This window comes from Cannabis sativa, chromosome X, assembly GCF_029168945.1.
Source record: "Cannabis sativa cultivar Pink pepper isolate KNU-18-1 chromosome X, ASM2916894v1, whole genome shotgun sequence".
Lineage (NCBI taxonomy): Eukaryota > Viridiplantae > Streptophyta > Magnoliopsida > Rosales > Cannabaceae > Cannabis > Cannabis sativa.
Genome location: NC_083610.1, coordinates 22,394,603 through 22,625,263, shown reverse-complemented (window position 1 = coordinate 22,625,263; position 230,661 = coordinate 22,394,603). Strand labels below are relative to the sequence as shown.

Sequence of the window (230,661 nt, the reverse complement as noted above, 5' to 3'; positions counted from 1 at the left end):
AAACTAATTTTTTATATAAAATATCTACATAATTTTTATTTTTAAATATATATATAATAATATTGTAAAATTAATAAAACAAATATTCTATTAAGTAATTGAGATATTTTGTTAAAGTTGACGTAGAAAGTAAAAAAATACCGTTAAACCTAAAATTTCCTTACATAATATATTAATATTATATATTTGAAATAAATAAATTAATATATTATAATTTGAAAAAAGTGGATTTTTCGTAATGTATTTTAAAGAAGTCAATGTATGGGGTAATATAAAAGTGTGTTGTAAATTAGAAAAAATAGAATTTTAGTAGGATAGCACTTTAAAAAATCTCAATCTCTCTAATCATCGTGTTTTTTACTTTATCTTTTAAAAGTAATACATCACTAAAATCTTATTTTTCTATTTTACCTCAATTTTTTTTATATTATACTATACATCAATTTTTAATCAAAATACATCACCAAAATTATACTTTTTCAAAATTTAGTATACTTCAACAAAATTAATTCACTTGTATTCATTATTGACAAATCTATGAAGCAGCCATAACGAATAATGTAGATACACATTTAAATTGCACACTTACGTATGAAAAGCATAACTATTTGGCAATCGTGGTATCTAGCACTTTTTCGAGGTGACAATCTTTTATTGGTTAGCGATATTTTCTAAAAATTATTATATTAAATTATATGAAACTCAATACTTAATTACACTAATAATAGTCCATCACTGATGCTAGATACCACTGGTAGGAGTGACAATTCGTGTTCGCGAGTCGTATTCGTGTCGTGTCGAGACTCATGTATAACATGCATATACTCGACCCGAACACGACCCATTTAATAATTATGTCAGAAAATAAAATTCGAACACGACCCCTTTATAAACCGGTTGACATAACACGGCATGTGTAACCACTTTATAAGCATATTTTGTTCAAACATGTCAACCAATAATACATTTATGATCTGTTAAAATACTAAAATAACTTTATATAAGTCATCAACATGTCAGATTTGTGTTAGCCATGTCAACTCGAACACGACTCGTTTATTGAACAGGTTAGACGAGCAAACCCGAACATGACCCAAACTCATTTAAAGCAAAACACAAACTTTCATACGAATTTCGAATCGTATTATCGTGTTTGACCCGTTTTGCTGGCCCACGCCCTAACCATTGGTGCCCTTTTTCTATGCATAAGTGTATGCCATTCATCAATTATCTTATTTAATAAATTTATAATTCATCGATGTTTTTTAATGAACATAATTCATCAAATTTAACATTAAAATTTTCAATAAATTTGTGAAGAAATAAAGACCGCTTCTTTATTTGTGTGGTTGGTTTGCTTCAATGATCATAGAAACAAATGGGTGACCAAGTCAGAGATTGGTCCCTTCTCCCCGATGAAATCTGGGCAATCGTCGGCCGATACATCCACAACTCCATCGACCTTCTCCGATTCCGAAGTGTCTGCACTTCATGGCGAAATCTCATCCCTCCATCCCACAAGTCCACTCCTCTTCTCCGTTTCAACTTTCCTTTCCCTCCTTACCCATCACTCGTCGAAACCTTCGTCTCCGAAACCACAGTCTACCGCATCAACCTCCCCACTCTCCACAACCCATCAACTTCTTCTTCTTCTTCTTCTTCTTTCGTTAAGGGTTGGTTGATCAAGATTGAAGAGTTTGAAAGAGGAAAGTTTCGACTTTTAGACTCACTCTCATGTCGTCGAATCAAGGATATCACTTCAGGTTGTGAAAATCTCTTCGATATATCTCAATTGAGTTTGACAAAGCTCACTACCGCTTATGCCCTTAAATACGTTAAGGGTTCTTCTTCTTCAGTACTTGGTGTGAACAAAGTGGTCCTTTCTCCCAATGACTGCTCAATCTTTGTAATTTACGATAATGGGAAACTGGGTTTTGCTCAGAAAGGTGAGGAGGATATTACCCTTGTTGATTATCGGATTTTGGATTACAATGATCTCACTCTTTTTAGAGGTCAACCTTATGTCGTTGACCGATGGGGTACGGTTTCTTGGATTGATTCTTCATTGAGAGTTGTTCAATACTCACCTCCTTTGTTTGGATTTGGTGATAGAAAACATTTGGTTGTGTCAAAAAGTGAGCTTTTTGTGGTTGATAGGTACTTTGATGAGAAGAGTAATACTTCTACTACTCCATACCCAGATGAGAACAGTATCAATGTTGTTGAAGAAGGTGGTGTGAATTTCAACTTGTTTAGGCGCCACCCTAATCGTCGTGGTAGACACGATTTCAATCATCCCAAAGCAGTGGATTTCAAGGTGTTTAAGCTTGATGAAGAATGGGGGAAATGGATTGAGGTTAAGAGTTTGGGAAATGATGTGTCTTTTGTTTTGACTTATGACTGTTGTTTCTCTATTTCAGCTTCTGAGTTTGAAGGGTTTAGAGAGAATTGCATTTACTTTACTGAACAATTTGATATGGATTTAGCTCTTAGAAAGTTAGGTAGACTTGGTGGATGTGTTTTCAGCTTAGAGGATCATACCATTGATGATCTTCCCACCACACCTGGCTACTCCCAAATCTTTTGGCCACCACCTATTCCAACAAGGCTTTGCACACCCCAAATGTGAGTACTAATTACTAAGGTTTTTGAATGATGTTGGTGATGACTAGTAGTGTTTGTTATGTTTACTTATGTCTATGGTTTTTTTGAATCATTCCAATTTGGTTGATTGAATCATTCCAACTGAGGAGCTTTTGAATTAGTGTTTTCTCCAACATGATTTTATCTTAGAATCTGAACAAAAAGTATTAGGCAGTTTTGCATAGTTTATGGAACCCATGTACTTCTATATTATTATGAATATTTTACATAGATATCAATGATTTTTTTGCATAGTGAGGCAGTTTTGTTTGCAGCTAAAGACTATTACTTGTCAAACCATGTGTGAGGAAAGAGTTATTAGATGTTATTTATCATGTTCTTATTGGTTGTATAATATCATATAATTGACAGGTGAAGAGGAGTCAAATAAGGAAGGCTTGAAATTTGGAGAGAATCTGTTTCGTCCATCAATGACTTCACAATTATATATGTGTATAATCTAGCTGTAGTAGGGGGTCTGTTCTTGATTGTAATGATGTTATTTGATTTTGATTGAATGAATATGAGCAATTGGGAGAGACTGGCCCATGTACATGTTATATATGACCCCATAAGAAATGTGTTGGAAGAAGGAGGTTATGTATGATTTGTATTGGACAACTCCAAGAAGATAGGAGGGATTTTCCTCGAACACACTTGGTAATTTTCTCATGTAGTACTATGATTTGGTTTACTTCTTATAATACATTTTCTTTGGGATCATTGCTATAATTGCACTATGATATTTTTGTAAATCCATTTGAATTATTACTTTAGTTCTTGCAATTAATCTTTTAATTTAATTCAAAAAAATAGTTATAAACATAGTTTAATAAAAACCCAATATATATTTTTCTTATAAAAGTGATGGGAATAATTTTTTTTTGTAAAGTTTAAATAAAATGCAGTTTCAAAATTTAAACTTTTGACTAGTATAACCTATTTTTCTGCCAACAGATAAGATAACACTTTCAAAGACTACGACCGATAAAACTAGGTAACACCCATAAAGAGCACCAATCAAATTTGTACAAATATTGTATCAAAAATAATTAATGGAAAACAAAATCAAATACGCAAGAGTAAGATAAGAGAAAAAAATAAAAGTCAACATTAACAATAATAATAATAATCACTTGACTATCTAAAATCAAAGCACTCTGTTTTGATTTGTGTTACAATAAAGATTTAAGCTTTGAGAGAAAACAGAGCAAAATATTAAACAAATAATAATGAACATATCACAGTGGTCTGACCTTCCCAAAGAACTCTTGGAGATAATAGATAATTATCTCAACACCAAAACAGACCATAACAGATTCAGATCAGTTTGCAAATCATGGAGATCCTCTCTTCTTCCGTACCAAAACACAGTCGTTTTACCACCCAAAGTTCCATACTTGGGACCACCCCATCTCAGAAAAACCTCTCTTCTTCTAACCCATTTCACAGTCTACCATCTTTCTCCACCACAGATCAAATCCATGGCTTCTTCTTTATTATGGGGTTGGATAATAAAGGTCATGGAAAATCAACAACTGGGTCATCATCATCTTATTAATCCTCTCTCCCCAATCAAAGTTCAACCTTTGCCTGACTCGTTCCCCAACTCACTCAACTCATTACAATTCCGAGTCACTGAGTTGACCAAGTCATACTCTTTACAATGCTCTAATCTCAACTACAAAGTGGTTTTGGACCCAAATCATGATTGCCCATCTATCATGATTGTAGCAACTGGGGTTTTATGGCACTTGAAATTAGGACAAGATAGGTGGACAGCCATAGATGACTCGGTCTCTCAACTCTCTTATGAAGATGTTATTTTCTATAAAGGAAAGTTCTTTGCTGTTGATGAGTTTGGAAGAACTGTAGTGATTGATTCAGCTTTGAAAATCACTGAGATTGCTTCTAAGATTTCATGTGGTAATAATGGTGATAGGAAGAGTTTGGTTGAGTTGAATGGTGAGTTGATTTTGGTTGATAGAACAAGTGTTGTTGGGTTTGAAAAATTCAAGCTTTACTTTCTCAATCAAGATCAGAAAAGATGGATTGAGTTTTATAGCTTAGGTGATCAAATATTGTTCTTGGGTGAAGATTGTTCATACATTATATCTGCTAAGTGTTTTGGTGGGTGTAGAGGAAATTGCATAATCTATAGTGATCCACAGTTCAAAGTTTACAACTTGGATGACAGGAGTTTAGTACCGGTGAATCAACACCCGGAATACACTAACATCTTCAGCCCGCCTGACCGTCCTCCTCCACCGCCACCACGCCGAACAAGGCGAAGCTCAATTGTGAGTTGCCTTAGGCCTTTGTTATGATCAATGTATAATTCTATCTTTCTTATGTTGTTTTGAATTTCTTTGTTACATATTCATTAAGCTAATTAGGACTTTTGTTTCTTTTTTTTTCGAACTATGACATGTACTAAATCGTGTAATAAATCGTGCTTGTAAGTTGTATTAATCTTCCAAATGGATTATGGTTGGACTAATCCAATGTATTGGAGGATTCCTTTCTTACTATGTTTAGATTTGATGTGTTCACTAGTTATGGAAAAAGATTTTTGTGGTAAACTAACAAGAAGTGTAGTACTCTAATGGCACAATCAAAAATGAAACAAAAACCAGTTTAACGAGGTTCATCACTTTTTTTGTGGTGACTAATTCCTAGAAGTATTTAATAATGAAGGAATACTGGGGTGATTATAAAGTTAATCTTATTAACAATAGTATCTTATACCTAACAAATTAACTCACCTGAGAGTATAGTAATCAAACACACACTATCTCTTTTAACATCCCTCCATACCATTATAAATTATTTTCATCTAAAATCACACACTAAATCGTCACCTAGAGAAGTAGTACACAAAACCTTATATAGACAAGGTACCCAAGTAATTAACTGACTAAATTATTTGTTTTAACTAACAGTTTCCTAGATGAGTCTAAGTGGTACCAATAAGTTACTAAAATCCTTCTACAAATTTTTTTAACACTTTATTAAATAAAATATACATGCCCAAAGTAATATATTTTTTTTCTTCGTATTACCAAAAATACACAATGAATTAGTTTAGCATGCATGTACAATCTCATTACAAATTATTTAAAAGCAACCTCTACCCTAGATCAGCAAATGTGATGGAGCTTCGTCTGCGATGTTCGTAAAGGTCTGACAATAGAGTTTGGTTAGATTGATTTCTGGGTTTTTAGTTTGGTGAAGATGGAGCTATGTTTTTATTTTATTGAAAAAGTTTTAATTAATTTAATAATTTTTATACTTTAAATTTATTTTAACATTATTGATTTTTTTATTTACTTTTCTTTAATATTTATATATTTAAATGGCTTTTTAATTTTTTAAATAATATTTAATTTAAAAATTAAAATTAAATGATTTGAACTAATAAAAAAAATGACAAGTGAGCACTTACTTGACTTCTAGAACTCTAACATAAAATAGTTTTACGGCAAAAAATATATTACTTACATATTTATTTACTAGTGTAAAACTTTAGTATTTTCATGGCAATTTACTCTAAAAAAATCTTAATAGAGAAGTCATTTTGACAAGACACCAGAACTTGTTGTATATAAATACTCTTTGTATAATTATACAACGAAAGAGTGGAAAAAAAAAAGATATTTTTTGGAGAGAATATAATGAATATAACACAATGGTCTGATCTTCCCAATGACCTATTAGAGATCATCATCATCAATCTCCACACCAAAACAGACCTTACCAGATTCAGCTCAGTCTGCAAAACATGGAGACTCTCAGCTCTTCCTTACAAAAACAGAATCATTTTACCATCCAAAGTTTCTTTCTTGGATCCTCTTCATATCAGAGAATCCTCTCCTCTACTCCTCACTGAGTCTACAGTGTACCTTCTCTCTTCCAATCTATGGTGTTGGATAGTCAAGATTAAAGAAAGTCAACAACTTGGTCAACACCACCAGATGATAAACCCTCTCTCACCATTCCAAGTTCACCCTTTGCCTCACTTGCTCCCCAAAGTACTAAACTTGTTACAATTCCAAGTCTTTGAGTTGACCAAGTCTTACACTCTCCAATACTCTAATAATCTCAACCACTGTCACTACAAAGTGGCTTTGGATCCAAATCTTGATTGCCCATCTTTGATGATCGTGGCAGGTGGGGTTTTATGGCACTTGAAACTATCCCAAGATAAGTGGAGTACTATAGATGACATGGAATCTCAACTCTCATACCAAGATGTTATTTATTGCAGAGGAAAGTTCTTTGCTGTTGATGAGTTTGGGAGAGCTGTGGTAGTTGATTCTTCTACTTTGAATGTCACTGAAATTGCTTCTGTGATTTCTGATGGGAATGGTGACAAGAAGAATTTAGTGGAGTTTAATGGGGAGCTTCTTTTGGTGGATAAATGTAGAAGTGTTAAGGTGGAAAAATTCAAACTTTACAAGCTGAATATGGAGAAGAAAAGATGGGTTGAGATAGAAAGTTTAGGTGATCAAATATTGTTCTTGGGTGAAGATTGCTCATACATTACATCTGCTAAGAATTTTAGTGGGTGTAGAGGGAATTGCATAATCTATAGTGATTCAGAGTTCAAAGTTTACAACTTGGATGACCGGAGGTTTGTACCGATGAATCAACAGCCGGAATACATTAACATCTTCAATCCATTTCAGCCTCCTTCTCTGCCACACTATGGACACAACTATGGTTAGTTTAATTAGGCTCTTTTGTTGCTTTATTGCTTAGTAGACTTAGTGAGTTTGTATTAATCTTCCAAATGGGTTATTGTTGGATTAATCTAATGTATTGGAGGATTTAGTTGTTCTTACTATGTTTAGATTTGATGTGTTTTATGTCAAAGACAATGTTCAAAATGATTGACAAGTTCAATTTTTCATGTGTTTACTCTATCTAAGATTAGCTATTTTAGATGCTGAAAAGGAAATTGTTTGATGAAATTATTGGAGACAAGAGAGTAACATTATGTAGAAACAAAACAACAACAACAACAATAGAAGAAGAAGATTTTTACAAACTTGTTTTGGATAACATCAAAAGCTGAATTTCCTTAGTCCAAGAGGGGTAGTTCAAGTGCTCAGTCAGTTCGTGGTTTTGCTCCCACGAAGACCGAGCTTCGAGTCCCTTTCGAACATCTAACATCAAATGCTCAGTAAGTGAACTTGAGCTACTGAACATCAAGTGCTCAGAAGCTGAAGTTCACCCTTAAAAATAGATTACTATCTTAAGGGTAATTTGAGGCCAAATTCCCTTATATTTTCATTTTTATAAAGTTAACCCCATCATTCTTGTTTTGGGTGGTAATTAAATATTTGCCAATTTCGTTTCATGTGCACCTATATTGTTGGAGTTGATTAGGAGAGTTGAGGAAGAGGACCCTTTGTATGTATGTCTCTTGCAGAACTGCTTTAGGGTCCTTGTTGGAGATTTTTCTTACTTCAAATTACAATGTTGGTGAATTGATTGGGGTACAACATCTTTTCCCTTTTGTCAGTAAATATATGAATGTTGTGTAAGAAAAATAGAACAACCTATTTGCAAGAAAGTGATAAGAACCAAACACAACACCAATTAATCGAAACCAGATCAGAGAATGAACAACAAGAAACCAGAAACAAAACTCGAACATAAAAGCATAAATTGAACTCAAGAACTTACGTGGTTGGGCAACACAATCAATGGAGTCTTTGCTCATCGCATAAACCTCTCTTGAGATCTCTCAATCAAACACACGAGAGTATCTTTCACAACCCTCTAACCCTCAATCTCTCTTCTGTTTTTCCTTCTAGCTAAAGGCCTAACTAACAAAACTATTAGTAGCCGTTAAGTTGGTTGGGGACAAAACTGTTAAAGAAACTGTTGGTAACTGAGTGGTTCAAGGGGTCAAACCTCAACAGTAGAAAAAGTATTATTGTTATCAGCCAAAAGTTTAGAGCTTGAAGATCTTGACTTGATGCTATATGGAAGTGAGAAGGCTATTAGTTCCTCTTATAACTAAATATTTTGGCTTATTTGAAATCTTCCCTTCGAAGTTCCCTATGGTTTTATCCTTTTTTGTTGCTACGTGTTAAAGAGTCCTACATTGATAATGTGTAGAAATTAAAACCAATTCATTAATAATGACATGGAAAAATAGAAACCAATGGGAATCAGACACATCATCAAAGACTTGGACAGAGTTAGTTAAAACAGTTTGTTTACTATTTCAGTAGTAAATGCTAACCGACATGTGCCTCTAGTTCAAGACTCATTCGAACCTTTCTAAAATCTGTGTGTTCATTAAATTCTATCGTTTACATTCTTGCATTTAATTTTGTTGATTTCTGGTTTGGCTTCTGTGTTTCATGCTAGTTGAGGTTGTTGTTGAAACAATTTATATAGTAGGATTGATCATGGCCTATCCATGTATAGTATACTAATACTGTGTCGTGAACAAATTTGTAGATGAATGAAAACTCTCTAGATTGAATATTCAAACTTCTTATTGGAATTCTTTTGAGGATATTTGCTTTTGGCACTGATTTTGGATGTTATAATATGCAGATTAGATTTTATTACTGAAATCTACTAGTTAATTAGTTGGGGTTATTTAGTATAATTTTTCTATTTTATTTTATTTTTTGCTAATGGGAATTTCTGTAGCCTAAATTTGACATGTATCAAATTATGTCTACTGAATTCTTTTAGCTGTTAAAAAATTATTCCTGAACTATTAAAATTGTTAGATTTTAGATCTAAGAATCTTTGTCCAATTTCATTCAATTTTACTAATTTACGAAATTGTTTGATGAAATCATTGGAGACAAGAGAGTAACACTATGCAAAGAAAACAGCAACAATAGAAGAAGATTTTTTACAAACTTGTTTTGGATAACACAAACTTAGAACACATTCAATTCAAAAGCCGAATTTCCTTAATCCAAGAGGGGTAGCTCGAATGCTCAGTAAGTGATTTTGCTTCCACAAAAACCGAGGTTCGAGTCTCTTTCGAACGCGTAACGTGATAAGATATTCTATACCTTCCTTCATTTAGGGGTTTGTGAAGCATTGAGATGTTTTAGAAGAGCATTAGCAGATTGCTGGGCAAAATAATTTTGCCTGAGCCTGACATATGGTAACCCAACAAATGACAAAATATCAGCAGGTTTTGAGAATGAAAGTATTTCGTACCACACTTGGTTCTTCTCATCAAGCTCAATTGAGAACCGTTCTTCCCCAGCCTGCCACCAAAATTAGCAACTTCACTATCTATATTTTGCCATATAATGCCTTCAAAATAGACTATTATCTTTCATAGTAATTTGAAAGTCAAACCCTTTTATATTTTCATTTCTATAGAGTTATACTCTTTAATGTAGGCAAATGTTAACAAATTTAAGGTCTCTATCCAATTTGGTTGTTTAATCGCAAATTATTGTTATGCTAATATCATTTTGCAAAAGAACTTTCTTCTAAAATGACACTAAAAAAGGTAAAGCCAAAGTTGAGTAAAGTGAGAGACCAGTAAGTGGCCTTGAAGGGTACCACTTCCAAAGCTAAAAGAGGAAAGAGATTGCTTTTCCTTTCCCTTCTTCTTCTCATCCACATACACAACCTTAAGTGGCATCATCACCCATGGCAGAAACTCTTTCACACAAACACAAAACTTTTCTCCAACTTGTGTTCGAGTTTTGGGGTCCACAAATGCCCAATCCAACCCAAAATGCCTAAATATCAAATTCAGATGATTCATAACAAAAAAGAAACCATTTTGACATTTATACAAACATGTTACATACATACCTCCAAGATTGGAGAGCATTCTTGCCCTTTTCATATGTGTCAATGCCAGAACCAACCAAAACACGTTTGTGGTTTAAAAAAAAGCCATCTTTGGAGAGCCCTTTATCTTGTTTGAGGGAATTAAGTGGGTTAGCACTAGCTCCTATGTATTTTGCATCATAGTTCAAACTATCTGATCTGGGCATATACATAACAATCATTGTAAGCTTAAGTTGAATAGTGAAAACTGTAAAGTTTGAGTCTTTTTAGTATTTATAATTAAGTTACCTGTCAATACAAGATTTCCAATCCTCAGGAGATGGCCGAGCCCAGCTGAAGAAAACCATGTTCCTCAATTTGGTTAAGATTAAGAAGTATGAGCCCCTATCTAATGATTTCAAGTTTAAAAGAAAGAGAGAAGGGAATTTGTTGCAGATGAGTCAAAAAAAAAAATTTATTCATTAGAATATAAAAATCTATTTAGAAGTAATATTAATAGGGAAATTTGGAAAACTATACATTAAAAATCCTAATATTTTATGCTTAAACCAATACATTTCAAAATAAAAAATATATGACACTTTTATTAAAAACTAAAGAATAACTCTCACATAACAACCGAACCCTCACCATTCAAACCCCACCTGACCACCGCGTACGACCCAAATCGTCACTCCTCACCACCGCGTACGACCCGATTCAAACCCCACCTCTCCACCGCGTACGACCCAGGTCATCACCCCCTCACCACCGCGTACGACCCGACCGCCCCCTCTGAAATTTTTTTGGGCTTTTTTTTCAATTTTTCTGGGCTTTTAAGGGGTCGGGTCCGATGGGGCCCGATGCTTGTCCGATGGGGCATTTTTTGGGGTTTTGAAGTCGGGTCCGATGGGCCCGATACAAATTTTTTTGGGTTTTAAGGTCGGGTCCGATGGGCCCGAGCCCCGTCCGATGGGGCCCGATGCCCCGTCTGATGGGGTCCGATGGGCCCATCGGACCCGACCTTAAAACCCAAAAAAAATTGAAATTTTTGCGGCTTTGGGTCTCCGTCGGCGTCTCCGTCAGAGTGGTGCGGCTTTGGGTCTCCGTCGGACTGGCCTCGGTCGGAAGTGGGGCTCGACTCGTGGTGGGTAGTGGGGGGTTCGTGCGAAGTGGGCAGAGAGAATGGTGAGGGTTCGGTTGAGAAAGAAGCTAGAGAGATAGAGGAAGAGAGAGAGTTGGGGTGTTGTTATGTGAGAGTTATTCTTGAGTTTTTGATAAAAGTGTCATATATTTTTTATTTTGAAATGTATTGGTTTAAGCATAAAATATTAGGGTTTTTAATGTATAGTTTTTCAAATTTCCCTATTAATAATATATAATATTTTGGTAGAGAAAGTAAAGATTTATTTTAAGGCTAATTAAAAATTTTATCCCTGAATTTTGACATGTTCTAAATTATGCCCCTTAAACTTTTGAAGTCATTAAAAATGTCCTCTGAACTATTGAGATTGTTGGATTTAAGGATTTTTTTTCCAATTTTAGTACAAAGTCTAACATGGATGAAATTTCAGAGGACATAATTTAGTACATGTCAAAGTTCGAGGGGCATAATTTGGTAGATATCAAAGTCTGGGGAGCATGGTTTAGTACATAAACAATCACTGAAATAGTAAAATTGAATGAAATTAGACAAAAGTCCTTAAATCTAACAATCTCAATAGTTCAGGGGGCATTTTTAACGACCTTAAAAGTTCAGGGAGCATGATTTGGTACATGTCAAAATTTATGGGACAAAAATCCCAATTAGCCTTATTTTAAAGTAATTTACCCCTAAACTTCTTTTTTTTTTTTTTGAGTGTAGCGTAATGGTATTCTTACAATCAACTAATAGCTTATAGCTTAAAGGTCTTGGGTTCGAACCCATGACCTCTCCCTTTTCCCATTCCTCCCTCACCACTAAGCTAGCCTTAGTGGCTTATACCCCTAAACTTCTTAAACTATGGATTTCGGCACCATCAATTCTTTTACTGAAATTTTAGGAGCTAAACTCCCCAAAATACACAATTATTTTGTTCCTTACTTTTTCGTTAATTTTTGACTGTTAAATATTAAATAAATCTGCATGTTGTACATGTGACATGCTTTTATTAGTCCACATCATTTTATTTATTTAAATATTATAAAATTATTATTTTTTTTGGTTTATTTTTCTTTTTTTTTGTTCTCCTTCTTAGCGTTTACCACCTCACCATTGCATTGTCGCCCAACCCAACTGTTACCATTGTCGTCACCACATCACTGCCACCACCAACCAACACCACCCAACTCTTACTACCACCACCACCGCCACATCACTGCCGCCACCACAAACACCACCTCACTGTTACCACCATTATTATACTAAATCAACAAAAATTAGAAAAAAAAATCCAAAAATAGAAATCCCAAATGGCAAATCTAAAATTAGATAACTATATCAATCGATTTCGAATTTGAAATCGCACTATAAACCCCTAAACAGTAACAAAAACCCAAAAAACCCCAAGATTAAGAGAAGGGGGTTGGACGAAACTGTTCTTCATTTATTCTTTAAACGTTTATTTTAATTTAATACTATCATTTACTGCAAAAACAGTTTGAATTGATCAGTTATGTAAACCTAATAGACACTTGCTTTCTATATAAAGGGGTGATCCAAATCAAATAAACTAAGCTGAAATCATTACCAAAAGTGGATTGAGCAGACTAAGTTCTGACTGTACACTATCTCTTATCTTCTCTTTATTTTTGCTTTCATTTTTATCTATTTTGTAGCTTATACTTTGAGTACTCACTATTCTAATCGAGTACTCGCATAACTGTTAGTAAATATTCTAATATGTTTGAATATTAGCAGTATTTGGTATTGTCTAAATTCCTCCGATAACACATTAATATTCCATTTGTAGAGGAACTTGAAATTCATGAACAATATTTTGGCTAAGAAAATGAATTTGTAAGAATATGAGACAGTAACATTGAGGAAGTTGAAAGTTGTGAAAAATCAATTTTTTAGCTAAATTTAAATGAATTTTTAAGGTTATATAAATGGAATTTTTAGACTTCCCTTCTCCCTAATATCTTTAATCAAATTCACATTATAATAGAGATTTTTGTTCAACAACAACAACAACAACAATTCATTTTAACTTTGCTCTATACCATTTTCTTAATCTCATTATACATTTCCTCCATTCACAATACCTTTTAACACTTCATTTTATGCTAAAAATATGTAAATGCTTCATTCATCTCTTTGAGTTGCACTTGCAAAAACACACACACACAAAAACAATTAAAAAACTTCCCCCCCCCAAAAAAAAAAAGACCCATCTTTTTCTTCTATATACAAATTGGGCCACATCTCCTAAAACAGGCCCAACCAAAACCCAAAGCTCAAGCCCAAACAACAAGAAAACAACAAAGCCCAGCCCATTCGTATATGTACAAAATTTAACTTAAAACTAGGCGCGTTTTTCTACAAAATACACCTCATTGAGTACATAGACACAGGTGAATCGGCTGCTGGTACATCGTACACCCTCGGATGATCACTCTCCAATCCATAATCCATCATCGGACGGTGCTCCAAATCCTCATCATGATCATACACAAACTCAGGTATCTCTATCTCATTCCTCCTCACCTGTTCCCATAGGTAATCAAGTCTGCTAACGTACCTTAGCTTCCCATACAACCTACCACACACAATCACAAACTTAATTAATTAAACAATTAATACCATTTTATTTTATTCAACATAAATTGAATCTTTCTACTTTTATAAATGATTACAAGCTTAATTTTTAATAATTTTCTTTTAATATAAAAAACTTAAATAATTTATAACACTAACAAAACAGAAAAATTACTTAGTTTTGTGGTGCTGATTTGTACTAGTTTTAAAAAATAAAAATAAAATCAAATTATTATTTAATAAAATAAAAGATTAATATCTTCCACAAACTACAAAATAGTATTGGTAAATACAATTTACATATTTATTTTGCTATCCAAAATAATTATTTAATTAAATTTTTTATTACGTTAAAACATTCTCCAAAATTTTAAAAAATTAAAGAAATTTAACAAAACCAGAGTTAAAATAACATGTTACATAGTTATTAGATTGTTTCAACACTACTTTATAAAATATCTTAAATAAATAAAAAAATTATACGAAAAAACTTATTATACCAAAAAAAAAACGTATACAGTATCGTATCGTAGAATCACCTAAAAGTATTTAAATTTAATTAAATTACTTATGGTAATCCAATAATTAGGTATTTAATTATTATTCTAATTTCTCTTTCTCTTAGCCTCATCCATCCGTTGAATAGTAATAATAACACAAATCAACAAATCAAAATTAATTAACTTAATTACGTAATTAATTGATTTCTGTTTGTCTTACCCTCCTCCGGTGAACAGTAAACGCCCAAACGTAGCGAGAAAAAGCCGAGACTGTAAACCAGGATGAACGAAATACACAGCTTCAAGATTCTCCTTAACGTTCATCGGAATCGCTTCATAGATCGATCGCAAAGCAGAGATTCCAGGAAAATTCTCGCTTCGTTGAACTCCAGTATGTACGTACAACACCGAGAATTTCCTTTTCCCCAATCGCGGGAAAATCTTCTCCTCCAAATACTTTCTCAGAACATCAACACTCAAAATCCGAGCTACATAAAACAACGAACGAACGATCCAAATATTTCAATACTCAAACAACAAGAACAGCAGAAAAACTGAAAAAATGAATGAATACGTACCGGGAAAGAATTTTCCGATGATACGAAGGATCTTGCGACCTTGTTTATCCTTGCCTTTGATCTTGAAAACCTCAAGCTTTTCCAGGAGTTGTTCTTGTTCAGATTCGGATATTTGGCTACACATTTTTTTTTTGAGAGAAAATTCTGAGAATGAAATTGAAATATTATAAAAAAGGAAAAGAGAAAGATGATTGGATTGGGAGAAAATGAAATTTAATATAAAAAGGAGTGAAAAATAATTAATAATTTAAATAATTAAATTTATTTATTATAATAACGACATAAATATGACCAGTCCTTATTAGGGAATATTCTATGGAATCTTCTCTTTTATTTTCTGAACAAGAGGACAGTTCTTTCAATGGTTATGGTTATGACACGTGTCGTTTGAGATGATCTTGGCCGTTGTTTTTTAATAAATGAAGGACGATAACTACGGGATTTAGGAATGGGATAAAGTCGAATGCGGCAAAATGTTCGGCGGTGGTAGTAGATAGGGTGATGGTAAAGCTTATTAAATATGTGTAATAATTAATAATTATATAAAATAGGTTTTATGTGGGCAGTGGATATGATTTTCCTCATATTGGGCCATGTTGTGGGCCACTTTTGTTGGATAATTATAGACTCTGATGTTTTGCCTATGGGCCTTTACTGTTTGGTGGGCCCCACATTTTGTTGTGTTGTAACTCGATTTATCGAGTGAGACACGATAACATGATTTGAAATTTGCACGAAAGTTAGTGGGTTTAGGTTTATCTTGAATGGGCTCAGATCGTATTCGAGTTTAACTCGTCTAACTTGTTTGATATATGGTTCGTGTTTAGATTAGTACAATTAATGTGAAACTGCTCCTGTTAATGAATTATTTAAAGTTATTTTAATACTTTGATAAATTATAAATGGATTATAAACACGTTGAAAATGTCATAAGCATCAGGCCCGGCCCTGGGCATAGGCGGGCTAGGCCTGTGCCTAAGGCCCACCTATCCCAGGGGCCCAAAAAAAAATATTCTCCTTTTAAAATTATACAATTTTTTTTACTGATTTTCAAAAATACTATATTTTTTTTAAATAAGGGCCCAAAATAAATTTTTTTTCTATGGCCCACTAAGAGTTAGGGCCGGCCCTGATAAGCATATACACGAATCGTGTTGTATCAATCTGTTTATAAATAGAGTTGTGTTTGAGTTTTATTTTTTGATACGATTATATAAGAAGTTATGCAATACATGAGTCTTAACACAACACGAACATGACTTGAAAATACGAATTATTACCCCTACCGATATTATGTAAGCTATGCATAAATCTATTTGATCAGATTACAATAATATTAGGTTACAAATGTTTTAATTATAATTCGTTTAATGTATAATAATAATAATTAACACAATAATTTTGACGATTTATAAAAGTAATTTATTGTCCTTTGCATACATTTAATGATATTGTAAAATGTATGCCGAATTTAACTTTAAAATTGTAATAAATTTGGCTAAACATATAGAATGAGTCAAATTTGTAGTCATTTTTTATATATAATCTTTGCACATATTAAAAAAGATAGCTTTAACGAAGTTGCAAAAGATGTGTCAAAATTGATACATAGTCAAATTTGATATACAATAAATATTATATTTTTGCCACTAGTTAATGATCATATTAATATTGAAAGCTTTTTTTTTTCTTAACTTATTTAATAGTTTTTTTATATATATGTATTCAATAAGAATTAATTCATTTTGTTGGGTTTTTGAATTAATTTAAACTTTATGATTTAGAATACATATGTAGAAATTAAATTAAATTAAATATAAATTTTGTTCATTTTTTGAACTAAATTTAACATAAAACACACACTTTTTACTAGGATTGGCTATGAAATTTAGTGGGCCATAGAAAAAAATCCAACTCTTATTTAAAAAAAATGTATAATTTTAAAAAAAGAAAAAAAAAATTTTGCCCCTAAATTTGGTAAACTCTAAGCACAAATCTAACTTGTTTATGCCCAACAGTACTTAGCCTACCTCCTATAAGGAATGGTAATATTTCATTTCTTTAAACAATTTAATAATATATATAATTTACAACTTAAAAAATGGTTTAAAAATATACACAAATATAATTGGGCATAATTGAATTTTGGAAGAAAATAAAATGTTTGATAAGTACTAAAAAAGAAAAGAAGTTTTAAATAATGTAATGAGTTGTTCAACCACTATTATGTTTGTTTTCATGATTTTTGTCTACTTTGGGTAATGAGGTAGAATTGTATATGTAAATCTATCTTATCTTATCTATAACACTATATAAAAATATAAATATATATTGATTGAGTGAGGATTATGAGGTGAGGAAGTTGCTGTGTTATTACGTACCCAATTGGCCGCCTTGGCAATGGCCACCATGCAGTTGCCAAACACACATAAATAGTCTTAATTAAATCTAATCATCTTTTTTATTTGTATAGATATCTTAATAATTATACTTTTACATATAAATTAGAAGAAGAATAATGTTTAAAACATAATATTACAAACCAACGAAAAATAATTTTTAAAAAATATTATTAGCTAATCATAGGAGGCCACTTATAATAAGTGTTGGGCACTACTAATACTATATAATAATGCTCAATCTAAAGCCCCATTTTCTCGACTTGAAGAGACACAAATGCCTTTGCTTTGGTTTGTTTGGACTTGAGTAAACGTTTCTTCGTTAAAGTGTTTTTTTTTTCTTTTTAATGTAAAGCTTCTACTTTGTTTGGTCACTTTCTTTGAAGTGATTAATAAATTAAATTGTGTTTCTTTTGATTAGACAACCAATTTTTTTGGGTCAAAACTAAACAAACAAATCCTTCTGTTCATTTTTTTTTTCATTCAATTTATTGTGATTAACATGAATAAACATTGGAATGGACTTGCTATTCCTTAAGAAAGCTCAATCAAGTGTTTGGTTTCTTTATTAGAACTTGAAAGCCCATTCTAAAGAAATTACAATTCACCTAAACTAAGGATTTACTTTTCCACTATAAAATCACTTGAAAGCTAATTCTATACTAACAAAAGTCTATTTTACCCTATCAATCCTCCTCCACTTCTCACATTTTTGGATGTTATCATCATATTACTAATTATTTAATATTTATATGTAATTTTATTATTTTATTTTTTAATAATTAAGTTTGAGAATGTGCACATTTCCATCACATGATAAATATATTTTTTTGCTAAGAATATTATTTATTTTTTCAATTTATAAAATAATGGTAATTTAATAAAATAAATATAATTTTTGAAGAGTAAAGGGTAATTTAGTCAAAATAATAAAAGTTCTATTCCATTCTATACAATACCAAACATGATAATTCTTATTCCGTTGTTGATTCCATAATCTTTACCAAACAAAAGAATAAAAATTCCATTCCATTCCATTCTTATTCCCATTCCCATTCCATTTTCACTTAGTAACCAAACACCACCTTAAAACTCAATTTAATAAACAGAAACTTTGGGATTGGTATATTATAGGAAGAAGAAAGAGTATTAGGATTTAGGAGAAAAAAGTCCCACATGGAAGAAAAAGAGGAGGTGTATGGAAAAATAAGGGTATAAAAGGAGTGAGTTGAGAGCTGTAATAAGTATCTTTGCGCTTGGGGCAATGACGCAGCTAGTGAGGTTCTAACCGAGGCGCGTCTATTGCTGGTTGAAAACTATTTCCAAACCCCCTCTTAGGCCTTGGTTACGCCTAGGCCTTCGAGAATTTCTGGAAGGGCTCCCTTTGGGGTAAAGCCCTACAATCCTAGTACAATTTTTATTTTCTCTATTTTCTTTTTCGAGGAAATTGTAAGTGGTTTTTATTTGGAAATACAGGCAACATTTGTGTCTCACTGTTTTATGGTGCTCGAATATGTGTATTTTATTATTTTAGTTATTTTTATATTTATTCAATGATATTTACAATATATTTTTTTTTTGTGCAGGGTCATGCAATTACAATTATTGTGCTCTTCTTTATGGGATGTTTGACAAAATTGATTAAATTTTGCACTAAAACTTTTTGGCTTTGATTCATTTAAGGGAAAAATGATAGCTAGGTTGATTGAATTCTTAAAAAGGACTTACTTGGCTCATATTGATTGGGCTTGAAAAACTGCTTCGGCCACACACAGCAATGCTTTTTAAAGTCAACATTTTTTGGCATTTTGATTACTCAAACTGAGAAAACCGAAATACAAAGCATTTGTACTAATGGGATATCTCTTTTTATTTGTAATTTCATAGTTTCTTTGTACAAGCAAAGTTGTCTAATTTTATCAGGCAAAGTGACAGGTGGCTTATCATAAATCAGGAAGAAATTGATCCACTATCTCTTATCTACTAGTCTGTTGTCTATTTTATACATGTGATGAAACAGTTTTAAGTTACTTTAACTTCATTGAACAAGATTTGGTGATTGAGTAGCTTTATCTAATGGGAAACCCGATGCTTCTGCAAGCTCTGAAAATTCTAGCTCACCACTCAGAACCTGCCAAATTGCACAAGCTTTATTCAGCACTTTTATTGAAAGGATAAAGATGAGCTGAATTTTGGGATGGGATGGAATGGGAGGGTCCAATGGGGATATAGATATACCATTATGTTGTAGATAATAGATAAGAGATTTTATTGGATTAAAATCATAGGCATGTGTGATGTGATGTGATATGCTTACCTTCCCATTAATCACCCATGTTGGGAAACCTTCAATTCCAACTTCTGCACATGATTTCTCCATTAAAGTTCCTTTTTTGAATCCATTAGGGAAGCATTCCACATAATTCAAATGCTTTGCTGCTTCACGTCCAAACATCTGTTACAGTAGTAACACCAAAGAGTTTCATTTAATATTAATAGGATTGAAAACAGTGGCAAAACATGCACCTATATAAAAGCTAAGCAAAGTAACAAAGAAGAGTGAGTTTTATCAGCCTAGTCCATGGGGACAGAAAAGCAAAAATCCAATATCAGTTAAGACACATATTTCACATAGGGAATATATGGAAGCCTATATAGATAAAGTTTAAACATAGTTCAGAGAGATGAAGTACCTCTTTTTGTTCTAAACAGTGTGAACACCAGAATGCCCCATACATTTTCGCACCTATTGAATTCAAATGCTTTGCTAGAGATATAGCAAAAGGAGTTGATTCTGAGGTTATCTCAGTTGGAAAGTATGGAAGGTTAATATTATCCATGCTGTTGATAAATAAAAAAGGAAAAGTAGCAAAAGAAAGAAAAATAAATCAGTATGTATGAACGATCAAAAATCTCCTTATGCCTCAATCAATAGGTAACAAGTTCATGGTTAAGTTTTTCCCACATGAAATTTTAACATTATATAGTCTCAGTAAATTATCAGTCATGATTCTTATCTCCATCAATACATATTTTTTTTAACTAACTTTCCCGCTTAACTATATTCGAAGACCAATAATCCATGCTAATTGCTAGGAAGGTATTCAGGAGAAACTCAAACTTCAGCTTGGCAAACTACAAGCCTCACTATTTGTATGTATTGGGTTGAAGACTACCCCATTATGCATGTATAAATAAAATTTACTAAAAGTTGAAAACCAATTCAAATTCAGCAAGAGACAAAATACCAAATTAACAAGGAACAAGATAAGTCACCTTGAGGGACCAGAACGAGAGTTAGTATATGATGAGTTCAGAGTAACAATCACCAAACCGGCTACAAAGAGTTGTAAACCCAATTCTTTTTTAATCTCTGGCAACCCAAAATCCTACAGCAAAAGCCCCAACAATCAATTCTATGATCTATTTGTTAAGTAATCTATAAGAACACAGTATCAAAGAAGATCAACATACACCCACCTTAAGAGTAATGAAAAATAAGCTGAACGATAGCAGAGCCGAGAGGAGACAATAGGAGCAAGATGACCCAGAAAACTTAGTGCTTAAAATGTAAAGGAAGTATCCACTGGCAGCTGCCATGGAAGTAGTAGTACTAAGTAAAACTAAACGAGCATCAGTTTGGTTAAGTCCAAAAGGCAAGCTCTTTTGAGTAAACTGTAAACCAAGTACGGTAACTAATCCATATGCAACCATTCCAATAACTGGAAGAGGAACAACACCTGAGAATATTAAAAGGAAAACTACCATTGAAACATTTTGTGGGAAATTTCAACACCTCAAGATCAATCTGTTCAAGGCAAAGATTAAACAAAACAGAGATAATAACAATGAAACAATCAACAAAGCAAAGAACTAAAACAGATTACATTGAAAATACACAATGCACAAGGTTTATCGTCATGGAACTTTTATTGAATGAAGCTTTTAAGTACAATCTTCACAGTCAAGAATGGAACTTTAGGGTGCGTTTGGAACTAACTGTAATTAAACTATATTTTAATATACAAGGTGTGTTTAGATTTGAGGTGATAATTACTTGTGAATTTCTATTATGTTCGGCAAAATAGTTAGAAATTAAACTGAAAAATAGTTAGTAAATATTTAGAATAGAAAGTTTTTAGTAATTACACCCAATTCTCACAAGGGAGGGGCATGAGAATCGGAGGGTGTAATTAAAACCATTGAATTACCTTAAAGATGCCAAATCGTGTAATTACATCTAATTACACTCAAATCAATTCTCACAACATGTGTTAACTTAGCACTCTCTTTCTTCTCTCACTCTCTGAGATTCTTCAGCTTGTTCCAACTGGTTCAAGTAATGAAAACCAGTTTATATAGGGTAAAGGGGGAAGGAGAGTTACAAGTGGAGTTAGTTAGGATTTAACCAAATCAATAAATGGTTAAGAAGTATTTTAAAGACACATTTCTTCAAACACATTGCCTGCATTGCTTAATGAAGATGATTTTAGTAAAAGAAAGTACCGAAAATTTGAGCATAATCGCTATTGAGTATGTCGCTGCAAGAACCGCCTCCAATTGGGCAAAACACACTGGAATTGGTGAGCTTTAGGTATGTCAAATACGTCGTTTCCAATAACCCAATCGCTCCGAGTCCGCTATACAAATTATACGACAAATCTCTCGGAGAAGGAGAAGAAAACGGAGACGATGAAGAAGACGTCGTCGTATTTGGTTCCGGTTCGGAATCTTGAGAGGAGCATCTTAGAGGAAGCAACAGGGTTCTACATCCACGAAGCCAGGTAAAAGCTTTGTTCTTTTTCTGAAAAATGGTCAAGCTGAGTCGAGTTGAGCAAGGATTGAAGTGAGGAAGAGACGACCGGCATGAGAATGAGGGAGTTGAGAAGCTTGCCATGGTCGCCATTGACTCTCTCAGTCTGTGTTCTTCCGAACAGGATCTCATGGAGACGAAGGTGTGGACTTTTGACTTGGGCTTTTCATTGGGCCAGGTCCTTCGTCTTCGGCCCAATTTTTAACTTCTAAGTTAGTTTTATCTAAAAATATTTTCAAATATACCATTATTCTTAGCTTTTTGTAACAGAAATATGACAACCGATCAAGTCTTTTCGAAAAATCAGATTCAGATAAAAGAGAAAAAAAAAATTACAATATAAGATATGAAATCATTTTATTTTTCAGTTTTTTTTTGCCCATGTTAATTGGTGTCAATGCTTTCAAAGAGTTCGAGTTTAAATTGGTAGATCGTTTAGAGTCATCTCGGGTCAAAGATACCACATCATGGTGTAGTTTGTTTAGAGTAATCTCGAGTCGAAGATGCCACATTAGAGTGGCTCTTCACTCATTAGGCCCTCAAAATAAATTGAGGGGCCGTACCGATAGTTTGGTTAAGGCCCAGCTTAAGACCGATAACCCTAACCAAGTTTGTAGTGTGACTTGGCTTGGAGTCCTATCTCAAGTCTAACACTATTCTACTAAAAATAACAATCAACATCTTTTGTTTTCCTTTTATTCCAAAATACATAAATATTTTTTTTTGACACCAAGTATAAATTTGGAAATAATTATTTGACAAGTGGTGACAAATATCTCATCAATCATAAACTTATTTTGCTTTCACAAAATTTTGGAAGATGGAGAACCACAAACTTGGCTAGTATGGAATGGCTATTATTAGCTTGTGACATTTTGGAGATATCATAGTCACTCCATTACTTTAGACAAGTCCACAAAACCAAAAGGGGTAAGTTGAAAAATGCCTCTTTTATTCATCAATTAATCAAATTTACCTCTAATTTTATGTTTATTTGAAACATACCTCTTTTTATATGTATTGTACCCAAAATACCCTTACATAAGAGAATCACATGGAGAGTATCTTGAAGTGATAGGGGTAAAATTGGTACAATGTTTAAAAAAAGAGGTAAAAATGATAGATTTTAAAAAAGAAGGTAAAAATAAAAGAGGACAATATAAAAAGGGTATAGAGTGTAATTTCCTCAAACGAAAATAATGATGGGCCCATAGTAAGGGCCCAAGTTTCTAAGTTCCAACCATTCAGGTGAGTTTGGATAGGGGCATTATTAAAAATTAATGACACTTGGACACACATTTTAACATAAACATGACATATTTGTACAGTGTTGGATCAATAACTGGAACTCATCTTTAAAAAAATAATTAGTAACTGGGTATCCACCATCATGAAATATTGTTTTACAAATGGTTAGCAACAATTTTTATAGAAAATTTTAAATTAAATTAAATTATGTGACAATATTAAATTATACTAATAGTAATATTAGATTTTTAGATATGTGTAACTTGAAAATGTGTTGTACATAACATACATATTATTAGGATAATAACATTGTTATGGGACAATAATATCCCTAGCACTACTATAAAAAACGTGTGTCGTGTTAGTTAACCTAGTATTATCATAAATCATAGTATAGCTATAAAAAAACGCTCGTGTTAATTAATACAGTTCGTGCTATGTTGGGCCATAACAAATTATAGATCGTGTTGTGTCGTGTAATAAAAAAATATGAGTCGTGTTGTACTTCTAAGTTGATTGTTCTGTATCGTGTCTAAATTCATATTTTTTTCGTGTTAAATCGTGCTTAAACTTATAGTTTTTCGTGTCGAATCAAACTTGTACCAATTTTATGCCGTGTCAAAAAACCCAAACCATATTTACTGCATTAATCATAGTACTTTTTTTGAACGGTGGATCATATCTTAATAAATATGCACTTATCATTAAGCTATTAACACACAAATTATATAGCCATTAGCAATAATAATAGATTAGATTGTGTTTTGGACTTTGGACTTTGGACTTTAGATAAAAAAAAGTCTTACGTGTACAAAGAGACTTAATTAAGTCATCGAAGACTGTGCCACACGATTGTACTCTCTTCATTTCTCCACCTTATCCAATGCCTAATTGCCCATGCATTCATTCCCTACTTTGCTTATCAATTTAGTTTTCTTACTTTGGGTTTATCTGAAAACTGAGCTTTTCAACAGTTAAAAAAACTCCAAAACGGTGTCGTGTCAACCATGCCTTGTTCCATCCACAACAACTATATAAACCCCTTCACTATCATAACCCCATTACTCATATTAATAAAGTTACACTTTACTTGCTTACTTCCCTCCCTGCCTTGTGTTTGTATAAATTTCAAAACCAAACTTCATCATCAATATACATTAAAAAGCTCAAAACTTTATGAAGGAAATCATGGCTTCATCACTTGTACCCTCCTCTTGCTTAAATGGGTCTCTTCTAGTTCCATCAATTAGGCCTAAGATTCTCACTCAAAGGTGTGTTTTTTGATCTGGGTCTTGTGCTTTCATCTTCAACTTCTTCTTCTCTACTAACCCTTTATTCATTTTTTGATCTTGTTCAGGACACCAACTCAACACTTTTGTCATTCAAGAATCAAACCCAACAAAGCTCAAAACTTCTGGTAAAAGATTTAAGCTTGTTTTTACTCTGATATGTTATGAGTCTTTAGTTTTTTGTTTTCTAACTTGTTGTTTGGATGGTGGGAAAAAGTCCAAAGGCTACAACTTTGAGAAGGAATTTAGAGACAACCAGAGTGCCAATTTCTGTCCCAGTTAGAGTTGCTCATGAGCTTTTACAAGCTGGCCACCGCTACTTGGATGTTAGGTGTGAAATTTTTGTTGCTTTATTTGTTCCAAATGAGGAGAGAATTATGTGTAAATTTTTCTGTTTGATTGATAGAAAAAATGGGATTTTTTATTGTGTTTAGGACCCCTGAAGAATTCAGTGCAGGACATGCCCCTGGTGCTGTTAACATCCCTTACATGTACAGAGTTGGTTCAGGTGAATCATAAGAATCACATCACATTTTCTTTTTCTTGTATTGGATAGTGATTATGTCAATTGGATTTGAGTTAGAATTAGAGTCAACTCTATAATACATTCTCCTAAAAGTATTTTTATTGAACATCAGCATGATGTGTAGCACCTTCTATAGGTAGCATCTCACGATTGATTATCGATATTCTCTAAAAGCTATTTCATTAAGTTATATGGGATCCAATATTTAATTACACCAATAGCAGTATGACACTGAGGAGGATGTTAGGCACCAATAATACCTTTTAGCAATTGTCTTCTCCTAAATAGACTTTTTGGTACATTCCTATTTATTTCGGTATCTAAGAGAGTTTTTAGCTCGGAAAAAATTACACTAAAAAATTCTACTAGAGGTCAAAAATAATAAAAATGTACCGAAACACTCTTTTAGGGGTGTATTACAGATTTATCCAAGACTATTATTGACTGATTTTGATTTACAACCTCTTTGTTAGTTCTTAATACTTTTAAGATAAACAAAATTGTCTAATAAACAAATTGATTCAATGTAGGGATGACAAGGAACCCTCATTTTGTAGCAGAAGTATCATCACATTTCAGAAAGCAAGATGAAATCATTGTTGTGAGTTAATTTCCAATTTTTTCTTCTTCTTCTTCTTCTTCTATTATTATCTAAAAAACTAAAGAAGCCAGTTTTGATCTTTGTTTTTATAGGGATGTCAAAGTGGAAAAAGGTCTATGATGGCTGCAACTGATCTTTTAGCTTCTGTAAGCAAAATATGGTTTGGTTGGTTGGTTGGTTGGTTGAATATCAATATCATCAAACAAAGCTAACATTTTAAGTATCTCATTTATGTTGTTTTTGTTTTTTGGTCAGGGCTATACTTACATTACTGACATAGCTGGTGGATTTGCTACTTGGTCTCATAATTCACTACCAATGGAATAGTTTGAACAAGTAATAATAATAATAACATTATAATGGAAGAAGAAGAAGATGAATGTGTTTCAATGGGGTTGTTGTTGTTACATAAATTGTATTTAAACTTAAAGTTAGTATAAGAAGAAAAATGTGGGTAAGTATGAAAAAAAAATGAAAAAAATTTCTATTACAAATGACTCATTACCAAGAATAAATGGATTGAAATCCTCTGTCCCAATTGCATGTCCCATTGCCTGTCCCAATAATCAAAAACTGACACTTGTCTTCTTAGTTAATTTTCAACTAAGACTTGCTTGGTATAATCAAAGAGTACAACATATTAAATCATTTATTACTCTGTTTAAAATATTTATACATATATAGATAATAGAAAAATGAAGACAAGTGTTTTTTCTGTTTTTGAAGATGGATGAAATAAATCTGATGATAATCTATGGAACTAATTCTACTTGCCCATATTTTTTTTTAATCAGCTATAAATTAAATTAATATATATTGAATTCATCCTCTTGAATCATATATATTTTTCATGTATATATTATGTCTAAAAAAATATGCATCAACTAATTTCTTTTTACAAGTGCATCAATTTCCTTAGGCATATAGATTAAAACATATTGCTTTAGGTAATTTTAATTGAACATCATTCACAACATTGCAGAATATATGAAAATTTACAGAATTATATGTATTTTTATATATATGTAAATATGAGATATGAAAATAATACTAAGTATATATATTGCATTGAGATCCTATTATTTGATTTATTTATTGGTATTAAGTTATGTCTTCCAACTTCCTCAGAAAAATAAAAGGCATGCATGGGTTTTTTCTTTCCAAACAAATCTTAATAGAGAATTAATTAGGAAGACATGTGTCAATTTTTGATTATTGGGACAGGCAATGGGACATTCAATTGGGACAGAGGATTTCAGTCCAGAATAAATATGTGTTTTCAATGTTTTGAGAAGAGTGCCACTCTTAATTTTTTATTAAAACTTTTTAGTTAATTTTTGTATCTGAAAATATATGTCGAAATATTTTTTTTCAAATTTTTTTATGGCAGTGTTCGTTTTACTTTCAATATCATCCTTGTAAATTTTTTGAAAATTTTCAAATAGTTTAGAGTGTTAAAAATACGTCTGAAATTTTTCGAACGCTCATGGTAAATTGAAATATCATGAATTCTATTTTTAATATTGCAAACTATTTAGAATTTTTTAAAATTTATAAGAATGATATTGTAACCATGACAAATACCATTATAAAAAAAAATATTTCGACGTGTGATTTCAGACATAAAAATTGATTAAAAAATTGTAATAAAAAATTGTAATTAGGACTTCTCATGTAATTAAGTCAATAATCCTTTTTTTTAATCTTTTTATAACTTATTTACAATAGGAAGATTAGGACTAGATTCACATTTAAATAAATTATGTATTTTATTTTGTTTGAGCATTGAAATTATTGAGTGTATTAGTCTATAAAATCAATGAAAGAAATATGAATAATCTTTTTTATCACAAAGGCAATAAAAACACAATCCTACCTTAATATTTATTGTACTCTTTTAATTTTTTGGATATTAAATGGTAGAACATCATTACTAGGCTCCTAAAAGTTTCCGAAATCTACACTTTATTAGCTAATAATATTATAGGGATATGATTTTGTCCCGTAATGTACATTCACGGAATGTGTTCCGTGGTACATTAGATGAGTCTCAGGGTACATTAAATTAGTGTCACGGTACGTTTCTACTTTTTAACCCTAATTATCCCTAGATCAATTTCAGCCGTCAGATCAAATAACTCCTTTATTGACGACTGCCTTACATCACGAATTACAATTCGTGAAAGTACAATAACGGAACAAAATCATATCCCATATATATATAATACATCATCAAATTAAATCTTTTAATGCCAATTTTATATTTTTTTCTTAGTATTAACGTGTTTTTGTAATTTTTTTTATTTATTATGTAATTTTTTCTATTAATAATAATATTATTACTATTGTTAAACCATATTGTCCCAAATTACTGCAAGAAGAAGAAACAAAAGCTCTCTAATTATTTTCAAAAAAGAAAAAAGCCTCTCTACTTATTTTATTTCATTTCTACCAAACTCAAATACCCTTTTTCTTCATTCTTCAAATTTCATGCCATCACGTTATAGTATGACATACCACTAACTATGATGTATGTATATCTATGTATGTATATGTATGTAACTCTTATTAACTCTCCCAAAAAGAAAAACAGAACATGGCTTCAACATATCTTGCCTTCTACTTCACCACTATCTTTGCTTCCTTCCTCCATTAATACCTGAAAAATAAAAAACACAAAGCTCATCAATCATGGGTAGTAGTAACAATTGGCTCAAAAGAATTAGAAGAAATTTTGTGAAAGGGTCATCAAAATCTCCTAGGAACATCATTGTTGTTTACTCCAACAACAACAACATTTCAAAGTCCAACACATCCCATGAAGAAACTACTCAACTTGTCTCGTCAACTCTAACAAGACACGATTTGGCTGTCATCAAAATCCAAGCACATTTCCGAGGCCATCTTGTAATTAATTTTTACTACTACTAATAATAATGACTTGCTTATTTTGTTGTAATGCATAAAATAAAATGTTATCTCATGTGGTGTCGTTGCTTAACATTTAATTTGTTAGGCAAGACGAGCATTTCGAGCCCTGAGGAGCCTTGTCAAGTTACAAGCCATGGTTCGAGGAGGGCAAGTTAGGAAACAGTCGCGCATAGCTATGCATTGTATGCAAGCTTTAGTCAGGCTGCAGGTCAGAGTTCGCGCTCGCCAGCTCCTTGGCGGGGATACCAACAACAACAACAACAACAACAACTGGTTAACCTTGCAAACACACCTTTTCTAGACCATATTTACAAGTTGGATTCCCTTTTGTAAAAGAAAAATGTAAGAAAAAAACAGTGATAAAATAACATAAAAATCAATTTTTCCATGTTTGATATAAAAAATTTGTTGATTGAACTTTCTTTCCATACCAAACATGAAAAAATGATTTGTTTTTTTTTATGTCCTATAGTGTTTAATTGTTTATTTGTTGGTGTTGTAATTCCAATAACTACATGTATTGTAACAACAACAAACTACATCAAGTATCAGATTTTAATTGGGAAATTTGATTTTATATACTTAAAAAATTAAAAAAAAAAATTATTCTTAAACCAAAACCTTTTAAACTAAAAAAACTATGACATTTAAAATACCCTCTCATAATTCAAACCTTTTCTCTTTTCTTCCCTCAAACTCTCTCTGCATCATCTCTCTCTCTCTATCTCGCATCCCACAACCGCCCACCCTCACCACCATCTCCGACCTCCGACTCTCACCACCACCTCCGACCACCCGCACCAATACTCTCGACCCAGCCCCCCTCTCTTGGACCACCCAAACGTCGCACCCCCTCAGCCCCACTCTCTCTTTCTCTCTCTGAAATCGAAAAAAATATTCAATTTAAAATAATTGTCCGGATTAGATTGGACTTAAGTTATTATATGGACTGAATTAATGGAATTCAAAATATAAATATCACATTTAATGTAGATAGGATGACACTAAATGCATATGAACACCCATATGCTTCTTTCTCTTTTTATTTGGGCTGAGTTTCATTTTTACACACAAATCTCTTTATCAAATTATCAATAATCCATAAATAAAATAAAAGTAATTATGCTTTTTAGTACAATAAAATAAAATAAAATAAAAGGAAAGTAATTATTTAAACCAAAAATCACGTATCGATCAATAGCAATAAATATATATTTTTTGAAAAAAAAAATTAAAAATTTAATAAAAAAATATACACAAGTTACAGGTAACATAAAGAAAAATTAATACTTAATTAAAACATTAAAATATAAATAAATTTATTATAATATATAAATCGTAACAGAAACTTGATATCAAAATAAAATTATACGTATACTATGTCTGAAAAAAACTACGTAATAAGATAACATTAATGTCATAAAATCTTATCAGATTTGTTTCTCAAAAAACCAAAAAAAAAAAAGAAAGTATAATTTTAATTAATTTTTAAATTATAATAATTATTACATTATTTTTATATATAAAAAGGATCATGGTTGGAGTCATTGAATTGAAAAACGAAAAAAGACCATATATTGATCTGATCATAACATAGCTCTCTCTCTCTCTTCTCCAACAGTTTTGAGTCTCTCTCTCTCAAGTAAGTGTTTTTATTATGAATTAATTTATTTAATTTGGTTTTGAATGCTTTTCACTATCCCTCTCTTCATTCTAAATTTCTGTTTTTGAACAATTGAAGTGCCTACACTATTTATATATGTATGTATATATATTCAATAGGTTTTGTATGAATACCATTTTGAGTTTTTCTCTATTTCAGATATATATATATATACTAATGTAAGGCTCTCTAGAATTTTGTTGCACTATTTTCTTAACCAAATAGTTAATTATTTATTTTGAGTTCATTACAAAGCTATAGATCTTTATTATATATTTGTTGATAAATTGGTTTTATAAACAGAATTATTTTTTATTTTTTTGTCTTAATAGGAAATAAGTAAAGATGGGACGTGGAAAATTACCATTGAAATTGATACCGAAGGAAAAAGCAAGAAGAATAACATTTTTGAAGAGAAGAAGTGGGCTAATCAAGAAGGCTTATGAATTAAGCACACTTTGTGATGTTAAAGTTTGCTTAATAGTAAAAGATTTGACCAATCAACCTTCAAATCCAATAGTCACATGGCCAGAGAATCCTCACAAAGTAAAGTCTCTAATAAATGATTACAAAAATGCCATGGTGAAGAAACCACCATCAAAAAGACTCCATACAATGCAAGATTTCGTCAACGAAAGACTCGAGAAAGTCAACTCAGAAATTGAGAAATTAAGTGTTGTGTCTCAATCTCAAACTTCTTCTTCTTCAAAATCAAAGGCTATTGTCATTGATAATAATGAAAGTGGTAACAATCTTTCTATGTTTGTTTTGGATAATAAAATTGAAGAATTGAAACAGAGAATGAGACATTTGATTCATCTCTACGATTACAACCATAATGTTCAATACTATTCTCCTAATGATCTTACTCATCATCACCACTATTTTCACCACAACCATCAAATGCCTTGGATTTATGGTCAGCCAAGCTCTCAAACGGTGTCGTTTGATGTTCACAACAACAATTATGGCTCTTTCACTAAGCTGTTGAACTCTGATGATTATGGTATTGATGATCAATACTATAATAATACTAATCTTCTTCTAGAAGATCAAGGTGATCAACATAACAACAACATTAATGTGTTGGAATCTGGAGAAGGAGTTGAGGGTATGCACCAAAATGATCAGAATGAAATGATGTTGTTTGATAATCCTCTTATGCCTTTACAACAACAAAATTACAATGTGAGCCAACCACTGCTGCCATTGATGCCTAGCTCAGCTGCTGAAACTACTCATGAATGGCATAATTACAATCAGACTGATTCCACTATGGGATTTTTCCCTACATGGTGATTCAATTATGCTTTCTTAATCTTCATTAAGGGATTCAATTATGTTTAATTAGCTTTTAATTTTGCTTTTTTACTTTTTGTTTATCATATTATGTAATAATAAGTACTATATTTTCTTAATATGGTGCTTTTTTTCATTTTCATTTCTCTGCTTTGATGGATATGGTTTGAATTTGATCTTTGATTAGTCTAATTTTAACTAAAATTCTATTTTTGGCTCTAGCTTTACACTTGCACCCTAGTATATCTTACTATTACTTATAGAGCTTTGTTATTTGACACCACTTGAGTGGTGCTGTAACTTTTCAAATGTGTCACTTTGCGATTGACTAATAATTTTCTCTAAAAATTATTATATTAAATTATACTCTCCAAACGATGAATCCTAAAAGAGTCACTAACTTTAACTACCATCTATGTATGATCCACACTAAATCTGACCAATTGTCTATTCTATCTCCTTTATGTTCTTGATAACTCATTTTTGTTTTAGTATAGTTTTTCAGTGACATGTTTCAGTGAAAGTGAACCACCATTCAGGTACAAGATACTAGTTGCATAAAACTTACTAGTAATCTAAATGGAGGATTTGATATGTAGAACACAATTCATGACATTAATTATTGTTTATCATGTTTCTAATTATAATAACATAAGTTGTGTTTGGGTTTTCGAAAAAAATACATGTTTCTATTATAATTTGTATATACATGTTTCTATTATAATTTGTATTCAATTTATTTTCTAAATTTCTACCTCTCTTTACCTCATGGTGAGATGAGGAAAACATTTAAATCAAGTAGGGACACATGGCACTATACAAAGGTTACATGTGGCCATGTAAATGTGTCATATATATTTTTTAGAGTATTGTTATTGGGTACCAGTAGTAACTACCATCTCTAGACATGTTACCTTGCGATCGGCTAGACCAGCAATATTAATATATAATGTAATATTAATATCTTTTAACATTTCGATATCCTTTATGATACAAGCATTCATATGGGGTGGGGTGTAATAAAGTTGGTTTATTATACCTATCATTTGTGATCTCATGATAATTAATGCAATTAGCTAATTATTAAAATGTGATTTTTAAAGACTATAATTTTGGTATGATGGCCCTAAAGACTATATTATTATATATACTCATTATTCTCCTAGGGCTAAAATTCATCAATTAATATTGAAGATATACAAAATAGATTGATATTAAGGAATAACAATATTAATTAATTATCTTTACAAACAATAGATTGATATCAATGATATGCTAGCTAATAAGCTAATTAATACTAATTAATATACATATAAATAAATTAAATAGAAAATAATAACTTTATAAGGAAACATACAACTTTTTTGCCCTAGCTGTGTAGAGAGAAACGAAAAAGTTTTCTTGCATAATAAAATGTAATCAAATTGTTTCCAAAAATAAATAATAATATTTTCTTGCTGAAAAAATAAATAATAATTAATATTAAAAAATTAAGTATAATGAAATGTAATCAGATTGTTTCCGAAAAAAATGCCACTAATTTCTTCCCCTTTACTTTTTTTTTTTTTTTTGAAGTTAGGATTAAGAAGTTTGAGGACCAAGGTAACATATTATATATTAATTCATTAGCTCGCTTGGTACGCCGTATTGTATTGTATTATATTAAATTTGATTATATATATATATCATATTTTTATATAAAACTATGTTAAATTTTAATTTATACTAAAATATTATATATTTATGTGTCCATATAAGTCAATATTACATATAATTTTACATAAAAATATTATATAGCATACAATTTAATTTAATATTATATAATATAATACGGTATAATACGGCGTATCAAACGAATCCTAATTAATTAAATTTGTACGTACTAATAACCCATTAATCTTCTTTTTTATTTACTTACTAATTCTATATATATTATATAATATTTGCTGTAGTTTGGTGGCCTTTAATTTGTTTAATGTTTGTATTGTGACACACATGATATATATTATATTTTCTTAATAATTTTGATTAAGGGACTTATAATGATAAGAAGGCATATATTGTTTTGTTTTTTAAGAGATCGTCACAATTCTGGTTTTGGGTTTTCCTAATTAATTAGATAAATAAGAAAAGGGAAAAAAAGAATATTATAATATAGTCAAAATTATTTAAAAATTATTTTTAGCCCCTTATTTTAAAAAAAAAAATATAGTATTTTTTAAACTTAATAAAACAATTGTATATTTCTAAAAGGGAAACAAAATTTTGAGCTCCTGGGCTAATTGGGCTCTAAGCACAGGCCTAACCTGCTTATGCTCAGGATTAGACCTGCACAGGAGCCATAATCTCTTTATTCCGTATTATTGTTGTGCCCCTCGACCCACCGGGTTTGAGTTAGCTCAAAGAAAAATGTGCAATTAGAACTCAGGAAAATGAAACAATTACACCACTAAAAGTACAACATACAATCAGGGTTGGATAGGGTGGTTGTGGCTATTGCCTATAGCCCCTGGCCCTCCGCCCAAGAGATCTTCCAATTTTTTTTTTCTTAACATTAGGCCGCAAAATCTTCCATAAAAAAAATCTATTGCTAAAACGATTTAAAAATTTATTTAAATTTTATTTTATTTCTAAAATAAAAGGCCAATTTTTAAAATTTTACATTAAAAATGTTAGTCTTTCATTCCAATCCAGCTGCTAGCTCTTCTCATTTTTTTTAATTATTGTGATTAGTTTGTTTAATTAAAGAAAGAACAACTGTCTAATTTGGATGAGTACTACTGTAACACTGTTGGTATATATATATTGGATTTTTATCATATAGTTGATTTGTTCTTGTTGTTGGAAATTGTTTAATTCTACCCTTTTACTTTTCTTTTTCTTTTTTTAATTTAATTAGAGCCAAAAAACTTATTGTTTAAAAGCATTACCATTTGTAAAAGTTCTTGAATTGTTTTTGTAGTTTATATAAAATATAAAAAAAAAAATAACGTAATCAAAATTTTAAGTTTGTAAATAATATAAATTTAATATTTATTTTTTAACGGTATAAGTATTAAATGCTTATAAAATTATAATTTTCCTCAAATTCATTAATGTAGATCTCGTTATTGTCTTAAACAGAGCACGCATAAAGCCCAGATTCTAAATTATTGAATCTAGATAAAAACATGTAGTATCAGTTCTTAAGAAATGTCCTTCTAATAAATTCAAAACAAAATCTGTATTGACGAAACTAAAGAAAAATTATAATTTTACAAATATTAAATATTTATACCGCTAAAAATACATATAAATTTGTGCCACTTAAAAATTCAAAACTTTGAGTTGCTGCTATTTACTCAAACCATAATATATTATTACTATAATTAAATAATGGATATATTTAATTTGGTTATGTACCAAATAACTCTAAAATAATTGAAATATTTTATTTCATTTCTACCAAACTCAAATACCCTTTTCATATTTTTTCCAAATTTTATACTAAGTAACACATCACATCATGCCATCACGTTATAGTATCTGACATACCACTATGTATATACATATATATGTTTTTATATATAAACTCTTAACCGAAAAAAACAGACATGGCTTCCACATTTCTTCTAAGCCAATTCCTCATTTCTTCCTTTAATACCTTCTGAATACAAAAACTCAATCACACTAAGAGAATATTATGGCTAGAAGTAGCAATTGGTTCAAAAGAATCAGAAGAAATTTTGTTAAAGGGTCTTCAAAATCTTCAAGGAACATCATTGTTGTTTACTCTCACATATCATCCCATGAAGAAGAAACCACTCAGCTAATCTCAGATGTTGCAGCTTCAATAACCACACAACAAACACTTCCCCCGCCGCCTTTAACAAAACAAGATTTGGCTGCAATCGAAATCCAAGCACAATTCCGAGGCCATCTCGTACGTAACTTAGCTTCTTTTGTTATAATATCTCATGACTCGTGTTGTTGTTCTTGTGTGGTTAACTTCTCAATACTTTGTCAGGCAAGACGAGCATTTCGGGCCCTGAGGAGTCTTGTCAAGCTTCAAGCCATAGTTCGAGGAGGGCAAGTAAGGAAACAAGCGCGCATAGCTATGCATTGTATGAATGCCATGACAAGGCTGCAGGTCAGTGTTCGAGCACGCCAGCTCTTTGCCGGGGATAGCAGCCTCAGCAACAATAATCGGTTAACCTTGCAAAGACATCTTTTTTAGTGATTCCAATAGCTGCATGTAACAATTATCTGAGTCTGAATAGCTCATGTTCTTATATATATAATGTTGAGTTTTTACACATTATCATTTCTTACATCTTCAAAATGAGCAATACTTTAAGAAAGTAAGAAACAGATGGCTCAATTTGCTGACTAATTCCATCATCATATTCATAAGATATATATACTTTGTAAACATTGAAGACAGACAAGTATGACAGCAGAGTAAGAAAGGAATCTAAAATAAACTAAAGCTGTTCAAATCCATTCACAAAGAGAAAGATTTACTAAGAAAGAACAATAGGATTGATTGGTTGGTTGGTTGGTTCTATGTTAAAAAAAAAGACTGTACAACATGATCAGTATGTGCACAGGATCAGATTTTCTACACCCCCAAATGTCTCTTCTTTGATATTAGTGATGATGGTTCCATTTCAGGGATGAAAAAATTCCCCCACTTGATCTTTCTTTTCCATTCACCTGTTTCAGAATCAAAGCCACCAATTAAAACTGATTCATGGGACAAAAACTAGAAATTAAATGAGATTAGCATAATACCATACCTCCTTTGATATTTGCCTAAGGATCTCTATGATTTCGGAGAAGTTAGGCCTTTCGGTTGGATCTTGCTGCCAACATCCCTCAAGCAATTCAACAAGCCTAGGATGAGTGTTTTTTGGTATTGTTGGTCGGAGACCCTAACAACACAGCACAACACAACCATGACAAATGTAAAGAGAGTTAGTTAGTTAGTTACTAATGAAACTAACTACCATATAACAGAAAATAACTAACTTAACTAACTAATACTAAATAATACCACCAACCAAGTGGCCTAATTGTAAAGTGGCATATGCTTGAAACTTGAAGGTCAAGGGTTCAAATCACAGTGCCAACCTTGCCACCTTTTACCTCTAACTTAGGATCCCTTTAGACCCGTCAAGTAGGGTCTTGGCGAACATTCATTAGGCGGGGTTGGAGCCACACTTGTAGCCCCCTCGTCCCCTTATTCTTTATCAAAAAGAAAAACTAATACTAAACAATGCACAGACCTTTTGCACCACTCCTACTGCTGCTTGTAATGGAGTCAATGAAGAATATGGAATCTGTTAATAAAACATACAAGTTATCATGAGTCCTTAATTGCACAACCAAACATGTCAATGCATCGGCGGCATTGTGTTGAAGTACTTACTTCCCCTGTTAAAAGCTCCCACATTACGATTCCAAAGCTGAAAATGTCTGCCTTGTGATCGTACGGTTTGTGTTCGATGACCTTCATCACAAAAACCAATGAGGAAAATCGTTAAGAGCGAGTTCTGTTGCCACATTATGATATCAGTTGAAAGGAGGCATTTACCTCAGGAGCCATCCAGCGATATGTTCCGGTTTCAGCTGTCATTACTCCAGATTGAGCTTGTACTCTAGCAACCCCGAAATCAGCTACCTTAACCACCTGAATTATGAGAATACATTATATTCACACACAAACACTAAGCAAGAAACTATAACAATTGCTATGTGTGTATTTCGGAAGGACTCAAACATCAGATTTCGTGGGAACAAAACCACATGTCTAACCACTTGAGCTAATAGCAAAGACATTGTGTTCTAAATTCAGATACATATGGAGAATTAAGAGATCATATAAAGGTTTGTAACCACTGATTTATAACTTAAAAAATGAAAGAAAATTGGTTTGATTGGCTTACTTCATTTTCATCCATTAGAAGATTAGCTGTCTTGAGATCTCTGTGGATAATGTTATTCTGGTGCAAATAGTTCATTCCTTTAGAGATATCCATTGCTACTTTGAGCAGAAAAGGAAGCTTAAATTCAGCTTTTTGCTTATGCAAAAAATCATATAAGCTTCCTTTGGACATGAACTCTGATAACAAAGCACAAAAACTGTCATTATTAGATTGGAAATTTCTTATAACCACGATAAAAAAAAGAACAATGATTTACCAGTCACAATGCACAAGTTCGGATGTCGTGTACATGCTCCTATAAATTGCACAACATTCTTGTGCCGAATTTTCCTACCAAAGATCAAATCCAAAGGAGCAATTGTCAGAAACGAAAGCTGATTATCACTATGTTTTATTGGTTTTCTGGTTCAAAAGATGTGCACAAACCTCATTATATAAACTTCCTGTGTAAAATCTCGCAGCATCTCTGCGTTTATACGCTCGAGTTTGAGGATTTTAACAGCAACTTCTTGACTGCAATATGTGCCTCTGTACCTAAGAAAGCTCAACAAGAGAAAAGGATCAGATAAGGGACTGTATGTAACCATCAAGACAATGAACATGATCATATCATCATAGTACTACTACTTACAGATCACCATATGAACCCGAACCAACTTTGTCCTCAACTTTAAGCAACTTGGTATCGATTTCCCAGACATCTGTTTCATCAGTTGGAATGTCTACAGAGGTAAGACCTGGTTCGATTTTAACTTGTTTATGTTCCCTGATAGAAGAAACCGGTTGGTGTTTTGGCGAGGATTGGTCCTTAAAGAACATCAAAGAAATATTATTGATGATGAACACATGAAATAGTATAATACTAAAATGACAACAATATGAAAAGTTACCTTGTATTTTGATATTCCCTTTGCCAATGCAGCTCTTAGCTCCTCGGTTTCCTAAGATGTTTTCGAACATTCATGCATCATCTTATGTTGTTTCAGAAAGTGCTAAGCAATATTATGATTAAGTAATAAAGCAAAATTCATACCTCATGAGGCCAACCTTCAACAACAAAAACATCTAGAGAGTAACCATCACAAGTCGAAAAGGCGTGAGCTTCTTGAATGTTAAGTCCGATTTCAGCAAGTAATGCAGTTAACTGAAAATTTTATTGAAAACAAATGACAAAAAAAAAGTGGAGAGAATCAAGAATTTATACACTTGTGTTATGCAAGTTAAGTTAATTACCTCACTAAGGAGTTTAGGCTTGTCAACCGTTGAGAAAGTGATCTCATGCAATGGGCTACAAAGATTGGTAGAAACAGATTTAACAAGCTAGTAAACAACAGTAGAAGCTAAACCAAATCTGTTACTAATCTTAACCCAATTAAAAAGTAATATCAGAAAAATAATGATGAGTGGAGTAACCTATGGTTTTTATAAACGGTTGAATGTGACAACACACATTCTATGTGGGACACTCTAACAACCTTATCCTTAACTATAGTAAATTGCAAATAGGTCATAATTGAATAGAAACCAACTTGGATTTTTGTTTTGATTTTTGGGCTTTTGAATAGAAACCAACTTGGAAAGATACAAATACTACTGAGTTTTTACAATAATCACCTATGGAAGACAGTCCTTTCATTCATGGAAGTATCTCCATCTTCAACAACATGTGGGTCATCGGTGTGAATTGCAAGCGTTTCAAGATTAGGCGACGAACCAAAGGTAGGTGGCAAATGAATCCTGGTGAATACATAGTTGAATGACTAGCAGAAACATTGTAAATATACAATGGAGAGAGCAAAGTAGTATCAACAACAGTTATACATAATCAAGCCATACCCTTGTTTGACAGGATGATAAGAACTTTGTGCATCTTCCTTAAGTGAAGCATCTGAATGAACAGAATCCACAGAATTCCCATTCAATGGTTGATAGACCTAAATCAAACCAAAACAATAGATTACATAAAACCATTATATACTTATAAGTTACTTCAAAAAATTGTCAATTACTTTGAGTTGGAACCCATTTTAACTCAAATGAATATAATCCCATTTTAAGGGTCAAAAATAAGAGTGAATTTGTTTTGAGATGTAACAATGAATCTTAACAAAAACAATCAAAACATAGTCAAAAGGTACCTAATTAAGTGCATATAGATATGAACGTAATGAATGATAATAAATTAGTCCATTCATTTCAATTGGGGAAGAAAAACAACATATAGAATTAGCTCAAAAAGAGTAAGAGTAAAATTGGTTTTGAGATGTAACAATAAATCTTAACAAAAACTACATCAAATCATAATCAAAAAGTAGCTAATTACCTGAACAATTCGAACATCAAAAGCAGGTTGAATAAGAGACTCTTCTGCTAATTTAAGCAATCTCTTATGAGTAAGAACATCTTCAGCCCTTTCCACATTCACATCCAAAGCATATCTAAAAAAAAATTAATCAATCAATAAATCAAAAACATCAAAACTTTCTAAACCCCAAATGAAATAAAAACAAAAACAAAGAACCAAACCGAGCTGGTAAACGATTGAAATGAAGCCAGAGGTCTTCATCAAAGTCAGGAACAGAAGCAAGAACAGGATTGATCTCTTGAATTCGACGAAGGACATCGTTATACATGTCAAGCTTCTGTCTTTGAGGGTGAGAAGAAGAGAAGAGTGGTCTGCTACCACAGCTCTCAGCTTGTTCTGGTTCTGCTGGTTCTGGTTCTTCAATAGCCATTGAAGATGAGAAAAGAAGGATTGTTATGGAAAAAGAAGAAGATGGGTATGAAGAAGAAGATCTAAGGAGAAAGAAAGTGAGAATCTTAAAGGGGTTCTCTTCTCTTCTCTTCTCTTCTCTCCACCAACACTGCCACGGTTGAGTGACTCAGTTTCAGAGCCTGCCTGCGGCTTTCCGCCAATGTTTTTATAATTAAAACAGATTTAATTTCATAGACAATAAATTATTATATAATTATACATATGTATTTATAGGTGTCTTTACGTACACTTGTATATTATTATAATATTATATTTGTTTATGATAATCATAATTATTATTATCTTAGTAAGGTAATATAATGGATTAGGGGTTGTCATCCGATTCAATCCAATCTTTTTTTCCTCATCGATTCCAATCTAATTAGTAATTGGATTTGGAAAATCATTATCCGATCCAATCCAATTAGACCTCAAAATCCAATCCAATACTAATTGGATTGGATCGGTTTTTTAATTAATATCCAATTACACACCTAAATTTTAATATTAACTTAAAAATATAAAGAAAATTACGTGAAAAACTAAGTATCACTTTTTATTTAAGTTTAATACTTCATAAATATACTATTCTTATAAGTGTATTGTAGCTAAAAGTTTTAAATAATTAAAACAATAACATTTTCTATTATTTTTTATTATATAAATAATTTTTTGATATATAAATGTAATTAGATTGGATTGGTTTTTAATTGGATTTTGAGATTGACATCCAATAACTGATCCAATCCAATTAGAATCTAACTTTTAGCATCCAATCTAATCCAATTGTAATTGAATATCCAACTTTTTGTAATTAGATTGGATTGGATCGGTTCGGTTCAATTGGATTAGGTTAGATGATGCCCACCCGTATAATGGATGATTATAAGATACACCCTTTTAGGAGTGATGTACTGATTTTGGTACTCAAAATTTTTTTTAGTTTTACTTCATAGTTATTTAAGGTATTTTATAAAATTTTGATAAATTCAAAATAATTTATAATATAGAAAGTAGTGTTTAAATAATTTATTTTGCACGCTTATAAAATAAAATAGTCATATATAATATACTATTTAAATTTTATTTTCGGCATGTTAAATTTTTTTTTGAATTTCTTAAATTTTTGTAAAATATCTTAAATAACTATAACGTATATCAATATTTTACTAAAAAATTATTTCAGATACCAAAATAAAAATATATCGGTGCATCTATTTTAAAAGTATTGTAAAATTTACCTATATATCTAATGATAGGCTTTAATAATTAGATAAGAATGTTTGTTTTAGTGTTTAATTATATCATTATAATTATTATACACATGTATAGGTATTTGTATATAATAATAATAATAAGGGGCATATGGCTTTTTATTTTATATAATAAAGTTATTATAATTTATACATATATTTATTGGTGTGTTTGCGTACACTTGTATATTATTATAATATTATTACTATCTGATTAAGGTAATATATATGACTAATAATAGGTTTTAATTAGATAAGAATGTTTGTTTTAGTGTTTAATGTATTAATTATAATTATTATTATAAACATGTATTATTTGTATATTATGATAATAATAAGGGGCATATGGCTTTTTATGTTCTAAAAATACTCCTTTCAAGTATTAAGTAGATAAGAATGTTTGTTTTGGTGGTTTTTTTTAATTATTATTAATAAAAATGTATTTTTAATGGATTGACTTGGAAAGAAATATATTGAATGGTGTAATGAAGATTTTTTTTTAGTCTTCTCATTCTCACTTCTATATAATTTAATGGGGAAGAATAATTCATGATTTTGTAAGAAGAAAAAAATCCAACTTTCTATAAAATATATATAAAAAAAAAATCAATTGTATATAGATTCGGTATTAATTTATATGCTTATACGTTACGGAAATAAATATTGAGCGGTTTTATATTGAATCTGATCACCAACTCATAACATGTGTTTAAAGTAACTTTTTCAGCTATACAGTTACAACGTATAAAATTACATGTAATATCTCGTGTTTGTTTGATGTGTGTTACAATGTAAGTAATACAGACATAATCTAATAATATTATACCTCTTCTTAAAATAATTTATCTTTGAAATTAGAAAAAGAGAATTATAAACTATTTGAAAGAAAAAAAAAATGGTATAAAAACTTAACGCTAATTAGGATTTTTGCCATTGAATTTTGACATGTACTAAATCATGCCTCCTGAATTGTTCCGTTCGTTAAAAATTCTCCCTAAACTATTGAGATTGTTAGATTTAAGGACTTTTGTCTAATTTCATTCAATTTTACTATTTCAGTGATTGTTTATGTACTAAACTATGCTCCACAGACTGTGATATCTACCAAATTATGCCTCTCGAACTTTGATATGTACTAAATCATGTCCCCTGAATTTTCACTCATGTTAGACTTGTTTTTTACTAAAATTAGATAAAAGTCTTTAATTCCAACAATCTCAATAGTTCAGGTAGTGTTTTTAACGACCATAAAAGTTTACGAAGCGTGATTTGATACATGTCAAAATTTAGGGGGCAAAAATCATAATTAGCAAAAACTTAAATATGAAAATATTACAAGATGTTTATTATGACATTTTGTCTTTAGTTTTAACTTTTGACAATGGACTATAATAATATTTTTTAAGAGTGTTTCTCACATTAAGGTTTGATCTTATTAAGTTTATTTGTTTGTTTTAGTTAATACTCTACCATTAAATTACTTACACTAATTTCAATTGAATTATTATCTCTTCTTCTCTTTTAATACAATGTTGATTATGCATAATATTAATAAGATTATTTTTCATCTTCTTCTTATAATACAACTAATATAGTATCAGAACAGAAAAATAAAATAAATCTATATGATCAATACAAAACCAATGAAATTATAAAAAAGATACAAAGCTCGTTTAATTATTTTAATTTATAAATTATAAATTATAATTTTGTTCCTTGAATTTTGACATGTAGTAAATTATGTCCCCTAAATTTTTTTGGTCGTTAAAAATTCCCCCCGAACTATTGAGATTGTTAAATTTAAGGACTTTTGCCTAATTTCATTCAATTTTACTGTTTCAGTGATTGTTTATGTACTAAACCATGCTTCTCAGACTTTGATATCTACCAAATCATGCCCATCAAACTTTGATATGTACTAAATCATGCCCCTTGAACTTTCATTCATGTTAGAATTTTTTTACTAAAATTAGACAAAAATCCTTAAATTTAACAATCTCAATAGTTCGGGGGAAATTTTTAACGGCCAAAAAAGTTCAGGGGGCACGATTTAGTACATGTTAAAGTCCAGGGAAAAAAATTACTAATTATTTTAATATATAAAATTTATCTTTGCTCCTATTGTTATCAAACAATGAACATTAAACCAAATAAACATAAGCAAATATTTTTTTACTTGATCAATTAAATGAAAATATTCATATAAAACTATCTCAAGGATATACACTATAATAATGAAGAAAAAGTTCACATCAATCCAATTTATACAATGTAATATTATAAAAATATTACAAAAATATATTTAAATGTTGTATAATTTTTTAAAACATATATCAAATATAAAAAATGAAATTCATATAATACTATAAAATGAAGGGAAGCTAATAAACAATATTGATCGTGACAATTAATTTGGTAATCCTATCTCAATTTGTAACGTCCCCGCTTCAAGCCTTCATTGGGCCCTTACACCCACGGACTAATGGCTCTTATACACGAGTACGCCACTCTGGCTGCTTCCTGGATTGATGACTGACCCTACAGACCAACACAAGTGTTTCCAGCGTGCTTTGTCCTCACTCACACGCATCCTGGGAAAACTTCCCAGGAGGTCACCCATCCTTGAAATTGCTCCAGGCCAAGCACGCTTAACTGTGGAGTTCTTTCGAGATGGGCTACCGAAAAACAAGATGCACCTTATTGATATAGGTAGTACCAATCAATCCATTTAAGCTCTCTTCAACTATGCAGTCCCATACCTACACAGTCTCAGAATCATCCCACTTGACCTTCCCCAGGCGGTGTGGGATTGCACAGCTTACCCGGTATTTCCCTTTACGGATCACGGGACTACGGCGGTCACAATCACCCCTTACGGGTCCGACGTCCTCGTCGACCACACTTCCGGCCTGGTCGAGGCTGCGATACCATTTGTAACGTCCCCGCTTCAAGCCTCCATCGGGGCCCTTACACCCACGGACTAATGGCTCTTATACACGAGTACGCCACTCCCGCTTCTGGATTGATGCCTGACCCTACAGACCAACACAAGTGTTTCCAGCGTGCTTTGTCCTCACTCACACGCATCCTGGGAAAACTTCCCAGGAGGTCACCCATCCTTGAAATTGCTCCAGGCCAAGCACGCTTAACTGTGGAGTTCTTTCGAGATGGGCTACCGAAAAACAAGATGCACCTTGTTGATATAGGTAGTACCAATCAATCCATTTAAGCTCTCTTCAACTATGCAGTCCCATACCTACACAGTCTCAGAATCATCCCACTTGACCTTCCCCAGGCGGTGTGGGATTGCACAGCTTACCCGGTATTTCCCTTTACGGATCACGGGACTACTGACTGTCACACAATTGTGAGACTAACATTTTTAAAAATTAACAAGTCACCAATTTATCTTAAAAAATAATAACAAGTTGCATAACTTTTGTAATTAAATTTAAACATATAATTTGTTCACCCTTAACTAAGAATAATTTGCTTTCACCCAACTAGGTGTTGTATATTTTAATTAAGTTTCTAATTATTTCCAACATTAATGATTGATTTTGATTTGGTAAAGATGCTATAATATAATCTATCTATTATAGTAGCAACTAGCAAGTAGCATTAAGATTAATTTTGATTTTTCCTTCTAATCATTAAAATGGATATATTCATAAAGTGGTCAAAATTTAAATGTCGACACTATCAACTATCTACCCCACCTTCTATCCTGTCCAAATATGTGCTAATTTTCTTCAAATGATTTCTAACAAGAAATAATATGATTTGTACTAAAAAAAAAGAGTTTGTTCTCAACTTAAAAAATTGATAATTAAAAAAAAAAAAAAAACCAAAACATTATTATAAATAACTTCAATTATTATGTTTATGGTACTAGTTCCAATTTATAGTAATATTCTTATTATTATTAGGCACCAGTAGTGTTTAGTACTTTTTATAGGTAGCGTTACACACTTGGTTAGCAATATTGCTTAAAAACTATTTTTTTAAAGTTATATGAGACTCGATACTTAATTATACCAATATCGATATGACACCAAGGAGAGTGCTAGGTACTAGTAGTACCTTTTTGCAATTCTCGATTCTCTATTAATAATTTTTAGAGTACATAGTGACATAAGTACCTAAATTTTAAATTTGTAAGTGGCATAAACTCAATATTTATTTTTAGTATTCAAAGTACCTAATATTTGTAAAATTATAATTTGTCTCTAATATCACCAATATAAACTTTGTTATTGTCTTAAATAGAGCACATATAAGGTCCAAATTCTAGATCATTGGGTCTAGATAGGAACATGTAGTATCATTTATTTTTAAATTTTCTTTTAATAAATTTAAAATGTAGTCTATACTGACGAAACTGGACAAAAATTATAGTTTTACAAATATTAAGTACTTGCACTGCTAAAATTAAAAATTAAATTTATACCGCTTACAAACTTAAAACATTAATTACTTATGTTACTATTTATCTTAATTTCATTGAAACAAACATATTTTTTTGATAAATAGACAAACACGAATATAATTTCAAATATATCAAAAGAAAAAGGCAAATATTAACATAACATATACCTACCTATTATCTACCAACCAATTAAGAGTGGTCTTCTCTCTTTAAGTGAATTTATTGGTGTTCATAATTAGCTTCAAATTCATTATATCTTTTTTAAAAAATATATATTAAAAACAAATCATTTCTTTCTAAACCCAAAAAATAAAAAAAAAATTAAAAAAAAAAAAACCTAACATATGTATTGGTTACTAAAATTAGAAAATTCAAGGACCATTCATATACTTTTAGAGCATTGTCTTACATAGCATTACCTTATATTTGGTAGAGGGGAGAGAAAAATAGAGGGAGTGGGAATAAAGAGATTGATTAAATCATTTATTTGGTAAAAGAGGGAGAGGAGAGATACCCTTGAGTTGAAATGGATCTTAGTAAAACAAAAAATTTATAAAGATAAATAATATTTTAAGAAATTATTAAAAAAAATATGTATATTTTTTTATTTGAACCTTTAAGATGGGTGGGCCTACGCCTTATCTAAATACACAAGTTTTAATCCCTTCAAAAGTAAAGAAATCTAAGAAAAAGACAAAATAAAAAAACGAAGTGTCTCTTCTACCCTTTAAAACATAATATATAATTATATCAAAAATAATAAAATAGTAATTATAATATTTATTGAGCATCGCTATTAGACACCAGTAGTGTCTACCACTATCTAGACGTGTCGTCTTGCGATTAGCTAACGATACTTTTTAAAGACTCAATACGTAATCGCACCAATAGTAATATTGACACGTAAAAATGTGCTAGACACCACTGGTGCCTTTAGTATTTCTCATATATATTTTACGATCTTTGTTATTGGACACCAGTAGTGACCAACATCTTTTATAAGTGACACTCTACAATTGGTTAGTGATACTCCCTAAAAATTATTTTTTTAAGTTATATGAAACCTTATACAATATGACATTAAAGAAAATACTAGCCACCACTAGTGCCTTTTATCAATTCTCTTATTTTACACTCCATCTTTTTAACTTTACTCTCAAATCTCAATACCAAACAACACAAAGAAAAATATTATCATCTCCATCCTTTCTATACTCTCCAAACATCCTACTCTACCTCCTATCTACCAAACATAGCCTTGGTCTTAAAAGTCATTAAGAAATCACCATTCTTATTTCTTGCCCTAATTCTTTTTCTATTATTTTTTGTTATTATTATTTGAGATAAATTCTTTCTCAAACTTTGAAATTGTAAGTGTTTCTTTGATTTTAACGTAGCCTTTCCACACAATTATTACATTTACACCAACTTGAATAGTTTGATGAAGGTCAATTAATTATTCATTTTAAAGACGAAAAAAAAAACACATCATTTGTATTCACCAAAAAGAACTTCATGACAAATTATCATATCCCACTTTGAGTAATTGGTAGAAATTACAAGTTTACTTAAACTACAATTCTCAAATTTTCTTCTATTAATAGTAACCCCTTTATTGTTACATAAAAGGTAAATATAAAATAAATTTTAAAATAAATAAAAAATTCCTGCATATTAAACTCAGACAATCATAAAATCCATAGCCTAAACAATTTATGTACTAATTATAAATACAAAGTTCTCGAGCAAAATTTGAGCTAGACCAAAATTTGATTATCATTTTTATGTTTCCAATTTTCTTTTATTTTGATTTCTTTAGAGCTTTAGTTTTCCGGTTCACCGATGCAACCGGTGTATCTTTCTCCTTCTTTTCTTTCTTACCTGACTTCTCATTTGAGGGCAATTTGATTTGCTTCGATTTAGTCTTAACCATTTTAACCAACACCGATAACTCGTCCTTCTCTTTCTTAGAAGACCCAACAGCATCAGATTTTAGATGCTCATCCGTTACAGCTTGTGGTTCTACAAGTGCAAGTTGCTCCACTTCCCGTGCCTTCTCTTTTTGTTGCGAGACTAACCGAGCATAAGTCGAGCTACTCCTGCAACACCAAACTCGAAATATTAGGCCAATATAACTTTAAATGTCAATTCTAATTAAGAGCCTCATTTGATACAAAGCTGTTGGAAAATTGATTGGGTTAGTACAGACATGTGACAAAGTCTACACTTTGTCAGATACAGACAAGTAAGTACTAAATATTGATAATAAGGTTGGAGCCAAAAAGGATATGGTGACAATAATAATTGAGCATATTAATGTTGTGTAGGGAAGTGATACCTTTCGAAACGTGGGTCGGTGGGATCAAGAGCAAAAGCAGGGGAACTGAAGAGGGAGGAGAATCTGGGGTCCTCAACAATTTGTGGTATTTTGTCATCTTCTAAAGTTAGTTTAATCTTTTTCCCATCTTTACCCTTCCTACGTTTCAAGTTATAACCCTTAGCACCAGTACCCGCCGCCATGGTATCATCATCAGCAAGTAGCAACTCAAGCTCGTTTTTTGTAGCTTCAGCTTGCCCGCTAGTATCTTCTTCTTGTTTATTTCTTTTTTTACTTTTACCTTTATTAGACTTCTTGGGCTCTTCTTCGTCAGAATCGTCTTCAAAAAAGTCGCCTGGTTCGTTTATTGCCTCTTGATCAGTATCACTACCTTCATCCTCTGATGAATTCTTGGATCTATGCTTTCTAAGCTTCTTTTTCTCACGTTGTTGTCTGAGCTTGGTCTCCCAAACTGTTTCTTGTTTCTTATCCTTCTTTTCCATCATACGCTTGCTTATATCTTCCAATCCTGTATTGAAAGTGAGTTCCATGTCCTGATCATCATCATCCTCTTCCTCATCTCCATCCGAACCGTTACCAGACCCAAGTAAAGCTCGGTACATATCTCGCTTTTTCTGTTTTTTATCACTCTTACCCTCACCTTCTTCGTCCTCACCTTCTTCATCGCTTTCACTGTCATCAGAAGCAAGAAACTCCTTCAACTCTAATTCTGCTAGCTACATGTCAAAAACAGATTGCATCAGAATCGAAGCAATAAGCAACGACAACAAACTACCCCTAAAACTTCCAAGTTTTTATCCTTTTCATTCGCTATTTGAATGTAGTTTACAGCATATGCATATTATTGTTCAGAAAGCAAAAGGATTCTTCCCACCATACTGAATACTCCAAATTGATTGTATCATTTCGGACCCAGTTTCATACACGAATGTTAATATATACAAAGGTACAATCAACTAAAAATAAAGAATGTGATTGTTTAGAAAGGAAATAAATCCTAAGTGAGATAGTTACTCCAACTAACGCATCAATGAAACCATCCAACATACAGAATAAGCATGGTTTGTAGTTCAGCAGACGTTTCTTAGTACATGACAGTATGAAAACATGAATAAAGTATAGAGATAATCACGGATTAGCATAAATCAGTAAGTAAAAATAGAGCAAAATCATCTCACACACCCAACAAATCAACTGAACCATTAAACAAAGTTGACTGAATTGCAAGAAAAAGTGCATGCGGTCAACATATTCGAAGTCAAAAGGTACCAACCTGATCGGCATCAAATTTTCTTTTCAGGGTTTTTACACGATCCGGTTCATCCTCATCCCAAGAAAGATTGATATTACTGAGTTGGAGAGCTTTAGTTTGGAAATTCAAACCCTCATAGTTTGCAGGGACCTGAGCAAAATAAAAAATACTTTTAACAAATTCCATGCTAGAGTTAGAAGAAAAGTTAAATACTTCCTTTTATATTGGAGACATACAAGTCCTTCGACTTATCAAGGAAGTAAAAATAACCAGCATCATGGAATAGCTTCAAGCTTTCAAATAACTTTTACATACATTAACCTTAGTTAAAATGATTGCTACTAACCTCTGTTGCAACATCACGGGGTGGGTGTTTAAATTCCATCGAATCAGGAATGAACCTTAAATCAAGTACATTCGATGATCTTTCAAACTCAACCCCATCACAAGCTTTGTAGAGGTAATCTGCTGTAGCAACTGAGTCACATTCCACCACAGCAAAGTAATACCTGAAGATAAGTACACATACAAAATATTAAGCTTAGAAACATCAAACATGATCTCACCCGATAAGAACTTCAGACAGTTATTGGCAAAACCTACAAACATGATGTCATGCAATAAGCAATTAAAAAAGCCAAGGAAATGCTTAGAAGATAATTTAAATGTTGATGTTGTCTTTCTTTCCAAAAATAATACCTAAAACAACTAGATGCAGCATAAGACAATGAAAAAAATAAAACCTTGCAGACTGCAAATAGCCAAAAAACATTCAAACTCGCAAAACAAAGTGGTTGAAATCACCTTAGCCTGCTCTTCTCATAAGCACGCAATTTTTCATTGTCCAACTCATCATCATTGTCATCATCGTCATCGTCATCATCTTCACCATTTTTCTCATTCTCACCATCAAAGAGGGCAACAGGACCATGAATTTCCTCCTCTTTCATACGCTGAATACCGAATTCAGATGGGTAAACAGTTACGGATACCATATGTCCATCTTTAGGAAGAAAGGAGCTCAACATCATGAACAAGTCAACAGCCTATATATAACAAACAAAATTTTCAGCTTTTAACTAGATTTTTTTTGTGATATTTCAAATAAACAATCACAACTCAACCATCAAATACAAGCATGAGCAAGCCACAATTTTGAATCTAGTTTTCCGAGATTTTGTTTAAAGAAGGAATATCTACAGCATAAGTATCCAAAGTTCTGAGTTTTTAACCAGCATAAACCGAACAAATTTTTTAACAACATAAGTATCCAGTGTTAAATAAAACTGTAATTTCCATTTGTTTATGTCTTAGCTATGTAACTATAGAAGCAAAATATAACTACACGTTCTTATCCAAACCCAATGATTTAAAACTTTGTACTAATGAAATTGCACGAAAATTACAATTATACTAAAACCGGGTATTCATACCGCTAAGAAAATGGGTTTATGGTAACAAACTCAATTCATACAAACACAAATTCAATTAAGAAAATCTCAAACATACCTTAACATGTCTCCAATCCATGTTAACAACAGCAAGCCTATGAGTTTCTTTTTCGATTTCAGGTACATGTTCCTCCTGTCCAAAATGTAACTCAAACAAATCAACTAAACAATTTCATTAACCTTAAACTAACACAACATTACAAAATTTGATAATGCAATAGCAAAATTCAGTTGATCAGAGTATGATTAAGCTAAAGTAATATACCGGTTCCTCAGGCTCGTACTCAACATTAAGCTCTTCATCATCATCATCATCGGTATCAATGGAAGCATCCGATTCCCAACTCACCACGTCATCGTCATCCTCCTCCTCCGATTCAGAAGCATCCGACTCACCACTCTGCTCAGTCTCCGATTCATCTCCACCGAGTTTCACCACAGCCTCACCTTTCCTCTCTTCCTCTTCTTCTTCCTCTTCTTTATTTTCTTCAACTCGATAGTAACTCTTCAAAAAATTATCGGAATTCTGCTTCTTAGGCTTACCTCGCTTGTCCACCGGAGCAGAAGACGGTGCGAATCTCTTATCCGTAAACATACGGTTGAAACGCGAATCAATCTCCACCTTCGTCTTATGCTTTGGAGCTCTCTTAAACCGAGGGTCCGATTGTACGGAAGCGAATCGAGAGTCGGTAATGAGCTTAACATCGGGTCCGCCGCCATGGCTGTTGGAGTGAGAATGCTTGTTCTTCTTCTTCGACTTCTTATCGGAACCCATGGAGTGATCGGAGAGAGAGCTTAAAGCTTAGGTCTTGATGCGAAGAAGCAAAGCAACAATGGAGATTGATTAGGTCAGAGAGTGAGTAACAGTGTTGATTAGGGTTTAACAGAATTTGGAGTCGTGGTTTTCGAGAGAAGAATTTACAAAAATAACCACAAAGGTTTCAAATTTGCAAAATAACCACATTTTAGGGATTATTTTATAAAGAGTAATTTGCCTCATAAATACGTAAGTTTAACTTGCAAATAATAATATCTAAGTTATATTTCTGGAACTCTGTAGGTACTTAACTGTCATTAAATCGACGTGTCATTTTCTTATTGGTATATTTGAACTAATTTTTTTTTAAATAATATAAATTTAATGACTTTGACCAATCAGAGATTGACACGTGACAATTTACTTAACCAAGTACCTACAGAAATTTTTAAATTATAACTTAAATATTATTACCGCCAAAAATTAAACTTAGGTATTTATTTGCAAGTGGAAATTAAACTTAAGTATTTATAACGCAAATTATTCTTTTATAAATACAAAAATATAATTTTGTACGAAATTTTAAATATTTTACGGATTTTAAGATTTTATTTACATGAAACTGATTTTTTTTATGCTTTCAGGTTATTTATATGTTATGTTATACTTTTGTTATTGTATTATTGTTTTGTTATTTGTATATTACTTTTTGTAATTTTCACGTATTTTTTTTTTATTATTTTCGTGTTTTTTTTTTTATAGAATATTGTAAAATATTAAAAATATATTTGAACGTAAAATGTATAAATTTTACCAAAAATAATACTTTGTAGATAGTTATTTTGCTAATAATTTTTATTTTTTGAAAATTTATTTTTACAAGTAATTTTTTTTGTAATGATTATTTTATGAAAATATTTTTTGGGGAGGGTTTTAAAAGAATTAAGTGCGCATTTTGGACTTCATGCTTTACAAAAATTATTGAACGGGCTCTCTATTTTTAAATGATAATTATCAAACCATATGTTTTATAATGGTACAAACTAGATTTGAGCTTAATTTTTACTAAAGTATAAAACTTAATAATAATAACCTGACGTCGAGGTGTTATATACCCAAGTTGGTTACAATTTTTTTTTTTTTTCATTCATTCATGTTAGAAACGGGCTTTAAATTGCCTCCATATATATTTAGAAAAAAAATAGACGAAAATTGAGTTTAGGCCCTATTTAGACTATGTTGAGAAATATAAAATTAAAATTGTCATTTAACAAAACAGAGAATTCAATCGATAATTTTTACAAAGTATAAAATCTAAAATAGTATTTAACATATATATTTCATGTGAAATTTTGGCACAACTTTTAATTGTATTGAATTTAGTATACATTATGGATCACTGATATTAGAGCATTATTTCAAGATAATGTCATGTATAAGATGCATAAATTATTTCTCTAATTGTTAATTAATTTTAAGACGTAACCCGCATCTTACCACACCATATTCTTCTTTTTCAATCATACATTATTTGATCCAAATCTAATAATTGGTCTAAAAAGGAAGAACCAAAAAAATTATTTGTAATCGGGGATAGTGAGCTAACCTTAAAATATAATGGTCATAAGAAAAAAATAATTTAAGGGTCTTATTTTTTTTAAAAAAAAAAAAATATATATATATATATATATATATATGGTATTTTGTAAAATTAGTAAAAAAAAAAATAGTAATTTTAAAAGAAGAAAATTTATTTTGGATTTTTGAATTAGGTAGATACTAGGCACATGTCTGAGCCGAAAAGAGCTACTATAAGTCAAAAATATCACTTATGATCAAACTGTCCAAAATTAGTAAGTAAAATTATAACTACTATTTTAAAGGGAATTTTAAAAAATCTGATCATATTACTAAGTGGAAATATAACATATAATTCATAAATTATTACTCATGTCTTTACCATATTCTACTTTTTCAATATATACCATATACATTTCCACAATTCTAACAAACTAGCTATAATAAGAAGTTTTATTGATGAGAATGATGATGAACTACTACTGAGTTTCTGTTTAGCATTTTTTCTAATTTTTTTATTTCTTTATTTGATGATTCTTGAAAAACATCGACTTTATTATAGTTAAACACAAATTCAGATACTAATAAATACATTCTATCTAACAAAAGACAGGCATGCATGGTCGGACACCTTTTCATATGGCCCATGCCCAAATAAATAATTATATTTTTATATATATTTATATATTCATTAATTTCCAGAGAAAATATGTAGTTTATTTTAGATTAAGATATATATGTCAACATTGCTATTAGATAATTAATGACGTACTTAAAATTTAAAGTGAAGGGTGTAATTTTAATTTTTTGTAAGGTAAGGGCCAAAACGAAACTTAAAAAGAAAAATATAATCGTAGAGTTTAGACTATATTAATCTCTATCTTATAAACTATTTAACTTAATAATTATATGAGAGTTAATATTATAAGCTTATTAATATTATCTTTTATTATAAATATATATATCATAATTAATTAAAATATATAGATATTTTTTTCTTAATTATTTAGGGATTGCTCCGCTTGCTTCTAGTGTATATGGATCCAATTATAGTATTTGTAGTATCTAACACCAGGTAAAGGTAGCAATGTTAACAATATTATTAAAAAATTAATACATTAAGGTGCCGTTTGGTAACACTTTTATTTTTTAATTTTTTAATCACAAAATGAAAGTAAAATTTTTGTTTTTAAAAAATTTAATTTTGAAAAACAAAAATGCGTTCTGTAACCACTTTTGTTTTTCAATTTTAAAAACAGAAAACAAAAGTGTGTTCTGTAAAGTTCATTTTTAATTTTATTTTTTGATTTTATTTAAGTCGGGTCTAGGTCCGGGGTCGGATTCGGATTCGGGTTGAAGTCAAAAGCCGGGTTTAGCGCCAGGGCCGTAGGGAGGGGATTTGGGTCCGGGTCTGGTCGTAATCTAATAGATTGATTAAGAAAAAAAAAACTGTTTAAAAAAATATTGAAAGTGATTTTTTTTTGTTTTTAAAATTTTAATTTCTAATTATAAAATTGAAAAGTAAAAACAGTTTTATAGAACATGTTTTTAAAAAATATTTTCACTTTTCTACTTTTAAAAACAGAAAACTGATTAAAAAAGTGTTACCAAACGCCACCTATTAAATGAAACACAATACCTACAATAGAGATATAACACTTAAAGTGGTGGTAGAGAATACTCATTTCTGTCTCTCTTTATATATGTAAGAGAAAAATTTAAAGGTACTATTGGTGTAATTAAGTATCAGATTTCATATAATTTAATGTAATAACTTTTAGGGAGTATCACTAAGAGCAGTGACGGACCTAGAATTTTTATTTTGTGGGGCTTCTTTATTAATGAAAAATATTTATACCTATAGTATAATCACTTTTATTATATTTATTTAATTTTGTGAGGCTTTTCTACTATTTTAACCTATAATTATCAAATTAAAAAAATTACATTTAAATTTTTAAAAGATAATATTTTTGTTAGTGGGGCTATAGCCCCACATTGATACATGTGCGTCCGTCACTGACTAAGAGAATTGCTACCTTGCACCCTCCTCAGTATCATATCACTATTAGTATAATTAAATATCAGATCCCATATAACTTAAGAAAATAGTTTTTAGAGAATAATGCTAACCAATCGTAGAACACTATTTATAAACAAGTACTGACCACTACTAGTACGCAATAATAATACTCTATTACTAACTCATAATTACATGATGACGTCTAGAATGTATTCCCTATATCTATAAGCTAGGCCGGAACATAAAAACCGCTAAACCGTGGGAACCGCCTAACCCATTAGAATCCGCCCGCATGGAAACCGCCTATTAAAAAACCGCAAAAATTGGGTTGGGTTGAGTTTTAACCCGTTGATTGGCGGGCGGGTATGGGTTCGCCTAAAAAGAGCGGGTCCAACCCGTACCCGTTATTTATTATTATATATATATTTTTTTAAAAAATTTATTCCTAAGGCTGCCTAAAACAAAAAAAAAAAAACCTAAAACTAATTGTCGCACTATGTGTGAAAGTAAATAACTGCCTTATAGTTATTTAGATGGTGGCTTTAACTTGTGACTGTAAACCAAACCAAAGCTTCAATTTTGGTGATAATATAGTATACCACATGTTGTATTGGTATGGGGGAAGGGAGGGAGATATTTTTTTGCTAAGTAAAATTTACATATGTTGTTTAAGCAAAAAGTGGAGTCTATACTTGTGGCAATATACTTTGGAAGTTTTGATTTTTAAGCAACCCAAACCGCCCAAAAAACCGCATAAAACCGCCCTCTAAAAAACCGCCCAACCCAAACTTTTATTGGGCAGGTATGGGTTGTGATTTTAAAAAACCGCCAAATAAAAAAACCGCCAAACCGCTCAAAAACCGCCCAACCCAACCCATGTGCAGGCCTACTATAAGCTATGACTACTCATTAATAAAAGGAAATATATATTATTCATTTTCTAATAATACTTCATAAAAATAATAATAATAATAATAATAATAATAAGAACAATCTTCATGATCATCATCATGATTTGTTCTTTCTTTTCTGTTTTTGGCCTCCAAGGAAAGAAGAATATAAGAACAAAAAATGGGAAGGGATAATATTACAAATGCATACACATAAATATATAAAAGAAAATAAAAAATTTGTAGATGAGTTAAGTTAACAAACCTATACATAGAAGAGGCTCCTACTCTCTCCATCATTAAGATTAAGTTTGAATATATATTTGGGAAGAAATTAATGAAAGAGAACTAAGATATTGGCACGGCTCAATCAAACCAAATCAACTATATATATATATATAAATTAATTTTGTGTGAGTGAACCAGGCCAATATCAAAGTCACTATTTCATATATATTTTATACAACTTCTCTATCTCTATAACTGTATTCTCTTATATATAAAGAAAAAGAAGAAAAGAGAGATAAAAGTAAAAGTAAGTTTGAAGGAAGAGAGAGTGAGAATTTGGTATTTATATATGTAAATTAAAATGATAATGTGGTTGGATTTATTATTTGAAGTTAAGAAGAAGAAGAAGAAGAATGTGTATATATGAATGAGGGTACGTAGCATTTAAAACTGCGACTACCAAAGCAGAGAGCATTTAAAGCGATGATTCTGTTTTGGAATTAATTAATTAGGCCTTTTATTTATTTTGATATCATCACTCCCTTCTCCATCTCTCCATGCATCACCATTCTTCCAACTTTGACTTTATATTTCTCTGCTTCATCATCTACTTTCTTACCTACCTTACTCACTTACTCTACTCTCCCTATACATAAATAATCAGAAATATTGCTTAACACATATAATTGCTCATTACTATTTTTTCCCCTCTAATACTTTTATTAGTATAATTAAGTATTATTGTATTATATTAAATTTATTATATTTATACTAAAATATTATATATTTAGGTATCTATAAAGTTAATATCACGTATAATTTTACATAAAAAATATTGCATAAAATATAATTTAATATAATACTATACAATACAATACGTTCGATGATGGTGGTTGGTGATATGGATGCATGGGTTTGGGTGGTCTCAACGGTGCGAGGAAGAGGAAGAGACAGAGAGATTGAAAAGGAAAATGAAAGGAAAAATATTTTGAGTAGAAATTAAAAATAATATTATTTAATTGTTATAAATTAATTAAGATTAAATTTTGTTAAGCATGTAAAATGATGTATAATGTGATTGTGATAGTGGAGAGGAATTAATGAGGGAATCTCTCCTTCTGCCATGGACTGCCCAAAGCATTAATACCCAAAGCTCACACTCTACTTTTACTCCATTTCACCCCTAGCTCTCATATAATACATATACATATACTTACACCTATAGATGTATATTAGTTGTGTGTTGTGGGACGAATTTAGACAACATCAGTATTCAAAAGTCATTTGAATACCCAAAGATAAATATGTGAGTATACATTTAGAATAGTCAATACTCAACATAATATTGTATAAAATATATGTGAGTATATAAATAATTAAATCTCGTAGTTAATATAAATGAAATGAACAATGAGATTTCATATGTGTACAAATTTGTACATATCTAAATACTTATTAGGCTGTTAAAAGTAGAGAATTGCTAAAATATATTATTAATATTCAGTGTTATTTTTTATATTATATTACTATTAGGATAATTAAGTATCGAGTCTAAAAAATAATTTTTAAAAAATATCATTAATTATAAAAAATATTAAGTTACTGATATCCAATAAAAATACTCTTAAAATTAGGTACATGACATTATTATTTCTCCATATGTTTGTGTGATTCTTCTACCTACTTATTATTATTGCTTATTATTATTTATATGCAATATTCTTCTCATTAAAGAGTCCAAAGGGATATTAATTTTTTTTTATACATATACATAAATTTGATTACACCAAACCTTTATAATTCCATTTCAAAAAATAAATAAATAAATAAAAACTCTTTTAACTCTTTATTTTTTTTCAAAAAAAAAAAGAGAGATAGATAATATATAATATAATTATGATGAACCTATATAAATATGTGCTGTATTGCACAAACATATCAATTATGGAATTTTATTCATACATTTCATTTATCTAAAATTAATGATATTGATCACTTTATATACACTTTGTTACGTAACTTCAATTAAGTATTATTTTATATTACTATATATACGTATGTACTTTTCCACTATGTATTACCATACAACTTAATTATTAATTATCAATACATATTAATTCCCTCAAAAAGTGGGAAAAAAGAATATCTAGGACACTTTTAAGGGAATGTTTTAATAGGTTCCACATTTAATAAAAAAATTTAGTCTATTTTTTTTTTTTTTTTGAATAAAGGAGTTTCATTAAAAATTTAGTCTAATTTTTTTTAATTGTATATATTGTAGTTATTTAAAATTACATGTAAATTTTTATAAATTTTTAACTAATTTATAATATCAAAATTAAGATTTAAATATTTTATTACACGCACGACTAATTTTTTTATACACATGATAAGTAACTGTTTAAACTTTAATATTGTAATCTAAAAATTTACAAATAATCTTAAATATTTATAACATACGTTATCATATTTATGAATATCAAAATAGATAAACAATCTACCAAAATAATCCTTCAAAAGTCTATACAAAAATTTCTTATAATATAAATAGCTTATTAGAAGCCAAATATATACCAACTCATAATTAATTAATAATAATTGTATCAGAATTATTAAAATCCAGCCATATCCGAGGTATATACATTACCTAAAAAGTTATAATATTAAAAATAATTAAGACCCTACCAAAAAACTCAAAATTATTATTAATACAAGTATTCAGAATTGATGAGCCGTTGGATTTGCATATAGAACCAATTGAAACCCAATCAACGGTCATGATCATCTATCAATTTATATATATGGTGGCCCCTAATACCAGCTTTTTTCATTGAAGAAAACTAGTGTACTTCTTATTAATTAATATTGTAACAAATAAAAAATAAATAAAAATTAATTAAGAACAACTTAATAAATTAGCTAATTATATATATGTATGTATAGAGAGAAATAAAAGGGTGGAGAAGCTAAGCTAATAGAGATTATTAACTATTTATGTATTTAGATGAGCATTAATGAAGAAGGTTGGGATCAACTACTCAAAGATCAACCTATAAATATTTATATATATTATGATCAATATTATCAAGATTAATTGATCATATATATATGAGCATATACTCAGTTATGTAAGTTAATATATACATTTTTTTTTTTTTGAGTATCTATAGTAATATGGGTCAATGCATATCATCATCATCATCATCAAGATCAAGATCACCATCAAGAGAAGAAATTATCATAATGGAAAAGAAGATGAAAAAATCATCATCATCATCATCATTATCATCATCATATAATATTAGTAATAATATTTCAAGTAGTGATAATAATAATAATGGAAGCTTAATTAGGTGTTTGTCTATGGTGAAAGAGCAAAGATCAAGGTTGTATATTGCTAGAAAGTGTGTGGTCATGCTACTTTGTTGGCACAAATATAGCAGTAACTATTAATTATAGGGTAAGTATTATAAATTCAATGATTTTTTGTAGCGGGATAAGTGTTAAATATTTGTAAAATTGTAATTTTTCCCTATTTTTATTGTTATTACAGACTTTTTTTGAATTTATTAAAAGAATATTTAGAAGCTGATACTATATAATTCTATCTTGACCCAATAATTTAGAATATGAGTTATATATGCACTGTTTAAGACAATAACAGAATTTATACTAATAAAATTGGAAAAAAATTACAGTTTTATAAATATTGGGTACTTATTATGCTACTAAAAATCAATGAAAATAATATACATATATTTATATATACTAGGTGATTGTTACGTGCCAAGGCACGTAGTGTTAGTTTTATTTAATATTTTAGTTTTTTATTTTAATTAATAATTAAAATAGTATAATTATTTGAATGATTTGTTTTATAAAATAGTATAATTAAAATAGTATAACAATGTATGTTATTAATAGTAAAATATACATTAATCTTTTAATTGAAAAAAGTTCTATTATCTCATTTCATATCTAATAATAGTTACACAATTATATATTTATAGACTTTCACATTCTTTGCAAATTACTAATAAGCACCAATAATATTTTCATATTCTAATATTTTTCAACCTTCTCCTCTTGGTGGTAAAATTAAAAATAAAACTAAAAATAAGCACAAACATATAAGGTAAATACTCATATAAGGTAAATATAAACATTTTATCCATATTTTTCTTTTTTAAAAGATAAATAAAAAAAATTATTAATATTCTTCCAAGATAATAAGTTTGTTAGAGAGAGATGTGGGTAAGATGATTTTTTTAATTTAAAAAGAGATTATTAATATTTAAAAGATTTTTTAATTTTTTGGGTTTAATTATTGGGTTTATTTATTAACGGGAGATCAAACGTAATCGTTAAATTTAACAGAATATTCTTTTATTTTTTAAGTATATTCTGTTAAACCAAGAAATGCCGTTAAATAGGCACTTTTAATATATAAAGATATAATATATATGCTTATTTTACCTCTCTACTTTCAATTTCTCTTCAATAATAATTATTGGTCTTTTTCTCATTTATTTTCAGCTAATTTAAAATAATTTTATAGTTTGTTCAAAAAAATAATAATTTTATAGTTCGGGGAAAATATTAACATTAATTATAAATCTATAGTTGGATTCGGTTTTCAAAAAAAAAAAAATCTATAGTTGGATTTCTTAATTAGGATCTGTTTGGAAACAACTATGTAATTACTATGCAGTGTAACATAGTAATTACATTGTATTTTAAAATACAAGGTGTGTTTGGATGTCAAGTGGTAATTACATATGAATTCCTAATATCATGTTTGGTATGATATTTAGTAATTACACAATAAATTAAGATTATAATATTTAAAAATAAATTTCATCAATTAATAATATATAAATAAATAATAATCTCTTCATAAAATAAAGTCAAAACTATAACAATTTAGTAGCAAATATTTAAAATAATTTTTTTTAAGACTATCTAATTGCTCTTGCGTTCCATATATTTTGAGCTATTATATCTCTAAAATTAAACATATATAAGAAACAAATTATCATGCCTACACTATAACAATATTATATTCATTGATAGGATTTTCTTCTTTATTTGAGAGATATGGAATATATAGAAAATAGGTTGATGAAAGGTTGTATATGGGAATGTATACATGTTTGATGATTGATAGAAAAAGGGAAAGTCAATACATTAAAAATAATTAAAATATCATATCAATTAATTAAAATAATTTGAATTTATTTTTGGTATGTAATTACACAGTGTAATTACACTCAATTCTCATGGGGGTATGAGAATTGGAGAGAGTAATTGAGGCCTCCCAATAATTACACAGTTACTATGTAATTACGTGGCCACACAAATACGTCAAACTGTGTAATTACCTCCAATTACATCCAATTCCAATTCCCAAGTGACTTTCCAAACACGCCCTTAATAAATAATAACAAAATATAAGATAGTAGCCTCATCAACCTTTCCTTCTCTCTCTATATATAAGGACTATTTACAAAAAAAAAACAATATATATAAGTGTAAAAATATATAAGTAATTAATGTTATTATCATAGCACATGAGACATTTAATATAATGTCTGCAAAAAAATGGTCTTTATTTATGAATGTGTGCCCATATAATTCATACTTGAATATACTTAATTCTAAAAATATGTGGTAGATTTAGAAAAATTAAAATTTAGAATTTGTGTTAAATTTGATCCAAAAAATCAATTTTTTTTTTATATTTTATTTATAATTTTATGGCTTAAAATTTTTATTTACAAAAATATACTTGTAAAGTTTTAAAATTATAAATATATACACTTTTTTCAGCGAAAAGTAAAAAAAAAACAACTAAAAAATAACGAAAAATTAACCTCACGACAACTATAAATAAATTATAAAATAACAAAAAAAATAGTTTATTACTTATACTGAAAAATATTTTTATAAATAAAAAAGTTCAAAGTGTAAAATTAAATTTTTTCCGTATGACGTATTTTTATATATATTTTTTTTTAAAATTTTAGTCTATTATGTAAAATTCTCAAAAATAAATTTGTGTTATATTTTGACCTACTACTTACATTAATTGTGCTCCAATAGACAAAATGTAGAATAAGTAAAAGAAATTATTGTTTTTGATAATTATTTAATATTTTATTGAGAATATATATACAAAAAAATTATTGTTTATGTTTTTTTTAATTATTGTATAATTTTTATTTCTTAATTAATGGTAATATGATAAATAAATTGTAAAATTTTGTAAAATTTAACAAATTATAATAATTAGTGATATTATAGTAAATAAAAATATGATATTTATTGTGGATCAAATTTATTACAATTTTAGTGCAAAATTTGATACACTTTTTAAAACACTGTTAGAATAGTATTTTTTTTGTATTGTGCTACAATATTAATATACAACACTTTTTTTAGCACTTTATTAGAGATGTTGGGATAATATAATAATCTTAACTTGTTTATATATATATAAAAGAAAATTAATAAAGAGAGAGATATGTTGGTGATGAACTCAACAAACTTGCATTTGCATGAATTAGGCAATATATTAAAATGCATACGTATATACAAAGCTAGTTGAGATTCTTTTGTACATAATAACTATTATATATGTAGGTGTATAAGTTCAAATATTCCAAACAGAATACAGCTGCAACATATATATTATATATATAATCCAGCTAATAATTAATAAGAGACCCATCTATATACTACCCCACCACCAACAACAAAAATAACTATTTACATAATACATATATTTGGGCAAATAACATTATAAACATTTGAAATTTTAAGTTTATAATTGGTATAAATTTAATATTTATTTTTAGAAGTATATAAATATTTAATATTTATTTTTAGCAGCAAGTACTCAATATATTTGTATAACTATAATTTTTCTCTAATTTCATTAGTATAAACGTTATTATTAACTTAAACATAATACATATAAGACCTTGTTTTTAGATTATTGTATTTAAATAGAATTATATACTTCTATTTTTTAAAAAAATAAATTCAAAACAATGTCTGTACACTGATATAATTGAAGAAAAATTATAGTTTAATAAATATTATGTATTTATGCCGTTAAATATAAATATTAAATTTATACTGCTTACAAATTTGTATAATTATTATTATAATCAATCAAAATAAGAAGTGACGAGAACTTGCTTGTTGGCTCTATAGCTAGATAGATAGATATATATAATATATATGGGTGACTATTCAATGGTTACATTTTTATTGTACCCATATGGTTACATTTTTCTCTAACCTGTAATAGCAGGTTACTAATAGGTAGACTTTTCTTTTTTAGATTTAATTAATTATAATTAACTATTTTCTTAAAATAATTAATTAAACAGACATTCCTTTTTTAGAATTATTTAATTATAATTAACTATTTTCTTAAAATAATTATTTAAATATTTATCAAGACCTCTTTTAGCAATTAATATTTATATTTAAATCCTTACTTGAATTATTTTAATAATTAAGCCATTTAATTATAATATTTATAATAAAATTTATTTTTTTTTGTACAAAAATTAAACTTCTTTTGACACAAATTAAAATTCTCTTCTTATAATAAATTTTCAAATAATTAATTATTTTTAAATGATATTTAATTATTTTGTTACAATTATATGAACTAAGTATGAGACCTCAAGCTAATCAATCGATAACAAGTGCAACCATTTTTTTTCTAAAAAATCCTTCAACTTATTTCATTTTTTACTTTTTAAATATTTAAATAAAAAAATTAAATAATTAAGTGTAATAATTTAAAATTAAGATTATAAGTATAATAAAATTTAAATTATGAAAGTACATGTGTATAATTTTAAATTATAAAAAGTTTTGCTATAAAATTTTAAATAATTTAAGTATAAAAAAATAAATTGCTAAAAGATCCTTATATAGTAATAAATTGCAAAAAATTAATTAATAATTATAATTAATTTAATTTTAAAATATAATTAATCTTAATTAAAGTTTTATAAGGAAATAAATGATTAGGTTACTTTCAGGTTACAAGTTATTTATTATTTATTTTTATTTAATTTCCAAATTAATCACAACCATTTAATAGTATTCCAATGGCTTAAAAAAATGTAACCATGATGGTTACAATAAAAATGTAACTATTGAAACCTCTTCCATATATATATATAGGTAATGTTGTTAATAATATATTAAGGTTACTAAAAATATTTATATATATACATATATGTGTGTTAGGACATTTAAATTGACAATATTAATTAAGTACTTATTTGTCTATATATACAATATATTACGTACATGATTAATGAACTATACATATCTATGCAATATGCATGAGCTAATATGCTATCAATACATACACACTAATCCACAACAACAAAGCTACAGAGTGTAGCAAAGCAAGATTGCAAGCCAAATCCACATATTATTTACACAATCGGTTCTGCCTACCTATAAGTGGATTACTTACACCTATATATGTTCTAATGTTCAGAATCAGAACTTACTTAATCTAAGACCTCAAAAAAAATTATTTTTACTCATTTTAAAAAATAATATCTATTTTTTTTTTAAGTAACAGTCCAAAAATATTTTCTTTTTCTTATGTTTCATTATATTTTAAGGCCAAAAAAATCCTTGAGAGTGGACTCTGCCCAAATACCAACAAAGAGTGGTCTCCTCCTCCAAAAGAATACATTAAAATCAATTTTGATGTTGCTTTCTATTTTACTTAGTCTAACTCTCTAAGTGTAGTTGCCCAAGACCATATATTTATGTACTCAAATTGTACGTACTGCACTAAGAGAGTTGGATTAAGTGGAGGAGAGACATCTCGCTTAATCAAAACCCGTCTTGGAGTTGTCTCTCCTTCAATTGTATTTGTTTTTCGGGTGAGGCCAGTTTAATTCTCTCCCTTCTGAACTCTTTTGTAATGATTAGAAATATGGTTCAATTTTTATGTAAATGTCACACTCACTTTTTAACTAAAATATATACACTCAAATTGTACATACTTATTACACATAATTTAATTGTATAATTCAAAATTAAGTAGCCGTGTAATTTAAGTGTGTCTCAATCATAATCATTATTCTATTTATAATACTCATAATCTTGCTCTACATAATAAGTCAAATTAAGAAATCGATACTAACTAAGAAACAATAATTTAAATAACAAAATCAACTAAATCAAAAGATGGATTCTTCTGTTCTTGTGATTGTGATGAAATTAAGAATCTATTATTAATATGTGACATATACTATGAAAAAAAAAGCACCAATCAAAATTCATGGATTCTCTGTAAAATGAATCTATATTTTCACTATATATAGCCGGCATATAATAAAATATATATAATCTTGGAGAATACACCAGCTAATAATAAACTCCAAATATTTATGTCACTATATAATATAATCTCATCCAAAATGTCACAAAATTTGAACCAAATTTTATTTGTGTTTAACTTATATTATTGTTGTAATGAGTAATAATTACAGTGACATTATTATTAATGATAATAATAACATAACATTAGTATTATTACCAAAGGGATTATGGGCAACAGAGTCATCACCAGAATGGTTAAACAAAGGAGACAATTCATGGCAGCTCACAGCAACCACTATGGTGGGGATGCAGAGTGTTCCGGGGCTAGTGATACTCTACGGAAGCATGGTGAAGCGAAAATGGGCGGTGAACTCGGCTTTCATGGCGCTCTATGGTTTCGCGACAGTGTTAATATGTTGGGTTTTGTGGGGTCATCATATGTCATTTGGTTCGAAATGGACACCTTTTGTTGGAAAGCCAGGGTTGGCATTGAGTGAGAAGTTTTTGTTGGGACAATTTTCCAAGTTTGGATTTGTCCCAATGGCGGATTTTGTGTATTATGAGTTTGTTTTCGCGGCGATTACAGTTATTTTGGTTGCAGGGTCTTTGCTTGGGAGGATGAATTTTTATGCTTGGATGATGTTTGTGCCACTTTGGGTTAGTTTGAGTTATAGTGTTGGAGCTTTTAGTGTTTGGTGTGAAGATGGGTTTCTTCATGATGTTATTATTGATTATGCTGGTGGTTATGTTATTCATTTATCTTCTGGTGTTGCTGGTTTCACTGCTGCTTATTGGGTTAGCTACCATACTTAATTAATTCTATTTATTCATTTGTTATATTCTTTTAATTGCACACTTTACTTTTTGAACCTATGACTTTATATCAATAGAAAGAAAAGAATAGAAGAAAATCCCTTAATTCTCACATAGGCCTAGCGAATTAGATCTGTGATTAGAGTTCACTTACTTAGAGATTCAAATTTATAAATTTTATGTGTTTTTATATTTTATTGTGTAAAAATATGGTTTTTTCTTTCTTTCAAAAAGGTTCTTTAGTGAAAAAAAAAAGGTTCTTTAGTGGGAAAATTGAAGGAAAGATTGAAAAATATGGGAAAATCAAATAAGGGTAAAAAATTACGAGAAGGGCTAAGTAGGTACCTTATGTTGTTTTTGTTTTTCATATCTTTTAACTTTTTACTAAATTTTTCCCATAAAATAATTTTTTTTTGAGCAAAAGTCGTATTTTTACACAAAATAATTTATGAAAATTGATTTATTTATTTCTCATGAAAGTTATATTTTACCATAATGTATCTTAAATTTTGACATAATTATTCTTCTGATGATCGATTTAGTCTTTGATAAAAAAAATATACATTGATTATATTTTATCTTTTCAACAAATTTATTTAGTAATAAGTGTTATAGATTGTATTGTTCCAATAAAGAAAGGAACATATAATTAACTTCTCAGAAAATTTTTAAACATCCAATTTGAACCAAATCTTTCAATTTATTATTTTACTATGTTCAATTTTTGTACTCTCATATTTATCTTATCTATTAGTTTATCAACTTGTGATGAAACAAGGTTTGTCACATTTCATAGATAGTAGTGTAATCTAGTGTTATAGAGAGGATAATTTGTTTGGTGTTTTAGATTAAAGAAATGTTAATGGATACTAGTTAAAGTGACACAATATAAAAGTATCGATTAGGTGAAAAGAAAAAGAATAAAGAGTCTCTTGATAAGTCTTATAACTGAATTTTAAAAGGACAGTTTCAAGAATATTCAGAACTAGATAGATTTTGGTAACAAATCTACTAATTATTTAATTCCAATTAGTAAAAAAAGATTTTGAACCAACAAAAGAGTAAATTAAGCAATTACAACAAACAGATTCATTGATAATTTGATATTCCTAGTATAGTAGATTTACAAATGATACCTTACTCTACCTAAATTGTATGGTATTGTTATTAACGTAATGTTCAATATCATGTCACACATATTTTAGTTTATAACTACAGTAAAAAATCGATAACCATTTATTTTTAGATTATAATTATTAATGAAGATCGCATTTATAGGTGGGTCCTAGATTGTCAGATGATAGGAGACACTTTCCCCCAAACAACATAATTCACATGTTGGGAGGTGCAGGGTTTCTATGGCTAGGGTGGGCAGGCTTCAATGGTGGTTCACCATTTGCAGCTAACATGATAGCATCAATAGCCATTCTCAACACCCATATATGTACTGCAACCAGCCTCCTGGTCTGGGTTTCCATGGACATGATAGTCTACAAGAAAAGCTCTGTGATTGGGGCTGTTCAGGGCATGATCACTGGCCTGGTCTGTATCACCCCTGGTGCAGGTATGTTTCTTATAACTAACAAAACTTCCATGTAATAACAACTCTTTCGGAATCTAATGATCATCTATGGTGGACTGAACACAGGGATTGTGGATCCATGGGCAGCTGGAATAATGGGAATATTGTCTGGTTCAATACCATGGTATACAATGATGGTTTTGCATAAAAAATCAGTGATTTTCCAAAGTGTGGATGACACTTTAGGGGTCTTCCATACACACGCGGTTGCTGGCCTATTGGGAGGTCTGCTTTCCGGTGTCTTTGCTCAAACCGATCTTCTGGAAATGATGTACGGTTCGAGTGTGAGATTTGCTGTCTCAAATGGAAAACCAGGAGGATGGTTTAAACAGTTGGGGTACCAGTTGGAAGGAGCAGTTTTCATAACAGTTTGGAATGTAGTAATTACCTCATTAATTTGCCTCTTGATTAGTCGAGTAGTTAATCTGAGGATGAGTGAAGAGGATTTGGAGATCGGTGATGATGCTGTGCACGGCGAAGAAGTATATGCTCTTTGGGGTGATGGTGAAAGAGCACCGAGCTCACATCGCCGTTGGCAAATGCGCCCTCGAATCCCTTCCATCATCCGCCTCCGCCGCAATTGAAATTGCTAGCTAGCTAAAATCACTTCTTTAAGTGTTCCTTTTTTCATTTCTGTAAATGTTTCATGTGTGATCCCTTTGAAAACTATACAAAAGTTTTGTTCACAACAGCTTAAAAAGTGTACTTTTTTGTAATATTAACAGAAGATAAGCCAACTTGAGAAAATGCTCACATATCAAGATTCAACATATTAAAAGAACAACCATTGTTATAGAATAAAAAGTAATATTTACAAAGAAAGCTCTGTATTAGATTCAGAATAGAATAGTATAAATGAAAACAAGGTAGTTCTTTCTTGTCACACATCACTATAGATATAAATTTTATGGTAAGAGGACAATAAAATTGACCTGAACTGAACTATATGCTTTCACATGTACATATTGCCCTATATAATAACTAATATATAAATATATAACTTAAGTAGCTGTACATAGTTGAAATCTCTTTATGCAGGAGTTCCATCCACTTAGAGTGGTTTCCAGTCAAACGATACACCAAAGGGTTTAGAAGGCATACACATCTGAACAATGGACAAGCAATAGGCGAATATGTCTAGCTGTGAATTGACTTTCGAAATTGCAATAATTTGTCTTTCCACATAGCTGCATCAACAGCAATTAAATTGGTTATCATTTTTGTATAATCGAATCACAAGCAATATGCAATCGAAAGGCTAAACGAACTAACTAAAATTTTACCTGCATCTTTGTATCTTTCCTCTTTGACAGCTAAGTCAATATTCTTCACCAAAACAAGTTCCTGAGATAAAAAATCAGGACCCTCTACAGCACTGAAGAACACACAGATAGCGATTAGAGTGACTACTCGAATAACGACGGTAAACTTGAGAGATTCAAACAATTAAGACTCAATACCTGTCAAGAGATACATCATAAATAGATTTTGTATCACGCACTCTGCCCATTCCATAGCTAATTCTAATAGCATCTGTTACCACAATATGTTTATTTACATATATGGGTGCCTGCAGGAAATAATCACAAATCATAAATAACAAATCGAAACGAAACGAACAAATTTCCTCCCTTTTTCCCCTTTAGGTAAGATTTTCAGTAATATTACCTTGCATCTATGTGCCACATTTATGGCATCAGAGGGACGAGCATCCACACTAAGAATGTCCTTTTCCCCTGGCTGCAGAGAATAAGAAACTTCATAATGTTACTTACTAGTTACTATTCTTCCAGATGATGAAATAAGAATCAGATTCCAATTTTAATTACCTTACTAAAATATAATCTGGCAAAGTAAGTATTGACCACTCTTTCTGTAATTTTTACCATATTTACCTGAAAATTGAATAGGAAGAAGTATAAAGGAAAATAAAAACAAACAATAAAAAGTTCATAAGAGTTAAAAACCAGTAAGAAAAAAAATTCTGGATTCTAATTGATTCTTCGAACAATTTCTCAAGTGTTAAGGATAGAATTCATACTTCATAACCAAGCTTCTCCACAAGATTTCTCATAAATTGAAACTGGTTTGGAGAATTCTGCAAGCCAAAAATTGAATAAGCTCATTTTTTTTTCAGAGGTGAAAGCTAAACAAAACAAAAGATCCAATAGCAGAGAGTTAAACAAACTTACCTCTTTTCCATCTACCCAGGTAGAATCTACCAGTTTCTCAATAGCAAACTCACCTGAAAATACATTAGAGAAATTATGAACTATGAACACAATAAGTATATTTCATGGCATCTTTTTAAAAGTGTGTATATATAAATATATATATATATATATATATATATATATATACTTCCAAAAAAAATGATATTGTGACATTTATGTATGTATGGATGTGTATATACCTACAACAATTGGGAGCAAAAAGTCACCATCACAAGAAATCTTTAGAAATAAAGTTGGATTTTGAAACCGATTAAGAAAGCTTTGGCTAATGAGATTAAAATCAGGTCGGAATTCCTTCCTCTGAACAGAAAAAGGAAACTTTTTAGGAAGACTCGATTGTTGCGAAGGTCGCCATGTATCTTCCTTAAAACCACGCCTCCGCATACGGTGGTGCGACAAGGTTTCTGCACTAACAATAATTCAATTCAATTTCAGAAACCAAACCAAAAAACAAGAAATTGATAATGAAAGTTAAGAATATAACGAACCTGAAAGGAGTAAGGAAGCTTCAACATAATCATCCCGATCAGGATCACCACCACCACCACCGCCATTATTAGTAGATCTAGAGCCAGAGGAAGAAGAAGAAGATTTACAGAGAATGAGAATAGGGTTTCTGTTGTAACGAAAACGACACCGTTTGGTACGAAAAGCCAACTGAAACGAACAACTAGAAGAAGAAGATGATGATGATGAAGTGATCATCATCGAAGGAGTGACATTACTAGTTTGATCGGAGAAGAAGATCCCCATTCCGGTAGCTGTTCGGAAACTTAACTGAGCTCCGGCGCCGGCGACCATTCTGAGATTTGGGTTTTTTTTTTACAGTTAAGAAGTGTGAAGAGAGAGATTATATGAATGTGTATTGAGCTAAGGAAGCAAACCAAACAAAGTAGTATGATTAATTATGACGTCAGTATTTTAAAATAATAATTTACTGCATAAATTTAATTTCGCTTATTAATAAATATAATTCTTAATTCATATAGGTTATTAATTATTTAATATACTAATAAAAAAATGATAATTTAAATTTAAATATTTATTAACAAAGTTAAATTTAGATTTTCATATTAATCTTATAGAAATATTAACTTTATTTATTTTATTTTTTTCTTTTAGTTAATTAGAATTTTTAACGAAAAAATTTTTGTTTAATTTTATTGACAGAAATTTTACATGAATGAAGTTCAGTGAACGCAATGAAGTATATGTTAAACTCGAAAATATAATTTGATAGATATTATTAAAATTTTAATTTTAAGTGATTTTTTTCTTGGTTTGAGAAGTATAATTTTGTAAAATTAGTTTTTTTAATATAATTAAAAAAGTGACAAAATTTATTATTTTTATTTAATAAAGTATAGTTTATACACTTGGATAAGATCACTTACGTGTCTATTGTAGATACTTTACTTTCAAATTATTTTAATCTTTTTTTTCTATGAATAGTTTATAGTCTTGGGGCATCGAATTCCCAAATTTTTTCTTTTATTTATTTATTTAACAATAATTAGTACTCACATGATTAATATTATTAAAAAAAATGAGAAGATTTTATTCCCAAAGTTCTAGATATTTAATTGGTTAATGTATTGTTTACAAAATATATTAATGTGTTGTGTTTTTAAATTTAAATTTTTGATCCTTTTAAAAAAATGATAACTTTTAAAATAATTAATTAATGTTGCCCATTTATTTTTATTTTTAAAAAAATTCAAATGCGAATCTGATTTTTTATAAAAAGATAAAATAATTTCTTTAAAGAATAATATTAATTGGATATTTGAAGAAGTTTAGTATAAGTAAACACAAGTTTGAAATAAAATGGCTAAAGTCGGAAACTTCAAAGCAAAGTAGTTAGGTATTGTCGTTAGGCAATCCTAGTTATTAACTAACTTAATTGTATATACAAAGCTAAGCTAGGGACAACAAAATCAATAAAAATCAAAGCTTTTGACAATTTAACATGATATTTAATGCAAAACATATCAAAGCCATAATCTTTTTCAATATTATAAACCATACAAATAATTTTGGCTATTTAAAATTTTTACCCCCAACTAATTATACCCTAAAATGACTTATGCGGATTGTGCCCTAAATTATTCACAAAATGTTGTAAAGTGGTTCTTCAATTTTATTTCACAAATACATAAGGTTTTATGAAATTTTAAATATTTTTACAATTTTTTTTATTTTATTTACAGAAAATACAATTTTTTTATGTTGTACTTTTGTTAATTTGTTGTTGATTTTTTATTATCTGTATGTTATTTTTTGTTGTTGTTTTGATGTTATTTAGATGTTATTTTCATATTATTTTTATGTAATTTTCTTGTTATTTTTCTGTTGTTTTAATAGAAAACCGTAAAAATATAAAAAATAATCTTTAAACATAAAAATATAATTTTTTTACAAAAAAAAAAAATAATGCCTTATGTAATTATCCCATATAATAATGACGTGAATATTTATATCATTGCCACATTAACAAGTCATGTGTATTTCTGCTAAGTTTCTTTAAACATAAAAATATAATTTTTTTACAAAAAAAAAAAATATAATGCCTTATGTAATTATCCCATATAATAATGACGTGAATATTTATATCATTGCCACATTAACAAGTCATGTGTATTTCTGCTAAGTTTTTTTAACACGTGACAAATATAACAATGACGTAGTTATTTATATCATTGCCACATCAACAAGTCATATGCAATTTAAAATTAAAACATATATATGTATCTTTCATAAATTTTTTAAAAGTAGAAAAGTGAAAATATTTTCAAAAGCATGTTCTATAAAACTGTTTTTACTTTTCAATTTTATAATTAGAAATCAAAATTTTAAAAACAAAAAAAAATCACTTTCAATATTTTTTTAAACAGATTTTTTTTTCTTAATCAATCTTTTGGATTACAACCAGACCCGGACCCAAATCCCCTCCTCACGGCCTTGGCGCTGAACCCGAATCCAACCCCGGATCTTGACCCAACTTAAATAAAATCAAAAAAAATGAAAATGAAAATGAACTTTACAGAACACACTTTTGTTTTTTGTTTTTAAAATTGAAAAATAAAAGTGGTTACAAAACGCATTTTTATTTTTTAAAAATAATTTTTTTAAAAACAAAAATTTTACTTTCATTTTGTGATTAAAAAATTAAAAAACAAAAGTGTTACCAAACGGCACCTAAATTTAAAAAACATCATCATTTTGTTTGTGACATGTAACAAAATCTGATAGAGTGACCATTTTTCGATACTATGAATAATTTGAGAACCATTTTTAGATTGTTAAAAAATTCAAGGATTTTTTATTTTTACACTTCAAAATAGTTTTTTTTTTTAATATTTTTATGAAATTCTACATAAAACTCCCCATAACCACTCACGGAGCAACCTAAATCGCAATCAAAATCCACATAGAAACTACCGGAGAAACTACCGAAGCAACCCAAATCGTAAATTTTTTAAAAAAAAAAATTAAAAATAATATATGGAGTAATTTTTCAAAATTTCATAAGGCAAAATCATGTATAGATCATAATTTAGGAGTGAAAATCTTAAACAAACCAATAACTTTCATTAACTTTCTAAATAAATATTCAATCCTAAAAATAATTACAAAAAGAAAAATTAGAAAAAACAGCTCACACCAATAATGAAGCCTCATTTGCCAATGTTGTCTTTGTCTTTGCGGAGTTGTAACCTTTTTTATCTAAGATTTCATCATCCATGTCTCTATAAACCCAACTTGACAACTCATGTATGAAAATGGTTACAAAATTTATGATTTGGGGTTTCTCTTTTTCTTTTTTTTTTTCGTTTTTTAAAACTAACAACCCCGCCTAACCCTACGGGTATCGGGGAATTATAACAATTGTTACATAAGTACTCAGGAAAGACTCGAACCTTAGACTTCATGGACCTGAATTTTTATGCTTAGGGAAGAGCTTTAGAAGCTTGATTAGCTCGTAAGTGCGCCTGTCCCGACCCGAACACAGACATATATCAAGAGGAGTCAATCCATTCTGCACCAAACAACAAATTCTAACCATTAATCTTATGTTTGGTATGAAAGAAAGAAAATAGATGGGAAACAAAATGTAAGAGAGAAAGAAAGTTTATTTCTTTCTTGTTGTTTAGTGGATATGAAAGAAAGAAAATTGATTTATTGATGTTTATAAAGCTTTTCATTCCATTTTTCTCTCCAAACTGGACGAGAAAAATTTCGGTAGGCCCCACTTAATATTTTTCTCCTCACTTTTCTCTTCTCTCCATTTTTCTTTCTCACCAAACACTCTACCTTTTTTTTTCTTTCTTTCCACTTTTGTTCCATATACTTTCTTTCCTCTCATTTTTCCTCCCTACCAAACAAAGGGTTAAAGCAAAGAAGGATTCAGCCTGTGTTGTTACCTTGTTTTTTAAGGTCTTATCAGCTCCTTTGATCAATAAGAGCTTCACAACATCTGTTCTTCGTGCTTGAACAGCGAGATGTAACGGTGTCCATCCATCCTAGCGAGTTCTCAAACACGAATGAAATCAAAATTTAACTAAATAAAATATGCACAAAAAGTTGAGCAATAGCGAGAACTGTGAAGCTTACATTGTCCTGAGTGTTTATATCGACATTATACAAGAGGAGAATTTTAATTGCTTGACTCGAAGCTGTTCGGACAGCATAATGCATCAATGTCGCTCCATCCTGTTATACACAAACCATAACCGAAGTAAATAAATAAACGAAAACATGAAAAGGGGCACTCCATTTCGTCTATAAAAACTCAAGAAATGAAAACACCAGGTCCCGAATGAAGACCTATATCTTAGCCACCCCATTCTCAGTATTAGGCTAGGCCTAATGGATTTTTCGTTTTCCATAATGATTGCATTGCACTCAGACAAGATCTTTCATTCTTCAATGCTTAATGCTATGCTCTAATGATTTATGGCAACACATATTCATAGACGTTTGCTTCTATTGTAGTACATTGCTTCTATGATCATTTACGAAATTAAGAATAGGCATAAAAAACACTGATGAAGATGAGTTTATTATATACTCACTTTATCACAAACGAAAGGGTTTGCATCTTCCCTCAGAAGATAGTTTGTAACAGCCTGTTTTTTCCCGAGTATTGCTTTGTGAATAGCAGTCCAACCATCCTACCATGTAAGCAAATCGAAAGTTCTAATGAGGGATAACGAGAATGCAGGCACAAGAAAACATTTTGACCCATTCTACTCTGCTTACCTTATCCACAGCATTAACATCAGCACCGTGTTTTATTGCAGCATCGACAAAGTAAAATTCTCCCGATGCAGCTAGAGTATGAAGAGGTAACCATTTTTCCTAGAAAATATAAAGAAAGGTTTAGCCTTTTAGTTAACAAATGGTTAATTTTTAAAATAAGAAAAGGGATTATCGATAGAATAATTGTCACGAAACATTGAAAACTTACACAGGTAGCAGATTTCAGATCAGGTACCCGCTTATTTAGAAGAATTTTCTCCTCCTTTGTAAACAACTTCCGGGGCCCTATTATATATTCAAAATCCTAACTTGAGAAATGTTCCATTATGTATTGGCTTATTACTAGTTAAATCATGCTGCACATTTCCATGGTTAATGATATGCATAGAACATCACAGGCAAACAATACAAAAGATAATCATTCTGCACATTTCCATGATTAATCATGCCTCTCGACAGATTGGAATAGAAGAGACAAGACTCTCGAAAGCTTGATTTGTATACTTTGTCACACTGTTTTGCTATAATGAATTCTTAGGGATTTCACTATTTGTGTCATGATTTCTAATATAATATTTCCACTCCAAGAAAATTCTATCATAAGAAGAATATTAATGAGTTCATCTCTAAAAGAATTGCACTCATCATGATTTATATTATATTCCCTTACCTATTTTCAAGCACATATTTTTTCTATGGTTTGCACCTATTATTCTGAACCAAAGAGTAATTAGGCTAATACTATCTTAAAAATCCACACTTTCCATCAACAATAAGTAGATTTAATCAATTCTATGCCAGCATGAGATGGTAATCTGGGTCAGACACGATAACACGACTCAAAACTTGCACAAAATAAATAGGTTTGGATTGCCTTAAATAGGTTTTGGTCATTTTCGGATTGACACACTTAACTCGAAAAATGACATGTAATGACCTATGAAAGAGTATACACTCTTAAGTTTATTATATATATTACATGTAAATTATATTTTTTAGTTAAATAAGACATAAACATGTTAAATTACCCATAAATGTGTCATAATAAGATTGTAAACATGTCAAACTTGTTATAAACATGTTAATGAGTTGATAAATTAGCAAAATTAAACATGATTCCTTATATAAACGGGTTAAACGAGTCGAGTCAGGTTAACCCGTTTATCAAGGAGCTGAGTTTGACTTTTAATTTTTGACATGATTAATAAATGGGTCGGGTTTGGATTTGACATTTACTTATAATACCTAAGTCTCGACATGGCACGACCCACGAACATAAATTGCAACCCCTAATGCCAAACAATCTTTCAACTCAGGCAAGCAAGCAATGGATTCCATATCAAAATTCTCATACTATAAAGCTCCTAGAAAGATGGTGGTTCTTTCCAAAAACCAATCTTGAACCAAATTTCAGACAACAATTGATTTGAGCTAATATTACAACTGAGAAAAAAAGAGTGATTTTTAAGTACCTTCAAATTTCTTCTCAGAAGGGTCATAATTCCCACTATTGAAGACTGCCCAAGTAACTAGTACTTTGTGTTTTTGTAGTCTTTTTAGCAGTATTGCTTAGTTTGGAGCTGATTTGTCTTATACTAATAGAATCCTAGTTGGGTTCTTTTTGTAGGTCTTGGAATTAGAGAAGAGCAAACTCTTGTGGACAGACCAATAAAGCTGGATTTGAATACTTTCTCACTGTACAAGAAGATTAATGAGCTCATCACAAAAACAACTGGCAATGATTGAACTCATCTATGATTTTATATCATATGTCCTTAGCTATTTACAAGCACATATTTTCTCAGGTTTGCTACCTATTATTTTGAACCAAATAGTAATAAGACTAATACTATGTTAAAAATCCACACTTTCCCAATTAACAATAAGTAAATTTTATAAAAACACACACATATACCAATCTTGAACTAAAGTCAAAATTGTCAAATTAACAATGTGAAATACTAAAATTTGAGAAATAACATAACTTAGAGTAATTTAAGGTACCTTCAGATTGCTTCTGAGAAGGGTCATAATTCCCACTATTGAAGAACTGAGTAACATCATCCAAACCCTTACCATACACAGCCCACCTTGGATTCTTAGGCAAAACACGTCCATGTCCACTCAAAGAAGACCCATTTGACCCTTTAACTCCATTCTCTTCTTCTTCAATCTCAGTCTCAATCAATGAAGAAGAAGGGTCATCCAAAACAAGGGGTTTCAACTGAGCTAACTTAGCTTGACGATAAGACAAGTAATCCTCCAAATTAACATTCCTCAAAGGTTGTAACCCTTTCCTCTTCATCTCTACACGAGTACCAAACTGTAATTCCTGAGCAATTTTTCTCCTTTCTTTCTTGGTAATATTAATCTCTGCTTGAACCTCTCTCCATTTATCTGGGACCAAATTCTCTGGTCTAATTGCTGAAGATTCTTTTTTGGGTTGAGCTTCTTCTTTGAGAAAAGGGTCTTCGAATATTCCTTCCTCGAATACAACGCAGTCTCCAATAACATAATCTTCTTCTTCTTCATCATCATCTTCTTGAATGAAGCTAGAGGATTGGAAAGATGGGGAGAAAGATTGAAACTTTCTTGGGAATTTGAGTGAAGAAGATGATGGGGTTGATGATAATGATGAGAGAGAAAGATGTGTGGAGGGGAGGAGAGAGAAGAGCTGGGAAGAGTGTGGGTTTAGGAGAGTTGAAGGTAGCATTGTTTAGCAATGGCAGCACAAAGAGATAGTTCTCTTTTTCTTACTCTATTTTGTGTATAAAGCTTAGGAAAAATGTGAGGTTGTATTTGGTAAGAGGTATAAAAAAAAAGGTAAATTTTATTTACACCCCAAAATTTTCTAAAGACACCCTATTTTAATAATTTTTATTTTATATAAAATTTATATCTTTAAATATGTACTAAATTTTTTTAACTTTTTTTTTCCAATTCATATTCTTAAAAAATATACCTATCAAACAAAAATAAATTATATTTTAAATATTATGAGAAAAAAATTAAAATAAAAAATTATATAAAATTTTCTTAGAAAAAATTAAAAAAAAATATACATGAGTTAAAAAAAATTATGAAAATAAAATCAAAATAAGTATTGAAATTAACATAAAATAATGTGAGAAAATTTTTTTAAAAAAATATTAAGAGTAATTTTTGAAAATTATTTAAGTTTATATTTTTTTTTAATAATGGGGTGTACTTATCATTTTGTGGGGTGTAAATAGAACTCCCCAAAAAAAATAGTCTAATTACGATTTTTACCCTTGAATTTTTACATGTCACAAATCATGCTCGTTAAATTTTTAAAATCGTTAAAAATGTCCCCTGAACTATTGAAATTGTTGGATTTAAGGACTTTTGTCAAATTTTATTCAGTTTTACTATTTCAAAAATTGTTTATGTATTAAATTATGCTCTCAAACTTTGATATCTACTAAATCATGTCCCTTGAACTTTGACATGTACTAAATTATGTCATCTGAACTTTCATCCATGTTAGACATTTTTACTAAAATTGGAAAAAAGTCCTTAAATCTAACAATCTCAATAGTTCAGGGGGATTTTTAACGACCTTAAAAGTTCAGGGGGCATGATTTGGTATATGTCAAAGTTTAGGGGACAAAAATTCTAATGCAAAAAATACAAACCACAACCACTGTAAGGGATTTCATAAGCAGCATAAGAGAAAGTATATCGTGATTAGTACATTTCAATATCAGTCTTATATAATTTAATTTAATAAATAATATGAGAAACTGCTAACTAATTATAAGACGTTGCATCGATATGGTGATGGATTCCGAAGTGAAATGAAAGAAAATAATTTTATTTCTATTTTCTTTGTTTGGTTACATTTTAAATTATCTGAATGAATCTTTTACTATTTTGGTCAAATAACTATTCCGTTTCAAAATAGAAAGAAAGACCATTACAATGCAAGATAAAATTTTTAATTTTTTTTTATGCATTTTAAATTTCATTTCATTCTATTTTTATTCATATTCTTATTTTCATTCTCTATTCTATTCATGTATTTTCATTCTTATTCTCACTCTAGTCAGTTTCTTCATCTCGTAACTAATATTATAAATAAATAGAAGTGTTACCGTCAATCTCTGTACTTAAAAGTATATGTCGAAATATTTTTTTTCAATTTTTTTCATGGTAATATTTGGTATAGTTACATCATCATCCCTATAATTTTTTTAAAAAAAAAAATCAAATAGTTTACAGTGTCAAAAATAGGTTTGAAGTTTTTTAAATACATGTGGTAAACTAGAATATTAAGAACTGTGTTTTCGGTACTGTAAAGTATTCGAAATTTTTCAAAAATTAACAGGATAATATTATAACTATAGTGAATACCGTTATGAAAAAAAAATATACTAACATATGATTTCGGGCATAGAGGTTGTAATTAGCACTCCTTAAATAAATATAATCAAAATCATGCACCCCTAAACTTTCATCTATGTCAGACTTCCGTTAGTAAAATTGGACAAAAAAAATTATTAACTCCAACAATCTTAATAATTTTGGAGAAATTTTTAACAGTCTAAAAAATTCAAGAACTATAATTTAACAACTATCAATATTCAAGAAGCAAAAATTCTAATTAACTCTCTTTTTTTTTAACCATGTCATATTTACACATAAGGTAACTTCTCGTTCATTTGATCGCTAAGTGAGCAAATTGTCAAAAAATTTCAATAAGCTTCAATTAGGGCTGAGCATGAAATTTAGAAAATAAAAAAAATTGTTAAAACCGACCTACCGAACATCGTTAGAACTAAAACTGGCAAAACCGAAAATTAAAAAAAAAATCTAGTTTAAAACCACCGTTGAACGGTCGGTTTTTTTTTTTTTTGGGTAATAAACTGACCGAAAAAATCAAAATCAACAGTTATACATATATAATAATTTATTAGGCTTATTTTTACTCTATGTATTGTAGTTACTCATAATATATAATAATATATTATTATTTTATTAATATTAAAGTTAAAAGAATAAGACAATTTATTTTTTAAACAATTAGTTTGTATGGTTGTAGTTGTACAGAATGTAGAATAATGTGCTTATAGAATAAATTGAATCATTTTTTTTAAAAAAAAATAATAGTTTGGGCAGTTTAAATCGACCAAACTGAGGTTCAAACGGTCGGTTTTAAGACAGGTTCTATAATGGCCAATCGATTTTCGAATCGCACCAATCCAGACCGAAAATCGAATATTATCTAGTATATCGACATGATCGACCATACCAATTACATTCTTAACGAAAGCCCACTCAGCCACATTATGAGTTGTTGCTATAATTTTAAACACTACGCAAGTATACGCAATCAAGTAGTAAATCTCACACAGGTGAGGTCGATCCCACAGGGAATTGGATTAAGTACCACTAAATTATACTTATGATTCTATTCGGTAAATCAAAAGCAATTATGATTTAACAACTTGACAAAAGATTCGAGAGATGTTTACATTGAATCGCAATTTCCATCAATATCACAATCGTTCTAACTTTCCAACATCCCACTAACACATGATCAATAAGTTCGAATGACATACCTCTCCACTAATGTTGACAAATTTCTATCCGGAATCAATAGTTCTTTCTACAAAATCACATGGCTTAGGTACATGGGTAGTGCAAGAAGTCATTTAAGCTATACTATACCATAAGCACTATTAACCAAGCAAAGCCTGCATTTATTTCGCTTTTCCATATATCCCAAAAACAATAAGATCATAGCTTTTCTTATTTGTGTACCTCATAATTTTCTTAACTTTTTTTTTCTTCAAGAAGACATTTCTTCTTTTTTTCTTTCTTCTTTTTTTTCTCATAGGCACAACACACAATATTATTCTTTTTTCTCAATCTCTCATTCCTACACTTTATTTTTCCACTTACCGCACTTATCCCCCCCAAACTTGCTTCAAGACTCATGGCATAATAAGGTATGTTCAGGGTGAAAAGAGTTTAAGATACGAATCTAAATTTCGCTTAAGTGGTGAAAAAATTTTTAAAACAGTTAAGGCTCAACTTTGGGTATACTAAGGATAAAACTTTTTTCTGTGTAGTTTGAAAAGTGCTCAATCGATCCAAAGAAAATTTTGCTAAATCATTTTCCAAACAAAAAATCATTTAAGATTTCGCTTCAAAAGAGAAAGTATGTCAAACAAATTCTATTTCATGTTCAATCAAATTATTCCACAAAACGTTAAATAGAAAGGGTAGGTGATATATGAATAAAGAATGTTTTAAATTCATGAATTACTTCCTATACACATCCAATGACTCAAACATTGCAAGTCAAGACACAGCTATGTTTTAATCCATCGTTAATGCTGGATAACAACAATTCAATCAATATTCAATCAATCTCGTCTAATTTAGCTATCACACAAGACTAACTAAAAAAAATGAGAAAAAAAAAAAAAAATCAACAAAAACTAAAATTTTAAATCTCTCCCCCAAACTAAAGATGCACATTGTCCCCATGTGTTAAAATAAAATTGCTGAGAGAAACTTTCATACTCCAGCCCCATCGAAGGATCAAGTCCACCTTTTGCATCCAAAAGAGCCCTCGTACTAAATGAAGAAAATTTACCACCAATGTTGTCGATTTCGCAGTTTTGCACAAGAGTTAATCCACCTTCGAACTACCACACATCAATCTTTTCCAACGACGCTGAATCGTTCGAAGTCGCCTTAGGCTTTGCTTTCTTCTTATCGGCTTAACAAAAGAACCATTCACCTCAATCTCGCAAATTGCAGGAATGTCACGTGTGGCAAAAACATTAAAATCACCTTCATCTCGCACTCGCAACTTTAACTCCCCCTTTTGAACATCTATTAATGCTCGGCCCGTGGCCAAGAATGGTCTTCCCCAAAATAATGGGAATAGTTGAATCTTCCTCCATATCAAGAATTAAGAAATCACAGTGGAAGATAAACTTACCAACCTTCACCAAGACATCTTCAATTATGCCACGAGGATGAGTTAGAGAACGATCCGTCAGTTGCACTGTTGTGGGCTTTGCTTTTCCCAATCCTAGCTCAACATTTGGTAATCATTAGATTAATGCTTGCTCCCGCATCACATAGAGCTTTAGTTTCACCAACCCCCTATGTAGCATGGAATATCGAAAACTAATCTTGACCTTTAAGTCACGTAGGCTCTTTTGCAAATGGCGCTACACTTTCGCCACGCTTACCGTTTCATACCTCCCTCCATTTTTCTTCTTAATAATATCTCCTTCATGAACTTCACATAATCTGTGGCATTTGTTCCGTTGCTTCAAAGAAGGAATGTTGATGTGGCCTTTTGAAAACCTCTAGAAATTTTGTAAACTCGCTTGTCTAGAATGGTCTTTTCGAGTCTCCGAGGATAAGGTATCTTCACATGATGATCAATACCGATCGTGAGACCGTTGTGGTGGTGCAGTATTATCGCCCGTAGTTTTCTTTCTATTGATGTCGGGAGTTGGAAATATCGATCTTTAACTTCTTCATCGAATGGTCAGACCACATCGTGCCCATCATAATTCTTTTCCACTTCAAGGAAATCGCTTTACATCATTTTTTCCTTTCGCCTCACTAAGCATAAATCGAATTTCCTTGAGCTTGGTTTGCCACTTCGAGTAGCCAATCGTTCCATTCTTTAGCTTTGCAGTTTTAATAGAAGCTCTGGGCCTATCATGAATCGGAGCAATAAATCGCCTTTGATATTGGAGCCACTAGATTTTGTCGTTGGTTTTGTTGGGGCCGATTTCCGCCGTGTAACCCCCGTTGGTTGTGCCCATAATTATTATTTTGGGAGTAGTTCCCACGGCTTTGGCTTTTGATCCATTGGCAAATTATCCACATTCTGGTTGCACTGGTGTTGATGACTTCCTCCACATAACTCATAAACACCCCAGGCTTCTGTTTAGCTTGCCCCGCAATGATTTTAGTCAATGCCTCAACTCAGCCGTTAATCTCGGTGTAATGGCATCGACTTCTAACACACCAAAATGCCTACCTTTCGATTGACTCCTTTCGCCACACGCTCGGTTGTTTAGAGCCATCTCCAATAGATCATAAGCCTCATTAGCACTCTTCTCATAAAGTTCACCACCGCCGCATCTATCGCAGTTCTAGTATTACCAACCAACCCGTTGGTAGAAATTGTGAACCAAGATCCACTTATGCCATGATTGTGGACACCTCCCGATCGCATCTTTAAACCTCTCCCAAGCCTCATGTAGAGATTCATTATCTTGTTGGCAAAATTGTTGATTTCTCCTTCTTAGCTTTGCGTACTTAGCTTCGAGGAAAGAACTTTGACAAGAATTTTGCTGCTGCATCATTCCATGTAGCAATAGAATCTTTTATGGCAAAGAATTCAACCAACTCTTTGGCTCGTTCTCCGAGCGAATGGAAACAACCTCAATCTAATAAGATCGTCGCTAACTCCATTAACTTTAAAAGTTTCACAAAGTTCCATGAAGTTAGAGAGATGCAAATTAGGATCTCGTAAGGGAGACCACCAACCGAACCTAAGACCGCACCATTTGAAGGATGGCAGGTTGATTCGAAGTCGTTGCATCCACGTCGGCAAGCCGAATACATGACCGCACTCCCGCCAGAGAATGTAATCTCTCAAGCTACGGCCATTAGCTTGATCTTCCACAATACTACTATTATTACGCCCCACACCAACATTATTGTTCACATTGGTACTATGATTTCGATGTTTCAAGAAATAAAACTCTTTCGCTTCTCGTTCTTTCGATTCTTTCCCGCAAGTTTTCTCAATTTCAGATCAATCCACAGACTACTATTCCACGCATGTACCTAGGATTCCCAATAGATCAAGAAAATATTTCAAGAAAAAAGGTTAGAAAAATCAGCAAGAGAAAATATACCAAAGTAGGTTAGTATAATTTTATGTAATATTAATCTTTAACAATTCCTCCAAGAATTCAAGCGCTAAAAACTTGTTGCTATAATTTTAAACACATGCAAGTATATGCAATTACAGTAAATCTCACACAGTAGTGCCGATCCCACAGTGAATTGATTGGTACCACTAAATTATACTTATATTCTATTCTAAGAAATCAAAAGCAATTATGATTTAAAATGTAAGAAAATATGAAAGAATCTGTAAAATTTAATAACACAATTTAAAGTTGAGCAAGATGAGACAATAGGGAGAGAATCGCAGTTGTTTACCCAAATCGTTAACATTAATTACTATCTATTTTGGGCGTGAATGACAGATTATAAAATAACCTAGCCCTTTCGCATCTTCGTATTCTAAATCACATGTTATCTAATTAATTTAATTAAACTAACATGAAATCAAGATTAAGCACACACCATTTCATTACATAAGTCATGTAAATACTGCTTCATAGAACATCGATTATCTTAATTTGCATTCCCTACCCTCACTTTTCAAGATTTAGAATTCAGATCATAACATGGATAAGGTGATCAATCTTAAACATGAAATTAAACACAAATTAAGATAATTTCACACACAAGAATCGAGGAATGGTAATTAAATGATGAATTAGAAAACATTAAACAACAATCATCATCCTCCCCAAATGGGAAATTTGGGCCTCTAAACAAATCCATAACCATTCCATAAAGAATATATTCAACACAAATGAAATTAAAGAGAATAAAGAAAAGAATCACAGGGATGAATTCCGGATCTTCACTTGAATCTTTACGCTCTTCCCCCGCCGCCCGACTCGTGTTTTAGGTTCCAAATCGCTCTCCCCGACTTCCAATCGCAACATTTATACTTGAAATTTAGGGTTCCGATGGACAAAAATACTCCCTGCGTCCGTACTGATCCCCGCCGCGGCCAAGCTTCCTCTCGCCTCGCGGCGAGAATTTGCCATTTCGCCCTCTCTCGTATTCGTAACTGCCGCGCGAGCCTCTTCATCGCCGCGCCGTATATGCAAAACTAAAAATTAAGTTTTTCTACCAAGACGTCTTCAAATGAATTTCGCACCCGAGACCTCTTTTACTCCAAAGAACCCGAAAACATAGAAAACAAGTCAATTCCGTCCCAATTGCCGCCTTAAGAATGCACATAAAATGGATCCAAAATATAGGCTAAAAATAGCCTAACAAACTCCCCCAAACTGAATCTTTACTCGTCCCCGAGTAAACTAAGACTAAACTAAAAAAAAAAAAACTGACAATGATAGCTGAACTTTCCAACAATTAAATTGTTACCACCACCTGCACAACTTCAATCCATCAATAAATTGCATCAACTTGCCAACTCTAAATAACTAAGTTGAATGCTAGCTTTACAAGTAAGTAATTCATACAAAAACATAAAAGCATTCGCAATTTCCACGTTGCCACAATTGTTAATCTTCTGGGCCCTACTAATACAAGTATCAAGAAGAAATGATACTTTTCACACAGTGCATAAATTTTTATTAGAAATACACGTTATAAAACACAAGACAAAATACAGTAGTGTCGCCTATTATACTATACCGTAAGCACTATTAAATCATGTGCTTCCCGTACATTTATTTTCTTTCCATATATCCCAAAACAAATAAGAGATTTGGGTAGCTTTTTCTATTTCCTGTGTACCTCATGTTCTTCTTAACTTTTTTTTCTTTCAAGAAGACATTTTTCTTTTTTTTCTTTCTTCTTTTTTTTTTTTTTTTCCCTAGCCAAAGCCACTACGCACATCAAATCGCAACCAACTTTAACATCACAGTTGATTTTGACCCAGTCTTCCAAAGGAGGGGACCAAACAAGAAACTCAATTTTTTTGGAGAAGAAAACAAACAAGAACCATAATCTGCATAACACATATAAATAGAGTTGATATGTTGTTTAATATTACATATAGAATTATTGTGTTCTTTGTCGTTACGAGCTTTCCATATCGTATCTACTACAATTGAACCATAGTCTTTAGATTCCACGGGAATTTTACCCAGTCCCACACATGGGCTCTAGATTCCAAAACTAGAAAAACACCACATGGAGAAGACCTCCAAAGGTGAATGGCAGAGTTACAATATAGGAAAAGATGCTCTTTCGTTTCCTCTCCCTCTCCACAGAACGGACAAGAAAGTTCCTCAATATACAACCTTCTAGCCATAAAAGAACGGATAAGCAGGGCGTTAAAGAGAATGCTTCACCGAAGTACCTTGTGACTCTCCAAAATTTTCGAATGCTAAATTTTATTCCATATAACAGGAGCAACACTGCAAGGAGGAGCACAATTTAAGGCCTGGATCAGATAGGCTGACTTAGTAGAGAATGCTCTCTGAACTTTAATATCTATTAAATTATGTTCTCTGAACTATAACATGTATCAAATTGTGCTCTCTAAATTTTCACTATGTCAAACTTTCTTTAGTAAAATTAGACAAAATTTTTTAAATTTAACAATTTCAATAGCTCGAGAGAATTTTTAATGACCTAAAAAGTTCAGAAAATATAATCTAGTACATGTTAAAATTTAAAGAACAAAAATTCAAATTAACTTAAATTTAAATTGAAATAAGTAAAACCTCAAGAAACAATGTCCTAAAAACATTAGATAATGACTAAATGAGCAGTTGGGAAGTTTTGTCCACTCATGTTTGTCATAATTTCCTACCAACCATACCTATTTGACTTCTCAAAATTTGATTTTACATGAAAAAAAAGGACATTGTTTGATTCAATGAACTAATTAATCTAAGCTACTATTATTTTCATTACAAATAAAAGCAACCCCATTATGTTTCTTTGCCTTAGGCCAACTAGCAAGGTAGTCATGGTTATTATTATTTACAAAAGAAAGAGGGTGTGTATTTCATGAGTTATTAATACACCATAAATATTTTATTACATCTACTTTTTTTCTCCACCGTTGGGAGTGCCCAAAAATTATATTTTCCCACACTAAAAAAATACCGATAATTTTTAGTCACAATATTTTTTTTGAATTAAATGGGATTTTTAATCACAATAAAAAGTTACGTATGACTAAAATATTGTAATTAGATATAAATTGTTACTAATTTAGTTTTAACTAAAAATACATTTAGTTACAACATATCATGATTTTTGTGGCTAATATTTTTAGCCACGGACTTTTAGTAACAACATATAATTTATAATTACTTATAATTTTTTCACTTTTAATTATAAATTTTGTAGTGATGAAAACTTAAAAGTAAAATTTTTTATAATAACAAATTATCAAAACTATATTATTATGCAAAATAACTACAAAAAAATAGATATTATATAATTAAATATTTTTAAATTTTTCTATTGGATAGTAATAATATATTAAAAAAATAAAATATATAATTAGAGCACTATTGATATTTAACATCTTATATATTATTAATATAAATAAATATCGAGTCTCATATAAAAAGTACTTAAAAATTATAGTAAGTGATATATCTTGTCTTAAAATATTAGGTATCTTAAAGTATCTTATAACAATACTCATAATAAAATGTCTTTATAATGACTAAATGAGTTGGGAGGTTACTACTTGAGATTAGGCGTGTTGAAGATTTTGAGTTTGAGCTTCAAATTATTATGTATTGTAATTTATGAACGCTTAAATAAATAAAAAAATATATAGGAGGTTTTGTCCACTCATGTTTGTAATAGTTCTCCTACCAACCAAACCTAATGGCCAAATTTGATTACATGACAAAAGGACATGTTTCATTTAATGAACTAATTAATCAAAGCTACTTCATTTCATTACACATATGAAACAAACCCATTATAAATGTTTCTTTGTCTTAGGCCAATGGCCAAGTCATGGCTATTATTTATATTAAGAAATAATTCTTTTTACATAATAATTTAATCCTAGTAAAATAGTAATAAGTGAAAATAGATAATTTTTTTAAATCTATTTTTTTCAAGATTGTTAAAATAAAGTATTTTGTAGCAAATTATCAAAACTATGATATTATGCAAAATAACTCTAAGAAAATAATTAGTTAATATCATTTTGGATTATGTATTTTATAAAAATTATTAATTGAGCCTTTTGATTTTAATTAAAAATTAATGCTGTATTTTTTAAAATGACATAAAATAGTACACTAAACTTAATTTTTAATAATTTTTTTAATATAACCATCAACCAACTTAAAGATAATAACAAATATATAAAATGTAACAATATTATTATAACACTTCTAGATAAAGTTATTATTTTTATTTTGACACAAAATATTTAAAAAAATATAAAATTCAATCTATCATTTAACTAAACAAATTGTACACATATTTTTGTAATGGATAGTAATAATATAGGCTAAATTGTAATTTTTCCTGCCGAACTTTGACATGCTCTAAATCATGTCCTCTGAACTTTTTTGGCCATTAAAAATTCCCCTTGAACTATTGAGATTGTTAGATTTAAGGACTTTTGTCTAATTTTAGTAAAAAAATTCTAACATAGATGAAAGTTCAAGGGGCATGATTTAGTACATATCAAAGTTTTAGGGGCATGATTTGGTAGATATCAAAGTATGGGGAGCATGGTTTAGTACATAAATAATCATCGAAATAGTAAAATTAAATGAAATTAGACAAAAGTCCTTAAATCTAACCATCTCAATAGTTCGGGGGAAATTTTTAACAGCAAAAAAAGTTCAGGTGATACGATTTGATACATGTCAAAGTTTAGGGGAAAAAATTACTAATTAGCCAATAATATTATATTTTCTCAAATCATAGTAATAATATATTTAAGAATAATTAAAACCTATCACACTCATATTATTTAATCAAATGAAATCCATTCATTTATATAGTATTCGTGTCATTGTTTGTTTGTCATGTTGTCTGTTTTTTTCATGAAGAATATTTTCACAATAAAATTCCTAAAAAGCCCATATTAAGTGTGACAATACACTTACATTGTGTCAATTGATGAAGGGCAAGTTCGGTATTTAGATTATTCATCTTAAAAATAAAAAAGTTTTGATTTTGACCATTTCATTTCATATATTTGAGACAAGCACGTTTATTCATATATAATATATATAGTTTTACAAGTTCCAACCAAACCATGCAATGAAATCAAATCAATTCAATTAAGGGACCCATTTTGTAGCTCATAACTCCTTGTTCTTGACATCCCATCACCATGCATGTTCCATTAATGTTCTTCTTTTCTTCTGATGGTGAAGAATCATAATGGTAAATAAGTATTCAATTCCATTCAATTCTAAGCACACCAAAATAAAAAACCCATTTTTATTCTTCTTCAATCTGGTCCCCCAACAAGCTCTGCATTGTTCCAAATTAATAAATTTCTAAACTTTTTGATTGTATGTTGTTTTTTCTCATGTGGGTTTTCTGAAATTTGAAAATCCCAGAACCAGAATTAGCTCAGGAAATTTCTTGTCTGATCTGAGCTTGAAAATGGAGAATGAACATTCTCTTTTGGCAGAAAGGTCTTTGGCTGAAACCCCATCATGGGCTTTTGCTTCTGTAGTTGCTGTATTAGTCTCTTTTGGGTTCTTCTTCCAAATTTCTTTAAACCGGTTTGGAAATGTAATAACAACAATCTCTTTCTCTTTCTTTTTCTTTTCTTTAAGAAAAAAATCTGATTTTTTGATGATGTTTTTTTCTGGAAACAGTGGCTTGATAGGACCAAGAGAAAATCCCTTTTTGCAGCATTGGAAAAGATCAAAGAAGGTTAGAATTATCTCTTAAAATGGGTTATGTTTATTGTTTAGCAATATTTCCTAAAAGTTAATTACAACAAATAGCAGTATGACACACCTTTTAGCATTTTTTCTTACTTTGAATATTTGCTAATAATAATAATAATTTGGTGTTGATTTTCAAGCAGAGTTAATGCTATTTGGGCTTTTATCACTGTTAATGGGTCATTGGATTGTTATTGTGGCAAAGATTTGTGTGAAAACATCAGTTTTGAGCAGCAGATTCTATCCTTGTGGATTGGAAGAAATTTATGTAGTTAAAGATGGTGCTGATGATCTCTCTTCAAGTTCTGATTTTGTGAATAATAAGTCTGTTTACAAGAAGCATTTTTCAACTCATCATTTTTGTTCTGAGGTAAATCTTTTCAATTTTGAGTTATTATGTTTTGCTTTGTTAGTTTATACAAGAGTAAATACTATTTTGAAATGTATTTTGCAAAAGATTGGATTTTTTACTTTTTCATGCTAGGAATTGCTTTTAAATTAGTTATATTAAAAGAAAATTGTTGAAAATTGAGCTTAGACTAAAGCAGGAAGAAATCAGTCTGAACTACGCCCCAAGATTAGTGAATTTGACTTACTTCGACTTAGATCTTTCTTTTTTTAGTTCTTCCCCGCCCGGGGCAAAGTCCTAATGAAAGCAGGCCTCTTTGTACTATTATGAAAAATACAAGGTTCATTATGTCATTTAACAAAAGAGAGGATCCAATTAATAACTTTTGCAAAATAATATTAATCCTTTATATAATCATGAAAATCATTTATTAGAAATTAAGAAATCTTAAACTTGTCAATAACTGGTTTGTTGTTTTTTGTTGGTTGTTACTAGGGTCATGAATCGTTTGCTTCATACGAAAGTCTCGAACAGCTTCATCGTTCGATGTTTGTTCTTGGCATTACACATGTTTTATATAGCTTTGCGGCCATTGCTTTAGCCATGCTTAAGGTTGAGATTAAGATATTCGCGTCTTCTTCAAGTTCATACCATGTAATAATGCTTGCATTGTGTGTTTTTAATTGAGAATTAAGTTTATAATGCAGATTTATAGCTGGAGAGTGTGGGAAAATGAAGCCAAATCTCTAGCTACTCACACCATAGTAGGTACACACTTTTCTCTAGTTAAAGCCGAGTTTTGTTTTTGTCAATTGTAATTCTTGAATTTAAGAACACCAAGATTCATTTAACAACAATGGTTAGTGACCAATAAGCTATAACAAAAGTAAAACATGAAAGTAATGAACAAATCCACTATGATCAATCTGAACTTGTACAGTCTTCTATGAAAGAACAATCTCAGCTCACTCCAATTTACCCGAGTACACCAAAGTGCTTAATCTCAAAGAACTCACACTAGCTCCTGTGTTCTCAAGTTATAAACGAAACCCTTCCTAGTTGCATTAAGAGACACTAGATATACTCTGTTGATCGGCTAGGTAGTACACAATGAGGATTCCCCGCCTGACATATAGGAAAGCCCCTTGCTCTTCGGGGCGATGAGGTGGACTATCCCTTACTCTAGCTTCAATCATTTGGAATTGACTCAGAGAGGTCTGTGAGCTCGAGTGGGAAGAAGGCGATGAAGCCTTCAGACTCTTTCACAGGAGAAGCACGTACCTTTACAGAACATAACCGTCTAACTGTTCAACTAACTTTCCGAGTAAAGAATAAGTTAGTTTGTTTAGTTAATCTTTAGGAGGATCAACTTCCACCGTAATAAAGCTTGTTATAGGGTCTTCAGTGTAAGATTGATTGATCGATTACTGAACTCAGATGCTCCAGAAGCTCGGCCAAAAGGTGCAAAAATGAAAAGAATGTCTACTTTCATTGATCATCATACATCTCATCCATGGAGCCAACACAAGATTCTGGTTTGGCTGGTATTCTCATGTCCACTCTTTCTCTGATTTTACTTAAGAATTTGTACATTTTTAATTAGATATTCAAGCTATCCCAAACACGAAAAAGACAAGCATATTAGTGAAGAACAGGCTCAAGAGCTGTTGTGTTTATTCAATGTTGCAGCTTTGTTTCAGTCGCCAGTTCTGGAGCTCTATTAACCGATCTGATTACATGGCTTTGCGATTAGGCTTCATCACTGTATGTTTCATTGCTGGAACTTCATAACTTATCTTTTTTCCATTGCTAGTGTTGATTGCTTGATTATTCTTAATCCTCATTGCAGAACCATCAACTTCCTTTATCATACGATTTTCATAATTATATGCTTAGGAGCATGGAGGAAGAATTTCGCGACATTGTTGGCATCAGGTAATTTCATTTCCCTTCCATTTCTTTGTTTTTTCAGCCAAAGATATAATTGAATTCCCTCTTTTGCAGTATTCCTCTATGGATCTACACCATTTTCTGCATCTTTCTAGATTTTCATGGTAACTAGTAACTTATTTCCCATCTTTATAATTTGTTACATTCAGTTTTTTGAGTTATAATAGCATAAATTGTGTTACTTGATTCAGGAAGCAATATTTATTTTTGGCTTTCTTTCTTTCCTGCCATTGTAAGTCATTTCCTTTCATCTCTTTTTCCATTTTTCTTATAAGTAAAAGTCGAGGCTTAGCTAAACCGAGCAAAAGTAGAAACTTTTACTTATCTTACATTAATATGTATACTTAACCCTGCAAAATGTTTCTTTCTTTTTCTTTTCTTGTTTTTCCCGAAATGTAATCTTGTAGTTGATCTTGCTCATCGGTACTAAACTTCACCGAGTGGTGGTAAAGTTAGCTGTCGAAATCATGGATCGGTGTCCATACATGGAAAATCACCAGTTTAAGCTAAGGGATGAGTTATTTTGGTTTAAAAGGCCTAAGCTTCTTTTGCATTGTATACAACTAATATCATTTCAGGTTAGTAGAAGTAACTCACTATCATTCACTTTAGTATTTTCGAAACACTATTTCGCAACTAATCTTCTTCATGTCCTTATGCAGAATGCATTTGAAATGGCTACTTTCATTTGGTCCCTTGTAAGAAAAACAAAACCCGAAAAGTTTTGCTATAATTTTCTTCTATTAGTAATTAACAACACCATTTACAATACCCTTTTTCTTTTGGTTTGGTTTTTTTCTTTTAGTGGGAAATTAGAGAGCCTTCTTGTTTCATGGACAACCGAAAATTTATTGTGGTTCGCTTGTCATTCGGGTATAAAAACAAACATACATTTCTCATTTTCTTGTTCTCCATTGCTGTTTAAGTTTCTTCTTACAATAGTTTTCATTGCATTTTCGCAGGGTGATATCGCAGTTCTGGTGCAGCTTCGTGACATTCCCGCTCTATGTTATCATAACTCAGATGGGTTCGCGGTTCAAAAAAACTGTAATAACCGATAGTGTGAGAAAATCACTAATGGGGTGGCAGAGAAGAGTTAAAGCCAAGCATTCACAATCTACAACTCCACTCCTTGTTAGTGATGCAGCAACTTCATCATCAGAATCTTTGATGACCGAGTCAATTCGAACTGGTGATGACTTTGCCACAACTAGCACAGAAGGAAGCTCTACAGGATCTCGCATTAAGAATCACCCGTATCAGAGATTTGAAGAAGAAGGAGAGGGAGAGAGGCCGACTTATGAAATAAATCCCGAAAACTTAGACCACTTTGCATCGCCTTATGACATTCATAGTAATGATTATGAAATAAGACATCGAAATGTTAACAATGATGTAGTATCTCCTTAAAATTAGTATTGTATCTGAATGTCAATTATTTAGTTCGCTTTAAAAGCGAACTAAGTATACGGTTAGGGGTCAACAGACATAACTAATTGTCTGTTATGACAATTAGTATCCGAGAGAGATTGAGAATGTGGTTGCGAAAGAGAGTTTACGAAGATTGCAAATAGGGAGAACTTGCATTCGATGCAACTTCTCGAGTTTGTGTGTAACAATTTGTACAATATTGTTGTAACTCTATTGATCAGCTCATATAAAGTTCCTGTTGGAAAGTTTATGAATATTTTAAGAAAAATATGTAAGTGTCATAGTGTGTGTGAAGTGGAAAGAGTCTCATATGGGATATGAACCCTTATTTACAAGGGTATAAAGAGTGCAACTTTGACATTTGGGTTTGGGCCCCAAGGGGTACCCGGTGCGAATGGGTGCCCTTGAGGCTATTCTGGCCGAGGAGTAGACAGGTGACAGACACTACATTTGTTCGAACCTCGTATTTCTTGTGTTTCTTTCATTTTATTTACTTTGTTATTGTTTTCATTAGTTCTTGATCTGATATGGATCCAATGTGTATCATGTCATGTAACATTTAACAAGCCAGAATTCAATCATCAGTAATTACTCTTAAATGATAAATTGGATCTTCTATTTTTTAAAATAGTATAAAGTAGTACCTTGAGTTCAATCTTCGATAATTTTTTTAATAAAACCAACTTGAAAATAACTTTTCGCAGGAGATAATGTTATTATTAAGTTTTATTTTGACAAAAATTAGTTTAAGTATTATTTTGTACTATTTTAAAAAATAAGAATTTATTTTGTCATCTAATATAACACAGAGTCCAATTAATAATTTCTGCAAAACACAGTTCTACAATGATTTTTATTAATTTTTTTAGTACCTCATATTATCAATTAAATATAGTCGTTATAAAATATAAGTTAATTAGGATTTTTGTCTCAAATTTTGACATGTACCAATCACGTTCCGTGTACTTTTCCGGTAAATGGTGTATGTACAAAATCATGCTTTCTAAATTTTGACATCTAGCAAATCATATCCCTCGAATTTTAACATGTAACAAATCATGTTGCTTAAACTTTCATCTATATCAGATTTTCCTTCTTAAAAGTGGACAATAGTTTTTAAATCTAACAATTTCAATAATTTTTGAGAAAGTTTTAACAACATTAAAAATTTATAAGCATGATTTGATACATATCAAAATTGGGAGCAAAAATTCAAATTAACCAAAAAATAATTATAACATGCTAGAAGGGTACATGGTAGTCCTGCCCGTACCAGATTATCTTCCAAATACTTATTAGAAGAATAGAACACTGAAGAAGCCTCCTTATGCAAGAAAACTTCTCTCTCTCTCTCTCTCTCTCTCTCTTTCCTTCTCTCTCTACAGTTAGGGATTCTTTCTTCTCTGTAATTCCAATCTTCTTCAACCATGGTGCTCGAGGTAGAATCCCTAATTTCATCATCATCTACTTTATTATCACTACACTACGTATTTTCAAATTCCTTTTTGTTTGATTGTTGCGATTTCGAAGCTTCATTTTTTGAAACTAGGGTTTTTCATTTTCAATTGTTTGATTGTTTGATTGATTGATTGTTCGTAGGCGACAATGATCTGTATTGACAATTCGGAATGGATGCGGAACGGTGATTATTCTCCTTCTAGGATTCAAGCTCAGGCTGACGCTGTGAACCTTATTTGTGGAGCAAAAACCCAGGTCGGAAATCTTTTTTATTATTTATCTGTTTGGTTAGTAAGCAACTATTAAGAAAATTTGAAATCTTTGTTCGTTTTCGATTGTTCAATGGGAATAACAAAATGAAGTCTTTACAGAACAGTTAGCTTTGCTTTTGCTTTGTGTTTAGATTAGATATTTCTGAACAAATGTATGTATTGGGTTTTTTTTTGTGCAGTCTAACCCAGAGAACACAGTGGGAGTTCTCACAATGGCTGGGAAAGGGCTTCGTGTTTTGGTGACTCCAACTAGTGATCTTGGCAAGATCCTAGCATGCATGCATGGTTAGTTTCATGATTAAATCAATGGCTTCAATGGATTACTTACAGACAGTGATACGAATAGGATGTTTCTATATTTTCTTTATGTACATATATACTGCATTGATTGGTACAAGTTGTATAAGGAAATGGTTATGTTTAACCTCTCTTATAATTATGATACAAAGTGAAGAAAATTTCTGCCTATGTGAACTTTTGCCTTCAGTTTTGAATTAAGGAAATGATGTATGTTCATAAAGTTATGCCTGCATAGATTTTTCACCAGCAAATAATAATCTAGTGTAAAATTGCTATGTTACCAAGTAATGACAATTCTAACATCTAGAAACCTGTTGCATTTGGCTGCTAAATCACTCATGATTTCTGCTTGTTGAGTTTGAGTCCGTTTATATTAATATTGGTACTACCATTGCTGTATATGTACCTTATATATGCCATGAATTGTCATTTTAGTCTCGTTCATTCCTTTGTAATACTTTTCGAGTTGCATAATCTCTTATTAGTATGAGATAACACATGTGTTGTACTTAAATCTTTGCACCATCACTTTTATTTATACATAGATTTAGTTTGTATGATAAGCTAAAATGCTCAGCAATTGTTCTGGAAATGATTTTCCTTTCCTGTCTGTCATTTTTACATAGCTGTGTACTATATTTAATATGCCAATTTTGTCCTTCATAACTTTAGGTTTAGAAATAGGCGGTGAGATGAATCTGGCTGCTGGTATCCAGGTGGCTCAGTTGGCTCTCAAGCATAGGCAGAACAAGAAGCAGCAACAAAGAATTATTGTCTTTGCTGGAAGGTACTACGGTGCATGAGTTTTGGATCTCTTCCCTGTATTTTCCAATCTCATAAATTCTCATAATCATTTTTTTTGTTTGCAGTCCCATAAAACATGAAAAAAAGACTTTAGAGATGATTGGAAGAAAGTTGAAAAAGAACAGTGTAGCACTTGATATTGTTAATTTTGGTGAAGAAGATGATGGAAAGAATGAGAAGGTAGAGGCACTTCTTGGTTCGGTGAACAACAATGACACTAGCCACATTGTTCATGTTCCACCTGGTCCAAATGTTTTGTCTGATGTGCTTATTAGGTAATTGTTTTCATTGCTTTTTGGTTTACTTAAGTTTTTTAATAGAATACAAGCATATAATTTTATTTTCTTTTTTGTTTTTAATATCACAGTACACCTATCTTCACCGGTGATGGGGAAGGTGCAAGTTTTGCAGCAGCAACTGCTGCCGCTGCAGCTGGAGGTGGTGGTTTTGATTTTGGTGTAGATCCCAACTTAGATCCAGAGCTGGCGCTTGCTCTTAGAGTTTCAATGGAAGAAGAGAGAGCCAGGCAGGAAGCAGCTGCTAAAAGGGCTGCAGAGGAGGCAACTAAGGATGGGAAAGAGGGGGAACAACCATCCAGCTCACAGGATGCAACTATGACAGAGCGCGCCACCGTTGCAACTTCTGGAGCTGACACTAAGGCAGCAACTGATTTGACGGTTGGTCACATATTGCTTGTTTTCCATAGTTATTTGACAATATACTGTCTGTTTTGGGGAATTACTTAGTTTTATAATGGTTTTGATTTTGTATGATAATTCACCTTTTAATTTGCAACAGGACGATGAGAACGCTCTACTGCAGCAGGCCCTTGCAATGTCAATGGATGACCCTGCATCTGGTGATGTGCGAGACACAGATATGTCAGAGGCAGCTGCAGAGGACCCAGAATTGGCCCTAGGTAGGTCCTTTTGTTTCCTGCCATTCTTTTCAATGCATAGATGCACATTTAGCTCTCTATCTATTCTTTTTAATGGATTAAGTTTCGGTTTCTTTTCTTAGTGCTTGATTGAGCTACCTACCAATTCAATTGTTCTCATTTTGCTCTGAACAATTGATTGAATCGATCTAAAGATCTGCTTAGCATGTTTTTATATTCTCGCCAATATTGAGATGATGGTTATTTATTGCTGAGTTTCACATACCTGTTGTGCAGCACTTCAATTGTCAGTGCAAGAAGGTGCAAAAGATTCATCTAACCAGGCAGATATGAGCAAGTTGCTGGCTGATCAGTCATTTGTGTCTTCCATTCTTGCCTCTGTAATTATTCTTCCCAACCTACTTATTTGTATATTTTTTTGCTCTTTTTTCTTTTCCGTAATATTTATAATTTGAATACTTTTGCAGCTTCCGGGAGTTGATCCAAACGATCCTTCAGTTAAAGATTTGCTGGCTTCCATGCAAAGCCAGTCAGAGGTGAGTTTGTTTATAATCATTATTAACCAATATTAAATAGGCTATTTTGGAATTTTACCCCGAACTAAATTGTGCCCTCCAAACTTTTTTGCATATTAAAAGTTCCCCCTGAATTATTCAAAATGTTTAAATAAGGGACTTCTATAAGTTTTGTTAATGTGGTATAATTAAAAGGAAAATAAAATTAATTATAAATTATATAATTAATATTAAAAATTTGTTCTAATAGTTCGGACCTTACCCAAAAAAAAAATTGAATAGTTCGGGGGAAATTTTAAGAGCAAAAAAGTTTAGGGGCACAATTTGGTAGTTGTAATAGTTCGGGGGCTAAAATTTTAAAATAGCCTATGAAATATGTCCTGCTATTGTACACAATGAATCGTGGGATTAACTATTTATACTTGTCTTCTTAAAAGGGTGACCAGAAGAAATCTGAAGACAAAGAATCGAAAGAAGAAGACAAATGATTGTTGAGAGCAGAGCTGTTTTTCCATGCGAGGTTTGAGATCATCGAAAAACCCACTTGCCTCTTCTATCTCACTTTGTTTTCTTGTTGTATGGTTATGTGAATTGTGATTATTACAACTTAATCTTGACTTGTTGATATTGATGTTTCTACAAATGCAGATCAAAAAGGGTTCTTCTTCTCTCCATTTGCACCACAAAAAATTATTTGTAATTTCGGTGCTCCCTTGTTATAAACTATTATGGGTTGTGTCTCTTTCTTGAGTTGGGGGTGACTTGACATTAGCAGAGAGTATTATTCTCAGAAAGTACACTATTGAAAATACATCTCTGCTTTGTTTCGACATTATAATTAATATCTTTTTACTTGACTATTTAGTTTATGCATTTCTTCTTTTATGGTTAAAGTCTAATGCTTGAAGAAGGAATGAGAAATTGTGATTCTGTTTTCTTTCTTTATAAATTATTGAACATGCATGCTATATTAGGCTCATATTGGAAAAATCTCACAAAATGTTATATCTTGTATTAGTATGTTTTGATCATATTTTCATTAACTCACATTAATTTAAGATCTATAGTTTAAATGAGATATCAACTTCATCTCTCAATACAAAAGGCTTTGAAGATTAGCTAAAACAGGAAAATTAGAAATGCATCAATCAGATTGATATTTGATACTGAGAGTGTCTAATAACATAGTGTGCTACTCAGCTTATTGATTATCTTATGAAATTTAAACGAATATTAGGCAAAGAAGGTAATGAAATTTGGCAATCATGAATGAGCATACCAAATGTATAACACACTAGTTGATCTTTTTTATGGGAAAGTTGATCAAAGTTAAAATAACAAAAGTAATAATGTTATGTAAAAGTGGAAGATTTTTTTTTTTTTTTAATTTATAAAACTTTAATGTCTATCTTAAACCAATAAAATTTTAATATTAGAAAAGAAAACCTCAAACTTAGAGGTATGTCATCCCACCAATAAAACCCTTACAAAATAAATAATTTTTTTTTTATTATTAATATCAAATATTTAATAAAATATGAAAATTTGATTGAAATATTATCACACAATTCTCTAATGTAAAAATTATTATTTATCTATGTTCATCTCCATTAGTGAAGATCTTATTTAATTTATTTTTATTAGACTATATTGATCTTACAAAAACAAAACTAATATTAGTTTTACAAAAATCAAAACTAATCATATTTACCTTATAAAATTAAAACTACTATACTAGTCTTATAAAACTAAATTAGGGTTGGACTATTACCCACCTTTAATTACAATGATTTTTCAACACTTGTAAGATTTTATTTCTAAATTATTATTATTTTTTTACAAAATTCTTTTCAAATTATAAAAATAATTATAATTTTCTTTTTAAAAATTTGATTGCAGCATTTACTTTATTATTACAAATAATTTCCTAATATGAATTAAAGACTTCAAGTAAAAAACAAAAAATAATTGAGTTAAAAAAAATGAATACAAAATTGTAGTTATTTTCTTAATATGAGTGAAATTTAAAAGGAAAATTTGATTTTCTATACTTATTAAACTTAATTTTTTTTTAAACCAATACATTTTACATTACAAAAAATATGCCAATTTTTTGAAAACCCTAAAAATACCCCCTCATAATTCAAACCCTTTCTCTCTCCTCCCCTCTCAGCCGACTCTCTCAACTCACCAACCCACCACCCACGGCACCCACCACTCTCACCCACGGCAGCCACCACCCTCACCCACGAGCAACCCACGGCAGCCACCACCCTCACTCACGAAAACCCCCAACCCCGACGACCCTCACCCACGCTCAACCCACGGCACCCACGAAAACCCCAACCCCCGCTCAACCCACGACACCCACGAATCGCTGCCCCAACCCCAACGACGGTCGAAGCCCAAGCCTTCTTCTCCACCGCGGTCGAAGCCCCAACCCCCTTCTCTCTCTTCCTCTCTGAAAACAATTGAAAAAAAAAAAAGGCCCGGTCCGATGGGGTCCGACCAATCGGACCCCATGGTCCGACCATCGGACCAGGGCCTTTTTTTTTTTTTTTTGTTTTCAATCGTTTTCGAGAGAGGAAGAGAGAGAGTGGCTCGATGGTCGGACCATGGGGTTCGATGGGTCCAATTGGTCGATCCCATGGTCCGACCATCGGACTTGGGCTTTTTTTTTTTTTTTTTTTGTTTTCATTCGGTTTCAGGGAGAGAGAAAGGGTTTGAGTTATGAGGGGGGTATTTTTGGAGTTTTTAAAAAATTGGCATATTTTTTGTAGTGTAAAATATATTGGTTTAAAAAAAAAATTAAGTTTAATAAGTATAGAAAATCAACTTTCCCATTTAAAAATCCTTTTTATTTTCTAAATTAAAATTTTTTATTTTAGGCATTTTAGTAGAAAGAGAGAGAGAGAAGAGAGAGAGTCAAAGCCATTCAACCTCACCGTCGGAGACTGGGCGTCGACTTGCTTCACCGTCGGCGACATCAAAGAGTAGCTGTTAACTATTCTTTGAATCTGTTCTTGTTAGTTTCTCTGCTATTCATATAAAAATATATAAAAGTTTGCTTTTAGACAAACTGTGAAATGATTTAACAAATTGCTTCATGCTTTTTTTTTTTTCTGTTTGTTATTCTTCTGTAATTGATTGGAGTAAATGAGACATGGAAATTTTTCTGTTTGTGGTATCAGATTACAACAAGTTGAGAATGGTAATATAATTTAGTTTTGAACTTTTCATATATTAAATTAAATATATTTGTTTTATTCTTCAATGATCTTTGTCTTAGTTTGACTCTGATTTCCATTTACATTAGCAGAATCATTCTATAACATAATTCATTTGGAATTTACTTTAGATGCATGTTTCTGATGTGACTCTATTTCTTTATTAAGTTTAGTTCTTCATATCCCCATTATAGGGTTTTGGTAATTGGATAAATATTCCTTGGTGTGATTAAATTTATGTGAAGTTTAGTTCTTAATGTCTAAGAGATTGTGATGTAGAGCTACTTGTGTGACAATCCCAAATTGGGTCAACAATATGAATATATATATTAATTTATATGTCATTGGAAAATGACTAAGAAATAGTTCAAATTCACTTGAATAGTTGAATGTGAAGATGCTTTCTTTATATCAATATAGATATTTTATATGTAGAGGTTATAGCAATCTAATTCTAGCCTTTTCTTGGCGTTTGGTTGGAGGTAATAAAATGGAATGGAATGGAAAGGAAATAATTTTCATTTCATTCCTTTGTTTGGTTGCATTTTAAAGTATTGGAATGGCATTCCAATGGAATGCTCTTTCCACCATTTTGGTAGAATGGCTATTCCATTTTGAAAAGAAAGGAATGACCATTCCAATGTAACAAGAAAAAAAAATTAATTATTTTTTTATCAATTTTTTTTATGCATTTTAAATTTTATTCCATTCCTATTCTTATTCCCATTCCTATTCCTATATTTTCATTCCTCCCAACCAAACGTCTCCCGTGTAAAGCTTAATTTTTTTTTTTTGTTTTTCAGTTCCTAAAGAATCACAGAAGATTTCTTCTGTAAATGATGACATTATTCCTCAATCTCAGAAACTTAAGGTTAAAAACCTTAACCCCATTCTCACTCTCAGATACAATTTTTCATTATGAATCTCAAATGGGTTTTTGTTCAACATTGCCAAGAGTTCACCAAAAGAATGTTTCTGTATTTTGGGATTTAAACAACAAACCCCCAAACCCATTTCCGCCATATGAAGCTGCACTCAAGCTCAAGAAAACCGCGTCCTCTTTCGGGTTTGTACGCCACACGGTTGCCTTTGCAAATCAACAGACCTTGAGCTATGTCCCTGCAGCCATTAAAGAACAAAGGAAAGATCGAAAGAAGCTGACACAGTTGGAGAACAAGGGTTTAGTAAAGCCTCCAGAGCGGTACTTTTGCAGGGTATGTGGTAGAAACTTCTATAACCATGAAAAGTTTGTTAATCATTTCAAACAGATTCACGAGCGAGAGAACACAAAGAGATTGAATCAGATTGAGTCAGCTAGAGGGAGTCAGAGAGTGAAGCTTGTAGCAAAATATTCAATGAAAATGGAGAAGTACAAAAACTGTGCTAGAGATGTTTTGACTCCAAAAGTTGGGTATGGCTTAGCAGACGAGCTAAAGCGAGCTGGGTTTTTGGTGAGGGAGGTATCCGATAAGTCTCGAGTTGCAGGCATTGAAATGAGGGAGCATATAGTTGAGATGATGGATTTGAGGAAAGCAGAGTGCGTGGTGCTTGTTTCGGATGATTTGGGGTTTGGTAGTGTTGTTGAGGAAGCTAAGATGAGGTGTTATAAGACTGTGGTTGTGGGGAATGTTAATGATGGAGGTTTGAAAAGGATTGCAGATAGTTCTTTTTCATGGAAGGAGATTATGATGGGGAAAGCTCGGAAAGAGGCTGTTTCTGTTGTTGGTAAGTGGAAAGACCGGGATGTTTTGAAAGGACTCGAGTGGAGTTATAAGCCAGAGAAGGAGAAGAGTGAGTTTGATGATGATGATGAGAGTGAGGATGATGTGGATTTTGAGAAAAGGTTTGAGGATGGTGATGGTGGTAGTTTGAAGAAAGATCACAGTCGTTTTTGGTGGGAGATGGAGTCTGATAATGATGATTCCATGACATCTCACTCTTGTAAATGAATGTTCAATTAAGAGATCAAACTGTGATGTTAATTTAATGTTGTTAGATAATGTTGAAAAGCTCTCAATGGGGACAGACTTTGCTTGGTTTAGAGGAGTTTTGAGGTTTTTATTAGGACATTGGATTCTCACCATTGTTTCTGTTACTCAAACCGACATTCTCCCTCGTTTCTGCTTCGTTTGCTGGTGCCGGTGCTTTCCCTCAACGCTCTCCTACCGATGATGTTCAAGTACCCCAATGAGGACAAACCTTGCTTGCTGTTGTAGAGGGAATCTTGGAGGTTTTTATTTGGACATTGGATTCTCACCATTGCTTGTGTTACTCAAACCGACATTCTCGCTTCTGCTTCGTTTGCTCGCTCGGGTGCTTTCCCTCTTGGAGGGAATACTCTCTTACCAATGATGTTCAAGTACTAATCCAGCAGAGCAATGCTTCTATGTATATTGTGAAAATTGAGTTTGGTTAAGCTCACTCCATTGAGATGGAGTCTGAATTGTTCAATTGAGCTGGTTTTGTACGGTGTTGTTTTAAAAGATCAAACTGTTTGGGACAATCCTTTCTATAGAGAAATTACCATGTAATTTATCAATGACTTTCTCAACTTATTTATGTTTAACATAAGATAAACTTAATTACAATCAATAGAATATAGTTGTCTTATTTCATAATATACATTTTCCACTTACTTTACTAACCAATGAAAAGTATTACAAGTTCCAAACACACAAAAACATACTCCATTTTCCACTGACCTATGTGGACTCCACAGCAGTTACTCGTTAATAATCCACTGCGGTCAAGCTTACCAAGCTAAACACTTACAGCCGTCAATTCGCCAATCATTTTTCACATAGCTTAATCCAACGATCATAAAATCCGATCTCACCTAGTCTCGACCTTACACAATCACAAAACTACCTGGTGTGTTTGTGCCCACTGGTTACTATATTCTGCCATTAATAAACATTTATTTTCACCTCTGAAATCAAAATAGCCATAAAAAAACTTACTTTATCAAAATGGAGAATCAAGCTTCAATCCCATTATAATAAAAATTCTAACTTCGAAAAAGTTTAAGGCATAGTCTTAATCTTAGCCGGCCAAGTAATATATTATATGGCTTCAAGTTTTTGTCCTTATTCGAAACAGAGTTAGTGGGTTTCACTCGATAAAATCGAAAATTTTAAGGTGATAAAAACCATAATATGGGGAAATAATCATCTGGGGTTGTTAGAAAAATGAGAAAGCTTTGTTTTTTGAGTTTTCTTTTGGGTTTTCTGGTGATTAGTAGTATTGATGTCGTTTGTGGTAGTTATATGAAATACGACACTAAAAGTGTTGTCGTTGAAGGGAAATTGAATGTTCATTTAGTTCCTCATTCTCATGATGATGTGGGTTGGTTGAAAACAGTTGATCAATACTATGTTGGATCCAATAACAGCATTCAGGTATGTTCTGTTTACCATTTTTGTTTTAAGTTTTTAGTTTTTGGTTGAATTAATGTTTTGGGTTTTTTGTTTTTTAGGGAGCTTGTGTTGAAAATACTCTTGACTCAGTTGTGCAATCTTTGCTTCGTGATCCAAATAGGATGTTTGTGTTTGCTGAGATGGTAAAGCTTGAAAAATCATTATGATGGGACATTTATAATGAACATTGTCATTTACCAAAGCTTTGATTTTTTATTTGTTTTTAACTTATACATTCTTAGGCATTTTTCCAAAGATGGTGGGTAGAACAAAGTCCATATATACAAGAGGTTGTGAAGAAATTACTTGTGGATTCTGGCCAATTGGAGTTCATGTAGGTACCTTTGTAGTTGGTACTCTCTTTTGACTTCATTATCTATTTCATTTTTAAAGAGAACATTGTACTGATATGGTACGTTGTGATTGGTTAGCATTTTTCTATATTATATATTAACTCAAGATGTACAGGACCAGATATTGAATTATTCCCTTTAGTATTTCTCTTTTTGAGCCTTGGACAAATGAACTTATGTTTCGATAAGAGAAATGCTAAAAGGCACAACTGGTGCCTAGCACATTCCCAAGTGTCATAAAGCTATTAAATATCATGTCTCATGTAATTTAATATAATAATTTTTAAGTAATATCGCTAACCAATCGTAAGACGTTACTTCTAGGTGGTGCTAGACACCACTGATGCTCAATAATAATACTCTTTCGATAATTCTTTGCAAATAGCATCAGGACTAATGGTCTAAATTTTTAAATTGTCATTTTGAGTGCAACATGACTTGAAAAAAAGAGACCATTTTGCCAATTATTTCATTTGAATCATTGGTACTTAGATTATTAAGATGTTTTGTTTTTTTTTTCTTGGGGTGCAGAAATGGCGGTTGGTGTATGCATGATGAAGCAACCACACATTATATAGACATGATTGACCAAACAACACTAGGCCATTACTACATTAAATCACAGTTCAACAAGGTTCCTAGAGCTGGGTGGCAAATTGACCCTTTTGGACACTCTGCAGTACAAGCTTACCTACTTGGTGCTGAGGTTCATAACATTTCAATAATTTTTCGAAAAATGACAATTTATTTGTTTCGATTTCTCATGATGAATTGTGGTTTGTGGTCAATCCACTAGTTTTTATTAGCTATTATTCGGTATGTTGATCTTTCACATTTCCATGTTTGGTACGAGATTTTTCTGTTTTAAGTTCAGAATTTTTTTTACTCTGGAAATAAGATTACCCTTTTATGTTGCAGCTTGGATTTGAGTCTCTACATTTTGCAAGAATTGATTATCAAGATAGAGCAAAGCGAAAGGGAGATAAATCGCTTGAAGTTATATGGCGCGGTTCCAAAACTTTTGGTTCTTCTTCTCAGGTTCGGTTCATGATTCATTCTATTTTCTCTATACAATTTTAACTCACATGTTTCAGTGATTCTGATGTTTGTTACCTTTGCAGATTTTCACCAATGCCTTTCCAGTTCACTATAGTCCTCCCAATGGTTTTCATTTCGAAGTGTTTGATGACTTTGTACCTGTCCAGGTTAGCTTATGCTTTTTTACCAAACATATCCAAAAACTAGTTCCCATTGTATCTCACTTTTCACTTTTTGATGAAATAAATGGCAGGATAATCCTAATCTTTTTGACTTCAATGTTCAAAGGCGAGTTCAAGATTTCATCGATGCAGCCATAACCCAAGTAAACTTTTTACCTCCAATGATCTATATTTGACAGTAATTTTTGTTTTCAAAGCTTCTTCTTACTGATTAATCATCATTCTGTATAGGCTAATGTGACAAGGACAAACCATATCATGTGGACAATGGGTGATGATTTTCAGTATCAGTATGCCGAGTCATGGTTTAAGGAAATGGACAAGTTGATTCACTATGTTAACAAGGTGAAATTTTCCTTCTTGTTCATGCAAATTTCTTAGTTATAACTTGCATTTAAACTGTTTAAATTTATCAGGACGGTCGAGTTAATGCATTGTATTCAACACCCTCTAAGTACACTGATGCAAAATATGCAGCAAATGAGACATGGCCATTGAAAACCGAAGACTATTTTCCGTAAGTACGTTTTTGTTTAACAAAGCAAGACTTATTGAATTCTTGTTTACAAGCCTTTCTTTTCATCAATTACAGGTATGCAGATAGCAAAAATGCTTATTGGACTGGATACTTTACTAGCCGACCAGGTCTAAAGCGATATGTTCGGTTTCTTAGTGGATATTATTTGGTATTTCTCTCGATTCACTAAGCAGAAGAAGTAATATTTAGTTTAAGTTAATTAGGATTTTTACTCCCCGAACTTTGACATGTACCAAAAATAGGCAGCAAGGCAACTTGAATTCCTGGTGGGAAAGCGTCCCTCGGGTCCCAACACTTTTGGCCTTGGAGATGCTTTAGGCATTGCACAGCATCATGATGCTGTGACCGGTACAGCTAAACAGCATACGACAGATGACTATGCGAAACGCCTAGCCATTGGTTCTTCCGAGGTGAAAAGCTATAATGCCTTTAGACTTTACTCTCTAATGTTGAATTTCTTCATTGGTATCTGATCTAATTTATTGATCTTAACAGGCTGAAATTGTGGTCAATTCTGCTCTTTCTTGTTTAGCCAAGAATAATAAATCAGGAGAACAATGTGAACCAAAAGAATTGAAACTTTCCCAGGTAATACTATTTGATTAATTGCTTCTATCTTGAAGTTTTTTCTGTTTGTCATATTTCTAGATTGATGTAGCTATTTCTATTAGAGGTGGGCGAGATCCAAATCAATCCAATTGTACCGAATTAATCAAAATAAATTTAATTATAAAAAACTGGATATCCAACATTAGATCGGATTGGATGTGTATAGTTAGATTCTAATTAGGTTGGATTGGTTATTGGATGACACTTTCGAAATCTAACTAAAAACCGATCCAATCCAAGTTTCGAATTGAAATCTAATAAATGAACTGATCCAATCCAATTACTAAACTAATTGGATTTGATTGAATTTTAAAGTCTAATTGGATTGAATTGGAGTATAACAAAAAAAGTTGGATTAGATCGGATGCTAATTTCATTGTCCTCTTCTTTACAATGATTTAAACAGTGTCAATTACTCAACATTAGTTACTGCCCACCAACAGAGGAAGACATTCCAGAAGGAAAAAGTTTGGTAATATTTTTTGAGATTTCCATACCCTTTTCAGATTTTTAAAGATTCATTGTCTTAATTTCTCATACTATTTCAGGTTTTAGTGGCATACAATCCTCTCGGTTGGCCTCGTACCGACATTGTTAAAATACCAGTAAGTACATGTTTGCTCGGTCTGCATTATACTCTCTTCAATATGGTCTGAGAATCACAATTTTCGACAGGTTAATGATGTCAATCTAGTTGTTCAAGATTCCTCAGGCAATACAATTGAGGCACAGTATGTAAGTTTAGACAATGTTACAAAGAACTTGAGAAAATTCTATACACAAGCTTACTTGGGAAAATCAACAAAACAAGCTCCAAACTATTGGCTTCATTTTCGAGTTTCTGTACCCCCGCTCGGTTGGAATACTTACTTTGTTTCAAAGGGATCTAGTAGTGCAGGTAATTGAGCTCTAATTTGAAACATGAGTTCATTCTTACGAAACTCGCCATTAATATTATGCATTAAGAGGCATTAACTTCTAAACTTTTGCAGGAAAACGCAGGCATGTACTGTCCAAGTTGGAGAGTCCACAAAATGACACCATAGAAGTTGGTCCTGGAAATTTAAAGCTGACATTTTCGTCTACCTCGGGACAACTAAAACGGATGTACAATTCTAAAACCGAGGTAAGTTGTTTAATCACAAAAAGTAGCATATTACAAAATCAGGCAAACCAACCAAATTTAACTTTAGTTTATATGTCAAACTTATTTTAGAATTTACATACTAAAATAATGCTGATTTGATTGTGATATATTACAAGGTTGATGTACCGATACAACAGAGCTATCTCTGGTATGGTTCAAGCACTGGTAGCGATTCTGATTCTCAGGTAAGCACTTCATGTTCTACGGTTTTTCGAGTTATTCTAAGCAATAAATTTGTCTAAGTAATGTCTTTAGTAATCTGTCTTGTAGGCTTCGGGTGCATATATTTTCCGGCCTAATGGCGCGCCTCCAACTATTGTTTCAAGATCAGTAAGCACTTTCTTGAAAGTATTACACATTGTTGTGTTTCGGATTAACAAAAACAACTCAAGAACTTAACAGAAGAAGTGAACTAAGGACCAAAAACAAACAATCTTAAACAATGGACACCGAGCTAGGCTCTCACAACTAAACCACAATACAATCATCGAAACTCTCTGAAAAATTGAGAATGAAAAACTCGGTGTCTAATCCGAGTAGACTAGGCTTATATACATGTATACAGTTAAGTTGGTTAGGCTTACCACTAACAGAAATAACAGAATATATAGATAATGTTTGAGATGGAATCCAAGTGTCTTGGTTTTTCACTTCTGATTTGTTGTTTTTTCATGCATTTTACAGGTTCAGCTAAAGGTCATTCGTGGAGCTTTAGTTGATGAAATTCACCAAGAGTTTAATCCATGGATTTACCAGGTTATTAACATATTTTCGGGTTCAATATCTTAGGCCATATTGCAATTTTCTTGTCTTGGAAACTATAAGACCATACACAAAGTATAATTTCTTTTTTAAGCCTTTCATTTGGTAACGATAACACTTTTCGGTTTATGTCATGTTAGGTTACCAGGCTTTACAAGGACAAAGAACATGCTGAAGTTGAATTCACTGTGAGTTACAAACAAACAAACCAAATTTTGAGACTTTATAGACTTAAGTGTGTGTAGTTCTCTAACAACTCTTTATTTTTGAAAGATTGGTCCAATCCCCACAGATGATGGTGTTGGGAAAGAGGTCATTACTCGATTGACAGCGAATATGGAAACTAACAAAGTGTTCTACACTGATTCGAACGGAAGGGATTTTCTAAAACGAGTAAGAATTTCTTACATATCCACAAGATTAACTAACTTAACTAACTTATTCTTTACTTGGGAAAGTTAGTTGAAACAGTTAGGCAGTTATGTTAGTTGGTTATGCAACAGTTCCAATGCTTTCATTTGTAACTTGTGATATTCGATCTAGAGAGAGATAGAGAACACGACATGAGAGCTAGTGAGAGAGAGAGTAAAGTTCTTTTGAGACTAAGAACTTTGGGTGTACTCGGGTCAAGGGGAGTGAGCTGAGATTTGATAGTGGGCCAAAATTTTCAGTAAATTCTCGCGTTTCACTTTAAATGTTCATTTGATTTAATTTCTATTTCCGACATGATTCATAATTCATTGACAATATTTTCTCAGGTTCGAGATCATCGAGAAGACTGGCCTCTTACGGTTACTCAGCCTGAAGCAGGAAACTATTACCCTGTAATTTTCTTAACCACTAATCTAAATGAATTTTCTTGGAACACAAACTTAAATGAATCTTCTAATCATTCCTCAGCTTAATCTTGGAATTTTCACCGCGGATAAGAAATCTGAATTATCGGTATTAGTTGATCGTGCTACTGGGGGAGCCAGCATTGCAGATGGACAACTAGAGTTGATGCTGCACAGGTAAAAAATTTCACACATTTTCTTATTCTCAGCAATATAAGTCATTACAAATCTTGTCTATGGAGTTGCCCTTTTCAAAAAAGATTAAAAATTTTGTCGATTCTTAAATGAAAAGGCGCATGATTAAAGATGATTCTAGAGGAGTTGGCGAAGCCCTTGATGAGAGAGTCTGTGTTGAAGATACATGTGAAGGACTAACTGTAAGTTAGTTATTTCATAACACATCTCATAGATTATTATAGCACATTTGTTTAGTCTTCTAATCAAAATCACTTTGTTCGTAGGTTCGAGGAAATTATTACGTGAGCATCAACCAGCCCGGTGCTGGGGCAAGTTGGCGTCGAACGACAGGCCAAGAAGTTTACTCGCCACTTCTCTTAGCTTTCACACATGAGGTATTCACTTCATAATATACACACATACTATATGGATTCTCTTTTGTTATTGTTTTGATCTCGAAGCCTGAATTAATCCACATCATAAAACCCTATCACGGGGTTAGCGAGTGGTGTCACGATAGAATATAAATACCTTAAGAAATGCATAGACACACTGGATTTCTAAGACAAACACACGGGACAAGGGTACCCCAATTCGTTCTGTAAATAATGTTACTTTGGGGTGTTCATAAAATAATCAATCCAATCCAATCTACAAAGTGCAAATTGAATCAGATGTACTATGAGCAAAATAGTACGGATTGGATTGAATGAACACCCCTAGTTACATAATAACAATACTATTCAAATATGAATTAATATTGTAAATGTGTTGTTGTAGAAAATTGAGGATTGGAAAGCTTCTTATTCAACCAAAGAAACTAGCTTTAATTCAAATTATAGCTTGCCTCTTAATGTTGCTTTGATCACTCTTCAGGTAATAATCTTATTCAAAACTCACCTCGATTTTCAATACAACTATTCTTCATGCTCTTTCTTTCTCTAATCCTAGTTTTCCTTTTTCTTTTGCAGGAGTTGGATGATGGAAGTGTTCTTCTTCGTCTCGCTCATCTATACGAGGTAGGTAACAACACACATATAATTTTATACAAGATAGTATTTTTCATAATTCAAAACCTTTCTCGAGTGGGAACTAGGCATAGACCTTCTGACCTATCTCTAGGGCTAGTCCTGATACACACAGACATAACAAATCAAACTCAACATTTTAGTTTTCATAATGTGAATGTTTAGGTTGGTGAAGATCCCAATTACTCAAAATTAGCAACGGTTGAACTCAAGAAGATTTTTGCTCGAAAAATAGTAAGTATTGTTCGATTAATTGAATATTCTTTGATCTAAAATAGGACATAGTTTTTTATGTTAGTGTTGGTTAATGATATTTTGTGTACATTTTAGATAAAGGAAGTGAAGGAAGTGAGCTTATCAGCTAATCAAGAGAAGTCAAAGATAAAGAAAATGGAATGGAAAGTGGAACAAAACGACACCAAAGGAGACCAAACGACACCAATTCGAGGGTCTCCTATAAGCAACTCAACTCTTGTAGTTGAGCTTGGTCCCATGGAAATACGCACTTTCTTATTGAAATTTTAGTCTCTTACTTCTTATAATTAATATTATTATGCCATGTTCAAGCTAATAAATAATAATAATAATAATAATATAATTGCTCATTTTGTAAAATCTAAACTTTTAAGCTTCAAATCTTGTCTATGTTTACAACATTTACAATAATAAATTAATAATTGAGCCAAAGTTGTTATACTAACAAAAGGTGAAAGTGGAAACTAAGTTAAGAGTTTTCTTAACTTTTAACGAAAGATGGTTACTTATAATAATGATATTGAGTAAACCTAAGACATATAATTGAATTTTTAGTATGAATAATTTTGATATTTCCAATCATTATTCTTTTGCAAATGACTTGAATTTGATTAGGCTTAGACTATAATTATTACAGTGTTGTAAATTAGTTTTTTATCAAGTTTTGTCAAACGTCACATGTTTGCTTATTCAATTATCACATCAGTGTCATATTAATGCCACATGTGTACTTAATTTTTAAAAGATAATTTTTTTTTTTAATTTAGTTGTACGTAATTTTTTTAATTATGTTTTTAGTTTAATAATTTTTTAAAAATATATAATTTTTAAACTTTTTAATGTTAAATTATACATGTGACATTAATATGATATTTTCTATTTTAATTTCTACTTTTCTTTTATCACTCCTTATTCTTTAAAGGTTATATTTTCATTATGTATTTTTTTTTTTTTGAAAATGAAATATCAACTTCATTGAAATGAGCATTCTAATTACAAAATAGCTTGAAGATCAGCTAGAACATTATTCTCAAGAATGCTACGATCAGAGTAAAATCGAGAGCGTCTAGCCACAAAATGTGCCACTCGATTTGCTGATCGTTTAACAAAACGTAAACTAGTATTTGGTGAAGAAGAGAGTAAAGTTTTACAATCATTAGTAACCAAACCAAATACCGAAGACATTTGTTGTATACTAAAAATTGCTTGAACAGTGAGTAAGCTGTCAGTTTCCACCTCCATTGTATTCCACCCTTTATTCTTGATCCAACTAAAGGCCTCCTTAACCCCTAAAGCCTCAACTACCTCCGCCTTGTATTCCACCCTTCATTATGTATTTTAAGAGCTCTAATTTTAATAAGTTATATGAGATTATATATGATACTTTAATTATGAAGAGAGAATTTATTAATTAAAATTATTTTACGTTCCTTTTTAATTTGTTTTTTAAATTATAAATTATTTATTTATATGTCTATTTTTATTTTATTTTATTAATTTAATTTTGCCGGTATTGGCGCGGGAGTTTAAAACTGTCACGTCATCGAATTCCGTTAAGAACCCAAACCCATTTCCCCAGCTACTGCAACTAACTCCCATACCCAAAGCTTCAATCTTTCATCAATTAACAAACCCTAACCTTAATCCCCAATTCCTAAAATCAATTTCAAAATCAACAACAATGGCTTCCCAAAACCCTACATACAGAAGAAATTCAATGTATCCGGAGGTCAACACCTCCAATCCCGATCATCCAATTACTCCAAACCCTAACCCTTCTTCTTCTTCTTCTTCAAATCTCTACCCCACCATTGACATGACAGACCTAGTCGAGAATCTATTCCCCGAACCCTCCGCACCCACGGCTCCACCCGAAGCCATTGAAGAAACCATCGTCAGAATTCCCGGCGCCATTCTTCATCTCATCGATAAGCATTACAGTGTTGAGCTCGCTTCAGGCGATTTCACAGTGGTTCAGCTTCGTCAGGGTGGTAACATCGTTGCTGTTCTCGCACGAATCGGGGATGAGATCCAATGGCCATTGGCTAAGGATGAAGCAGCCGTGAAGCTTGATGATTCGCATTACTTCTTTTCGATGAGGACACCGAGGGAACACGGTTCGGAATCGGATTCTGATTCGGGGGATGAGAAGGGGGAAAATGCTGCAAATGATGCTGAGAGTTTGTTGAATTACGGGTTGACTATTGCTTCCAAGGGGCAAGAGCGGTTGGTTAAGGAATTGGATGGAATTTTGCAGCATTACAGTTGTTTTTCGGTGCAAGAGGTTTCGGAAAAGGCGAAAAAGGGGTCTGAGGTTTTGGATGGGTCTGTGGCAAGGGAGACTTCTCCGGCAGATTTGAAAAAGGAGAAGAAGACAAAGGAGTTGATGGAGGATAGGAGTGCGGCGTACTGGACTACTCTTGCTCCCAATGTGGAAGAGTATAGTGGCACCGCGGCGAAGCTCATTGCTGCTGGTTCGGGGCAAGTGATCAGGGGAATTTTGTGGTGTGGTGATGTGACTGTGGATAGGCTTAAATGGGGGAATGAAGTTATGAAAAGAAGAATGAGTTTGAGTGAAGAGAGGGAGATTAGTCCTGAAACTATGAGGAGGATTAAAAGGTAAAGATATTGTCTTTTCAATTGGGTTTTGAGTATTTTTATCCTTTGTTATATTGGGTTTGTGTGTCTTGTTCTGACTATTTCTATAATTTAAATGGAAAAAATGGAATATTTGTCAAACTAACAACTTAGAAAATGAAAAATTTGCAAAATAACCGTATTGAATTTACACAATATGGTCCCCATAGTGTAAATTTGACCATTTATAGTCGTTTTATAGTTGCGCAGTGTAATTTTTGGTTGCTCGTGTGACCAAACATAGTTATTTTGCTAATAAATTTTTAGAAAGTTATTTTACTAATAAAGTTGTTCATAAAAGACTATTTTTACAAAACTTTCTGAAGAAAAATGGATTTTTTTACTGTTTTTGTATAGAAGATTTCGTACATTCTATAGTCATTTTCTAGGATTGGTACAATAAATGGTACACTTTTCAGATTATATTTTTCCCTTTATATTCTAAAAACAGAGTATGCTAGTTTCAGCAGTCGGATTAAAGTTTGGATCTTGATCCCTCCTTTTCCCATGCTACTTTTTCCAAAAATTGGACTTTGTATTTGCTTTTCCATGCTAGCTTATTGTAGCTTCAGTTTTAATTTAGTTTCATTAGATTGAACTTCAAATATAATGAAATATAGTTGTCACAGACACTATACTTTCGTTTCTCACTGTTTCATTTTAAGTTGTTTTTTTTTTCTGTTTGTGTTTGAATACATTACAATTCCTCAGCTTGACTGTCCGTGCAGGGTCAAGAGGATGACCAAAATGACAGAGAAAGTAGCAAATGGAGTCCTCTCAGGAGTTGTGAAAGTATCTGGATTCTTTACAAGTTCAGTGGCAAACTCAAAAGTGGGGAAGAAATTTTTTGGCCTTCTTCCTGGGGAAATTGTACTTGCGTCACTCGATGGCTTTAGTAAGTAGATTATCTGATTTTCTACTCATGAAATAAGATATTGTTTTCACTCTCTTTTTGGTTCTTTGTATAGTGTATATTGATATGAAGTATGATTCTGCATTTTATGTTGATGTCTCTCATGTCTATCGTCTACCTATCAATTTTTCTCCTGTATTTGACAATTAAAATTTACCATCTTCATTCATATGATTTGAAACGACTTTATCTGATTCTCTTCTTCTTTTTTATAAGTTTATGGAGGACCTTGTACCCCCGTTCCACACACACACACATACTCACTCTCCCAACCGATTGAGAACTTCAGTTAGGATTAGTCAAATGTTTTTTGCAATCTCATTTAGAACAAATCAAATTCCAATTTTCCCTATGACGATTTCCAATTGGAGTTTCGAGAGTTCTGATATCAGCTGTAGCCTAATTCTTGTCAATGTTGTTGAGTTGGATACTAGCTGTAATTTTCCCTAGATGTTGTAAGAGGATATTATAACCATTTGACAATTTTGTTAGAAGAGGAATATTATATCCACTGGACAGCTTTGCAGTTTTCCTATGTGCCATATTCATAGTTTCAATTTAATGTTACAGGCAAGGTCTGTGATGCTGTGGAAGTATCCGGAAAAAATGTCATGTCAACATCTTCAACTGTAACGACCGAACTGGTCTCCCAAAGGTACAATTCATCTTGATCCCGAAAAGCAGTATACAAAATGATTTCACAAAGTGATATAGAGATGTGCAAAACAGTTAAGTTAGAAGGCAATAGAAATAGTGACATGTTCAATTTTTTATTTTATTTTTCGTCACAGGTATGGGAAAGAAGCAGCAAAGGCAACGAACGAAGGACTTGATGCAGCTGGACACGCCATAGGGACCGCATGGACTGCGTTTAAAATCCGAAAGGCATTCAATCCAAAAAGTGTTCTTAAACCTACTTCTTTAGCAAAAGCTGCAGCTTCTGAAGTGAAAAAAGCTAAGAAAAAGGATTCAAAGTAATCAATTGATGGAATCACAGTGACAAAGGCAAAGATTTAAGCCTAGTTTGTGTTATTCATTGTAATTTATAAGAAATCTTCTTTTTTATTGATGGAGTAACAATATGAACATGATGCTGATCTGTATCTCTGTCTTGTTTATTGTACTGATGTGTATAGTTTCTTCCTTTTTTTGAAACAGGAAAGTTTGTTCAATGGTATTAAATCTAAAAGCCCACCAGGTAATGTTGGCAAGGCATAAATTAATGTGTTCTTCTGTGTTTTCTTCTACTTTGTTTTGTTTCTAGTAAAAGCTTCATCATAGTTGTTCTTCATCAGGTGAAAATATCTTATTTTGTTTCCTCATATTAAGTAGTTAAACATCGTTTTCTTCACAATCCTTTTCTCAATCTTTATCATCAGCTCATCACATCCTGTTAGGTAAGGAGATTAATGTCTTTGATAATCTATGAAAAGCCGTTCTTTTTGGTCTTTTAAAGAAGAAATAATCGTTAATTTTGCATCAACATCAATAAAAATATCAGTGATTCCCTATTAAAAGACTGGGTATTGTTATTGAGTACTAGTGGTACTTAACACCTTCTAAAAGTGTCACTTTGTAATTGATTAGCGATACTTTCTAAAAGTTATTACATTAAATTATATGACACCAATAACGATATTAAAAGTTATTACATTAATTACACCAATAACGATATTAAGAGGGTGTTAGAATAGACACCACATGTACCTTTTAGAGAAGATCTATGCTATGAGGCATCCATGGTGCATAGCACCACGATGAAGTGTCGTTCTATAATTAATTAGCGATTTTCTATAATATTTATTAAAGTAAAACAAGTGGAACCTAATATTCAATCACACTAATAATAATATTACAACTCACAGTAGTGCTAGATACTAAAAGTGTCATTTAGTATTTCTTTCTCCTTTAGTGGGCATTCATAGTGTCTAATATTTCTGTGAGGTGTAATATCGTTATTGGTGCAACTCAATATCGGACACTCATAGTGTCTAATACTCTTGTGTTGTGAGGTGTAATATTACTATTAGTGCAACTCAATATCGATTTCAGTTATTTTATTTTAATAAATATTATAAAGAATTGCTAATCAATTATAGCGTGTCTAGTGAATCTTATTAGCCCGTAACAATGCTAACCTTTAAAATCTTTCTTTAGTTCATTAAAGTTCCTTCAGTGTGGCTTTGACTGGTACCCAACTTTGTTTGCAAGCTGCATATCTATTGGGCCGTGGGCCCCAATACAATAGCCTATTGTCCAATGAAGAAAGCCCATGAAGAATGATTGGCCCAATATCGATTGCCACGCGTTTACCACTTAATACTTAATTGTAATGTAGTAGTAGTAGGTGTAGCAGTACAATACAATAAATATTATATATATATATATATATACATGCATTTTGTTATTGGAGCACCAACAACATCTATCTATCAGGTACAAAAAAATTTGATGGGTGTATTGTATGTACCTTTAATTGTAGGCCACTAATATTCTCAAATGTCTTTTTTATAATATAACAAGTCTTTAAGTAACGAATCAAATGCCTTATTTTATTTTTGGTGTGAAAAGAAAAAAATTACTAAAATTCTTATTATACACCCAAAGAGCCAACTGTGGATTCTTTTGTCTGATTCTGATAGTGACACGTGTATTTTCTTGTGATCATTTTCAATGACTGAAGAGATTCGTCTTGTCCCTTATCAATTCAATAGGCAAAAAAAAATTATGGGCATTTGGGGCATCAATTAATTGATCAATCATACCTAAGAATTTTCTTGGTATCCTTTTTTTTTTTATTTTTATTTTCCAAATTTTAAATAAAAATATCACCAATAATCTAAGTAAGTCATTAGCATAAAATATCTTATGTAATACGAAGAAGAAGAGGAGGAGAAAAAGGACAGTCTATTTTAAGTCCAAACAGAAAAGTGTGAAAATTAAACATATCTAATAATAGTGCTCCAAGTTAAAAGGTTGTAAAATTAGAGAATAATGTTTTTGTAATTAAAGAAGAATATAGTCCTCAAACAAGATCAAAGCACAAATATTCTTATTTATTTATTTATATATATTATCCTCTTCTTCTTTCTATTATATTTAGTGTGTGAAAAATATTAAAAGATATCATAATACCATCTAAATATGTTATGTAATTAAATATTAAATCATACATAAATTAATAATTATTATAAAATATCAATAACAAATTATAAAACGTTATCTTTAATTATCTTTAATTAGTACTTTATAACAATTTTATTTGATAATTGTTACCTAATATAAGCCTTTTTTGTAAACTAAATTTACCTCTTAAGCACTAGTGCACTACTACTACTAGTATTACATATAGATATAGTGTAGTGGTTGTTGCGTAAGCCTTTTGTGGGAGCTATACATACATACACACATATATATATAATGATATATATATGTATATTTGTATTTTTTTTATATATGGACAAGTGATGTGGATCACAAATACAGTGTTCTAGAGGACAATTTGATCATAAATATATATATATGCCAAGTCAATGCACATGGTGCACGCTTACACTCTTCAAAAGTTTCTATATAATGTATATATATGTTATATTATAATATATATAGCCGACTATATATATACACATAACACTATATAGTAGTCTCTATCGAAAATGGATTGTTTGTAAGCTATCTCCACTTACCCAAATGGCCATATATAATTCCATATGACTTATCCTATGCTTTTTGTTTTTTTATTGCTTTTAAGATTAATATAATTTCTTATATATTTAAGAAAAAGAGTAGATTTTGTTTGTGGATTCTCATAATAAGTAGAAAATTTGACTATATAGGTAGGTTTGTACCTGCATGCTTTCATTTCATTTCATTTCATTTCAAGTAGTCAAATATAATATATAAACACTATACTTATCTCAATTCTCATATCATGCATACAATTAATATGTAATTATATATATAATATATTATTATTATTGTCACTAACTTTGGTGATAAGGCTTTCTTTCATTGATGTCACTATTGTCCTTTAATTTTTTTTTTTTAATTTAAGTACGTTAAGTTTGCTACACTTGTGCTTTAAAAAAATATTTGGTCTTTTTCACCTTTTCTTAATGGCTTTGTATAACTAATAAAATTGTGTGAAAAAATTAAGGTTTTTTAATTCTTAAATTTATAGTTATTAGAAATTGTCTTTTTTCTTCGGCCAGGCTCGTCGACTTTCCTTGGGCTTAGGTGCAACTTGGTCGGGATTTTGTTACTGCAATTCAATTTTTGCTACTGTAATTAGTCTTGCCTCTACATGTCATAGAGTTTTAAGTGTTTTAATCTTTCTACTGTAATTTTTGTTACTGCGATTTTTGGTCCAAGTCATTAAATTTTTATTTTTATTAAAAAATTCATTTAAATATACAAATAAGAAAATAACACATGGATAATAACACTTTACAGCTAATACTTACGAAAAATTCCAAAAATATAATTTAAATATTATTACTGTATCTGAAAATAAATTTAAGTATCTACGTCTCAAATTACTATTAAAAATAATTCTTTTATTAATAAATGTTTAACTTTTTTTTTTGTAAATTTACGTGCTTGTTTCTAAAGCCGTATAACATAAATGCATTGCAATAAGAGTTTCTATGTAAAATTCCGTAAAAATACAAAAAAAAACTGTTTTAGAATGTAAAAATGAAAAAGCCCTTAAAAATAATTCTTGTATATATAAATATTTTGGTTGGCCTTTCTTTGAATTTTTGACTATGGAGACTTAAAACTCAAGTTACTACCAATAAAACATCATAACACACCGAAAGATATGTATATATAAATAAATAATAATGAAAATAATACTTTTTTTTTTGCTGGAAAAAAGAGGGATCTTTTGATTTAGTTTTTTTTTTACTTACCATGTAGCACAGATCTCTCTTTCTTATCCTTACAGTCATTTTAATAATTTCGAAAATTTCAGTTATAAGAGTCTTATATTTCAATTTTTTTTTAATTGGGTCATTAGTAATTATCTTAAAAGTTTAAACTATACATACAATTCTTTTTACTGCTAATACAACCTTTCTTGTTGTCTTTGACTTTTGGATCCATTGAGTTTCTAATTATCTCAACATGAAAAAAGAAAAAGGAAAAAGAGAGAGTAAATGCAGAGTTGAATTGGGGGAATTAATACATGTAAAAACAAAAAGAGAATATAAATGGGTTAAAATGATGATTTTATTTTTCTCTTTTCTAGTTGATAATTGATATGGATTCCCTCTTTCTATTCTCTTTCTCATAATAATAGTAGTGAAGAGAATAATATTGATTGTTTGTGTGAGTGAATAAATATGTGCATATATTTTTATGGCTCAACTCTTAACACATATCTATTAATTTCACCATATATATTTATAAATTAATTCCATGGTCCAATTTTGGCAAATGGAAAATCGACAAAACAAGAGAGAGAATAGTTGAGTGGGATTGAGACTGTTTCTAACAAAATTTCTAAATGAAATTAATGATATTTTATTATTAGTATAATTTAATATTAAATTTAAGTTATTGATTAAATTTTTTATTTTGTTAAATAATAAATTAAATTTTGTATTTTTTAAAATAGTAAGTACTAATTTTTTGTTAAAATAAAAATTAATAATAATTTGATCTAGAGTTGTTATGAAAAAATTGAATATATTTTCTGTAACTGTTATTATTTTCAAGATGGTTATATTAAAAAAAAAATTATCAAGAATTAAGCTTAAAATACTATTTTGTACTATTTTAAAAAATTAAAGGTCCAATTTATTATTTTACAAAATAAATAGTCCAATCAATAACTTTCACAGAATACATGGTCTAAAATAATATTAACTCAAAATACTATTTATAAAAATATAATCTCATAATAATATTATACACTACTAATATCAAATAACAATACTATTGACAACATTAACAAGAGATAACATTTGTTATAAGTACAATTCAATATCAAATTTCACATAATTTAATAAATTAGATAATATAAAAAATCAATAACTACCTACAATATATTAGTATTTGTGTAATTTAATATAGGGGTTTAACTTTAATAAGAACAAAAGTTGAGTGGGATTGATTGAGAATGTTTTTAATATTATATACTGGTTCTTGTGTCATTTCCCACTTTTTCAATGCAAAGAGAAAGAGGTACATCTGCCTCTTCCTCCAACTTCTTCTTCTTCTTCTAGTGGCTCACACACCCATCTCTCTCTCTCTCTCTCTCTCTCTCTCTCTCTCTCTCTCTCTCTCTCTCTCTCTCTCTCTCTCTCTCTCTCTCTCTCTCTCTCTCTCTCTCTCTCTCTTACATATTCATATAACAAGTTTGTGCTAATGCATGGCACTTTTATAAAGAGAAAAGTTCAAAGAAAGAAAGAAAGAAAATCCCTTTTTAACACTTGTTATGATGATCATCATCATCATCATATGAATGTTGTTGTTGTTGAGAATACCAAAACAAAGAAAAGATCACAACTTTTGATCTAAATGGGCTCTCTTCTAAAAAGGGTGTTTGATAAAATTACTGGTTTTGCTACCAATTCATGGAGAAGAAGTACAATCATAACACCTCGTGGTAGAAGAGTTTTTCATAGAGACGTTGAAAGAGAAGAGTTTCAATATGCAAATACATATTGTCTTTCTTCATATTATAGTGTCTTTGTTGCTCGTCTTGCCATTATGGTTGGTTTTTAATTATTTTCTCTCTTCTTAATTATTATGTTATGTTATGTTATGTTATCTTATTTTTCTTGTTGTTGTGATTTTTTTGTTAGGTTATGTTAGCTATTTTGATTGGTCTTTTGACCATTTTGACATGGCATTTTACAAGGATTTACACTGCAAAATCACTTAGTAATTTGGCTTATGGTCTTCGCCATGAACTTCTTCAACGCCCCATTTTGAGGATGTGGAACATTTTGAATTCCACGGCGGAAATCACAACTGCTCAGGTTAAACTCTCTGAGTATGTCATCAAACGTTATAGCAACCCTACTACTCAAGCTGAACAAGTTGAGGTTGGTTTGCTAAGAAATCATTCTATTCAACTGTTTTCTGTTTTGTTCTATTTGTTGGTTTTCATTCTATTTCTTTATTTGGTTACGTTGTTTTAACCAACCCATCAAACTTACCATTACTTAGTATTTGACGATTTTCATTCCATTTTCTTTGTTTCGAAAAACTATTTCGGTAAAATTAATATTCATTCAAAAATGGGAGGAAATACTGTTCTAACCAACTAAACTCACCATTACTTAGTATTTCGGTTTTTATTCCATTTCCTTTATTTGATTGCAATTTAAAGTATTGGAATCCATTACAGCAGAATGACTATTCCTTCCCAAAATGAGAGGAAATGTCATTCCAACCAACTAAACTTAGCATTACTTAGTATTTGTCGATTTTCATTTCTTTTGTTTGGTTGCAATTTAAAGTATTGGAAACTATTTCAGTAGAATCATGACTATTACTTGAAAAATGGAAGAAAAGAGAGTTCCAACCAACCAAACAAACTTACCATTACTTAGTATTCGTTGATTTTCCTTCCATTTTCTTTGTTCGGTTTCTAACCAAGCAAACTTAGCATTAGATGGTATTTGTAAGAATTAAAGTAATGATTTGTTTGTTTTAGTTGAGTTTAGTTTACTAAAAGTTATGTTATCATTAGCAGCTTTATGAATCAATGAGGGATGTGACATGGGCGTTATTTGCAAGCAGAAAAGCTCTAAATGCAATCACAATAAACTACCGAAATGGTTTTGTTCAAGCCTTTCATAGAGATCACAGAAGCAACAACACATTCTACATTTACTCTGATCTTTCAAACTACTCAATAAGTGCTGGACAAAACTATGATGCTTCCCAAATGCTTTCATCACACCAAGTATGGAATGATCAATCCATACATGGCAATTTCTCAGCCATATGGTACAAAGAGCCACTCGATCCAATCACAGGCGATAAGTTGGGAAAAGCTAGGCCTATCCCACCAGAGGATTTGATCAATATCGCCGGTCTTTCACAAGTTCCCGATGGTGTAGCAACATGGCATGTTGCAGTGAGCAAATACTCAGGTTCCCCTATGCTTTCAGCAGCATTGCCTGTTATGGATGCTGCTAATAAGAGCATAGTCGCCGTTGTTGGTGTTACCACCGCCTTGTATAGCGTTGGACAACTTATGAAAGAGCTTGTTGAGTTTCATAGTGGCCATATTTACTTAACATCACAAGAAGGTTACTTGCTTTCAACTTCAACTAATGCTCCTCTCTTGAGAAACACAACAAAAGGGCCTAAACTTATGATGGCTGTCGATTCTGAGGACGAGGTTATTCGAATGGGGGCAACTTGGTTACAAAGAAAATATGGGAATGAGTTTCCTCCTAGTCATGAAGTTCATATTGAGAATGCTCAGCTTGGTAATCAGCAATATTACATTGACTCATTTTTCCTAAAACTAAAGAGACTTCCTCTGGTAATGATTCTTTCAAATTTTGTAATGAAATTTCTCTTTGTTTGTTACTTATTCTCAATTTTTTGTAACTTGTAACTGTTATTAATGCAGGTGGGTGTTATAATTATTCCAAGAAAGTATATAATGGGAAAGGTGGATGAGAGAGCTTTGAAAACATTGGTTATATTGATATCTGCATCATTGTGTATTTTAGTGATTGGATGCATTTGTATTTTTATACTTACTAATGGAGTATCTAAAGAAATGAAACTTAGAGCTGAACTCATTAGTCATCTTGATGCAAGAAGAAGAGCAGAAGCTTCTAGCAACTACAAAAGCCAATTCCTAGCGAATATGAGGTTCGCCTTTTTTTGTTTCTTTCTTAGATTTTTACTCTTATTGTTGGGCCCTATTTATCCAACTTCACTTTGACTCTCACATTAGTATGATATTATCCGTTTTGGGCATAGCCTGTAAGAATTTATTTTTGGACACCTTCTAAAAGTCGTCATACTAATTGAATAGGGGACTTGAGTTGATACCCCACATCGATTAAGTATGAGATTGGTTGGTCATACTAATTGAACACACCCTTCTCTCATAGGGGCTAGTCTTGAGTTATTTGATTGAATTAGAGACAAATTATTAAAGACTTGTTAGTATTATATTGTGTTTCATAGATGAGAAGTAAATGACAATTTTTTTATTGGATTGATGACAGTCATGAATTGAGGACACCAATGGCTGCAGTTATTGGATTATTGGACATTCTAATATGTGATGATTGCCTCACAAATGAACAATATGCTACAGTTACACAGATCAGAAAATGCTCAACAGCTTTGCTTAGGCTTCTTAACAACATATTAGATCTCAGCAAAGTGAGTTATGAATACAAAAAGTTGATATGATTATGCCCTAGTATCAATGATGGTATGAGTTTTGAAATATTTTATATTCTATATATTATAGGTTGAATCTGGAAAACTTGTGTTGGAAGAAGCTGAATTTGACTTGGGAAGAGAGCTTGAAGGGCTTGTTGATATGTTCTCAGTTCAATGCATAAACCACAATGTGGAGACTGTCTTAGATCTTTCTGGTATGACTTTTTCTGTTTTCGATAAATTTGCTTGGTTAGAAACTTTCTATCTTAGAAAATCAAACACAAATTTGTACAAGATTTAACAATGTTGTGTTTCTTCATTACATCTAATCTAATCTTAGAAACTTTCTATCTTAGATGACATGCCAAGATTAGTTCAAGGGGACTCTGCAAGAGTTGTACAAATATTTGCAAATCTAATCAGCAATTCAATCAAATTCACTACATGTAAGTAAACTTAAGAATTACCATTGGTAGCAACTTAGCAAGTGTGTTACATTCCAAGATTTCATTGTTTCGAAACTCATTTCGCAGCGGGACATGTCATACTTAGAGGGTGGTGTCAAAATTTCAATACCTTTAATAGCACAGGGAGTAAGTTCCCTCATGAACATAAGAAACAAAGATGTGCACACAAGATGAAACTAAGGCATCAAGGTCATCATGCAAGGGAAACACCTAAGAAAGACAACAAAAAGATTCTTTGGTTTGAGGTCGACGACACTGGCTGCGGTATGAATCTTCAAAAACTATCTGTCTAGCACATGAAATGGGCTCTTTTTCTTTCTTTCAAGTTTTCTAAATTGTGTCATTGGAATTTTGTAGGGATTGATACAAGTAAATGGGAGTCTGTTTTCGAAAGTTTCGAGCAAGCAGATCCCTCTACTACTAGAACGTATGTATTTTAAACTATTGAATTCTGTTGTATGCAACTCTCTAATATCTTGTTTTAACTTAAAACTGAATTTCTTGTGTTTTTTCAGGCATGGTGGTACTGGTCTTGGACTCTGCATTGTAAGGACTTTGGTGAGTTTTAAGTCTAATTCTTCTTAAATGTAAGATTAGACATGGGAATGAAAATTTAGAAAGTAGGACGAGGAGTTTCATTTTTTGGCAATGAGTAGAGTAACTCAGCGTCTCAAGATCAATCTTGAAACGGATATAGCAGCTCTTTTTGGCTTGCTATTGTTTTGAACCGAGCGCTCGTTTGAGCTAATGTGCTCTATAACCAATGAATAGACAAAGGAATGAAACTTTACTTTAATGTGCTCGAAATCAATTGGTAATAAGTAGAGTAACTCGGTTTGTTAATTATATTAACACTTTTGTTGTTGTTGACAGGTCAATAAAATGGGTGGTGAAATCAAGGTTGTAAAGAAAAACAGTCCTGGAACTCTAATGCAGCTTTACTTGGTTCTCAATACACCAGCAGATAGCATAGAACAACATTGTCAAATCGATTTCGCAAAGCATGGCTTGGTGGTTAGTAACTTAGTATATAATTGCCTTTTTCCATTAGGCTAATCTTTACTCATCAGCTTAATTAGATTGAGAATGTGTTGTTTTTTAACTTGAATTTCAGGTGTTGCTTGCACTAAATGGAAGCATGGGAAGATTGATCATGTCACAATGGTTGAGAAAAAATGGAGTGTTCAACATAGAAGTATCTGATTGGAATGAACTCACACAAATTCTCAAGGAACTTTTTCAAGGAAGTAACTCAGTTCGAAATAAAGGTTTCGAAACACAGTTTTCGCTGAATGATAACTTGAGAGCTGAGTTGCTTAATGTTTATGAAATGAGAAATCCATATTTTCTTATGGTTGTGGACATAGCTGTTCTTGATTTGAGCACTGATATATGGAAAGAACAGCTTAACTTTCTTGATAAGTACCATGGTAAGGCGAAATTCGCTTGGATGCTAAATCATGACACATCAAACCCGATTAAGATGGAGCTTAGGAGAAAAGGTCATGTGTTAATGGTTAACAAACCTCTTTACAAGGCGAAAATGGTTCAGATTCTTGAGGCTGTTATAAAGGAGAAAAATCTTGAGCAGCATCAGCATCAGAAGAGAAGTAGTAGCACAAGTGTTATGAGAAGTAATAACGGGAAAGAAGGCGATTTGCACGAGTGTCTTGAGATTGATTCAACTCAGTTTGAGAGTGCTAGTAGTGATGAATCTGATATCTCTGATTTGGGTCAATCTACATTTCAAATGGAAGAAAATCAAAGGGAGAAAATGACTAAACTTCAATCTTCTAAATACCAAGGTGTTAAAAATTGCTTAGTTGAATTAACTCATGTGTACCAAGATGAAAACAACATGAGAAAGAAAGATCATCATCATCAACATTATCATCATCAAGAACAGATTGGAAGCAATAACAACACAAAACCCGAATCAAGAAACTCGATATCTGCATCACAACAACAGCTCATTGCTCCTCCTAAAGAACAAGGACATTGTTTTGGAGCTAAAGCTATGAATGACAATAAATCTCTTGAAGGTCTAAGGATATTGATCGCTGAAGACACACCGGTTCTCCAAAGAGTGGCAACCATAATGCTCGAGAAAATGGGGGCGATGGTGACCGCGGTTGGTGATGGATTACAAGCAGTAGAGGCTTTATATTGCTCACTCAATGCAGAAGAAGATGCCTGCACAAGCTCACAAGACGAAAAATCGAATCCCCCTCCATTCGACTTGATTCTAATGGATTGTCAGGTAAAATCATATAAAACAAACAAACAAACAAACAAACGAGCAAATCAGCTTAGCACGAAATACCTGTTAACAGGGTCATGCCTGCGGTAATTAAGGCATGCTAGGCCTGTACTTAGAGTCCACCCAGAGCCTACCCTGAGTAATAATGGCCCCAAAATTGACCCCTTGATTTTCTTTTCTTTTTTTTAAGGTCCGTCCAATCTCAGGGCCGTTAGTAACATGTTTATGTGTGTTTTTTGATTTCAGATGCCAAAGATGGATGGTTATGAAGCAACAAAAGCAATAAGAAAATCAGAAGAAGGAAGTAGTTTACATATTCCTATTGTGGCTTTAACAGCTCATGCAATGTCATCTGATGAAACCAAGTGTTTGGAGGTGGGAATGGATGCTTATCTAACTAAGCCTATTGACTATAAGTTAATGGTTTCAACCATTCTTTCACTCACTAAAACAAAATCACTCTAACTATCCAAAAACAAAGTCAAAGACAGAGTTGGTTAGCTAATAAGTTTGCTTTCTCATCTCATTCTCATGTAAAATTTATATAAATATATATATAGATAAGGTTACTACTCCCTACAATTACTGAAAATGTACATAATAATATGTATAACACAATTTTCCTAATATTTTTCCACACTAAAAAAGGCTGGCTATGCTTCTTAGTTGATAGCACACTAAAATTATGGTTGAAACTAAAAAACGTTTGAAGTGCGAAAAAAAGAAGTAAAATGTGTGTCGATTAGCATCACTATTGGTCTATTTTATTGCTTATGCTAAGGAATTAAGACCCATTAGGGGTGACAATTTGGATTACGATAACATGAATCGAAACCCACACGAAATAAGTAAGTTTGAATTTGCCTTAAATAAATTTGAGTAATGACCTATGTAAGAGTATACACTTTTAAATTTATTACATGTAAATTATTTAGTTAAATTACTCACAAATGTATCATAACAAAATTGTAAACCTGTTAAAATTGTCATAAATTGATAATAAGTTAACCAAAATTAAGCATAATTATTTGTATAAACGAGTTAAGCTGCGTTCGGTTTGAGTTTAATATTTACTTGTAATATTCAACTTTCAACACATACTAAACACACCCACAATATTTTCCTTTTTTCTCTTGCTTAACAAATAAAATAAAACGAAAATTAACTCTTTTGCACTAATATAAAATAATAAAAAAAGTGATGTTGAAACTAAAAATATTTGTTCTTTTTAAGAATTTTTTTCTTCATTTATTACTTTATTCTTTTCATAATTATTATAGTTGGAATAGATTTTTAATTTTAAAAGAAATCTATTTCTTTTTTATTTATTTTTTTGAAATGTAATCCAATTTTTTATGTTCATATTTTATTTTATATGTTTACTGTCAATGAATTAATATATACTTAAAATTAATTTATTTTTACACTTTAAAACATTGTGTCTTTTTTTTTTTTTTACATTTTTATGGAATTCTACATAGAAACTCTATTGCAACTAATGGAGCAACTTAAAGCGTAACTAAAATTTGTATAGTAACCCACATAAAAAACCACTTTAGAAATACAAACCATAAATTTGAAAAAAAAGTAAAAAAAAAATAATATATAAAGTAATTTTCCTTATAAAAATTATAAATATGTTTATTTGAAATTATATAAACCACAAATTTTCTATTAAAAATATGAAAACTAAATTTTTATGCTAAAAAAATATACAAATAATATTCAAACAAAAATCAAAACTAAATAAATAAATAAATCATCATAGGGTAAGGAGAAACAATAGTACTATTTCTAAAGCCATGGCAGTTTGTACAAAGAAGGCTTTAATGGTGGAAATTTTTTGCCATAATCTTCAAAATACTCCGTTGATAATTCTACCTTTTGATCTTTGTCTAATCCTTGAGAAGAATTATTATTAGATGTTTCAGTTGGCAACTCCACTTGTTGTTCTTCGTTTGATCCTTGAGAAGAATTATTATTAGAGGATTCAGTTGGCAACTCTACTTCTTGTTCTTCGTCTGATCCTTGAGAAAAATTATTATTAGATGATTCAGTTAGCAACTCCACTTTTTGTTCTTCGTCTGATTCTTGAGAAGACGAAGAATTATTAGATGATTCAACTGATAATTCTACTTTTTGTGCTGGTGGTAATACTACGTCTTTTTGTAGTTCGTCTGATTCACAAGAAGATAAAGAATCATCAGATGATTCAGTTGATAATTCTACTTTTTGTGCTTCATTTGAATCTTGAAAAAATGAAGAATTATCAGATGATTCATCTAATAATACTATTTTTTGTGTTTCCTCTAATTTTTGAGAAAATAAAGAATTATTAGACGATTCCATTGATAATTCTATATTTTGTACTTCATCGTCTGATTCTTGAGAAGAAACAGGAATCTCAAGTTCAATTATATCGGCATGACATAACATGTACGTGAAATATTTTGACACAACACAATAATAGACACTTTGATCCATTTCAAATGGAAAAGTCACTTTATTGTTGATGTTCTTCTTGCTACCTGTCATGAATATAAGATTAGTGATAATCCAATAATAATACTAAGAATTATATATACAAATATTTGCATATAGTTATGATAGTCTTACCTTCGACTTCGACCATGGATAAATTATTGTTATCCATTATAACAAAACTCTTTCTTATTCTTCCTTCCCTTTACTTTATTGTCTATTCTTTACTCTTCCTCTCATTATTATGATGACATTAATTAGTATGAAACACCTATATAGAAGAGTATGAACCGATCTCTAAATTAATATAAATTAAAGTACAATGAGATATTTTTTGGAATTTAAATATGAAATATAAAATCTTAAAAAATTATAAATATCTCATTATTTTTTTTTCATTTTTATTTTTGAAAATGGTAAATAAATATCTTCTTTTTCTCTCCATTTAATTGCGGAACCGGTGTCCATGTCTACTGGCTTTCGCAAAAATAAAACTACACGTCGTTTTCTGGTTAATAAAAGCTACGTCGTTTTGTACTTAACAAAAACGACGTGTCGTTTTCATGAGAATGAAAAAACGACATATCGTTTTATATGGAGTTGGCTTGGCTTGTGGCTCAATTAAGGTTCCATAAAAAAAGCTTCAAAAAAAGAAGACGGAAAAATCTCAGAGCAACCGATCTGATCGAACTTTCTAAAGAGAAATAACAAAACGAAGAAGACGAACTCGAAAACCTAGCCCTAACCCTAACCACAACCATGGCCAGGTACGACAGGGCTATAACCGTCTTTTCACCTGACGGTCATCTCTTCCAGGTCGAGTACGCTCTCGAGGCCGTTCGTAAGGGTAACGCCGCCGTCGGAGTTCGCGGCACCGATACCATCGTTCTCGGGGTAGAAAAGAAGTCTACTGCTAAACTTCAAGACTCCAGGTCCTTTTTTCTCTTCTTCCTAAGCTCAGTTTTATTTTACTTTTTTGATTTGAGTGGAGTGAGATTTTGGAAAATTTTGAACTAGGGTTTTGTGTTTGGATTTTTATCTATGATTAGCAGTGTTTTCATTTTAGGGGGGTTTGGATTGATCTAGTTTTTGTGAAGTTATGGTTTTAGGGGTTTTATGTAAGGGAAATGTAGGTTTTTGCTTGAAATTGATTTTCATTGGGTTTCTTTTTATGTTGCATTTGATAATTGAAATTTGACTCTGCTTTTGCATAATCTTACAACTGAACTTTGATACATATATATATCTAAAGAGAGATTTAGCTATACCCGATGAGGCATGAGCTTTGAAATTTGGATAAATTGTGTTGTTTTATATATGTAAAAAATGGAGATTGAACTTGTTAGAAGAGTAAAATCTGAGAGTTGGCAATGGTTTCAGGGGTTCTATTTGGAGTATGAAAGAAAGGAAATGTAGGTTTTTTCTAGTTTTGCTTGAAATTGAAATTCATTGGGTTTGATTTTTATGTTAAAATTGGCTCTTTTATATTGCATTTGATAATTGAAATTTGACCCTGTTTGATACTCAATTAAGCCCAGCATATTGGTGAGGAAGATATATATATATATATAAAAAGAAAATTGGAGATTGAAATTGAACTAGTAAGAAGATTCTATGTTAAGTAAAAACTGGAGTTAGGAATTTTAAGTTGTTGAGATCATTTCATGTGTATTATAACACTTGATGAACAGAAGTTTATCTTCTCTTATTGGTTGTTTATCGTGCAGATCCGTGAGGAAGATTGTGAACCTGGATGATCACATTGCATTGGCATGTGCTGGGCTTAAAGCCGATGCTCGTGTGTTGATAAACAAGGCGAGAATCGAATGTCAAAGCCATCGACTTACTGTTGAGGATCCAGCAACTGTTGAGTACATAACTCGCTACATTGCTGGACTTCAACAGAAGTACACACAAAGTGGTGGTGTTAGACCGTTCGGTCTATCAACTTTAATCATTGGCTTTGATCCCTACACAGGTGCACCAGCACTATATCAGACAGATCCTTCTGGGACATTTTCAGCCTGGAAAGCAAATGCAACTGGAAGAAACTCTAACTCATTACGTGAGTTTCTTGAGAAAAACTACAAGGAGACAGCTGGGCAAGAAACCATCAAGCTCGCCATTCGTGCTTTGCTTGAGGTAAGTAATTGTGGACAACGCATACTTTATTTAGTTCCTTAAAATAAATGAATCACTAGAAATGATGATAACATTTATTTTATTTTGATTAAATTAAATCACTAAAACTGAACCTTAAATGTTGCTTAAAACTAATCCCTTTATTTGACAAAATTATATTTGTTATTTTTATAAATTTGAGATGTTGATTGTTAGATAGTCTTGACCTCTAAGTCTGTATTCTCACTGAAAAGCTTGATAGACTTTACAATCTTTCTTTACAATTCATGAGAAAGAAGAAACATTATATTTCTTCTCTAAAGGCTGTTTATATACATACATCCAATCATTTGTGCACATGCTAAGACATTATTAATCACTTTTCATTTTCTTAATGTAGTAATAATGTCTTCTTGGTTTTTGCATGGTAAATAATTGGCTTGTAATTTGACATCTGGATTGTGAAAATGATTTTTAAGGTTGTTGAAAGTGGAGGAAAGAACATAGAAGTTGCAGTTATGACAAGGGAACAAGGTCTGCGACAACTAGAAGAAGCTGAAATCGATGCCATTGTTGCCGAGATAGAAGCTGAGAAAGCCGCTGCAGAGGCTGCAAAGAAGGGCCCTTCAACCAAAGAAACATGATCGATGATTTCCCATTTCACCTTGCTACTATTGTTTTTTTAAGAACTCGTAAATCTGCATTCCCGGTGTTCTTGTTATAATCAGCATTTTAGAGGGATTACTATCTTAGTTAAAACTGCCCTTTCATACATGTTGTTGGTTCTTACATCTAAATATGCCTTTGAAATTATTTTTATTTATGGAATATGAGTTCAAAGACAATTTTCATAATCACTGCCTCTGTTTTTTTGTATGTTATGTCCATCTTAAAAAAAAGAGTTAAAAAAAATTAATCATACCATCATGAATCTAACAATTCTTCTATTTTGTTAGATTAATTAGTTTGTTACATTAACAATTATTTCAAATAGAGTCTTATACATCTAAATATGAAAATTTTATAATAGTGAAATCAGAACAGAAGTCCGCAAGACTTTCTCCCCGGTCTGGGGTTAGATTGTTGATTTGCTTCTAAAAGTGTCTCTCCTTCTTAGTGCTTGGGCATTCATCCAATGCATTCTTTTCGATCTTGTACCCATGGAACACCAATCCAATCTCGATTTTTGTCAGGTGCTAGTCAAAGTAGTAAGCAAGACCCGCGAGAAGTTTTTGCACCAAGCTAAAGAATGCAAAACTCGACTTGGATCAAGGAAGGTATTGAATATAAATTCATGTCTTTTTTGCCAAGCAAAGAGTAACACACACAGGAGCGAAGCAAAAACAAAGCAAGGGGAAATCCTTAGATTGTGTATTGAATATAAATTCATGTCTTTTTTCACTAGCTTTCATTATTACAATCTTATTTTTTAAAGTCAAAGACCAGTAATTATGTATAAATTATTATCGAATTTCGATTTTCTTTATTTTTGTATAAGTAACATTTTTTATTGCTTTATAAAAAAATGATTACTATTTATAAGTAAAAAAAAATAAATATTTAATTAGATCATACTAAAATTAACTTAGAAAAAAAATGGCCCATGCAGGTCTCGAACCTGCGACCTTCGCGTTATTAGCACGACGCTCTAACCAGCTGAGCTAATAGGCCTTTGATGTTATAGCAATTCCATTTTTAATATTTATTCATATTCAGACACAGTTCTTCACAAGTTCAAATTCATGTTCTCTCTCTCTCTCTTCATTCGCTGTAGTTGGTTCATAGAACAAGAGTCCTGGAGTTTCCGCCATGAAAGAAGATTACGAGGTTTGATTCTATTTCTAACTGCTTTAATCTTAATAACTCTTTTTTTTCTGTATTTTTTTAATAATTAGTCTAAATCCAATTGGCACAAGCGTTTAATTGTAGTTCTTGAAAAAATTTAATAACTTTCTGTAATCGTTCCTTTCAAAATCATTAACCCTTTTTTGGGTTTTTATAAAATTTCGTATTGAGAAAATTTGTGTCTTCTTTGTGATTTATTCATATGAATTTATTTATGTTAAATTTTGAGAAAGGGTTTGTGGATTAGCTACAGATTAAGTAATACTTTTCTTTATTCTGTTTGATCCTTTGGAGGGAAGAGTTGGAGAAAGTTGAAAGTAACCACACATAGTTCATCTATTCTATGATGAGGGTTAGTTGGTTTGTTTGTATTGAGTTTTCAAAGAAAGTTCATACTTAAATGATTGCTACTTTTGATTTTTTTTTATTTCTGATAATGGAAAATCATAATCAAATACATTTTTGTGTAGCTTGAAAATCCAATGTCACACCTTTTTGTGTCCACAAACTACTAACTGGTTTTTTGTTTTAGGCTGATTAGGATCCCTGAATTTTGACATTGACCAAATCATGCCTTTGTTAGGCATCACGGTAGTTAAATTTTCCATTTTTGAATCCAACAATTTTAATAGTTTGGGAAGATTTTTTAACGGTTTGAAAAGTTCGGAGGGCATGATTTAGTACATAGCATTGTTGGAGGAAAACAAAATTCTAATTAGCATCTAAGTAGCTATATTAGTAGTTTCTTCATGAAGCACAAGTTGCTATGGGGTTTGGTTTTAACATTCAATTTCAAATGAACTGTGTAAACCATAAAATTTTGGGGGCCTTTAATATGATTGTGGCTAATCTCTTTCATGTCTTCTTCATAATGTGGTGAAAAACCTTACCAAACATCAAGATCCCAAGAACTTAACAAATTACCAAGAACTAAACAAACTCGAGATTGACAAAACTAAATTGAAAAAGATGAACACCAAGGATTTTAAGTGGTTCCACCACAAGCTTTGCAATCCCGATTTAGTCCACTATAGGGACAGTTTCAAAGCCACGCAGGTTTTGATAATCTTTATTCAATGTCAATAAAACAGTACAATGTTTGTCTAAGAACTTAACAATAAACACACTTAGTTCTTGGAGCTCAAAGACACACACTCGACCCTCTAATGCTCTCTCTGTTTCTCTGTTTTGGGATTAACCCTTACAAATGTTATGACAGCCTTTTTATAGGCTTTGGTACAAACTGAAATCTGGAGAGGATAGCAGCTAAGATAATTAATTTAACTGTCTTCTTATCCGAGTGCTTACTTGGCTCCTTAGGTGGCAAGTCACTTGATCACAACACCACATATAACAACATTTTTTCTTAGTCCAAGTGGTTAATACTTAATCCCTGGTGCTGCTAACAATGATCTGTGTTTTAATTTGTTGAGTTAGATACTTATATCTTTCGGTCTTGGACTATTTTCTTTGTTGTGGCAGATTGAAGAGAAAAAGCAAGCTGCAGCTGATGTATTGTTCCAAAATTCCAAGTTTGTGATGGCATGCATTGGAAATCAAGTCAAGCCTAGTGACTTGAGGTTGCATTTGATGAAGGTAAGTTCAACTTTTTTGCTGTATTGAGAGTAGTTTAAGTGCAATGAGAAAATCGCTAATTTCGTTCGGTGTCAAAATAACTTATGACTAAAGAATTTTGACATATTCAGAAGAGGAAAACATGTTTAACACCATGGATAATATGAAAATTGAAAAACCCATCTGAAAACAAGAGAGAGTAGAGCAATTCAACCTCAACATTTCTACTTCTCTTTCGTATTTTCATACTCGATGGTTTGAGTGAACTTTTTCATACTTGAACAGGAGATTTCAGGGATGTCCACTTCTCTGAAAAAAGAGTCATCACAGCCACCAGCAGCCTCTGCCTCTCCAGAAGCAATGGGCGAGTCGTCAAGTTCTGGTACAACTAGACTCGAAAAAGCAGACAGTTTTCGGAACCTTTAGTTTGAAGCAGCTATCACTCCTCTTCTGTTCATGTTCTTGTCCGAATATGATCTCTGATATTCTTCTTTTTGTTGATTTTGTTGAAACATTGGGTTTATTTTTCCATGTAGAATGAAATGTAGAACATAATTTCCATAGTTTTTGTGCATTCATCTGGTTTTTCCCTTCTTATTACTCTATTAATTTTCCTTGACTTTATAATATGTATATATATACAATACCAATAAGTATAGATTCTATATTGGTTTTGAACCCAAGTATATCAATAATCAAAAAGAGAAAGTAGGTGTTTGAATTTTTTTTTAATGGAAAATTTAACTTTATCAACCATTAATTTCCGCTACCAAACTAGATAGCAAATCGATTGGAGCATATTTTAAACTAAAACAACAATCGGAATATAATATAGAGACTCTAATAAAGTTTTACAAAGACAATAGAATCATTTCTCAAAAAAGTGAGCAATCGCTTACAATCATAGAAAAACAACTTCGCAAGGCTTGCACAACACAAAGATATCATTCAAACAAAAACAAATACATATAATTTAAATTGAAAACTGAAACAGTGCAATGGGAATGCTAAGATCCATTTACAAAACATACATGATAAGCCATTAGTTATCATAAAGTATAAGGTTGTTAATCTCGTCATTAAGGTCCCCGAGGCAATACACGAGGAAGCCTTCGTTGTCAATCTCAGCAGCCTTGCGACCTACCTCGCTCGCGATCTGCTGATCACGCTTGTTGGTTTGGGTTGCAGCAGGCTCCTTCTTCTTCTCTTTCTCCTTGGCTTTCAAGGCTCGATTGGGAATAGACATACCCTTCTTCTCTTCATTGGACGCCATTCTTGTCTTCCTCGAAATTGAAATGATTATTGATTTGCTTTACCAGCAGAGAAGAGAATCAACATAAAATTATTAGACACTCATCTGTTAATGTATAAGTTTACATATATATTGAATTCATGGTCAAAAAATCTTCATTCTGAGTAATATTTTATATAATATTGGAAAGTAATAATAAAAAAAGTTTATATAGTTCACAATCCATGTAATATCCAAAATCTTTTTGAAGAAACAAATATTTTTTCCTATTTGTTCCTTTTTATAGAAGCATTTCTATTAGGTATGGTGTCTAATAATATGAATTACTTTTAAGATTCGATAATAAATTATAACAATAACGATATAATATCTCATGAGATACTAGACAACACAAATATCTTTTAGCAATATCAGTAAATAAAGTAAATTTAATTTTTGAAATGAAAGTTTTTTATTTAATTGCTAAAACATTCATCTCTTACAATAGAGAATAAATTAAGTAATAAGTAGTAAGAAAATAATGGAAATATATATATAAGGTATATATTATATGTAGCATTCATTTCCTTACAATGTTGGGAAATTTTGGCGGTAGTGTCTTAATAAAAAAATTATGTTGGTGTAACTTTGTGTTTTTTTTTTTCCCAAAAATAAGCAAATAATTAGATAAAACCAAGAACTAGAGCAATAGGTCATTTCAATCATATTTGAGACCAATATGGACTCCCCTTAAGTAAACTATGTATTTTGTTAGTTCTCGCTTTTTAAGTAGGGTTAACCACAATTAAAGTATTGAGGAAATCTTCATAAGTATTCACGGCCCGTTCTCATTAAGTCATAAAAATTTTATCTGGAGGCTCCAAGGGGAAGTTCTCCGAAGATGGTAAACTAAAATCACAATACAAGAATAATTGATTTGTTGTGTTTTTCAATATTTACATAATTAATTTACATCTTTCAAAATTGATTACGTTGTTAATAGTATTAAGTGGTGATTATATGGAATAATAATAATATCAAAGTGAATATTTTTTGAGTTGTTAAAAAACTTGTCCAAATTTTTTAGTTGTTAATTTATTTTTATAATTATTATAACAACTATTAAAGATATTAAGGTAAATCTATAAAATAAAATAAGTATTATGAAAAATATAATAGCATTTGTTCCTATTTTGGTTAAATTTTTGTGGTTCGAGATGTTGTTGGGTGGTCGGTGGCTGGGAGGGCTCTCGATCAGGTGGGTTTGGTCGATCTAATTTTGGTAGAGGCACTACGAATAAAGGAAGCTTTAGGCTGGTTTTGAGGATTTTGTTCGTGATCTCAAGCTTTAGGCTGGTTGAAGACCTAGAACTTTTCCTTTGTCAAAATAGAGTCACATAGTTTAGCGATTGTCACATAATTTAGTGATTGCTAAGTCTATTCGAAATTATTTAAACTTGTACCCTTCTTTTGGTGCTTTTGTTGTTGAGGAATGAGGATTGTAAGTAGGGTGTACATCAATCGGTTTGGTCGGGTTATAGTGTATTTTTATTAACCCAATATAAATGTCAGGCTGTAAATATCTAATTGTAACTAGTCTAATGAAAAAAAAAAAAAAAATTGTATACCCCCAATGATTTTCGTCGATTTGGTCGTTTAAACCGATATTTATTATTTTTTATTATTATTATTATTATTTTAGGTGTTCAAATAATTGATTTGAGAAAATAAATGTACAGTATACACCTTTCAAGATTAAAATGGCTATAGTTTGAATTAATGTTAAAAAAAATAAAAATAAATTGAATAAACATTAAAGTATTAAACAACATTTTTTAAAAAATAGAATTTTAGAAAATATACTCATATGTAAATTCTAAATTTCAACTTCAATATTCAAATACAATCAAAATTATTAACTATAAATTCTAAATTTCAAATTAAACACTATAAAATACAAACTTTAAATGTAACTTAGATATTATTACTGTCAAAAATTAAAATATTTATTTGTAACCAAAAGTTAAACTTAAGTATTTATTTCTCAAATTAGTCTTATTTTCTTATAATTTTTTTTTTTACTTTAATAATTTTTTTAATATACTTTAATTAATCGATATATAATTATTTATTTAAACAAAATAATAATAACAACAACAACAACAAAATTTCTCAAGAAAAAAAAAAGATAATAGTGGCATAAGTACCCAAAGTTTTATGTTTGTAAACGGCATAAACCCAATGTTTATTTTTAGCGGTATAAGTACCCAATATTTACAAAACTGTAATTTTTCTCTAATTTTGTCAGTACAGACTCTGATATTGTCTTAAACAGGACACATATAAGGCCTAAATTTTTTATCATTGGGTCTAGATAGAAATATATAATATCAGTTACTTCCAAATGTTCTTTTAATAAATTCAAAATAGAGTCTGTACTCACAAAACTGGAAGAAAATTACAGTTTTACAAACATTTGGTACTTATGCCACTAAAAATAAATATTAGATTTATGCCGCTTACCAACATAAAATTTAGGTACTTCTGCCGCTATTTATAAAAAAAAAAAACAACAAAATTGAAGAAAAGGAACAAATGTAATTACGCAAAAATTTTGGGCTTCATTGCAATTACGGAGAAAAAAGTGTTTCATTTCATTGTTTTCACAACAAAAAAAAAATAATTGACAACGGCTAGTTCCTAAAACGGTAACCTCTAACGGTCGAAAAAAGATTCAAACTCCCTTTTAATCTCTCCCATTATACTACTCTTCTCCTCATCTCACTCTCATTCTTCCTACTCCTCCTCTTCCAAATTTTCATCTGAATTCATTTTGGAAGAGAAGACCCTTCTTCATTCTCATATCTCTGCAACTAATTTTATCCAAAAAAAGGTCAAAAGTCAAACTTCAAAATCGAAGATGTTGCAGGATATGTGGAATGCTCCTCCTGGTTTTAGACCCACTAAGTCTGCTCCTTCTTCTCCAGCCAAGCCTATTGGAGTATCCAGAACTCGGTCCGAGTCATTTCATGTGACTCACAAGGTACCTGTTGGTGATACTCCTTATGTCAGAGCCAAAAATGTTCAAGTAAGTTGCTTTGAATTTTTAATCTTTTTGAGAAAATTTTACTGACTTTTTCATCTTTTGAACAATGTTTTGTTATGGGTTGCTTTAAGATTTTTGTTTTTGAGAAAATTTACTGTCTTTTCATGCTTTGATTATTTGGGTTTTGATTTTTTTTTATTTGAGAAAATTTACTGTCTTTTCATGGTTTGAATAATGTTCTGATATTTAGGTTCTCACTTCTCACTGGTTTTATTTTACATCGAAATTGAATGATTTTTCATACTTTGATTAGTGTTCTGACATTTGGGTTTTGATCCAATTTTTGATGTGTTTTGTTAATTTTTAATATTTTTGAGAAAATCAACTGATTTTTCATGCTTTGATTAGTGTTCTGACAATTGGGTTTTGGTCCAATCTTTGATTTGTTTTATTTCAGTTGGTTGATAAGGATCCAGAGAAAGCAATTCCTTTGTTCTGGGCAGCCATTAATTCTGGAGATAGAGTTGATAGTGCTCTAAAAGACATGGCTATAGTAATGAAGCAACAAAATAGGGCTGAAGAAGCCATTGAAGCTATTAAGTCACTAAGACATAGGTGTTCAGATCAAGCTCAAGAATCACTTGATAACATTCTTTTAGATCTTTACAAGGTTGGTTTTCATTACCAAAAAAGCTCTTAGATTTATACACTAATTAATATTATAAAAATTGGGTTTATCTTCAATTGTCTTCCTTTATTTAAATTCACAATCTTTTTTTGGAGCAGAGATGTGGTAGATTGGATGATCAAATTGCACTTTTGAGACACAAGTTGTACTTAATTCAACAAGGTTTAGCTTTCAATGGGAAAAGAACTAAGACAGCTAGATCTCAAGGAAAGAAATTTCAAGTCTCTGTGGAGCAAGAGGCTACTAGATTACTTGTAAGTAAAAAAATCAAATTTCTCATTAGTTTTAGAACCGAAAGGTTTATTTTTTTGACCATTCTAAAAATTATATGGGATTCGATACTTAATCACTAATACTTATTAGTTTTAGTACGGAAATGTTTATTGTTTAAGCATTACCATTGGACACTAGTTTAGATATACATTCTAAAATTGTACGAGTTTCGATACTTAATACTTAATTTTTCATTAGTTTTAGTACCAAAATGTTTATTGTTTGAACATTACTGTTAGGCACGACTTTTTAGCACTAATCTTATTGTTGTGACACTTTGTGTTATGTTTGTTTTCTTCAGGGGAATTTAGGATGGGCATTGATGCAACAAAACAACTACATTGAAGCAGAAGATGCTTACAGAAGAGCATTAGCAATTTCACCAGACAACAACAAAATGTGCAACCTTGGTATTTGCTTAATGAAACAAGGCCGAATAACGGAGGCAAAAGAGAATCTCCGCCGTGTTAAACCCGCCATGGCAGATGGTCCAAGAGGCACAGATTCCCATCTCAAAGCCTATGAAAGAGCACAACAAATGCTCAAAGATCTTGAATCAGAAATGTTGAACAAAGGAGGTGATAGAGTCGAACAAAGTCGCCTTTTCGATGCTTTCCTTGGCTCGTCATCAATTTGGCAACCTCAACCTTGCAAAGATCACATCACTTTTCCAACAACAACAACAACAGATTCAATCAAAACACTCTCACAAGACGATTTCGCAGACGAAAATGCCAATTCTAACATATTAGCAATGCCAAAAACAACAACAAAACAACAGCAACAACAACAACTGCATCCAAGTATTTTGAACTCACTGAACATTGCTGCACAACCATATTACTCAACTAAATTCACAAGAGAGCCACTTTGTTCTTCAACTTCTCATCAATTTCCTGAGACCCTTAAGAGAACAAGATCAGGAAATGCAGCTACCAATTCAATGGGAATCATAACAACAACAACAACAACATGTGAGAACACAAAACCAGTTTCTGTTGCAGCTGTTGTTTTATCAGAGAATAACAAGACTAGAAAACTGTCTAACAACTCAGTTTCATCAGCTCAGAAGATGAATAATGATATGTTATCCTCATTGCCTGATAACAAGGACTTTGAAGATGCAATTCTTGCAGCTGTTTTAGGTGACCCAACAACAACAAGTGACAATCATCATAATAATAATAATAATGGTAAAGTCATTGAAAAGAGGCTTAAGGTGTTTCAAGACATTACTCTCTCACTCAGTCCAAGGGCCTAAAAAAAAGAGAGAAAATTTCTTCTTGTTAGTTATTATTATTATTTTTTCTAATTTAATTTAATTTAGTTTCTAAGGCTAAAATAGTTTTTTAGGATGGGAGATATATCTTGTTCTCCTTTGATTTTCAATTCTGAATTTGTTCTACTTTGAGAGAGAGAGAGAGAAAGAGAGAGAGATTAATTGGTATTTGTTATTCATTCCACTAAGGGGGGAAAGCTTCTTCTTCTTTATCTCTATTTTTATTCATCTCAGAATAATAAAATAACATTAATCTTTTTTTATTATTTTCTTTTCTTTTCTTTACATTTTATTTATTTATTTATTTATTTATTTTTTTTGAAACGGTACATTTTATTTATTTACATGTGTCAAGAGTTTTACAATTCATTCTTACAAAATTATCAAACAAAAATAAATTATATTTTAAATATTATAAAATAAAAATAAAAAATTATGTAGAATTATTTTATGAAAAAAATAAATATAATAAATTAAATTAAATTAGTGTGAAAAACAAAATTTAAAAAAAAATAATATTAAGAGTGATTTTTAAAAATTATTTTAAGTGTAATTATTTTTGTTTTGAAGGAACTTTATAAATTATCAAACAACAAAAAAAAATTCTTCTCTTCCATTTTTATCAACCATATCAAATGATATCTTTTTATTTTTTATTTAAAAATTACTTTAAATATACCAATAAGAAGTGACATGTTGTAGATAATGGATTTAGCATTTTAACGACTAGTCTAAGTTTCGGGTCATATTTTCGGTTAGTTTTCACTCTTTGTTTCTAGTTTTAGGGCTATTTTACGCTTGATTCTTTTGTTTCAGGTCCTCGGGTGTTTAAAGAAAGTATGTACAAGAATTGAGGACAAGTGGTGAAGGAATTGAGAAGAAAAACCAAGAAAATGTGTGCTGCCTAATCCCGTCACGACGGGAAATGTCCCAGTCGCGACGGAGATTGGCAGAAAGAATTCAAGAAAAAAATGTTTAACCCCGTCGCGACGGGGGCATTGCCAGTCGCGACGGGGACCCAGTGAAGGGATTTTTGGACAGTTTTGTAATTTTACGAATTTTAAAGATGAGACTTGGTTTAAATAGAGAGAGTTCATGAAAATTAGGGTTTATTCAAATTTGGAGCCTAGGAGGAGGCTAGAAGAGCGGCTTGTGGCGACCCGGATCAATTGCTTCAACTAGTTCTTTCTCTTCTCTTTAATTTTTCTATGCTATTTTCTATTTCAATGTTAATTATGGATTTGATTATGGATGTTTTGAACTAAACTCCTATTTAGGGAAGATGATGAATGTAGTTTTAAGTTTTTCCTTGTTAATGAATAATTGTCATTCCTCCATCTTGATTGTGAAATTATCTATATTTGTGTTTAATTCCATGTGTAAGCTTAATCACCTTCTACATGTTCTATGGTCTTAATTCAAAATTTGAAAAGTGAGAATTGAGAGTGCTAAAATTGGATAATCTAGGTTTTGATGTGAAACGAAAGTATTTGCATAGCCTTTGTGACATTTAGATTATTGCTTAATGCTGATTTCATGTTAGTTTAATTAAGAGATTAATTAAAGAGCATGTGATTTAGAACTTAGAAGATCTGAAAAAGAGCTAGATTAATTTATAATATGTCATTCACTTTAAGAAAAGGATAGCAATTAAGCATTAACAATTGTGTAAACAAACAACAGGATTCTCCCCCCTATTATCTCATCTTGCTCAACTTTCAACTGTGTTATTTAAGTTTTCTGAATTACTTTCATTCTTTTTAAATCATAAATACTTTTGATTTGCCAAATAGAATTATAAGTATAGTTTAGTAGTAATTAATCAAATTCCTTGTGGTTTGACCTCACTTGCGTAAGTATACTACTTGATTGCGTGCACTTGCGTAGTATTTAATAATTTTCGCAACATTACCTATAGATTTTCTAAAAATATAACTTAAATATTAAATTACTGCCAAAATTTAAACTTAAGTATTTATCAGCAACCAAAAATTAAATTTAAATTATACGCTGCAAATTACTCAATTTTTTTATATATTAGCTTACACTATAGTTCTAATAACACTTCAGCTATAATATTACTATAGTTATAATAAAATGATGTTCTTTTTTAAAAAACTCTGAATAATTTACAATGTAAAAATAAAATTTAAATTGTCAATTGCTGTGAATAATTAGTTGAAATTACTTATTACACATATATATTAAATTTATATATAATTTATGTGTACAAATACCATATATTCATGAAAATAAAGAAACAAATTGAAAAACATATAGTTAAGAGCACAAATATAAAAGTATAATCTTTATTCTTTTTATATACACTTATTACAATACAATTTACATGTTTAAGCACGAATTATACATAGTACTACAAATGTAAAGATTTTGTTGGTATTTTTTAATGGGTAATATGGTATTGTCCCTTATGGAGTAGAGTGGCAATTAAGGCAACACCAATTGAAACAACTAAGGCAACTCCAATTGTTTTTACATTAATTCCACCACTTTGTTTGAATCCCAACTCTGATAGCTTCTTATGTGATGCAGCATAGTCTTCAAAGAATGCATCCTCATTCTGCCACAAATTGTTAACTAGTTTACAAAAACAATAATATAGCTTTTTATAAATAATAAGAAGATTACTATGGTCCATTTTACAAAATTAGTTAAAGGGGGCATGTTAGGTTTTGGAAAATTTCATTCACCTTTGCATAATGTTCCACATATCGGCGAAATTCAAGATCCTCGACTAAAACCTTATCAGTAGGAAGTTTCAAGAGTCCTTTCGAATTTCTATCTAAAAGTTGTCTGCACACGAAAACAAAGAAACATTGCTATTCAAATTACAAACTATTGGTGGTGCCTAACACCAAGGCCGACCTTGAAATTAGCAGAGTTTCGGGTAAAAAATATTATTAGACCTGTTAATAAAAATAAATATATGGTATTTTTGAAAAACAACTAAAAATATATATTTTAAAAAGAAAATTATTGTTTTTGAGTCTTGGGCTAGGTTGCTCTAAGTTCAGGTCTATCTCACTTTAACTCAGACTCGATCCTGCCTAACACCACCACGAGTTAACACTTCAGTAATTTTCTATAATAGTTATTAGTTAAAATTTATAAAACTCAATATTAAATTACATCAATAAATTATAAATTACGAATAGTTGAAGCTTTTCATATATTATCTTACTTGAAGTATGAGTTATCGAACTTCAAAGGGTCTTTTGTCCATGCTCCCTCAAAGCCTGATCTTTCTAAATGTGCCTTTCCCTATTAAAAAGAAAAAAGGAGATAATAATAAACTTAATTATAATAAAAAAATAACACAAAATTTTCTTTAAAATTTGTTGGTTTGGTTTCACCATAGAAATTTTACATACCAATGTATGGCCACCAGAAAGTACTACAATGTCCTTATCATTTAAACACATTCGATAAAATACATCCCTTAAATGTGATGCACCTATAAATAAATACATTACAAATTATTATTTAAATATAAATTATCTTTTAATTATTATTTTATATAGTTTATTGTAAAATTTAATAACTAAAAAAACTACCTTGAGTGGCATCTGGAAGGCGCCCTTCTTCTACTGGTTTATTTGAATCCTGAGTTGAAAAGAAATTAAACAATATAAAATGTTAGTATTAATAATATTTGAATTATAATTTTTAGAAATAATTAAGTCATGTTTGGCTGAATTTTTACTTTCTGCTTTTAACTTCTCAGGAAGAAGAGCAAGTTACCAAACATAGTTTCTGTTAATAGAGTTTTTAAAAGCTAACAGTTGAAACTCATTGACAATAAAAGTGTTTTCGAAGCTTCAAAAACCTCAAAACAACTTTTAAAAGCTTAACAATTTTCAATGTAACATATTTTTAATTGTTGGTGATTAAAAAATAAAAAAAATTACATAAACGGTTATTTTTAATAAAAAAAAATCACATTTATGTTCAAAGTTTTTTTTTTTACATTTTTACAGTATTTTATTAAGATATAACAAAACCACGTGAAAGTAACAGCAAAACAACACAAAAAATAATATACAAATAACAAAATAAAAAGAATATCACATAAAAATAAAAGTACATTAAAAAATCATATTTTATGTAAATCAAATTATAAAAATATTTAAAATTTCGTATAACTTTATTTTTGTAATTTTTTGTTATTTTAATATATTTGAAATATTCCTATACCTTTCTACCGTAGACAAAGTCGATAGTTGGACCTCCAGTTATTTCAACAGCAACAACACCAGCAAGCTGAGAAAAACATGTCAAAAACTTTGATTAAAATAGTTTCCAAACACATTTTTATTTTTTAAAAAATTAAAAAAAAAAAAATCTATATGAATATTTCAATTTTTATGTTTAAAACATTGAAAAAAAAAAACACCCCTAGTTTTCAAATTAAAATTATGTAAATATATTATTGTGAAGGCATTTCCAATGATTATGAATATTGACCTGGTATAAGTCTGCATATGTGATTATTGGATGTTTGGACTTCACTTGCTCTGTAAATAAACACAACATTTAATCATTAATTATTTTTTCTTACTATATATTCATATATAATTAATGTCATGACTCACCACAAAGATCAACTGCAAATTTCAAACCAGTGTTTGCTTTATGATTTAACTCTTCAGGTAGCCTTATAGAGCCATTAGGACCTCCACTCTTTGTTTTAGCATCATATGTTCCAGCATCATGCCACCTGTATTATATTATATTATATTATATTAATTATATTTGTAAAATGTTAATTAACGAGCGTTGATATAAACAAAAATTTAAAGATTTGATACATGTTTAAATTAATATTAATAAAAGTAGTTCATTCTATTTTCGATATTTAAATAATTATAATGACAACAAACAAATAATTTAGGAAAAGTTGTGAATATTTACTCTACCAAACAAATTCAACCAAGAATCAACTTGATTGAATCATGTTTTTTTATATGAATTATTCAAGGACATTATAAAATATTTTAAATGATGATGTACACTTAACAAACAAAATAAAGCAATTTAAATTGTGTATGAATTTGTAAAGTGTGATAAAAGAAGAAAAAAGAAGAAGATTATTTACGCTAAACGAAGCATGATAGGAGCACAATTTTTGGCCGAGATAAGGGCTCGAAGGTCTCGTCGTGCTTTCTCAATTTCGTTAGCATATTCTCTGTTGTTACTTGATGAACTCATGATTAACAAAACTACAAAGACACACCTCTTGAAGCTCTTTAATTTGCCTCCAAATTATGTTAACAACTCCACTTTTGATGAACACAATTAATTAAGATGATATATATAAATGTATGTGTGTGCTTGTGCTTATTGAAGAGAAGAAAGTTAGGGAGGATATTAAGAAAGGTATTTATTATTTTCTCTTGGAAGAAGTAAGGAAAGGAATGAAAAAATAAATAAATAAATAAAAGCTTCTTTTGCATATTCCTTTTCTTCTTTTCTTTCCTTCTACATATTAATATTAAAGTTAATTAGGATTCTTTTTCCCTAAATTTTAACATGTACTAAATAATGCTCCTTGAATTTTTTTTTGCCGTTAAAAATTTCCCTAAACTATTGAAATTGTTAGATTTAAGGACTTTTGTTTAATTTCATTCAATTTTACTATTTCAGTTATTATTTATGTACTGAGTCATGCTCCCCAGACTTTGATATCTACCAAATCATACCCCTCAAACTTTAACATGTACTAAATCATGTTTCCTGAACTTTCATCCATGTTAGAATTTTTTTTACTAAAATTGGACAAAAGTCCTTAAATTTAACAATCTCAATAGTTCAGGGGCATTTTTAACGACCTTAAAAATTCATGGGGCATGATTTAGTACATGTCAAAGTTCGAGGGAAAAAAATCCTAATTAGCCTAATATTAAATGCTAGAAGTAATAACATTGGGTGCTTCTAAAAGGAAGTGCACTTGATAAACTCTATTAGTATTTTGGACATTCACATCATTTTAATCTTAATTTTTTTTATATAACACATAGTCATAATTATTTAAGATACTTTATAAAATTTTAAAAAATTCAAAATATTACCATATAAAAAAATAATGTTGAAATAATTTATTTCAAATATATATATAAAAAATTGTGGGTACAACATACTCTTAAAGCCTTATTTTTCAACATAATAATTTTTTCTAAATTTTCGAAAACACAAAGGTGTGAACTGTAAAATTTGTAAAAATATAAAAAATGACTCCATAGCTCAAACCTTAAGGTCATGAATCAAGTTTCTTTACATGTGAATAAGCATTATTCATTCTTCAAATACTATTTAATTTCTCTCTCCTTTTTAAATTATTTTTCATTAAATTTTTTCAGTTTATATAATAAAATATTTTAGAAATTATAATACTTAAATAGTACCGAAAAAAAATAAAGAAGTTGATGTATGTTATAATATAAAAGTGTGGTAAAGTTGATGAGGTATTTTAAAGAATAAACTAAAGAAACTAATTTGAGTGCTCTAACGGTCTGTTTGGCACAGCTTTTGAAAAAACTAAAAGTTGTTTTTTGAAAAAATTATGATAAAAAAGTATTTAGTAAGCAGTCAAAAGTCTCTTTATAATAAAAATTCTCTATTGTTAGCTAAATGTGATAAAAAAAAAAAGGCATTTGTCAGCTTCTTTAAATCACATATGTATAATAAAGATATACTCAAATTAATGCAACTTGCTTTACATGCATTCTCTAAACTTATTTTAATGATATATAAATAATATTTTATTTATGGGAAATTTGTGGCATAAATACTCAATTTCTTTGTTTTGTTGCTAATAAGTACTCAAATTTTAAAAATAGGGACAAAAATACTCAAATTATGTATTTCCATTAGTGCCGTTAGTACTCACTTAACGGCTCCTTTAATGGCTCAAAAAAATTACCACTTGTTGATTCATAATTGGTTTAATTCATAATTTTAATTAAAATTATTTAAATAAATTTAAAATAAAAAACTAATAAATTAAAAATCATTTTCTTCTTTTTCTTCTTTCACTGCAATGGACTTCTCCGCTTGGTTTTTTTTTTTTTTTTTTTGATGAACTGGAGTTCTCTGTTCTTGCTCCATTTGCACCTCTGATTTTCGATCTGCCTAAACTCGCTCCCGATCTCTGCACCTCCTAACCTAGGCTTGTCCAACTCCGCGCCCATCCTCCTCGCCGTAAAATCTCGCTTAGCAACCAATCTTTATCGTCGCAGAGATCAAAAGCTGGAAAGATTACCCTTCAACGAAGATAGAAGCTTAGTGGAGTTGACGACTTGGGTTGTAAATGGAGATTTGTTACTGGGTATTGTATAAACATTAGTTGGGCATTAAATTTATAAGATGATTTATTAATCTTCTTTGTGAAAATTGAAAAGTTTAATGAATTTTTATAAAAGAAAATCAAAAATTTATGGGTGTGTGTAGCTGAGTGGCATAGATATGGCTGCCAAGATTCGTTTTACTTCAAATACATGAAATATTTCATGGGGTTGGTTCATGGAGTCATGAGTCGTTCTGAGAAGAAGAATAATTAATATATATTATTTAAAATTTTATTTAATTAGTTTTTTATTTTAAATTTATTTAATAAAAAGTATGAATTAGACCAATTATGAATCAACATGTGGCATTCTTTTTGAGCTATTAAAGGGGCTGTTAAGTGGGTACTAACGGGAGTAACCGAAAAATATAATTTAATGATTTTTACCGCTATTTTCAGAAATTAGGTACTTATTAGCAACAAAACAAATAAAAAGAGTATTTATGCCACAAAATTCCCTTTATTTATCAATATTGTGTATATATTTTAAAATTACTATTTAAATAGTCTAAAAAATAAAAATAATATTAATTTAATAATGTAAAGAAAAATATAAAAAAATTGATTTATTATGTAATGTAAAAATATTTTATAAAATAAAAAAATATATATCATCGTAATGTATTTTAAATTTAAAGAATAAACTAGAGTTATTGAAAGTACTCTAAGAATATATATAAATATTTATAATAATGACATTATTGTTTATTATTTTAAAATTGAAACAAAATCCACAAGTTTTTTGTTTTTTTTTTCTAAGAGTCAAGACTACAACATCATCATCTTAAATGAGGACTTATTATTTTTGATTTGCGTTAATAATGTTCCCATTAATGTACTAATTATATAAATGATTGATTAATTCATCACTTGGTTTTTCTATGAACTTCATAGAAGTAACTGAGGATGACCACAGCTGCAGCAACAGCCACACCAACTGCACTTTGTGCAATTATCACACTACTCTTTGCAAATTCCTTGTTGCTCGACCGAACCGGGCTGAACCCTAGCTCCGAAAGCTTTTTGTGCGACTCTGCGTAGTCCTTGAAGAATGCATCCTCATCCTACCACCATACAAAATTAATTGAGAATAGTGTTACGATAATGGATATACGAAAATTGGTACAATTTAATATCGAGTTTTAAGTCAGAACAAGAAATCTAAGTTGGTTCTTGAAAATTAAAACACCCTTTCTTTTTACCAAATATTAAGAAAAAAAAAAAGCCAAAAATATATTTTATAATAATTAAGGCACTACAAAATACCAAATTTCCTAACTCTCTATACATTTCAAGTAGAGATAATTTATTTTAAGCCCCACAAAACAAAATTCAATGTGTTGAGCACCATAAGATATCTTGTGCAATGTTTTACATAAAAATAACTTTAAAGTTGGATTTTGGTGAAGTAAGAAAAATTAGGAAAAATGTAAGAAAAAAAAAAGTATAGACAACAAAGAATAAATCAATTTTGATACAAAAAATTTTGTTGAATTAAATATTTTTTTATAAAAAATTTCTTTCCATACCAAGTATGAGAACTTATTTTTAACTTTTTTTTCCTCTTATTTTTTTTCTCACCAAATTCAATTTCCGAACATAACCTTAAAATAAAAAATTGTGCATCTCTACAAATTATGATAAGAAATTAGAGATAGCCAAATGTTTTACTTTCAATGTTATTTGCAAGGGGAAAAATATGCAAAGTTTATATGAATGATCATATATATTACCTTGGCATATAGCTCAACATAGCCTCGGAATGCAGGATCATCCAGTAATGCAATGTCTGTTGGAAGTTTCAATAGTCCTTCTGATTCTCCTTTCAGTAGCTCCCTACGTTACATAAGTATACACATATATATAAACTTGTTAAATACTTGTAAAATGAAAGTGTCATTACAGAATTATAAGAAGTATTCATTTATTTTCTTACACGAAGTATGAGTTGTCGAACTTCAAAGGCTCACTTGTCCAAGGGCCATCAAAGCCTGATCGGTCTGGATGTGCTTTTCCCTAAACAAAACCAAATTTAAAACATGAATACTTACATTCTTCTAATTAATCTTTATTTTGTAAAAGTTATTGGATCTTGATAAATTAGATATATTTTTTTTTAAATAGAATTAATTTTTTGTCAAAATAATATTTAATAATAACTCTGAATTAAAAATTTTAAGATAAATTTGTTATATTAGAAAAAACAATTATCAAAAATTTAAATTTAGAATATTAAAAAAAAAAAAAAATCTATTTTATACCTAGAGAAAAGAAGATAAAAAAGAAAGGAGAGTTACCAATGTGTGGCCACCAGAAAGTGCCACAATGTCCTTGTCAGATAGTCCCATGCGATAAAAGATGTCCTTAAGGTGTGATACTCCTGCAATAAATAATTCAAAAACAGAAAACATTATTACACAAAAAATGACTTCTCTCTCTTTCTTTCTTTTTGGGGCTTTGTGTGTTTTGTCACAAAACTTTATCAATGCAAAGCAAACCTTGTTTAGCATCTGGGAGACGCCCTTCTTCTGGAGATTCCAGAGAATCCTGATCCAGATATGTAAAAAGTTACTAAAAGGATCACTTTATATACATATACATATGAAACTTAAAAAGCTTAATCAACAAAATACCTTTCTTCCTGGAACAAAGTCAATAGTTGGACCCCCAGTGACCTCAACGGCAACAACTCCAGCAAGCTAAACCAAACATAACTTAATTGAATAACTCCATGAATGTAAATTTAATGTCAATTTATTGAGAGACAGTAGAGTAGAGTAGAGTTACCTAAATATTTAACTACTCCTATGTGGTCCAACTTTAGAATATATAACAGTCCATAAAAATAAATTGTGATTTTTTACAACATACCCTCTTTTCTAAAGTTTGTAAAGATATTGAGAATAGCACCTATCTATTAATTAATCTTTAACAAATTGTGACAGGATTTTTCTTTCTGAGACAAACAGAGCTTCTAAATCAAAAGATAATAATCACCTGGTAAAGATCAGCATAGGTAATCTTCGGATGTTTGGACTTCACTTCCTCTGATATGAAAAAACAAACACAAACAGTAAGAAAAATTAGGTGAGGAAATTTTGATGCTTTGATATCCACCATGTTGTCTATTAGTGTTCTTTGATCATCAATTGATATTTAGTGATGTCAAAACACCAGAAAATCTAGTAAATCTTAGTTGATAACATAATTTACATCTGAATAAGAAAAACTAGAAACGAATTGGAGAAGCTCACCACACAAGCTAATAGCAATTTTCAAGCCACTATTTGCTCCATGGCCTAATTCATGCTCATTTCTGATTGAGCCATTAGGTCCTCCTGTTTTGGTATTGACATCATAAGTTCCCGCATCATGCCACCTGAACCAAAAATGTCAGCCTTCTCAATTTTCTGTGAATGAGTAACAAACAAATCATACCTGTACACGCGCACGCTTAATATTACTCTGTTTGGTTTCTAAGAAAATTTCAAATGAGAAAAGAGAAAACAAGTTAAGCAAGCAAAAAAAAAAATTTAATTTCTTCCCTCGCACACACATACTTAATATTGCTCTGTTTGGTTACTAAAAAATTATAAATGGTAAAAGAGAAATCAAGTCTAACAAGCAAGAAAAACACATGAAATTCTTCTCCCTAGAGAATTGTCATCAACCAGAAAACAAACATTCAAAGCTCAATTCCCAGTGAATCAGTAACAAACAAATCTTAGCTGTACAGAAACACATATACTTAATATTGCTCTGTTTGAATACTGAGAAAATTCCAAACGAGAAACGAGAAATCAAGTCAAACAAGTAAGAAAAACACATGAATCTCCTCCTCGATCGAAGCTCTGTCGCCAACCAGAAAACGATATTCAAACAATCCAAAAAATAATTAAAATTAAAAAAAAAATGATGGAACTTACGCCAAACGAAGCCTACTCTTAATTTCGTTTTTTCATAGTTTGTGTAAACAAACATTCAAAATCAGTAACAAACAAATCTTAGCAGTACACACATACACTTAATATTTACTCTGTTTGGTTTCTAAGAAAATTTAAAATGAGAAAAAAGAAAAACACATGAATGTCCTCCCTCGAGCTCTGTCACCAACCAGAAAACGACATTCAATCGTTTAAGCCTACTCTTAATTTCGATTTCAGAGTTTGTGTAAGCAAACATTCAAAGCTCAATTCTCTGTCAATCGGTAACAAACAAATCTTAGTTGTACACACACATACCTTAATATTACTTTGTTTGGTTTCAAAGAAAACAAACAAGAAAAACACATGAGATTCTTCCCTCGAGCTCTCTCACCAACCAGAAAACGATATACAATCCTTTAAGCCTACCCTTCTTAATTTCGATTTCAGAGTTTGTGTAAACAAACAATCAAAGCTCAATTCTCTGTGAATCAATAACAAGCAAATCTTAGCTGAACACACACACACAGGCTTAATATTCCTCTGTTTGGTTTCTAAGAAAATTTCCGCAAAAACACAAGAATGTCTTCCCTCGAGCTCTGTCACCAACCAGAAAACGATATTCGATCCTATAAACCTATTCTTAATTTCGATTTCAGAGCTCGATTGTCTGTGAATCAGTAACAAACAATTCTTAGCTATACACACACACACAAACTAAGAAAATTTCAAAATGACAAAAGAAAAAATACATGAAATTCTTCCTCGACCTCAATCATCAACCAGAAAACGATATCAAATTCAAACAATCCAAATCAAAAAAAAAAAAATACGATTAAACTTACGCCAAACGAAGCATGATAGGAGCACAATTCTTGCTTGAGATCAAAGCTCGAAGGTCTCTACGAGCTTTCTCCACCTCCTTAAGGTACTCTCCATCTACCACGAGTGGTTCCGCCATTAAAATTCAGTTTCGTTCCTCACAAGCTTCTCTCTCTCTCAAACTCAACACCTTCAATTTTCAAAGCCCAAAATCTCTTAATTGAATTTATTTATATATTTTATATTTCTGTTATCCATTTTTTTTTCATTGATTGGAACTGATCTACGCAATGATTGCGCGTGGAGTGAACTCTCTTTATAGAGAATTATAAGGTGATGAGATGAGATATACTAATGGAGTGTGTTGTATGAAGTTGTAGAAGCGCGTGAGATGGTTCTTCCTTATCTTTCTTGATCTTCGTGCCCGTGTGAAAGTCTGGTCTGGCTGATTGGTCGTCTGGGTTATGGTTGGATTGGGCCTACTTGTTAGTGTTGGGCCCATTTCTTTTAAGATCCATGATCGGATGAAAAGGCTTTGCCTTTTTTTCGGGTTAGGCTCAATTTTGCATTGTGAAAGCCCTTTTTAAGAAAAATGGAGAAAAACTTTCAAAGCTTTGTCGTATTTATTGGGAAACTTACAAAAATACTGGAATTTATGTTAATTTTTACAAAAATACTGTCACATGAAAATCTTTACAAAAATACTGTGTTTTTATAAAATACTAGTAAAACACAAATCAGAACAGCTCAAAACAACAGTAGAATACCAGTGAAAACTTAACACAGTATACTGCAATATGAAACTTATAAAAAAATACAGTAAAAAAGTAAAAAATACCGTCTGGCAGTATTTTTATAAAAAAAATGGCAAAAGTTAGTATACCATGTAAATTTCCCTATTTATTCCCAAAAAAAAACCTTAGATATACTTATGACCCAACAAAAAAAAATATTCAAATTGAGAGATTATAATTCAACATAGATACACTACTTGATGGGATAAGCAAACTTTCCTAGACTCTATATAGGGCCAATTTTGAGTTGAAATGGACCTTAAACAAAAAAAAAAAAATTGGGCCCTTACTATAATGATAAATAATATTTTTAAAGATTATTAAAAATATATTTTTTTTATTTGAGCCCCTAAAATGAGTAGGCTCTAGGCGCAAGCCTAGTCCGCCTATGCCTAGAGTCGGCCTTGCTACTATATGAACTTGTTGGGATCAAAGCTAGAGAATACAGTTAGAGTCCATCAATCTGAGGTGGATCTCGGACCAAAAATTACTACAACCCATATAGACATCATCCAGGGCGAGTACACTGCTTAAAAAGTTAAGAATGCACTCTTTCCTATTCTCAAAGAAATAAATACTATCACAATCACTCTCATTCTGAAGACAACATGTCCTAGTACTATCACTGATTTTAGACCCACTTCATGTTGTAATGTTCTATAAAATTGCTGCTAAAATTATATGTTCTAGGCTACAGTTAATTCTCTCTGATATAATTACAGAAAATTAAGGTGGCTTTGTGCATAGTAGATACATTGATTCTACATACGAAAGTTCAAGAAATATAACTTAAGTATTATTACTGTCAAAATTTAACTTAAGTATTTATCTACAACTGAAAGTTAAACTTAGATATTTATGCAGCAAATTACTTTTATTTTTATTGGGGATAGAATTTCTTTTTGTATGATTTGTATTTCCTTAGAGCATTTATTTTGCATTATTAGTTATTTGGAAGATGACGGTATTATGTAAGAAAATATATATAAATTTTTGGAATTGATTTTAGTCAAAATGTTTTGAATCCTTTCAATAGCTTTTCTAAAATTGTTGTGTTTTAAAAAATTAGCACAAAAATTGTAAAGTAATTCTCCATCAAATGGTTTACTATATGTATTTTAGCTTAATTTTTCTATTTTCAAATATTATTCATTCATTCTTCAAATTTCTTCTAATAATACTTCTCTCATCTTATTTTTCTTCAATGTGCTCGAAATCTTTTCAATCTTATTTATAAGACTACTAAACAACCACACAGAAAGTTGAGTATACCACCCATTTTTTTCTCTCTTTGGTGAGAGAAGAAAGTGGGAGGATAGAAAGGAAATGAGGGAAATAAGAGAGAGGAGAGGTCAAATTCTCTTGTATGGTAAGGGTTATTAAAATGAAAAGAAAAGTGTTAGGATAATAAATCCACTCAAATAAACAACTTTGAATTCTTCAATTTATAGAAACATTGGTACTCTCCATTTTTATTTGTTCAAAATTAGAAAATTATTCTCTAAAAAATAATAAAAAAACTAATTTGAAAATAATTTAGTAATTTTATAGATGCATAGTGATCTATCATTTCACTTCTCTATCTCTCTTACCAAACAATGTACATGAATTACTCATCTCCTCTCCTCTCATTTCTTTATACTTTGAGAAATACTAAAAAGTATTATTGGTGCCTAACACCCTTCTAAGTCTCATATCGGTATTGATGCAATTAAGTATCAAGTTCTATATAATTTAATGTAATAATTTTTAAGAAATATCGCTAACAAATCGTAAAGTGCCACTTCTAGAAGTTGCTAGGCACTACTGATGTCTAATATCAATGCTCTTTCCATCCTCTCAATTCTCTTTACACCCTACCAAACATTAAGGTGTTCATTGGACCACATCCAATATTTTTAGGCTTATCTAGATTCGATCCAATTATATATTGGATATTAGATTTTACCATTCGATATGATCCAATTAATTTCAGTCATCCATTAGATATTGGATTGGATCGGTTATATATATTGAGTGTATTTCATATATATATTTATTGATTTAATTTAAGTTTATCAAATATTTTAGTCATAGTATTTTTTTGATCGGATTGAATTCATCAAATATTTTAGATCCAACATGTATTAGATTAGATTAGATTCATCCGAAAAATGAGTAAAATTTTAATAATTTATATATATTTATGTATAATAATAAAAAAAAATTAATTACTAATCCAAACTAAATAAAAATACTAATTAATTTAATTAGATGTTAGGCGTATTAAATTTTTGGACATCACAACTAATATTCGATCTGATCCAATTAAATATTTAAAAATAATATACAATTTGATTCAATTACAATTAAATATCTAATATTTAAAAATAAATTGCCATTAAATTAGATTAATTTATACATACCCATACCAAACATATGATTAGAAAAGGAAATAGAAAATTGCCTACATTAAATAAAATGGTGATCTAGTTAAAAAAGAACCTATAAAAGCTGTTATTATATAAAATAATAGTAATAATTTTACTTTATTTATTTATTTATTTGGAAAAAGGTAAAATTAATAGATGTCTACTCTACAAATCATGTGAAATAGGGCACTCAATATTGGTACTCCTAGCAAGACCAGGCTGCCACACCATAAAAGAACAAATAATTATTTAGTATCTTCCACATGTTACACAAATATATCTTTATATATAAAGGAATAGTATTTAATAGTATATAGTGAATGAATAATACTATATTATTGTTATGTTCAAAAAAAAAATACTATATTATTGTACATCATTCCAAACAAAAAAGAATATTATTATTGCTATTTATTTATGTAAAAATAAATAATATATTGTATATGTAGTAATAGTATCATTATTGTACTCTCTTTTTATTAATGACTTTGTCATTAATGTAATATTGTACTATTTGATTGAGCTCACTTATGCTAACCAAAATTGACCAAGCTCATAAGTTTTTTGTTTTGATAATCTTTAATTTATTGCTCCATTGTATTTCCATTTTTTTTCAAAAAAATAATACAATATCTCACTTAGGGCCCGTTTAATACCGTTTATTATATTATATTATATTATATTGTATTAATATTAATATTATTTGATACAATACTATGTTTAGTATTAACTTGTATTAATAAATTATGTAAAATTGTAATATAGTTTCAATACACTCAACCCCAACACTACGGGTTGGGTCCCGGGTCCTCAGTCTGGGTTTGGGTCCTGGGTTCGAGTTCGAGTCCGGATTCGGATTCGAAATTTGAGTCAGGTCTAGGTTCGAGTCTGCTTCTCGAGTTCGGGTCTGGATCTGAGTCTCGAGTTCGGGACAGAGTCTCGTGTTTGGGTCAAAAATTAGGATTAACCACGAATCTTTTGTAAAAATTATAATATAAGCTAATATAGATTATTTGTTATGCATCAAATAATATAACTTACATTGTATTAAAATTTTGGTCGTAATAATTAATATAATATAAGTGTTATTTATTATTTAATACAATATGATCCTTATATGACATATTAAACGAGCTTTAAAGATTAATAATATTTTATATAATTCGTTTTTACTAATTACTATGCAAAAATCGATAACATTATTCACATCTTAATTTTTTTCAAATGAAAATTGATTTATAATAAATGAATAATATGATGATTCACAGTTAATAATAACACAAGGGTTAAAAAAAGAGAGATGAATATCATAAGAAGAAAAAGGGCATTATTGGTCATTTTGAAGAAAATATATATTTTTTTTTTTGCTAACTTTGAAGAAAAATACAATTACTAACCTGAAATAATGTTCTGTGACAAACAGATTCCCACCATCACACTTCTCTAAAAGAAGTAATATTTATTGTAAAAACTTATATGACATAACATATATGAATATCATCCTATGTTTTGTTTTGTTTTGTTTAGTTTGAAGATATTAAAGCAATTAAAATAAATGTAAGAGAATATACTTTGTGTGTCACTTTAATATATATTTTTTCTTTAAGAATCCAAATCGGAGATTATATATATTTTTTTCTTTAGCAAAATAAAAATGAGTGTTATCATTCTAAAAGAAAAACAGAAAGAAAGAAAAGAAAAGAAAAAGTGTTATCTATTATCTCTTCACAGCTTCACTTAGTAATAATAAAAATGTATATATTTTAAGGTGCTTTTATACAACAATTGCTTTAAAAGAAATATACTGATACTTTTTTTTTTTTTTTTGACAAAGTGATTAGAATCACTCATGAATTTACGACGCCCACGTCCGCCACCAGCGCTGGAACCTCCTCGAACCAGGATAGCTCATCGTCTAACCGCAGAGCATGCTTTGCCAAGCCATGGGCCGCTAAATTCTCAGAGCGAGCCACATGGGACAAAACTGCCCCCGGAAATTTAGACAATAAAACTATAACATCTTCAAACAACACTCCTAACTTGTTGAAATACATCTCCCCATTGTTGATAGTCGTCACCAAAGCTAATGAATCTGAATAAACTGAAAACAAATCAAAAAACCAAAAAATTTTATTAGAAAATAATCAATCCGATCAAAACACTCAAAACTCAAAATTGAAAACCTAGATCCCCATATAAAATACTATAACTAGCCAAAGGGAAACCCTTTGGCTAGTAGCAACTTAACTCTTGTATTTTACTTCATCATCATCTTAGGATTACTATCCCTTACTAAGACCCTAAAACCTAAAAACTTTTGATATGTAATCTAGTAATAACAAAAACCTGCAATGCTCCCATCCATAGGATATCAAAAGTTTACTTTGAAAATTATCGCAATAATAAAGTAAGCAACGAATAATGTATTCAATAACCTTGATTATCAATGATTAGTGTAATTCAATACAATGAAACAAAATAACATTGATTATTAAGCATTAATGACCCATTAATTCCATAATCCTTCCCAAAATAAACAAAATCAACCATATTAATTCATTATTAATGTCTGCATTTCCAAAAAATTACAATTTTCTTTATTGTACTTATCCCCAAAAAATTAATTTTTATACATATTTATTTATGGTAAAACTTTATTATAATCAAATCAATCTATATTGAATTGAAATTAGTTAAAATAATGCAATTCAGTTATTATGACATAATTATTCCTATTTTAATTTCCAAAAGACAAGTTGTAAAACTTCCAAAAATTATATCACCATAAAACATTTATAATGATACCTTCTTATACGACATAGATTACAAACCAAATTCCATAAAGTTTGACTTTCCAAATATATCTGAACACAATAAATTCGCATTTGACAATTAGTATTCACACCTCCTTTTATTACAATATCTTCGTATTTATTACTCTTCAAATTACTTGATTAATTTTAAATAATAATATTAGAATCTGAATACTAAATTCTACCACTTTCCCTTTTTGCTAATAATTCCTAAAAATATGAACCAACCATAGCTAAAAGCTATTATCGTTTAAACTTAATCCTCCTTAAACCTTATTTCACTTGAAAATATTTTTAAAATATCACTTTAAAATTTCTTTACAGCATACTTTAACTTAAAATTTATCTAGTGCATAACTTGTTTATTTTGCAATTTTATTGTGCTAACATTTTGTTATATTTTCAATACAAGAAGCCGTAAAATTTTAAACAAACTACCCTAAATAATTAGGGGCCAGCCATATAATAGGCTATAGCCTTGTAAGGCGCCAAAGCCATAAAAATGGCGCAAATATAGAACAAACCAATAACAAAAAGATTACATTATATCCCATTATAACAATTCAACATTATAGAAACAAGAAATTTTCGGATAACAAATTCTTTGAAAAAATCTTTATAGTTTGCTCCGTACTCTTTCCTCTTACAACTATCAAAACAAGATTATACAAGAAAAATAATAAAATTAAAAACAGAATATACAAAATTTAAAATGCAAAAGAAAAAACTTGATGGTAGATCTTATAAGAAAACAACACCATATAAACTTTAAAGATTTTTTCTATATATTTTGACATTGATTAGAACAGAACAAACCTACACGAATTCATTGATGAAAAAAATGACAAAAAACTAAAGAGAACTTAACTCTAATCTTATTGAAGAGAGAACAAGATAAAAGAATGTCAGGATGAACCTTACCTCCGGTGCTGAGAAGAAGATGAGAGCAGGCCGAAAATAGTCTCATTTAATATCACTAAAATGAAAAATAATAATGCAACAAATGTAAATATACTGATACTTATTTTGGTATCCAAAACAAATTTTAAGTTCAATTTTTTTTTTTTATATATATTTACTTATATTATAGTTATTTAATACAAAATTTTAATAAATTCAAAATAATTTACAATATAAAAAGTATTGTTCAAACAATTTATTTTATATAAGTGTAAAATAAAAATAGGCACGAGTGTAATACACTATTTGAACCCTATTTTTAGTATGTTAATTTTTTTCGAATTTCTTAAAATTTTGAAAGATGTCTTAAATAACTATAACGTACATGATCATTAAGAAAAATTAGCTAAAAAATTATTTCAAATATCAAAATAAATAAAAGTGCATATAGTAAGATGCATGAGATTCCCACTCAAGATGGTGACTATTTTTAACACGTTCACAGCAGCTCTTTTTGACTCACTATTCCCGAATCACAAGCAGCTTTTTTGGCTCGTCTTTTTGGACCAATTTTTAGATTTGGATCAGTTACTCGTTAGAGTTTTAATTTAACTTTGATATCATAGTAGAATGCGAAAGTGTATAGTTAAGGTAGTAGAATAGGTGAGTGTATGGTAAGGTGCATAAGGTTCCATCTCAAAATTAATTGGCAATAATGAGAGGAGTAGTTTATGCATCTTATATATGGTATTTAGTTTCAACATATTATCAATTTGAGACTCTTTAACATTCTCCCTCAAAATAGTAGTTTTTTTTTTCTCACCAATCTTACATGATCCGGTCACTTTTAATATTTACAATTTTGAAGTGAATATTTTTTTTTCAATTTACAATATCAACACGTTTTTCTCAATTAAAAAAATTACAATTTTAATTACATACCTATAATATATTCTAAAAAGAAATAAAAAAACCTTTATTACGTTTCTATTAATTAATTAATGTGACTTGCAAATTATTTTCTCATTTTTACGGGAAAAAACAAAATAAAAAAAAAACACCTTTAAACCTTATAAAATTGATTAATAAAAGAAAAAAAAATATAATTTTTGTTCTCTAAATTTTAATATTTATTAAAATATGTTTTCTGGATTTTTTAGACCGTTAAAATTTTTTCTAGAACTATTAAAATTAGGCTACTTAGGATTTTTGCCCCTTGAACTTTAACATGTACCAAATCATGCCCCATGAATTTTTAAGGCCGTTAAAAATGCATCGCGAATTGTTAGATTTAAGGATTTTTGTCCAATTTTAGTAAAAAAGTCTAACATGGATAAAAGTTCAGGGGGCATGATTTAGATTTAGTACATGTCAAAGTTCGAGGGGTATAATTTGGTAGATATCAAAGTATAGGGAGCATGTTTTAGTACATAAACAATCACTGAATTAGTAAAATTGAATGAAATTAGATAAAAGTCTTTAAATTCAACAATGTCAATAGTTCAGGAGGCATTTTTAACAAGCTTAAAAGTTCAAGGAACATGATTTGGTACATATCAAAGTTCAGGGTGCAAAAATCCTAATTAGCCTTAAAATTATTGGACACAATAACTTTTATTTATTTCCATTTAATTTTACTAATGTGAACATTGTACATGTACCTAATGGTTTCCCTAAATTTTGATATTTATCATATCGTGTCTTTTAAATTTTGACATGTATCAAAACATGATCTTTAAATTTTTATCCACATTAAATTTAAGTTAATAAAATTAGATAAAATTTTTAAATTTAACAATTTCAATAGTTGTTTGAAAATTTTGGAAGGCCTCAAGAATTCGAAAAGTATGATATAGTATAATTTAGAGAATTACTAAAAAGTATCACTGGTGCCTAATACACTCTTTGATATCATACTGTTATTAGTATAATTAAGTATCAGGTCGTATAACATAAGAAAATAACTTTAAAGAAATATCGCTAACTAATCATAGGAGATAAGTTGAGAAAGACCTCTTTTTTGTATCCATTAATCAAAAATGCCTTCAAATTATATTTTATTAAAATGTACCTACTTTTGTGAATGTATTGTCTAATATATTCTCACATTTTACCTAAGTCTAACATATAATTTACATTAATTTAAGAGGTATAATTGAGACATCATTTATAAAAGTAAGTATATTTTAAAAAATATAAAAATAAAAATAATAATTAAAACATATAAAATAAAGTGAATATACAATGTAATTTTCTTTGATCAAAGGACGCTACCTATAAAAATTAGTGGATATTTATATAGGGATATGATTTTGTTCCGTTATTGTACTTTCACAGATTGTAATCCGTGATGTACGGCAGCTGTTAGAGGAGAAAGTTATTTGATCTGACGGCTGAGATTGATCTAGGGATAATTAGGATTAAAAAGTAGAAACGTATTTTGACACTCATTTAATATACCCTAAAACTCATCTAATGTATCAAGAAATACATTCCGTAAAAATACATTAGAGAACAAAATCTTATCCCACTTATATATGCTTGATAAGAATGCTCAATATTTTAGGAGCCAAACTCAAAAGTCCTAATTAATATAATGAGATTAGGTTAATTTTGGAATTAAAAAAATAAAAAAACATGGTGTATTTGGGAAATAGTGGCTCTCTGCCCAAAGTACACAGTACATTGTCTCTCTCTTAAACCTGTCCTATGCAGCTATGCTTTGCTCTTCTTCACTCACCACATTCCAAAACTCAAACTCAAAATCCCAAACCCAAACTCAAACCTAAATCTTCAACTTCAACTTTCGGATCAAATCAATGTAAGTACAGATCTTTTTTAACCATAACAAGAAGATGAACAACATCAAGTTACTCCAACCTCTGTCATTTTCAGTCAAATAAATAAACTTATTATATCTTTCCTTTTCATACTTCTGTTTTATTATTAACCTTAACTTTAGTTTAATATCACTTCAAACCCCAAAACCCAAAGAAATCTCTTTTTCTCCACTTAAAAACTCAGACCCAACAGAAGAAGAAGAAGAGGGTTCTTTTCTGCCATTAATGAAAGCTTGAAACTTCAAAACCCAAAGAAGAAGAGAAAGTTGAGTTTTTTATTTCAAGCTTCAAACAGAAGAAACCCCTCCTCTTCAGTTCTGCCATTAATGAAAGCTTGAAGAAGAAGAAGAGGGTTCTGTTCTGCCATTAAAGATTGGATTTTTATTTGTTCTTCATCAAATCAAATCAAATAAAATCATGGGTTGTTGTTACTCAAGAATAGAGAGAGAAGAAACAGTTAGTCGATGTAAATCTCGAAAGAGATACATGAAACACTTAGTCAAAGCTCGTCAAGCCATGTCAGCATCTCACACAATGTATCTTCGTTCTCTCCGAACAACTGGCTCAGCTCTTCTTCACTTCGCCAATGCAGAAACCCATCTCCATCTCCATCTCCATCTCCACCACCACCACCGCCCACCGCCACCGCCGGTAAACCCATCACCATCTCCACCACCGCCACAAATCCCAATGAGCCCAAGTTCTGACACGTGGACATCAGTAACAGCTTCCCCTGCTCTTCCTCCTCCTCCTCCGCCGCCGCCTCCACCGCCGCCGGCTCCGTCATCGACTTGGGATTTCTGGGACCCTTTTGTCCCTTCTTCGTCGCGGTCGGTGACTGAGGAAGAATGGGATGACGGAACCACGGTGGCTGTGACGGTCACCGGAGCGGCGAGTACGGCGGCACCGCCTTCTGTTGTGAGTGGATTTTCGAAGGAGAGTTCGAGTGAGTTGGCTATGGTGGTTTCGAGGAATAGTAAGGATTTAGTTGAGATTATTAAAGAGCTTGATGAGTATTTGCTTAAAGCTGCTGAGGCTGGTTCTCAGCTTTCGGCATTGTTGGAAGTTCCGAGCTCTGGTTTTTCTACTCAGAGCAACAATGGAGGTAATAAAAAAATTAATTAATTAATTATATTTTACATAAGAAAAATATGGAAAATGTTTTTTATTTTTTTATTTTGATATTTGACGCAAAAGTGACTAGAGTTTTATTTTTATTGATAATTTGAATATATGTGGTACAAAAAAAAAGTATTTTTTCCCATAAATATGTGGTAAATGATTTATATATTAGATATTATTGGGGGAAAAAATAAATTGTAGCTAGCTAAATGTCCAAATTATTTACCATTTTTTTTGTATGTACTTAAATTTGTTTATTTAGTGTCAAATTTGCTTAGAATTGGATACTTTTATTGTAAAAAAAAATGAGTACTTAAATGTTACAAATTTAATAATTTGGTGTTTTTGCTGCTAAATTAATAATTATTTGAGTACAAATAATGGAGGTAATTATTTGCTACAAATGCAAATATTTTTTTCTATTGCGAGTAGTAATGGAGGTAATTTTTGTAGCATAAATTTGCTTATAATTGGATATTTTCAATGAAAAAATAAACAAAATTGAGTACCTAATACAAGTTATGATAATTTAGATATATTTGTGATACAAATTTAGTGTAATTAATATAATGGTAGTGTTTTTTTTTCCAGGTAAGGTTTATAACTATGGTTGGAGCTTGAGTCCATCTTCATGGTCATGGGGTTCAAATCCCAAGCTTTATGGAGGAGGAGTAGTCCAAAGTAATATTTTCAATCATAATATTGGAAATTTCAATAATAATAATAATATTAATGGGAGTCATTGTTCTACTATCGAGAGACTTTATGCTTGGGAAAAGAAACTATTTGAAGAAGTTAAGGTAAGAAACTAAGAAGATTTTGTTTTGTTTTGTTTGTTCACATTGGTTTCTATTGTAGTTGACCATGTTAGTGTTTTCTTTGGGGTTATTAGAGACAAAATTCTCTTATGTTTGGATTTTATACATTTGACCCTTTTATTTTTTTTGGGTGGTAAAATCTTCTTATGTTTATATTTTTTTTACAAATTTGATGCGTCAGTTAGATATCATTGCAACTGGATTACCTGTATTAGCTTCGAGATTTTACTATCACATTAAGTTTGTAAAGAAAAATAAGCTTAAGAAGGTTTAAGGGGTTAAGTATATTTAAATCAAAACGTAAAATGATTTTGCCGCTAATCAGGCCTGACACTTGGTCTAGGTTTGCTAGGTCTGTGCTTAGGACCCACCTAGCTCGGGGGCTTAAATTTTTTTCTCTAATTACCCTTTTTCTTTTTTATTATTTAAGGGTGTGGAGACCATAAAAAAAGAACATGAAAAGAAAATGTCAATTTTGAAGAAGCTAGAAATGAAGAGAGGTGATTATATGAAGACTGAGAAGACAAAGAAAGAAGTTGAGAAATTGGAGTCAGAAATGATGGTTTCTTCTCAAGCTATTGAGTCAACTTCTACTGAAATAATTAAACTCAGAGAGACAGAGTTACATCCTCAGCTTATTGACCTAGTCAAAGGGTTAGTCAACTCTTTCTCTATCACTTTGTTTTGTACTATGTTATATTTATGTTTGTATGTCTGTACAATTCTTATCCAGTTTGTGAAGCTATAGTGTGAAAATGGAGAATTTTGGTTGGTTTCATATTAGAGTTCTTTTTTACTTTCTTTAAGTTTGTTTTGAAGGGTAAATGGGTAATTAATCCATTTTAATACCATATATTGTCTCTTTGAAAATCTTTTAGGCTTTATTTGGTGAATTTTACCAATAGTTTTTTTCAGAGAAAATAATTTAGGTTATGTTAGGAGGTTGGATTTTTTGGGTGAGGAAAGGAAAATATAGAGAAAAAAAAAGTGTAGAGAATAAAAAAATAGTTAGTGCATGTTTGGCATCATAACTAAAAAATTGTTTTTTGTTTTTAAAAACAGAAAATTATTTTTTGAAAACAATTTGGCTTGTTTGGCCTTGTTTTTTTAAAACAGTTTTCAGAAAACAAAGTTACAAAAAACAAGAATTTTAAAAATTATACACTTTTAGTCAATATTGTTTTTAAAAATCACTAACTAAACATGACTTGTTTTTAAAAATTTTATTCTATACCAAACATGGGTTTTTATTATTATTATTATTTTCCCATTTTTTTTACATTTTTATTTTCCACCAAAATCCAACTTCCCTATATATTAAGAAAATTATACAATGTTTATTTTAAAATTGAAATCTTTTGGAATTTTATTTTTTTTGTTTTTTTTTTCCCAATTGATGTCACACTCACACTCTTCTTTAGTATTTGACAAGGTACCCTTATAATAAGATGCCCATAACCCTATTTTTCTTTTTTATGTCTAATTTATATATATTTTTGTTAGGAACTAGAAAGTTTTATATCTGAATTTAATGACCCAAAAAAATTGTATTTATGTGGCTTATGTGAGTAAAAAGTTCACTTTTTTATTCTGAATGAAGGACTCAGCTCAGAAAATGATGCTGAAATGGTACAGTAAAGAACTTTACTTTATTGACTGCTTTTATCTTTTCTTGTGTCCTTCTCTCTTTTCTTTCTTTGTAAAGATAGCTCACAGTCACAGTTACCACATCTCTTCCTTATTTATTTATTTTAAAGAAAGATATAAATAAAAAAAAAAACTTGTGCTCAATGTTTTTTAAATTGATTCTAGGATGTAGTATTCAACATAAGAAAATCGAGCATCGCTATATGGCTCGATTGGGATGAAAGTACAATCTTGTTGTCCAATTCCTTGTTGTTGTTGCTAACTTACTCAATTTACTAGGTTTTCGGTTTAAAGAATAATGTTGTTCAAGTGTTTGGTCATTAAGGCTCGAGAATTGTTAGGCGAGTAGGTCAAATTGTAAGGCTCAAGTTGTTGGTTTTTCAAAGTTTCTAAAGTTTTTACCGTCTATTTTAACTCTTTCTCATGTTAGTCGTAATTTTATATTGTAACCAGCATTGCTATATAGCTCGATTGGGATGTAAGTAAAATCTTGTCCAATTCCTTGTTGTTGCCAACTTACTCAATTTACAAGGTTTTCGGTGTAAAGTATAGATTTTTCTTCAAGTTTTTCGTAATTAAGGCTCGAGAAGTTAGTTTTTCGAAGTCTCTCATGTTGGTCGTAATTTTATTCTCATGGATTGACTTAATGTGCGTTTTAAGTAGTTCAAACGGTTAAACATGTGATTTGCTCCCACGAGATCTGAGGTTCGAGTAAAAAAAATTGTAGGATTAGACGGAGAACCTAATTTTAAAAATTAAAAATTATAAGAGCTATTGTTGTTAAGAAGCACACTCACTTTACAAATGACTTTACTTGTCTTTGCAGATTAATGTGCATGTGGAGGAGCATGTATGAGTGCCACCAAGTTCAGAAACATATTGTCCAACAACTCAAATACCTCAATGCCATCCCGTCCACCGAACCAACTTCCGAGCTTCACCGCCAATCAACACTCGAGCTCGAGCTTCAAGTACAACAATGGCATATGTCATTTTGCAACATGGTTAAAGCTCAACAAGATTACATCCAATCCCTCACGGGATGGCTCCGACTTAGCCTCTTCCAATTTAACAAAAATCCACTCTCGAGAACCGGTCAAGAATCGAAAATCTACTCTCTTTGTGAAGAATGGCATCTCGCAATTGATCGCATTCCCGACAAAGTAGCTTCCGAGGGAATCAAGAGCTTCTTAACGGTGATCCACGCCATTGTTGTTCAACAAGCGGAGGAACATAAACAAAAGAAGAAATCAGAAGCTGTGTTTAAAGAACTCGAGAAAAAGGTAGCGAACCTTAGATCATTGGAATCCAAGTACGGCCCTTACTCGGTGCCTGAATCCTCGGGTGGTGTTTCTAGAAGAAACCCGGTAGCTGAGAAGCGATTAAAGGTGGAAATGTTGCGAGCTAAGGCAGAGGAAGAGAAAACGAAACATGAAAAGGCAGTGAGCGTGACAAGGGCCATGACACTAAATAACTTGCAGATGGGATTGCCTCATGTTTTCGAGGGAATGGTGGGGTTTTCGAGCGTGTGTATGCATGCGTTCGAATCAGTATACAACCACACCAAGAGTTCCGGTCAAGAGGTGGATGTTAAAAGGCTTCTACAGTAAGAATCGCCTTTTTTTAAATCTTTTAGAACGAACGGTCGAATTCTTGTACATAGATTGTTCGTCGTTTTTGGTAGGCAGGGGAGAGCTAGAGTCGTAGCAGCGGTGTTAGCGCAGTTGGTTTGGTACATAGCGGTTAAATCTGTTGAAGATTTGTGTATGAAATGCACCAGAGCTACGAGTTTCGAATTACTTTATTAGTACTTTTGTCACAAAACATTTGATATGGTAGTTCTTTGTTATCTAATTATCTTTTAAGTTTTAAGTGATGGTTTCTTATCATTATTATTTGTTTGCAAATTAAGAATTTTCTTATCAACAAGCTCCAAATAACAAACTGCTGCCTCTGTATCTTAGTTTGTAGAAACTATACTAACAATTTTAATTTCCATAGCCAAAAACTTTTTTTTTTCTTTTTTCACCAATTGGGATTCATTAAAACAAGTACACAAGCTGCTACCACATTGGGCTGCACCTCCCCGAAAATAAAAATGACCTCCGGCCTTGCAACGTCGGGACGGTTTTAGCGATTCTATTGGCTAGAGAAACATAAGCTCTAGGACTAAAACCGAAACAACAACAAACATTAAAATGTCTAGAGGCGAGCTTTGAGAATGGCTGGCACGGCCCTCCATTTTCGAGGCAGAGGAAGTCTCAACAAACTCCGTCGAGTAGTAACAACAAAATTAACTCCTTCCGCTTGTAGAAGCAGCCAAATCAGTTCCTTTGGATTTGCCACCAGCACACAATGACACAATCCATCCGAAGAGCCCAACGAGAAACAAACCAGATGCATATTTACATCCAAATACATCTGTCTCAGCACCTGATCTGCTATAGTATCAGCACATACTAGAAACTAGAAATCAAAGAAAATTTGTAGTAAAATTATCCAACTACATATTTACAAAGGTAAATAATCAAGTTATTAATTAGTCTCTTCTCTTAACAAACATGTCTAGTTGTTTCTTTGTTGAACTAATAAGGTAAGTGGGCTTCGCCAAGAACTTTGCGATGTAGCCAAGTCAAGCGCTTATCGCCTCTTAGAGACAAAAATATTTCCCTTGCTAAAGGCTTGTTGAACATTTCGAGTGCAGCCAAGTAGAGTTTCTCATCAACACCTTGCATCTCATCCAATAGTTTGATACATTGTGTAACACTGTATTTGGCAGCATTCGATTGTTGTATGGCTGTTGTCCTCATCTTTGATGCAGTTGCCATCTCCAATATAGCTTCAGCAATCGCATCATCAATTCCTTTCCGCCCTCTTTTTCGAGTAGTACCAGTCATAGGAGTGGAAGGCTGCTGACCTTTATCTTGATTTTCGGTAACATCATCAGCTTCTTCTGATTCAGATGAGGACTGCTGCTGCAGGGACAAGGGTGTTGTTTGATTGATCTTTGATGGAGTCTTTTCCCCGACTTCAGCAGACTGATCATGCTTCCCGTTGGTTACTGATTCTGAGAATATAGTGCATAGCTTTTTGTAAATGGGGCAGCCACTAGTTCTCAAAGACTCAGCATCAGGAAGTTCCTGTTTAAGAAAAAGACTCCTTCACCTAAGACACATTTCGAAATTTTATCTTTGCACACAAAACATCATATAGCGAAACAAAACAACTACCTTGATGATTTCGGTCCATGCTTTCTCACTCGCAGTAATAGTTCCTGTAGTTTCATCCCAAGTGAAACCACCTCGACCGAGAAGGGACTTTAAAGTAGCATACTGCTTCCTCAGCACAGCATACCGGCTCTTTAGTTGGTCCTTGTCCCATTTAAGACCTGTTTTTCTATAGAAACCGTCACACATGTGCTCCCAAGATTTCTTGACAAAATAATTGTTTTGCCTATTCCCTTTGTAAACTTGTTCAACCATCAAATCTGCAAGAATTTTGGTAAGAAATGATGTCCATTTCGCTCTATTTTGTTGTTCCTGCGGCTGATGCTGTTGGGATTGTTCGCTCTTTGATCTAGTCACTCGGCTTGCCATCTATACAACTACTCTACAACATAAACTATGTTAGAGAATACACTGAAAAAATATGACATGTCCATCTCAAAGAGTTCTTAGCAATTACCCATTACTATACATGCATTGATAATGAAATATCATAGGCATAGAAATATAATGGAATTAAATTTAAAACGCATACAAAATTAATATAAAAGTTATTAATTATTTTCTCAATCTTGCATTAGAATTATCTTTCTTTTCTATTTTAAAATAGAATAGTTACTCTACTGAAATAACTTCCAATACTTTAAAGTGTAACCGAAGAAATAAAAATTGTTTCCTTTATATTTCACTTCATTTCACTATTCTCAGTCAAATGAGAGGTGGTGGTGGCGTTTGGTTGGAAGGAATGAAAACATAATGAGAATGAGAACATAAATAGAATCGAATGGATAAGAAAATAATTAAAATTTTCTCATAATACAATGGCCTTTACTTTCAACTTTCATTTCAAAGATTTACATTCCATTCCATTTCATTACCCGAGCCAAACACCACCTTAGTTCATTGGAGAAAATCAGAATGATATACATGAGAATATCCAAATGAGTTTCTTTTCCATCCAAAATAATCATTAACAACCAATCTATATAGTTCTCACATGTATTAAGATCTAACTCAAAAAATCTCAAATCACTAACTCGATGAAATTCAGATATCATAAACCCAAAATCTACCTCTCAATTATTAGCCTTCTGTTCACTTAGAAAATCAATTATTAGTAAATTATTATATGAAACTACTATGAAAATGATTGGGTTCATATCTGCATAGAATCACAGTAATAAAAAAAGACCAAATTTATGAAAATGAATGGAAATGAAATAGCCACAAGAACAATCTGAATTAGAAAATTTCAAAGCATTTATTAGTAAAAATGGCACATTTGAAATCAATTCGTAAACCCTAATTTATTACCTGGCTGAAGTAGAAGAAGGTCTGCGTTGAGGAGAGGAGTGAAGCTTTGACAAAAACTACATTTTGGAATGATTCTCCGATTGGATTGGAGATTATGAAGTTCTTCAAACCAAAATTGATTTTCTTTTATAAGAAAAAACTAAAGAAAGGAATTGAAGAAGAAAGAAAGAGCTAAACAATATGTCTTACTTAAAACGACATGTCGTATTACTATACATTTCACAAACTTTTTTTTTTAAAAAAAATAAAGTTAGAAAGATGAAATTACATTTCAAAATCATTACAAAAGAAATTTTTAGGGATGGAAGAAACATTTTAACAACTATATTGATTGTAAGTTTGAGATAAAATTACAAGTTCTTACAGTATAGAAAATAAAATGAAATAATTTTTTTACAAAAGTTAGTATAGTTCATAATTTCTCATTTAGAGTCCTCTCCATTGGTTGAGAGTTTTGATCACTATCCTTGAGTCGCTCTCCACAGTTACAAACTTACAATTATTCTTTAGTCGTTTTCCATACTGAGTAACAACTCCTATCTTCTGACTAAATTCTTAATCAAATGATAATTGTGTCTTAATATATTATAATTTATATATATATATTTGAAATTTTGAATAACTTATATTTATAATACTGAAATTAGAATTAATATTATACATTACACTATCTTATTATGAACATGGTTTGAAGAAAGAATAGTAATTTGGAATCCATGATCCATCCACTAGAAATACCCATGTCAAAATATCATTCAATTTTGATTCTCATAACTCTTTCACAAATGTCCTTGGATTTGGGCATGAACCTCTTAATGATGAGTACAAATTAGTTACCATTACTTATGATTCTAAACATGGAAAGTGCTTTTGAAGACATTATATTTGTTAGAAAATCGTTGCATTGGAATGTGATCCCAAAACACAAGGAGAAGAAAACCATTTATTATTATTATAGCTTTGAACTCTACATTTGTTTCCAACCAACTCCTTTGAGTGGTGCATTTAACTTAATAGTGCACATTTGTGTTACGAATACTCTTGTCACAATGAATAATGAGGAGATGGATTCGTTTTGTAAGTCGTACTATATTAAATAACAAATAACATTATAAATAAAATATTGTATTATATTAATCATTACGACCTTATATTTTAATACAATGTGAATCGTATTATTCAATACATAACAAATAATCTGTATTAACTTGTACCATAATATTTACAAACTTAAACCCTCGAACTCGAACCGAGACTTGGATTCAGTCCCGATCCCGACTTGGGACCCAAGCCCAAACTAAGACCCATACCCGAACCCTAGCCCAGATTGGGTCTCGGGTTTGATATTAGAGTCTGAGGTCCAAAGCTAGTTCCGATTCCCAATCCAAGTTTGGATCTGATTCCAAATCCGGGTTTGGGGCAAGATTGAGGTCAGGATCTGAATCTCAAATCTGAGCTCGGGGTCTGGGAATGAGATTCGAGTCCAAGTCCATATCGAGGTCGAGTCCAATTTATTGTAATGATATATTATAATTTTTTACAACTTATTAATACAAATCAATACCAAACATAAGATTGTATAAAATAATACTTCAATTCAACACAATACTATACAATACAACACTGTATAACAAACGAGCCCATACTGTAAAAGACTACGAAGAAAAATATAACTTAAATCTAATTATAATTACCAAGGTGGACTTAATCTAAAATTTTACAAATAAATTAAATTTCAAAATGGCTTGTATTATTCAGAATTATCTATGTAATAGCAATTTATAATATGTCCCGTATAACTCTTGCAAATTCAAAGTTGAAGCTAGATTGTCCACTAAATTTCTTTAACAACAAAAATATATTAACAAAAAGTATACATAAGTATACTTAAAGCATATGTAGAGACATCATATATATACACATACAAACATACATCTCACATAAACTATTTGATTTCCATGATGAATTGTGGTGAGTGAGTTATTTCAGACTTAAAGAATGTTTGATACAGTTACCTACGTTTTTTACCAATCTTCTATTTCATCCTCAGAAACTACACTTTCTTGATCATCCAAACTCATCATATCGATTCTCGAGTCTAGACTTTCATGTGTTCCCCTCCCAAGCCATTTGAACACGGGTGTGTATTCTGTGGCTATAACCGAAAAATTCGATGAACTCATTCCGTTACAAGTATCGTATCTTCGTTTTATCATCTCTTTCTGCGGTGATAAAGAAAGAAAGAATCAACATAAAGAGAAGCCATTAGATATATAGCTGACTCTAAGCCAATACAGGCAAATAATATATACCTTGTTGGACAATGATAATTGTTCAACCTGCCAGAGCTTTGGCCGACGAATAACATGCCACCTGCAGACTCGCGAATTAGTGTCGTGTGTAATGCAGTGCTCGATGAATAGTTAAAAAAAATAGTACCTCGAAGGCATTGGATGATGATTTCCAAATAGGACCCCACGAACAGCGACTGAAGCTGCAGCTGATTGTAGAACATTCTCTGCCTCGTTGCGTCTGGCAAGCATTCCACGAAAAGTACCTAGAAGCAAATCAACATCTCCCAAATATGAAGCCACTGTCCATGCATCATCGATTGCCTCCTCGCTCAAGAAGTCTAGAACTGTATATACAGAAATTGTATTCATGAACCGAAATTAGCATAGTTTGGCATGACAAGAGACTATAACTACCAATATTATTGAGCTCGTATGCGAGTAAGAAGAAACAATGCAAGTGTTGAATTACCATTTTCATTAAGAAAGTCGACAATAGACCTAGCTTGCCCATGAGCTTGACAAAGGATCTTTTCTGGAGCATCCATTTTAAGTGGTAATCTAGCCAATCGTTCTTGTACAGAAAATTCATCTCCGACTACAAGACAAGAAGATGATTTAGATATTGAATAGAAGCCGAGTTGACATGAATTGTTTAGCCATATATACCAGATTCCAGAACATTTTCAGTTTCTCTTTTGTTATGCAGAAACTTTCCCAGTGCATGAAATAGAGAAAGTGTCTCATCTCGGCCGAAGTCTAGAGGAAATCCCTCGTCCATGATAGGACGATTGGGTGAAGATATTGGATGCGCTAGACTTGGTTTCACACAGAAAAACTGTAAAGAAGTAATTGCATGTCTGATGTCACCTCCACTTGCTTTTGCTATGAGATCAATCTGGTCCACAGACACTTTACACTGCTCTAGTCTGCATATTCTAGATAGAATCTTCTTGGTTGAATTATGCGTAATAGGATTGAAAGCGACCTTCAGATTTCCAAAATAGTTCATGTAAGCACACAGTAAGAGTCAGTAACGGTGCTGTAAGAAAAAGAAAATGATATTGTTGAAGGAAGTAAACCTTACAAGCCCCAGCATTTTCGAGAGACGATTGAAGTTCTTCAAGGTATTGTGTTGTGTGGTCTCCTGAATCAGCTTCACCATAATTGGTGACTAATATGGCAGTAGGTATCTGAACTGACCGCACAAGAAGATAGAGACTGTTTCTAAGTCTTTCAAAAGCTAATTTACCATTTGTGACAGGAAGATCATCTATTAAGAGAATGATTGATTCTTTTGACTCCATATTCTCAGTTGGTGGTATCAATCCATACTTCCTAACTCTCTCCACAAAATATTCAAACTCGTCCAATTTTGACATGTAACGCAACCCTGGCAATTGACCAAATTAAAGAATATCCAGAAATTCATATGAACATCATCAACCTCCTACATATTTCATGTGAAGTTTTCGGTTAAATAAACTATCTTTAAATACCTGCACTGGAGTTATGTAGATGTTCTTGCCAAATTATTGGCGTAGGTGTGTTCCATTCACACAATCTCGCTCCGAAATGACAAGCTATCGCATGAACAGTTGCCTATAAGATGAGAACAAACAGGACATGGATAAGCACCCGTAGGACATGTAATGGGACCTTCACAACAATTCTAACGTAGCCTTTTACAACAAAAAACTCCATACTTCATAGTTTTAAACACAGTCCAAAGTACTTTACCAAGAGAAAAGTTATTTCATAAGAAAAGTTCAAATGTTATCTGAGTAACTTTGTCACATGAAAACAGGAGTAGCAACAAATCAAGATGTCTACTTGCCGATTTTCCAAGTAACTTTGACAAGAACCCAAAATTTGCAAAAAGAAAAAAACATGAATATTTTTTAAAAATTAAACATGTCTACTTGCCGATTTTCCAACTCCAGCTTGTCCAGTGATGACGATAACCTTGCTAGTGTTTTCATCCTGTGAGTAATGAAGAGAAATTCTCAGCACACAGGTAGATTTCATACAAAAAGAAGCAGTTAGCAAAAGGTCCAAACGGGAACTAATTTACTTCCGAAAGGATATATTGTGATAAAATTACCTTTGAAGAACCTAATCTTTCTTCAAACCACAATTTTACTTCTTCAATCTGCAATTACAATGACAAAAATTAGCTAATCAATATCCAAGTACAACACATTGAGAAATAACCCAATTAAACCCACCTTCTTTTTATGAACAGCTAACTCTTCAAGAGAATGAGGTTTATATTTATCTACCCATAACTCTTTCTGGTTGCTTTCTCCAGAACCTGAGTCAAATTTCCATTTCCATTTTCGTTCAAGAAAAATAAAAGATGAACAAGACAGAAGCTAAAACAGTAAAATTCAAAAAAAAAAAAACAGAAAAATTTCAACAAAAGCATACCATCAGATACCTTGAACCCAATAGGAGTATCATCAAAATCTTCACAAAACACTTTGATCTGCAATTAATACGTGAATGTGATAAACTTTATTAGATTGTCCTCAGAAAAAATGACAATTAGTTGGGAAAAACAGAATGAGGTTCAAATAACATATATAACAATATACATATCATCCATTTTGCTTATATATATTTATATGTAAACCAATATGAGCATTTGCATATACATTGATACATATACGTAGTCATAAAGAACCGCAAATAAAAGAATCAAAATCAAAACCAAAGTACCTCATCCCAATAGCTAGTATCTAATGTACAGTAATTGGGAAAAAGAGAAGGAGATTCAAATGAACTTATCTAATGAAATGGACTTCATAGCAATTTGCATAGAACACTTATAACAATACATATATAAATCAAAGACCAATATTAGCATTTGCAAAGGAAAAAATCAAAATCAAAATACCTCATCCGAAGTGCTAGTATCTAATGAAATGAATTTCATCGCTGTTTTTGCATAGAACACTTGTATATATAAATATAGATATATATATCATCCATTTTGCTTATATATATATATATATATATATATATATATCAAAAACCAGTATGAGCATTTGCAAAGGAAAGAATCAAAATCAAAATACCTCATCCCAATCACTAGTATCATCTTTAAACAGAAAAGAGGTAGAATCCGAAAGACGAGGCTTCTTGGAACGTGAGGGGTTTGCATTTGGACGAGGAACCGTGGAGGAGCTGAATTTGGACCTGGTACTGGGCGGACGAGTGGAGCTCAGTGAACGATGACGGTGACGACGACGTTCGTCGTCATCCGATGATGATAGAACCACAACCTTGTTCCTCTTCTTCCCCATAGCCACACAACAATGAGAGAGAGAGAGAGCGAGAGAGAGAGAAATGGTGGGATTTGGGAAGTTGCAGAAGAAGAAGAAAGAGGTTTTAGAGAGAGAAAGGGATTTGGCGGGTATTTGGGGGCGTAGGAGAGAAGCCATTTCAGAGTATTCATTGTCTGTATACGCACCTCACGCTAATTCTATGTACCCTACCTAATAGAATTCTTGCTGTCTCTTTTTATTATTGTATTATTAATTTATAAAAATAATATTAATATTATTATGATATATTTTAAAATAAAAATTATGTAAATATTTTATACAACAAAATTTTAATTTACTACTATTCATAATAATATCTCATTTGAATTTTTAATTGTACTAAATGGTATACCAAATATAACTATACTATATGTGCATATTGTATGTAATATTAATTTAGTAAATATATTGAAAGGATAAAAATTTTATTTAATTATTAAATTACATATATTAAAAGAGTATATATATATTATATATATATTAATTACATGAATAAAAAAATAACACATCTAAATAATATTAAGCACTACTAAATTTTTTTGGCATTTATTTGTAGTTTTGTATAATATTGGGAACTATATGTCTATTATAGCATGCTCAATAGTTTAACCATTTGAGATTAGTTCAAGTGGTCGTAGGAGGGTGCGTGTGTTGAAAGTTATGAGTTCGAGTTTCAAATTATGCATGATTGTAATATATAAACGCTTAAATCAAAAAAAAAAAAAAACATGCTCAATAATTTCCTCTCGAACATTGTTTGACAATAACGTTGTAACATTTCTTCAGCCTTGTAACACACCTACTCTCGTATACTATTTTTTCCAAGGGCAACTTGTTTTTCATTTGGAGACCGGTATTCAAAGAGGTTTGCCTGAGTTTGTAGTTGTTGTAATTTTAGCTCAATCCCACATGTTAGGAATGGCTTTAAGAACAATTCGAGAACACTCACAACTCACAGAACATAAGCATACATACAAGGCAAAATCTTTCTAATAAAAACTATCTTTACCGTACTAAGTATTTACGATGATGAATTAAGTACCTTAAAGATAAGAAATTAGAGACATTTATAGACTAAATACCTCTAGTAGTAAAATACTTACATACTCGAATTAAGACTGGGAGATTAACAAACTCAACTACTGGACCTATTAACAAGTATTTATCTAACTAATTGACTAAAGACATATGGACACACGTATAGAACCTAGGCATACAGATTTAACAGTAGTGGAGATTGATTGTTGACAAGCAGTACAACTGCTTCAGGAAGAAAGGGCTAGCTAACGGGACATAGATAGAGTGCTCCACTAAATTCAAAGCTTAGTTCAATTTAGAAATGTTTCTGGTTTAGGTTTTATTTTAAGATAAGCTAATCAAATGACTCGCATTTTAGCAAATTAAGTTTTGTTGTCTAGAGCTAATACTATGTAGATTGAGGTTTCGTTCCCTTGTATTCGTCAAGCTCTTCGGTTTGATGAGCCATTTCCTTTGTAATTGTTTATCTTGAATAAACGAATTCTATTTGAAAAAAAAAAAAGAGGAATCACCTCATATATTATTTTTAATTTTTAACTTTTTTAACGATTTTTTTTTTTTTTTATTTTTACGATTTGGATTGCGATCTGGGTTACTGCATGGGTTGCAATGTGGATTGTAGTTTAAATTGTGTTACGATTTAGGTTGCTCTATAAGTTACATTGTATATTCTTGAAAAATATATTAAAAAATACTTTAAAATGTATAAATGAAAAAATTACTATAACATGATTTTAAAAATAAGAAAATATACTTGAAAATAGGAAAATTGCTAAACGTCATTATTAGTGTCTGGTAACACCCTCTTAGATATCATACTACTATTAGTATAATTATGTATCAAATCATATATAATTTAAGAAAATAAGTTATAAAAAATATCTCTAATCAATTATGAATGGTCACAAATAAAAAGTACTCAGCACCACTTGTGATCACCACCAATCCTCTTAAAATTACTTCATAGACTACACTACAAATTTTTTTGGCTAATTAGTAATTTTTCCTCCCAAACTTTGACATGTACCAAATCAGGCCTCCTGAACTTTTTTGTCCGTTAAAAATTTTCCCTGAACTATTGAGATTGTTATATTTAAGGACTTTTGTCTAATTTTAGTAAAAAATTTCTAACATAGATGAAAGTTTAGGGAGCATGATTTAGTACATATCAAAGTTTGAGGGGCATGATTTAGTAGATATCAAAGTTTAAGGAGCATGGTTTAGTACATAAACAAATACTGAAACAGTAAAATTGAATAAAATTAGATAAAAGTCCTTCAATTTAACAATCTCAATAGTTCGGAGGAAATTTTTAATGGCCAAAAAAATTCAGAGAACACAATTTAATACATGTCAAAATTTTAAAGAAAAAATTACTAATTAGCCCATTTTTTTATTCTATACTCTAACTTTAATAGCAATCATGGTTGACTTACCAACCCCACTAGTCAATATAGTGTAGCCCCGAACCGGACCAACCGGTTCATCTCTCTCTCCTCACCTACTCTCTCTCTCTCTCTCTAAAACCAAAAATGCCAAAGCCACCCACCAACCAAACCACCCACTTCTCTTAGCATCACCTCTCTTCTCCTCCAACCTCATCAGACCATCCATGGCTTCCACTGCCCACCATTTCTGCTCATCTCTCTCCACCAAAGCTTCAATCTTTAACCCAAATTCCAGCTCCTCCGACCTCTTTCTTCGTCTCCACACTCCCAACTCCCTCTCACTTCGCTCCTCCTCTATTTCCCCGAGTTCGATTGAGTTGACTCGTGTTGCGAACTCGGCTTTGTCCAGGTCCAGTTCCAGGATATGTGCTAGCTTGGCCCACGTTATGGATCAGTCTTTGGGTTCAAAAGCTCCCACCATTGTTGAGGTTGATTTGGGTAATCGGAGTTATCCAATTTATATTGGGTCTGGTCTTCTTGATCAACCAGAGCTTCTTCAAAGGTTTGTGATTTTTCTCACTCAATATTTTTGCTTATCAAAGTTTTAATCTTTTTGGGTTTTTGAAATTGCCCAATTATGTAGAAATTGGGAATTTTCAAGCTAAAATCTTTGATTCATGAACTGTTCATATAATGTTTTGAAGATTCATATATTCATTAAGCAAGAAACTTTGATTCAATTGCTTTATTGTGTAGTTTAGTTATGGCTGAAATTTGCTTGAAAATCATATTTCCAATATTTTTTTTGCTATCAAAGTTTCAATCTTTTGGATTTTGAAAATTGCCCAACTCTCTAGAAATTGGGAATTTTTTATGGTTGATATTTGCTTGAGAATCATATATTTCATCAAGCTAGAACTTTGATTCATGAACTGTTTTGTTTTGAGCTTACAGAACTTTTAGTATTTACAATGCAATAGATACATTTTAATTCTATTGTGAATGACATACTCTGATTCATAATGTTTTGAAGATTCAACTGCTTTGTTTGGAGTTGGATTATATAAACCATGTTTATTTACTTTAAGGTTCGTTTGGTAAGCCTTATTATATGGTATTTTGATATAATCCTATGCTAAATTTCAATTTATATCAAAATATTGTATATTTATATGCATATAAAAGCCAATATTGTATGTAGTTTTACATAAAAGTATGCTATTGAATACAGTTTAATACAATACAATATAATACGGTATACCGAACGAACACTTAGAGTTTTGGTTTCTGAATTGACATGAGAATTGCTCAATTCTGTAAAAATACATGTTTATGGTGGTATTTGGGATTTTTATTTAGCTTAGTTATGGTTTAATTTTGTTTGAGAATCATATATATCCATTAAGCTAAAAACTTTGATTTATGTAAACAATCACCAAAATCAAGATTGAACTGAACTAAAATGAAAACAGATGAAGAATATGCATAAACTAATGAGAATTAAACTTCAAAACAGTAAACAACACTAGCAATTTTAAGTGGTTCAACCACAAAGGCTTTAATCTTTCTTCAATATGTGATGAATACAAGTACAACTTGAGTCCAAGATTTTTCGCATCAAACTCGTAGAATCTTGGAGCAAAATAACAGCTCAAACCTCACCAAGTTCTCTCTCTCTCTCTCTGAATTTAGTATAAGGCATTAAGGTGGCGTTTGGCTGGGAAGAACGAAAACATAAGAATAGAATGGAAAAAAATTTAAAATGTATAAAAAAAATTAGTAAAAGACTTATTAAATAGTTTATCATCATGCATTGGAATTCCATTTTAAAATGGAATAGTCATTCCACCAAAATGGTGAAAAAATCATTCTATTGGAATGACATTTTAGTACATTTGAACACTGTTTTTTATGTTGTATTTTATTAAAAAACTAATCTAATAATAAAAAATATTCTTTTTAGTGTAATTTTTAGTATTATGATTAGAGCAGAAAGAGTTTTTGACACCTTCTTGCTTTCTTATTTCATGTTAGGCATGTTCATGGGAAGAAGGTTCTTGTAGTCACTAACACTACGGTTGCGCCATTGTATTTGGAAAAAGTTGTTGATGCCTTGACCAGAGGAAACCCGAATGTGACTGTTGAAAGTGTGATTTTACCCGATGGCGAACAGTATAAGAACATGGTAGGTCTCCTATTTGGCTTTCGGTTTAATTATCTCTCTTTTGGCAATTGTGGTAATTGTACTTGGTCTTTCTTAATAGGAAACTCTCATGAAAGTCTTTGATAAGGCGATTGAGTCGCAATTGGACCGAAAATGTACATTTGTTGCTCTTGGAGGTGGTGTGATTGGTGATATGTGTGGCTATGCTGCTGCTTCTTTCCTTCGCGGTGTTAATTTCATTCAGATACCGACTACTGTCATGGCACAGGTTTGTCACCGAACAAAAGTGTTTTATTGTTTTTGTTTTTCTATGTATGCTTCAACTGTTCTTATTGGCATTGAATAGGTTGATTCTTCGGTTGGGGGAAAAACTGGGATAAACCATCCTTTGGGGAAGAATTTAATTGGCGCATTTTACCAACCTCAATGTGTACTCATAGACACAGACACATTGAACACATTGCCCGAAAGGGAATTGGCATCGGGTCTTGCAGAGGTCATTAAGTACGGTTTGATTAGGGATGCAGAGTTTTTCGAGTGGCAAGAGAAGAACATGAAGGCATTGCTGGCTAGGTATACAATACAAATATCAAGGAAAGAAAATTAACTAGGTTTATTTTTCGAAGTTCTATTCGAATCTAATCAATACTCAATACTCAATATACATTTTCATTGCAGGGATCCAAATGCAATGAGTTACGCTATCAAGCGTTCGTGTGAAAACAAGGCCGAGGTTGTGTCCCAAGACGAGAAGGAAAGTGGTTTGAGGGCAACATTGAATTTGGGTCATACATTTGGCCATGTGAGTACCTTACCCCATAATCGTTTCTCTTTTCCTTTTCCTTTTTCCAGTTCGGGAATCCTGTAATCGGTTTTCTGCTTAAGACCTTGTCGTATAACAGAACTAAGGCGAGTTAGAAAAATGAAAAGAATGAATGGATTTCCGAAATTGTTAAACCGAACTTAATAATCTCATTCAAATTGTGTCTTTTTCGTGTCTTATGTAGGCAATAGAAACCGGGATGGGCTATGGAGAATGGCTCCATGGGGAAGCAGTTGCAGCCGGCACGGTAATAATCAAATACTAAATATACATTTCACCAAATATCTCCCAAAACTAACTTTGTTGCCTATTCTACTCTTAGGTTATGGCTGTTGACATGTCCTACAGACTCGGGTGGATAGACGAGTCACTTGTAAAGCGAGTTCGTAACATTCTAGAACAAGCTAAGTTACCTATTGCCCCTCCCGAAATCATGACCGTGGAGATGTTCAAATCCGTTATGGCGGTAAGCAAAAGAGAATTTGTTCTTGCTCGTTGTTCGGTGTCGTTTACTAACATTTTTTTTCGGTTCGGCGCAGGTTGACAAGAAAGTAGCTGATGGATTACTAAGACTGATTCTTCTTAAGGGTCCTCTAGGCAACTGTGTTTTCACAGGTGATTATGATAGAAAAGCACTCAATGAAACACTCCATGCATTTACCAAGTCATAATTTGTAACTAATGTAACTAATTTGTTACAAACTTTTGAGTGCCTTTTTATTTTTCTTTTCATAATTTTAATTTTGATTTGTAAGAGCCTTTTTATTACCATTTGTAATTTTTAGATATTGTGAGCTTGAATTAAATTAATAAATAAATCAATGGAAATCCCATAAAAGGGATTATTTCACAAATACACAAAATTAACAAAAAAAAATTATAAAAATATAGTTGTACGGAATTTTAAATATTTTTACGATTTTTATGATTTTATTTATAGAAAATACGGACTTTTGATGTATTTTTATGTTGTATTTTTGTTATTTATATATTATTTTTTGTTGGTGTGTAGATGTTATTTTTCTGTTATTTTTATGTAGTTTTTTTGTTATTTTTATATAACATTATAAAAATATATATAAAAAAAATAAACGTGAAAAATATAAAAAAAAAAATTATCAAAAAAATAGTGTTTTATGTAATTATTTTAAAATAAAATTAAATTTTCATTTTATAATATATAATCTTTGTTTTTTGTTTTAAATAATGATAAGGTCAATGTTACTCCTAAATTGTTGTTTAGCCATGTTTGTGGCTATAAAAACTATTGGCTTTCCTTTTTTATTTTATTTATTTAAAATATATTTTTGGAAAATAAATAAATAAGAAGATTTTATTAAAGTCCCTTACTTACATGCTCCCTACTTTCTCTCAATCTAAATTGTGGATGAATTATTAATGTTTGAAAAAGTCCCCCTTCTTCCCATGTTTGCAAAAAAGAAATATTAAATTTAAAATGAGATAGGAAAAGTGAAGAATAAATGAATGTATCTTAATAAATAATTTAAGATATTTTTTATTTAATTAATATAATGAAAATGGTTCTACCAACTTAAATTTTGTTATAGCAACTTGTAACATATTTTTGTGTAATATTGAAAAATGAAGTTATTAGACAAAGCACTATTAGCTTTTTGAGGTTTAGGAGTATTAGTTAAAAGAGTTTAATCAAAATGTGAATCATTAAGATAGAATAGGATGTTATATAGCTATTAGTTAACAACTACTTTTTTATATATTAGTGAAATAGATAAGTATATTTCTCCTAACTTATTATTATTAATTATTATTATTATAATATTTCTATCCATGAATTAGTTTTAGGTAAACTCTTTTATACCCTCCACAAAACTACTCCATCATCTATAATCATTCACCTAATGTTAGTTTTTTCTTTAATTTTAATAATGATAATTAAACACTAAAAAGGGCTAAAATCACACCACCACTCCCACCCCTAAACAAATGTATTTAATAAAAAAAATTGTTAAAAATTAATAATTTTTTTTTTTGTGTATCTTTTAAATGTTTTTTTTTCACTCCTAAATTGAATGGGTTCTAAACACATGTTTAGCTGGTCTTAGTCCAAGAATGTCCTAGCGCCCAACACCACCATTATGAGGTGATGCCAAGGTTGGTCCTAGAAATAGAGTAAGAAGTTGAATGCCTAGAAGCCCCAAAGCTCAAGACAATAATGTCTTTAATAAAACAAAAGGTAATTTCTTATAATTGACTTGTAACGTTCCCACTTCATATTTTTATTAGATCTTTCCCTACAAATTTATTATTCTTATATACATGTATGTCACTCTATCTGCTTTCTAAAATGACAACTGACCTTGCAAATCAACATAATATTTTCAGCATATTTTGTCCTTACTCGTACGCTTATTAAAAAAACGTCTTAAGAGGTTATAATTACTTCAAGTCAAATAAACTTAACTTTAGAGTTGAGACATCTAAAAATTATGTTACGTTCAATATTAACTTATGTTAGCCTATCAATATATGGTATAACTAAATCAAATTATAATTAATATATTTATTAATTATGAAAATCACTAAAATAAAAAAAAAAAAAGTTTGCAAGGACCAAAATTAATATTTGGTTATTGAGAAAGCATTCTAATTAATAATCATTATTATACTTATTACTCAACTTTATTTTTTAATTAATTGTTAAAATATTCAAATAATAATTATCAAATTATAAGTAATACATTTGTTCATTTTATTGTTTTGAACAAATTTGTTGATTACATTTGATTATATTTATTACTTAATTAATTATTAAAATATTATGATATTAATTAATTGTAATACAATGTTATAGATCCACGTATTAATAAATTTCATTACTGTAATTTTACTAAATCCTAATTGAAATCAGAATTATCAATAGAATAAATGAAACAATTTAAAATATAAAATAAAAATAATTCTTATTATATTGTTTATTAAATTATTTGGAAAAGAAATCAGAAACATTTTAATTTGTTTACCTAAATATGAAAAGCAATCAAAATATTTTAATTTATTTAAATTATTATTATTAGAATATGTAATTATTTTTTATTTATAAATTTTTAAAGAGCATATTTATTTTTCTTATTTTTAATTAATAAAAACAAAAATGTGTTGCTTATATAGATAGAAAGAGAATCTCTTCTTTTATATTGGGTGATTCTACAATGCACTCCCTTAAAAAGGATGTATTGATGCATCCTTAACTTGTTTTGACATTCAGAAAAAAAATTTAGTCTAATTTTTTTTTCATATTCATGTATGTTATAGCTATTTAGATATCCTACAAAATTTTGAAAAGTTCGGAATAATTTACAATATAGAAAGCAATGTTCAAACAGTCTATTTTACACGCGTATAAAATAAAATAGTCACTCTTGCAACACACTGTTTGAACATAATTTTCGGCGTGTTAAACTTTTTTCAAATTTCTTAAAATTTTACAGGATGTCTTAAATAACTATAACGTACATGACCATGAGAAAAAATTTGACTAAAAAATTATTTCAGATGCTAAAACAGATAGGGGTGCATCAATATATCAATTTTAAGGGTGCATTATAAAATTTTCCTTTTATATTTTCCCTAGAATTGTATCAAGATTAATATTCTACAATTGATTCTTATTTTTTTTAGTAAATATGTCATAATTACCAAGATTTAATTCTCATTAAATTTTAGTAATTAAATTAATGCAATATATAATTGAAATAAAAAAAAAAGGAAAAAGACAATTTTCTAATTCTCTCTCTAAAAAACATTTTTTTAATGATGATGTTGAAATGGGACACGTAAGCACGCACGTCCATTTCATGATTGGGAACCGTTTAAAGACAAAAATGTTTTCTTTATCAATTTTATTTATAAAAAAATAATATATAATTAAAGTGTAATTAATTTTCGATTGTAAATAAATATATAAATTTAATTTTTTACGATAATAATATTTGAATTATGTTTTTTTGAGCTTCTGTAAGTATTGGTCAGTGAGTGTCAATTTATTATCTACGTGTTATTTTCTTATTAGTATATTTAAATTAATTTTAAATAAAAAATTAAAATTTAAAAGTTTGGACTAATAAGAGATTGTCAAGTGGTAATTTACTTGACACTTAATAGCCAGCTATATACAAAAATTTCAAAATTATAACTTAAGTATTATTACAATAAAAAATTAAACTTATGTCTTTATTTAAAGTTGGAGTTAAAAGTTATAGGCATAAGCATTAGTATTAAGCAACATATGGTGCCCAACACCATACCGATGTGGTGCATTGCGATTGGTTAGCGAATTCTTATATTATTTATTAAATTAAATTGTGTGAGACTCGATATTGATTTGCACCAATAATGATATGTTACATTTTGTGGTGCTTGACACCATAAAATGTCCTTAACAATTCTCTTTAAGTATTTGAGCATTGTTATTGGGCACCACTGTTACCTAGCACCTTCTAAACGTATCACCTTACAATTGGTTATCGATAATCTCTAAAAGTTATTTCATTAAGCTATATGAGACCCCGATATTTAATTACGCCAAAAGTGATATTCACACGTAGAAAAGTGCTAGACACTACTAATGTTTTTTTAGAGAAATGCTAAAAGGCACCACTAGTGCCTAATACTTCTATCATAATCATACTGTTATTGGTGTAATTAAGTATCAAGTCTTATATAATTTTAAAAAATAATTTTTAAAGAATATTGCTCGTAATCCTTTTAACATTAATTATAAGGAATTATATGGTAAATTATTGGTAATTAAATAATAAATTAAAAACCCAAAAATTGAAAAAATAAAATAAAATAATGATAATAAAAAAAGGACAAACGACAACCTTTTTTGGAGGATTTGTTGGCTAAAATTGGTTCGCTCAACGAACGCTTCAACGGCATTATTTCCCGGCCAATTCTCTTTCTCTCTCATTCCCAAACAAAATTCTCTCTAATCAATTCTCTCTAATCCATTTTTGGGTCTAATCTCACTAACCCAAACTCTAATTTTCTCTCAATTTCTCTTCCTCTTCTCCTTCTCTGTGTCAATTTTCCATTCTCATTTCTTTTGGGGTTTCAATTTTTTTACTTTCCATCTAAAGTTCTTTCCTTTTTTTGTACCCATTTAGGGTTAGGGTTCGTGGGAGTTATTGGGGGTACTGGATCGTGTGGATGTATATTTAGAGGAAGAATATCGATCCCTCAGGCGAAGATCTGAGGCTTTGGTTTCTTTTTCTTTTTTCTGTTTTAGAAATTTGAAAATTGGAAAATGAGTGCTTCGAGGTTCATAAAGTGCGTTACTGTTGGGGATGGAGCTGTCGGAAAGACTTGTCTTCTTATCTCCTACACCAGCAATACTTTCCCTACGGTTAGTTTCAATCTTTGATTTGATTTTCAAAATATAAAAATTGTATGAAATTGAATTGTAATGGAAAAGAATGCTCGAGCAAATTTGACCCCTTTTGATAGTTTTCTTTCTTTTTTTGGCTGTTTGAATTTCTTTGGTTGAGGTTTTCTTTGTTTGGTGTTCTTTCTAAAATTGGTTGATTTTTGTTTATTTGTTTTATTTATCTTTGTTTGTTTTTAGCTTGATTTTGAAGATACTGATACATTTGTGTTCTTATGGCGTAGGTGAAATTTTTGAGATTTATTTGTTGTGATTATATGGGGGATTGTTAATCGTTTGGGCTGAAATTTAGATTATGGATTCTCAATTAGAATGTTTGTTTTACCAATTGTATTATATTGATGAGTAATTTATGGTTTTGTTCTACAATTGAAATCATATTTTGGTGGAAAAAACAGGATTATGTGCCAACTGTTTTCGACAATTTCAGTGCAAATGTGGTTGTGAATGGAAGCACTGTTAACTTGGGATTGTGGGATACAGCCGGTAAGTATTGAAAATGACTAAAATGCAAGTTGTGTTAAACAGTTTTTCTTTTCTCGGTCTGAACTTTTCTGTTTTCGTTTTCTATGGAGAACAGGACAAGAGGATTATAACAGGTTAAGACCCTTGAGTTATCGCGGGGCCGATGTGTTTATACTGGCATTCTCTCTCATTAGCAAAGCTAGCTATGAAAATGTTTCCAAAAAGGTTGGTTAGGCTTTGCTTTTATCATATGTGGGCAGTTATGATTTATTAAAATATTTCTATGGAGAGTTGGTAATCACATTAATGTTTTGCTGATGTCTTCCATTAACATTTGTTTACTATGTTTTTTTTCTCCAGTGGATTCCTGAATTGAAGCATTATGCACCTGGTGTCCCGATCATTCTTGTTGGAACAAAGCTTGGTATATTTTTTATCTTTCTATTGCTTACTATTTTGGTCTACATTACGTTCTTAATCAGTTTTTCAATCACTACTAAATACTAATATGTGTATCCTTTTCTCATGATAAGGTTCATTTTCATTTCATAGTAAGGATTGATTAGTACCAATATTGTGTTATGTTAATGGAAGTTTCGGTAATAGCATGAACAACAATGTTCCTCTTTTTCATATATTTTCCTTTTGGTTTTTACGAGCTAGACCTTCGAGATGACAAGCAGTTCTTTATCGACCATCCTGGCGCTGTTCCAATTACTACAGCTCAGGTGAAAAATTTACTCTTTTACAATCCTCTAACGTTTTTACATAATTGCACATTTTCTTCTTCTTTATATTGACTTGTTTATCGCATTAAGGGAGAGGAACTTCGAAAGCTTATCGGTGCACCTGCTTACATCGAATGCAGCTCGAAAACACAGCAGGTAATAAAAACATAAAACTTTTTCCCTTCTTTCTGATGAAATTGTCGTAGTCTTAATAAGCTCGGTCTTGTATATACACAGAATGTGAAAGGAGTCTTTGATGCAGCCATAAGAGTTGTCCTTCAACCGCCGAAACAGAAGAAAAAGAAAAGCAAAGCACAAAAGGCTTGCTCCATATTGTGATTTGAAAGAATAGGTGTAAAGAGACGACAACAACAACAACAACAATCTTCGAGTTCTGCCTCTCTATTCCACACCATTTCCTCTCCCCTCTCACCATTTTTTCTTTTTAACATTTTTACTGTTTAATTCAGAAGAAGAAGTAGGAGTTCATGAATGGTATTGTCCACTTTTACAATCTTTTTATGAAACTCTTAAAGAAGAAGAAGAAGAAGAATAAGAAGAAGCATATCAGTCTGTTATAAATGGTGTTTTGCTTTTTCTTGGAATTATTGTGGTTCTCCTCACTCTTGTTTAGTAGCATGGTTTGCTTATATATTTATATTAAATTCAGGTTTTTATTGTTTTATTATTATTATTATTATTTTTTTTTTATAAATTGTTTTAATGTAATAGACTGGAATATATCATCCCAGTTAGGAAATGCTTTTTTCTATGGACACAGTTATGTTATTAAATTTTATTGTGCTTTAAAAGGCTTGGCAATTTCTATGGCTTTCTTCTATTAAATATTTATTTGTATTTTGACAACACTTGGGATGTTTCTTTTGGAAACTGCAGCTTCTTCCAAATTATCATTTTTATTTTCTTAATATGTAAATTCATAAATGGTGTATATTTGTATTTTTAAGGTTTTTTCTTATATTTTCTTCGGATTTGATTCTTGATGATATTTGAGTTTTATGTAAATATTTTAGTATTGTCAGTTTTTAATTTTTGTTCCAGAATTGTTAATGTAGTAGTTGGTACTTTTGTCAAATTTACTTTAACACTATTGCTAGCACAATTTGGTGGTCTCGGATATTCAAGTTGTCTTAGAAATTTTATATTAGTTGATGCTATTTTTCAATGAATTCTTTCAACTCTCGGGTTCTTTGAGTCTTTTTCATTAGTAGTATTCTTATTTTTTTTTAAAAAAATAAATAATAATTGGAATTTCTAAGTGATGTCCCAGTAAATAAATAAATAAATAAATAATAATAAAAGGTGGGTGGTGGAGTGGAGAATGATTGACTCAATGAGAGAGTTCTTAAACACAAGGAAATTCATCTGTTCAATAACATAATTATCCTTTTCATTGTAACAAATAGTAACTTGTGAGAGACTTGGTTTATCTTCCTAGAGACCATCTTACTATTACGAACCAAGAACAAGAACGAGACATGCAAATGAATGTGATGAACCAAGAACAAGGAGTGGGAGATGAACATGCATATTCTTTGGCAAGCTCTTGTGGGAGCATTCACCTACGTACCCTCCCTCAACAAACATGTTGTTTACTTTCGAGAAGGGCATGCTGAATATGCCGAAAGCTACGAGCGAAGCTAGAATTAAATGCGAGAGGAGCCAAACTAAACTAAAATTTAAATAACAAAGGGTATGTTTGTAGTACAACTTCTTAAAAAGTTATTTCGGTACACCTGCTATTTGCTCGACATTTAGAAAAAAATTTAGATATTTTTTTTTATGATCACATACGTTGCAGCTATATAGGATCACTTGTAAATTTTTTTTAAAAAAAGTCGAATAATTTATAATGCTAAAAATAAAGTTCTCATATTTTATTGCACTCGTGACTGTTTTTTCCTTATGCGCTTAGAAAATTTACAGGTGATTCTATAGACATTTTTTGAAAGAGATATGGGATTTACAGAAACAACATTTTAGGATAGTGTACTATAAATATTTCCCATAAAAATATTTAATATCAAGATTTTTGACATTTATTCAATGTTCTTTGTTATAAATTGCTCTTTAATTTACCATTACAAATTATTATTAATATACTATTAGAGAATTGCTAAAAGGCAACATTGGTGCATAACACCCTCTTTCGTGTCATACAAGTGTAATTAAGTAATGGATCCCCAAAAACTTAAGAAAATAACTTTTGGAGAATATCACTAAACAATCATATAGCCACCTATAGAAGATGGCATCAGTAGTATCCAATAGCAATGCTCATAATCATAGCATTAAATAGAGCTCAATCTGATCACTTTACTTGCTAAGGACCTAAGGTAGTAATTTCACTATCATGTGTAGCTTGGTTTGAAACGAAGAAAAAAATTGTACATATTATGTTCCACATTGCTTATGTAAGAGTAATTTGTAATTTTATAGAATCATTAAATTTTAATGCTATGATAAAAAATTTAATAATTTGATAAATATTATATTCACACATACGAAGTTATCACCATACAGTTTGGAAAAGTTGCATCGACTTATGAAATATTTATCAGGGTGGATCTCCAACTTATTTTTCTTCTCCCTTGACGATGTGGTGATGATGAAAGATTAAGTAATGTTTTAGGAGGAACGTGTTTATTATTTAAAGTGTTCACTCAAGAATCATTTTTATTATTGTGTGTGGAATACATTTTCCCTAAGATAAACCAAGCGAAACCTATGATAATGTAAACAAAACATTCAAGGTGACAACTTCACTTCTACTATAAAATTCTTATCAAAACAAGCACATCAAGTTGGCTAAAGACATTATTATTTTCTTGAAATGAAACAATGATATTCTTGTCAGATAAAATTTAAAAACATCGTAATTTGGAGGTATATAAATTTATTTGTATTTTATAAGTTTATGTATATTTCATAGTGTCAATTGTATTTATTGAAACTTATAAATATTATTATCGGTAGATTTTGGTTATAATGGGTTATTAGTTTAACTCTACGTTCTTGTGGTTTATAAGTTGTTTTGAGTTGTAGCCACTTTCACTTTTCACACTTGTCAACATTGCTAGGCGTTTTCCTATTACTTTCAACTAATTTATTAAAGGAGCTAGGCAATTATATATGATATGAGCTAAACTACGTTATTTGTTATATTCAAAACATTATCTATGTAATTTTTTTTAAAAAAATTAAATAATTGACAATGTTAAAAATAAGTTCGAAATTTTTTAAACAAACGTGCTAAATTAAAATATCAAAAATTTTATTTTTAATACTGTAAACTATTCAAAAAATTTCTAAAACTTAACTAATGGTAAATACCACTATAAAAAAAAATTATTCTATGTGATTACGAATATGAAGGTTAACTAAAAAATTATAATTAGCACTACTCTCATTGAAATTATATTATTAGAGTATACAATACAATACAAAATATAATATGGTAATTGTTCTAAGTAAATAGCTCAAGAAGTAAGAAATCTCTTATCAAAAAGTCCAATTAATGTCCTTGCATTCACACACAAATTAACCTAAGTAATCCTAAAACTAACTCGCAAAGCATTTACACAAATTCAAAATACCATGCTAAAATGTATGACATCATTAGAACATAAAGTCCGAACCCTAGAAACAGGCGTATCCTAACATAAGAAGGCCTACAAGGGCAATACTTGAAATGGCAATCTACAAAAAAACACCGATATTCAGATTCGCTAAAATAAAGTGATATCCAAAAGGAATTACTAAATAGCTTAAAAGATAGATATGACTGCTCTAGATGGGCCAATATTGAATAAACGAGTATCTCTTCTAAATGGAAATAGATTTTCTTCGAAAAGGAGTTTTTTTGAATGTTGCAAACAACTGCAATCCATACATACATACACATATAAACTTCCCTATAAAGATCAAATTTGGTTTCACGTAGGAACAGTAATTAGAAAGAAAAGAAAAAAAGAAAGATCCATTTTACGAAAGAAACAACCTATCAAGCAATTGAAGAAGCTTTAATGGGTTCGTATTTGTCTCCCATAGCACCGCCTTTCTGTTTCTGAAACTGAATGTACCGCAATGTGCTTGCAAAGAACGCGTCTGTGGCCTGATCCGGTGTGGTTGAGTCACTTTGCAATTCGGTTGTAATCAATTCCATCAGGCTTTGGATTGAAGCAACAGTTATATGTGGGTTACCCTTTTCGAAGAAATAGAGGTACCTGTACATACATACATACACAGCACGGTTAGCCTAACTAATTTTTAACCACCAAAAAAAAAGGGTAAAAGAAATTTACTTGTTCAATATCTCAACAAAGAGTGCCACTGAACCGGTGCTACCACGAGTTGCACTTGACATTTGCTGAGCAGCATTTGCAATTCTTAGAGCACGTTTCAGGCATATTAAAACCCTGGTTAAAGTTAAACAAGGGATAATAATTAAAAATAATTCTATAAATAATGAAGCCCTTAATTTTCTTAAACCATGTTTGCTCGGTAAAACTCACCTCTCCCCGTCCTTCATGTTTTCTTGATCATCAACCCAAAAGAGATGTGCACAAGAATAAACAGCTCTGCACTGATCAGGCTTCTTTAAAAGCTTCGCAGAATACTGCACGGTTATTTTACAAGACGGAAAAGAAATCAGTAGCAAAGACTGCGAGTTAATCCCATGAAAATTTATAGCTCTATAAATTCGGTAATTACCCCTGTAGCCTTGTGTGTTAAAGTATCCCTGTTCTCAACACCAAAGACGTGCATCCTTTGAAGTGTCCCAATTATCAAATGTAGTGCGGTTATCTGTGCTTTTGAATCCTATTACAGCAACAGAATGCAAACACAAAATTATTCGAAAATAGATAAATAAAATTTTCCGTACATAAAACGGAAGGAAATGGAAATAGGTACTTACCGATATTTCCTCTTCATACAAAATATACGCTTGGGTGAAAAATTCATAGGCAACAGGTTCTAGCTCACAGTCATTTGCAGCCTGATTAACAAAAGAAGAGAGGTTAAACTAATGCACAGTTAGGAACTCATATGTAAAACAGACTATATATTTCTATTTACCTCAGCGCATTGCAAGTACAACCTTAATGCCAGTTCTGGTGCCGGAATGATTGATAGAGCCTCAATGGTCTGAAACACGTGGATATTGAATTTTTATATAATAACTACTGAAACTTTAAAATATTGGCTAACTGTTAAAAAAAGGTAAGAATGATAATGGTGTACTGTTTTCCTATTTTGCAGACGAGTACCTGATTTAAAAGCTGAAATATTTTCTTTGGTGTAGTTGTTGTGTCATCACCAAAAGGGTTTTCCTCCGGACCTTGCAATTGCCTAACCAACTGCAGATTCAAGATACAAATAGAATAATTCATGTCAATGCCAAAAACAGTTTCCCTCAATTGTAAATAGAGAATGTTCAACATTCTCAATAAAAATTTGGTTACATATACAATGAAGCCTTTTTTGTCAACTATGTTACAGCTTCACTCATTCATTTAGAAGTTTCTGAACATATCCGATAACACTGCCTAAACTCTGAATATAACACATTTATCCCAGGGAGTGAAGCAAGTAGAAGCAAACCTTTAGGGAAGAGAAAAATAAGGGAGGAACTGTGAAAACCAAGCGCTTCGGCCCTCCAGTAAGTATGTGCTTCCTCACAGTACATATAATCTGCAGACGAGCCCAAGAATCATAAACAACATTATCATGAGGTGTCAAATTCAATCAAGACCCAAATTCTATGTCGTAGCAAAAGAAAAAAGACCCAGATTCTATGATGCATACCAAATGTTTTAAATATATTATTTATAGCATAGAATTCAAGTCATTTTAAATATGGCTGAACAGGCTTCAGGCACGTCAAAGTTTTGTATAGTCAATACCTTGAACATCTCTTCTGGATCTTCATTGGTGAGCATCTGAATAAGTCGAGCAACAGAATTTTGCTCCTCGTTGAAATCATCTTCATCAATCTAGAGATCAAAACAAAAATATAGACTTTACACTCATTTATAATACTAGACTAGATAACAACAGACCAATGATTATGCAGCAGAGTATATTAATTCGGGAAAATAACTGTGGTAGATTTCAAATCAATGACTACCTCATCGTCAAAAGTTCCGTCCAAATCCTTAATAAGCCCCTTTATTAATTCAAACAAAGCTTCCACCTACAGAAAAGTAGACCACCCAGTTATGAAAAATCCCACTTGGAAAAAGGGGCAAAGAATAAGTCATTACATTTACATACCTTGTCAGCAGTTGATACATGAGTCTTATTTTTCATAACACTTGAAATAATAACTGTAGCCATGACCTTATTGGTTTCATTATCAAGATATTCCATGACATGGGGATAATTTGAAAGCTTTAAGGTAGTGACAATATCATTATATTTCTCAAGTGGAGCACTTAAAAGTGCAACGATCTGTTTTGTTGCCTTATTGTCTTCAATCTTCCCTTTGCCAGAAAGTTTTTTAACACAAGCTCCCTGACAAAAATAGACAAAGATAAACATGTGTTAATATTACTATAAGTAAATGGAAAACTTGCATCTACCATACAATAACTCAACCGAAAGAACATACCAATACTTGATCTGCATAATCAAGCCGATCAGGGTGTACGTGGAGAGTAAATTTAAGAAGTGACGAGTACAATGTTACAACTCCAACAGTAGGCATGTCAACATGCGCTTCTATCACCTGCACCAACACACATCCAATTAATTATTGAGTCTAATGTCCCAGTACAACGAGTCTCATAAAAGATAGAAAGTGGCTATTCGTGACAGGAGACAAAAGGAACTTTGTTAACCGCACCAAACCCTTTAACTTAATATAGTTTTCATATTTGATAACTGTTTTTAATTTGTAAGTTTGAGGCTACACAAGATCCTACCTAAGTTCAACTATTTAATATTCACAATTAACTTCAAACTTCAATGCTACACAGGATTTTACCTTCCCAATTGCATTGCTCAATTTGGAAAAAGCTTCTACTTGCAAGAACTCAGGCAACACTTCTGCACTTGAAGCAGCATAATTTGAAAGCCTTTCCATCAACTGGGATAACACTGTCTTGATATCAACAGATGGCTGGAAAACATAATTTTATACGAGTCAATACCACAAAGTAAATCAAACAAGTGAAAGTTGGTCCCAAAATTCTTTATAACATAGACTACTGTACATAGTTTCGATATAGAGGCGGTGTCATGTACCATTCAATGCTTAACATTCACATAATTGTCTCTTTGTTCAACATTGTCTATTACCATACAAAAATTAACTTTTATTTTGTGTGATATAAGATACGTTTACAGAAACTTGAACCCTTGACCACTCACAATTCATTCAACTGCACAATCAGTCAAGCTAGCCTTAAGTGACACCACTTAAAAATTGTTTTTATCCAGAAATTCTCCTCATAATTCATATAACTTTCTGGTCGTGTTTGGTAAGAAAGACTGATAAAAAAACTTAGTTAAGCCAAAAGACCAGACATCTATATTCATAAATGAAATTTCTCAACTGTAGACTATTTTTGTGAAAGGACCTCAATATGCTTATGAATAGAGTAGGAATCTTCAATTTAAAAATGTTTGAAAAAGACAATGCAACTTGTGATTAAAAGGGATAAAAAAGACCTAAAATTAATCAAAATGGAAATAATGTCAGCTACCTGAAGTTGAGGGCAAGCACCCAACAATACATCAAGAGTTTGCAAGTGATACTCATCAGGGAATACTTGAATTATGCAATCCATCAGATAGAATTGTGCAATCTCATCTTTGCAATTGACAACCTGTCAAAGTAGCAATTTACAGTAACTGCAAACATCCAAAAAAAAAAAAAAAACATAAGAAGAAGACAATAAAACTGAAAAGGCTATAACCTGCTCAAGGACTCTAGGAAGAACAGATTCTTTGTACATCTCGAGATCAATCCCCTCTATCTGGCTGAGCACATGCAAATTCTTTCCAACCTATAAAAAGTAAAGAGTAACAAGAGACAATCCTTCTGTAAGTGCACGCCCAACATGTAGAGAGTTCAATTGCAGCAAAACCAACCAGCTATCAGTTACTGATATTTACAAGATCACGCAGCTCGCTCCGCTCTTTCTCCCGTTTCTCCTTTTCCCGGGCAGGTCCCTGCAGACCAGAAAGCCCGATAGCAACCCTCAACTCAGGATCAGCTAAGAGTATGAATGATTCACAAGCACTACAACACCTGCATGACCAGAAATCATGCCCTCATGATAAATTTACCTTCAAGACATGCAAGCATTGTGGTACCTATGCATGTCCAAACATGAGAGCACCATAATAGTATCAACCAACCTGATGTTGCATCCGCACCCAAAGCTTGTTCATCTCGGTGAAATTCTGGATTACAAACTCCACAGCATCAACAACAGTGTCTGCATCCCTAAAGACATCAAGACAGCAATCATCAGATCAGGTTTGTTCCTTATAATCTACCTGTAATGTATCTACCTACAGAAATATGGAAAATAGCTTAATTTCCTTACCCTTCATATTCAGAACCTATATCAGGCAATTTGTCCCTGCTGACTTGAGAGAGGTAACTCCTTAAAAAAAGCCCACGTACAGGATGCTGAATTCCCCGGCACATTTCCACCAGATCTTTAAGAACATCCTTGGCAGGTGCTTCCTTCGATTTGATATAAACAGATCCCACTGTGCAGAGGAGGTACCTGATTGCATCAGGTAGCAAAACCGTAAGGTCGGTAAAATCTTAATGTTACAACTGACAGTTTAAGATGGGGGCAATCAGAATCAGGTAACAATTTAAGGAAAGATATCTTCCGCACTCCATTACCAAAATTAAAATTGAAAAAAAGAAACAAAGGAAAGAACATACAGAAAATCACTTAACTATCTTATACAAAACACATCCTTTGTGACTCTGTTTGGCTTAGCGCCAAACACTATGACTTCAAGGTTTTTTGTTTCAGTGTTCTCCATAGTTCTTTGTTTTCCTCTCTAAGTTCAGGTTTCTTTGGTTAAAGTATAAAGACAATATCTATTTTGCATTCATTCCAACCTCATAAAAACCAAATGTACGGTTTCAATAGTCTTTTATGTCTTGAGGATCATACAATTAACATAATATTAAATCAAAAACCAAAAGGACCAGTTGGGTTTAAAGGCAAAAATCACTTACAATCTAGGCAATATGTTACCGGCGTGTTGCACAAGTTCATACAGATCAATAACAGAACAACCTCTTCGAGCCTCCTCCTTAAAAAACATCTCCAATTTCCTCAATTCATCAAATGCTCGCATATCTTTAACACAAAACAAAAACGAAGAAACAGATTCAATTCTCATCCCCACATAATTTTCCCTCAAAATTGGCAACAAAAAACTACAAATTAATTCAAATTCACAAAACAGGAAACCAGATCGTCGATCTAAACACTCACAGAGCTCATAATACTTATGAGGAGAAAGCTTCGAAGTTCGAAGCTCAGAAAGCATCTGAGCAGAATATTTTAATGCATCTCGGAGATTATTCGAATCCTAAACACAAAACAAAACATTCCATAACAAATCAGAACACAATTATGCTCTTCGCCAATCGAAAACTAGGGTTTCTCCAAAAAAATTCTCGAGAAATCAAATAAAAAGATGCAATTGATTAGAGGTTTTACCAGAGCACGATGCATGTAGAAAGCGTTCTGCTGGAGACCAGCAATCCCGGCGGCCAGCCATTTCTCTTCGTCTTCGGCTCCGTCTGCGATCATTTTCTCTGTCTAGATTTTCTCTTTCTCTCTCTAAGAGTGATGGTGTTTGGGGATCAAAGCTCAACTGCCTAACAGTCCTAAGTCTTCGGTTTTGGATTGGAGCGATCGATCGATCCTAGAGCTTCACGTCCTCTTTTCGGATCGATTGTCCGACCCAGTTTTTAGTGGGCCTTAAGCCCATAATATTACAGTTGAGCTCATATTGGACTGGAAAACTATGCTTCTGGGCTTTTTGGCTCACTTTTGCTAATGCTAGCACGACTTATAAAAAGAGGAAATTACACTCTATACCCTTTTTATATTGTCCTCTTTTATTTTTACCCTCTTTTTTAAAGTCTATCATTTTTACCTCTTTTTTTAAACATTGTACCAATTTTGCCCCTGTCACTTCAAGATACTCTCCATGTGACTCTCTTATGTCAGGGTATTTTGGGTACAATACATATAAAAAGAGGTATGTTTCAAATAAATATAAAATTAGAGGCAAATTTGGTTAATTGATTAATAAAAAAGGCATTTTTCAACTTTATCCCTTATAAAAATTTCTTTTAGTGAACTTTTTAGTCCTTTAACTTGGGATTATTTTATAAGCACACAAATAATAAAAAAATTATAAAAGGATACTATTAGAATTTTAAATATTTTTGTGATTTTTATAATTTTATTTACTATAGGATCTTTTGAATGTATTTTTATATTGTATATTTATTAATTTATTGTTATTTATATGTTATTATTTTGATATTATTAATACTTTATAATTATTTTATTATATTTGTATTGTTTTTATAGAAAATTATTAAATATTAAAAAAAAATTAAACATAAATCTATAAAAAATTTACAAATAATTATATTTTATGTAATTATTAATTTCAATTAAAAAAAATTGTAATAAAGGAAAATCATATTTAATGTAATTTTTAAGTTTTTTTTTCTTTTTTAAAATCAATTATAGATAGAAAATAAAAGATACTGTAGTTTGAATGGAGAAGACTTATATTTCATTCTTCCTTAGTTGAGTTATCGATTTATAAAAGAGATTTTTACACCTCATGTCAAAATTGACACCTTTTTTACATTTTTATCCTTACACGGTTTTTTAAACATTTTTAACTTTTACATTTTTCAATTTTACTTTTCAAAAAGTTTAATAATTACAATTTTACCTTTTCCCTTCTTCCTTACACACGTACACGCACGCCACCTCATAAATCCTGTCTGTTTTTTTTTTTTTTGAATTTTTCATCTACCTGATTCAGCCACTCTTCAAACAGAGCTTCCCACGATCACCATTATCAAGCCCTAACCAATTTTTTCTTCCCACGATCACCTTCTCCAAGCCCTCACCCACGTTTTCCTCAACCTACATTGTCTTCCTCCTCTATTTTTTCTCTATATAAATGGCAACCACTAGAAGTGGTTCGAAATCACCATCTCCGGCGAAGAAAGTTTCTAAAAAATCGAAGAAGGCTCCAGCTGTTACTTCCAAAGTCGAACCTAAAATGGGGTTAAAAAAAATTGCTAAAAATTTAGTGGTCGATGTTCCGCAGACATCGCCTCTAAGAAAAGAGCCCTTCCTGTTAAAGTAGATGCTCCTAAGACTAAGAGAGCAAAAATTTCCAAGTCTGCACGCGATGTAAGTTTCTCTTTGTTGTTTTTAAATTTTTCTTTAGTTTTTTTCTGGTTGTTTTATTTCTGGTGTTACATTTGATGATTTAAAGTTTTCCCCATTTTTTGTTCTAGGTTTCCTCAGATTCCGATTTTGAGGATGAAGTGCATGGTGAGGACCAAAAGCCCAAAGTTGAATCAAAGGTAATTTAAATTTGCTTGGTTTCATTTTATTGTGTTAATTTTTACATGAGCTTTTTAGGTCACTGGTTTAGGTGTTTATTAGGATGTTTTTATGTTTTTTTGGTGTTCTTTATGTATTTCTGTCATGTATTGTGGTTGATGTTGTTTTGTTGTTTTTATTCAGCTTGTTGTTTGGTTGTTGAAAAAAACCCAGCTCAATTCGTATTTTGTCATAGTTTTGAATTGCTTTTCCCCATTGGTTGGTTATATGTTTTTTTGTGAATTTGTTTTCGGTTGTTTTACACACTATTGGTATTGAGAAGCATTTTACTAATTTCAATTGCAACCGTATCTTTCAGCTTTATTCTTTAGTTTTGTATTTGTTTATTGTCAGTTTTTTCTCGGTTGTTTGTCACACTACTATTATCGACTACCATTTTCGAAATTTCATAACAACGAGTTTGTACAGTGTTGTTTTTATTTTAGTTGTTTATATTTTTTTGAAAGTTGTTTATCTCTTACATTTATCATACTGTAAGGGTTTAGGAAAACGTTGTTCTTAGGTTTTTTATTGGCTGTAATTTGGTTACTACATTTTCATATATTCATTGTTATTGTATCTAAGATTTGTTGCTTTTGTTTTTCTTTTTTGTTGCATGTGTCCATGCTAGGACCTCAGTGAAGGTTGAAGGATTTGACCTACCAAAGAAAAATCCTGCTAAGGTGTCTTTTTTTTAAAAAAAATATTATTTTTATTATTTGTTTTCTATTTTTTTTAGTTTTTTTTGTTTTTGTCCCGATTTATTTTGTTTATATTGCTACAGAATGGGATTATATATATGACCGAAGAATCTGCTCATTGCTAAAGCCTTTTCCACTCGCTACTTTCCAGTGATAGAGAACATTAAATCTTGTCTCTCGGATGTACAACTTTGAAATCTTTTCAAAAACCTCGTTTTGGTCATTTCCTTGACCTTCCCGATTTTAAAGTTCAACCCCAAGTGTTTCATGGGTTGTTGCTCCGAGAGGTTCGAAGAACCTAATGATGCCGAGTTGTGGGTTATGATACGCGTGTTAGGCTTAGGTTTAGCATTGAGGAATTTGCATTGATTACCGGGTTGGGACTGTGAAGGTGACTGTAGTGTCTTAGATTTTAAGCAAGAGGTTAATAGTCTTTGTGAAAGATATTGGCCAACTTCGTCCTCTATCACTAAGGAATCGTTAGTGGAATGTTTTACCACCAAGAGGTGGGGTGATTCTGATGAGGATGCTTTGTGAAGTTGGCGCTTTGTATTTCGTGGAGCTGGTTCTTGCTTAGTGGCACTAAGCATAAAAATGTACCCAAGTCTATTTTAGATGTTGTAGATAGTGGGAGGTACAATGAATTTGCTTGGGGCCGAGTTCTTTTGAATTGACTATTTCCTCATTGAAGGGTAAGCTTGATAGTCGGGTTGAGGGGGTTAGTGAAGGCAAAGAGTTCTAGAAAGAGGCCGAGTGTTTTTTACACTTTGATTGGTTGTCCTCATGTTCTTCAAGTTTGGTTCTACGAGTGTTGTAAGTACATGAAAGGTAAGTACGCCAAAAGGAAAGCTCTCGTATTCCAAGGATCACTCGTGGACATGCAATAGTCAACCTACTTTCAAAGTTTTGAAGACTACTATCTTTGATGTTTCCAAAGATAAGGTATATCTGTTTGTTGTAATTTGGTTTTTCAGTAGTTGTTTTTGTGTTGTTTTTTATTATTATTAATCTTTATAATTGAAATTTTAATTTTGGTGTTTTTTGATCACTCGCAACTTTCAAATATGAGGCCCACTACCGGTGAGTTCAAAGCTTTGAAACCGAGCAAGCTTCAAGTTCGACACCGACTTCAACTCTTACAAGAGTCTTCCCGTCCCCGAAGAGCCAACTCGTTGCTCGGAGTGACATTTCTGTCAAGCTTCGAGGCCTTTTCCGAGAAATTTCATGGGTTGGAGGTCAAGATCGATTCGTTGCATACTTCCCAAATCGAAGATTTCATCTCGATTTGGTTGAGTTGAAAGAGTTTGTGTCTCGCACGCTTGTTTCTTTTGGTGCTCGATGGCTTCAATGCAGCATACGCTTTCTACTGTTTTTGCCGATTCCTATGCCAAGGTATTTTAGTTTTTCAATAGTTGTTTTTCGGTTTTTTTTAAGTTGTTTTATACTAATTTAATATGTAATTTCAATATAGGAAAAAGGCAGTGACTCCTCCAATGATGATGATGGAGGTGGTGATGAAGCAGATTTTGATTTAAATGAATCAAGAAACCGATGAAAATGAAGAAGAGAATGTTATGGGTGATGACGAAGGGGAGTGGTAGTGAAGGTGAAATAGGAAGGATGATCAAGCCGATGAAGATTCCGACTCAAAAGAAAAAAATGATAATGGCAATGATGATGATGCCACCGATAGTGAGGAGAAGGTAGATAAGTATACAATGTAACTAGGTTTTAGTTACTTTGTGTGGTTTATTTTGTTGTAAGTCCGTTTTAGGTAGTGCTCTTGTAATTCTATGTTATTGTTATGTCTCTTGTTATGTTTTATTTTTCGTAAATTTGCAACTATTTTCGTACTATTTATTTGTATTTATTATGTTATTTATATGGCTGTGTTTGTAGATTATGTTGTTCGCAATTTATTGTTGGTCTTCTTATTTTACTTGTTGTTTTTATTTTGTTATGTAGTTTTTTTTTAGTTGTTGAAGTCTTTCACAAAAAATAACTTCACTTTTTTCCATTTTCTTTTTCCTTTATTTTCTGTATCAAGAATTTCGTTGATTTCAATGACGGCCCTACTCAAATAGATGTTGAGGCTACTGTTCAGTCCGGTAAAAGCAAGTTGAGCTTATGGTAATGTTGCTTTTGTGTTGTTTTTTGGTTGTGTAAAGGTTGTTATTTTTTAACCATGATCTAATTCCTTTTTAATACCATATATAAACGTATGTCTTCGCATGGAATTGGTGGTGATCCTTGTAAACAGATTTCGCTCGAAAATGTTGAGGTTACGAATCGTCGTCTTGTTTGTTTTCGAGGTATATTTTTTTTTTTTTTGGTTGTTTTTTAGTTTCTTCATACTTTTTGTGTTTAATGTTGTCTATTTTCTTTCATTTTTGTGGAAAAAATATATTAGATGGGTGCAACAGGTCTCAATGTTGATTCTAACATTGAACTTGAAGATGACCCAATTCCCGTTGAAGAAACTCCTCTTGTTGACAAGAGGAAATCTAAGAAACCCATAGCGCTGACGTCTCCGTTTATGGAGTATGACTCTTCCATTTCTAGTTCTAAAGATGGTTCTGGTTATGGAGTTGTTAAGTATGTGGCTGGGTTGTGTCCTCTCGATGATAAGATTGGTGAAGATGTAGAACATAAAGACGAGATTGATTTTGACTTGTGGCTTGGTGAAGGACGCCGATCGAAGAAAGATCCGTAAGTGTTTATTTTCAGCATTTTTGTTGTGTTTTTGTATTTTTTTGTTTTTTACTTTACTATTTATGTTTCATTTTTTTTTTTAAATGTTAGGCATGATAAGGAGAAGGTTTACTTGAAGGGTAAGGATAAGATTGTTCCCCCTTTTCGTTTTGGCGTGGAAGATGTTGCAACCAAGATGTGGTTCCACAAGCTTGCATATCCTGGCCAATGTTTGACTAATTCTGTAAGTTAATTTATTTTTTCTTTTGATTTTTTTCAAAAATTTCAGTCTATAGTTTTCTTCATGTTGTTTGTTGGTTGTTTTTTAGTTGTTGAAATATAATTCATTTTCTGATTTTCGAACATTTCTCATTTTTTATTGTTCAGCATCTGGACATCATTTTTTACTATCTACGTAAAAAAGGAAAGTATGCAAAGGAGCCAAAGGTTAAGTTCACAACCACCGATTGCTTATTCTTCAAAACCATTCATGCTTTGTATGAAAAATTTATTGCACAGAAAAAAAATCTTTCTTTGATAACTGCCCAGCATGCCATTGCTGATTATATAAGAGGTAGAAAAATGTTATGTGGTTCCCCTTGGCATTTGTGCGATCATGTTTTCTTTATCATCCACATGGAGACTGAATCACATTGGATTCTTGGTCGATTGAATATTGAGGAAAGGCGTGTGTACATGTACAACTCCTTGTCGACTGCTATGAAAGATAGTGCTGCTATCAAAGCTTGTCAGCCATTTGCGGTGTTGTTGCCCCACTTTTTTGCTTTGTTTGATGAGTTCAAAAAGGAAAACAAACCGGTTTGTTTAGACCCTTTCGAAGTTGTTAAGGTTGATGGTTTGCCTCAACAAACCTCGAAGTAAGTTGTTTTTATTTTTTATTTTCAAATGTTTTTAAAATTTGTAATGTTATTTTCCTTTTCTAAGTTTTTCTCGCCGTTGTTTTTTGGTTGTTTTGCAGTGACTGTGGTTGTTTCGTTGCATCGTTCGCCGAATACTTTATTGATATGAAACCGATTCCTCCCATATTTGATGTTGAGAAACACCGTGATAGGCTTGCTGTGTTGTTCTATAAGTATGCTCGCATGAAAGAAGTGGAATTTATTGATAGTGAAGATGAGGCTCCTCCGAAGGGTCCAAAGAAGAATTTGTCTTAGTTATCTATTGGTTGTTGTTGGAAATACTACTTTTTTTTATGTAGCTTTTGTTTTTCTATTACCGCATTATGTTCATAATCATAGACAAGTTGTTGTTTCGTCATGTTTTTTTCTTAATTGGAATTGGTTTTTAATTTGTTCATATTTTTAGATTTTTAATCTTTATATTTACTCTTAGTCATGACAAGATACTATTAACAACCTTATTACAACCATCTCGACAAACAACTAAATTGCAGTTGTAATCACTTTATGTAGTTTATTTTTCCTTCTTATTAATTTCAACCTTCTTCCACTCATTTAATTATTTAACTATAATATTTGATGTTCTTTTGTATATTAATGATAATAATACCAATTCCCTATTATCAATATCTCTCCACATAAAAAATCACAATAAAAAAATGTATGTAACAACCAATCGTAATATGCAGTATGTGTTTTCTAAATGTTTTAATATAGTTGTTTTTTGGTTGATGTGTAGTTGTTTCCGCTTCTATGCTGTAATTCTTCTGCAGGTCTTTTTGTTATGTCCCTTTTGTCCACACTTGCCACACTTGTTTTGTTTCTTTGTTTCCCAAGCTGTTGCCATTCTTCTTTTCCTCGGCCTTCCAGACTTGATTCTCTCCTTTGGAGGCAACACTATGATTTCTTCAAAAAAATCTGGAAGTTCCCATTCTCTTACGTTTCCAACTGGGTATACTGTTTCTTCATATGTTTGCAGCCATGCTTTTGATGTGTAGTATTGTGCACAGTAGTTGTATGTGTTTATGTTCAAGTCCTTCATGACGGCGATCGCATGGTTACATGGCATTTCATCTTTTTGAAATCTATTGCATGTGCACGTCTTCTCCTTCAAGTTTACTATTCTTGTTCGTCTTCATCTATCACCTCAAACGGAGTTCTCGGTTTGCCGGTTTCACCCGCAAGTTTTAAAGCAACTTTAAAACAACCAAAAAAACTATGCAAACACAAGCTCGTTTTAATTTTACTTTATGCGAACGATAATCTGAACTTACTGTTAGTCGCAATGACTGTACATAGTTCCCTATGAGTTTTTTCTCAGATGATGGTGTCAGCCTTGTTGTGCATTTTTGTGCCTCCTTTCTATTATTGTATGTCCACTCTTGCATTTGTGCCCTCAAGCACTCCATTAATGTTGTCACTGGTGTTTCCCTTGCTGCTAAATTTGCTGAGTTCGAAAGCCTCAGCTATGTTTGATGTCATGGTAGAGTACCTACAATTTGGACAGTTTCTGTCATAGTTCTACTTTTGGAAAAAAAACTCAAACGCAACGCAAAAACAACGCAAATACAACGCTATAAATAGGTGAACATATCATTAATTTTATCCTCCTTATTAGTTTTCACCTGTTGTTTTCTGAATGATACCTTGACCATTTTTCATGGCCAATTTTCTCCAGTACCGGTCTTATGCGCTTATCCAAGTTGTCTAGCTCCCTCATATGGAATTCAAACTCCATTTCTGTGTAAGCTTTTGCAGCTGCAAAGAATGGCACTCTGAAATGCTTTGCATTTTTCTTGAATTTTGTTTTGAGGTTCGACAAGAGGTGGAAGATGCAGTAGCCATGTGTTATTTCAGGGAACACTTTCCTAGTTGCTTTGATGATGCTTTCATGTCTGTCTGATATTAGGCATTGACATTCTCGAACCCCGAATGCTTCTCTTATTTTTTTTAAGAACCACTCCCACGATTTATCGTTCTCAGAATCAACTATGCAGTATGCTAGTGGAAAAATTTTAGATTCTGCATCTTGTGTGTTGGCAGTGAGCAACGTGCCTCCATACGCGGCCTTTAGGAATGTACCGTCTACCACGATGATTGGTTTGCAGTTTGGCCAACCTTTTATAGCAGCATTCAATGCAACAAATGCATATTTGAAACTGTCATCATCATCTTTCTCTATGTCTATTAATGTTCCTGAATTTTAATCAAACAGGATTGTTTCAAACAACATGTACGCAACGAAATAACAACTCAAAAACAACTGTTTTTTCACAAATATTATCAAAGTAAAATTTTTAAATTTTTTTTTTACCTGGATTTGTTTTCTGTAGCATGTACAGGTATCTAGGCAAGAGATTGTACGACTCTTTAGCATTTCCATGTAGCTGGATTTGTGCTCGCTCTTTACTACGCCATGCTTTCATGTAATTCATCTTTATTCCGTATTTGTCTTTCATTTCTGTCTTTATGTCTGCAGGGCTGCACTTTGTTTTCAGGTTCAAGAATTTTGGTTTTACAAAGTCTGCTATCAACTTTGATGTAGCTTGTCGTTGATCTCCAAATCTTATTGTAACTGCACATGTGTGTTCTTCTTCGTAGCTCCTTATTATGAATGTTTCTGTGTTTCCATTTTTTGTAGCCTTTAAACTCCATTTGCAGTTTGTGTCCAAACACACTATGTTGTATTCTTTTGTGCAAGATTTCACTACTTTGTATTGAAATGTCTTCTTGATTGCAAAGTAGCATAGTGTACTTATCAATGTTTCTTTGTCCTTGTAAATTTGCCCCTTCTCTATTGTTTCATGTCGTTTGTCATTGATGATCATCATTTCTGTGTTGTCCACTTCCTCTTCTTCTTCCTGGTTGTTTTCTAGTTGCTGTACCATTTCTGCAGCCACAAGCTTTGCATAGTCGGTGAAGTCAAAATCTTCATCTACTGCTGTAGTTTTTTCTCTGTTGTTGTCTGGTTGTTGTATGGTTGATTCTGATGACACTGTTACTGTTTCTAGGAAAAATGCATCAACTTCACCAGATCCCATCGTCTGCGCAGATAGTTGTTGCTTGGAAGTTGTTGCCGTGTTGTTTCCAGGTTGCTGCAAGTCTTCCTGTGCTGCGTTGTTCTCATACGATTCCATGATCATATTGTTCCACACCATTGTTTGGTTAGGTGGTGCCGTGTTACTGGTTTTGTTCACACACAATGGGTACCTTGTGAAATCAACCTCCTTCGTTAATAGCTTTATGTAGAACAACAGACTTTTGTCATCCTTGATTTGTAGTGGTTGGCCTCCTTCCCTCAGTTGATATTTCAGTTGTAGTTGTGTTGATTCTGTTAGAGATTTTATTACAATGGAAGAAAATCAAGATATTACAACTCTATTGTAATACAATACAAGGACCAACAAAGAGATTAAATAAATTTTACAACAATATAATATACAATATATATACACTATATATATTATATATAAGAAATGTAGAAGAAGATAAGAACACATGCAATATAAAATATGTATATATATATAAACACTCACTCACAACCTTGAGTGTAGATTAGTGGGGATCACCATGACTTGAACAAGGTATTACACCTTTGTCCAAAAGCTTATTTCCCCTATCTCTAAGCACTAAGGGAACTCTCTAGGAAATAGCTTTGGGAATTATCAAGCCTTTTAGGGTTTTCTAGCAATGTGCTTTCTTGATAGAAAATTTCATCTCTTACAAATGACTCTTTAAGGCCACTTTAAAGATACCATTTGACATTTTTAGTTTTCTCAACAAAACTAAAATATCAAACTCACATCACCACTTACAAAATAATGTGATTATTTTTACTCATAATTTTAAGGTTATCTCCTCATTGAGATTAGCCCAAAATTATACCAAAGTTAACAAAATTCTCATCAATTTTGTTCACAACTTTAATCATTTAAGATTCAAAATTGCTTCTCCAATTTTGTTATCTTTTCACTATTTTTGAATCCACATTGATTCATTTACTTTTGAGTCCAAAATTGCTCTTCCAATTTATGGCTCATTTCACAAGTTTGGATTCACTTTTAATCCATTTGTTATTGCTTATGACAATGCAAGTCCAATAAAAGTGTAACTCTCATAGTTCACTTTTCCTTATCTCAAATATGAGATGATTATCTCTTATAACCCAATAAAAGATGTAACTTCTCAAAAGTCATCTTTTATTATCTCATAAAGTGAGATGTTCACTACCAAATTGAAAAAGAATTTAAAATATTCTTTATTCACAAAATAGATGATAATAATTTCCACGTCAATAGCAATAAACAATATTATATTATTACTATCAATATTATTATCATACTATATAACTCATACATTAATATAATATGTATGTTACTAATCAACATCTTATATGTAACATACACATAATATCAATATTAAATTAATAAATACATATGTTACATATCTCATATATATAACATATATACTATAATATACATATATATCATATGCACATAATATATACATTAATTACACAACTATATATGTTACATACCTCACACATATATAACATATATATACACTTTAATATGCATGATATATATTATATATATTATATATACATGTCTCATATAAATACATAGAAAATAAGTATTTCTACATATTTAATCTCACAATATATATATTATGTCATATCTCATCATATATGTAATACACATAACTCATATACATGTTATATATTATATATCTCATATATATACAAATACAAACATGTAATAAATTCAAATATCATATTATATATCACTATATATTATATGATATAAACTCATGATCACATATATGTCACATATATATAACTCATATATATATATTATATATTACTATCATATAAATAGTAAATCACATAATATTCACCATCATGCTCACCCATGAATGGCTTTCACATAAAATCTCTTATCCTTGTATTCTCACAATCTTGATTTATCACCTCTTCCATTGAGAAGGAATAAGCTTTTGATTGTTAGAGATTTTATTACAATGGAAGAAAATCAAGATATTACAACTCTATTGTAATACAATACAAGGACCAACAAAGAGATTAAATAAATTTTACAACAATATAATATACAATATATATACACTATATATATTATATATAAGAAATGTAGAAGAAGATAAGAACACATGCAATATAAAATATGTATATATATATAAACACTCACTCACAACCTTGAGTGTAGATTAGTGGGGATCACCATGACTTGAACAAGGTATTACACCTTTGTCCAAAAGCTTATTTCCCCCTATCTCTAAGCACTAAGGGAACTCTCTAGGAAATAGCTTTGGGAATTATCAAGCCTTTTAGGGTTTTCTAGCAATGTGCTTTCTTGATAGAAAATTTCATCTCTCACAAATGAGCACCAAAGACCTCCTTTTATAATGTATAGGTGATCACTTAGAATTCAAAATACACAACACTCATTTCTCTCATATAAATGAGTATTAATATAGTTTGTAACAACTATATTTCATACCATTTGAATCCTATCATCAAATTGTGTAACAACCCTTTTATTACACTAATAATGTGTGATCAACACATGAGTTACAAGTGACAACAAATTGTAACTCCTCTCCAAGTTACAACATGTAGGTTACAAAAGTGTAGGTTATAAAATCATAGGTTACACATTTATTTACCATACAATATATATTATTCACATATATTTATCACATTTTAATCTACTTTATTATTATATTATAAAATAATATAACAATCCCCCACTAGATTAAAATGTGTGACACACTTGTAACACACTTGTAACATTTATTTAATCAATCAAAATATTATATCAAAATATAACATTAAAAGAGTTAGGTGAAAATAATTTCAAGAAGGAAATTAATTAAAAGAGTTATAGAGACAAAGTGGTCTTCTATATTTTAAAATCAAGATATTATCTTGATAAGTCAAATGTGAAAGTGTGGGGGTGCATACTCCAATATGAGAATTTGAGACATGTTTAGTGTCTTAAAATAAAGTGTAATTTAGACATATTTGGTGTCTAAATTAGTGTTTAATTTTGATATGCTTAGTATCAAAATTATTGAGAATTTGAGTTGTGTGAAAATTAATCTTTTATGATTGAATTTTCAAAGCTTAAGTACTTAAGGAGAAAAGTGGTCACAAAGTGAACACTATATTTTGGCATGCATGATTCACATGGAATCAATAGTGAGAGGTTATAACAAATCGCTTAATCTCCGTACAAGATTAAAGCATGAATTTTCGAGGGATGGGACCTAAACTCCCTTAGTGTTTTGCTCATTGATAGTAACCTATCTTAACACTAGCAAACATCTAGTCTTAAGTTCAATAGGTAATAACAAGTCAATAGAGTGAATATGGTACTCAATTGTCTCATCTATGAATGAGTACATGTGGTGAAAATTGAGGGTTAAAACCGAAAGGTTTTTTAATGGAGCTTAAGCTTAAGAAAACTCACTTAAGCTTAAGAAGTGTCTAAAAAGTGGTGAGACACTAAAACTCCACCTATATGGACTAGAGGTGGTGCCGCCTCTTATGAGAATTGGGAGTCTTCTCTAGAGAGTCTATGAATTGGAATTTTGCACATGGCCATTAACGGTGCAAGAGCGAGACATGCGGTCTCAAGTGAGCATTAGCGAGGGTGTGTGTGTTATCACCGGTTTGTATTAAAGGGATAGTGGTTCAATGCTACGGCAACCAAAATTTCATCAAACTTTGTGGTAACTACACTAAGGTAAAATTCAAGTCGAAAGACATTTTACCTAATGCACCTAAGCAAGACTTCTTTAAAAGTGTATATTTATTCAATCAAAGTGGGGGAATGTTATATTTTGATATAATATTTTGATTGATTAAATAAATGTTACAAGTGTGTTACAAGTGTGTCACACATTTTAATCTAGTGGGGGATTGTTATATTATTTTATAATATAATAATAAAGTAGATTAAAATGTGATAAATATATGTGAATAATATATATTGTATGGTAAATAAATGTGTAACCTATGATTTTATAACCTACACTTTTGTAACCTACATGTTGTAACTTGGAGAGGAGTTACAATTTGTTGTCACTTGTAACTCATGTGTTGATCACACATTATTAGTGTAATAAAAGGGTTGTTACACAATTTGATGATAGGATTCAAATGGTATGAAATATAGTTGTTACAAACTATATTAATACTCATTTATATGAGAGAAATGAGTGTTGTGTATTTTGAATTCTAAGTGATCACCTATACATTATAAAAGGAGGTCTTTGGTGCTCATTTGTGAGAGATGAAATTTTCTATCAAGAAAGCACATTGCTAGAAAACCCTAAAAGGCTTGATAATTCCCAAAGCTATTTCCTAGAGAGTTCCCTTAGTGCTTAGAGATAGGGGGAAATAAGCTTTTGGACAAAGGTGTAATACCTTGTTCAAGTCATGGTGATCCCCACTAATCTACACTCAAGGTTGTGAGTGAGTGTTTATATATATATACATATTTTATATTGCATGTGTTCTTATCTTCTTCTACATTTCTTATATATAATATATATAGTGTATATATATTGTATATTATATTGTTGTAAAATTTATTTAATCTCTTTGTTGGTCCTTGTATTGTATTACAATAGAGTTGTAATATCTTGATTTTCTTCCATTGTAATAAAATCTCTAACAGATTCATGGTTGCATTGGAGTTCTTCCATCATTATTCTCATTAGTTCCTCAAAAGTGCACTTGGTCGAAATTAATTCTCCACTTGATTCATAATCAACATAGTTTCTGTTGTCATCCCAATGCCCATTGCTCTGCACCAATATTTGTAATGGTTCCGTTTCCTGAAATAATGTAAATTATTTACTTGGTTCAGTTTTTGTAGTTGCAAACAACTATTTTAATCTGTCAAAACAACCAATAAACAACTATTTCCAACAATAACTTATGCATCTAACACTTTCATCTGACCGAATATTTATATAGGTTAAATCAACTATCAAACAACTATTTCAAAACTGATCACCAATTAATAACAGTAGATTCATATTTTCCAGTTTCTAGATCCCAAACAACTATTATTCCACTGTAAAACAACTTGTAAACAACAGTTTCAGAATAAAACACTGTAGCAACTATTTATATGCCTTAATGTTTATTTTCATGCAAACCGTTGTTGTTTTTTTCTCAGATTCATCAATATTTCATTATTTTTTCAATTTAATCCGGTTTTCATCAATTAATATCAAATTTCTATTTATCTACAATAAATTTTTTTTTGCACGTTCATGAAAAAATTTGTTTACCTTCAATTCTCCTTCTGATTCAATCATGGGTGAGTTTCTTTGATTTCCAGCTCTCCTTCTACTCGGTTCTTCTCCTCTGATCGCGATTGTTGTTTTTGAGTTTTTTTTGTACATCAATGGAGGTTTCCTGGTTTTTTTTTTCCCTTTTCGTTTTTGATTTTGAATTTTCGGGATTCAGCTGGTTTCCTAGGAGTTCTACATTTTTTTAGATTTTGATTTTGCTGGATTTGGAAGAAAAATGGTTGAGATTGGGTTGTTGGGGTTGGATCGCTGGGTCACGAAGAAACTGCGGCTGTTTGGAAAAAAAATGGTTGAGAATGGTGGTTTCCGTTTTCTCAGCCGGTATTTTTGTAATTACCAACTTTTTAGTTTCCACTTTTGTTTATTTCCTTTTTTAGGGCCATAAATGTAAATTTCATCTATTTTTGGTCTATAATAGAAAAAATCTCTTTATAAAATTGAATCCTTGACCTCAACAAGAAAAGACGCCAACAGAGTTAGAAATCTACTACTACACTATACACATGGTCTTGAGTTTTTAAGTTTCAGTAATAGAAGACGAAGATTTCTTAAAAAGTCACTCATCTTAATACAAAATTATGATAGGATGATCTAATGCGTTAGTGATACGATCGCATTTTAAAAATGCAACATGAGTACTTCTGAAAAAGAAACTATGATGGGTGTCTAATAATTATATTATGTTGCAAAGTGTGACATTATTAAAACAACATACTAAAAACATTACCCATTGTAAGTTCCACTTTAGATAGTTAAAAAATTAAAATTATTACAAATATTTATAATACTAAAAACTTAAATATTTATATTACAAATTATTCTTTTTACATTACAACACAAGCATTGGGATTTTCATCGCTAAAGGCAGTTGTATATTTAACCTCAAAAGAGTTGGCACGTGCGAGAGGAGCCATTTCCGGTTCAACCAACACGTTCCGTACATAACCAGGCGGAGCCTTCTTATCGTAAGCACCCGGTGCGTACGGATGCGGAACGACGTCGTAAGGAACGTACGGCCATAACTCAGCCTTCTTACCCGTTCGATGTCTGACACGTGTCAACACTTTATCAGGGTCCACGTAACCAATCACTGTCAGCTTGCTCTGTTTGGGGTCCACCTCAACTTCCGTCACTCCTTTCATGCCTTGAACCGATTTCTTCACTCTTCTCTCGCACCCTTCGCAATCCATTTTCACTTTTATCTCAACTTTCTAATAAGAATTCAAAAACACCGTTTTTAAAAACACAAAAAACGGAAGTACATAATAAACTAAAAATTACGATATATATTATTACTACGTACGTACGTACGTACCTGTAGTTCTTTGCGTTTTTTGAGCTTTTTCCTGTGATTATAATAACTACCACAACACCAGTCATAGAAATCTGATACATAATCAAGAAATCCCATCTTCAAAAACAACAACTATAATAAAAATTCTGAGTAAGATATAGGTGAAGACTGAAGAGCTGGAAGAGTGTGGTGTATTTTAGTTTTGTGGGGTGGCTTGGTGGTGCCACGTGTGAGATTGTGATGACGTGGAGGGGTGTAGAAGCTACACGTCAGCAGTGGTGTTGTAAGGTTTCTGTGTGGAATATTTTTCTTTGTTTTTAATATATATATAGGGTGGTAAAGTGGCACTAGCTACTTGATCATAAGAATTTTCTAAACAAGCTTGGATTGTTCTAGGTTTATCTACACTTTTGTCCAATCAACAATATAATATTCAGATATATATATCCTTTTAACATGTCATTTTATTTTATTAAACATTGCATAAATTAAAAATTAGGGTTTTTTTTTTCTTAATTTATATTTGGTTGTTTTTGTTTTTCGGTGGTTTGTTGGTCTTGTTTTTTTTTTTTTTGTATAAGTGTGGCTTAATTGTAGTTGTATTTTATTATTATAATGATCATTTTTATTATTGTTAATCTTGCCTTTCTGAGATGATTTTGATAGTATTTTAATCTTATATGTATGATATGATTTTTAAGTTTTTAATTTTTTTTGTGTGACATAAAAATGTTAATAATAATTATAATATTTGGGTGACTTGATTTGGTTACCCCACGAGATTGCATAGGGAAAATATACAAATTAAAATAAATTGTTTTCTCTTATATTAAAGCAATTTTAGAACTTAAAACAAATTGGACTGAGGCATTTACAATTCCGTGGGTTTATACTAAGCCCATGGCTATTTAAAATGATTTGTTGGGTTGATTAGTTTTAACTTATATAATATAAACAAGTGAAAATATGAGAAAGAAAGAAGAAAAATAGATGGTGTTGATGATGATGTTATTACTTCATATATGATATCTTAACACTTATATCGAATAGGCAATGATGAAAATTGGTGTCATAACTCATAATTACCTTATAGTAATAATTTCAAAGATGAGGTGTTTTTGGTGTGTTCATGTAATATCCAGATTAAAATAGTATTTAATTTTTTTTTTTTTGGATATTAATTGAGCGAGGATAATTATCTTGTTTCTTTGTGTTGTTAGTGAGTTGATATTATTGCTTAGAGTAGTTGTACCAATTTTCTAGAGAGTTAAAGTTGTATTAACTACGAAAGTAAAATATTATGGTATTTTTACAGAGTAAGTAATCGTTTAATTAAAGCCCAATATGAAGGTCCATTAGGGTTTTATAATATATTTAGTGAGTTTAATTAATTAATGTTAAAATTCGTAGGTTTGGATAAATTCGCAGGATTAAAAACTGTTTTACTAAAACGATCATATCTGGAGTTCTAGAGCTCGGATTGAGGTGATTTCAGTGGCGTTGGAAAGATAATTCAAAGATCTATCAATTATGTAGAAATAGATTTATCGTAATTTTAACTTTATTAGGGTCAAAATTAGGTTACAAAGTGACGACCTGTTAAGTTTAGTATAGAAACCCTAAGTTTTAAAATTTAAATTTAAAACTTATATCTAACAAATAAGATTTTTATGTAATTATTCTATTTAGAGTTAAATTAGCATCAGATTATAGGGGTTATTTTATTATTTTCTTTTATAGATTTAATTAGATTATAAAACCTAAATCTATCACATTCTTGATACGTAATATGCAGAGTCTCTAACCCTAAGAAAAATAAAACTCAATCTCAATCTCTTTCTTTCAGCCTGAACACAATTCTTAGAGAAGACACTCATAAAATCCTATATCCTACAAGTTATCCATCTCGCTACCTATCAAAGATTTATAATTTTCCTTCTTGTTTCATTCTCTTCGCAAAACAACACTCATGATTTTCATCAACATAACATTGAGATCATCATCACCATTCTAATAATTTGAGATTTCAAGATCTAGCACTGATTAAGAAGAGTCATCAAGAGGTAAGAGAGTTCTTTTGTAAACTTTTAGGTTAAACTATGAAATCTCGTTTTTATTTTTTTTCTGAAAATTATTGTCTTAGTAAAATAGTCATATCTCTCTCAATATTGATCCGTTTCCAGCGATTTTTGTATCGTTAGAAAGCTTATTCAATGATCTAAAATTTTTATGAAGAAACTATTCACCAGTTCGGTGATATTCTATGTCGAAAATTATCATCTGTTTGATGTTGTTGTAAATCGTTTTTTTATATTCCCAGAAAAAGTACTTTCACTTAAAATACCATAATTCTCTCAATTCTTGTCCATTTTTAATGATCTATATATGGTTTCAAAGCTTATTCAATTTTCCATAAGTTTCATGAAGAAACATTTCGTGAATTCGGAGTTATACTATGTCGAAAAGTTAGTTTCCTTCTGTATCATGTAATTCGTTTCTTGAATCTTGTTCTTCCAAAACTGTTTTGGTAAAATTGTAATATCTCTTTAAATATAATTCCAATTTCAGAGATTTTGGTATCATTGGAAAGTGAATTTAATTTTCTAAAACTTTCATGAAGATGTTATCTTCTAGTTCTGAACCTTTCAATACAAAAAGTTTGTATTTTTGCTAAGTCGTATAATTCGTTACTCCATATTCCTTCTCAGAAATAGTTTCAGTAAAACAATTATAACTCTCTCAGTTTTAATCCATTTTTAATGATCTTTATATCGTTGGAAAGATAATGGAATTTCCTATAATTTTTATGAAGACAACTTTTACTGAATTAGTGTAGTTGTTGGTCAAAAATAGTAATCTTTCTGCTGTACTGTAAGAGTACGAATTTTAATATTAGGGCCTTGACCCATGTCTTATTATAGGTAGTAGTAACGAGATAACAACTCTTAAGCAGCGGGATTTGAGGTAAGGAAATTAAGTAGTTTTTATGTGTTGAACTGCACAATTTAAATTATTTGTCTATTGAAATATTATTTGTGATGTATTATTATGAATGTGTATATAGTACTGAGAATGTGTGGTACGGACACAATATGAGTTTGTGAATCGATATATGTTATGGTTGGTACGATTTGTGTGTTGTATGTTGTATGATGTATGTGGTGTGTTGTATGTTGTATGTTGTATGTTGTATGTTGTATGCTAACGTCTCAGGTACAAATGAGGGGCCATGGTGGGGTATGATACGGGATAAGGCCGTTGAATGTAGAGATACCCTACCCTACATTTGTCTGATTCGTGTATGACATTGTTATGGTGGGTATGATACAGTGATGTTACTGTTGAATATAGAGATACCCTATCCTATAACAATGGTAGGGCTGCATAGGCCCATGTTATTATATGGGCAGATTAGGCCCAGGATATTGTAGGGTCAGGCTAGGTCCGGGTTATGTAAGTAATGGCTATGATATGCCAATATTGTGATAATGTTATTATTATTTATAGTATTGATATGATTATGTTATGAGTATGATATTGGAGTTATGATCTCTGTATATGTGTACGGTGTGAACAAATAGTATAGACTTGTATGATAAAGGTTTCCATATGTACAATTATTTGGTTATAGTTATAAAAGAGCATGTATGATATTGCTAAAACTTAATAAATACATTAATGGTATGTGTGATATTATATGGTATTGTTTGATAAGCATTTCCTTACTGAGCTTTTAGCTCACCCCCTTACTTTCCCCCTACAGGTATTAGACAGGGAAGTATGTATAGTGAGCAGGGTCAGTTCTGGTACGTATACTGTGAGCGGCTACGGGCGGACAAACGATCTAGAACGCCAGTGGTGCCTTAGTTTTATTTTAAGCAGTTGATAAATCTAACACAGTGGAAATGCATTATTTAAAATTATTTACTTACTGTATCTTGTTTTACAAATGAAGGATCCTTCTCTATTGCATGTCGATTTCTAAAAATCATTGTTGTATTTAAATTATTTTTTTTTATCTTTTCAAATTATGCATGAAAATAGTATTTTTGTAAAATAAGGCAAAATATCGGGGCGTTACAGTTGGTATCAGAGCCGATCGTCCGTTAGCCCGAAGGATACTCACGGTATACATACAGAAGACTGAAAAAGATCCCTCTCACTATTATGTAAGTGTTAGTTTTAATTTTCTTAGTATTGCCATTAATAGTCTTATATGTGATACATATAATTAGAGCCTCATCTTAGGTGGTGCTTAGAGACATCAATAGTACCCTCTATCTCTTATGATTGATTACACTTTTTAGGAAGAAGATGTATAGGTTTATATTTCTTTATTGTCTTGAATTGAACTAGGAAGGACCGTGTTCCTTTCTTGAAAATTTAGAATAAATTATAATAGGAGTTCATAAGACTTTATTTGATAAATAGAATATTACTAGTTAAGCTTGACAACATTAAGTTTAGATATGTACATAGAATCTTCTCTTCCAATAATTGAACTCTTTTGTTTCTTTTAAATCAACCTTTCTTGTAAACATGAAACTAGAAGATCAGTTAGAATCAATGTGAAAGGAACGACCAATAGAGGTGGGGGCTAAGGATGTGTGTTCCGCTGACCCACAAATGGTTGATGTTCCAGAGAACCCAATAATAGTTAAGGCTAACGATCTAATAGAGGTATTGGAAGGACTACGAGCATGACTAAGACAATTTGTTGAAGAGTTTTCACGGAGCTCAGCAAAATATCACCAACACTAGTAGTGGAACTTGAAGCACATAATGAAATGTACCAATAGCCAACTAAGTACCGACGCATATATTTTCACCTATCTATGAATGGTTGAAGAAGCAGTCTCTACACCTAGCCATGAATGGAAGCCCAACATATAGGAATTAGGAATGAATTAGAATAGTAGACGCTATACTGCATCGGGGACAATATAATTTACGAAACTTACTTATTAAGAAGGATGAAATAATAGATCTTTAAGGAGAAGGTACTATCTTGTTGGATATTCTATAAGTTACACACTCTTAAGTTAGATGGTAAGAAGTATGAGTACTGTATGCAAAGACATTGGAGATAAGTATGTTATAGAAATGAGTCAGGAGAGGACGATGCCATCATATAGAAAGGAGTGCGGTGTCTTTGAATAGAATCCAAAATGAGAAGTTAGAAAGAGACATGATAAAATTACTAGAGGTAATAACTTATGAAGGTATCTTAAACACTAAGAGATAAGCAGAGCATCAACAAATATTAGATTACCGAAGGAAAGTTGTAAACTTTAAACTCAAGGTCATCTACTTGGTGGAGGAGATAACAGAGAAAAATGTGTATGGTTTTGACAGAGACATTTTCAAAGGAGAAAGACAAAAAAAGTCCAGGCACGGCTAACAATTTGGGTACAACATGAATGAGAGACAACTAAGAGGGTGACTACTCGGAATTGATCACAACTACACAACTAAGAGATTGTGGATGCAGCTTTGTGGCAGGTGTACAACAAACAACTATAGAGAGTAGATCGCAAATTCAAAACTTGAGAAAGATGAGGAATTAGCATTCAAGGGTGACATCCCTAGATTCCAAATACTCACTGATACAACAACAATGGTGTGGAGTATAGCTCAATGAGAAAATGTTAGGAAAGCCTCACTTAGAGACAGGAGAAAAGTGAGACATAATTAGGACCAAAGTAACATATATTGAAGAATGTCATGGCATGTCAAGGACCATACGAGTTTTTAAGAAGTATTGGGATTAAAAAATGCTCATGCAACGTAAATGGATTCAAGGCACATCGTAAGCAAACAATACTACAATCCACTCACAATTTGTTTTACGGAGAATAATATAAGTATGTTGGAGTGTCATCATAAGAATCAACTAAGAGGAAAACTCACAAAGAGTGCAACTTTGATTAAAAGAGATGGTATTCTAGGCCTTACATTGCTCGAGAAGAGAATGACAATGGATCGGACAAAAGTTAAAATTATTGAGAGGAATGAATTTTTATAAATATAGATATTTTTCCCGACCTAGAGGGCTAGTAATGGAGAATCCTAGAAGAATACACCTAAGGCGGAATGAGACAATAGCCATTATCTGGAAAATAACTAAAGTTCATCAAATTGGAAGTGAGGAACTTATAAGGAACGTGATGTATATATTAATAACATGATTGCATTAAGATATGGAATAATGCTTAAGTGAATTATAAATTTATTTTTAAAGGTAGTTTAGAAAATAAGAGTCAAGGATCCCTCTCTAAGGAATTATAAATAGTGAGTCTCTAGTAGTAAATCAAATACAAGTGGGAGTGTAGGAGGTATAATAGTGATGGACAGAGTAAGGTCTGTTCGGCATAGTTTGCAAATTATATATATAGTATCCTTACCCTGATAACTTGGATGATCAATACATTATGAGATTGGTATGGTTGACTTATTGTTAATAGTCAACAGATAATAAATAATTAGGCTACGATAAGTCATGGTAGGGTTGAACTTATTTTAAAGGGGTTATTAGTGTGCTTTCTATGTTTTAATACATATATGGTATAGTCTTAAGTAAATAATCAGTATTAGAATGTATGTTTAAGAGATTTAAAAGTTTTAGAAGTACAATTAAGAAGTTGAGATATTTTTTTGGTGAATTAAAGAAGGCTACAATATACAGGGCATGAATATGGCTGGAATAATCAATGCTATGATAAGTATGAAATTATGTGATACCTTAGATGGCTAGTATATTAGAAGAAGCAATCATTGAACATAACTATCAGAATCTATCGGCATTACAGATTCAAACTTCACCACTATAGCAAGATAATACCAAAGTAGATAAAAGTTAGTATAGAAAACTAGCTAATCTCATAATCAAGTCAACTTGATTGAAGGGGGTAATGGAGGACCAAGCACCATAAGAGAGATTAGCAAAGAAAAATACAATAGAGTGATACAAAAATTAGACAACAAAAGGAACCAAAGACTATTATCTTGGAAAATGGGAAGTCATGACAAGTGCAACGAATGCATAGATAAAGGAAATTAAGAAGTGAACGTTAGACAAAAAGGTAGTCGGATAGATAGTTAAATATTTATACATAGAAGACCTTTTAAAGAGATTCCATGTTTATTTCCAAGTGCCATGGAAAAAGTATCTATCGATGAGTAACAACTATGAAACTGTAAGAATGACACCGTAGCTTTACAGTGGAATAAAAAAGAGAGAGAGAGAGAGAGAGAGAGAGAGAGAGAGAGAGAGAGAGAGAGAGAGAGAGAGAGAGAGAGAGAGAGAGAGAGAGAGTAAGATTTTAGTCTGTAATAACATTCAATGAGAGAATGAGAATAATTAAAGAGAAGTTCGCATAAGATCTTTTACCCTACTCTTTGTGTTTGTTATTTTTGTATTATATAATGTGTTCTCAAGTGACATGTAAGGATGTTCATGAGAGAATGAATAGTTTTACTCTTGATGGCATGTAAGGATGTTCATTAGAGAATAAATAGTTTAACTCTTAATGACATGTAAGGATGTTCATAAGAGAAGAAATTTTTATAAAATTACGAGCATGTTATTGCAAAACTTATGTTTTTAAAGCATGTATATGTACGTTATTATGATGGAGTACATTTTGGTATTTAAGTAATGTATAGAGAAATAATAATACTTAATTAAGTTGTGTATATTTTATGTGTTATGGATTGACCGATAAGACATAGGTTAAATGCATGTTTATTGGGTCCATATATATGGTAGATAATGAGGTAATGCAGTAAGTGGTGAAAGACATGACGACTCAACACCCCGAGTGTTGGTAAGTTAAATTTCGAGGACGAAATTTCTTTTAAGGAGGGTAGAATGTAATATCCAGATTAAAATAGTATTTAATTTTTTTTTTGGATATTAATTGAGCGAGGATAATTATCTTGTTTCTTTGTGTTGTTAGTGAGTTGATATTATTGCTTAGAGTAGTTGTACCAATTTTCTAGAGAGTTAAAGTTGTATTAACTACGAAAGTAAAATATTATGGTATTTTTACAGAGTAAGTAATCGTTTAATTAAAGCCCAATATGAAGGTCCATTAGGGTTTTATAATATATTTAGTGAGTTTAATTAATTAATGTTAAAATTCGTAGGTTTGGATAAATTCGCGGATTAAAAACTGTTTTACTAAAACGATCATATCTGGAGTTCTAGAGCTCGGATTGAGGTGATTTCAGTGGCGTTGGAAAGATAATTCAAAGATCTATCAATTATGTAGAAATAGATTTATCGTAATTTTAACTTTATTAGGGTCAAAATTAGGTTACAAAGTGACGACCTGTTAAGTTTAGTATAGAAACCCTAAGTTTTAAAATTTAAATTTAAAACTTATATCTAACAAATAAGATTTTTATGTAATTATTCTATTTAGAGTTAAATTAGCATCGCATTATAGGGGTTATTTTATTATTTTCTTTTATAGATTTAATTAGATTATAAAACCTAAATCTATCACATTCTTGATACGTAATATGCAGAGTCTCTAACCCTAAGAAAAATAAAACTCAATCTCAATCTCTTTCTTTAAGCCTGAACACAATTCTTAGAGAAGACACTCATAAAATCCTATATCCTACAAGTTATCCATCTCGCTACCTATCAAAGATTTATAATTTTCCTTCTTGTTTCATTCTCTTCGCAAAACAACACTCATGATTTTCATCAACATAACATTGAGATCATCATCACCATTCTAATAATTTGAGATTTCAAGATCTAGCACTGATTAAGAAGAGTCATCAAGAGGTAAGAGAGTTCTTTTGTAAACTTTTAGGTTAAACTATGAAATCTCGTTTTTATTTTTTTTCTGAAAATTATTGTCTTAGTAAAATAGTCATATCTCTCTCAATATTGATCCGTTTCCAGCGATTTTTGTATCGTTAGAAAGCTTATTCAATGATCTAAAATTTTTATGAAGAAACTATTCACCAGTTCGGTGATATTCTATGTCGAAAATTATCATCTGTTTGATGTTGTTGTAAATCGTTTTTTTATATTCCCAGAAAAAGTACTTTCACTTAAAATACCATAATTCTCTCAATTCTTGTCCATTTTTAATGATCTATATATGGTTTCAAAGCTTATTCAATTTTCCATAAGTTTCATGAAGAAACATTTCGTGAATTCGGAGTTATACTATGTCGAAAAGTTGGTTTCCTTCTGTATCATGTAATTCGTTTCTTGAATCTTGTTCTTCCAAAACTGTTTTGGTAAAATTGTAATATCTCTTTAAATATAATTCCAATTTCAGAGATTTTGGTATCATTGGAAAGTGAATTTAATTTTCTAAAACTTTCATGAAGATGTTATCTTCTAGTTCTGAACCTTTCAATACAAAAAGTTTGTATTTTTGCTAAGTCGTATAATTCGTTACTCCATATTCCTTCTCAGAAATAGTTTCAGTAAAACAATTATAACTCTCTCAGTTTTAATCCATTTTTAATGATCTTTATATCGTTGGAAAGATAATGGAATTTCCTATAATTTTTATGAAGACAACTTTTACTGAATTAGTGTAGTTGTTGGTCAAAAATAGTAATCTTTCTGCTGTACTGTAAGAGTACGAATTTTAATATTAGGGCCTTGACCCATGTCTTATTATAGGTAGTAGTAACGAGATAACAACTCTTAAGCAGCGGGATTTGAGGTAAGGAAATTAAGTAGTTTTTATGTGTTGAACTGCACAATTTAAATTATTTGTCTATTGAAATATTATTTGTGATGTATTATTATGAATGTGTATATAGTACTGAGAATGTGTGGTACGGACACAATATGAGTTTGTGAATCGATATATGTTATGGTTGGTACGATTTGTGTGTTGTATGTTGTATGATGTATGTGGTGTGTTGTATGTTGTATGTTGTATGTTGTATGTTGTATGCTAACGTCTCAGGTACAAATGAGGGGCCATGGTGGGGTATGATACGGGATAAGGCCGTTGAATGTAGAGATACCCTACCCTACATTTGTCTGATTCGTGTATGACATTGTTATGGTGGGTATGATACAGTGATGTTACTGTTGAATATAGAGATACCCTATCCTATAACAATGGTAGGGCTGCATAGGCCCATGTTATTATATGGGCAGATTAGGCCCAGGATATTGTAGGGTCAGGCTAGGCCCGGGTTATGTAAGTAATGGCTATGATATGCCAATATTGTGATAATGTTATTATTATTTATAGTATTGATATGATTATGTTATGAGTATGATATTGGAGTTATGATCTCTGTATATGTGTACGGTGTGAACAAATAGTATAGACTTGTATGATAAAGGTTTCCATATGTACAATTATTTAATTATAGTTATAAAAGAGCATGTATGATATTGCTAAAACTTAATAAATACATTAATGGTATGTGTGATATTATATGGTATTGTTTGATAAGCATTTCCTTACTGAGCTTTTAGCTCACCCCCCTTACTTTCCCCCTACAGGTATTAGACAGGGAAGTATGTATAGTGAGCAGGGTCAGTTCTGGTACGTATACTGTGAGCGGCTACGGGCGGACAAACGATCTAGAACGCCGGTGGTGCCTTAGTTTTATTTTAAGCAGTTGATAAATCTAACACAGTGGAAATGCATTATTTAAAATTATTTACTTACTGTATCTTGTTTTACAAATGAAGGATCCTTCTCTATTGCATGTCGATTTCTAAAAATCATTGTTGTATTTAAATTATTTTTTTTTATCTTTTCAAATTATGCATGAAAATAGTATTTTTGTAAAATAAGGCAAAATATCGGGGCGTTACAGTTGTGACAGTCAGTAGTCCCGTGATCCGTAAGGGGAAATACCGGGTAAGCTGTGCAATCCCACATCGCCTGGGGAAGGTCAAGTGGGATGATTCTGAGACTATGTAGGTATGGGACTACATAGTTGAAGAGAGCTTAAATGGATTGATTGGTACTACCTATATCAACAAGGTGCATCTTGTTTTTCGGTAGCCCATCTCGAAAGAACTCCACAGTTAAGCGTGCTTGGCTTGGAGCAATTTCAGGATGGGTGACCTCCTGGGAAGTTTTCCCAGGATGCGTGTGAGTGAGGACAAAGCACGCTGGAAACACTCGTGTTGGTCTGTAGGGTCAGTCATCGATCCAGGAAGCAGCCAGAGTGACATACTCGTGTATAAGAGCCATTCATTCCGTGGGTGTAAGGGCCCAATGGAGGCTTGAAGCGGGGACGTTACAAATGGTATCAGAGCCTTGACCCAGCCGGAAGTGTGGTCGACGAGGACGTCGAACCCCGTAAGGGGGGGTGATTGTGACAGTCAGTAGTCCCGTGATCCGTAAGGGGAAATACCGGGTAAGCTGTGCAATCCCACATCGCCTGGGGAAGGTCAAGTGGGATGATTCTGAGACTATGTAGGTATGGGACTACATAGTTGAAGAGAGCTTAAATGGATTGATTGGTACTACCTATATCAACAAGGTGCATCTTGTTTTTCGGTAGCCCATCTCGAAAGAACTCCACAGTTAAGCGTGCTTGGCTTGGAGCAATTTCAGGATGGGTGACCTCCTGGGAAGTTTTCCCAGGATGCGTGTGAGTGAGGACAAAGCACGCTGGAAACACTCGTGTTGGTCTGTAGGGTCACCATCGATCCAGAAGTTGTACCGGCAGTGACATACTCGTGTATAAGAGCCATTCATTCCGTGGGTGTAAGGGCCCAATGGAGGCTTGAAGCGGGGACGTTACAGTTCATTAGGTGGATATACAAGGTTGTGATGAGAATAAAAATTGTGTTTCAATTAATTATTAGTTTGTGGAATAAATGTTGAGAAGGACAATAGAGAGGCTATTCTTAATGTGAAATGGCAATTTCGGAAATTCACTCAAATTCAGAAGAAGAATATAGTAAACTAAGTTGGCATGAATGATTACTGGTGAGTGGTGATGCATTTGCTCTTAATGGAATTTATTTTCATACAATAAAATAGAACGAGTTGCTTGAATAAAATTGAATTGAGTTAAGATTTTATCTGGATGGACTAATTCAAGCTTTGTAGTTTGTAGGGCGGTACATTCTTACTTGAAAACTCACCCACCCAAGAAACCCACTAGACTTGAAACTCGAAAAATGAAAGAAAATTAGTTTAAAAAATTATACAGGGTTTAGGAATTACACCTAGTTATCCACCAAGTCGGGATTGGACTCTGAAATTGTGACACCCGAAAACTCAGATCAGACCCTGACCCACCCGAAAAATCTATTTTTTTTATATATATACAACTAGACCCCCTTTAAAAACAAAAAAAAAATGTATAACAAAGTGATATTTAAAAAAAAAAAATGTAAAAAAATAAAATAAAATTATGTGCTTTTATGATTTTTTTTTTTTTAAAAAAAAAAAGTCATATTTTATTTTTTAAAAAAAAGGGTTCGCCCCAACTCTAAATTCAGTCTCAACCCACCCGCACTTGACCCACCGAAAACTCAGTCCCTCACATAGGCAAGTTCGGTACCTAAAACTTGGGAAAACCCATCCAATGCCCACCCCAATGCACACCTTTAGCTTTGTTTTGTAGAAAAAAATGATAGTATTGATGACATAGTTGTTTCATTGTTGAAGTGAATATCTATGCAATTAAGTGTGAATTGTTATTGGAGTCAAAAGATCCAAATAGTTTCCTGAAATAAGATTAGCTTCAATAATGTCTTGAAAATTCAACTATGCAATTCAAATAAATATAACAAAAAGCTAACAATGAGCTGGCAAGGGGCCATCTTCTTTATTAAACTGTAACAATATTATTTAAAGACAATAATATATGATATGATTACAAATAAATACTAAACTTTCTTATTGTAATAATAATTATATATGTGACAACAAATTAATGAATATATACAAATTATAGGGTTGATTTCTGAAGATGCAGTCATTATATTTTTTTTTTCTTCTTCTTCTAAAGCTATTAATTCGAGTATATATATATTCACTCTCTTCATCAACCATTAAGTTAGCTAGGTTATTTGTCAAATCATATTTATTTATTTATTTGGCCGGTGTATCAATTTATTATCAATTATGTTTAAAAGTGTTTACATTTGGCAACATCCCAAGTATTAATTAAAAATTAATAGGTACAAAATATTAAAGAATTACTATGGGATACCCAAATGTTTAATATATCATTATAAAACACCTTATAATTAGTTAATAGTTTTTTATAAAAAAAAATTATTGGAGCAAAGTGAAACAAATTTATTCAAAACAACTACAAAATAATACACATTGCAAAACAGCAACCAACTAACTCAAAAATTAAAATTTAATTAAAACTATAATACATCTTTGCTCTTTTCGTTAGCTTCAAAAGTTTGCAAAATGATACTCTAGCTTAATTTTATTGCTAATGATAGTAACTGAGCTACAAACTCCTTAAACCAATACTATTATAGAAACCGCTGAAACAATCGCAGCCCATTTAAGATCAAGTCACTTAACTAGTCAAGTAAATTTTAGGCTAATCATAATAACCAAATCACAAAGTTACCTCCTCCATCAACTTCCTTGTAAAAATCAGAAAACAAATGAATATGAGACTCTTTATCATAAGCACAAATAGGGTATAGCAAATCGAATCTAACCTCAAACATTTATCAAGCTTATCCCAAGTTAAAAGAAAGCTATTAATAACTTAATTGCCATAAAAAGACTGTGTTTGAAAACAATGAGTAGTCTATTCCAAACCCACTCTATGATAAATAACTCACCTTAGTCTGAAATTGAATGATGAGGGACAAATAGAAAGCTTTCACTTTGAAAGTACTTATAATTCCCAGAACAACCTGTCCTATATATTCAAAGTTTGCAGATCAATTAATCTTACTTCTCAATGTGACAACTTTCTTGAAATACCAACTGACATCATTGCCAAGAGTTAGATTGTATTTATCCAACCAACCCACAAATTATCTTGTTTAATTAGTTAAAATTGTCCAAAATATAATCTTTAAACCAAGCCTAAGTGCTTAGGTAAGCAAACTTGCTCCCAAGAACAAAAATGAAGCTTACTACGATTTTCCCTTTTCTATATAATTTGTGATTTTTTATAATAAAATAAGTTAAATTACATTAATATCAATATTACAAAGATAGTATTTCTCAAAATATTAATATATTCTCTCTACAAAAGAAGAGTGAGAGGAGAGCATTTAATATATTGTGTGTATAATATTATAATATATCATTAAATTCAGTGATGTTTCTTCACTCATGTTCTCAATCTGCCATTCTGTATGAAATTAAGGCATTTTGTCTCCATTTTCTTCTCCAATAATATGCTTTCTACATGGCATTAAAATAGAACAATAATGGTAAAAATAAATAACTATTAAAAAAACTGTATAAGAATAATAATAAAAAAAAGGGAAATTTGCGGCAAAAGTCCCTAAAAAGTTCACGTTGATACAGATTAGTCCCCAAGGTCTAAAAATAGCGGCAATAGTCCTCAAGGTCACACTTTTTATTTGTCCGTTGGTCTCCAAGTTAACCGTTAAACCCAATTCAAATGCCACGTGTCAAAATATTATTGGTGGATATTATTATTTTAATTTTAAAAAATAAAAATAAAAATTAATAAATAATTTTAAAAAAATTTCATTTTTTTTTTTCTTTTTCTTTTTCTTTCTTTTCTTCTCTTCTTCTTCAACCCAACCTAATCAGCCACAAAGTGTGACCAGAGCACCACCACAACCCACAACCCCAACCACAACCACATCCCGACTGC

At 31.2% G+C, this 230,661-nt stretch overlaps 36 protein-coding genes, 1 long non-coding RNA gene and 2 other non-coding genes across 47 annotated transcripts; 23 read left to right on the top strand and 16 right to left on the bottom strand.

Moving 5' to 3' along the window:
- Window positions 1–1,240: 1,240 nt before the first annotated feature.
- Window positions 1,241–3,366, top strand: LOC115702643 (putative F-box protein At1g65770). Its single transcript, XM_030630063.2, has 2 exons — window positions 1,241–2,625; window positions 3,016–3,366. The coding sequence occupies exons 1-2, from the start codon at window positions 1,379–1,381 to the stop codon at window positions 3,017–3,019; spliced, it is 1,251 nt and encodes a 416-aa protein (XP_030485923.2). The 5' UTR covers window positions 1,241–1,378; the 3' UTR covers window positions 3,020–3,366.
- A 199-nt stretch (window positions 3,367–3,565) lies between these two features.
- Window positions 3,566–5,225, top strand: LOC115702669 (F-box protein SKIP23). The gene has a single exon (XM_061106802.1). The coding sequence runs from the start codon at window positions 3,876–3,878 to the stop codon at window positions 4,968–4,970; it is 1,095 nt and encodes a 364-aa protein (XP_060962785.1). The 5' UTR covers window positions 3,566–3,875; the 3' UTR covers window positions 4,971–5,225.
- Window positions 5,226–6,232: 1,007 nt separating this feature from the next.
- On the top strand, window positions 6,233–8,005 carry LOC133032676 (F-box protein SKIP23-like). Of its 2 annotated transcripts, none has more exons than XM_061106804.1 (2): window positions 6,233–7,365; window positions 7,580–8,005. In XM_061106804.1, the coding sequence occupies exons 1-2, from the start codon at window positions 6,318–6,320 to the stop codon at window positions 7,609–7,611; spliced, it is 1,080 nt and encodes a 359-aa protein (XP_060962787.1). In that variant the 5' UTR covers window positions 6,233–6,317; the 3' UTR covers window positions 7,612–8,005. The 2 variants fall into 2 exon arrangements, with proteins under 2 accessions (XP_060962787.1, XP_060962788.1); XM_061106805.1 differs by having other exon boundaries at window positions 6,234–7,365; window positions 7,575–8,005.
- A 1,414-nt stretch (window positions 8,006–9,419) lies between these two features.
- Window positions 9,420–10,929, bottom strand: LOC115703580 (UPF0548 protein At2g17695). Its single transcript, XM_030630809.2, has 4 exons — window positions 10,726–10,929; window positions 10,459–10,635; window positions 10,178–10,382; window positions 9,420–9,896 (listed from the first exon to the last, which is right to left on the bottom strand). The coding sequence occupies exons 1-4, from the start codon at window positions 10,782–10,784 to the stop codon at window positions 9,702–9,704; spliced, it is 636 nt and encodes a 211-aa protein (XP_030486669.2). The 5' UTR covers window positions 10,785–10,929; the 3' UTR covers window positions 9,420–9,701.
- Window positions 10,930–13,676: 2,747 nt separating this feature from the next.
- LOC115702644 (uncharacterized) lies at window positions 13,677–15,531 on the bottom strand. The gene is made up of 3 exons (XM_030630064.2): window positions 15,234–15,531; window positions 14,876–15,143; window positions 13,677–14,156 (listed from the first exon to the last, which is right to left on the bottom strand). Exons 1-3 carry the CDS (start codon window positions 15,355–15,357, stop codon window positions 13,937–13,939), a joined length of 612 nt encoding a protein of 203 aa, XP_030485924.1. The 5' UTR covers window positions 15,358–15,531; the 3' UTR covers window positions 13,677–13,936.
- A 3,031-nt stretch (window positions 15,532–18,562) lies between these two features.
- LOC133032677 (uncharacterized) lies at window positions 18,563–20,011 on the top strand. The gene is made up of 2 exons (XR_009685257.1): window positions 18,563–19,021; window positions 19,219–20,011. It is a non-coding gene; the product is annotated as an uncharacterized LOC133032677 (long non-coding RNA).
- LOC115703372 (U4 spliceosomal RNA) lies at window positions 18,879–19,029 on the top strand. The gene has a single exon (XR_004009143.2). It is a non-coding gene; the product is annotated as a U4 spliceosomal RNA (small nuclear RNA).
- Window positions 19,478–22,594, bottom strand: LOC115702645 (thiol-disulfide oxidoreductase LTO1). Of its 2 annotated transcripts, XM_030630065.2 has the most exons (6): window positions 22,139–22,586; window positions 21,113–21,372; window positions 20,909–21,021; window positions 20,326–20,473; window positions 19,950–20,087; window positions 19,478–19,763 (listed from the first exon to the last, which is right to left on the bottom strand). In XM_030630065.2, exons 1-6 carry the CDS (start codon window positions 22,575–22,577, stop codon window positions 19,671–19,673), a joined length of 1,191 nt encoding a protein of 396 aa, XP_030485925.2. In that variant the 5' UTR covers window positions 22,578–22,586; the 3' UTR covers window positions 19,478–19,670. The 2 variants fall into 2 exon arrangements, with proteins under 2 accessions (XP_030485925.2, XP_060962784.1); XM_061106801.1 differs by having other exon boundaries at window positions 19,478–20,087; window positions 22,139–22,594.
- A 2,155-nt stretch (window positions 22,595–24,749) lies between these two features.
- LOC115702651 (thiosulfate sulfurtransferase 16, chloroplastic) lies at window positions 24,750–26,603 on the top strand. The gene is made up of 7 exons (XM_030630071.2): window positions 24,750–24,964; window positions 25,051–25,110; window positions 25,200–25,313; window positions 25,417–25,490; window positions 26,039–26,109; window positions 26,202–26,255; window positions 26,365–26,603. The coding sequence occupies exons 1-7, from the start codon at window positions 24,870–24,872 to the stop codon at window positions 26,434–26,436; spliced, it is 540 nt and encodes a 179-aa protein (XP_030485931.2). The 5' UTR covers window positions 24,750–24,869; the 3' UTR covers window positions 26,437–26,603.
- A 114-nt stretch (window positions 26,604–26,717) lies between these two features.
- Window positions 26,718–29,546, top strand: LOC115702412 (protein IQ-DOMAIN 5-like). Its single transcript, XM_030629878.2, has 2 exons — window positions 26,718–29,016; window positions 29,126–29,546. Exons 1-2 carry the CDS (start codon window positions 28,801–28,803, stop codon window positions 29,339–29,341), a joined length of 432 nt encoding a protein of 143 aa, XP_030485738.2. The 5' UTR covers window positions 26,718–28,800; the 3' UTR covers window positions 29,342–29,546.
- Window positions 29,547–31,036: 1,490 nt separating this feature from the next.
- LOC115702756 (agamous-like MADS-box protein AGL11) lies at window positions 31,037–32,768 on the top strand. Its single transcript, XM_061106965.1, has one exon. It carries the CDS (start codon window positions 31,049–31,051, stop codon window positions 32,000–32,002), a length of 954 nt encoding a protein of 317 aa, XP_060962948.1. The 5' UTR covers window positions 31,037–31,048; the 3' UTR covers window positions 32,003–32,768.
- A 2,916-nt stretch (window positions 32,769–35,684) lies between these two features.
- LOC115702713 (protein IQ-DOMAIN 6) lies at window positions 35,685–36,218 on the top strand. The gene is made up of 2 exons (XM_030630137.2): window positions 35,685–35,924; window positions 36,009–36,218. The coding sequence occupies exons 1-2, from the start codon at window positions 35,685–35,687 to the stop codon at window positions 36,216–36,218; spliced, it is 450 nt and encodes a 149-aa protein (XP_030485997.2).
- A 30-nt stretch (window positions 36,219–36,248) lies between these two features.
- LOC115702650 (serine/threonine-protein kinase STY8) lies at window positions 36,249–40,884 on the bottom strand. The gene is made up of 16 exons (XM_030630069.2): window positions 40,456–40,884; window positions 40,253–40,367; window positions 39,766–39,863; window positions 39,544–39,666; window positions 39,163–39,217; window positions 38,963–39,073; window positions 38,820–38,870; window positions 38,561–38,736; window positions 38,356–38,463; window positions 38,186–38,259; window positions 37,930–38,105; window positions 37,578–37,673; window positions 37,413–37,493; window positions 37,270–37,323; window positions 36,781–36,915; window positions 36,249–36,697 (listed from the first exon to the last, which is right to left on the bottom strand). Exons 1-16 carry the CDS (start codon window positions 40,662–40,664, stop codon window positions 36,632–36,634), a joined length of 1,728 nt encoding a protein of 575 aa, XP_030485929.2. The 5' UTR covers window positions 40,665–40,884; the 3' UTR covers window positions 36,249–36,631.
- A 6,994-nt stretch (window positions 40,885–47,878) lies between these two features.
- Window positions 47,879–52,336, bottom strand: LOC115702649 (pre-rRNA-processing protein ESF1). Its single transcript, XM_030630068.2, has 7 exons — window positions 51,673–52,336; window positions 51,466–51,540; window positions 50,761–51,002; window positions 50,303–50,465; window positions 49,978–50,106; window positions 48,705–49,420; window positions 47,879–48,465 (listed from the first exon to the last, which is right to left on the bottom strand). Exons 1-7 carry the CDS (start codon window positions 52,180–52,182, stop codon window positions 48,168–48,170), a joined length of 2,133 nt encoding a protein of 710 aa, XP_030485928.2. The 5' UTR covers window positions 52,183–52,336; the 3' UTR covers window positions 47,879–48,167.
- Window positions 52,337–66,401: 14,065 nt separating this feature from the next.
- Window positions 66,402–69,377, top strand: LOC115702746 (ammonium transporter 2 member 3). The gene is made up of 3 exons (XM_030630177.2): window positions 66,402–67,050; window positions 68,347–68,632; window positions 68,717–69,377. Exons 1-3 carry the CDS (start codon window positions 66,409–66,411, stop codon window positions 69,232–69,234), a joined length of 1,446 nt encoding a protein of 481 aa, XP_030486037.2. The 5' UTR covers window positions 66,402–66,408; the 3' UTR covers window positions 69,235–69,377.
- Window positions 69,378–69,422: 45 nt separating this feature from the next.
- LOC115702654 (bifunctional nuclease 2) lies at window positions 69,423–71,744 on the bottom strand. Its single transcript, XM_030630074.2, has 9 exons — window positions 71,373–71,744; window positions 71,064–71,288; window positions 70,843–70,895; window positions 70,692–70,748; window positions 70,480–70,545; window positions 70,319–70,390; window positions 70,111–70,220; window positions 69,934–70,025; window positions 69,423–69,837 (listed from the first exon to the last, which is right to left on the bottom strand). Exons 1-9 carry the CDS (start codon window positions 71,683–71,685, stop codon window positions 69,788–69,790), a joined length of 1,038 nt encoding a protein of 345 aa, XP_030485934.2. The 5' UTR covers window positions 71,686–71,744; the 3' UTR covers window positions 69,423–69,787.
- A 2,711-nt stretch (window positions 71,745–74,455) lies between these two features.
- Window positions 74,456–78,934, bottom strand: LOC115702655 (ankyrin repeat domain-containing protein, chloroplastic). The gene is made up of 7 exons (XM_030630075.2): window positions 78,151–78,934; window positions 76,355–76,431; window positions 76,147–76,245; window positions 75,960–76,058; window positions 75,499–75,597; window positions 75,309–75,407; window positions 74,456–74,923 (listed from the first exon to the last, which is right to left on the bottom strand). The coding sequence occupies exons 1-7, from the start codon at window positions 78,857–78,859 to the stop codon at window positions 74,813–74,815; spliced, it is 1,293 nt and encodes a 430-aa protein (XP_030485935.2). The 5' UTR covers window positions 78,860–78,934; the 3' UTR covers window positions 74,456–74,812.
- Window positions 78,935–90,181: 11,247 nt separating this feature from the next.
- LOC115702656 (MLO-like protein 4) lies at window positions 90,182–94,882 on the top strand. 3 transcript variants are annotated; one of them, XM_061105259.1, is made up of 15 exons: window positions 90,191–90,369; window positions 90,549–90,726; window positions 90,813–90,870; window positions 91,028–91,254; window positions 91,729–91,845; window positions 91,941–92,001; window positions 92,671–92,777; window positions 92,923–92,997; window positions 93,083–93,168; window positions 93,238–93,287; window positions 93,375–93,415; window positions 93,591–93,761; window positions 93,846–93,881; window positions 93,989–94,056; window positions 94,146–94,882. In XM_061105259.1, exons 2-15 carry the CDS (start codon window positions 90,595–90,597, stop codon window positions 94,591–94,593), a joined length of 1,677 nt encoding a protein of 558 aa, XP_060961242.1. In that variant the 5' UTR covers window positions 90,191–90,369; window positions 90,549–90,594; the 3' UTR covers window positions 94,594–94,882. The 3 variants fall into 3 exon arrangements, with proteins under 3 accessions (XP_060961243.1, XP_060961244.1, XP_060961242.1); XM_061105260.1 differs by lacking the exon at window positions 93,989–94,056 and having other exon boundaries at window positions 90,182–90,726; XM_061105261.1 differs by lacking the exons at window positions 93,846–93,881; window positions 93,989–94,056 and having other exon boundaries at window positions 90,182–90,726.
- Window positions 94,883–95,825: 943 nt separating this feature from the next.
- LOC115702658 (26S proteasome non-ATPase regulatory subunit 4 homolog) lies at window positions 95,826–99,725 on the top strand. The gene is made up of 11 exons (XM_030630080.2): window positions 95,826–96,053; window positions 96,214–96,327; window positions 96,524–96,629; window positions 97,317–97,431; window positions 97,514–97,723; window positions 97,816–98,125; window positions 98,247–98,367; window positions 98,623–98,726; window positions 98,814–98,882; window positions 99,299–99,381; window positions 99,510–99,725. Exons 1-10 carry the CDS (start codon window positions 96,042–96,044, stop codon window positions 99,347–99,349), a joined length of 1,212 nt encoding a protein of 403 aa, XP_030485940.1. The 5' UTR covers window positions 95,826–96,041; the 3' UTR covers window positions 99,350–99,381; window positions 99,510–99,725.
- Window positions 99,726–101,723: 1,998 nt separating this feature from the next.
- On the top strand, window positions 101,724–104,680 carry LOC115702660 (uncharacterized). Its single transcript, XM_061106800.1, has 2 exons — window positions 101,724–101,886; window positions 102,892–104,680. The coding sequence occupies exon 2, from the start codon at window positions 102,925–102,927 to the stop codon at window positions 104,035–104,037; it is 1,113 nt and encodes a 370-aa protein (XP_060962783.1). The 5' UTR covers window positions 101,724–101,886; window positions 102,892–102,924; the 3' UTR covers window positions 104,038–104,680.
- Window positions 104,681–104,938: 258 nt separating this feature from the next.
- On the top strand, window positions 104,939–113,014 carry LOC115702659 (alpha-mannosidase). The gene is made up of 29 exons (XM_030630083.2): window positions 104,939–105,486; window positions 105,564–105,647; window positions 105,747–105,838; window positions 106,389–106,563; window positions 106,776–106,895; window positions 106,979–107,062; window positions 107,149–107,220; window positions 107,309–107,422; window positions 107,494–107,594; window positions 107,670–107,763; window positions 107,858–108,025; window positions 108,111–108,203; window positions 108,631–108,696; window positions 108,773–108,829; window positions 108,900–109,122; window positions 109,217–109,350; window positions 109,488–109,556; window positions 109,642–109,701; window positions 110,056–110,127; window positions 110,274–110,321; window positions 110,407–110,526; window positions 110,892–110,957; window positions 111,034–111,146; window positions 111,262–111,346; window positions 111,431–111,541; window positions 111,927–112,022; window positions 112,118–112,165; window positions 112,340–112,408; window positions 112,505–113,014. Exons 1-29 carry the CDS (start codon window positions 105,277–105,279, stop codon window positions 112,697–112,699), a joined length of 3,039 nt encoding a protein of 1,012 aa, XP_030485943.2. The 5' UTR covers window positions 104,939–105,276; the 3' UTR covers window positions 112,700–113,014.
- Window positions 113,015–113,954: 940 nt separating this feature from the next.
- Window positions 113,955–117,198, top strand: LOC115702661 (protein EARLY-RESPONSIVE TO DEHYDRATION 7, chloroplastic). The gene is made up of 5 exons (XM_061107115.1): window positions 113,955–115,048; window positions 115,795–115,961; window positions 116,550–116,634; window positions 116,771–116,984; window positions 117,138–117,198. Exons 1-4 carry the CDS (start codon window positions 114,111–114,113, stop codon window positions 116,955–116,957), a joined length of 1,377 nt encoding a protein of 458 aa, XP_060963098.1. The 5' UTR covers window positions 113,955–114,110; the 3' UTR covers window positions 116,958–116,984; window positions 117,138–117,198.
- A 4,958-nt stretch (window positions 117,199–122,156) lies between these two features.
- On the top strand, window positions 122,157–128,650 carry LOC115702662 (histidine kinase 1). 2 transcript variants are annotated; one of them, XM_030630087.2, is made up of 13 exons: window positions 122,157–122,699; window positions 122,792–123,034; window positions 123,688–124,488; window positions 124,579–124,826; window positions 125,189–125,348; window positions 125,440–125,566; window positions 125,708–125,797; window positions 125,885–126,082; window positions 126,176–126,245; window positions 126,334–126,376; window positions 126,692–126,832; window positions 126,933–128,078; window positions 128,325–128,650. In XM_030630087.2, the coding sequence occupies exons 1-13, from the start codon at window positions 122,505–122,507 to the stop codon at window positions 128,541–128,543; spliced, it is 3,681 nt and encodes a 1,226-aa protein (XP_030485947.2). In that variant the 5' UTR covers window positions 122,157–122,504; the 3' UTR covers window positions 128,544–128,650. The 2 variants fall into 2 exon arrangements, with proteins under 2 accessions (XP_030485947.2, XP_030485946.2); XM_030630086.2 differs by having other exon boundaries at window positions 122,160–122,699; window positions 123,685–124,488.
- A 2,521-nt stretch (window positions 128,651–131,171) lies between these two features.
- Window positions 131,172–133,534, top strand: LOC115702663 (proteasome subunit alpha type-7). Its single transcript, XM_030630088.2, has 3 exons — window positions 131,172–131,491; window positions 132,287–132,701; window positions 133,160–133,534. The coding sequence occupies exons 1-3, from the start codon at window positions 131,319–131,321 to the stop codon at window positions 133,322–133,324; spliced, it is 753 nt and encodes a 250-aa protein (XP_030485948.1). The 5' UTR covers window positions 131,172–131,318; the 3' UTR covers window positions 133,325–133,534.
- A 743-nt stretch (window positions 133,535–134,277) lies between these two features.
- Window positions 134,278–134,351, bottom strand: TRNAI-AAU (transfer RNA isoleucine (anticodon AAU)). Its single transcript has one exon. It is a non-coding gene; the product is annotated as a tRNA-Ile (tRNA).
- A 26-nt stretch (window positions 134,352–134,377) lies between these two features.
- Window positions 134,378–136,700, top strand: LOC115702665 (uncharacterized). The gene is made up of 3 exons (XM_030630089.2): window positions 134,378–134,507; window positions 136,008–136,121; window positions 136,386–136,700. The coding sequence occupies exons 1-3, from the start codon at window positions 134,490–134,492 to the stop codon at window positions 136,524–136,526; spliced, it is 273 nt and encodes a 90-aa protein (XP_030485949.2). The 5' UTR covers window positions 134,378–134,489; the 3' UTR covers window positions 136,527–136,700.
- A 3,403-nt stretch (window positions 136,701–140,103) lies between these two features.
- Window positions 140,104–142,883, top strand: LOC115702666 (protein POLLENLESS 3-LIKE 2). The gene is made up of 4 exons (XM_030630090.2): window positions 140,104–140,419; window positions 140,835–141,047; window positions 141,164–141,319; window positions 141,640–142,883. Exons 1-4 carry the CDS (start codon window positions 140,252–140,254, stop codon window positions 142,597–142,599), a joined length of 1,497 nt encoding a protein of 498 aa, XP_030485950.2. The 5' UTR covers window positions 140,104–140,251; the 3' UTR covers window positions 142,600–142,883.
- Window positions 142,884–144,885: 2,002 nt separating this feature from the next.
- LOC115702668 (probable L-ascorbate peroxidase 3, peroxisomal) lies at window positions 144,886–147,944 on the bottom strand. The gene is made up of 9 exons (XM_030630093.2): window positions 147,734–147,944; window positions 147,231–147,355; window positions 147,103–147,152; window positions 146,833–146,898; window positions 146,193–146,241; window positions 146,010–146,092; window positions 145,820–145,899; window positions 145,329–145,431; window positions 144,886–145,198 (listed from the first exon to the last, which is right to left on the bottom strand). Exons 1-9 carry the CDS (start codon window positions 147,844–147,846, stop codon window positions 145,022–145,024), a joined length of 846 nt encoding a protein of 281 aa, XP_030485953.2. The 5' UTR covers window positions 147,847–147,944; the 3' UTR covers window positions 144,886–145,021.
- A 2,719-nt stretch (window positions 147,945–150,663) lies between these two features.
- Window positions 150,664–155,279, bottom strand: LOC115702667 (L-ascorbate peroxidase 3). The gene is made up of 9 exons (XM_030630091.2): window positions 154,749–155,279; window positions 153,235–153,359; window positions 152,978–153,027; window positions 152,614–152,679; window positions 152,479–152,527; window positions 152,278–152,360; window positions 151,917–151,996; window positions 151,714–151,816; window positions 150,664–151,044 (listed from the first exon to the last, which is right to left on the bottom strand). The coding sequence occupies exons 1-9, from the start codon at window positions 154,862–154,864 to the stop codon at window positions 150,847–150,849; spliced, it is 870 nt and encodes a 289-aa protein (XP_030485951.1). The 5' UTR covers window positions 154,865–155,279; the 3' UTR covers window positions 150,664–150,846.
- Window positions 155,280–164,227: 8,948 nt separating this feature from the next.
- On the top strand, window positions 164,228–169,962 carry LOC115702670 (protein ALTERED PHOSPHATE STARVATION RESPONSE 1). The gene is made up of 4 exons (XM_030630096.2): window positions 164,228–165,588; window positions 166,197–166,405; window positions 166,854–167,077; window positions 168,897–169,962. Exons 1-4 carry the CDS (start codon window positions 164,901–164,903, stop codon window positions 169,678–169,680), a joined length of 1,905 nt encoding a protein of 634 aa, XP_030485956.2. The 5' UTR covers window positions 164,228–164,900; the 3' UTR covers window positions 169,681–169,962.
- Window positions 169,963–170,537: 575 nt separating this feature from the next.
- On the bottom strand, window positions 170,538–172,767 carry LOC115702673 (uncharacterized). Of its 3 annotated transcripts, none has more exons than XM_030630100.2 (3): window positions 172,609–172,767; window positions 171,301–171,679; window positions 170,538–171,210 (listed from the first exon to the last, which is right to left on the bottom strand). In XM_030630100.2, exons 2-3 carry the CDS (start codon window positions 171,664–171,666, stop codon window positions 170,656–170,658), a joined length of 921 nt encoding a protein of 306 aa, XP_030485960.2. In that variant the 5' UTR covers window positions 171,667–171,679; window positions 172,609–172,767; the 3' UTR covers window positions 170,538–170,655. The 3 variants fall into 3 exon arrangements, with proteins under 3 accessions (XP_030485960.2, XP_030485962.2, XP_060962781.1); XM_030630102.2 differs by having other exon boundaries at window positions 171,301–171,674; XM_061106798.1 differs by having other exon boundaries at window positions 171,301–171,666; window positions 172,609–172,761.
- A 1,664-nt stretch (window positions 172,768–174,431) lies between these two features.
- On the bottom strand, window positions 174,432–178,335 carry LOC115702671 (cell cycle checkpoint protein RAD17). 2 transcript variants are annotated; one of them, XM_030630098.2, is made up of 12 exons: window positions 177,980–178,335; window positions 177,330–177,387; window positions 177,128–177,213; window positions 177,004–177,051; window positions 176,826–176,882; window positions 176,399–176,501; window positions 175,982–176,292; window positions 175,569–175,887; window positions 175,372–175,497; window positions 175,048–175,246; window positions 174,921–174,981; window positions 174,432–174,830 (listed from the first exon to the last, which is right to left on the bottom strand). In XM_030630098.2, exons 1-12 carry the CDS (start codon window positions 178,205–178,207, stop codon window positions 174,633–174,635), a joined length of 1,794 nt encoding a protein of 597 aa, XP_030485958.2. In that variant the 5' UTR covers window positions 178,208–178,335; the 3' UTR covers window positions 174,432–174,632. The 2 variants fall into 2 exon arrangements, with proteins under 2 accessions (XP_030485958.2, XP_060962779.1); XM_061106796.1 differs by lacking the exon at window positions 177,980–178,335 and adding an exon at window positions 177,799–177,895.
- A 2,379-nt stretch (window positions 178,336–180,714) lies between these two features.
- On the top strand, window positions 180,715–184,412 carry LOC115702672 (3-dehydroquinate synthase, chloroplastic). Its single transcript, XM_030630099.2, has 8 exons — window positions 180,715–181,216; window positions 182,689–182,839; window positions 182,919–183,086; window positions 183,165–183,391; window positions 183,497–183,620; window positions 183,826–183,888; window positions 183,964–184,107; window positions 184,181–184,412. Exons 1-8 carry the CDS (start codon window positions 180,879–180,881, stop codon window positions 184,310–184,312), a joined length of 1,347 nt encoding a protein of 448 aa, XP_030485959.2. The 5' UTR covers window positions 180,715–180,878; the 3' UTR covers window positions 184,313–184,412.
- Window positions 184,413–188,505: 4,093 nt separating this feature from the next.
- LOC115702674 (rac-like GTP-binding protein ARAC1) lies at window positions 188,506–190,947 on the top strand. The gene is made up of 7 exons (XM_030630103.2): window positions 188,506–189,030; window positions 189,468–189,555; window positions 189,650–189,759; window positions 189,895–189,958; window positions 190,198–190,262; window positions 190,353–190,418; window positions 190,500–190,947. Exons 1-7 carry the CDS (start codon window positions 188,932–188,934, stop codon window positions 190,599–190,601), a joined length of 594 nt encoding a protein of 197 aa, XP_030485963.1. The 5' UTR covers window positions 188,506–188,931; the 3' UTR covers window positions 190,602–190,947.
- Window positions 190,948–194,087: 3,140 nt separating this feature from the next.
- LOC115702675 (vacuolar protein sorting-associated protein 35A) lies at window positions 194,088–200,235 on the bottom strand. Its single transcript, XM_030630105.2, has 21 exons — window positions 199,988–200,235; window positions 199,760–199,856; window positions 199,498–199,621; window positions 198,842–199,027; window positions 198,651–198,738; window positions 198,405–198,461; window positions 198,206–198,295; window positions 197,993–198,115; window positions 197,272–197,406; window positions 196,897–197,013; window positions 196,560–196,799; window positions 196,414–196,479; window positions 196,190–196,279; window positions 195,888–195,977; window positions 195,554–195,643; window positions 195,363–195,431; window positions 195,202–195,282; window positions 194,997–195,104; window positions 194,798–194,901; window positions 194,588–194,701; window positions 194,088–194,509 (listed from the first exon to the last, which is right to left on the bottom strand). The coding sequence occupies exons 1-21, from the start codon at window positions 200,078–200,080 to the stop codon at window positions 194,287–194,289; spliced, it is 2,385 nt and encodes a 794-aa protein (XP_030485965.2). The 5' UTR covers window positions 200,081–200,235; the 3' UTR covers window positions 194,088–194,286.
- A 4,756-nt stretch (window positions 200,236–204,991) lies between these two features.
- Window positions 204,992–206,533, top strand: LOC133032531 (uncharacterized). The gene is made up of 4 exons (XM_061106501.1): window positions 204,992–205,323; window positions 205,417–205,549; window positions 205,693–206,183; window positions 206,285–206,533. The coding sequence occupies exons 1-4, from the start codon at window positions 205,025–205,027 to the stop codon at window positions 206,478–206,480; spliced, it is 1,119 nt and encodes a 372-aa protein (XP_060962484.1). The 5' UTR covers window positions 204,992–205,024; the 3' UTR covers window positions 206,481–206,533.
- Window positions 206,534–206,976: 443 nt separating this feature from the next.
- On the bottom strand, window positions 206,977–207,294 carry LOC133032096 (uncharacterized). The gene has a single exon (XM_061105933.1). The coding sequence runs from the start codon at window positions 207,292–207,294 to the stop codon at window positions 206,977–206,979; it is 318 nt and encodes a 105-aa protein (XP_060961916.1).
- Window positions 207,295–207,590: 296 nt separating this feature from the next.
- On the bottom strand, window positions 207,591–209,383 carry LOC115695094 (uncharacterized). Its single transcript, XM_061105932.1, has 3 exons — window positions 208,540–209,383; window positions 207,872–208,421; window positions 207,591–207,717 (listed from the first exon to the last, which is right to left on the bottom strand). Exons 1-3 carry the CDS (start codon window positions 209,381–209,383, stop codon window positions 207,591–207,593), a joined length of 1,521 nt encoding a protein of 506 aa, XP_060961915.1.
- A 5,943-nt stretch (window positions 209,384–215,326) lies between these two features.
- On the bottom strand, window positions 215,327–216,156 carry LOC115702676 (heavy metal-associated isoprenylated plant protein 27). Its single transcript, XM_030630106.2, has 2 exons — window positions 215,884–216,156; window positions 215,327–215,779 (listed from the first exon to the last, which is right to left on the bottom strand). The coding sequence occupies exons 1-2, from the start codon at window positions 215,977–215,979 to the stop codon at window positions 215,393–215,395; spliced, it is 483 nt and encodes a 160-aa protein (XP_030485966.1). The 5' UTR covers window positions 215,980–216,156; the 3' UTR covers window positions 215,327–215,392.
- Window positions 216,157–230,661: the final 14,505 nt, after the last annotated feature.

Coding starts and splice junctions, on each gene's coding strand:
- LOC115702643 (XM_030630063.2), top strand. CDS start 1,379: ATGGGTGACCAAGTCAGAGATTGGTCCCTTCTCCCCGATGAAATCTGG.
- LOC115702669 (XM_061106802.1), top strand. CDS start 3,876: ATGAACATATCACAGTGGTCTGACCTTCCCAAAGAACTCTTGGAGATA.
- LOC133032676 (XM_061106804.1), top strand. CDS start 6,318: ATGAATATAACACAATGGTCTGATCTTCCCAATGACCTATTAGAGATC. Junction 7,366..7,579: donor ACACTATGGACACAACTATG/GTTAGTTTAATT, acceptor ATCTAAGATTAG/CTATTTTAGATGCTGAAAAG.
- LOC115703580 (XM_030630809.2), bottom strand. CDS start 10,784: ATGGTTTTCTTCAGCTGGGCTCGGCCATCTCCTGAGGATTGGAAATCT. Junction 10,636..10,725: donor TGGAAATCTTGTATTGACAG/GTAACTTAATTA, acceptor GTATATGCCCAG/ATCAGATAGTTTGAACTATG. Junction 10,383..10,458: donor AATGCTCTCCAATCTTGGAG/GTATGTATGTAA, acceptor TTTGATATTTAG/GCATTTTGGGTTGGATTGGG.
- LOC115702644 (XM_030630064.2), bottom strand. CDS start 15,357: ATGTGTAGCCAAATATCCGAATCTGAACAAGAACAACTCCTGGAAAAG. Junction 15,144..15,233: donor CATCGGAAAATTCTTTCCCG/GTACGTATTCAT, acceptor TGTTTTATGTAG/CTCGGATTTTGAGTGTTGAT. Junction 14,157..14,875: donor TTACTGTTCACCGGAGGAGG/GTAAGACAAACA, acceptor TGTGTGTGGTAG/GTTGTATGGGAAGCTAAGGT.
- LOC115702645 (XM_061106801.1), bottom strand. CDS start 22,577: ATGAGATCCTGTTCGGAAGAACACAGACTGAGAGAGTCAATGGCGACC. Junction 21,022..21,112: donor TATTTTTCATTACTCTTAAG/GTGGGTGTATGT, acceptor CTTTTGCTGTAG/GATTTTGGGTTGCCAGAGAT. Junction 20,088..20,325: donor ACTGTTTAGAACAAAAAGAG/GTACTTCATCTC, acceptor CTACTGTAACAG/ATGTTTGGACGTGAAGCAGC.
- LOC115702651 (XM_030630071.2), top strand. CDS start 24,870: ATGAAGGAAATCATGGCTTCATCACTTGTACCCTCCTCTTGCTTAAAT. Junction 24,965..25,050: donor CCTAAGATTCTCACTCAAAG/GTGTGTTTTTTG, acceptor GATCTTGTTCAG/GACACCAACTCAACACTTTT. Junction 25,314..25,416: donor CACCGCTACTTGGATGTTAG/GTGTGAAATTTT, acceptor TATTGTGTTTAG/GACCCCTGAAGAATTCAGTG.
- LOC115702412 (XM_030629878.2), top strand. CDS start 28,801: ATGGGTAGTAGTAACAATTGGCTCAAAAGAATTAGAAGAAATTTTGTG. Junction 29,017..29,125: donor CACATTTCCGAGGCCATCTT/GTAATTAATTTT, acceptor TTAATTTGTTAG/GCAAGACGAGCATTTCGAGC.
- LOC115702756 (XM_061106965.1), top strand. CDS start 31,049: ATGGGACGTGGAAAATTACCATTGAAATTGATACCGAAGGAAAAAGCA.
- LOC115702713 (XM_030630137.2), top strand. CDS start 35,685: ATGGCTAGAAGTAGCAATTGGTTCAAAAGAATCAGAAGAAATTTTGTT. Junction 35,925..36,008: donor CACAATTCCGAGGCCATCTC/GTACGTAACTTA, acceptor ATACTTTGTCAG/GCAAGACGAGCATTTCGGGC.
- LOC115702650 (XM_030630069.2), bottom strand. CDS start 40,664: ATGGCTATTGAAGAACCAGAACCAGCAGAACCAGAACAAGCTGAGAGC. Junction 39,864..40,252: donor TTGATGTTCGAATTGTTCAG/GTAATTAGCTAC, acceptor GGTTTGATTTAG/GTCTATCAACCATTGAATGG. Junction 38,737..38,819: donor AGGGAATATCAAAATACAAG/GTAACTTTTCAT, acceptor ATGTTCTTTAAG/GACCAATCCTCGCCAAAACA.
- LOC115702649 (XM_030630068.2), bottom strand. CDS start 52,182: ATGGGTTCCGATAAGAAGTCGAAGAAGAAGAACAAGCATTCTCACTCC. Junction 51,003..51,465: donor TGGATTGGAGACATGTTAAG/GTATGTTTGAGA, acceptor TGTTATATATAG/GCTGTTGACTTGTTCATGAT. Junction 50,107..50,302: donor CCCGTGATGTTGCAACAGAG/GTTAGTAGCAAT, acceptor TATTTTGCTCAG/GTCCCTGCAAACTATGAGGG.
- LOC115702746 (XM_030630177.2), top strand. CDS start 66,409: ATGAGTAATAATTACAGTGACATTATTATTAATGATAATAATAACATA. Junction 67,051..68,346: donor GTTTCACTGCTGCTTATTGG/GTTAGCTACCAT, acceptor TCGCATTTATAG/GTGGGTCCTAGATTGTCAGA. Junction 68,633..68,716: donor CTGTATCACCCCTGGTGCAG/GTATGTTTCTTA, acceptor GACTGAACACAG/GGATTGTGGATCCATGGGCA.
- LOC115702654 (XM_030630074.2), bottom strand. CDS start 71,685: ATGGTCGCCGGCGCCGGAGCTCAGTTAAGTTTCCGAACAGCTACCGGA. Junction 70,026..70,110: donor TATGATGTATCTCTTGACAG/GTATTGAGTCTT, acceptor TGTGTTCTTCAG/TGCTGTAGAGGGTCCTGATT. Junction 69,838..69,933: donor GGAAAGATACAAAGATGCAG/GTAAAATTTTAG, acceptor CTGTTGATGCAG/CTATGTGGAAAGACAAATTA.
- LOC115702655 (XM_030630075.2), bottom strand. CDS start 78,859: ATGCTACCTTCAACTCTCCTAAACCCACACTCTTCCCAGCTCTTCTCT. Junction 76,246..76,354: donor ATCTGAAATCTGCTACCTGT/GTAAGTTTTCAA, acceptor TATATTTTCTAG/GAAAAATGGTTACCTCTTCA. Junction 76,059..76,146: donor ATGTTAATGCTGTGGATAAG/GTAAGCAGAGTA, acceptor CTTACATGGTAG/GATGGTTGGACTGCTATTCA.
- LOC115702656 (XM_061105259.1), top strand. CDS start 90,595: ATGGAGAATGAACATTCTCTTTTGGCAGAAAGGTCTTTGGCTGAAACC. Junction 90,871..91,027: donor ATTGGAAAAGATCAAAGAAG/GTTAGAATTATC, acceptor ATTTTCAAGCAG/AGTTAATGCTATTTGGGCTT. Junction 92,002..92,670: donor AGCTACTCACACCATAGTAG/GTACACACTTTT, acceptor TACTGAACTCAG/ATGCTCCAGAAGCTCGGCCA.
- LOC115702658 (XM_030630080.2), top strand. Junction 98,368..98,622: donor GGACCCAGAATTGGCCCTAG/GTAGGTCCTTTT, acceptor CCTGTTGTGCAG/CACTTCAATTGTCAGTGCAA. Junction 98,727..98,813: donor TGTCTTCCATTCTTGCCTCT/GTAATTATTCTT, acceptor ATACTTTTGCAG/CTTCCGGGAGTTGATCCAAA.
- LOC115702660 (XM_061106800.1), top strand. CDS start 102,925: ATGATGACATTATTCCTCAATCTCAGAAACTTAAGGTTAAAAACCTTA.
- LOC115702659 (XM_030630083.2), top strand. CDS start 105,277: ATGAGAAAGCTTTGTTTTTTGAGTTTTCTTTTGGGTTTTCTGGTGATT. Junction 105,839..106,388: donor TCTGGCCAATTGGAGTTCAT/GTAGGTACCTTT, acceptor CTTGGGGTGCAG/AAATGGCGGTTGGTGTATGC. Junction 109,351..109,487: donor TGTACAATTCTAAAACCGAG/GTAAGTTGTTTA, acceptor ATATATTACAAG/GTTGATGTACCGATACAACA.
- LOC115702661 (XM_061107115.1), top strand. CDS start 114,111: ATGGCTTCCCAAAACCCTACATACAGAAGAAATTCAATGTATCCGGAG. Junction 115,962..116,549: donor TGCGTCACTCGATGGCTTTA/GTAAGTAGATTA, acceptor TTAATGTTACAG/GCAAGGTCTGTGATGCTGTG. Junction 116,635..116,770: donor ACCGAACTGGTCTCCCAAAG/GTACAATTCATC, acceptor TTTTCGTCACAG/GTATGGGAAAGAAGCAGCAA.
- LOC115702662 (XM_030630086.2), top strand. CDS start 122,505: ATGGGCTCTCTTCTAAAAAGGGTGTTTGATAAAATTACTGGTTTTGCT. Junction 125,798..125,884: donor TTCAATCAAATTCACTACAT/GTAAGTAAACTT, acceptor CTCATTTCGCAG/CGGGACATGTCATACTTAGA. Junction 126,833..126,932: donor TCGCAAAGCATGGCTTGGTG/GTTAGTAACTTA, acceptor CTTGAATTTCAG/GTGTTGCTTGCACTAAATGG.
- LOC115702663 (XM_030630088.2), top strand. CDS start 131,319: ATGGCCAGGTACGACAGGGCTATAACCGTCTTTTCACCTGACGGTCAT. Junction 131,492..132,286: donor GCTAAACTTCAAGACTCCAG/GTCCTTTTTTCT, acceptor TTTATCGTGCAG/ATCCGTGAGGAAGATTGTGA. Junction 132,702..133,159: donor CCATTCGTGCTTTGCTTGAG/GTAAGTAATTGT, acceptor ATGATTTTTAAG/GTTGTTGAAAGTGGAGGAAA.
- LOC115702665 (XM_030630089.2), top strand. Junction 136,122..136,385: donor TGAGGTTGCATTTGATGAAG/GTAAGTTCAACT, acceptor ATACTTGAACAG/GAGATTTCAGGGATGTCCAC.
- LOC115702666 (XM_030630090.2), top strand. CDS start 140,252: ATGTTGCAGGATATGTGGAATGCTCCTCCTGGTTTTAGACCCACTAAG. Junction 141,048..141,163: donor TTCTTTTAGATCTTTACAAG/GTTGGTTTTCAT, acceptor TTTTTGGAGCAG/AGATGTGGTAGATTGGATGA. Junction 141,320..141,639: donor AAGAGGCTACTAGATTACTT/GTAAGTAAAAAA, acceptor TGTTTTCTTCAG/GGGAATTTAGGATGGGCATT.
- LOC115702668 (XM_030630093.2), bottom strand. CDS start 147,846: ATGAGTTCATCAAGTAACAACAGAGAATATGCTAACGAAATTGAGAAA. Junction 146,093..146,192: donor CCTTCCAGATGCCACTCAAG/GTAGTTTTTTTA, acceptor ATTTATTTATAG/GTGCATCACATTTAAGGGAT. Junction 145,432..145,819: donor TTCGATAACTCATACTTCAA/GTAAGATAATAT, acceptor TTTCGTGTGCAG/ACAACTTTTAGATAGAAATT.
- LOC115702667 (XM_030630091.2), bottom strand. CDS start 154,864: ATGGCGGAACCACTCGTGGTAGATGGAGAGTACCTTAAGGAGGTGGAG. Junction 153,028..153,234: donor AATTGCTATTAGCTTGTGTG/GTGAGCTTCTCC, acceptor TTTTCATATCAG/AGGAAGTGAAGTCCAAACAT. Junction 151,045..151,713: donor ATGTTGAGCTATATGCCAAG/GTAATATATATG, acceptor GTATGGTGGTAG/GATGAGGATGCATTCTTCAA.
- LOC115702670 (XM_030630096.2), top strand. CDS start 164,901: ATGGGTTGTTGTTACTCAAGAATAGAGAGAGAAGAAACAGTTAGTCGA. Junction 165,589..166,196: donor TACTCAGAGCAACAATGGAG/GTAATAAAAAAA, acceptor TTTTTTTTCCAG/GTAAGGTTTATAACTATGGT. Junction 167,078..168,896: donor CTTATTGACCTAGTCAAAGG/GTTAGTCAACTC, acceptor TTGTCTTTGCAG/ATTAATGTGCATGTGGAGGA.
- LOC115702673 (XM_030630100.2), bottom strand. CDS start 171,666: ATGGCAAGCCGAGTGACTAGATCAAAGAGCGAACAATCCCAACAGCAT. Junction 171,211..171,300: donor CATGGACCGAAATCATCAAG/GTAGTTGTTTTG, acceptor TTTCTTAAACAG/GAACTTCCTGATGCTGAGTC.
- LOC115702671 (XM_030630098.2), bottom strand. CDS start 178,207: ATGGGGAAGAAGAGGAACAAGGTTGTGGTTCTATCATCATCGGATGAC. Junction 177,388..177,979: donor ATACTAGTGATTGGGATGAG/GTATTTTGATTT, acceptor TATTAATTGCAG/ATCAAAGTGTTTTGTGAAGA. Junction 175,498..175,568: donor TGAAAATGTTCTGGAATCTG/GTATATATGGCT, acceptor CTTGTCTTGTAG/TCGGAGATGAATTTTCTGTA.
- LOC115702672 (XM_030630099.2), top strand. CDS start 180,879: ATGGCTTCCACTGCCCACCATTTCTGCTCATCTCTCTCCACCAAAGCT. Junction 182,840..182,918: donor GCGAACAGTATAAGAACATG/GTAGGTCTCCTA, acceptor CTTTCTTAATAG/GAAACTCTCATGAAAGTCTT. Junction 183,392..183,496: donor ATGAAGGCATTGCTGGCTAG/GTATACAATACA, acceptor TTTTCATTGCAG/GGATCCAAATGCAATGAGTT.
- LOC115702674 (XM_030630103.2), top strand. CDS start 188,932: ATGAGTGCTTCGAGGTTCATAAAGTGCGTTACTGTTGGGGATGGAGCT. Junction 189,556..189,649: donor GGGATTGTGGGATACAGCCG/GTAAGTATTGAA, acceptor TATGGAGAACAG/GACAAGAGGATTATAACAGG. Junction 189,959..190,197: donor TCTTGTTGGAACAAAGCTTG/GTATATTTTTTA, acceptor TTTACGAGCTAG/ACCTTCGAGATGACAAGCAG.
- LOC115702675 (XM_030630105.2), bottom strand. CDS start 200,080: ATGATCGCAGACGGAGCCGAAGACGAAGAGAAATGGCTGGCCGCCGGG. Junction 196,800..196,896: donor ATTATGCAGATCAAGTATTG/GTATGTTCTTTC, acceptor TATTTTTGTCAG/GGAGCTTGTGTTAAAAAACT. Junction 196,280..196,413: donor ACGGAACTTTTGACGATGAG/GTAGTCATTGAT, acceptor TTTGATCTCTAG/ATTGATGAAGATGATTTCAA.
- LOC133032531 (XM_061106501.1), top strand. CDS start 205,025: ATGGGTGCAACAGGTCTCAATGTTGATTCTAACATTGAACTTGAAGAT. Junction 205,324..205,416: donor CGCCGATCGAAGAAAGATCC/GTAAGTGTTTAT, acceptor TTTAAATGTTAG/GCATGATAAGGAGAAGGTTT. Junction 205,550..205,692: donor GCCAATGTTTGACTAATTCT/GTAAGTTAATTT, acceptor TTTATTGTTCAG/CATCTGGACATCATTTTTTA.
- LOC133032096 (XM_061105933.1), bottom strand. CDS start 207,294: ATGCCATGTAACCATGCGATCGCCGTCATGAAGGACTTGAACATAAAC.
- LOC115695094 (XM_061105932.1), bottom strand. CDS start 209,383: ATGGTGTGGAACAATATGATCATGGAATCGTATGAGAACAACGCAGCA. Junction 208,422..208,539: donor GCTACAGAAAACAAATCCAG/GTAAAAAAAAAA, acceptor ATTAAAATTCAG/GAACATTAATAGACATAGAG. Junction 207,718..207,871: donor GGCCATGAAAAATGGTCAAG/GTATCATTCAGA, acceptor TCCAAATTGTAG/GTACTCTACCATGACATCAA.
- LOC115702676 (XM_030630106.2), bottom strand. CDS start 215,979: ATGGGATTTCTTGATTATGTATCAGATTTCTATGACTGGTGTTGTGGT. Junction 215,780..215,883: donor AAAAACGCAAAGAACTACAG/GTACGTACGTAC, acceptor AATTCTTATTAG/AAAGTTGAGATAAAAGTGAA.